The following is a 259042-nucleotide window of genomic DNA, read 5'->3' as shown; positions in this document are numbered from 1 at the left end:
ACATGCCAAAGGCGATCTTTGGCGCGCTTAAAGGACTACGTAACAGAGGTGTCCCATGCAAGCATTATAAAGATCAACACAAGCGCAATTTCATCTCGCTGGCATAGAGGAAAGTAGCTGGCAGAAGATGGCTTCTCAAAGAGACAGTTGAAGACTTCTCATAAAGGCTGCGGGACACACATTGGAAATCTAAGGAAAGCTCTTACTGAAGATAAACACAGAAGACGGAAAGAAACCTTAAATAGACCGCCGCCGGACAACGTTTTGCTTGCACGAGATGTGGAGAACTATGCAGGTCGAAACTGGGTTTGTGTAGTCATGTGAAACACTGCACTCATCCTTATTCTTCGGAATCGAAGACGGAATCGAAACGTAGCAATTAATTAATTAATTCCAATTAAATCAGTCTTTCAAAGATTTAAACATGTATTTGTTACGTATTTGTATTTCTGTTATGCACATTTTTATGTGTCAACTTTTTTCCGTAAGATATTGAATTCTAGTTTGTTATGCCATGATACCTTATCTTATAAGATACGGAAGTTACTTTAAAAAATGACTATGCCATACGGGTGTCCCAACACTCTTGTCATGCATGTTAATCAATGGCTTAAATTCTGCCAAGAAATAGGTTTTCCTGGTTGTTTGAGGCAACCCATTCCATTCTCTAATGGCACTAGGGAAGAAGGAGCACTTTTATGAATTTTTTCTAGCGTATGGAATAAGAAATTTGCCTCTATCTTAGTGTCTGAGTATTTTATTAGGTTGTGTTTTTCTATTTGTAAATTATGGCTTAGTGTTTTATGTACTACTAGACATATGTTACCCGCGACCCGCGGGTCTTTATTTGCGCATTACTGTCGATATAGTCACTGAGAGTGTTTTGTAAACAATTAAACGAAATAATAATGTAATAAGTAAAGTCAATGTAAAAATAGTGTGAATGAAGCTATCAAATCAGAATAGCTAATAGGCTTCAATCCATTTGTTCAAATTAAAACATTTGCTTGTAGGCCTACATATATTTGATTAAAATTTGAGATGAATAGACTTAATTTTGTATGTTCGTGTGTTACAGTATAAAGTAGATCTTGAGGTAGACATAGATCTAAATCTACACTAATCTAGTTGCCTTTTATAGAGTTCATTCTGTGTTGCGTGACCTTTGTTCATGAATGAATATAGGCCTATCTCAACACGGCTACGCAGCTTTATTTAGCGAACAGCGAAAGAATGTATTAAAAATGCTTTAGAAAAACAAATTTGAATGTTAATTTGATTAAATTATGAAATGAGTGGACAATAATTAGTATGTTTATGTGTTAAAGCATACAACTATCTTTGCGAAAAGAAGTTTTATTATCTTAGAGTTCAATAAGAGTTTTAGACCTAGGCCTAGGAATAGACTCAGTAGAGAGATGTGTTAATCACTGTTAATGTGTAACCATTTGGTAATGTCTAATGAAAGGATGTTCGCCAGACTTTACCCGCGGCCTTCGGGTCTAAGTTTGTGTTTACTAATCTAGTGGATTGGATTTAGATGTATGTTAAACGTAGCTAATGATCCTTTCACGTTATTTCTGTTTCGCTACGAAAATAAAATTAGTTTTGAGAAAATGGGTTTACCCGAAGTCGATACATTCTTATCTATTAAAAACGAAAAGAGCGATAGCTTTGTTAAATGAATGGGATTATAAATATAGATCTAGGCCTATCTCAACTCGGCTTCGCAGCTTTCGTAAACGAATGTAGCTTTAGAAAACCAAATTTGAATGTTTATTTGATCAAAATATGAAATGAATGGACTTTAATTGATATGTTTATGTGTTAAAGTATAAAACTATCTGTTCGAAGAGAAGTTTTATCATCTTAGAGTTGAATTAGAGTTTTAGATCTAGGGATGGGATTATAAAGTAAACAATTAAACGAATTAATATTTAGTACGCGATTCATTACTGAATTGTCTAATGAAAGAATGTTCGTCAGGAAATCTGTAATCACAGATATAAGGAACTAATTAATGTAAAAAATGCTTTTGAAACACAAAATTGAAGGTTAATTTTATTATATAATGAAATCAATGGATCTTCTTTTGTCTTTTCATGTGTCAAAGTAAAAAACTATCTGCGCAAAGTGTATTTCTTAAAATTAGATCTAGGTCTAAATCCTTTCTATCTTTTCTCATGTCAACATTGTAGACATGGCCTAGATCCATAAAATACTATAGCTGTAATAGAGTCGGACAACTTTATTTTTTTTTGAGGGTCTTACATTTGTTTTAGGGCTACAATACATACATACATACCCCTCACATTCTACTTTATAATATAGAAGACTAGACATATGTTACCCGCGACCCGCGGGTCTTTATTTGCGCATTACTGTCGATATAGTCACTGAGAGTGTTTTGTAAACAATTAAACGAAATAATAATGTAATAAGTAAAGCGAATGTGTCAATGTAAAAATAGTGTGAATACTGTGAATGAAGCTATTAAATCAAAATAGCTAATAGGCTTAATTAAATCCTTTTTTTTTCAAATTAAAACTTAGCTAATGATCCTTTCACGTTATTTCTCTTTCGCTACGAAAATAAAATTAGGTTTGCGAAAATGGGTTTACCCGAAGTCGATACATTCTTATCTATTAAAAACGAAAAGAGCGATAGCTTTGTTAAATGAATGGGATTATAAAGTGAACAATTAAACGAAATTATATTTAGTACGCGATTCATGAATGAATATAGATCTAGGCCTATCTCAACTCGGTTTCGCACCTTTTAGTAGGCGAATGTAGCTTTAGAAAACCAAATTTGAATGTTTATTTGATCAAAATATGAAATGAATGGACTTTAATTAATATGTTTATGTGTTAAAGTATAAAACTATCTGTGCGAAGAGAAGTTTTATCATCTTAGAGTTGAATTAGAGTTTTAGATCTAGGGATGGGATTATAAAGTAAACAATTAAACGAATTAATATTTAGTACGCGATTCATTACGGTATTGTCTAATGAAAGAATGTTCGTCAGGAAATCTGTAATCACAGATATAAGGAACTAATTAATGTAAAAAATGCTTTTGAAACACAAAATTGAAGGTTAATTTTATTATATAATGAAATCAATGGATCTTCTTTTGTCTTTTCATGTGTCAAAGTAAAAAACTATCTGCGCAAAGTGTATTTCTTAAAATTAGATCTAGGTCTAAATCCTTTCTATCTTTTCTCATGTCAACATTGTAGACATGGCCTAGATCCATAAAATACTATAGCTGTAATAGAGTCGGACAACTTTATTTTTTTTTTGAGGGTCTTACATTTGTTTTAGGGCTACAATACATTCACTAAGGTCTAAGTTGGTACCCAAGGAACATTCCTGCCTAGTTTTATCAAGATTGGTCAAGCGGTTTTGATGTCTATAAGTAACATACATACATACATACCCCTCACATTCTACTTTATAATATAGATAGCTACTTTACTTTTTATTCTTCTGTCCTGAAGTGTCTCTAAGTTTAGTGATTTTACTAATTGTGTTGCTATAACGAAATTCGATTAATAATAATAATAATAATAATAGGGCTTGTCTTCGAGTCCGAAGATTAGTGAGGAATGCAGTATACATATTTTGCCACATACAGGGCAAGAGTAACCATTGTCCGCAGGTGGTCGATTTTGGTTTTCTTTTCGCCGTCTGCGTTTGTCCTCGGCATCGGATTTTCTTTTGGTCTCAAATGTGTATCCCGCGGCCTTCGTGAGTGACCTCCAGCTGTCTCGTTCTGAAATTTGAATATTCATTTGTTATATATCATGGGCGTAGCCAGGATTTTTTTTCGGGGAGGGTTTTGGGAATCCCCCCCGACCTCTCCCCCCCCCCCCCCCGCGAAAAAAATGTATATATTGTGATGTTGCTTGTTCAGGCTGTCTTGAGGTCAACTATGGATGACTGTTGAATTTCAACCAATTACTCTGCAAGCGTTTGGGTATTATTGTTCGGGTGTATTCCGTGTAGTTGATCAACAATCAGGACAAAACAAACACATCGGTTTTAACTAGTAAAGAGATGTAGTCAACGCTGAAGAACAGTGTAACATGTATTTATTCTAAGAAAAGGCCACAGTAGAAGTCTCTGTCACTAAACACGTCGTTACCCTAGAGGATTATATCGCTAACTGATTTTCCGGTCTCTAACCCAACATATCCCAAACGTCACTAGTCCCGTTCAATATGCGTCTTCTTTGGTGCGTCGCTAAATAACTAAACTATAAATAAGGTGTCTAACAATATATATATATATGTGTGTGTACATAATTAATCTTTATTACATTCTGACCCTTTCGGAATACGTTTATTGTTTATTGTAGACTCCCCGCCCTTGCTAGCAAGGGGGTCCGGGGGAGTTCGCAGCGCTCCCCCAGCGCGTGGCGAAGCCCCGCCGCCGAGCACTATTTCTGGTATTGAAAGCCAACAAAATGCATATTCTGAGGTATCTACAGTGCATTATCTTGCTATTAAAAATTTTATTTCAAAAACCTAATGTGCTATTCTTACTGACTTAGACCCTCTCGCGCCGTTCGGCGCATTTTCCGGCAAGCTGTTTCCGCAACTCTTATTTTGCGTAATTCATTTTGTCAGAAAACATGTCCCGCAAAACCTCATGCGACGCTCTGTCACAACCTTACTAAGGATTCGACTCCCAGTTCGGCATATGATTTCTTTGATTTAGACCCGATCTCTATGACTGACTCCTAAAATCTGTCTTAGCCATCTTTGTTGAGACACATTTAATGATTTTCAATTTCGGCAGAAGACTATTCACACTGGTAGAAATTTGTAACCCTTCTTGACTACGCTCTTTGAATTACATGCCTGTATTTCGCTTTAGATTTTATATCGAAAAGGAACGTTTTTTCGTCAAATCATCTGTTGAGGGGTTTTAAACTAAAAAACTCTGTTTTTTTTTTGTTTTGTTTTTAATTCAAAACTCCATTTAGCTACGATCATAGAATCTGGTGACTGTAGTTTGCTTTAAAATAATATTGAAGAGAGAGGTTTTCAACTCTAAACGCTCTGTAGGGGAATTTTAAACTCAAAACCATCTGGAGGGGTTTTAAACTTGAAAGAAAAAGCCATCTGGAGGAGGGGGATTTAAACTCAAAACCCCTTTGGCTACGCTCATAGATTTTATAGTGTGTAATTTGCTTTTTTTTTATTTTGAAGAGGTACTTTTTAGCTTCAAACCCCAACTGGAAGGGGGAGGGGGGTTAAACTCAAAACCCCTTTGGCTACGCTCATAGAATTTTGAGTGTGTAATTTGCTTTTTTTATATTGAAGATGGGGTTATCGTAAATTTTGGATGGGGTTTTAAAATCAAAATCTTCCTCAACTGTGCTGTTGGAATTTGGGAATTGTTGTTTGCATTTTTTTTGTTTTGTTTTATAGAAGAGGGGGATTTAACTGCAAAAACCTCTGGTAGGGGGTTTAAAATTCAAAACCCACTGTAGGGGGTTTTAAACCCAAAACCCCCTGGTAGAGGGATTTGTATCTCAAAACCCCCTGATAGGGGTTTTTAAAATCTCAAAACCCCCAGGTAGGGGGATTTAAACTCAAAACCCCCTGGTAGAGGGTTTTTAACTCAAAACTGCCTCGGCTGTGCTGTGGTAAGTGATGATTTAGTATTAAAATCTCACCTAAAATAAACAAAATGAAAGCAAAAATCAGTCACTTAATTCATTCACAAATTTCATTTCGGGGGGGGGGGTTTGAACCCCAAGAACCCCCCCCCCCCTGGCTACGCCCATGTTATATATCTCACTTCTCTATTTTGTATTTATTCTAGTTTCTTTATGTTTTCTTGAGTTGAGAGATTAGAGGAGTCATATTCTATTATTGACCTAGCTAAAGTTAAATAGCATTTTAGTTTTATGTTCTTGTTTGATTGTAACTAGAAAAACATTAAAAATACTTTTTAAAAAAGAAAATACCTCCTTTATGCAACTTATTGAGCGATTGTTTTTCCCTTAGAAATTAATGAATGTTAGATTACAAATTTATTTTTACCCCGCTTCTTCCCCCTTCTCCCAGAGAAAGATTCTTGTTTTTCGTTCCATATGCTAGGTTAAATGTGTACAAATACTCCTTCTTCCCTAGAGCATGGAATGGGTTGCCTGAGCCAGCCAGGAAAACCAGTGACTTAGCAGAATTTAGGTCATTGGTTAAAATGCATGACTAAATGCAAGACGCGTAGGACGTAATCGTCTCCTTTTTTTGAAGTAACGTCTGTATTATATAAGATAATACAAGAATAACTATTATTTTGCAATTTTTAGATACATAATCTAAAACGATCAAGGTAATCAATTTATTTAAATATACATAAGATGACTAAATATCTAGGATTTTAGTAGCACTATTTTAATGGAAGCTGACAGGAATTGGTTTTATTTCATGAATTTGCGTGAATATATAGTTCTGTGATTTTTACAAAACAATACACTATTGTTATAGCTTTTATATAACGCTACTTTCATGCTTATAGCATGCTCAGAGCGCTTTTGGTCCAATCTCATCTGTGGACCAGTGGGGGTGAAGGGGTACCTAGGAGTTGGTTTTCCGTGCTGCCTTTATGCGCTCAGTAAACACAACTCTGCCCGAGTCGGGTGTCGAACCTCGAGCCCCACTAGTTCAAGCGCACTAGGCCTCTCGACCACGCTTCCCACGCTATATATATATATATATAGGTCTGTGAGTCGATCAATCCGGCGCTTTCGACATGGAAGTCACGATCAATCGCGGATAAGAGTTAGTTTCCGTTTTCCAGTCTAGACATAATATATATAGGTCTGTGTAGAAAAGTAATGATCTTTAGTTTTCAATATTTAGAACTATTACAATTATGCGGATTTATATATATATATATATATATATATATATATATATATATATATGATATATATATATATATATATATATATCATCAAACCATATTGATTTACCTTTACCTATCCCTTAGTCTGTTGGACCGTTGGGGCACCATGCAAGATACGTCTACGTCGACCGTGTTTCTCCATTGCTCTCTGTCTTTTGTCTTATTTAAAACCTCTTTCAATGACAGGCCCGTCCATTCTTTTATGTTGTCCTCCGATCGCTTTCTCTGTCTGCCTCTTCTTCTTTTTCCTGGTACTATTCCAAGAAAGAAGGTCTTTCGCGAGTCCCGAAGATATTGTAATATGGCCATAGATTTTTAGCTTGCGTTTTATTTTTTTTTACGATAGTTAGCAGGTCATCATGGGGTCCAATCGCTGCAGTAACCTTGTCTCTAATCTCTTGGTTTCTGTATATCGATACTATTTTGATACTACATGTGTATTGATATTATATTGATATTACATGTATATTGATACTATTTTGTTACTACATGTGTATTGATATTATATTGATATTACATGTATATTGATACTATTTTGATACTACATGTGTATTGATATTATATTGATATTACATGTATATTGATACTATTTTGATACTACATGTGTATTGATATTATATTGGTACTACCTGTATATTGATACTATTTTGATACATGTATACTGATACTAATGTGAGACACAACCAAGAAGGTATTTAATGTCTAATTGTTACGAATGCTGGGACATGGAAGTGACTAGCCAGTAGAGCGTCAGCAGCTTTCCCAGAATTCAATGTTCTCCTATTAATGGACTGATTCTATTTTATAAGACGATGAATGAAGTGTATGTGTATGTATACACGATTGTGTACAAGGTGGTCGTGGGGCGGGTTCAAGAATATGATCGCCTCCCCCCCATCGCCATGTAAGTTGAGTTTGACACAAATCGAGCTCATCCAGTATATATGTTGCAGAAAACTGCTGGGTAACTATCAGGGAAAGCAAACAAACGGTTCAGTATTGTTATAAATAATCATTGGCTGGCCCCAAACAAAAAGGAGGAACTCCTCAATACTATGAAGAGAAAGCTGAGCTGGTTTTATTGTAAGACTTTCAAAAGTCACCTTTCAGTGTACAGTGGACTGCGCACGCATAGGTCATCCAAAGAAAAGCTGGACAACGTAAAAGTATGGACCGGTTTCTCTCTTGATAGGCTGCTAAGAACAGCTGCTGACCGGAATGAGTGGGGGAGGGATTGGGTGACACGAAATCTCACAGCACTCCTACGACGCAAGGGAGCAGACATTTGTATCTGGATTATAGCTTCATATGGATAAATACACGTTGGATGCTAAGTACAATTTTGATATATGTAAAGTTTAAAATCTCTAACATTTAGTTCAAGGTCTCAGGGGGCTACTGAGGGCCCATATTTGTCAAAGGCCTGAGAGTCTTGAATCCTTCGCGCTTTATTGCTAGTTAGGAAGTAATATACAGTTTAATTAACTCAAAATTCTGCCATTAAAGAATTGGTTACTTTGAGAAGGAAGGGAAATAGTTTATTTTGTTTTTATTTACCATAATTATTCTTGCGTAATAGAGAATACTGCTAAATATAAGCATGCACATAAATATCCATTTTATATGTTGCCCATTTAAATAATTTAGTGAATTTATCATGTATATCATGGATTTAAGTCATTTGACAAATGTCTACTTAAGAGATACAATGGATTACAAATTTCAATTCACATAAAAAAAAACTCCACATAGTCAATGATAGAAAAATAATATATTTGTACAAGTTTACAATTACATGACACAATTGAAATGGATTATGACTTTTAAAAACTTTATAAGGCACTTTTTCAGAGTAAATCAAACAAAACAATATGACGTCAAAATGACGAAATGTATGACACGATCCAGTACAGTCGTGATGTGAGCCTGTTGATTGGTTGTAAATATGGGTATATTGGGTTCGATTAGAAGTGTTCTAGGAATTGAAGGAAAGAAATTATTCAAACTTTTTTTTTTTGGCTTCCTCTATATGTGCCTGTGAGAATGAAATATAGTTGATTATTGGCTGGGAAGCAAGATGTCTCATAATGTCAAAATTTTAGCACAATTACGATTGTCACCATTTTCTATAATGATAATAATGAAAATCGACTTATGAAATGTTATGTCAGAGACATTAAAAGTTGTTTTTTGTCAATTATTCCCATAACTTTAGCTGGCAACTTAAAAGTTGTGGTAAGAATTCCTCTACTTTTGACTTTTGGCCTAACTTACAAGTCTATACATGACCTTACTTAAAAGTCTATAAATGACCTAATTTACAAGTCTATAAAGGACTTAACTTACAAGCCTATAAATGACCTAACTTACAAGTCTATAAATGACCTAACTTACAAGTCTAAAAATGACCTAACTTACAAGTCTATAAATGACCTAACTTACAAGTCTATAAATGACCTAACTTACATCAACGAACATTTAGACTCAACTAATTAAAACAACAACACAAAAGCCATGACAGGTGAGGTCAATGGTTAGTGTGAGGGAAAGAGAGATTGTGTTAGTTGAGCTGTGGCTGGGATACAGAGCGTTCATTAGTTTCCATTAACAAGAACCGTTAAAACAATGTGGATCATTGCATTCTATGGACCTGATAACTAGTTTGTACAACATTCTCTGCGCCTAATAACTAGTTTGTACAACTAGCACACTATACACAAGGAAAAAAACGAAACGACTAATGAGTTACATCAAAACTCCATTAAACCATTGTTACATCTGTTACACATTCTATTGAACACACCATGCACATATTTACTTTAGAGTCTTATCACAAAAGTAGAAAAATAAATGTTTAAAAAAAAAGAAAGAAAGAAACATTACACTACGAATTGATTAACATGTATTTGAATACATTAAAAAAAATAGTTCAAACATTTTACAGTGGGATATTTTCATTTGTCCCTTCAAACAGTAAGTACAACAAATACATACGCTCTACTTTCCAATGTAATGAGTTGACAAGAAGAACTACTAGACAAAGAAACAGTGGCAATGTCGTAACTAGCCAGACACTCTCTCCTTTACTTCGTACTGCTTTGAATTGTGTTGCAGACTATAAACATACAATGAAAACAAACAAAAACAAGTGTAATGGCTTTATGATCTGGCCATGGCTTGACCTCCTGGAGCCTGGACCTCTTGAGCCTCTTGGACCAGTGCACAAAGATGACAGCAAATGACCGACAGAATGTCAGTTATGACACTGCCCTCTATGTTCCGAGAAGATCGGATTTTACCGCGGACTGAAACCAGGCCTACGATGTTCAAGATGGGCACAAAGTAGGCCAGTGCGCACAGGAGGCACGAGTCGCCCACAGCCTCGGCGTTTTTCCCAAAGGTGTAGCAAGGCACGAAGTAAGTGATGAGGCAGAGGCCAATGTTGTCAAAGCAACCAAAGAGACCATGCTGAAACTGAGTCATGATGAGAAGTTTTGAAAGGGCGGAGAAGTGTCTGGGATATCAAACCTGGGCGTTAAGTCACCTGAAATAAAACGAAAAAAAAAGTTTATTAGAAAATGTATTTTAATCTTTTGAATATAAAGGAAACGATGAACTATAATGTTAGGTCAAGACGTGTATATTTATACTTTTCATGAAGACTCTGGATCTGCTTGACATTAAGGATTAAAATGCATGACTAGATAGATACAAGTCAGACGTAATTATCTTCTCCTTTGAAGTCACGTCTGTAATTTATAAAATAAGATTTGCAGGCGCGCCAATGGACCAATGGGGAACAGTGTGACAAGACCCTCTGATCTAGTTAGTTATCACGTGACTGTCGGTGTTATAAAGTAACTCCATGTAGTCACTAAAAGCACTAACCTCTGTTTAAAAAAAAATGTAGACATTTGACTAACCAACTAGAGCGAGGAGCGTATCTAGTTCAAGGTGAACCAATCGTAACCATAAAAACAAAACTTTAAAAATAGCTCAAAAAGAAAGCACGCAAAGCATAAATAACAAATAATCAAAAGGATGGGATATTATATATCCGTGTTGTTTTTCCCCACCAACCCAATTAAAGAAATATATATATATTCTCGAAGTATATTTTCACTTTTATATAAAATACAGTAATAGTCACATTATGACACCTTTTTTGGTGCGACATTCCAGATCAACGCACAATAGCTGCCATATCTCTCAAGACTGCAAGGTTTTCTATATAAAACAAATCTAAGTAATTACCACAAATTGATTAACTAATTGGTAAATTTTTTTTAATTGATTCATGTATTGTTTTTGACTATGAATAATTGTGCAAATTTAAATTTGAGCCAAGATTGGGAAGTAGGACAAAAACGTGTAAAGAATCCTCACAGACAGACAGACAGGAGTGAGTAAATATAAGCTTTGTAATAAAATCTATTTTATTATTTTACAAGATAATGTGATGAGTTCACGCGAGAAATCTTACACAAAAATTGTACCTGAAGCTTGAAGATGAATTGAATCGAATAGTTCTGACAAATAAAACTACTGGTTTGAAATATCTCCTGTTAAAAACTTACAGCAATGACTTTTTGTCAGTATCAGAAGTGACTTCAGTAGTAACCCATTGCTTCAGCAGGCAAGAGATGGCAGCAGATACGATTTGAACTTTAGGCAATCTTTACGACAGCCCCAAGCGCTTACTATAGGACCAGTTATTGCTTTTTTATTTTCTAATCACAAAATCAATGAACATTTGTACATCAAACGACATCTTGCATTGTTGAGTTTTCTCTAAAGCCTGGGAAGTAGGTCTCAAAAAGTTGTAGAGGTTGCGGGTGTGTGCTGACAGAGGGAAGATTCGTGAATTTAAGGTGTTCCTTTAAGATATTCATCCCTATCAATATTCTCACAGTCCTTCACCCTTTTTGTTTTGACAACATCGTAAGGAATTTGAAAGACTACATATAACAATAAAATACCTTTACTCAAGCGAAACTAAGTTCATCTGCTATTTACTGTTTATTACTTTTCTAAACAGTTTCAATTACTCGTACCCCCACCCCCTTATTTTCTAAGTTAATCTAAAAATAAAACCAACGTTTGCTTAATCTCTAAAAGTCTGGCGTCCCCGTTAAGCTATAACCAAAGACACATATGATGCGTAGCGTGAGAACCGTTGAACTACACACTTGAAAGAAAATGCCGACGGAACACACCTTGCTAGGCAGACGACCTGAAACCTTCGCTTCACACATACCTGAGAGCTGTATGTGAGTGGCTTCCCCTTTTCGCATCATAATTCACCTGACAACTTCGAGGGGTCACCCAACGTTCGCGGGGCTCATGTTTGACTTTGACAATTTCTTTCACCCTTCATTCTAAACTTCATCAGATTTTTGTTGACCGCCCAGCAGCTTCGATCTAACTCATTCATTTCTTTGAATACCTCGCTAAAACACATTTCTCAAAGCAGCCTCGTGCATTGGTTTGAGGACCATTGAAGAGAATGTTTGCTAATGTGTTCGTTAAAGTGTACGGCGTTCACGTGGGGCATTGAGAGCGGGAAAATGTAGGTCACCACAACTCCTTAACACGAAGATCAAACCTATTTCAGGGCACAGGAATTTCTAGATGTATCTACATTTAGTTAGTAAATATGCTTTAGCTGGTTTCGTTAATTTACAAACAAATTTATGATCAATCTTTTTAAATGTTTGGCTGAAACAGTTGGCTAGTATTTGTAATAAAAAAGTAGTTGTCCTATTCTTCGAAATACTGCTCTCCTTAGTAATTAAGATATTAAGTTGACCTGCTTATGGGTTTATGATTAACGAAAGTATCAAGTGGTCAGCACAATGACCAAATGTCATAAAAGTGTAGTACACATTAAAGAAATTGAATATCTAGGAAACTACAAACTTGATTTCTTAGTTCTGTCAAACATACTTACTAGATCAGAATTCTTCTGTCCACCAACTAACTTCAACACAGTCCGTCCTAAAACACACACTTGATCAGTTCACTCAGTACTAACAAGGTCATCCAGTCGTCATTACACACAATACACCAATACTGGTCACTCTGGGGTTAAACTGAGACCAATCAAAGTAGGCCTCAACACTGACCTGCGACGTTAGGCCTACAACTTGTGAGCAGTGGATACCAATAACTCGTCATCTTAGAGGTCTGTAGGACGGGGTATCGAGCTTTTGGTCTCCACTGCCCACAGGTTGCGACGTTGCAGGTCGGTGTTCAAGCCTTCGGTTAAAGCCCCATTAGGATCCTGGTAAACTTAGGAGCTTCAGAATCTTATCAACCGCAGGACTCGAACAGGCGACCTCTCACTCACTATACAAGTTTTAACCATTCCACCGTCCAGTAGACACGAATAAATGTGTACATAAAACGTAACACAAAGTCTTTTTTTTTTATATTCTAAGTCTTTAAAAAAATCCATGTTGCTATTCTATTAATCAGTTTTTTAAAAATTACATTAAAATCAATTTTTTCTTATAGCAATTCCTACTTTTTAAAAACTAATGATGCCAGACAATTTTTCATTCTATTTATATCTTGTAATGTATATTGCAAGGAGTCTCTCCAGTGAGACTGCACAATCAAGCTCTTCTATTTCAGTCCAGCTCATTTCTACAAGAGGCGGTACGCAAAATGTTATTAACCCTATGTTTATTTATATTTAACTTTTAAATGAATACAAAGAAACCTTTGAGTCGAGTGCGGAAATACCCGCTGAAACCCAAAATTAAATTTAAGATGATTACTTAAGATGATCTGTATATATAATTCTCTACGTCGCCCAACCATGCGGGACAAGACGCACGCATGCCAACTCTCTAACCCTCGATGAAGAAGTCATGGAAAGATAACTCTTTTATTTCTGCAAGTCGTACTAGAGTTACCCCACGTAACTTTCATGGCGACAGAGAGCGAGGCTTAGAAAGAAAAAGAGGGGGGGGGGGGGGAGAACAAGTAATCTTCTCTGTGTATATAATACTCTACGTCGCCCAACCACCCACTCCACTTGGACAACTGTGTCCGAAGGAAGTGTTCACCCGTCACTAAATAGCGGCGTATGCTACACCGCGAATCGGCTCGTTATATTTTAAAACACTATTAGGGTCAAACCAGATTTTCACTGTGTAGCCAATTAGCTCTTAATTGTTGTTTTTTTTCAACAATGTACATAAGCTGTCAAAGCCGTTTTCGAATTCCGTATCCACCCATGAAGAGTTGGCAAGCCAATCAGAGGAATTGAACAAAAAAAGTGTTTTACACGAAATTGTGGTTTTGGACGTGAACGTTTCAACGCCATTTTTCCTGTCAGCTTTTTAAATAAACAAGAGACAGCTAGATCTGGGTCTGGACATTGTACATAGGCATGAGAGAGGAGGAAAGATAAATGTACTTAATTTGGTGGAGAAAAGAAAGAATGAAACAAGCAGGCCTGGTGTTGTTTTTTTTTAAGTTAATCTCTAGCCACAGCATCTAAAAAGATAAGCTGACTGCTTGGTGCGTGTTTTAATGTTTGAGTGTAGTCAGCGATTGCATGCAGCATGCTTTAGAGTTGAACACAAATAAGCTCACGTGTTTCTGTGGACATCTATTGCCCTGTGTGTGTGTGTGTATGTGTGTGTGTACGTGTGTGTGTATGTGTGTGTGCGTGCGTGCGTGTGTGTGTGTGTGTAAAACTAGTGGCACTGTTAGTTCGCATGGCAGGTGATGTTTAGTAGAAAGTAGCGCAGTGACGAAATGATTCCAAAAGATAATGCACGCATTTACTTTGCATTTAGACGCTGTCCACACTCGCTAACGAAAGTATTTTGACATTAAATCTCTATTAAGTCTAATCTGTGTTAAGGCATGTTAGGTTTTTGGTTGGGAACATGTCTATCAATTATTTATAGGCACGTACAATAATAACATCTCTTATCATCAACGAATGACGAACCTTTACTTAAATAAAATAATTCTGAACATAAGACGGGGTGGGGGGAGATGGTGGGGGAGAGGGCCGTGAATACAAGTTGGGGGCGGGGAAGCGTTAGAGCAAAGACTGTCGGGGGGTCACGAGAGCGAAGATATGGAGGGGGCGTAAGAAGGGAGGAAATTGTCAAACAAACAAACAAAATATTACAATACTAATAATACTGGATGTTTCAAAGTACAATACATAGAAATTGAATGTGTGTGCAGTGTTCAGCTTGTGGTCTCCCTTACTTGAACTCTGACGTGCCCTTGACATTGGCTCTGATATATTATAAATATATTATATGCAAGAGCTTTGAGTCGTGAAAGTACTCGGCAGGTACGCTTACCCAGATCTAAATTTAGATCTTTATGAGTGCCAATGGGGCAAAGATGCACTATCACATGGTCTAATTGGCGGATCTGTCTTAAGATCTTAATCAAGTGATGGTAAAACAATGGCCTAAAGTGAGATTTTTAAAATTCTATTTTAAGTAGTACTATGATGTAGTTTCTTAATGCAAAAAGTAGGCCCTGATACATGAATAAAAAACAACGCTGGGTTGGTAACTGGTCTATTGTTTGTGATCTTTTTAAGTTGTTTCTGACAGATGTAGATGAAGTGGACCATTTCTTGTGGGAGAAGGCAGGAAAAGAAAAACGAATAATCTCCTACTAAAACTTTTAAGAGTAGATGTAGACTAGAAAGAAACTCGAACTCAACTTTGTAACAAGGCTTGTGTTCAATGGAACAAGCTTTAGGTCAACCTCATAACATGGATATCCCCTAATTTAAATTTAACGCATACATCTCCTAATTTAAATTGAACGCATACATTCCCTAATTTTAATTGAACGCATACATCTCCTAATTTAAAATGAACGCATACATCTCCTAATTTAAAATGAAAATGGATATCCCTTAATTTAAATTGAACGCATACATCTCCTAATTTTAATTGAACGCATACATCTGCTAATTTAAAATGAAAATGGATAAAACCTAGAATGGTGTGAACATAGATAATTCCTAATTTAAACTGAACATAGATAATCCCTAATTTAAACTGAGCATAGATAATTCCTAATTTAAACTGAACATAGATAATCCCTAATTTAAACTGAACATAGATAATTCCTAATTTAAACTGAACATAGATAATTCCTAATTTAAACTGAACATAGATAATCCCTAATTTAAACTGAACATAGATAATCCCTAATTTAAACTGAACATAGATAATTCCTAATTTAAACTGAACATAGATAATCCCTAACTTAAACTGAACATAGATAATCCCTAATTTAAACTGAACATAGATAATCCCTAATTTAAACTGAACATAGATAATTCCTAATTTAAACTGAACATAGATAATCCCTAATTTAAACTGAACATAGATAATCCCTAATTTAAACTGAACATAGATAATCCCTAATTTAAACTGAACATAGATAACCCCTAATTTAAACTGAACATAGATAATCCCTAATTTAAACTGAACATAGATAATCCCTAATGTAAACTGAACATAGATAACCCCTAATTTAAACTGAACATAGATAATCCCTAATTTAAACTGAACATAGATAATCCCTAAGTTAAACTGAACATAAATAATCCCTAATTTAAACTGAACATAGATAATTCCTAAGTTAAACTGAACATAGATATCTCTAAATGTAATGTGATAGTTTTGGAGATCCTTTGTGTCCATGTGTATCTAGAATACTTTCCCTTGTGTCCATGTGTATCTAGAATACTTTCCCTTGTGTCCATGTGTATCTAGAATACTTTCCCTTGTGTCCATGTGTATCTAGAATACTTTCCCTTGTGTCCATGTGTATCTAGAATACTTTCCCTTGTGTCCATGTGTATCTAGAATACTTTCCCTTGTGTCCATGTGTATCTAGAATACTTTCCCTTGTGTCCATGTGTAGCTAGAATACTTTCCCTTGTGTCCATGTGTATCTAGAATACTTGCCCTTGTGTCCATGTGTATCTAGAATACTTGCCCTTGTGTTGAGGGACTTTTTGGTCGTCTTACTTTATCTCAGCTGCCAATGTTAGCAAAAAGCATGAAGCCCCCCCCCCCCCCCCCCGCCAAGTTAATGTTTCTAAATCAACGTTTAACACGAATATCTTGTGGTCAGCACAATGACCAATGAAGATAGAAGAGTTACTCTTAGCTTATAGTTGACTTGGTAGTTTAAAAAGACTGGAATTGCTTGCAACACCAACGATAAGTGTACATGTCATAAGCTATATACCTATAGGAGAGACCCATTTTGTTTTTATTTTATTCATTTATGAAGGACCACATTTACGTTTTTTTTTTCTTTTTTATAGGAAACCTTCAAGTTAAACTGTATTTCAATGTGCATCGCTATTCCTAGAGTATAAATCTAGTGACAATCTAGTGCCACTAGAGTCGGGTATATAAAATGTCCAAACAATGCGTAACGTAGGAAGTTTTGGTTTTCCTTGACAATGTTGACAGATTGACTTTGTTAAAAAGCTCGAGCTGTAACCTAGACGTATTGACCGAGTGACCTCTACAGCCTCGAACACTGATTCTATTGACTTTAATGTAAATAAAACACAAAGTTTATTGTTACTGTAACTATGAGAGAGAGTCAGCTAATGAATGGGCCACTAAAAGTCGTAGTTGTGAATATAACATCACAGTGACAGAAAATTATATTGTGAAATTATTAATCTTGGGCAAACATTGGTTCGTCTTAGACTGCTATTTCTAAGAATGATTGAGTGTCCTCTAAGCCAGTAGGTTTCAGAGGCTGACCTTGAATGTCGAGTAGCGTCTAATCTCTAAATAATACTCTGTATTACACTAATATACATGGGTCACGCAGCAAGGAAGTAGTATGCTGAACTAATGTATTTATTTTCTGTCCGTCTTGATTTCGATTTCAAAAGAATGTATTCAGATTAACTAGCCATTAGTAGAGACAGATTTATTCCCACTACTAATTAAACTAAAACAGGATCTTTTAAAGAGACGTTGGGTTTCCCAAACTATTCTTGACAGAAATTCAATACAAGCTCTAGAGTAGAGAAAGAAGCCTTTCTCCAATTTATGTTACAATAAGAATCCAATTCAATAAATTGTCCAGACAGCTAGCTTTTATTATAAAATAAAATGTCTGTGACTCTTAAAATTCAAGAAACAAAAAAGGAAGTTAGTAGTTAATTACTCCTATACAGGAGACTCTGGAGAGTCACGTGAGATAAGCATTGACAAATAATTTATTATTACCTTTAAAACTGGTATGTCAATGGTAAATGATAGTGGAACATGTTTATTGATAGTCATAATATACCATGCCAGTGATATTTGACATCTCATTAGTTTGACTTAATGCAGAGTTGGGTTTTCCAAAGACTTCTTTACAGAAATTCAGTAGTAAGTCTATTGTAAAGGTCTACATGTTGAAAATAATGGAACAGAGTTATCAATTCCTTCTTTACGAACCAGATGCTGGTCTATAATGTCTGATTCTATTTCTTTCTTGTGATGCTTCAATAGTTCAAGGAATTTTCCAGTGAGCGTTAGACAATCAAGTTCTTCTCTGAACAGTCCAGCTACGTATTGGCTGTGCGCAAACTGTTCATGAGTGTCTGTTTATTGCTTCAACTCTTTCATAAACACAAAGAAACATTGGTTCAGGACGTAACCCAAATTTAATGTGAAGTTAATTTTACATTTTGAACAAATAGAACGATCAAACCAAAGGTTCTCACTGAGTGACCTAGTCAGTAGTACATCAAACCAAAGGTTCTCACTGAGTGGTCTAGTCAGTAGTACATCAAACCAAAGGTTCTCACTGAGTGGTCTAGTCAGTAGTACATCAAACCAAAGGTTCTCACTGAGTGGTCTAGTCAGTAGTACATTTTTGTTCCAATATTAAGTAGTCACATTTATTCTAAAAGATAGACATAAACTATCAATTTTGTAGGAAAATCGTTTGTTCTGTTTTCGTAATACACCGTACATTGTCCAGGTTCCACCCAGTGTCCAGGCTCCACCCAGTGTCCAGGTTCCACCCAGTGTCCAGGTTCCACCCAGTGTCCAGGCTCCACCCAGTGTCCAGGTTCCACCCAGTGTCCAGGCTCCACCCAGTGTCCAGGTTCCACCCAGTGTCCAGGTTCCACCCAGTGTCCAGGTTCCACCCAGTGTCCAGGCTCCACCCAGTGTCCAGGTTCCACCCAGTGTCCAGGTTCCACCCAGTGTCCAGGCTCCACCCAGTGTCCAGGTTCCACCCAGTGTCCAGGCTCCACCCAGTGTCCAGGTTTCACCCAGTGTCCAGGTTCCACCCAGTGTCCAGGTTCCACCCAGTGTACATGAAGAATGTGCAAGCTAATAGGAGGAATTGTTTTAAAAAAAGAATGAAAAAATGAAAATGAAATTAGATTTAAAATTACTGCAGCACGAACTCTTTCTCCTAGACTCTGTGTGTGGATACTTGCAAGATTAATCAGGTGTATTTTTTATTAATTATTATGAACGAGTTAGGCTGCCCATTTACTTAAACCCGGCCCTGTCTACGCCCACACTTTAAAGTGGACATCTCCAGCCGTCTCTCAACACTAGGAAGTAATGTAACACATGACCAGTAAAGTTTAAAACAAAAATCTTGGATTATCAGTTGACACCGATAACTCTACCAACTTAAGTTTTCATAGATTTCTACTGAAAGAGATAAGTCTGCGGTTCTCAAAGTATACTGCATTCACGATGCAATAAGTGGCTTGAACTATTTTTTTTAGTCTTCCAGAACGATAAAAAAAGAAGAAATTCATAAATTTCAAACTGCTTCGGTCTCTTTATACAAAGCTAATTAAACTGACCTATATATATACTCTGCAAATCAAGCCACTTATTAACGAACATTGTTAAACGTGTCCATTGTATTTATCAACATTGTTCAACAAGTTGATCTAACTAAGGGAAACAACTGCTCTTTGTTTTGTCTATCTGTCATGTTTAGATTACTAGATCTCAAAAGCTAAATGTGCAATGGAAAATCCGATTTCAAGATTGTGTTGTGCTGTAGGTGCAATGGCTACTGTTAGGCGCTTCCGCGGTGTCTAATGCAAATAAACCAAATGGAGGTAACACTCTACGTAATACGTAATCCAATAACACCGGCGAAAGGCCGCACAATTAATTTAAGTTAGTCGACGCTGATATTGAGTGTCGAACAAGTTTAATAGCAATGAAGGGAACCGTCGAATGTCAGCTAACTCTTGACGTTCATATAAGGCTTCCTATCTTTAATGCGTCCAGGAAGTAATCTATTAAAGTCGGCTGATATTTCGTTCTATCTCTAAAACCTATCCTTGTTTTTACTAGTCACGTCATTGTCACTAAGTCAAAACTTCCCCTATTTCCGAAACAAATAATTACTTCCTAATAACACTACTTTTGGTCGTCTGAAAGCTGACCCTTTTGTTTTTTTAAATTCATTTGTAAACGTTCTTTACCTATACATAAACCATTTGTTAAGCAAGACTTGCAAAGTCATACAGTTATACAGTTGTATAGCAAACGAGAATATCTAAAAGATATGGAACTAATATAAAAGTTTTGTCTTTTGCAATATAATATATCAAGATGTGATATTTGTCAAAGGCATGAAGAAAAAAAGATAAAATATGTATTTTTAAGTGCCTCAGCTACTTCTTGTGGTGTTCCGAGATGGTCAACTTTAAAACAAAAAGAAAGTCTGTATCTCGTATTTACATCCATAAAGTTTTTAAACAAGCTTTAATGTCTGTTTTTGTTGTGGCCAAAGCAAAGTGTAAATAGCTAACCCGCAAGGGCCACCGACGAGTTTGTGTTGCTCCCTTTGTTATCTTTTCTTTCCTCATTTCAGGTAGGCCCTATAAAACTATTCTGAGACATTGATGAGGTCTGAACTCGATTCGTATCAGACGTAATATAGTAGATGACTAATTGGACTGATTTCTCGTATTTGTGTTTTAGGTGTGGTCTGGGTAAAATATTATCTTTCTTTTTTTTCTTTTTTTTTCGATTTTATTTTATTTTAATTTTTGTGTCTTTTGTTTCCTAATTAAAAAGAAAACTTTTTTTGTTTCTGTGTCTTATCCCAGTGCATGTGGCCGAGGAGAACTAGATACTATGCAACTTCAAAATTACTTACAATTGCAAGGGTTTTTAAAAATTATGATTCCTCTAGGACTAAGTAACGGAATCAGTGACTCTCCGTTCTCGACGCAGTTTATGTTTCTTAGGTTTCTTTTGAAACGGCTTTCTATTCATTGTTCTTGATGTCACTTAAATGCCTTTGTAATAGACGGCAGCCCTACCCCTTTGTAAAAGGAATGAGAACCATTGCCAAAGACTACAAAGTAAATAAAGTACTTTACGCTGTTTATCCAGACGTCAGCATGTAATCTAATGTTTGAAGTAGACAATGACTAGAGCGGAACCAGACTACAACCAGTGAGAAATTTAAATTTTGTTTTGTTTCAAGTTCAATGACCTTGTCTTATCGATCTACAAAGATTTTAGAGTAATACTAAATAAGAAATGTACAGGAAGTAATAGACAAATGTGGAGATTTCCCACGTCAACATTTCCTAAGAGTCCACACAGACTTCAATACAAGGGAGTGCAATGACTGTAAGGCCGCTAGGAGGTGTGTGTGTCGGGGGGGGGGGGGGCAGGCACTGGTTGATTCTTGGTCTAAGTGAGCCCTGCATGCAAGATATGTTTCTGTACTCTTCACTTTCACGTAAACGGAACCTTAAACAAGATTTACAAAAGAATCGGCCCCGCAGTGGTCAGGGCGGTTCAAAAGGCAGGTTTCAATTCAGCATGACTACCAGACGCTATGGATTACAAAATATCAACATCCTCTCCGTCCATACGAAATGAAGAGACTTGTGAAAGAATGTATTAAAAATATACAGAGAAATGAGGAAAAGGAGGTTTCTGGTGGTGTAGAATGTTGAGACCATCAGCTGGTTAATAATAATTTATGTTAAGAAGCCACTTTAGTGATTGTTGAACGGGGAAATCAACAATGTAGTAAAGACGTGTATTTGTAATGAGTTAGATTTTGTTTTCATTTTGATCTAGATCTATGTCTCATCTCAAATTGAGTCTTCATAAATAAATGTTATATTAAGTTTGAAGAAAGAATTTTATTGAAAATGCTATACTAATATTTCAATACGCCCATATCGGTTTAGTTGTATTAGCTATCTGGAGCTACAAACCAACGACAGAGAATCAACACCATTGCACCAGAACTTTGCAAAATCTAAAATATTATGATATCAGATTTTCAATAGTTTTTTTCCAGTTTTTGCGATCTAAACGACACGGACGGACGAACGAACAGACAGACAACACAAAACTAATAGCGGCTAATACCTTTTCGGGCGCCGCTAAAAATCAGAATGTAAACAAAGAACAGATTACTACAATAAACTATGAGTGTGAAAACCCCAATGTAGCCTACTTAATAGACATTACGTTGATACAAATTCAATGCTATTGCCGTGTATTACGAAATTAGGTCATACAGTTTGTTATCAGAGTCTATTAGAAGAAAAAAAACCGTTCAAAAGTCAACGTCACTCCTAACGGTTGCAACATAGTCATGGCAAGTCAAAGTTCATGCGCAATACACTAACAAGCAAAATATTTTTAAAAAATCATAAAAAAAACAAACAAAAAAAAAACAATGCTTATCTAAGAAAGAACTCCACACTTAGAACTCTATCAATATGTAGAAGTTATTTCCCTTATTCGATTTGATAATTAATCACTAATAATTAATTGGCTGATTGGCTATTTTTTTTAATTGATACATGTTTTGTTAGTTACAATAATTAATTGTTTAAAGTTTTAACTTGATCCAGGAATGGTTGTGAGAGAAATAATATGTTAAATTATCTAAAGGGGACGAAACCCTACATATTATCTTAAACTTGTAGCCAGTTTGATCAAGTCCAAGCAAGTCATTTCAAAATGTCGTGGAAACGTCAAGAACTGTCGTATACATATCATCATAATTTCAAAATGAATGTATTCATCTTCTTGCATCTACAGTTGAATATCAGTAATAAGTGACTTCAAAATAAATAAATAAATACTATCATGTAAATTATGTTTTCGTCCATAGAGAACAAATGTCATAAATCGTTAGGTATGTAGATATTTATATTACCAACAGAAAAGTTTTAAAGAATTGTTATTGTTGTATTAAACGTGATTGCACTACCAAAGCTTGTCATGTAAAGACTGTAACAGAAAGACGTGTAGATCAAATACTTCCATATCTTATCGTATTTTGTTCTTCTCTTAAGTGTATTGAAATTCACTTCAATATAGATCTAGTAGATTTAATGAGTTTGTAGGTGATATCAAACTGTAGATAAGAATGTAGTACAGCTTAGATCTATACACTTTCGGACCAGTGACGCGCACAATGAACATATCAGTAGGCAACCCAAAAAAACAAGTTGGACAAGTTGTACAGATATCTAGGGAGTATAGATATTATCAGATTTAGCAAGAACTCCCCTTCCACCCCAACCATAGTCTCTACGACTGGAGGAGGCCAACAGCACTATAAGGATTGGTTTAAGCTAGCTAAGACGTTAACTTAGTAAACAGGTTAGTGGCTAGTCCGTTTCGTGACCCTAACTCCAGACGCCTACTTAACACCGAACTGACAGTAGGTGTCACAGCTCAACGTGTCATAAGTACTTTATTTCGCTGACTTGAAGACTAATGCCAATAGTCAGTCAAAGGTTTCCTTTTGGAGACTGCCTTCTAGTTATTCATTAATCTCGAGGTCAGATTAAACCCTGTATGTATTTCCGGTATAGACCCGCCCTAACCCTGGACTAGGACTGCCGGTGTGTTATTTCTTTCACAGGTGACAAGTTCTCGTTAAATGTATTGTGTCGAATGGTTCAGCACTGAACTAGATTTGTGTAGCGATTGTAGAGCTGGTACCGCTTCTTTATGAATAGTAAGCTAAATATAAACATTCTTTTAAAAGATCTCCACGTATACAACTATTTCTCAATAATGTAGAAGTTAGTTCCCTTTTGTTATAAAAAAAATACTTACCAATAAGTAATTGACTAATTGATTTAGAAAAGAATGAGCTCTTACCACAAACTGGAAGTTTGACCCATTAGCATTTACTTTTTTTTAAATATTGTAATTCAAAAGTTTTCTACCGTTTTCGGTGTTGTCCCTCTTCCCAGTCAGATCGGAAATATGAGTTCCTAAAGGCATATTTGGTCAGCAATATCGATTGGTTTAAAGGTTTAATGTTTTTGATTTAGTTCGTAGGGCTGTGCCAAGGTGTGTTTTGTGTGTGCGTGTTCATGTTTAAACTTTTGCCTGCATTATACTTTACTGGGGACACACACAAAGAATAATTAAAAAAAAAACCAGTACTATTGTTCTTAAACGTATATATCAACCCAACAAATGTATTGAAGTGGGAAGAGATGTTGTCCCACACTAAGTCCTATATCGCAATAAGATCTAAACTCTAGTATCTGGTACGTTTGTTGGTCAAGATTGATAACTTTCTAAGTGCAAGTGTGTGACTTGATCACTGATAATCGAAGGTATTGTCTTCTCAATTATCATTTATAATGTTATCACCATTGACTGATTGTTGCAGTAGGCGAGTCCTGTCAAACAATAGCCAAGGTCAGCCTTTTTGCTACTGTAGATAACAAAAAAACCCAACCCAATTATATGCAAATCTATCTTTACGAATATACATATATAAATAAATATAAAATAAGTAAAGAAGAGAAAGAGATAGATAGATAGATAGATAGATAGATAGATAGATAGATAGATAGATAGATAGATAGATAGATAGATAGATAGATAGATAGATAGATAGATAGATAGATAGATAGATAGATGTAGGTAGATAGATGTAGGTAGATAGGTAGGTATGTATGTAGGTAGGTAGGTAGGTAGGTAGGTAGTTTGGTTGGTAGGTAGGTAGGTAGGTAAGTAGGTAGGTAGTATATTGGCTTTGAAAACATGTCATTGTGTTTTGAAGAGATTTTTTGAGATTGAATAAGCATTTGGGAGACAAAGAAAAAATGTCATCATGATATTATCCTCCAAGTGACATCATTACCACTTTGATTAATCTTCTTGTAATGTAATGATGAACCATCATTGTCGCTCTAGCTAGTTGTAGACAATCACTTTAGACCTTTTTTTATTTCCTACATTGAAATGTGTCTCGTGCTACGTTTTTGTTTTGATGGTCGTGTTTCTTTAGGTCAAAGGTCGAGACAGAAAATATTTCCAGAAACAAGGGGGGGGGGGGCATCAAAAGATTTGTATAATACCTTGAGCCTAAACTTAGCAAGCCAAAATATATGGTGAAAAATGGACTTTCAATCGCTTTATGTATTTTTTATGTCTATAAACGTGATAGACGAAGAGACAGACAGACTTTACAAATCTAATAGCGTCTTTTTTCCTTACGTGGTAGCTAATAATAGCCAGTGTTGACATGTTTTAATTTTTTTTTTTTTTAAAGCAATCGATACTTGCAACAAGTGCTGAGAATTTGTCGCTGTGAACGTATTGTTGGATTTGAATAGCATTTGACTTCAAGCTATGTTTCAGTATGTTTATTCTTGTAAACATAAATGTAGGCTACAAGCACCTCTTAAACATATAGGCCTACGTTTGTGTACATTGTAAATCTGAGCTATTAAAGCGGATCAATAACAGATCTACGCATTGTAAAGATGTACAGGTTGGGGATTGTTTTTCTATTGTTACAAAATAACTTCACATCCTGCTAGAAGTGAATTTCCACCCTACTAGATCTATCTAGGCCAGTGTTTTAGGTTCAAGACTAAAGGAACGTTTCGTTTCTCTCAGGGGCATCCACTCTATTGTTTCCCAAGTCCCTCTCTCACGCTGAGGTCAAAACAAACTAGCCAAGATAGATACAGGAACGAGAACTCTTGTACTTCTCGTTCACCAGAACGCGTTAGATGGGTAGCTCCTTTTGTTCTGCTGCCAAGCAGTGGTGTAAATAATTTATAGTTTATCTCCCTTAGCACATTGCATTATCTCCCCTTTAAAGCTCGCAGCAACTAAATTGAGAAACAGTTTTTAGTTGTTTAGTGATATAACCATCAAAATAATCCATCTCTTCGAACGGACATCTTATAAGTTGTAACTTCCATTTGTAATCTGATATATAGACCTACTGTAGTGTAAGCGGAACGATAGAACAGGGTGTGACCTCGATATTCAACCAACCCATCCCACAACTCAAACATCTTTATGCAAATAGGACAGCCAAGATTCCCCAGTTTCCAAAATACAAACGGTACCTTTCCTTGACATATTTCGAACTTTTAGAGATAATAATTATATGAAAAGAAAAGTGTTCATCGGTAATAAACGGCAAACGTTGCGAATTTTTTTTTTCAAGCCTTCTAAAGCTTGGGTTTATACAACTATTCAAGCCTTCTAAAGCCTGGGTTTATACAACTATTCAAGATGTGAACGAATGAATAAGAAAACTTACACCAAAAAATGCAGTCTTATAGCGCTCATTTTAATTTTTTGGTCACTGGGCAATTTCCATGGCCAGCTAAGTTTTCATTTGATAGAGACATATATAAAAACACAATAGTTATGTAACTGAAAAAAAAAACATTTTAAAATAATAGTTTTTAACTCATGTTCTATATGGTTGCGAACTTGTGATTCGGAGTTACACTCCATAAGATCACTTCCGTGTTGGTGACTCGAATCAACAAGCTGGGGTTTGCTCCTACAGGAGGTTGACAAAAAACTATTGCCTAAAAGTTAACAAAATATTATAAAAGTCCTCTTCAAAGGGAATAACTATGTTGTGTCTGAGCTGCTAAGCTACTTACACAATACTTACTTATGTATCAGCACAAGCCATTGGTAGCTTTTTAGAGTAGACAATTCAGATTGAAGTGTTTTCTAAGTAGCACGCTAACACAATATGTTATTTTCCTTATAGAAATGGTGTTTTCTACATATTAATGCTCAGATATTGTAATGTGCACATACTTCTATAACCACCCTGATTATTAAAATGTCGAAATTAAATTAAGATACAATCCAACTGGGCCTACAACGAGCTGCTAATAGCACATTATACATTTGACTACCTTCATTAACCTTACTTGTGCATTTGGCTCCTTGCAATGTTCTATATTTTAATTTAATTTTTATTTCGGTTAAACAGAAGCTCACTATTGTTTAATAGAAACATATTAAAGGTTGATGTTCATTGACTTATCACTATATGCAGGCACAGTAACTGTAATATAATACTTTCGTTCGCTAGCTATGTCCTTTTTTTATTTTAATAATAAGGTTTGAAATAATTTCCCTTTAATAATGATTTCTCAAACAAATAATGCATTACTTGTCGTCGCAAAAAGGAGTTTTAATTGTGTTCCTAAAAACTAACTATGTACTTACTGTAAACAGCTTTCTTCGGATATATATGAACACAACCACAGGTCAACCGGATTATGTTTTCTTCCTAATGGAGTGAATATAAAACAAAACAACTCTAGAGCAGAGAAGTCAGACCAAGTTGGGTGGAAAAAGTCACGCACTGAGGGGCGTTATGCAGAGATGAGCGAGGAGAAACACGCATGCAACGCGAAAAAAAAAACGCCCCGACTTAATATCTACCTTAGGTTGGCAAAAACTGTATAAGTGGCGTTCGCTATATTTAGAACAGTCAGGTCAAGGGTGTTATTTAAACTGCTTCTCTTCTCCCTTTTCGCCTCTTTTTCGCTTTCTCTTTTCTTTTTTATGAATGATGTGCGAGTAGGCCCGGTTTCTTACACAGCGGCCATCAAACTTGCTTGTTGAGGTCGGTTGATATAAATAAAGAAAATGAGTATACTTATCGGAGAAGTTAACAGATAACATGAAAACAGGTCGATTTATTTAGTAGTGCTATATCGGACATTTCGTAATTAGAAGAAATGGAAACATTTTACTGAAGAGGAGGTGATAGAATACTCCAGCTCAGCTTCGGTCATCTACTGGACAAAGTGTGTCTATTTAAAATGCGAATATTTTTGTATTCATTTCGAACGGGTGAATACAGACAAAAGTAAAGGCAACTGGATCGACTAGGCAACTTAAAAAAGGCAAGGGTTAAGGACATTACAAGCCCAATGACTTTTTCTCTTTTTATTACAAAGCGAATATCAACTCACTCTGTCTGTCCGAGACCATTCGTTATCACAATTTGTCTCGGTCTGTCTGTATGGTAAAAAGTTTGTACACGTTATTTCTCCCACACCCAATCTCGGATTGAACTGAAATGTTGCACAATTATTTTTTCAACCTGACAACACAAGAATCAATTTAAAACAATGATTAATGAGTTAATTAACTATTGGTAATTAATTATTTTTTAAAAATCTTGAACAAAAGAAATAAATCGTACTTGACAGATGTGGTGGTATAAGTTGAATTAGTCTCCTTGAGGACTCGCGCCCTGAGTGAACATTTTTTATGCATTTAAAAAATGATCTTGTAAACATTCACAAAGATACCCCCTTCTTTCCTCTCCCTTTCACAACTGGTCCAGACAAGTGATAGAATCATAGCACATTGAGATAGCTAAAAGCTAAACAAAAACAAATATTAAACATATTGCTAATCACAAAGATTAACTTTAAGTCGATACAATATACAACCTATTCAAACTAATTGATGCAATCAAACATAGAATAAGCTTTTTAAAAAGTATTTGTTTTTTGTTTTGTTTTTAGAACAATAAAAGCACATTTTCGTCATTACTTTTTTAATATCATCTGTATTAGCAAGGTACTGGCGAGGTTGCAGTGGTCCATCATTCACAACTGTGGTACTTGGTGTTGTGGACGGTCGTTGACTTGTAGCACTTACCTGCTGGTAGACAACTACACCACTATAGGCTTATTATATCTTTACTAGCAAAACTTGAATAACTTCTTTGTGAACAAAACTAAATAGAACTTTTATTACAATATAGACAAATTTAACTTGCGATAAAAATGAAATAAATGCATTAGACTTTAGTAATAATATACAATATTACAAAGAAAGTTTGTGATGAAACACAAACTCAAAATCGTCCCCGAAGTGGTCCACCCAGGCAGGCTTCAATATTTTCAGAAAGAACATCCAAATGAAATTATATCAAAGACAAATGAGAGATAAGAACGGAGAAAGAAGGTTGACAGATCTTGTGTAGTGCCCCAACGGTACAGCAGATCAAAGGATAGGTGCAAGTGAATGCAAAGCTAGATGTGAACCTGGCCTAACTAGTTCCCCTTTCAGACCTTGTGGTCTATTGGGCAGATGATGTAAAGTTCATCTGTTTTTATGGCCTACGGTTAACGAGGGTGTCATGTAGCCAGCACAACGACCAACCGCCTTTACTTTTCCCCAACTAATAACAGGTACCCATTGGAGCTGGGTGGACCCAGAGGCGCCTAAGGATTCCGAGGTTGAAAATCCCAGTCTTCACCAGGATTCGAACCCGGGGCCCCCGGTTCAGAAGCCAAGCGCTTTACCGCTCCACTCCTGGCCTAACTGAAGTCTTATAATTGATGTAATTGTTTTGAAAAGGCCCAATCTCTTATTCGAATGCTCAAAAAATAAAAATACAAAAAATTTCGCACTAAGAAAATTTTTACGAAAATGAAGTTTACAAGATTACTATTCGTTTTAATTTAGGTCTAACTTATAATGCATACTAATTAGCCTTTTCTCTTTAAAAAAAAACTGCTTGCATAACTGATTTTAAAAATCAGATTTTTCGCTTTCAGAAAAAAAAAAGTAGCCGTTGCATCAGAACTTTGAATGGTCTAAAATATTGTGATGTCGGATTTTCATTATCTTTTCTAGTTTACGAGATCTAAACGGGACGGACGGACAGACGGTCAGACGGACAGACATTTTGCACAAAACTAATAGCGTCTTTTCCCCTTTCGGGGCCGCTAAAAATGGTATTTTATACAAAATCTAACTCACTATAAAAACACGTCTTTTCACTCAGGCAATCTGAAGTCGTTTCTCTAAGATAGCTGACGACGATGCCGTTTATCTTGCATCTTATCTTATCTTATATAATACAGACGTTACTTCAAAAAAGAAGATGATTACATTTAGTCATGCATATTAACCAATGACTTAAATTCTGCCAAGTCACTGGTTTTCCTGGCTAGCTCGGGCAACCCATTCCATGCTCTAATAGCACTAGGGAAGAAGGAGTATTTGTACAAATTTGTCCTAGCATATGGGACGAGGAATGTGCCTTTATCTTTGTGTCTTTCAGAGTATTTTATTAAATTTTGTTTTTGTATTTGAAGATTATGGTTCAGTGTTTTATGTATGATTGCTACTTTACTTTTGAACCTTCTGTCCTGAAGGCTTTCTAAATTTAGTGATTTTACTAGTCAAATGTGAATATTCGTTTGTTATGAATCTCACTGCTCTATTTTGTGTCTGTTCCAGTTTCTTAATGTTTTCTTGAGTTGAGGGGTCCCAAACGGAGGGTGCATATTCTATTATTGGCCTAACCAAGGTTAAATAACATTTTAGTTTTATGTTCTTATTTGATTTATAGAAATGTCTTTTAATAAATCCTAATGCTTTATTTGATTATTTTTTTTTTAGTTTCATCAATATGTGGATTCCATGACAATTTTTCATTTATTATAACACCTAGGTATTTTGCGTTTTTAGTCATCATTCACACTGCATATCTAATCTCTTTCCTACGTCAACATAGAAACACACACATACACTCCTTAACACTTGGACCGTCTTTTTGGGACATCAGAAAGTATTTTGTAATTGTTCCTTGGCAGTGTCGGCCTTAGGTAATTAAAGGCCCTAGGCAAAGCGAATATGGAGGCCCTAGGCAAAGTGAATATGGAGGCCCTAGGCAAAGTGAATATGGAGGCCCTAGGCCAAAGTGAATATGGAGGCCCTAGGCAAAGTGAATATGGAGGCCCTATGCCAAAGTCAATATGGAGGCCTTAGGCCAAAGAAATAAGGTGGCACCAAGTGAAAGGAACAAACAATGGTCTTCTAACAAATGTAATTTAGCAAGTAGATCTAAGCATTCATGAATTAACTTTCAATCTTAGCAAAGACTTAGAGGCTAGTAGAACCATAGAGATTGTTTGATCCAGGTTTGGCAATTTCATGTGCGAGACCCCCCACCAATTGAGGGCGGCTGCCTAGTTTGCCTATGCCTAAGGCCGGCCCTATCCTTGGTTTGATGTTCAATGACAAGAATTCCCCTTGTCTCAAGAAACATTAAAATTAGATCTTTCTATGAGCTATTGTTGATTGTACTGTCTGTACGAGGTCAAAGTAAGCCAAGTCTAATGTTTTGTTTGTAAAATGTTTGTTTGTCAAATGTTTGTTTGTCAAATGTTTTACATGTTTCGGATGTTCCTACAGAGTTGAAGATAATCTACTTCCTAGTCCAAACCTCCCGAAGGACGACGGGGGATGGGAGCGGGCAGGGTAAGAGCGTGGGACCACCGACAGTCCGAACGACAGTACAGCGTGCATACCGCATGAACAGACAGCCGTAAATTAACTGACTTTACGCTTTTATTTTAGTTATTTAAAAAAAAAGATACATTCAAATCGTTCAATAAATCAATGGAGTGATACAAGCGAAGATCACAGTGTTATAAAGCTGCGCCTTCCTAAATGACTCCATAGCGATTAAGTCAGTACATGTTCTTAACTTTATTTCTATGTTAAATTCGTCGTGGGGTCTCCCCTCTGTTGACTGGTTTGTGTTACTAATACATACAAACACGGATCTATATCTTATGGTAAACAGTCACGTATAAGCCACGAAATCAGTTCTACCGGTGTCACTACACACTTTAACATGCATCTTCTAGACGTGTTCATACACTTCTATTTGAATTAGAAGACAGTAGCTTCAGATTAATAAGTGACTTGATCATGACATGAACTCTTGCTTTTTAGTCTCTTTTTTTTTTTTTAAAGATTTCCATTGGGTAAAATATCCTCAGCTAAATATCTTTTATGTGTAGTGATTCTAGACTCTGATCTAGACAATCGGGTTCTTGTAAATATCCTAGTTGACCAGAAATGTGAATTGACATTTTTTGTTATTGTTTTTGATATATTTGTTTAAAAAAAAAAAATAAAGTGAAAAACTTGACAGCGTCATGATCAGTCTCCAAAAAGATGTGCCCTGTAACCATTTCAAAGAAATGTTTGTACCAACATTGTTTTCATCCTCCTAGGCAACTCTATGAATGCATCGAAATGTATTTGACCGAATACAAGAGCTCTTATTAAAGACCAATGTCATGTATTGTAGTTCATGACGTATCGTCTCATTCACTGGGATGAGCAGCTTATTTGTTCCTCAATTGAATGTTGGAAATGAAAACACTGAAACTCGGATAATAATATTAGAATTCCAACTTTAATTGGTTTATATAGTTTTAATTTAAATACGCACAATAGCTTCTTCAAGTCTAATAATTCAATGTAATAAAAGTAAATGAAAAAAATAACCTGAGTATGTTTCAATTAAAATAAAAATGTGAACTCCGAAAGTATTCTCAAACCATAGGCCTACGCGCACTGGAAAGCTATTTTTATTCATTTCAAGTATCCACAAGCTAATACAATACTCACACACTTTCTAAACCAGTGGTTCCCAAACTTTTTAGTCTCGTAGACCCCCAGCCATGTTTTGTGATTTTAGGTAGACCCCCTAGTTAATTTACAAATTTTCGCAAATTCATCAACATTTTTTTAAAACTAATTTCTAACTGTATTGAGTTGAAAAGTGAGAAAGTAATTTAAAGCTACATACTAAGTTATAGAGATCTATCTTTTTTTATTGATACAATTCAAATTTAAACCAATTAATTAAAATAACAATTAATTAATATCTATTGCTGGAATCACCTAACACAATGGAAATGTTGTTGATTGTTCTTTGCAGGTTTATCATCCGTTGCAAACCATATCAAGTTTCATAAAGAAATTTGTGGTTCTATGAAGTAGTCCTTTAAACATTAAATATTAATTAATTAATTAATTAATTTGCCTTATGTGTATCATTGTTTAAGTTCTCGCAAAGAGCTGTGTCTCCTATATTTGCTGTTGTTTCATGTATTGAGTCCGCAGAACTGTTTTCATTAACAATAGAAGGGGAGAAGGGGAGTAACTGTCGCCTAAATCAGTAAGCTTCGAGCAGGAAGGGCTCATTAGCCTTGGCTTGCTACCAACCTAGCAGAAGGAAAACTGAATTCAAAACACTGCTGCCTTGCAACTATCCCCAAACACGGTAAAGGTTTCGTGTGTCACCCCTGAGGAAAATTTAGGAGTTAGCAACCCATAGGCAGATTGTAGCAGACAGCGCTACACCCTGTGAGAGCCTTTGACGCACCTGATTGCAAACTGTATCTATGTTGTTTGCAAAACAATACATAAGAATTATTTTTTTTATTTAACTACAATGGCCAGCGAGATTAATGTAAAGAGATACTGTAAGACGCTCACAAACCATCATATTGTCTATATGATATCAAAGAGAGATTTTGTGAGTCTAGAAAATTTTTCAAATCTTTATCTATTTTGTCAGGGTGGCATTGTCTTAAATGATCCTCCAGCGTAATTGTTTTTTTATATCGTCCTAAAAGTCACTTAGGCAACCACTTAATTGACAAGGAAGGATTTAGTCCTTATTTTAAATAATCAACGCTGTACAGTCTACATCCTTTTGTTAAACATTAGTTACATGTAGACGAAATGAAGCTATTTAAACAAGTATTGGGAGTTAAATACAACAATTTTTTGTTTGAATAGCAGGATAAATATTTAAAGGATGAGCTAAGGTACAAATCATATATTAATGTATGAAAGAATTACATTAATGGGATGTAAAAATTAAAGTCACGACCTGCTTAAATGAAATCTATTACCGTAGACCCCCGTGGACATTTCATAGACCCCCAATTTATTTTTTCACTTTCATAGGCCCCTTGGAAGTCTTCATAGACCCACAGGGGTCTATATAGATCACTTTGGGAATCACTGCTCTAAACCGTTTTTGTATTTTTTTTATTTTTTTGGGAAATTCCCTCTTCTTTAAGCCATGTCCAGGACGAAAAGTTTGTAGTAGGTCGCACAAATAATGACTTTTTCACAGTTTAAGATATAATTATAATTTTAAATTGCTATAAAACATTATGCTAAAATATCAATTCCTTCAAAGTGTGAACAGAGGGGCTCTAAATGTCTACAGTGAAACTGATGCATGTGGAAAGTGAGACTGGGACCCATTCTCCAGGTAATACTCAAAACACCAGCTATGACGTCACAGAGAGTATTTATTTCACTTTTATTTCATCTTTTCATTTTCATTCCATGCACTTTGACTGCCCATAGACTATATGCCATGGTCCAGACTACGCGTGAATCTATAGATTTCAAAGAACGTGTACTAGATCTACCAGCGCATTTTAGGTCATCTCAAAAAGGAGCAGCGCTATGTTACATACACGTAGACGGCTTTGTTTTCGCTTTCCTATTTTAGGATTCCATATGTGTAAGGATCTCATGCGACATACCGTCAGCACTTCACTTAGGGTGTACAATTGCGGGAAATGATTTTTTAATTAGTGACAGAGTCTCTGAAGTTAACTCCTGTGAGCCTTCTCCTCCATCGCTACTGAGCCACGTTTAGCCTGTTGTCAACCTTTTTGGATGACTTCCACATCTTGCTTTGAGACAATGACTGTATTGAGGAGGTGGTCTCTAGGCTGATTTGTTTTCCCTGATAGTTTTTGAAAGATGGTTCCTGTTTTCCCACCATGCAGCATCTTGCTTGAATCTCTATCGCTTGTGGTAACGCTGCCTAAATAGGTAAATAGCTCTGTATGACCAATGTTGGTGGAAGTACTAGTTGACCTGTAGCCAGCATGCATAAGTTTTGGTTTATCAATGTTTATCCTGATTTTGAGTGCGTCTCTAGCAAGTCTATCCGTCATCTCTTTTATATATTCAATTGTATTTCCGAATAATGCTATATAGTCCACAAAATTCCAGGTGCGTCAGTCATTTTGGTTCATACCAATGATATCGAATGCACCCTGACTCATGTTTTTTTTTCATAACTCGATAGATAGCAGAAAGAGAAATGGGGATAAGATACACCCTTGTCTCACACCCGTCTCGATGTTGAAGATATTGTTGTGTTTTGTACATATTCTTGTGTTTTGTAGATTTTGTTGTGTTTTGATTCTTCAGTACTTGAAAATATACGAAAATTATTGTATTTCATAATGTGTCGACAGTTCAGGAAGACTTCCCTTACAGTAGATACGCCAAAAATATTGTTTTAATTATAGTTTTCCACCATTGATGGAAGATTAGATGGAAATCTCCAATTGATAAAGTCGAATATCCTGTTTCAATAGTATTCAGTTAAAAAAAAATAATATGTCTTGAGCTTTAAAAAAAAAATACAATCGCTTTGCTCTACTTATTTTAATTCAGTACTCCATTCCTTTAATCGCGCTGAGTAGAAAGGGAGAGAACTAATTTTAGCTTTTCTGATAAGTGAATTCTCTTTGCGAGACTAAACAAAACCCAACGAATTAAAATAGTTCAAACATTGTTCAATTCAGCCCAACAAAAAATAAAAATGTCCAATGTATGCAGGAAACAAAGTGAAAACCCATTCCTTGGAGGCTACTACAAATATTGCAGAGTTTGGGAAGTTTCCTCAGTACATGGAAATCCAGCAATCTGTTCTTTGTATACATTTTAATCCATAAGTACTAGATAACATTTTTTAGGTATCTAGGAAACAATGGCGTAATAACAAAAAAGAAAGAAAAAAAATCATTATGGATATATGTGTGGGCGATATAAGACAAGTTATGCTTGACCTGGGTGTGGCAAAATATGTAGGTTACAGCTCGGGCTGCACCTCCACGGGAAATACTGCATTCCTCACTAATCTTCGGACTTGAAGACAAGCCTTATTATTATTATAAGAGAACCTAAAAAGAAATATAATAAAAAGAAATAACTAGATGAGATTTTCATATAGTAGATAAAAAAAGTACTATCAAAGAGACGAAACTGAAAAGGCAATGTTACCAGGATGATCTTTTGTGTAGAAGTCTATTCTCATAACAATTCAACTGAAGTTTAGATATTTTGTTTCGAATTAGCTTTCTCAAGTTGTGTTCTTTTTTCTTTTTTAAATTAGGCCTACTTACATTATTATTTATGGGAACTACAAATCATTCACAAACATCGCAACTTTGTTATAGCCTAATGTACCGTAAGCCCTCAAAATTGGTTTACATGACATTACTTTTTACAATGTTCCCTTAGCTGGAAACTAATAGTATGTCACATTTTTACGACAAGGACACTGTTTAAAAGAGAATGAGAACCAGTCAAATATGCCATAAATTTATACGAGTAAAGATTTAGTTAAATCCCCATTCACAGTCGTTAGGACAGATGATTAAAACTCATCATCTATTGGTTAGTGAGGATGGTATGCTACCAGTAACCCACAACGACAGTTTCTTGAAGCAGTTTGCAACAGTGTGTTTATTTAATCTTAATACCAAAAAGTGTTCGCATTAAGATGAACAAAAGTAGCCGCTGCTCTTAGGAGATTATAAAATAGAATTTAATAGCGTTTTAAGTTTTTACGATCTAAATGTGACAGACGGACAACACAAAACCAATACCACTGATAAGATTTAGTCTAATACATGTCATATTGAGCTGTCATTAATTAAAAACGTGTGGTCTTCTCACACCATTTATTCTGTATATTTAATGCAAACCTCTTCACTAATGGAAATCACAAATAGTTCATGCTCAAAAAGCTAGATCCATAGACATAAATAAATATAGACTAGCCGATTAAAGAGTTTTATGAAACGAAAATTTGTGACTTGCAATTTTGTGTAATTTATTATACAGCATTTATGAGCAGTATAAAAGTTAAGTATTCATATCTACTTCAGCCATAACCTATATAAGTATTACAATATTTTCACTAGTGTTTTGTTTAATCTCTAAGAATGGAAGATCATGCAATTTTTCATAATTCGGAAATCCGAATACAATAGATATACATGTTTTCAAGTTACATGAAGTTACTTCCTTCGGCCAGTCTATATTTATTTATGTCTATGGCTAGATCCTAGTATCATCTTAGTGTTGTCCCTATGAGAGAAGTATGAGACTGAAAGACACAAATGTCTAAGAACTACACAGGGTAGGCCTATGTGGATCATGTTGCAAGCTAGAAACAGGATTCGACGACGTACATTGTGGGCGTAACAATCTCTGCTTGAGATTTAAACTTAATATTGCGAAATCTAGGCTGTTGGGGATCCACGTGATAATGCGTTTTCGTCTGATAAAAAAAAAACATTGATGTGGGCATTGCAAGGGAGATAAATGTGTCAGTCAAGACGAAGGAATGTCTCTGGTAAACTATCTGGACCGTATGTCTACTAATATAAAACACATGTGCTTTAAAGACATCTTTACTAATAGAATTTGTTCTTTAATTATTACTATACAAAAAAAAAACAACGGATGACAACTTGACTCTCTCAACAGATTCTTCACTATTTAGCACAATGTGAAGATTATTAGTGCTTGTTCCATTATGTAAAACTTAACCTCGTTCTAGAAACATGGTTTTGGTTGGCTTAATGGAAAATGCGCCTTCACCAAACCAACTGCATTTTTTTAAAAGTTATTTCTTAAGTACTAAGTACTAAATGTTTTGTCGAGTCCAAGACATTCTCTGGATGTACTAAAACTTTACGGTAGAGAATGTCACTCTCACACTGCGCTCCCCCAGACCCCTTTGCTGGCAATGGCTGGGATTCTACGATTTGTCACTAACTCCAGGAAGAACCTACTGTAGGGTGCAGTATACGTCTTTCAAAAGAATGAAGGGTCTGAATGTAATAAAGATTAATTATGTACACACACACACATACACACTCAAGCTTACACACACACATATATTTATTTATGCAGTGCTTTTTTTTGTGACAGTACGCATCGGTACAGCGTACCGGCAACTTTTTTAATGTGGTGAAATTGTTTTTACTTTTCTTGTATTTTAACGTTTATTTTTAATTTATTAGTAGTCAAAAGTTAGGCAATCCATTACTGAGTAAAGGTACCTATTTTTCTACAAAAAAGCACCGTATTTATGAATGTTTATTTCCAAACCACAGACCAATCTAGAGTATTGTATAAATAGCTCTGTGATCCATATATAAGTGTTATAGCCTACTTTTGGTGAAAAAAAAACTACTTAAATGGCTATGATGTTTAGAAACAAATTTCTTTAAAATATCAATGTACATGAGCAGATATTAAAGACCGAATCAAATGTTTGATACGAGAAGATCACAACAAAAAAAAAAAAACTAAAAGTATTTACAGTGAGACAAATGAGATGCATTATTAGGAAAAATAAATTCTCACTTCATAAATACTTCAAAATATCGATATTAAGATTAAGACCTATCTGATGAACACTTTTTAAAATTAGTTCATCATTTTAACTTTATATCTGGTATGTTATCAGAGCGCCTTGAGCCTATGTTATGTTTGTTAATAAAATTTTTACATTAAATTATTATTATTGTGTTCACTTGTTGAACCTTAAGTTCTACTAAATAAATATTTCAAAGTATTGATATGTCCACTTGTGTGATCTAAAGTTCCAATACATAAATATTTCAAAGTATTAATATGTCCACTTGTGTGATCTAAAGTTCCAATACATAAATATTTCAAAGTATTGATATGTCCACTTGTGTAGCTTAATGTTCCACTTCAAAGTTGGACTATTTATTGATATTCTAGACATCAAGACTTTTAATGAGAAACTAAATTCTGAATCTTCTCATTTTTTTCTACAGGTAACAAATATTTCAGTTTAAAAAATAAAACTTGAAGCGTGAACAAACAAACACGCATTGAATATGTTCAAACGGGTCTGTGCTTATGTGAACAATCTTTTTTTTTTATGTCACGTAGTGATCAGAATCTTGACAGCTGTAAAACAAAAAACAATGAATAAAAAAATCTTGTTTCAAATATACTGGCAGGCCTAGCCTTCGAACTGAATCTATATCATGACAAATGCTAATCAGCTTGTGGGTAAAAAAAAAAAGTATTTATGTTTACTGTTATTTTAGCTGGTTGTCATGGAGTGACAATGTTTGAAAACAAAGGAGCTTTTACTGCACTACGGAATAGATCAATGGGGGATCCAGGGGGGGGGCGGTAGGGGCGATCGCATATATATATGCTGAACACACATAGGGTTAGGGTTTACTGGGCGTTAGGGTTAGGGTCTGGATACGCTAGTGTTGCAGACTCTTGTGCAGATTCAACCTACAAGCCCATCACTAACTTCCTGTATAAGCTTTATTTTTAAATATTTGTTTCAAATGTTTTCTTGTTTGTTTTTTAGTTTCGTTTTCGTTGCATTGTCGAATAAAATCTACCAAGGAAAAAAAACACTTTTGGTCTAATAAAGCTGACTATAGGCTGAAGTTGTTGATGTTTGAAGTACTTGCAGGAAAATTAACACAACGCATTTTTTTTCTCTCTACTATTAGTTGATATGATAGCAAGATATTCCCCCTGGAACAATGATAACAAGAAATTTATGGTCCTTGATCTGAATCTCACAAGAAAAAAAAAAACGAAGCTGGTGGATTAAAGTTGAGTTGTTAAATATCTTAAGTAAATATACGATTAGCTATTGAACAAAAAATCATTTGAAATGCGTGGGGTTGACACTTGTTGTCGTTTGATAAGATTAAAGTAAACTAAATAGCTAAAGCATAGTTAAAAGAAGCTGTCCTCAAAAGGCAATACAATTTCCAGGCGGAAAGGGAAAAGGAAGTGTCTAGATAGTCGATGGACTTGATAAGGCTCTAAGCTATTTGAGAATATTTGAGATATGGGGCCTCTTGTAATCGACATAAAGCATTTCATTCCTTTGCGTTTTCTTCAAAACAATATTTGGGGGCCCTCTGGGGACCATAAGCTATAGTTTATGTTGCCTATAGATAAATCCAGTAATTGGCCTACCATAAGAAAAGGCAAGGGACTATCATAAACAAAGGAGAAAAGAAGGAAACATTTAAAGTTGTAAAACTGTGTAAACGAAGTTTCAATATAGCCTGATTAGAAGAATAGATAAGTTTATTTATGCCTATGAAGTTTGGGTTATAGGTACATGTCTCATATTTTCTCTCTTTTCTAGGCTGACCAGCTATATTTGTGTTGATGCACCCTGCTTGTTCAATGGTTTGTGTTACTATTAGTCTACAAGTGGAAGACTTACAACTGTAGGAAACAATGTACGGCGAGTCAGTTTATTCTAGAGAAGTAACAAGAATTACGTCTCTGTTTTCAGACGTGAAATGGAACTAAGTATTAACGTTTCTATTTCAAACGTGAAATGGAACTAAGTATTAACGTTTCTATTTCCGACTTTCCTTTCGAAATGAATACTAATCCAATCCCTAGCCTCACGTAGCACCATCGCGAAGGAATTTATTTTTTTTTTCGAAAGAAAGGCGTTTAGCAGCATTTGAGAAAAGCATTGAACATGCAGTGCGAACGCTATATAGATGGTTGTGAACGCTATATAGATGGTTGTGAACGCTATATAGATGGTTGTGAACGCTATATAGATGGTTGGGTCCAGAGAAATAGATTTGTGAACGCTATATAGATGGTTGGGTCCAGAGAAATAGATGTTTAGCCAAGTTATTGGTCTATTGGTTCCGAACCTTCATGTAGGTCACCAGGGCAGTGGACAACAAGGCAGTGGCCATCAAGGAGAGGGCATCAGGGCAGTTGACACCAGTGCAGTGGACAACAAGGCAGTGACCATCAGGGAGAGGGCACCAGGGCGGTGGACACCAGGGCAGTGTAGAACAGGGCAGTGGACACCTGGGAGAGGACACACAAGGGCAGTGGACACACCAGGGCAGTGGAACCAGGGCAGTGGACAACAGGGAGAGGACACCAGGGCAGTGAACAACAGGGCAGTGGACAACAGGGAGAGGACACCATGGCAGTGGACACCAGGGCAGTGGACACCAGTGAGAGAACACCAGGGCAGTGGACACCTGGGAGAGGACACCAGGGCAGTGGACACCAGTGAGAGAACAACAGGGCAGTGGACACCTGGGAGAGGACACCAGCGCAGTGGACACACCATGCAGTGAACACCGGAGCAGTGAACACCAGCTGGTAAGATGCTGAAAACATTGCTAGTGATCATTTTCTATGGAATCGATTACTCCCTATTTCTATAATGTACGACCACTAACTACTACTATTGCGACTTTCGTCAGGAAAAGCTTGCGGATAGAACAGAGTTAGCAAACTTTTCTTGTTCACCAAGTGATGACGTAATCGGTACTGTGGAAGCCTACTGTATGTCACGTGTCCTTTTCCTTGTTCCCTCTCATCTCCACGCCGAGGCCGAGAAAAGGTTACAAGCGTGTCAGAAAGATCAAACAAATGCGGCGCTTTTTTTAAACATCAAGAGCCAATTCTGACAATCATTGAAATGATGGACAAGTAAAGACCGATAGCTATTTAAAAAGTACGCATCTATGTTGTTTCACTTGTGTATCCAGATATTTTTCCAAAAACCCTAATCCCCTCGGGTGTGGTGGCTGAGCGTTTTCTTGCATTCGTAGATGCCTAAAAGCATTATCCTGACGTCATTAGCTCACTATCCATCCTATTCCAAAAAAAACAACAGGTCAAATTAAGTAAAAAAAAAAAAGTATATATAGTTCGTCCATCGTGATTCGATGATGACCACTTTGTCATCCAGGGGGCTATGAGCTTTGCACTGAGGTTTTATGCCTCCTCATGTGGCTGGTGAGACCTATGTGAGCCCGAAATGTTCGGCTGCACACTGGGCAGGTTATTCCAGCTGGAGCTAGTGTCATTGGCCTTGCTTTTCTTCTCTGGCGTTTTTCTTCTGCCATCGTTGTTCTCTTTTCCTGTGCGCTAGTTTTCACAGTGCGACGCCATGATTTGGTTGTATTTTGGGGGGAGTGACTTGCGCTGGAATTTTGATTTAAGTGAGGAGGATTCGCGCAACACGTCGACCTCACGCTCTCGCCCTAAAGCCCATCCTTTTCCGGAAGCAAGACTTGGTCAAGACGTCCGGGGACAAGTTTGGGTGCAGTGGATGACCAGAGACTTTCTGTGTGTCTTGTCCTGCTCTAGAGTACTCCACAGCACTGTGCTGGTATTTGCCTTTCTGTCCGATTTGTCTAGTTTTGTGACGTTACGCACAGGCCGCCAAGTCCAGACTTCACATGCTAGGTTTGACAAAACCTCAGTATACTGAGTGCCATGGACACGTCAGATACCCTCTACCTGATTTAAGTAAGTTAAAGTAAGATGGGGACATAGGCCGATACTGGTAACTGAAGTGTTAGTGACAATCGTGGCACGTAGCATATGTATGTTTTGTTTTGGCGCATTCATCTTTGTGTTGAGCGAGACTTCTTGTACAGTCCTGTTTTGGTCAAAAGACGTCAACAGAACGATGTTTCGACACTCGATTTTCGACCATTTTAAAGGGCAACAAAAAAGGGTAGAATGGGCTTTGGCCAGTGCATCCAAAAGTGCGAAATATAACAAAATACAAAATTGAAGTTTATTCAAAGAGCCAAACTTGAGCTTTGCTTATTAGAGACATTTTTCAATTCCTAGTATTAACTACACATTTGTCATAGTCAATAATTTGTTTAATTTAACAACTTCTTATTATCTTATCGAGCTGAAATTTCCCACATAAACTCGTCTGATTACTCATTTTAAAATTTCAGAGACATCACTGCATTAATTAAAAATTGAATTAATGGAAATAATTGGGATAAAAAGTTCAATCTCCAGCTTACTTTGCTAAATAAAATTTAATTAAAATATAAATAAATTGAATAATATAAATGGTATTCTTGGTAGACACTGATTTTTGTAGGCAGGCGAGCGATTTATTCCGCCACACCTAGATTGGTGGCGTCCAAAAGCGCTACTTGCCTTAGCAAGATGTTTATCAACTTCTTTTGAAAGTGATCCGTCATTGGATACCGTGTTTCCCAAGGGCCTATGTAAAGTGTTCTACCACATTGAGGAGGTTCCATTCACTGTGATCCTTTGGAGCTGAGTAAATTTTACTGGGTGACTTCTGAAACATCATGACTTCTGTTTTAAAGAAGCGTATGCAAATTCGTTAACAGGGAGTTCATGTTCAGTGTGAGCAAGTAAGGCGCAATCATCAGCATAGAGCAGCTCTGTGACAACCATCTATTTTGTTTTAGTATGGGATAGTAGGCGCCGGAGGTTGAGCACATAGCCGTCTGAGTGGAACCTGACGCAGTGGCGTAGCATCCATGACGCGAGGGGGTTCGATGAACCCGGGCCCACAAGCAATAAGGGCCCACAGCTGTGAAGTAGCTGCCATGGCGCGAAGGAGCTCATCACGCTTGGGCCCATGGCTCAAGGCCAGTTGCGGCCCACATTAGAACTTAGGAAGAACATTTGTTTGTTCATTTGAAACACTTTTAAGTCGTTTAACTCTGTTAAGAAGTTGTAAAAACATTAATTTTTAAGACACTATTACTTATATGCAGTCCTAACTGAATCAAACTTTATGACAATTACTTTTTTAAGAAAAAGGTACGATCTTTACATTGGAATGTCTTTACATTTAGATTACTCATTTGTTGTCACACACTAAATTTGTCTTATTGGCTGGAGATGAGCCCATCAAGATGTTCTTGAATCCGGAGTACTAGTGTGATATTTACTTGTGTAGTAGGCAATGGTTACATCCTATAGTCCTCGCAGTACTGGTGTGATATTTACTTGTGTAGCAGGCATTGTTTACGACGTATAGATCTACCGTCTCTGGCGTCACCTATATAAAAATTTAACCAAACATTAATAGTCCAATATTTAAACTACATGCTTACATATTACTTCCTAATGTGTCTTAAATCGAATAGATATTAATTAATAATATCGTATTATCCCGTGCTTTTAAGAATGTGCGCTTATAATACTGTCTCTAATTCAGTCACAAGAAGCACTGGCACTTGATTTCCAACATCAATTCGGTCCAACACCAAGCCTTGTTTATGCCATCTCCCATTTAGCTCGAGTCTGTCTTTATAGTTCCTTAAGCTATGCCTAATTCAGTCTCTACTGTTTGTGCTATCACCCAGACTGCTATCACATTGGATAAATTGTTAGGCTCCAATCAAGAGCTCTAACACACATGCGAGTCTGCACAGCTTTTCAGACGCTCTTGTAAGAACTGGATATCGCTTTAGTAAACCGTTAAAAAGTTTACAGGGAAAATGGTCGTCGAGTCTTCTACTCAAAGTGTCTCTAATCTGCCCTTCCTTAAATCCGGCACTGCTGCGGTAGCTTACAATCAAAGCAAAAGGTCTTGCCTGCTAACTCTTGTCTGAATAGTTCCGACGTGAACATGACCTATATGATTGTATAGTTTTAGACTTTAAACAAAGAGACAGCAACATTACGTGTTATTTTCCCGCTCATACCGAGGATGAACGAACAAAGATAGACTTGAATAATAAATAGAACTGCCTATAATTAATCTTGTTTTAAGAAGCACACATAACTGAAATTGGGTTACATGCCAAAATTTCGTACAACAAAGTATCGTTGACAAAATGGTGTCTTTAAAATAGCGCCGAGGTAAAAAAAAAAAAAAAAAGCGCGGACTGTATCTCATATCAAATATGCCTTGATCTAAAAATCATATTTATCTGGAGGCAGCAAAGGTTTGAATTCTGAGTTTTCCTTCTCCCTCGGGCAGGAGAAACTCGTTAGCTTTAGGTGGCAACCAACCTTTTGTCCTACACGTTAAGCTTCTAAACGTTATCACCGACAGCACCTTGGAGGTGGGGAGGGGGGCTGGGGGCGCGAGACAGCGGGTAGATTGGTCATGCGAGGCCATAATCTCCAAAAGCACTAACTCAGATTTAACAATATCTGTTTCAGAATTGAAAAGAAATAAAAAAGATTCTAGAACCAACACGTTAGACACATGCAGATCTAGGTAGTGTAAAAGACTGAATCGTTTATTTCAAAATCAAAATGCTGCACATATTAGAATGACTGGTTGTTGACACGCAAGTCCTGGGTTCGATACCCATACTAAACAATTTTTGTCTAGGACGAATGAAATATAAATGTTAAATGTTTTCTTGGAGGTTCAGCGAGTGCCGATTTAAATTATTTTGACACCGGATTTAAACGGTGGTTGATTTTGAAACCAATACGATGCAATGCCCACACATTCACATCGTATAACCTCTAAACCATCCATTCGAAGTTTGTTTTTTCTTTTTTAGCGGTGGTTGATTTTGAAACCATATATTACGATGCAATGCCCACTCATTCACATCGTATGACCTCAAAACCATCCATTCGAATTACTTTTTTTTTTTTTAAAAAAAGGTACGAGCTTTACATTGGAATGCCTTTACATTTAGATCACTCATTTTTGTCACACATTCAATTTGTCTTATTGGATGGAGGGGGGCTACCAAGATGTTCTTGAACCCGGGCCCACGGGTACCTTGCTACACCACTGACCTGACGTAGGTGCCTTCCTGCAGTCACTGCCTTACTTGACTTAGTATTTCACCAAATAGAGTAGTAAGTAGCCTACGCAACCCTCCTTTTTTTTGTCATTTTCTATGGGGAAGGAATCAGATAGGTCACCATTGTGTCTAATTTGGGCTTTGGAGCAGTGTTCCAGCAATAGTCGTTGTGGCTGGTCGTTCGGCATGTGCGCTGGACTGTCGTTCGGTCGTCTCGGTGGTCCCGGTTCATACCCTTCCTGCTATTCCCCTGCGAGAGTTTTGGGCTACGGTGTAGGGTTCGATTATCTTCAACTCTGGAAGAATATCCGAAACATGTAAAACAAACATTTTAGTCTGCGATTGTCATTGCAATTATCAATGCCATTTCTCTCCAGGACACGTGGCCATGCGCTAGCCTAGAGTCTTTCAGCACTCTGGCGTTGAAGTTACCTAATAGCCTACTACAATTTGTCCGTGATGTCCACCTTACCCAGGACTCACCCCAATTAGGTCACAGTGGAATTAGTTCTTCGTTTCTGGTTATGTTAGTAGCGTGGGAGCATAGGCTATAATCACTGTAAGGAACCTAGTTCCATCCAGTGGAAGTCCAAGTGACATCACTCGATCAGTGACCAACTGGTAGATATCAATGTCCTGCAGTATAGATTGTTGGCGATAGTTTGCTTTATCATGACATAAAAAAAACAACAAATAAACTACTTCATATAACATAAATCTATTAGTGTAATTTTTTTTACACAGATTTTGTAATTTTTCCACAAAAATACGGCCTCCCCCGCCCCTCCCGGAAAAAACAACTCAGGGCCTGTCTGGAAAAGGGGAGGTGGCGATTATACATAAACTCTTAGATGTATGATTAGGCCTACTTTCATTTTGTGGATGGCTTATGCATTTATTTAAGATGATAAAATCTAGTTTTGATTTGTTTATGTGTACGAAATTTCGCTTTTTTAACATACTTCCGGTAAAAATACTAAAATTAGGATTGTTGACAATTGTGTTACAAACCAAAGCCAAAGCATGGCCAAGCGCAAACAAATTACGGATAATTCATCAAGTGGTCTGAAACCAAAGAAGCAAAAGAAAGATGTGATTTTGCAACCAGTTGTACAGTCGGACGCACCAGTAGAACGACAAGTATTTATATTGATCTAGATTCTAGTTATGACTATGACATCCTACTTTCTTTTTTTTTTAATTTTAAAAAAAAGTTACAAAAACTTGTGTGAAAATGAAAAAGCAATGAATTCTGAATCTCATCTAAAAATAAAAATATTGACTCAGTAATTTCCCTCTTCCGAACACCCCCTATTTTCTGACATTAACGAACACCCCACAATCTTTATTAAAATGAGCCTCTATTTTGATGACTATGACGAAACTTCTAGTGTTTTTATTTATACTTCATTTCTTTATAGTTCAGACACATTTGTCATTTAGTTTCGTTTACTCTGAAATTTGAAAAACAAGGGTTTTAGTAGTTTTACACGGGACGATGCCATTTTTTTTCTTCTAGGACAGAAGGAGGGTAGGTCCGGGGTGAAGATGGAGATTTTTTTTAGAAATTTAAGTATCAGCTAAACATGAACTATCTAACTAAATGCTTCTAAATAGACCTAAAAACACAACGTCATAGTCTATGTCATACTATGTGTAAACTGTAAATATTATATGGAGTGTTTCATGATTATATTCGTTTGTCTCAATCAATGACACTAACGAACCCTATTTTAATGTTGAGAATGCATATCAGAGGGATGTAACTCAATGCCGGGAAATGAAGATTTCTTAGATTTATTTTGTATAGGTCTTAAGTCTAACATTTTCTTACTTAATTTTGCTTTTGTTTTAGATGTTAAACAAGTGTGATGTGAATGAGTAAAAAGAAAGGGGATAACATAGTGCTGATGAGGGGTAGAGTTGGGTATAATGTGAATAATGAAAAAAAAAATGTTTTCATGAGTGGCACAATCGTGCTCTCTCTCTCTCTCTTTTTTTTCACTCCTTGTCGCTCAAATTATATACCTAGCATATCATCAACACAGTACCAGAAAAAAAAAAGTAGCTGGAGGGACAATTATTGATCAATCAGGTACCAAATTAGGTCACATTCACTAAGTGGAGTGAGCGGACTAGACGCGCAGGGTCGCACAGTTTTTTTTTTTGTTGGGTCAACTAGATCTAGGAAGTTCACAGTATATGGCCCTTTGTAAAGTTGAGGGTTTAGCAGAGAAGGGAGCAATTAAAAGAGGGAAAAGTGACACTAATCTGTCGTCTTGAGTTGGTTTAATAAGAAATTGATAATAAAATTTAAAAAAATGAATATAATATTATTTTAAAATGCAATGACTAAGAGGTGTTCGTTAGTGTACAGACAGTGTTCGTTAGCGTACAGAGCGGGGAATGGTGTTCGTTAATGTTAGCGCTGGACCTCATTGACCTGACCCTCTTCAACATCATATTTTACTAACTATGTGTAGCGTAATGAAACAATATAGCTATTTTTATTGACAAATGGATGAAGAGTTTATAGATGTTTGAGCAGCGCTTAACTTGTCCGGAAGAGGGAAATTACCATGTATAATCTGCGTTAGTCACGATTAGTTAACCGTACTAGTCTACTAATAAGGTAGGGCTCAGCCTCAGCTGCCTGGTTGTGTGGCTACTGTGGCATTGGTATGAGTTTTGATGGTATGGATGGTGGAAGGTTTGAACCCTGCCCGCTGCCATCAATTCAAATGTCGTGTGTCCTGCTGGAGTTTTGGACTAGACTGTAAATAGTGTTAATTATCTTCAACTCTGTAGGAATGTCCAAAAACATGTATTGTAAAACATTTTACAAAGAAAACAGTAAATAGTTAGATCTAGAATAATCTCTACTAGTTTATTTCTACATCTAGACCAAAATACAAGATAACACACCTAGATAATCATATGATATAGATCTGGATCTAGACTTCTAGATCTAGATTAGATAATCATCTTCTTTTTTTAAATAACGTCTGTATAACGTCTCTATAAATAAATTTCTAGAATAAAATATCCATATGAATATTATGAAACATCTCTCACTTGTCTCCCATATAAAACCCTCACATTATTTTTATCCAATAGATCTATGCTTTGTTTTGATATGGTTATAGACTATTCTTCTTGTTGTACAATAAATAATACATTTGGTGCAACGTTTCTTTAGTTCAAGCTAGACCAGAAGGGAAAATATAATGTTCAAGTTGACCAATGGATGTATGCATGTTAAGTAAAGGATGTTTAGAATTATTATTCTTAAAATTTATTTTAGACAAAATGGAAAAACAAGCAGAGAGTTCTTGTCTTCTCATCACGTGGTATATCTTTTAGAACCAGACATCTTATGAATGATTTGCGAACAATGATGCCACATTCTAAAGCAGGTGAAGTCTAGTTTTTTTTTTATTTTTTAATGAGATGTCCACATTCACAAATGAAACTGTGTATTTTATAGTCCAAACATGTAGATGTTAAAGCTGAACATATAAGCATTGAAAGTAACATACAGGATATTTAAAATTATATATGCTATTGTGCTCATAACTCTTTACTATTCTCTCATTTGAAAATCAATCTTTTTCTAGATTGACTCTTAATTTTTTATATATATTGAATTGTAAGTGTGTATTTAGATTGTTTATAAATTATTTATTTGTAGAAATGACCAAAATAGGAAATACTTTTTTTTTTTGAAATAAAATTAAAATGTGAATGAAGGATTGTTTCACTGTGTGACTTGAGTTGCATTAACTCCTTGGCTACCTATTTAGAGAGCTTGAGTTGAGTTGTGATTGTTGAGTGCCTAAGATTCAGCAAGAATTTCTGTATGATATTAAAGTCAGTTTTATAAAAAGTGTAGGGGAAAAAAAACACCTGTTCTAATCAAGAAATGTATTGACATTATATAATATATATCTATTATGGAGATCTATGTTTAAATCTACAGTTCTATAGATCTAAGAGCATTAGGAAAAGCAAATAGAGAAGAAACCTCGACAGATTTTAACAACCTGGTCAGATAGATGTAGTGGGCCTACATATAATGTAGTCCTGGTGTAGTGTGTATAGTTGATGACCTGATGGTGTTGACCACCACATGTTTTTTTTTTCTCGAGCATATGCAATAGTGGTCAGTTAAGCATGTAGATGTTTTATTTTGCAAATTGTGTAAGAAACATCTTCCTTAATTATTAGGCCTACTAACTTTATCATTGTTCTGTAATAAAAAAGCACAGAATTAAGCCTTTGGGTGTAAAAAGTTGTCCTGGCCTGATACACAGTGGCTAAGTATGCATCGTAAGTTAAAAAATCAGTAATAAGAAGGGGTTACACTCCAACATAACAATGAGAACGATGAAGAAGAAGAAGGGGTTACTTGACACTCTCAAATTATTAAGAATATTGTCATCAAATCAAGACATTAAGGTGGGCGTAATATTCAAGTTAACATGTTAGGAAAAGAGATTTGTTACCTGTGTAGAGGTGTGTCTTGAAGTCCAGCCCCCATCCCTTAATAAAGATTCTTCTCCAAGCAAACAAACTCAGTTCCATCATAAGGTGTGACCTCTAGACAGTGTCAACATGTTGACATCTGGCATAATGTGGTCACCTGTCTATCTATGAACTCAATGTTATGGACTAAACAAACAAAAGATTGTGGGGGTCGTTCATCTCTAGCTCTGGAGAAGATATACCCACACATCTAGATATATGTCTGGTCGGCATGACATAGTTAAGGAATATTACACGTTAACTAGCCCACTCAAAGGTCAATACAAAATTTTAAAATGTGCCAGCCATCACTGCTATGTATGTAATGCAAATTTAAAATGTTAAGCTTTATTTCTATTTAGATGAACACACCTTGTCTTTGTACTAAACGATGGTGCATAGTCATAGTTTTAAAAGCATATATTCTTTTATTTGAAACATAAACGTTAATGTACGGATATGTTAGAACTGACATTATTGAATCATGTCCACTTTATGAATATTAGCGGGTTTTTATTGATGTAGAGATTTTGTTTGACAACATTCAGCTGTTCCCTTCATTAAAGATCAAACTTCTTGTTCAACATTGTTTATCAGCGTCAACCACCCTTATATTGTTTGCCTTTTGCCTGCATTGTTTCGTTATTTAAGTGTTTGACGTTTCTGGAAAAGACTTAGCGCCAAGGCACCTAACAATATTAATAGAAATATAGTTACTACAGTGTAGTTGTTACTATCCGGCCAACTATTCGGCTGTAGCTGAATATTCGGCCGAAGCTGGAGCGGCTATCTGGTGCACCCCTAATATATATATATATATTATATATTCCTTTAATATGCTTTGTGCTATAACAGCCTACTAGCAATAATCTTTGCTTATATATTTGCTTTGATCAAATTTCTTTAAAGTGAAATATTTTCTGAAATGTATGTTTCAATTATTTAAATATGGATATAAATAAATTGATCATTTTTAATTTCTTTTTCTAGAGCCCAAAATGGATAGGAAAGACAAACTATTTATTATCAATGAGGTAATTATTCATTTCAGTAATTGTTTCATTTCTTCTAAAGTGAAGTATCATTTCTTTTTACTTACTAGATATCTTTCTTTTGTACAAAGCTTATATCAACTCACTCTGTCTGTCTGATAAAAAGCTTGTATGTTATTTCTCCCACCTGACAACACAAGAATCAATTAAAAAAAACAACTATTGGTCATTAATTATTTTGTTTGCTATCTCGAACAAGGGAAAGAAATTTTATTTGACTGATAAATTGAATTAGTCCCCTTTATTGCTTAAAGTTTGTAAATAAATATAAAACCTATTTTCATACGGAGTTCCCTGGTACAGTGGTTACCATATTGGCCTGAGAAGGCCTAAGCCATTGTTCAAATTCAGGTCACTCACTTTTTTCTTTTATAAATACATTTAATAAGTGATCGTGCAGATACTCCCTTCTTTCTCTCCGCCACCCCTCTTCAACTACCTCTTTCCAACTGGTCCAGACAATGATAGGATCATGGCATATTGAGAAATCTAAACAAAAACAATTAGTAAAATATTTCTAATTGCACAGATTTATTATCGTTAGACTAGATCTATAACAAATTTAATTGCATGACTGATCCAAACTAATTGATACAGTTACACTTAATATTAGATTTATTTTTTTTATTTTAAGTTTTGTTTTCTATTTTGTTAGATTTGTGAAATGAAAAATTGCAACAAGTGTTTATATTTTGAAGGCAAAAAGAAACAAGATGTATATTTATGGTAAGCAATTAGAAATATAACCTTCTGATTAATGACATTCACTGTCTGTGTGGTCAATAAAAGTGCTTACAAAATAGCATTATAATTATATCAATCAGAAATTGCATACATTTTCCAGAACGCTAAAATGTTCAATGTTTACAAATTAATTTTCAGGGCATCAAATGTTCCAAAAGGTCCATCTGCAAAATTTCTTGTAGAAAATAGTAAGTGGTGTTTAGCTTCTTATTAAACATTGTAATAGCTTAATCATTAAATTGTATAATTGGGATGAAGACCAAAAAAAATGATTTACCACTAGTCAGGAATAGAATTGAAATACTTTAATTGTGAATAAATAAAGCTGTATGTAATTATTAAAAAAGTGTAATTATCCATTTCAGGGTTTTAATAATACTTATTTTTATTTCAATAGTTCACACGATGAGTGAATTGAAGTTAACAGGAAATTGCTTGAAGGGATCTCGACCATTGTTGTCTTTTGATAAGGTAGAAAAGAAAAACTAACCAACCAACCTTAACCCACAGGCCACATATAGATTCTCTGATAAATTTCAATTATTAATGTTGCTATGATTAAGTTTTAGAAAATAGTTGATTGGCAAGTAATACACATTGATGTCCCAGAACACATATTTGGACTTATGTAGGCAGGGCTGTATGTAATTTTAAAGAAATGGGATTACGTTGTGGGGTATTAACATTTTTTTTACATATATATATATATATATATATATATATATATATATATATATATATATATATATATATATATATATATATATATATATATATAAAGAACAATAAATAGGAATGATATACTGGTACAAAATATTATCAAACCTTTTATCTTTTCTCTGCTCAAAATAGAAAGAAGGCAGAAAAAAAAAATAATGCTAGATTCAATAGAAATCTCCAAAACTGTTTTAAAAAAAGAAGAAGAAAAGCATTATTAAAGAAAACAATTATTTTTTCAGGAAATCTGACCATTGCTTATGATTATAAAGGGTATTTGAATCATTTGATTTTATTAAATATATTTGATTCTTTCAACTAGTTCAAGTTATTATTTTATTGTCTTTGTTCCTGTATCATTATTTCTTTTCAATGACATGAAATTTACACATTTATACTTAATAATGAGTGAAACTATAGTTATTGTTTGTTTTCATGTAGAGTGTTGACTTTTAGTATTGACAAATATTGTTTTTTTTTATGTTTAAATGAAACACTTTACAATAATTTCTGAATATATGTTTATGTTTCAGGCTTTTAATTCTGAACCTCACTGGATGTTGTTGAAAGAATTATTTGTACAGGTAAAATATTTGATGCTTCTCTTTCTTTTTCATCCCTGCCTTTGGTCCCATATGGCTACGAACATGCTTTCCCCAGGCATCTCAGTTCTTGTCAAGTCTCTCCAACTGTCCCCACATCTTACTTGGGATCTGCAGCCAAATCGTGGTACCATGTTTTTCTGGGTCCATTCCTTTTTCTTGAAGGTTTCAGGGTTTATCTTGTGATTGCTGGATGCAGGCTTACAAAGTGTGTGGCTTATTCTGACTTACTCATCCACAGAAAGATATCTTCTTCTTCAATTGGCTGCTGCTTTGTTCTTTGCTACAATTCCTATTTAGTAGTCTTGTCTGTCCTGCAGTATGTGAATCTTCCTGAGGCAGGTATTAATAAATACCTGTATTTTCTTCATGGTGGTGACAGTGGTTCTCCAGGTTTCTGCTCCATAGAGTAGTATTGGCTTCACAATGGTGTTAAAGAGCTTGATATTAGTGGTGGTATTTATTTTGCTGAATCCTCATTGTTCTTCATCTGATTGGAAGGCTGCTTGAGCTTAACCAATGGAGGTTTTGACATTTGCATCTGTTCCTCCATGGTTGTCCAGGACACTGTCTAGATTGGTGAAGCTTTTCACCTCTTCCAGCATCTTTCCTTGGTGTGTTATTGAACACTCTGATTTTGAACATCTTGTTGTTTATGATAAGACCCAGTCCAGCTGAGTTGTCCACAACTTTGCTTATCTTTTCTTGCTTCTGCTGTTGTGTGCGAGTGAAAAGAGCCAGATTCCAAAGTTGAGTTTGTCCAACTGCTTCTAAAGTGTCCACTGTATACTGTTTCATTTCTGGCCTGTTGATATCTCCATGATCCAATCTATGGCCAGGAAGAACAGAAAGGGAGGGAGTAAGCAGCCTTACCTTACTCCTGTTTGAACTTTGAATGTATCTTTCAGTTATCTGCCATGAACTAGCTGTAAAATTTGTAATTATATTTTTCTAAAAGTTATAATTATTTTTGTTTGTTACTGAATCAAAAAGGGAACAATAAGATGTATTAAAAAGTAATGTCAAAAAAAGCTTCATCATACTTTGATAAAAGCACACACATTATGGACTTCATTTTTTAAATCTGTTGTTGGCATCTTTTAATTAAAACATGCCTCATATCTTTATTGATATCTACCACAATTCAGTCTGCAATTGTGATATAATATACAAATGGTTGTTTTTATATTATATCCCTAGATATTTGGCACGCCAAACCATCATCCCAAGAGTCAACCATTCATTGATCACGTGTTTTCTTTTTCGATTCAAGACAATCGTATTTGGTTCAGAAACTATCAGATATTGGCAGAAGATGGATCTCTAGCAGAAATAGGTATGATGATTTAATCATAATTAATTTGTGAGCTTGTACTGCAATGTTACCTAAAGAATATGATTTAACTGCTCAGAAATACTTACATTATTTTAAGTGGCATTGGGCCTCAATAGTTTATTGTGTTGAGAGACTTAAAATGAATACAAAATAATGTCTGTGTCAGAGATGTTTGCAAAGCCATGCTTTACACAACTAAATCAGTCTAATCCTTTGCTTCTGTCTTCTTTAGAAGACTTTCTAACCATATTTTTGTTTTCATATCAAGGACAATCTTAAAGATGTCTACATTTCTGATTATAATATAGCAGTAAATTTTTTTTTTGTGTGCATAGGGCCATTTAAATTTCCTACATTCATGTCACAGGCCACAGCACCATGAAAATAAAATGAGATATGACATACTCAGTATTTATTGGATACCCATTGCACTTAAATTAATTTGATGCTCTAAGTTTTCTGAAACCTGCTTCTGATTATCAGCACACAAGTTGTCTTGTTTTCTGGAACACAAATATAAATGATAATTACTGTTCACTTTTCTTGGAAGTTTTTTATTCTAAAAGTCAACTTCTTGTTCAAAAACATTGAATAGCATGATACTGGTACCACTACCATTGCCACCTAAGAAAACTTCCAAAATATCAAAAAAGTACCTTGTTGTAAAAGCAGTGGTGTTGAATTTGGTCAAATACCTTAGGGGCATTGTATTAGTGATAGGCATCTATATACAGCTATAAGTAAATGTGGCATATATATACAGCTTTAAGTAAATGAATCACTGTTGTTTTTTAAGTTTACTTTCAACCTCCATAATGGTCGATATCAGCATGTCCATGTAACAATCACTTTATCAACCACCTTTGCTGTTACTACAGGTTTCAATGTAAAGAGGCAGCCATTTAATAACTTTATCCAAACCAATTTCAACTATTCTCTCTGCACATATTCACTGCGCCTACATGTGCTTTAGGCTGAATGAATGTTTTGCCAGTGATCTCATCAATACAATCATTCTGTTTTGGACTTCAGCTCACTGCATTCCATAGAACTTGTGTTGCCATATCTCTAGCAAACATTCTTCTATATTTGTTTACTTCTCTTCTCTTGGCAGCATCAATGATGGCAACAAAGTTAAGGGGGTTATTTAGTCATCACTTTTAATGATTCCAATAATGCTGGTTCTGAGACATCAGCTGCAACTTGTAAATGGGGATATAAACTTAAGACCTTCACATGTTCAAGAAGTTTTAAAGAATTTAATTGAACTAAAAAGAAAAAATACACTTTTTTATGATGTTCAAACTATAAGTTTGTAAGGTTTTAGTAAACAAATGAACCCATCACCATTAACCAGTTATTAATAGAACAAATTTCCCTGTAGAACCCTTCATAGGTTTCACTTGATAAATTTTTATCTTTTAAAACTAAACTTCTATTCTCTTATCACATTAAAGGCATAAGTCGCTCTCTATATTTTTGTTTCTCTATTAGGACCTAGGTTTGTACTAAATCCAATACGGATATTTGCCAGCAGCTTTGGTGGTGCAACCCTGTATCAAAACCCTTACTATGTATCACCCAATGAAGTAAGTGGCATTAAGAGATATTTAGGTCGATTTGTATTTAATCTTTTTTTTTTTAAATAATATCCTCATTGCTGTTATTCAATGTACTCCACAGTTTCGAAGAACACTCCGTCAACAGAAAGCTGACAAATACAACCAAAGACAGGAAGCTAAAGTGTCTCAAGAATTACGCAGACCTGAGATCACTTACAACATGGACCCAACAGATGAAGTATTTAATACAATTACAGAAAGTGATTTTAAAAAATGAGTCATTTTTTGTAACCTTTTTTTTTTTTTTTATTATTATTATTTTTAAATGACAAATGCACATTAAATACAAAAAAATGCCTCTTAGATTTTGTTTTATTTTAAATGGTTATAACTAAAAGAACAAAGGACTCCTTTTTAAATGCCTTTAAGGTATTATATAAAATTCATTTACATTGAAAATCATGTGGAAACATTACATTTGTATTTAATAAGCACAATACAAATAATGTAACAACATATCTAATATATACCAGTATATATATAATAACTAAACAACTAAAAATATAACACAAGTAATGTACACACACAAAACAACACTTAAGTTCATGTACATTGTCATTCTAAGCTCAATTGGTCCTAGAATCTCTGCAAAGTTAATGTTTTTTACTGCTGCTGGCAGATGATAATCTTGAAGAGCATCTTGATGAAGGTCTCCGATCATCATCTTCATCCTAAAGAGAGAAAGAAAATAACATTTTGGATGCGAGGTATAACAAATGTTATGAAATAAACTTTTTGAAAGAACTATTTAGAACAGCTTGATGTTAATCGCTGCTAGGCCTGCTAACTTAAGTTCAGTGGCAAATACTCAGTTTAGTTAATTGGAATATATACCAGTACACAATTGAGCTTTGATAATTGTATTTTAGTGTACAGCACTTGTTAAGGCAAAAAAGGTGAATTGATTTTACATTTTCTTGAGTTGTAGACAGTACTGTATGTGATCTAAGGTTCAGCAATGGTCTGGTTTCACACACTTCCCCATAAGGATAAGTCTATAGTTTTAGTATAGTATTGGAACTGCTTGCTTTATTGTGTTGAAATCTTTGCCGATAGAGTTAGGAATACAGGCTCAATTTTTGTGTGTCTTATAAGGGGCAAGGCTAGAGCGAGCCATGTTAAGTTGTGTCTGGGCTAAGAAGTCACTGACGTGGAAGTTCTGGTTATCTGCATGATACCACAAGGTGTGCAATGATTAGTTTTAATACATAGCCAGTGCATTGTAATTATTATGTACATCTTATGATGTTAATAAGATGTACGTTAATAAGATGTACATTTCATATTTTATGCTTCATGCCAGAATCATAATCATATCATTATATATAGCCTACTCATTCTACATTTTTAACTGTCAGCATCATCTGCTTGTTATTTCTACTGTTTGCTTGTTGTGTCTACTCTTAATAGTTGAGTGAAAGACTGACAGATCTGTCAGGGACCCAGACAAAAACATATGTGACTTGTAAATTGTTGTTACAAACTACACATACCAAAAACCTGACAAGGGAGAAGGAGATAATTCACAGAAATTGTTAAAATATTAATTGCTTGTCAAATGTTTCACACAGTAGTTTCTAAATAACTCTTGACTTAAATTAACTATCCTTAAGGTTTTGATGGTTTTTCTTTCCTTTTGGATCTCTCAAACTAAAGATTATGATGTCAGCCTTTGGGTGAAATACTTAAATCACCTTGAAAAAAGACTTCATCATATCTGCACCTACGGTTAGCACTTAAAGTTTAGTGGGCAAATGAACAAGGCGTATTATTCTTGCAGCACCCCAAAATAAGCAAACATCTAAAAATTAATGAATAAACAATAAATGAAATTGAAATAATTTGTTTACAGTATTTTTACCATTAGATACATACTAAATTTTATTTTGTTCACCTTGTTACTATACAACTGCTAATTTGACAAAACATGCACTGACTTGTTTGAGTAAAAAAAATCAATATTAAACAAAATTGCTCTGCCTTAACATAACAATACAAAGGTGAAATATATGACAACATATAATACATCTACAGAATGAAAAAGTGTGTAAAGAAAAACAAATATAACAATTTCAAGAACTTTAAATTAATGTACATTTAATGTAAATATTTCAACATTTGTGATGAATTTATCATAAAATTGTTATGCAAAGAAAGAATACAACATGGCCTTGAAGTTTGTATTAAAAATGAAATCTGTCAGATTTGATTTATGCTTCCTCAAAGTTTTGTGTGTATGCATATGTTAAAAATAATTTTTACAAAAACAAAACTTTTCTTTCCAGGGACAAAACTGCAATAATGACCTAATAATGTTGCAATGCATTAATACTTTCTTTTTAGTTAAGGAAACTAACATTATTTCACGACAAATATTTAGTTTTGGCAACTTCTAGTGCCAACTTTACCATTTCACTATGAAAAATTTTGAATATTTAAAGGGATGCACAATTACAATAGAAATGGTCCAATTGAAATGATTTTATTGTTAATCTAAATTTGTAAGGAAGATTTTTTAGCACAAATTTTAAGCTATTAAAATACATCAAGTAAAATTACATAATCTTCTAAGAGACATCTGTACACAACTTCTTATAAAGAAACTACATTTACTTAGAAAAAAAATCTATATTTAAGTTTATCAATTAAGAATGTTGAAACTGTACTGCAGATTATTGTGTATTTTGTATGAAATGTATACATATGTGTGTTATAAAATGGGTGTTCAGGTTTTTGGCACATCGGCACAATTTAGACCATGTCATTAAAATGGGTTTCACAATTAGACAGTTACCAACAAAAGGATAAATACAAATATGTGAATCAACTTTTTTTTCTTTTCAGTAGGGAAACATTTATTTAAAAACATGCATAACTAATAATGGATTTTCGTTAAAAAAGAGAATGAAACCTAATTATTGAGTCAAAACAACTGTACATAGAAACTTGAGTTGTCATTCATTTCTCTTGAAATGGATAATGCTTGCCTGCACATAAGTAGACCTAATGTATTGTTCTATTCAATTCTTTTATGGCAGTTTCAGTAAATTATCATATTTTTCATGGCTACATTAAAACTGTTTTCAATAATCTAATTTTATAAATTTTTTACTACCGGAACTTACGAAGAATTTTGAAATAAACAAAACTCAGATTAACTTTGAAATTTAGGTAAAACTGCAATATTCAGTACGAAAAAAAATAATTTAATGTATTCTTACCCAAGATTTTTACTCTTTTTGACATTTTAAATAAAAAAAAATAATAACTTTAATAATAGGTTTACTATAACAGCATGCACATACCACAAATACAATGCCAAAATTTGAAGGATCACACTCAGACCTTCTCTTCTTCACTTTCTTCATCACTTATTATAGGATGTCTCACTTTAACAGAAGCTCTTCTCTTAGCATTTTTACGAGGTTTTTCAGCCTATGGTAGCAGAGAAAGATTTTTTTTTACAAAGGTGAGTGGAGCATGTGCTAACAAACAAACAAACAAAACTATTTAAAAAAACTATTGAAATAAATGTAAACAAATTACTTCTTTAGATTTCTTGCCTCCACCTTCCTTCTTTTTTCTAGAACGAGGAGCCTGACCTGCAAAAATTGATCAGTTCATTTTAACATGCAGCGGGATTATCTAGTTTCTGGAAATTACATCATTGTATACATAGCTCATTTAACACTTACTGTCTTCATCATCACAATCTTCTTCACTTTCTTCTTCTTTCTCATCTTCTTCACTATTGTTTTCTTCTTCTGTTGAAGAATCCTCTTGTTTGCCTTTAGCCATGTCTTTTTCAAGTTTCTCCCTAGCATTTGTACAAACTGATTGTAGAACGATTGAATCTTCATATATCTGTTAAGATGAGATTTATCAGACCTATATAGTAATTTGTAAGGATCAAGTCAAAAAAGTTTACTTGAAGAAAAAAAAAAGATGCATGGTACACAAAAATTAAATATTGTCTGTACTCTACAAAAATTAAATATTGTCTGACTAAATATTTGTTTACATGTACTGGTACTTGTAAACTAATCCAACTTACAACAGAACCCTCCATATTGAAACTTTGAGCATTCTGACATAGCTCTATAATGTCTGCTTCAAGCTCATCCAGAGTACGATAGCGATGTGTGGAAATACGGGTCTAGAAAAGAATTATTTGGTTTAGTAATGTGAAAAGTAATAAGAACAGGGAATAAAATATTTTAGCAATAATGAAGCAATGGACTATGAAAATACTAGATCTAATACAAATGTAAATTATAAGTAAACACAAATAGATAATCAATTAAGTACATTTTATAAGTTTATATAACCTAAACTAAAAGGGATAGTTTTAAAGATAGGTTTAAATCTTTTTTTATAATTGTTTTTGGAAAATGCCTAGAATTGGCATTGTTTGCCATGTCTCTAGATTAACTATACCACTGTTGATTTCAAAATGTTAATTTGGGTGGGTAGATGAGATCAATATCTTTTTGTTAACATATTTATTTCAATTACAGACCTGCCTACCAAAAAAAGTCCAAATGCGTAACGCTGATGGTCAAAATGCGTATTTTGGCACCAGAATGCGTAACACTTACGCGATCCACTATTTTGTCATATATATATATATATATATATAATATTAGATCTCGATGTCATGATTAGATCTACAATCTAAATCTAGATCAATACGACAATACAATAGAGATGATATCTAGACTAGATCTGGATCTATGTCTATATAATTTATAATGAATATAATCTACTAATCTACTCTAGATCTGGGCTCAAGTGTTACAGATGCCGTGGATCTATTCCTGTATAACAAGTTATCTAGATTCTAGATCTAGAATCCAGATCTAGATCTAGACTTGATATCTACAATGTCACTCAATGTGTTTTGAATCGATAGCACTTCGATATTTTTTTCTATACAAATGAATACGGGAATCAGGGATTCAACATAATTAATTTCTACTAATGAACTTACAAAAAAAAAAAAAAAAGTCACGTTGGTCACCGTTTGTATCAGCTAACTGACGGTACCAACCTGGTACCAACCCGCCACTCCCTCACTCTTGCGTTCTTCATTTCTAGACTAAATCTAATGGCTATTAAGAACCAATCAACGTATAGATCTGGACACAATGTGTTCCCCCACCTTTTCTGTTACCCCCCCCCCCTCCAGCCCAACAGGACGGCTTAGCGTGACCTCCGTGACCGCTCGTAAGCTAGTCAAGAGAGGGGAAAAAAAAGGATACGAAATGCGTAACGCGACGGGTTAAATGCGTATTTGCGTACTGACTGTCATTTTTGGGAGATTTTGCGTAACGAATACGCATTTTGCGTAACGGTAGGCAGGTCTGCAATTATACTTTAATTTATACACTTTTGTAATTCTTTCCTCTACAATAAAATCTCACTTTTAATTCTTTCATTTTGTTCAGATTTTATAGAAATACATTTCTATTTTTTTTTTTGTAATCTAAATTATAAACACTGTTTTGAGATTTAGAAAATAAATTTCAATGGAACTATCATTTCAACATTCTTTTTCATAAAGCTTAATATAGTTCAGAAAATTAAAACCTTTTCTCAAAAAAAAAAAAAAAAAATGTTTGAAGTCTGTACTTAAAATAAGCTATTTTTTCATCTTTCATTCTTTATCTAGGGGACTTAATTTGGCACTTGGCTTTTGACATTAGTTGGGGAAAGTAAAGGCAGTTGGTTGTTGTGCTGACCACACGACACCTTGTTAACTATCAGCCATAGAAACAGATAACCTTTACCTCATCTGCCCCATAGATCACAAAGTCTGTACTTTACTACTTTCTTAAAAATTTTATGTTGAAAAATATGAATTAAAAAAAAATATTTAATTACATTATACATGAAAAAAATAAATAATACTTTGTGTAAATCCTACAAATAAATAGCAAATGTTTTGTTGCATGACATGTATTCAAATGAGTTTACAATAAATGGACAGAGAAAAAAATGTTGCATTAAGTACTTGATAACCAGCCATTGACATTGTCTATTTTCTTCTTTTTTTTTCTAATAGAATTAGGGCAATATTATATTTAAATCCTTTTAAAGAAATTGATAGTAATGACTTACTGAAACTCAAGAAGAAATCTTTTCAAATAATCAATAGCATGAATCTGTTATCAAAGCAGTGAAAAGCTATAAAGTAACAAATCATCTATAAGTTGTTCTTACAACTGTAGCCACCAGAATGTACAATTTTCTAAACCTTCGTTGCTTAATTGCTATGATTTTCACCAACTTGTAAAATTGACTGTAATTACTTAGAAATGCTAACTGCAACTAATAAAGTGAACTGATTCAATTGATGATACTGATGTTTTTCATGTCTGTTGCTTTTATATGTTTGCTTTGATGAAACTTACAGAAATTTTCTTGAAATCTATAGGATTCTGAATGATTTCGTAGTATTCTGGCATGAGCTTTTTGGAAGGTAGATGCATGAACATACTACTCAGTAACCGACCATTGCTGTAAAATAAAATACAACACTACAAGAAACAGAGACAAGTCAGACAAAGAGGAGGGGCCAGATCAGCAAGGCTTGTGCTGGCATTCCCATTAACTTACACTAATTTTCTTGAAGTCCAAGGGGTTGGGAATGATTTCATAGTATTCTGGTGCAGCCTTGCGTGATGGCAGCCGCATAAACATTGTGCTCAGCACCCTCCCATCACTAGAAATACATAAAATCAATCAATAGCCAATACCCTCAATGTCTCTAATGAGGCAAAGAAGGAACAGCAATTTTATACTAAAATATAGAAACACTAATACAAAAAAAAAATCAACCAAGAACATTTTAAGGTAAATGTACAATGCTTGTTTACACATAAGTGCTATTCACTACTGGAAAAAAAAGATTAGATGACAAAGAGGAGGAGGGGTAAATTACAATTTAGCTTGTGTAAATGTCAGTTTTTAAGATCATTATGTTAGGATAAATACTGTTAGGAAAGATTTAAAGATATTTTTCAGTTTTTTCAATAAAAAATAAACTATGATGCACTTATATTCTTGAATGATGACATAAAAAAAACAAGAAGCAATAAAAAGACAGCACAAATTTTGGGTCATAAAATGGATATTGAGTGCCATTACAACTACAGGTAGTAATAATTTTAAAAATATAACTATGATATTATATTAAAAATTAATGAATTAAAACCTTACTTGTCTTTATAGTTGACTACAATGTTGTAGAGTTTCCTCATTACTTTCGTAATGGCTGGGGGATTTGGCAGCTGCTTCTCCAATGGTGGACGGCCACGCCTCTTTTTTTCTTTAGGCTCATCATCAAGTGGGTCAATTTGTTTTTTTCTACTGCTACTTGGTGTGGCAGCCTCTGACTTTCGCTTTTTTGGTTTCTTTGGTTTTTTAGAAACTTCTTCAACAACTTCATCTAAATTTCCATCTTCAATAGCCTAAAAAAAAAAAAAGATTGCAATAAATAACTATACTAATAATTGCATTGTTGCTGACTGATTCAACTTTTTATTACTGATGTATACACGAGAGAGTGTGAAACATTAAAATTACTCAATAGAAATATTTTTTAATGTATTTAACTAGATCACTAATCTTTGAAAAAGCAGATTTATTAGAAATGAATAATGTCAATAATAATAATAATATACAAACCCTGAGCCATTGTTTTTCAGTCAATGAATCAGAATAATCTACTTCTTTACGAGCCCGATTTCCTCTACCAAATAATTTATCTTCTTCATCTTCCATTGTAAGCCTCTCTACTTCTTTGTCATCTTTAACAATCCATAATGGAAGTTCACCTTCTTCCATTAAGCGAGGTTTGCGATTGCCATCTCTGGCTTCTGACCTTCTGCGTTCAATGTCCATTCGCTAAATTAAAAGAATAATAATTTTGGTTACCAAGCAATATAATATAATATATATATATATATATATAAATATATATATATATATATATATATATATATATATATATATATATATATATATATATATATATATCATCTTGCTAATTTTTAGTGCACCACCAAGTAATTGTAAAACTGGTATAACTAGGAAATATTTTATGATCCAAATGGAATAAATTGATTTTGAATGATATCTTTACATATTTTTATAAAAAGTAATAAAAAAAAAAAAAAAGACAAATGGAAATCTGGAGCTAACCATCCCATGGCACTAAAAAAAAAATCAGGATTACATTACAATCATTTCAAATTGGCAATAAAAGTTTTGTTTAGGCAACAAAGAGTTAAAATATATCTAATACAAATCTGATGAAAAGATGAATGATAGAGTTAAAGCTACAAAAAATGCATAGTATAAACATAATCTTACTTGGAACAATTCAAACTCATCTTCTGTCCTGGCAATCATTTGATTTATAGTCTCATCATCTGGAAACTCATCTTCCTCCTGCAATGAAAGATATATATATATATATATATATATATATACACAAGTAACCTATCAAACTGAACTGTCACATCACCTCTACGATGAAAGTAAAAAAAAAAATGAGATGATCAAGCATTCATTTCACAAAATAAGCAGCTGTATATGTTCCTCTTTCAAAGCCGCTAAAAATTATGAAAATACAAATTTATAATAATTAAATAACCAATTGGTCCCATTTGGCAATGTACTACAGATACAGATTATAACAGAACATAAGCTGTTTTTAATTTGGTACTTTTGCAGTTAATTTGGCTTAGGTATAGAAATGTTTAATTAACTTCTTATGCTCATCTACTTTCATCAGTCTCAAGAACATTTTGTAAAATCTTGTCTGTAGTTGTTTTTAAGTGAATGGATGGATGCTCAGCAATTTTTCATATTACCCATTCAAATATCAACATCTGTGCTGTCTCTTATACTTAAGTACTTTTGACTAATGCAACACAGTATCCTAAACATTCCTTGCTTGCACCCTGGAGTAAGTACATCAAATTATCCACTTATTTACTTTTTTTCTTATCTACACATTATGTTTGTTGTAGCGTAGCATTCCTTGATCAAGTTGACATAAAACAAGGTTACAAAGACAGTTTGTGTGGAAACACAAACTTAAAATCGGCCCCCGAAGTGGTCCACCCAGGCAGGCTTCAATATTTTCAGAAAGAACATCCAAATGAAATTATATCAAAGACAAATGAGAGATAAGGATGGAGAAAGAAGGTTGACAGATCTTGTGTAGTGCCCCAATGATGCTGCAGATCAAAGGATAGGTGCAAGTGAATGCAAAGTTAGATGTGAACCTGGCCTAACTAGTTCCCCTTTCAGACCTTGTGGTCTATAGGGCAGATGATGTAAAGTTCATGTTTTTGTGGCATACGGTTATCGAGGATGTCATGTAGCCAGCACAACGACCAACCGTCTTTACTTTTCCCCAACTAATGTCAGGTACCCATTAGAGCTGGGTAGACTCAGAGGCGCCCAAGGATTCCAAAGTTGAAAATCCCAGTATTCGAACCCGGGACCCTCGGTTCGGAAGCTAAGTGCATTACCGAGCCTCTCCTGGTCTTCACTTAATGTAATTGTTTTGTAAAACAATACATAAAAAATATGTTCAAGAAAATGAAGTTTATAAGATTACTATTCCTTTTAAATTAGGTCTAACTTAAAATGCATACTAATTAGCTTTTTCTCTTTAAAAAACTGCTTGCATAACTGATTTTAAAAATTATATTTTTCGTTTTCAGGAGAAAAAAAAGTAGCCGTTGCATCAGAACTTTGAATGGTCTAAAATATTGTGATGTCGGATTTTCAATATCTTTTCTAGTTTACAAGATCTAAACGGGACGGACGGACAGAAATTTCGCACAAAACTAATAGCGTCTTTTCCCCTTTCGGGGGCCGCTAAAGGGTTTTAATATGTTGAGGAATAGCATCAAACACAGACTAATTAAAACATTTTACTGCATAAATTTTTTTTAAATTAACCACCTTCTTTCTCTTTTTGCACAAAATCCTAATGCTTTATTTCAAGAAGGCAGCCAGAATCAAAGCCTAGCAAGTGGATGGTCTTACTACCAATGTTTGTGAAACATTGATACACTTTCTATTCATCCTTTAACATCTTTCTTGTGTTCATTGATGTAAGGTCTTAACTTATATGTGTTAATGGGCTGCATAATATAGTAGTTAGTTCATCTTCCTATAATTTTTATAAATCCCATATTTAACTTTTACTAGTAACACATGTTCTACCAAGCCTCAGATCCAGCCTTCTTGTTCAATGCATTTATTCACCTCTTATGTACTGTTCAAATCTAAATAGGGAATAGTTATCCATATCACAAATTTACAATGTAACCACTTTTTTTCTTGTGACAATTACCTCATCTTCATCAGCTTCTTGGGTGAGCAAAGCTTGCAAAAACTGTTTTCTCTCAGATGTAGTGGATTTATTGTCAAACATACCAGCCTGGATGACCTTTGAGTCAACATTCAGTTTATATCTGGCTGCAGCTTGAATGCGTTCTTCAACAGAATTGACAGTCATAAGTCTTAGAACTCTGACTTCATTCTTCTGGCCAATACGATGAGCTCTGTCCTGTGCTTGTAGATCCTACAGATAATACAAAAAGAAGCCATTTATCTTATCTTCTTATCTTATATAATACAGACGTTACTTCAAAAAAGACGATAATTACGTCCTACGCGTCATGCATATTAACCAATGACTTAAATTCTGCCAAGTCACTGGTTTTCCTGGCTAGCTCAGGCAACCCATTCCATGCTCTAATAGCACTAGGGAAGAAGGAGTATTTGTACAAATTTGTCCTAGCATATGGGACGAGGAATGTGCCTTTATCTTTGTGTCTTTCAGAGTATTTTATTTGGGGAAAAAAAAAGAAACATTTAAGAAATAAAAATGTACCTGCTGCATAGCTATTTTATAATTTATAACATCTTCACAAAGACTTGAAAAGAAATACATTTATTTAAAATCTACTTGAGACTTGTAATTAAATAATAGTAACTCACATCAATAAATGTACAAGAAACTAATAAAGCTAATAAAATTTACTATTTATACATTTATGTATGATGTTATATTTTTACTTTTTTAAAATGCCACTAGATGAAATATTAATATCTGAAAAACAATACCTGATGAGGATTCCAATCTGAATCAAATATGACCACAGTATCAGCAGTCTGCAAGTTAAGACCCAAACCACCAGCTCGTGTACTAAGCAGGAAGATAAAGTATGGAGAATCTTTAGAATTGAACATATTTAATAGCTGGCCTCTGTCTTCTGATTTTGTGGTTCCATCCAGACGAAGGTAGCGGAATCCTGAAAAAAAAAATTGATTAAATGATTAAAATCTATACAAAGCACTCTGTTCCAATGAACCCAAAAACTTGATTCTTTGTTAACATCACACACTGTCCACTGCTCTCTCAAAACTTACTTCCAGCCATTCTCTCTTTCAGTCCAACTAACCTATGTTAGTAAACTTAGATTATACATACGCACACACATACATCCCTGACAATTAGGAAATTTTCATTTAAGATTAGCCTCAAGATGAGTTGTGATTACTGAGCACCTAGAGGTACTTCAAGACTTCTATCAGATCCACTCATATGACCACATAAAGATATTGGATCATAGTGCAGACATGTTATACAAAGGTACCACACAAACAAACAAATATATATGTGTATGTATGTATTAGTACCTCTATAAACAAAGTAGTCCTCCATGATACTCATCAATGATGTCATTTGACAAAACAACAGAACTTTGTGATTTGTTTGTTTCAGCTTAGGAAGTATTCTATCTAGTAGCTCAAATTTTCCAGAAGAACGGTAAAGTTCAGGCCTGAAAAAATATGATTCAGTGTCAATTATAGGTATTTATTAATGCAAGCATGAAAGAGTTTGGTTTGTGTGATATATCAACCAGCTACTCCACGTATTTGTTTCCAAATTTATCACTCAACAATGAAATTGAAATGCTGGGACCATTAAAAAATTATTGTGTTGTCCAGTTTCTGAAAATGGCTAAAGAAATAACAAAAATGCTTTTCTTTTTCCTCCACACCGTCCAACCATTTGTCACTGAACCATCATTATGTGATGATAGGCCAGCTACATTTTTATTAGAAGCAGTCATAACATGATATTCCAAAATTTGTGGGCAAACAATGGTGATAATTTATTAGAAACTGAATTTTACCTACAAATAATAATGAACAAGAATTACCCGCTGATACTGCCATGAATTCCCAAGTGGTCAGCAATAGCTTCCTCAATATGTTGAAACATAAAGGGATGATTACAAATCTTTCTCAACTGCATGATAGTGTTCATAAGTGTCTTAGTGCCAGCTTTGCCCTAGAAAAGTAAGAAACAAACAACGTCAACATGATACTTTGTTGTTGGTTTTACAAAAAAAAAATGCTGTATTTACAATATAAAATAATAAACTACCTTATTATCTATATTTGGAAAGAAGAAACAATAAAAAGTGCTCAAACCATACTGGTCCACCAGAATTGTATATAAATAGTTTACAGATTTATCACCAATGTTTGTTTTTACTTCATATATATATATATATATATATATATATATATATATATATATATATATATATATATATATATATATATATCAATTAAGATTTCAGTTCAGTGCTAGTACAGATTGCTTACCTTTTTATCTTTTTCTGAACCATCAGTAAGAAGAACACCCCTGGACTGCATGTGATTATAAATTAATCTCTGGAGTGCTGACATGTCGCATTTGATCACATACTCAACCTGGTATTCACATTTATAAGACAATTATGAGAATGCAACAAATGTTAAAATCACTATAAGTAGGAGCAAATTACTACACTCTTTAAAGGAAGTACATAATCATATTTAGTTTACCTTTTCTGGTAATTGAGATTCAACTTCTTTTTTGAGGCGCCTCAACAAGAAAGGCCTCAACACTTTATGTAAACGTCGAATGATCAACAATGTTTCTTCCTGATTCAACTCTACCTGTAATGTCACAACAAAGAAATAGGGTCAGTAACCATATTGGTAAGGATAGAGAAACAGGAAACATTTAACAGCAGCCAACTTTCAGAGTTGCATAATTCTTTTTTTTTTTTTTTAATAACACAATAGATGACAATGAAATGCATTAATTTGTCATTGAATTAAAATAGTAAAAAATGACTCTTACCTTTTCACCTGTCATTGCAAAGGGTGCATTGAACCATTGTTCAAAAGTGGCACAGGCTTTGAAGATGGATGGCAGCAAGAAGTTAAGCAGAGCCCACAATTCTGGAAGCTTGTTCTGAAAGCAAAAATAAACATAATACACTTTGTTCTATGAAATAATAATAATAAAGCTTGTCTTTGAGTCAGAAGATAATTAGGAATGCAGTATTTCATGTCACTATGCAGCCCCAGCTGCGATCTACATATTTTGCCACATGTTGCGCAGGCATAAGCAGCGTCCGCCGGTTCTTCTATGTAAAGGAACCATTTAATACCCTCCATTTATGTGTTTCAAAATTTAGATGTAGCAACTCACTTGTAGAGGTGTTCCAGTGAGCAGAAGCCTGTTTGGAGCATTGTAGTACGTGTTAAGAATGACAGTGAGCTTGCAGTGGTGATTCTTCATTCTGTGACCCTCATCAATGATCATGTATTTCCAACGTATCTGTGCACATTAGATGAATGAAAAAAATATTTTGTTAGATAATAGAAACACCAATGCCGTCATCAATAGTAATATATATTTATGCACTAGAAACTAATAACAATACCTTAGAAAGAGTAGCTTTATCTTTAATGATGTACTCATAAGTAGTCAAAAGTACATTGAATTTTGTTGACTTGAGCTGAGGAGCTAGAGTACGTCTCACATTAGGAGAACCTTTGTATGGAATTTTCACAACCGAAGGCGCCCATTTATCAAATTCCATCATCCAGTTAGACAAAGTTCTGATATGGTACAAGTAAAAACAAAGTTTAGCAATTTTTGTTTCATTATGGTCATAACAGTAAACATTGTGACTGTAAAACAATAAAAACATTTGATAATTTGTGTAGTTTTACAACAAACAAATACTTACGAGAGAGGGACAATAATTAAAAATGGCCCATTGACATGTTTTCTTTCCATTAGATAGGTGATAAGAGCAATAGTCTGGATAGTTTTACCTAAACCCATTTCATCAGCCAGGATTCCATTAAGATTGTTGTTGTAAAGTGAAACAAGCCATTCCAGACCTTTCAACTACAATAGACATGAAAAAAACAAAACATCTGTTTCATTCCCATTCTTTAAAGATGGAAAATAATCAGTTAACAGTCAATAAATAAACATAGATTGTGTTAATCAACATTTTTTAAAAAATGTTTAATCTTGAGATGTTAAAAGTTTATTTGTAAACAAACAAAAAAATGTGTCAAAAATAAACCTGATATTCTTTTAATTTTCCATTAATTAAGATGGAAGCTTGCTCTGTGATTTTCTCTTTAATAGTGTGAGCAAGTGTGTAGTAATTTTGTTCACCATCATCATCAGCATGACTTTGGCTGAAAAAAATAAAATTGCCAGAAATGTGTATACAAAACAAACAATTCTATTCAACAATGCTATGCTCAGTTTTTGTTTAGACTAAAAGAAGGTCTTACTTTTCTTCTTGGGCTTCAATTTCTTGTTCTGGTTCTTCTTCCTGTGTGTAATATGGGAATACATTTGGTGGGTTATATCAAGGAGATTCTGAATTTATAGTACATCAACAATTAAAACTAGGAATGTTATTCTAACAAAAGTTCTTACATCTTCACCACTTTCATCATCATCCTCTTCTTCTTCTTCCTCATCATCCTTAGGTGCAACTTGAAAGCTGTACAGAGCAAATAAAAATTGTTGTTTTTTTAAGTGGTAAAGAAAAGAATAGGCCCATTTCAATCCGAGCATTTTTGTTTTATTATGTAATATGTGTTAGTCTATTAGGGCGTCACTCACTTAGGATTCATCTCTAGCCAAGCCTCCAATTGACTAGCTAAAGGAGCCTGATCGCCTGATAGAACTGTTCCAGTTTCAGGATCCATCACCTTCACTCTTTTCTCTCCTAGAGTAGTATCATCTTCAGAACTCTGATCATATACAGGGTTCAAATAGTAAATACTTTTATTGCACAATATAACATAAAATAAAGCTATACAAAAAATATATAGAAAATACTGAAAATGATTCTTTTACCTTCTTCTTTCTCTTCTTTTGTTTCTTTTTCCTTTGTTCTTCTTTATGTTCTTTGACAAGAGTAGCCAAACTGTTAACATATTCATCTGTCTGGGACAAAAGATAGGCTAAACGCTTATCTTTCTTTTGATCAATAAGCTTTCTGTAGCCTTCCTCATCTTCAGCCTGAATAAAATGTAGAAAATGGATTAAAACTACAATAGCAAAATAGTTGCTACCTCTAAGATATAAATAACTTTTTCTCCTAAAGAAGTTTCATGATACTGACCATCAGTCTCCTCATACGTTCCTTCTCAATTCTTTCCTGTTCTTTCTTCTGTTCTCTTTCAGTGTTAGTATGAAATGTGATAACAGCTCTGTTGAGTTTACCAATTTTGGCCACAACATTTCGATGAAAATCTTTAAAATCTTTAGCGTGTTGTAAAACAGCATTCAAATATTCCTAGATTAGAACACAGAATTATTGTAAGAACTAATAAAAGAGAAAATAGCATTACAAAAACACACCCAACATTTCAGTGCAACCAAAGTGTTTACCTGGTGCTTTTGGCGTTTTTTTCTATCCTGTTCCATTTTTTGTTGTTTTTCAAGTTTTTCTGTCACTCTGGCTTCCCGCAGAGACTGGCGCTTACTGCGTTTGTATGCCTTTGGATTTAAGGCTGTCTCCAATGTTGTATCTTTCCGCATGGTTGAAATCACTTCAGCTCGCAGCTGAAAGATTTTTTTTCAAAAATAAGCTCAAGACTTTCTATAAATAATTATTTTAATGATAAATGAATTAAAACAAACAACAAAGACTTACAGATCTTTGGAAATTCAGTAGACGCAATGCTCTAAGCTCAATCATGCCTTTGAGTTTCATATCTTCTGGCATAGTTGCTGGCATTTTCGACAGTTCTTGTATACGATGAGCTATCCTTGCACCAACTCTATGGATAAGTAAAAATAAGACAAACATAACATTTAGTATGGAAAAAGAGATAACTCACACAGATTCCAATAAAACAGTATTTGTTAAAATATAAACAGCCTATAAATTGTATATATTGCTATTTCTATTTATGTATAAAATAAACTCAAATAAATTATATAATTATAAACATTGATAATCAAAACAAATAAAGCTACCTATTTTCCCTTTCTTTTAATAATTCAAGGGGATCTAATCCTTGTGGTTTGGACACTGGAGCAATTTTATTTTGCTTATTGAGATTTGCCAGAACTTGAGATTGTTGTTGTTGCTGCATTGCTTGCTGCTGACCAACAACTCCTATTTGTTGAGGCTGCATCTGCTGTTGGTGTGGGGGTCCTAGCATACGCTGTTGAGAAGGATCTTGCTGAGGTGGTGGTGGCCCTTGCATGCCAACATTATGTCCTCGACCCTGTCCCATTTGTTGCTGCATGTGTTGCTGTGGAGGTTGCTGTGGATGACCACCCGGCTGCATCATACGAATCTTTTGCATTTGAAGTGGGTCCCCATCTCAAAATAAAAATGTTCAAATTAATTGTTTTTAAACTCATTGTATACAATTTAGAGAAACAATCTGTGATTAAAACATTTCATAACTTACAAAAACACATATATTATTACTACCTCAACTAGAGATTTTATATTGCCTTTTGGCATATTGTAATTATGATACTACAGAGAAAAAAACTGTAAACAAACTACTTTTCAATTTATATGGTCTAATAAAAGAATCCTCTACAATGTATTTTTTTAATACATTATGGACATTGTTTGCTAACGATTTAAAAAAGCATATTTACCTGGTCTACCTGGGAAAGGTGCCATAGGCCGTTTACCCTCTATTGCCATTCGCAAAGTGTCAGGAATTGGAGCATTGCAAGAAAGAAGTTTATAAGCTTTAATCTGTGCACGTAACTGATGAAGCTGTGCCTGATTAAATGTTTGTCTAGGAGGACCTGGAGGACCACCAGGCATTCCTGGTTGATCTAAAATACATAACATTTAGATACAATCTTATTACAAATTTTAGAAAAGTGGTGTATACATTTAACTTCAAATAAATTAGTTCTGAAATTATTTTTTTTTTTAGTTTAAACATATAAAGTAAGTTCTTACTCTGACTAGTGCTTGGATCAACACTTTGATTGGGGGGCCCCATGGCACCACCTGCCATCTGAGAACCAGAAAGATTAGGACTGGAACTACTTCCTGGCATTGCTGGTGGCATTCCTTGAACTGGGCCACCCATTCCTTGACTTTGCATCTGTCCTGAAACCAAACTTTGTGGAGGCTGACCATGACCTTGCATTGGCATGGCTGATCCAGATGGAGGCATATTGCCCATTGAAGCATTAGGCATTGTGTTATCCTGTATTCCTTGCATAGGTATACCTCCAATAGAATTAGACATAACACCAATAGAAGATGGAGGGATAGTATTGTTCATCTGTATCCCTGGAGATCCATGGCCCCCTAAACTTCCACCTATAGCGTTCTGGCCGAGGCTACCCATTGGCATGTTTTGATTACTACCAATATTTGTATTGGGACCACCAGGCCCCATGTTAGGTCCTGGCCCACTCTGCATCATTTGATGTCCAGGTGACATTCCGGTCAATCCAGGCCCTTGATTAGGCATAGGCATGCCTTGCTGCCCAGGGCCCCCCATATTAGGATGCATGTTTTGTCCCATGGCACCTTGCATTTGTTTTCCACGATTTGCCATTGGGGACATCATATGCTGCTGTTGGGAATAAATTGAGTCCTCACTCATTTTAGTCCTTTTTAAGGATCATGGAAACACAAGAACAATCTGAAAATAAAAGACATTATAAGCGCTAGTGCAGGACAGATTTACTAAAATATAGTCTGCACTATCCTGTCGGAAAATTGAGCTTTTTTTTAAGAAGTTATTTTGTTGTACGCTATCTGTTAAGGTAACCCAATTTTAGTTATAATAAATTTCACAATTTTGTGTCTTACAGAAGCAGACATGCTTCTAATAAATAACATTGACTTTTTAATCTTGTATTAATAAGCATTATTATTTAATCTAGATCTTTAGATCTAGGTCTGTGCTTTCCACCTCTGATTTACCGCTAGCTACACTGCAGTGCCTAAGCCTAGACAACCATATTTTCGGTGCGGCGTGGTCTATTTTTAGAAAGAAAAAAAAAATAAAGAAAATCAATTATAAATAACATTGACTATTTAATCTTGTATTAATAAGCATTATTAATGCTTATTAATACAAGATTAAATAGCCAATGTTATTTATTAGTAGCATGTCTGCTTCTGACACAAAATTAAGACGACACTTCATCAAATGAAAGGATCTCTTCTCAAGGCCATGAATGATAGGTTGGTTAATCAGCATCACCTCTATGTTTAAGTCCCTGTTTATTACTAAGTAAATTTAATAACATCGCTTTTGCTGGATCATTTCTTCTTGAGTCATTGCCTGGCCACTCCTCTTGTAGCAAGGTCGGAGGTGAACACACTTGAGGGATTCCTTCATATTCACACACAATGAATTGAAACAAAACCAGAGTCCAGAGTGAGGGTGTCAAAATGTTAATATACAAATGTTACCAGCTCCTTTTCTAAAACCAAAATTCATATTTTGACACCAGCCAGATCTACTCAATAAGTTTCACTAAGAATACAAGCATTACCTTGTTGACATTATGTGCCATTTTATTAAACAAATATTTTTGCTAAAAGGGGCAATATTTTGGTAAATCTAGTTGAAAATATGTAACTTCTTTTAAAGTCTTAAATTCATGTTGAAAGTATTGAAGCCTGACTTTTTATAAAGTATAGTTATCACATTCATTTCTTAACAAATAGATATAAACAAATATAAACACATAAATTTCATAATAGAGGTCTGAATAGTGTACTCTTAGTCTTATCTTATTATATTTATATAGAACTAATCTAATACAAACTATACAGTCTACGTTACTTCAAAAAAAGAAGTAGAGTAGATTCTAAGTCTATATCTCTACTACTCTAGTCTAGTCCTAGTCTAGATTATCAGACAATTTTTTTTAATCATTATTAGGCATGATTAGGTACTCTCACAGATCTAACACAATACACATTGATCATATTAATCATAATGAAGCTGTGCAATTTTTTTTTTATATTCATAAACCTAAGACGTTTGGCACGGTTTGGCGTATTCGCCGCTTACTTTAACTGTGAGGAATTATAAACATAAATAAAACGCTACTTGATGTTCTCAACAGCCAAGTCAAGATGGCTGAACCAACTAAACTAAAGTAAAAAAGAGTTGTCGTTGAACTAGTAGACCAGATCTCAGCAGCTAGACTACTACTAGCCAAGACCACACACTTACTGTGTAACAAGAATATGGATAAAAAAGATATTACCGATTATCAACACTATTTTTAACAATAAACACATCTAATTTTGTTAACATACCGGTAGTCAAATATTTAATCTAGATCTTTAGATCTAGGTCTGTGCTTTCCACCTCTGATTTACCGCTAGCCTACACTGCAGCGCCTAAGCCTAGACTAGAGAACCATATTTTCGGTGCGGCGTGGTCTATTTTTAGAAAGAAAAAAAAAATAAAGAAAATCAATTATAGTTAAGAAGAGCGGTGCTGGTACGGCTGGTAGTCTAGATCTAGACTTTATATCAGATCTAGATCCTACAACAACAACAAACAAAATTTGGCCTAGGCTAACTTGGATGAAATATCTATCTAATCTAGATTAGATCTAAAATCTAAGATTCTTGTTTGGAAAAAAAAATGTTCTAGACCTCTATATGATATCAAGATGGAGATAACCCTTTTACCACTAAGATGACTAGAGTTACATTCCCTTGTCTTTAGGCGCAGAAAACAGTTGTTTACAGTCGCAACGTTGAAAAAAATGAGATTGATCTTGATCTAAAATATAGAAATTCTATGGATCTAGATCTAAGATCTATCTATAAAATAAAGTATAGATAGTCAGTATTCAAAAGAGAAGATTTGGCACTGTTACTAATAAATAAATTGATAATTGCAAAATATACTCTATAATCTAGAATTAAATATAGATTTTAATTTTAACACAAATTGAAATGCATGTTCATGTTGAAATGATTGTTGTGTCTGTCTAAACTTGTCCATTAATTTTTTTATTTTTAAATAAAATGAATTCGATCTCATTCAACTCATTGACCATTTATGACCATTAGTATTACCTTACGGCATTAGACACAGATTTAGATCTAACAATTTCTAGAGATATTATTTTTATTTGTCAAAGTGAAAGAATTAAGAATTAATCATTATTGACATTATTATAGAATATATTAACAGCAATAACTTGGACTTGAATAACACTACACTGACTACAGTAAACGTCAAGGAACAGTGTCAGGTCCACTACTATTTTTAATTTACATAAATGATTTACCAAACTGCATTAGTTCAGGAACTAAAGTCAGATTATTTGCAGATTATGATTACCTAATATATATATAATATATATATATTATATATATATATATATATATATATATATATATATATATATATATATATATATATATATATATATATGTAATAATAATAAATAAATAAATATATATATATATATAATATAGAACAATAAAAACAAAACAAGATACAGAAATTTTACAAAGAGAATTAGATGACTTACAGAAATGGGAATCAAATTGGAGCATGTCTTTCCACCCAAAAAAATGTCAGTTATTAAGAGAAACAAAAAAAAATAAAAAAAATAAACTCTTATTCATGGTAAATCAGTAACACAGACTAAACACGCAATATACCTAGGTGCTATAATAAATGAAAAACTGTCATGGAATCTTCATATTGATGAAACTATTAAAAAATCAAACAAAGCATTAGGGTTTATTAAAAGAAATTTCTATAGACTTCTATCAAACTGTTCAGCAGGATGAGCAAAGTTTAAATGATTTATCTATCCTGGCTTGTATAATTCACAGGCAAATTGTGGGTAGTGAGGGGGAATTATAATGCTGGCCATTCTAGGATGAAGTGGATGATTCAAAGAAGGGTGTGCATTACTGACCTTTTAATAGAGGGATAAAAAAAAAGGTGCGACCTAAAAGTTTGTAGTTTGGGATTAGGGCTTTTTATTGGAAGATGCCTATAAAAATATGTGATGAAATTGTGATGCTGGCTGTTCCACTGAACTATAACAATAAATAAAAAATCAGGTCAAACTAACCTTAAATAAATTATTGTTAGGCTATGTGCTTTTGGAATTTGAGGGTCTAAGAAGTGTGTGGTTTATTTGTTTGTGTCTGTGCAGCTGTTCCATTGGAAAATACAAGGTCCAAAATCTATGTTGATGGGTGAGGGGTCTGATGGTAAAAAAATTTGTATAAGTGGGCATTGTAATGCAGGCAGACAAAAAGGCTACAACTGATGAGCCTTAGGAGATTTTGCATAGAAGTCTATTATTTAGGGGCTTCAGGCCATTCCATTTAATGATGAAAGAGACAACAAAGAATTTTAAAATTTGAGGACCTGAAAAAATGTGTTGGGGAGCGAGAATTTTAATGCATGCAGGCTGCTTTATTGAAGAATGAACCATATATTGTATATTTATTTAAATGTAATGTGCTAACGTCTTTTGAGTGACAATTAATTTTCAATTATTTTGTTAACATAGTTGCCATCCTAACTATACATTTTTCAAATCATAATTGTCTTCTTTTTTTTTTCTTAACAGATTACAAATATGTCTTTTCACAAAGTAGGCTATAATCCTACTAAAAAAATAACTAAAACTAAAAAGCGTCCTGCTTGGGATGTAAGTATATTGCATCTAAAGCCCTTTATAAAGTAGTATGTGTGTCATTGCCAGAACCAGGGAAAGAGAGCACTTTGGGTTATTGCCACTTTTCCTGCCTTGAGTTAGTGGAACTTTTGTGAAGAAACTCTACAGTTTCTGTGAAAATAATTATTTAAAATTATGTATGTCACTTGTTGATGCTATTAACCTATCCATATGTTGTTACACCTCCCTATACAGATATCACAACCTCAAAAAATTCTTTAATATAATGAGGGTTAGGGTTAGCGTTGAACAAGCTCAATTGTTTTGGTACAATTATTAAAATGAATGGACTTTCACTTATAAGAGTAAAAAAAAAAAAGGATGGGGTTGGGGAGGCATCACTTCCAACAAATTTTATGACTCCTTTTTTAATATTCTTTTCTGTTGGAAAAAAACTTGGAATTAGAGTATGTTAGTTTGCAAGCTAATATACCCCATGTCAAATGTTTAAATATGTGTACATATTTCTGTGTACAATTATAGCTATTTGGAGCTATTGTGCTGTTGTTTTTTTCAGGATACAGTTAATGATCTCACAGTACTCAGAGCAACACCAGAAGAAGTGGTGAGTCTTTAAATTGATTGTAGAAGTGACTTCTCATTTATAAATAACAACATTAACACTTTTCAAAGATGAAGTTATATATATTTTGTGTAATGTACATTAAAATTGTGCAGAGTTGGGGTAAATATATATGTCACATATATTCAGGAATTTTCATATTTAATTTATAGTAGAGGTTGAGTTCATTAAGTATAATAATAAGCTCCATTTTTGAATAGTTATTCCTGGTCTACTTATAAAATAGACTGATTTATAAATGTAATATAAATTATAGATGATCCTAAAAGAGAAGATAATTATGTCTTTACGCAGTATGAACAGAAAAAAGTAAACTGATTAGAAATTCATTTAGTTTTAAATATGAAGACTCTAGAAAAGCAAAATATTTATCTCTCATTGTTGTTAAGGAAGAAATGAAAATCGCTCAATAATTATATGTCCCTTCAGCCTGTGACTAATTAAAACTAAGTTTTTTGCCATAGCATATTTTGTGCTAATTTATTCATAAATCACAGTTAACAATCATTCTAATTATTTTAATCCATATCAGTAATTATACATTTTTTTCTTAGGTTCTGATAGCTTAGTCTTAAACTTTCAAATTTAATATTGTCATTGAAATCTTATCTTTTTCTGAAGCTTTTACGAAAGGAAGCGCATAAATCTAAAAATCACTTGAGTGTCAAACTAGAGAAATTGCAGCAAGGTAAGTTCAATAATAAATGACTTTCATTCTTAGTCTTCTTTTTAGTTAATAATAATTAAAAAATATCCTGCATTTGACAGACTTTAAGAGCAAAAATTTGCAATGTAGAGGACTCAGCATATCTATAAAACTGAAAGTCTACAGTGCTGTAATCTTCCTATCACTCTTATATGTATTAGAGTTCTGGACCTTATATTCCTGCCACATCAAAGAGCTAAACTCCTTCTCAGGGCTGGACTTAGCACACTGCAACCTATGTGGTCAAAGTGGGCCGCATACTTTCATAGGCCCGCGCTAATTCCAGGTGTAAATTATTAAATTTTAAAAACCATTATATCTTGTAAAATATATGAAAAAATCCTGGAAATCTCCTGAAATTATTAAAATCTCATGAAAACTCATAAAAACCTCTTGAAAAATAGACAAAATTGTCAGTTTTGTGGATCCAATCCTACACGCGATTAAAAAAACCCAACATTGTCAGCTTTCTTTTAATAAAAATTTATTGCAAAGACTAATGTATTTTTTAATACAAAATCTTAATTTTGACATTATGCTTATCCCTACCCAGACTGGGCCCCCCGCAATCCGTTTCGCATAGGGCCCCGCAATTGTTAGGATTGGCCCTGCTCCTTCTACCTACATCAACTAGTTTGACCCCATATTAGATGTTGAAATCCTACAGTTGTCACATATGAACAGTGTCCACACCACTGGAAAAAGATCCCAACTTTGATGGGCAAGACATGAAGTCTCTATGCCAGAAAATTGCCTCCCAAAACTTCTTTATGGGGAGTTGTGTGCAGGAAAGTGCTCTCAGGGGGTCAACACAGGTGTTACAAAGACACTCTTAAGAGCTCCCTCAAGGAGTGAGATATTGACATTCTAGCTGAACATGCATTAATCATTGCCTGCTAGATAGTAATACATCACTTGAGAGAGTCTATTCTGTAAGTGACAATAGTTATGCTCATCATCTTTAAAAGTGGTAATGCACCAAATGTTTGCACTAAAACATTACTGAATTTTTTTAGAAAGAAAATCAAAATCTCAATTAACTGGTGTGGAAGCTCAACAGCTTGCTATCATCAAAGAAGTTCTTTATGACCAACAGCAGGTTAGTTCACAGAGTCATTTCTTAAACCCAATGTCAATACAAAATTCCCACTCTGAAAATACAGCAAAAACCAATATGTAAAGTTTTCAATGCACAAACTACTTCAAGACATTCTTTAAACCTTTGAATTTTGCCACATTTGTAAATAGATGATTAGTTTTGGGCTTCAGAAAAGAAAGTTCTAAGCTCTCATATATCAAACAAAATTGGCTACAAAACAGTGCCTGCTTTGTTTTTTGCAAACAGAACACAAATTTTGTTGTTGTTGAATAATATCATATGTTATTTAATCTTTCCACTGATAAATAAAGTAAGCATAAATATTATAAATCTATATGATTTTTCATTTTAATTTACAGTTACAAAATGTACTTGCTAAATCTGACTCGATGATGGCAGTTGTTAAAGATTTGTTTGGTGATGACCCAAAGGTTGGATTTGCCACTAATGTATTTTTATTCATTTATTCTTTAGTTGATTTGCCATGATAATAACATAACAAGTAACATAAGTTTTTTTTTTTTTTTTTAGAAAGACAATTCCTCCTTTATAAAGCTGATGACTTTTTGTAAAAGCAATTACTTTACTCTTAATAACTAATGAATGCTAGATTTAAAAAAAAAAGAAAAAAAAGGAGAATTTTACTTCTCCCAATTCCCCCCACACCCCCCAGAAAAAATCCTATTTAAGTCCATATATAAATCTACTCAGAGTATTTAAAATTCTAGTTTGGTGATACAGATCCATACATGGCAACAGTAAAAGACAGTAGCCAAGCTAGAATACTGGCTCTAGATTTATGGTATAGAAAATTCTAGTTTGTTTATAGGCCTATAGATACAGATTTAGAAGAGAGTGCACACAATGTCTATGTATTTATTTATTTAACTCTTTGATGAATACATGTGGGAATACATGCTTGCATGTGTGTTCAAGGTAAAGATTTTATAGACCTCCAGACCAAATATTTCCCCAAAGATATACAGAAACTAGAAACTGTCAAATTTCTAGGATAATGGTTAGAGCTTTTTTGAGATCTGTGTCCAGGTTTTTGCTGCTTCATTCTTTTTGTTTCTTCCTGTGACGAATTTGCAAGCTAATGAGAGGAATAGGATTTATTCACATATATTTGACTCATATTGTAATTGAGCTCTTTTTTTTTTATCAGAGATTTATGGGCTTTCCAAATGTAACTACAGCACCATCTAATCAAGATTCTAACAGGTAAATTCTCAAATAAAGAACACCATCGTATAATAATAAATAATATAAAATGTCAATGAAAAAAAAAGAATAAATAAATAAATATATATATATATTTTATATATATATATATATATATATATATATATATATATATATGTGTGTGTATATATATATATATATATATTAACACCATTGTATAACAATGTAGGCACCTCACACACTGACAATCTACTTAATGAAATAAGAAAACAAATTTGGCCATGATTAATAAAACAACCTTTTTTAAAAAAATAATTGTCCCTTTTGAAATTTAAAGTTTTGAATAGATCAGAATGTTGTAATATATATTTTTAAGTCATTTTTTTTAAGGTATAGTACTAATTTTAATTCATAGATTAATGTTAATAATAATAATAATCTTTATTATCCTTAAGGAAAAATTATTAAACTTACCCCACTAAAGGCAAGAATAATCATAATTCCCTTGTTGGATGTATCCAGTTGATTGATATGAAAAGTAAAAGCTAGTCTATTTATAATCACAGTACTCACTTTTAGCTTAATAAGAAGATCTATGGATAAATATATTTCAGAATTATATCCACTATTAAAAAAGCCTATTTATTTTGATGATGTTTTTGTTAAGGATAGAGGCGCTGTGACTAAGTGGTAAGGTGCTTAACCTCCGAACCGGAGGGTCCCGAGTTTGAATCCTGGTGAAGACTGGGATTTTTAATTTCATGATCTTTAGGGTGCCTCTGATTCCACCCAGCTCTATTGGGTACCTGACATTAGTTGGAGAAAAGTATGGGCATTTGTTTGTTGTGCGGGCCACATGACACTCCAATAACCATGTGCCATAGAAACAGGTAACCTTTACATCATCTACCCTATAGACTGCATGGTCTGAAAGGGTAACCTTGCTTTACTCTACTTTTGCTAAGATAAGTTTGTGTTTTTTTTTCAGCTCTAGCAGTCTAGTGGCATCAATACCAGACATATATACACGTTCAGAAAAGCTCAGTGATTCTGTTATGGACCAGTCAGCGTTGAATGATTTGTACTCATGTTCAGAATCAGATTCAGGTTTTTTAATTTTTGGATGATGTTTATAACAACTTTAAAAAATTGTGTTTCAAGTGCTATACATTAAAAAAAAATAATTTATTTTTCATATATACAAATGAAAAATCAATAAATATCTTGATTAACATTTCAGATGATAGTGAAATAGCTAGACCAAAACCCATTTCTTATGAATCCAAACTGAATCTTCAAAGATTCCAGGAATATTTACTGCAGGAAGAAAATAAATCTGCACTGATGGATCCTGCTGTAGTAGGTCCACAGTTCAACAGAAACCAGTCCAACAGAAACACTACACAGCCAGCCAATGCTCTACCAGCTAAAGATGACAGGATGGGTGTGACACAAAGTCAACTTTATGAGGCTGTCACTGCTCTCTTGGCTCAGGAACAAAGAGGTCTAAATGCTAAAGATCTTCATAGAGCCGCTGGCATAACAGGTGACACAGATTATTTTTTTATTTAGTGTAGGAGTATAATATTTAAAGCTGAATTACACAAATATGTATGTCTGAATTTCATAAACCACTTGACTAGCTAACCAATGGGCTTGAGTTTGAATCCTGATGTAGAGTTGGAATTTTTAATTCTAGGTCTCACTAAATCGGATACTCTCCACAGGCATACTTTTTTTCCCAAAATTATTCAATAGTTGTCCACTACTACTTGAAAGTGGCATGGGAACAGTTCAGCTGCTACCATAAACTTACACTCTGTCCATAGGTGCCAGCCATCAACACCTTATTACTATAATGACTTAGGATCTATAATTATTTCCAATACCATCCTCTGTTCACACATGGAATCTGTCCCAGTTTTGACATTTAAAAAATGATTGTTTTTATAAAACATCTACAATTGGAAGGTGTGTGTTAAGGAGAACACACCAAAAAGAGTTTAAATAGTGCTTAAAAAGAGAAGAAAGTATAGTTGTGTACATTGCTTTATAAAAATATATTGGGTCAACATTTTTTTTTAAATCGCTTTGGGAAATTTAACCACTGCAGTTTTGATAGTGAAAATGACTTAGCTGTTCTTTGTCCATGATAATGGTTGGTTGTTTGTAGTTAAGTCCAGGAGTTATGTTTGAGAATCTGGTAATTTTTTCTCTGTTATTGGGTAGATGGTGTTTTAGGGCTAGTTCGTCAGTGAGTTGGATCAGAGTTCTTTGCTTTTTTTGTTTGTTTTTCTTATTTCTCTGTGTTAGTAGTTTATTTGGATGGTCGTCCTCCAACCTTCTGTATCTCTCAATAACTTCTAATGCTGCTCTGTTGCGCCTTAACTTAAGAGGTTCAATATTGGAGTCTATTTCCCAGCAGAAAAAAAAGTAAAGAACTCTGATCCAACTCTGAAACAAACCTAGCTATTTATTTTGTCCTAAACAAATCAATTGTCCACAAATGTTAACTAATTTTTAAAATCATAAATATTTTTTTTAACTAGCTAATAAAGAGAGAGATGTTTTTCAAACTCCACCAAGAAACGGTCAAACGCCCCCTCTCCCTAGTGAAAGAAGCCCTCCTTCAGCCATGAATGATACACAGAAAGTAAAAAAGACCAAACAATGTACAAGTACTACAGCTTTTGAACCTGGGAACACAACCACTAACATGAATGATATGAGAAAAGTAAACTATTTCTACTTAGAATGTTTACCTAACCAGTTACAGTTTAGCTTAAGATATCATTCTTTAGTTGATAATTGACTTGAAGCATGAATAATTATTATCTCTTATTCTAATATTCCTATAGGCTTTAAATGATTTAGAAAAAGACATTGCTTCGTATGAGCAGCTGGCAGGAAGGCGTGAATCGCAAGAGTTGAAAAAAACTGAGACATTCTCTGGTTATACAATAGCATTAGTCACAGCAGTTTCACGTTTAACTAAATATCTTAAGGAGGTAACTAGTTATAACTTATTCAGTTTTCTATGTATGCTGACAATCTAAACCTTTAAAATTATTATTAAAATGTCCTTTGTTATTTTTTTATTTAAAATGCCTATTGTTTTCTGATTATTATCAATTTCCAAGGGTCGCTAGCCTGAATTCAATCTACCTTTCATTTCAAAACTTTGGAAAAGTTAGTTAGAAAACAGATATTTAATCTTCCCAAGCTTCGTTTAACTATAAACAGTAAACTACAATTATCATCATTTGTTTTTACTTGCAAACCAAATTTGATAAAGAAAATCTAAAAACTTAAGCTCTCCTTGCAGAGGTTTCCAGTCCAACAAGGCATTCAACAAAGGGGCCATCATAAGAGAGTAGTGGTGGCCCTTATGTGGCTTTCTGGCAGTTGAAAAAAAGAAATATGAAAAAATGTCTCATACTTAGCCTCAGCCGCTTGTAGCAAGCAGTACCCATTGCAAAGGACTGTGCACTACCTTCATTTCACTTACTATCATTGTATAGGTCGCCGACTTTGTGGAACCTTCAGACAGGGGCATGGGGTGAAGAGCTGTTAGATAAAATCCTTCCTAAAGACCAATAGGATAATGAGGATGCATAGATTCTCAGATTTTTGTAATTGACTTTTTTTAAGGCTCAAACTCTCCTTGACTATTCATTGTTAAACTGATTTTTAAACTATCATAATTGGTAAAGCACTCTCCTGGCTCCAGTCTATTCTAAGTGGAAATTTTAAAATAAAACTAGTAGATATAAAACAAGTTAATGCTTAGAAAGTTGCAGCTCAAAAACTATTCTATGAAGGCTTATTTTCACTTTGTGTAATCACTAGTTTGCCTCAACCACATTGCCAGTCACCTCACACCTATTGTCTCAGGAATGTGTGCCACACTGTGCTACATAAGTAAAGTTTTCCCCTAACACAGAACAACTCTCTAAGTACCATACCGCTCTCTTCCAGAACTTCTTTACTACAGAACTGTTAATAGCAGCAATCATATCTCAGAACATTTACCTTTATACTGTTATATGATTCTTTTCTTCAGATTGTAAAGGTGTCTGTTTCTCTCAGCCTTCTCTTTTTTGATAGAAGTTTTTAACTCTTATGTTTTACACCAACTCTTATGTTTTACACCACTCTGTTTCGGCTCACTTGAGAATGATACATATTAAATTAATGAAAACTTTTCTGACAGCTTACAGGACTAAATGCACAGTCGAGTGTAAACTATGATAGTTGTGTGCATCATCATTTCTATGCTGACAAAATTCAGAATTATTTATTAGAAAATATTAGTAATTGTATAATACATAAGGTAAATTGAAAGCCCATTTATTTCATAGTGTTTTTTTTAACACTTTGTTCATGTATGCATATGTATGGAATATGTTTGTAAACGTTTACAGAGCTTATATATCAACAAGAGGCTAATTAAGGATTTTGTATTAGACATGACTAAAAATAAATATTATTTATTTAGAAAGTAATCAACATTTATTAATCTTTCTTTATTTTTAGACTGAGCTGAGAATTCAGACTGAAGCAACATTACGAGAACAATTATCTCAAGATGTTAATCAACTAAAAACAATTATTGATGCATTGGCTACTGTAAATAAAATTATTATATATTTTCATTGATCATTTTACTTGATATGGATATAATTATCTTCTTTTTTGAAGGAACATCTGTAACTTTAAAGAGAAGAAATGTAAAATATTAGATCTCTTTGATAAAAAATAATATATATATATATATATGCTTTCAAATATTAGATTAATTCCCTTTTTTTTTTTCCAAATAATTGTAGGAATGCAATAGTTTTGGCATGGTTTGTATTTTTAATTTTTACACTAAATTTCAGGATATGATAGTCACACAAGAGGAATATGGGAAGCTCTACTCTGATTATCAGCGGTACAAAGAAGCAACACAAAATGAATTGTTATATTTAAATGTAAGACAATTTTTTTTTTCAGGAAACAAAATCTAATGACAGAATCCTAATTCTAGCCTATTTATAGTGATACAGAAGTTCAGCTCTTATTTCTTTATTATTAGAGTTCTATTATTTTGCTCTATCAGAATCAGGTGAGAAATCTTCAGAATAGTTTGGGTATAAAAGAATACAGGTCAGTTCAAGGCGAAAGAAATGCTTTTAACTCTGAAGAAAGATTAAACTGTCAACTATCCCAACAGGAAGAGAGACAAGATACTCTGTATGCTAACAGCAACAATAACAACAGCAGAAAGTCAGATGACTCCAGGACATCCACACCTTTACGCAAAGGTTCTTTTCTTACTATTGACTTTATTTACATCAATTAAAAACTACATATTAACTTATAACCTACAAGTTACTTTATAGACTCAATAGATTAAAATTATTCAAAGATTTTTAATTATTAGTTATTTAAATTTATTAAATAAGCATCTGCTCTTACATATTAATTCTCTTAGTAAGGAAAGTACTATTGAATTTTCAAAGTTCTTTCTTGTATGTTGATTGTTACGATCTACATAAACTAAGCTAATATTTTTTTATATTTCTACACTACTCATCCAATATTTTTAGACAATTTTGTGGGGTTTTTTTCGATTACAAATTAATTTCTAAATGTATTGGAAGCTCTTGTTAAATTTCATTATGTATTGTCTTTGTTATGTATTTATAGTTTTTTTTATTACTGAGCAACATAATTGAGATAAAAAAAATTACATAGAATACTTGATTATAAGTAGGCCAATTATTTTTAACATATACTTTTAAAATTTTATTTGCAGATGCCATCTTTGAAACAAATAATTCTGTTTCTCAACCTATTCATAGTGAGTCATTTCAGAGACCAACATTGCCAGCAACAGCTATTCTTTTGTCACCACCAGTTAGAAAGACAAGAATTCCCTTTGATCTTGAAGGAAGTCAACTTCCTGGAACTACAGTTTCTTCAAGTAGGAAATATATCTTTTAAAATAGCTTAAATTTTCAGGCATAATTATATTGATAGGTCATAAATGTTATGGTAGTATATTTTTTATTCTAATATTTATCTAGAAAATAATTTATATTATAAAATGTAATAATAATAATTAGTACCTCTTTATTTGATAAAAAAGTATTTAAAAAAATGTATGTTATCAACTTAATGTGACTTCATTTTTTTTTAAGAGAGACAGTCATCTCTGGTAGAAGTTTATCATTCATCTACTGGTGATTCTTATGACCCATCTCGTGATCCTCCTCATCTGACTCAGGTTCCTCCAATCACAAGTACTATCAATGTGCCACGGCCAATCCCATTAGTTCAATCTAATGTGAGTGTTCCTTTGGTAATTGCCAGGAATCACATTCCACCAGTAGCTGGACAGGTCAAAGGAGACTCTCAGAATGACACCATTTCTAAAACTTTACCCATAAGTGACTTGGCTGACTTGGTGAGATTAGAAGATGAAACTGAACAGCAGATGCAACAATTGCAAGAGGTTACAATTTTCCCACTTATTCAATTCATTCTTTGAATGGGCTTGTCTTTCTTTAATTTAAGAAGTAACTAATTTCATTTTTTTATCATTAAGCTAGAAAGAGTTAGCATCTTTATTTTTTATTTAACAAACAAACTTTTGCAATAAACTCACATTTCTGACTTTAAGTTATTTAGTAACAGCTCCAAGGGATAAACATCTTCATTTTGCTTAAGCTAGAAAGAAGTTAGTGAGTTAGTGTCTCTATTTTTATTAATAAACTAACAGGCCAAAATTTAAAAAAAAAATTAAATCATTGAAGATTATAAAATCATTGGGTCATCCCAACAGTGACTTGTGAATGCTAGACATTGAAGTCAACTGTCAAAATTGAGATAAGGCTAAATCTGGCTAAGCAAAAGTGACTAAGACGGATTTAAGGAGATTAGGTCACAAACAAAGGAATCCTATGCTTCACTGGAACTTAATGAAGTTGTGACTGAGTGTCACATGAGGTTTGGGGAACATGTTCTCTGACAGAATGAATCATGCATACCAAGAGTTACAACGACATGGAGGTCAATATGAGAAAAGTGGAAACAGGGACATACTTGTGTAACTTGGTGCCAAACCTTGCCAGTGACAGATCTCTATGGAGACAGTTTGTCACCCAGTGAGTCAAACAGCGCAGTATGATCTAAGTCTAAAATCATGGCAAAGAGACAAATCTTATTAATGGGTATTTATGAGGATAATAAAGAATGCATTATGTTCACTGTTTTATCAGTAATTTGGAAATTCTGAAGTTTGACATTACTTTTATATTTTTATCCTTTTAGCTTGTAATGGAAGAGGCTTTGAATAACCCTGACTTACAGAATCTTATGCAAGCACAAATAGCTGAACTCAATAGACAACAAGAAGAGGCTAAAAGACGTCTGATAGATCTACTGCATCATCAGAAACTACAACAGAAGCATATACAAGAAAAATTTGATCCACATTTACATGAGCAGGTAATGAACTGTGTATTTGTTGATATGTTAAATGCTATCATTTTGACTTAAAACATTTTTAGTAGTGAACTGTGTATTTGTTGATGTTAAATGCTATCATTTTGACTTAAAACACTTATCACATTGACATCCATGTAGTGACTGAACCCATAATATTAATACTATTAATAATAAAGATTACCTTCAAGTTTGTATAATTGTAAGTGGCTACAAAAAAAAAACAGCTGTTATTATGCAACATCTTCATGTTTTATAAAGGATCGACTCTAAAAGCTCTTTTTATTGCATAACAAGCATGATCACAAATAATAATTAACAATGAAACTACATGAACATAAGATTGAAAGAAATGTGGGATTGATATCTACTTGGGACCTTAACAACTCACCCACTGCCACCACAAGTTCTTTAGATGTACAACTTATCTGCTTCAGTGTTTCTAAAAGTTGGCTGTTTAAACATTATTGGGGGATGAATGTCTTATCATAACAATTCCTTCTCTGACATGAGTCTCCAAGGTTAACTCATACTTTCTCCTCAACTATTAAGTCTTTTGGTTTACTTGCATGATCTCATTTTACTTCCCATCTGACATTTGCTAAGTAATGTGCATTTGTTAGGTACCAATGGTATCTCTTGGGATTCTGTTCATTAGCAGCTTTGGTGATGAATGTGCCAATTCACTTAATAGAATATTTCTATACTCATGCATAGAGAGACAAGGATCTTTTCCACTTTGTAAGCTTGTTGAAATTCTGCCTGACAACATCAACATAACCACTCTTTGGTCTTTTTTATTTCTGTTATCTGGAGCTTGATATAGTTATTATGAAACCCATTTAAGTTGCAAATGTCTATACTTGAAACCGTTACTAATGTCTCAAATGTGAAAGTGAATTCAATATGTATATAAAAATACTCCAGATATGAAATGAAGGGAAACCCTATATATAAAAAGGGAAAAAAAATTTTTTTTGTTTTAGTTATAGTTTAAAAAAAAAAAATCACTGTTCCCATGGAAACCTACAAGATATTTTTATTTGATATCTACATGTTTTGTAAATATTCTATCTTGTGATTAAAAAATAGATTATTAAACTTTCAGTAAATTTGAGTAGATACTTTAAAGTGAACAGAGAAGAAGAAATGAAGAAATGGTTATGAAGTACAAGATAAAGATATTGATGTAGCCTAAACATAGTTCATCATTTTCACAGAAAATTTCCAGTTCAGTTTCCCCTCCTATCTCTCCAATACCTCAGCAACCTGAAGAGCCAGAAAGACTTAAAATGCACTCTGACAAGGTAATAGAGTTAACTGAACAGCAATCTGAATGTTTCATTCATTATATAAATAGAAGAATAGTATGTCAAAATATGTTCTGGGCAAATATTTTTTATTTTTCTAGCCAATACAGCAAACAAGACAAGTCAAAGTTTCTCTGCCTCAACCACAATTTGATGAGTCTGCTTAGTAGACTTGTGTGATCAAATTATTTATGGATGTGACTAAAAAAAAGGAATTTTTTAATGTTATTTTGAAACATCAGGCTTTGAGGTTCTTCTGGACAATTGGTCTATTTCTTTTCAAAAACTACAGAAGATATTGTTGTTAGGCCAATCTAGCCTCAATTTAATCAAGTGAAACTATATTTTATATATCCAATGTTGGTTATTAATGTTCAAAACAGAGAGACTAGTGTTAATAATATAAGTGAAACTAACATTGATCCGTGGGACCATTTCATTCTTGTAAGAATCATATTTTTATTACCAAGGGCATATTGAACAATTTCAAATATTCTTAAGATGTGTATAGATGTGTTCTGATCCAAACTAATGAGTTTGAGAGCCAAAATGGAATTTACCTTACCTAGTGTAACAGTTTTGTAAGCCTTTCTTAATATGATATACCTAACATATTTAGAATCTAGTGAGATTAGTTAAAACAAAGTAGATAATGTTTTTGAGCATGATTAAATGAATTATGTTTAAAATGTCAAGGAAAAAATTTCTTTTGTCCTCTTTCTCTCCTGACTTTGAAAAACATGAAGTGACAAGAATGCATAAAATTCATATTTAATTTCCATTTCTTATTGTTTCTCACAATTAAAGCATTTCATATTCAATCATGCAGAGATACAGGATCACCTTTTTTTTTATTACTATTATGAGTTACATTACATGTTGTAATATAAATCAGATATAAAAACAAAATACTAAAATAATGTTTTTTGTGTGTGTGTTATTCTTTGCCTTATTGTTAAATTCTAGGTGAGATCTTAAAGAGAAACTTTGATGGTTTTGACAATTTTTTATATGTTTTGTTTTACATAAAATGAATATAGTATTCTTTTTATTTTATTTTCAATGATATCTTAGTAATTGACGTTTTTTTTAATGTAATTTTTCCAAAACGGTCACATTTTCACTGGGTTTCTATGTGACATCACACAGACCTATTAATTCAATCTATTGACTTATCTCATAAAAGAAATAGATCTAAATCTATGCCATTATATCTAGACCTTGTAAACAAAGAAAAAATAGGTGTTAAGATTAGATATTACATGCTTGACTAACCATGGCGGTGTGTATTTTCTCACCTGACCACTGTTATGACATGATTAGGATTTAGTTATTTGTTTCGGGAATAAGGGGAAAGTTTTACTTAGCGACAAGTGACGTGACAGATCTTTAAAAAACAAGAACGCTCTAAGTGACGCTACAAAGAAGACGCTTCGTGTAGAGCAGTAGAATAGATATGGATTTACGGACATAGCTGACATCGGACGATTCCCTTCGTGATGATTAAATATATTTGTAGAACAACATCAGCGTCTACTACATATTTGATTATTTCGGCCTTTGGCCGGTGTTACTGAAGTATTTTGAGTTCAGCATTACTTCCAGTCAGACGTAGATCTACACTAGTTATATTTCAAAGAATCAACACCGCGCGGAAGCCTTAACACCACTCAACACTCAATAAGCACTTGGTTGACTTGTCACAACCCGGATGACTGACTACACATAGCCTAGACTTGCCTTGCACTGACCAGCTTGTTAGAATCATTCAGACATACGATCTATTTACTTTTTGCGATAGGAACGGGTGTAGATGAAAATGTTACTTTTTTTTCTTAAGTAGGTTATCCTAATGCTTTTAGATATATATATATATTACTGTACCATAGCTATGGACTAGGCCATCACTAAGCCTAACAGTCACTGTAAGAATGAAGCGATATGATTGGTTAGATCTAGATTCGCTTTCAGTATTGTTGAGGGAAGTGACATATATGTAACTAAAAACAAAATCTCAAAGAACCCCCTATTTTAAGATGTCAATAATTTACTAATTTTTTAAATATAAATGTTTCTAAACATTTAAATTAAAAAATAGTAAAATGTTTTCTATTACAACTTTTTACGCAGAATTTCAATATATGTCAATAACTAATCTGAAAAACCATTTGAGTTTCCTTTAAAGATGAGCTTCTCCTTTATATAACCATTATTCTATATATGTTCTTTATTTTAAGTTGTGCTGTAACATTTTTGTATTTATTGCTTTTATTATATAGAATCCAGTCATTGCCTTTTTTTAATAATTAAATTTATTTGTTCATTAAAGTTTTTAAACTATATTTTCAAAAAAAATGTAAGATTCTTTTTCATTATTCTATGAATGTACTAAACTTGAATAAAAACAATGTTTCCATTTTCTTTTTTGTTTCAAATACCTTTCTACATTTGTTACAGATCATTGTTAAATTAATAAGGTAAGGTTGTTATTGCCGGACGTGGTAATGGATATAAGCACTCCACTACCTATAAAATGCTTCCAATGGCTTGGGATTCAAATAGCCTCTGCTCTTGGCCTTTGGCTTAAATACTGAACTGTTAACATTGACAGGATAAGGGGCAAAGACAGTATCTGGTGCCTTATTAACTAGAAAGCTTCAGGCAGGAGGGACATTAACCTTCTTTGGCTACCCACATAGGAGAAAAAAATTCTGAATCCAAACCTTTGCTACCTTGCAGCTAATCCTAAGCACGAGAATGGCTTTGGGAGTCAACCCTCTCAAAAGAATCAATAGCTAGTGAGCCTTATACAGCTGGTAGCACTCTGTGTTACACTGGCAGACCTTGCAATGCTGCTGACCCGATACCGTGTTTTGATATTGTCGTTTCTTAGGACCCATCAGGAAGTGCGTGGGCAACATTCCATCTCAAAGAGTGTGGCCCTTAAGTTGACATGATTCTCATCTAAAAAGTCTGTTAATGGTATGTATAGCCAATAACTGTTCAATTTAGATTCACTATATTTAAGTATCACATGGTGCATCAGTAGAACTTATCCACAGGGCCACCTAATAATTTGATTAACACAAAGTGCCTTTGTCATTTTGTATGATTATTCTCAAAGAAAATAAAGATATTATTATTATGTACCACAATGTTTAAAAACCAGCAAACAAACACAGTATTAATCAATCTACTTTTCCATTTATTTGGATAAAAAAATACTTTTCAAACAAGTCACTCTCATTGTGTTATAATTAGTATTAAAAATGTAGTAATTATTATATAATTAAAGATTGATTAAAGTAAACTATAACTGTAAATAACAAAAACCCACATGAGTGAATGGTATTTAGAATACTTTGCACATCAGCAGAAATTGAGCTATTCTATCACATAATATTTACATATGTTAGTAATCTTAAATCTGATTAATGATTATTACATTAAAATATAGATAAGAAATATATGAGTGAGATTATTTTGCATACCAATACAATGACTAGAATAGTTTTAAACATTTCTTTTTTTGTCAGTCACATAAAAAATTACAAACTGAACACAAGGTAGTTGATTGAATGCAACCACTTTGCGGTTTGATACAATTAAATTATAACTTTAAAATCTTTAAATATATGTAATGTAAAAAGATAAATTAACAAAAAAAAGAAACAAAAAGTGAATTTTGCCTTCAGAATAGAATACAATGCCATTATTATGATCAATGTTAAAGACCTTTTTTCTTCTTTTATTTTTAAAGGACTTTTGTTAGAGTAAAGTCTTTAAAATATGTACATTTTATCATTATTTTTCATAAAGCGGAAAGCTATTCAAACTTTTCATAAAATTATTTTATTAGAATTAACATTTTCTTCACCAAGAGTTTTTCGGAAAAGTTCTGCCAAGACCTGGTTGCTATAAAATTGATAAAAACTCATTTAAAATTTAAGAATGTAGTTTATAAAAGATGTAAGTTAACACTGTCTACAGTATAAGTCAATCAAAAATTTAAAAAAAATATTTCATGTTACATCTAGAACAAAGAAAACATTTGTAATGCCATTATTTCTGATAAAAATGTATCATTCATAGTTTTATAGTAACACATGCTTAGATTGGAACTTAGTAAATAAAAAGACTAGCATAATAGCTTGGGGAAAAAATTCATAAATTAATTAGTGTATCGTTTACCAAACAAAATCTCAAAATCTGTCATGTTTCAATGAATTTATAGATTAAAATAATAGTAAGTATGCATACAAAATATGTAATTTTTTGTTTTTAAATATCCATTAAAAACTGTTCTGCAGTCTTAAAAAGACTTCTTAGCACCAAAAAAGATATTCTAACAAAGTCAAAGTCCACCCATTCCTTACTGTGTTCTGCTAGCCTTAACATGTTAACAAAAGTTATCACCCAAACCAGAAACATAAGCACTTGTGAACTGATCCCATAAAGAACATGTATATTGTGATGTCAGCTTCAGTTTAGTCACAGGCCCACAAAAGAAAAACTTAAACACATAAATTTTATGGAGCACTTTCTGTGCATGGTTTAAGCTTTTTTATTTTAAAGAACAAATTTCAAAAATGCATCATTGTAAAAGAATTATCATTAAAATTTTCTTTGAATATTACTAGGTATAAAAACAAAAAATAAAAATTATATAAAACGTTACAACCATTAAAAAAATACTCTTTTTCACAACACAATGAAACTAATATTGGCCATGAGTAAAAATTGAGTTTTTAAAATGTATAATATAGATAAGTTAATATAGATAGCACTGTATTTACCCTTAAAATGTCACTGTAATATTTAATACTGTATTTCCTATTGCATAATAGAGTTTTTAGCTATTTCCTGAAAAGAAAAAAATATTTCTGTAAATATTTTTCAAAACCATTATCATTAGATGAAATCAATAATTAGAACTATTTTATTCAAAAAGACTGAAAGCTTACCAAAGTTTTTAGGATTTCTTGATCCCAGTTTTCTTCAGCTATTTTAGGAATGGCCAATTGAAGAATTTTGCAAGCTCTTTCTGCATTTTCTTTGAATGTTTTCACAGCCATCTCAACATGAACCTAGAAATCAATTGAAACTAATTAGTTGATCATGGGAGGTATAGTGGCTGAGTGGTAAAATGCTTGGTTCCCAAACTGAAAGATCCTAGGTTCAAATCTCAGTGAAGACTGGGATGTTTAAGATGCCCCTGTGTCCACCCAATTCTAATGAGGACCTGACTTTAGTTGGGGAAAGTAAAGGGGGTTGGTCAAGACACTTTATGTAACTGTCGGCCACAGAAACAGATGAGCTTTACATTATCTACCATATAGATTGCAAGGTCTGAAAGGGGAACTTGACTATTTCATCATTATAATTTACCTCATTTCTTCTATTTAAAGAATTTCCTTTCCTTGATAATAAATCTTCAAAAATAATTTATATTTTTTAAATGTGTAAAAACTAAATTTATTTTTTGTTTCCATTCTTTAAACACAATTTTTGAAAAGCTAGAATGACCAGACACCCAAAATAAAGCTTGTTATTAATCAAACTAATTTGGCATAGAACTTACAGCTTCATGATCATCTCTCCAACTGTCATAGTCTGTCACCAGGGCAAGAGATGCATACAATAAGCCAACTTCTTTTGCTAAGACAACCTTTACAATATAACACTCAATTAGTAAAGAAAATAGGAAAAACTAAAAAAAAAAAAAAAAAAGAAGAAATGTATAACAAATAAGAAATTTCACAGAAGATGTATCAGTGTCAATAATAGATTGAGAAATACACATAAAATATATAACCAAATAACATTCACTTGAATAATTTATAATTTTAGCTCTGAGTTTCATCAATGTTGATACATAGTGTGGTACCCAATTGCTATGTATCTAAAATTATCTACAAGCTCTTATTTACTTTTCAATGTAGACTGTATTACACTTTCCATATCAAGGCAATATATCTTTAAACTGTTTTAATAGTGAAGAAAAAATATATTTAAGACATTTGTATTAAATAGTGTAGTACCACCCATGTTTTTATTCTTTCTTATGTTATAGAATAAGTTTGTAGCATTTAAGTAATAGCTAGTGAACACAGAAAAAACAAATGTCATTTGCTTCAGCAGACTTATGAATGGCTTGAAGGAAAATCCAATATGACAACAATAATTTTAAAGTTCAAATCTAACCTTAGATACACAAGATTTCAAAATTCTGTGAATGATATGGGTTAAAATGAAACTAAAATGACAAAAACTTTACAAGTGAATTAAATCATTCTAAGAAACTATCTTCATAGTATATAAATTACAAAAGTTCCTCCAAAAAAGAAGATCATTATGTCCTATGTACATCTGTCACGAGTTTTACCTTGTACTTTGAGTGCCTTGTATTTTTGTTTTGATTAGTTCACTACGTCCGGTAATGTTTAGTGGACATTCTTTGTTCATGAGAAAGTTAACCCTCTGAAGTTGGTTGAAACAGACATGTGTTTGGTCCATACAAGATTCTTAGACTTAATATTTCTGTAGGATATTAGGACTACTGTTTAGGGTGAGTTTCTTTCTTAGTTATATCTCTATTTCCTAGGAGGTTGTAGTTACTGTTTCTAGTCTTAGATTAGTTGTTGAGATTTTTAGTTCATTTCTAGTGTTGGCATTGTAAAAGTGACTGTCAGTGGTGGAGTTGTATTACTGTGAGCCAGAGTTATAGATGATGAAGGATACTGAATAGTCTTAGAGTTGTAGTATGAGTGGATGTTAAACCGCAAAGTGTGAATTGGCTGTTACAATCTTTGTTAATATTAAGATTTGATGACATTACCTTTAATTAATACCATCGTCACCATCGTCTACATAAACTGTAAATACCCATTCTATTTAATTTTTTTTTTATCTGTACATTAAATGAGTTATCCAGTCATTGCATTGATTCATTTATCATGTTATTTTAGATAATGTCAGAGGCCAGGGAAAATGAGCTAAGGCTTAAAAACAAACCCTGACAGTATCCATGTGTTTATCTAGATATGCATGTTAATTAGTCTTAAACTATACTATAAGTCATTGGTTTTCCTGGCTGATTTGATTCATGAAACCAGACCTTCCTACCTAAAAAAAAACAAGTCCAAATGTGTAACACTGATGGCTAAAATGTGTATTTTGGCACCTTTCAACTATTTTGTAGTAGCAGTTATAGATCTAGTATCACTAGCTATATCTACTTGATAATAGATTACTAGATCTAATTTATCTATTCTATAATATCTTGTGATCTAGATCCATTTTGCCTAGAGCAGATTAAATCTAGATCTAATCATTACTTTTATTCACTGATTCGGGATACCAGCAGAAAAGTCCAAAAGGTTTTGCCAAAAGGCATTTGTCCCCTAGAATGGAATAAAAAATACCCCTTTATCTTCGTGTCTCTCTAAGTATTTAAATAGCTTGTTTGTTTTTTTAAAAGCTTTTGTTCAGTTTTATGTATTATTGCTAATTTATAAATTTAGTTAAGATATTTTTGGTACATCAGCGCAGTTTAGGCCATGTCGTGCCCATATAAGTTTAGTGATTTTACTAATGGTGTTACTCTAGTCTTAAAGAAATACAAATAGACTTTTTAACAATGCAATTCAATTAATCCCATAGCTTTACATAATCATGTTTAGTCTGATAGTTTGAAGTGATATTTGCCACATTGTTTCTTTGACAGTTTGGTTCATCAATCAAAGATATAAAAGATATTTTTTTTAAGATATTGAATGAAAATATATTTTTAGATTTCTTGCTTATTCTAATTCATCTTTTACCTCTGGAACGGTGCTCATATTGACTACATCAGCACGCCATTGTCTCCATAACCTACTTTCAGCACGAGTGGAAAACCTGGGACCTTCTATTGTTATCATTGTCCCTCTTTCATGAAATTTATAATTTAATGATTTGATGCTGGAAGCTAAAATCTGAAACCAAAGAAAAATATGTAATATTATGATTTGATGTTAAATGCTATAATCTTAACTTAATTATTTTCTTCCAAAGTTTGAAATTATATTATTTTAAAAAGTAGGCTACTTATGAAAAAAAAAGTAGTGTTGACTTACTGCTCTTAACAAAGGATTAAAAGGTTCATTCATGGGAACATGACAAACTCCTGGAGCTTCTGGTGATGACCCATCAAAAAATGTAGAAACTCTTTTGGTAGTTCTGAAGTAAAAAAAATAATATTAAAATAAGGAGTGTGTGTAAAAAAAAATGCATCAATCAGTCTTCATTAAGTGGAAACAAAGTTTATTGATTTAATTGAAGTGGGATCAAACTTCAAATATATAGCTCATTGAAAATTCTTAAAACAAAACCCCAAAAAGTACCAGTGTATTTAAAAATATTTGCTTTAATGTGAAATTGGTGCATTTCTTCAATTTTGTTTAACAATTACTAATATAAAATGACTTTAAACAAAAATGACAAAACAAGCAAATAATTTTTATAAATACTTTTAATTGGAAGGTATCTTTCATTAATTTTAAAAATTTGTTTCTTTTAAAACATTATAATTGGGACCAGACCCATTTCGGATTAACGAATATTTCGATAAAACAATTATGAAAAACAACATGTTAACTAATACAGCATATAGTGATAAGCAAGTTCATCTATCTGAAACTAATCAATTTTACGTATGAAGTGCATGACAAGAGAGCCAAATGTTTCTTATAGAGTTGTAAAAGTAGTTTCCTATATCACTATATCAGATTTTAAAATACATGTAGTTCTGAACCACATATAACATTTTTCTGTTTTGTATATTACACTGACTATCTTTGGAATGTACTGTAATTCTAAGTACATAATACACTTATTCACAGTTCTTAGTTGTTGTTTTTTATTCCTAAAAATATCCTAATTTCAGTTTAGGATTATTAGGACTCCACTGTATCACAACTGTGCAGTCAACTGATATTCATAGAATACAACTACTAACGTTAAGGTTAACTGATGTCCATAGAATACAACTACTAGTTTTAAGGTTAACTGATGTCCATAGAATACAACTACTAGTTTTAAGGTTAACTGATGTCCATAGAATACAACTACTAGTTTTAAGGTTAACTGATGTCCATAGAATACAACTACTAGTTTTAAGGTTAACTGATGTCCATAGAATACAACTACTAACTTTAAGGTTAACTGATGTCCATAGAATACAACTACTAGTTTCTAGGTTACCTGTCAAGGAAATCATCAATGAGAACTATTTCTCCAGGGTGAACATTTTCCTGCAAAGAGCCACAAGCAGTTGTAGCCACCACATGGGTGCAACCCGCTGCATGTAATGCCCAAATGTTGGCTCTATAGTTAATCAATGATGGACTTAAGCTGTGCTTTCTCCCATGCCTGTCAAATAACATGGTAACTAAGTTTGATGTAATGTATCAATATATATATATATACATGTTTGCTGGTAGACGTTGCATCATATAACATAAAAATATGTATTTAAAATATTTTAAATGTTTACCATTGCAGAGAATATGTAAGACACTGATTACAAAAACAAACACATTTTTCAATAGGCAATTTAATCATTGAATAGAATTCAAGTTTATTTGTAAACTTCACATGTAATGACCGAGTGAGAATGTCAAATGAACATATATTTTGTTTGCAAATATTATTATGTTTTTTATATGTAATGCACAAAGGTAAGACAAATTTCCTCAAGGGTAATAAAGATTTAGGCCTATTATTATTATTATTATGCACATCTAATGTTAATGTGAATAGGCTCACATACAAGTCACATTAAGAAACTTTCATATATATTCTTCGTGCATAATTGCATCTATAGATCTAAATAGCTCCATATTAATAGATTATTAAATACCAGAGTAACCAGAATAAATAAACAACAAACTTGATGAATGTTGATAATGAGTAAATTGATTATATAATAAATTTGAAAAAAAAAAGATAAAACAGATATAGCATGAAAATACCTTGCAAGAAGTACACAATCAACTCCTTTAATTGTGCCCAAAATAAGACTGTCAGAGGGCTAGGTTTACAATAATAAAGGAATACAATGTTATTATTATTAAAACTAAAGAGATGAAAAAGAGATTTAGTTGTTAAATGATTTTTAAACTTCTACTATAGCTCCTATTAAAACAATATACCATACCTGACCAAAAGGAGTGTCAATATATTTTTCTTGTCTATTATCCAGGATGTTGGGATCATCTAGCCCAGATCCACCAATTATACCAATCTGCAGCGAACAAAAATAGTTACTCTTTTGAACAATTGATACCAATACATAAACAATATTCAATTTTATGATTATTATTAAAATAACATATACGTATTGTTGTTCCAATATTTTCTTGGGCCAGTATCGGAAAAGACAAACTAAAAGTATAATAAAGTTAAAATCAGAGTTTTCTCACCTTGATTGGTTTGTTGACTGAAGACATTTTGATTAAAAATTCCAAATGATTTAGCTGTTTTTAATAAGCACTATCCTAGTACTAATAATCTGTTTAAAAAAAAGAAAATTTTTCTATTTCAAAATAAAATTACTTGCAACAGAAGCCTGGGGAATAAATTCATAGTAAGAAAATTATATCTTACTGTAGATATAGCTATTATCCTGTCAAGAAAAGAAAATACACATGTAAGCCCTTAAAGTATAGTGACATACATACCAATTATGAATGATTATAGAATTATAGATCTACTCATTCTACTGTATATAAATAAATATGTTTAACTCTTTCTTTCTGTAATTATTTACCACATTCTGGTATCGTCAATTAGGAGAGAAAGAGTTAATATAGATATGGATATATATCTAATGAATTCTAATGAAATCTAGTCTATAGAGATATAAGTATATATAGGTTACTATTATATGTACTATATAAAATATACATATTATTTATATGTTATATATATTATCGAAATATTTATTATTTATTTATTTTTTGCATACAATACAAAGAACGAATCTTATCTAGGCTTCTGTGTTCTGGCTCTGGATGTAGATATTATTATATTAAAAAATTAGCCTATTAGATCTAGATTCTATATGATAGTATATGATACTTGATTACTAGATCTAATCTAGTCTCTAGACATTAGATTATAATTAGATCTAGATTCTAGATTTACAAGATAAATTCTAATATAACTTATTTAACTAGTTATTTTTATATTTATACTAACCTATTCTTCCTATAGATCTAGAAAAATAATCTAGATCTAATTCTAATGGACTCTTAATAGTCTTAAAGTTAATGGTAATTTACAGAAAGAGATAACCATCATAACCCCCCTAATACTAATATTAGTAATATGTAGATCTAGATCTGGATCTTTACTTTAGTGTCTATAGTGACACTGTCACTATAACTATAAGTAGATCTATATATATAGTCTTATCTTATAGTGTCTATGGTCTCTATATCTATATGATACTATATCCATAGTATAGTCACTATAAATTAGTATAAAAAGTATACATTTAAAATGGTCATACACCTGTTAAGTCGTTTTATTATACAGATTTAAGGTTAAGTAGATTTAGAAATAGAAACTAATAAACCAGAATCCATAATTATTATTCCTTATAAGTTATAATTAGTTAATAAACGGCCTATCATATTATGACATTAATATTAATATAAATATAAGTAGTCAAAATACAGTGTACTACACTACAACCTACAGTACTCTGATACAGATAGTAGTGTGTGCTATCCACTAGTTTAGATCTAGATCTAGATATGTATTTAGACTTGACTTTGACTGTAGTATTACTATACTGGAGTTAATAAATATTTTTTTTTGAAGACCAAAACTAGGACACCGTGTTTCTTTGCACAGCTTGCAGTTAATTCACAACGGCTTTCATAAGACATGTGTGTTTTGGCATTTCGTTGCATTGAAAGTTGAAACTCACCAAACACCGTTGATAGGCCCACGACTACGGGTAGCGTGGTTTCCTAACCTCTGTTAAATTAAGTATTGTTGGAAACAAAAGTGTGCATGGGGCACAATAATACAGCACGCCTGCAGCTGTGCTACATACAATAGCACTCCAAAAACAACAGTGTAGACTATTTCTAGATCTAGACTATTACTACTAGAAAACAAAAATAGATCTATAGCCCTGTGGCCTATATTTTGTTTTTTAAAAAGGAAGGGGGGGGGGGAGCCCGCATTGTTAGGCCTATTCACTGGACTTGGGCTAATAGATCTAGTAGAGCTTTTTTTATTACGTCATCGGCTGTTGTTGTTTTTTTTTAAATATAACAAAAATGAAGGATGATTTTTATTTTTCACATTCCCTCCCTCCAAGCTTGGCATTTCTATTTGATAATCTATGCAAAAGGTGAAATTTTGGGTCAAGGAAAGGTGAAAGGGCAAAATAAGAGAACGTGTGTTGTGTGTAAAAAAAAAAAAATAGGCCTATGCTGTTTTAAAAATGACCACTCGTTATTAAAATTTTGAGGAACAGGCCATGTCGTATGAAACTAGACACTGTATATCTATATCATGGAATGGGTTGCCTGAGCTAGCCAGGAAAACCAGTGACTTGGCAGAATTTAAGTCATTGGTAAATATGCATGACTAAATGCATGACGCGTAGGACGTAATCATCTTCTTTTTTGAAGTAACGTCTGTATTATATAAGATAAGATAAGATATCTTTGGATCTAAATAGATTATAAATATTAATAATATTGTAACAAAAATTATTTAAAAAAAATCAAGAAACATGCACAAGGAGTATTACAAATTAAACAGAATTTCTCTTTGCAATAGTACTATACAAACAAGAAACAAGATAGAACAATCCATCTGACATTTTGAAAATGGAATATTATGGAGGTTGTATCCCCTGGCCAATTCTTTTTTTTTTTTTACTTCATTTGCACGTTCCTTTCTTTAAACACTGGTTTCGGGTTCGTCTTGAGACGGGGCAGAATTTGAAGTGACTGATCAAGCCAATTCTGGAGCGCCAGAGTTTACCAAGTACGTGCATGTACATGAAAAGGGCAGCTTTCTTTCTCTTGACTAAGGCAACTTCGTTTCCTTTGCTCTCTGCGAGATTCGTACCAGCACGCACACTCTGTCTCCATGCTGTCCGGTCTTGGGCTATCTCCTCCCACATACTTTCAATGATGCCTGTGCTTCTCATGCCTCGCTGGCAGACATCTCCTTATGCTAGTCTTGGACGGCCCTTGGGTCTGACTCCCTACGCAATCTTAGCGAATAGGAGGTCTTTAGAGATTTCTTTTCAATTTGTGCATTACACCACACAAAACTAGCCTACGCTGAATTCCGAGAAGCCAATTTTTAGACAATCTTTTGCACCTTCAAATCAATGAACTTCTTGAAAGTGCAAACCCCACCCCCTGGATTATGAGTAGCCTAATTCTAGTCAATTATTTGCACCTTCATATCCATTAACTTCTTCTAAGTAGCAACTGTAGTGCGTCCACTGAAGTACAGTTGTAATGATAAGCTACTTGTCAGGTTCTTGTGTTCTTGTATTTATCAAACTAGTATTAGGTATTTCAAATGTAAATATTTATTAATATTAAATATTAATTCAATTTGTGTTTTTGTTATTATTTTCTGAACTTATAATATTTTGGCTCAAGTTCAGCCTGACAAGCACACCATACACATATAGTTGTAGATAAACTAATAAACTACGTGTATGATGTTAAATAACAATAAAATTTATTCTTGTGATATATTTACAAATGACTGATCCATGATGAATGATAATAATAGTATGAAATATCAATATGTAATAATATGTAATCTAAAATGATCCAGTTAGTCTATTTAGATAAATAACATTCAAATAATTATGAAATACATAATATATTACCTTAACTATAATAGCTAGTTCAATGGATCACATAGACCTTCAATCTCAAAAACAACAACTGGTAATATATGTAGATCTAGCCTCTAGATCAGACACTATCCACTGACGACAATTCCAAAAGTAGAAGTTCATAGTTGATACTACACCATCAGGTCTGACCAATGCAACCCGCAGTCCGGAATCTTGAACCTCAGACTCATGTAAAAGCAAATTGCACACCAGATGACCAACTGAGAGAAAGACCTCAGTCCTGTAGACTGTAGACCTAAAGTTGTACTCTCAATATATAACTGAGACTGGATAAACAAGTCTTGACACTGAGACTTGACACAGAGTCTAACACATAGACTTGACACCAAGCTAAGATCACTACTTAGACTTGACGTTAATACTTGAAATAGAGTCCTGGACTGAGACTACGACTAAAACTTAGTCTTGACGCTAAAACCCTATAGAAGATAAAAGAAAGGATTCTTCTAATCATCTATATCTAGTCTAATTATAGACTTACAAATACGAACGAATTCAAATAGAAAAACTATACAATGAAAAATAAAACTCACCCTAAACAGGGGTCAAGATAATCCAACAAGAAAATGTCCAAGGCAAATGCTAAGGCTATCCAGTAACAAAAACCAAGGAGAAATTCAAGAGCTCTCAAAACACGTCTATATGTACCAACGTACAAAACAATGGAGAGACTGTACTAGACGATAAATGACGCAAATCACACACACACTAAATTTACGTCACTAGAAGTTGTGACAAGCAACAAAAGCTCAGTCCTCTAGTCTACACAGAAAATATTAATAGTGTAATGACGTCATCAATATAGTGATCAACGCCGCACTATCAATTAGAGAAATAATTCTACTATACAGTTACATAGATAACTGCGACACTATTGTATTAGACTAAAAGCAATAATAATAATAATAATAATAATCTTTATTATCTAGAAGAAAATTTTCTTACAATTTTTGCATTATACCACGCAAAACTAGCTAAGGCTGAATTCCGAGAAGCCAAATTTTGGACATTCTTTTGCATCTTCAAATCAATGAACTTCTTGAAAGTAGCAAATGAACCAGTAATGCTTCCGCCAAGTACAGGTGCTAGTATAAGCTATTATTGTAATAAAGTAGAATAAACCTAATCAGGAGTTGATGGCCAACCATGTCTGTGGCATTTTAGAGAGGATCTTTTCCCTTTGAGAGTGACATTGTTGGGGAAAGCCTGGGCGCTAAATTTGCGAGTGCTGGGCACATCAACAATCGCCTCTCTTCCATACAGACCAGAACCAAAGAGATGGAGAGTGATCGCTATTCGGGGTCATGTTGATGGAGCGCTTGCCGGAGAGCAGTGATCTTACCAATGCTTTCATGTCTACGGAGCTCCAAAACCAGATTTTCTGTTAGGGTTCGTAAAACGATGCACTAGCTGGAACGTGAAGAAGACTCTCTGCACCGTGCACGATAACCATTCATCGACAGCTTGTCCATCGCGACAAGAAGCAATTCTTCAGTAAAGTTATTGACAGTTTCGATAGCAAAAGTCAATATTTACATATTTTTTTTTTACAGTAGGGAGGCACGGGTCGCACGGGTAAACTTAACAACGTATACAGTAAATAGTTTGTTCGCTCGTTTAATTTTTTTATTTCATGAAACAAGCATTTACAGTGCTCTTAATATCACACAGGGCAAGAAAAGGGTGGGGGTGCACTATTTTTTTTTTAATAATCTGCGTAACTAGAAAGTAATAAGAAAGTTAAAGCTATGACTAAAGTCATAGGTCGTAACTTGCACCCACTGCAAAAAATCCTGCTGGCACCTCTGGACTAGAATTTCGGTTGCTGTAGACAATTTAGTATTTTCCCCAGACATGCTTGGAGAGTTTTACCATTGCTGCATATGCCTCTTCCCTATTCTTTTTGTCAGCACAGCGTCTAAATCTAGGTTGCTGGCTATTGTTGGTCCCAAGTAGGTGAATTCATGCACCACCGTAAGTGTGTGATTTCCAATATGTATCACTGGTACCAGGACTTCGGTCTTGTAGAGGCTTAAAAAAAAGTTTCCCTTTCAGACCTTGTGGTCTATAGGGCAGATGATGTAAAGGTCATCTGATTCTGTGGCCTAGGGTTAACGAGGGTGTCATGTGGCTAGCACAACGACCAAACGCCTTTACTTTTCCCCAATTAATGTCAGGTACCCATTAAAGCTCAGAAGCGCCCGAAGATCCCGAAATTAAAAATCCCAGTCTTCACCAGGATTTGAACCCCGGACCCCGGTTCAAGCGCTTTACCGCTCAGCCACTGCGCCTCCTGTAGAGGCTTATTGTAAGGCTAAACTCTACACAAGCAGCTGCCAGATCATTCACAAGTCTCTGTAGTCCTTCCCTTCTTGTGAATGAGATATTAGTGCCGCATCATCGGTGAACAGCAGTTCCTCAATCAAGATATGCCGTCTCTTCGTTTTTGGCTTTAAGGCGTGCAAAGTAAAATGGCTTTCCATCGGATCTACTGTGGATATATATTTCATTCCAAGGATTTAACTGAAAAGGAGATTCCGAAAAGTGTTGGAGCCATAACACATGTTTGTCTTACTCCGCTCTTGTTGGAGAATGGCCTAGAGGCGGAACTATCAAACTGTACAGTGCCCTGCATATTTTCATGAAAGTTTATTAAACCCTAATTTTTTGCATAATCATTATATATATATATATATATATATAATGCTAAAATAATACAAATCAGTCTAAGCTGGTCTTTGAAGTGTTTCCGTGGGGCGCCTCTGTTACGTCGACCACCTTTTAGCTCACCAAAAAAGACTGCCTTTGGCATACGTTCGTCTCCCATACGGGATACGTGCCCTGCCCAGCGTATCAAGGATTGGCCTCTTTAGTCACACAAGAAGTTGCAAAGGGAAAAGATCGTCTCGCGAGACGTAAAATGCCACACAGACAGAATTGCCACCGTATGTCCATGATGGACCGCAAGCATCTTTGGTGAAAGCGCTGAGGAAGTCTTAGTTGTTTTCTGTATAGTGTCCATGTCTCAGAGCCATATAGAAGGGTTGAGAGAACCACCGCCTGGTAGACATTGATTGTAGGCAGGCGGAGCGATTTGTTCCGCCAAACTATCGCCTGAAGGCGTCCAAAAGCGCTACTGGCCCTGGCCAAACGGTTATCAACTTCCCTTGAAAGTGAGGCGTCATTTGACACTATACTACCACGTTAAGGGGCTGTCCGTTTACGGTGATCTTTGTGGCTGAGTATGTTTTATTGGGTGACTTCTGGATAAAACTTCTGTTTTCCCGAGGTTTATAGACAAACCGAAAGAGGCGACAGCGTATGCAAATTCGTTTACCGAGTTCTGGATATATATATATATATATATATATATATATAAACATACAGGGCTTTTTTGTGACGGTACGCACCGGTGCGGCGTACCGGTACTTATTTCAATGTGGGAAAACATATTATTTGTCTTGTATTTTAACGTTTATTATTAATATATTAGTAGTAAAAAGGTAGGCAATCCATCACTGAGTACACGCTCCTAATCACTGAGTACCGCACATATTTTCTTTTACAAAAAAAAAAAAAAAAACACAGTGTAATGCGTGTATATATATATATATTTAATTTATGACACAACCCCCCTTTTTTAAATTTCGCTTATATATATATTTATTTGCATTACACACTGGCTATGCTTGTTGATTTGTCCCCGATTTATATTGTTTTATTTTGGCCGGAACATCCCATCCTTTTCGTTTTTTTAAAATATTAATTTTCAATAAACGGGCCACATTTTAACGATTCCCCCAAACATAATTTTTTAGCCCGTCTGTTACAATGAAAGTAAACGGCCCGCTCTCTTTCTCTTCCCTTCTCTCTCTCTCTGGAACACCTATTTTTTGTTAGTTTTTAAACCTGCACATCCTGATTTCTCCGACATAGACTTTTGACTAGATGTGGAAAGACCCGCAATATAACGCCCCCCCCCCTCCGCTTTTACAATTTTCGGCCCTTTTTTTTTTAAATTACAATGACAACCCTGAACTTTTTTTAGCATCCTCTCATTGATCGACCTTTCAACACACACTTATCAGCTTTTAAATTCTACATAGGCCTATTTAGCACCTTTAGCGTTCGTTTTACCTTTTTTTTTTCAACCTTTGATTATAAGGCAAGCAATGCGAGGTATTAGACTCCGTAAACATTTTTTTAGAAGTAGCCTATATACCATCAGTTTCAGGCATAGAGAGAAAAAATGCGTTTTCCGAACGCTCCATTCCCTTATCATACACTACATTCTAAATACTGGTATAAGAAAATATCACTTTTGTTTTTATTAATTGTAATCATTTATTTGATTCCTTTTGAATGTTGAGAAATGACAGCGCTACAAAGTATCATTCCTTGATCTCTTTCTCTCTCTATAGAAAAAAAAATCTAGTTTTCTCTTGTTTGATGTTATAAGATTAGTTTTTTTTTTTATTATTTGAATCTGATTTAGAGGAAAGGAAATAATTCGCTTAAAAAATCTGGAATTTTTGTTCTATTTCTATTTATGCTTTCTATATAGAGGGCGTCCTTTTGGAGAAATAACCAAAATAAAATACAAAGGTTGATAGAAAGCTTGGAGTCTTTCGCGAATTGAGGTATTCAGGTTGCGAATATGTTATAACCGCATCTTACCAAACACATAGGGAGCAAAAAGAACATGTGCACCTGTTTTTTACAGGCAACTAGAAAAGATTATTTCTGGAGATTATTTTGAAGAGGCAGCAGGTTTCCGTCCTATCACTTTTTACTTTAGCCATTTTTTTAGAATTATTATTATTAAATGCGTTGTAGACGCCCGGAGAACCAATTTCTGAAGCCCCGAAAGGCATGACAACATTTTGCGATGGGGCTCCACCCAGTATCTGCTGGGAAAGTTTTCAGCACTCCCCATTACTGCATGGAGGATAAATCTGTGTTAAACTTTAACGCAATATTTAAAAAAAAATATCTTAGATGTAGAATGTAGATATTTACTCACCCACTTCTACTTTCGATTTTAAATATCGTTTATAAACGATACTTTTAAGATCGATACTTTTTTCTTATAATCACTATTTTATGTAATTTCGTGTTTTCTTTTTCTGAATCTTCAACTATCCCACAATTTGCAAACTAGATCTACTTGGTCAAACTTTTTGTAAAAAAATGTTCAAATGTTTTAATGAAAATTAGCATTATTTTATTTTACTAAAACTAGATCTATATAGATCTAGATAGGTTATAATTTCACAAGTATTGATATGGGTAACAGATTCCGGATGTTCAAAATGTCTAATAGATTGTCACGTGATTAATCATGGCGGGATCCTTTTCTGAATTGCTTCCTGTTTAATATTTCGTCTGCAAGAGTTAGATCTAGAGTATCTAGATCTACATCAAAACTACTATTAATTAAAGATTATCTACACTCTAGATCTTTAAATTTTGTTTGGATTTATTGTTAGAAGTTTGAAATAACTTGAGGTAGATCTAAATCTCTAGACATTAAATAGATTAGATCTAATTTGTAAATAAATAAATATTAATAATATTTAGATTAAATATAATTATAAATAATCTATAAAAATATATTAGATGATAGAGATCTAGATCTATAGTAGTTTATTTATTTCGGACATTACATGAATTCGGACATTCGCTGTTTTTTTAAATATTTATTATAAAACTAGCGCGCTGTATAATGTGCTTGTCCATTTTCCAATGACTCTGTCCCAATTTCCTTCCATTTAGCTGTCTTTTTATGTAAGAAAAACGAATTTTAAATTTGTTAGTCAGGTTGTTGTTTTTTCCTATGTTACCCGGATGACTTTACCTCTTCCTAGAGTTAAGACTATATTTTTTGATTGGCTAAGTCTATACTAATGAGCCTGGCAATATTTATTCTGTTTTTGGAGCTACTTTATTTGATTCATAAGCCAAGTTTTCTAATTCCATACCAAAAAAAAAAATTAATACGGTGTCCGAATTAAATTACGATTTTCTTACCAAAATTTATTTCGGACAGCCAGTTTTGGACATCAATAAAAATGATCTTATATTATATTTGTTCGTTTGTTGTTGTTTTTTTTCAATAGAGAATAAATGGGCAAATGTTTGGAGTGAGCTTGGTACATTGAATGAAGTTAAATGCTTAGATCTAGACCTATATAGAGAGAATATAGAGGATTCAGTTAGGCAAGAATGGCTATCGTAACCTGTAGAGGCCTACTATACTACAAAAGATCATCTGTATTAGAAATTTATTAAATTAATAAACAAAAAAAAACACAAACATTCAACACACATCTAATCATGCAAACCCCAAACATTCAACACACATAAAATAAACAAACATAAAATAAGTCTAAAAGTCGGTGCAGAAATCACTATTCCAGTGACCTAATTTTGGTAGAATAAGTGTGTTCATATTTTAATTTTTTGTGTTCGTATTTATGCATAGTTTGAAAACATCGTAATGATTTCATGTGAGGGGCTATGCCTGGGGATCTTAAAATTTAGTTAATGTTAATATAGAATTAAAATCTGAGTTTATTGATGCCTAAATATAGAGACTGTCCGAAATAAATTATGGTGTCCGGAATCAAATAATGTGGGTCAAATGTGTCCAATTTAAATGAAAACACACAGCCTCTTTGACCTTAAATATAATAACAAATATAGGTTTGGGGAACAAATATAAGTAGTCATCCTTATTCTCCTTTAACTAAAGAAGATTTTGATACGTCATTTTCTTTTCTATGTCAAACCATTGTAAAATAATGCGCTGTCAAAGTCAAACTTTCAAATTTGGGCCTATAGGTGTCCGAATAACATAAAACTACTCTAGATTCTAGATCTAATATTTGAAATATTAGATTATATTATTATTATTATATCTACATTTGATTTTACTTTTAAATTTTACTATTTTTAGTCAATTTACTATAAAATAATAAATTTAGAGTTAGAGGATCATAATAATCAGTAGTCAGTACAGTAGACTAGTAAGCCTAGTTACTTTTTATTAGTTAAATTATTAGTATTAGATCATAATTCATAATAGTATTTTTTAATAGATTTATTCAATCAATTCAATGTCTATTGGTTTATTTATTCCCGACATTATATTTACTATCACTCTATGGCTCTATGGTTTACATGAATTCGAACACCTCTCTGTTTTGTGGTCATTACATCTCTCTATTTTGATATTTAATATGAAACTAGCACGCTGATAGATAGAGTAGTTTATTTAATTAGGACATTCGCTGTTTTTGTGGTCATTAAATAATTATTTTAATATTTATTATAAAACTAGCACACTGTATTGATTCTGACACAATTTCCTTCCATTTAGCTGTCTTTTTATTTAAGTATAAAAAAAAACAAATTTCAAAGTTGTAAGTCAGGTTGTTGTTTTTTCTTATGTTACCAGGATGACTTTATTTACATTACCTCTTCCTACTCCTAGGGCTAGGGTTAAGACTATATTTTTTGATTGGCTAAGTCTATATTAATGATCCCGGCAATATTTATTCTGTTTCTGGAGCTGATTTATTTGATTCATAAGCCAAGTTGTTTGATTCCATACAAAAAAAATAATTAATAGGGTGTCCAAATTAAATTACGATTTTCTTACCAAAATTTATTTCAGACAGCCAGTTTTGGACATCAATCACAATGTTAATGATCTTAAATTATATTTATTCGTTTGTTGTTGTTTTTTTATAGAGAATAAATGGGCAAATGTTTGAAGTGAGCTTGGTACATTGAATGAGGTTAATGCTTAGATCTAGACCTACTAGATAGATCTAGATTTATATATAGAGAATATAGACTATAGAGTATAGAGGATTCAGTTAGGCAAGAATGGCTATCCTAACCTGTAGGCTGTACTATACTACAAAAGGTCATCTGTATTAGAAATTTATTAAATTAATAAACAAAAAAACACAAACATTCAACACACATCTAATCATGCAAACATAAAATAAGTCTAAAGTCAGTATAGAAGTCAGTATCCCAGTGACCTAATTTAGGTAGAATAAGTGTGTTCATATTTTTATTTTTTTGTTCATATTTATGCATAATTTGAAAACATCTTAATGATTTAATGTGAGGGGCTATGCCTGGGAATATTAAAATTTAGTTAATGTTAATATAGAATTAAAATCTGAGTTTATTGATGCCTAAATATCGAGACTGTCCGAAATAAATTATGGTGTCCAGAATCAAATAATGTGGGTCAAATTTGTCAGAATTAATGAAAACATACGGCCTCTTTGACCTTAAATTTAATAACAAATATAGGTTAAGGGTACAAATATAAGTAGTCATCCTTATTCTCCTTAAACTAAAGAAGATTTTGATACTTCATTTTCTTTTCTATGTCAAACCATTGTAAAATAATGCGCTGTCAAAGTCAAACTTTCAAATTGGGACCTATAGGTGTCCGATTAGCATAAACTACTCTAATGTGCGTGCCCATTTTCCAATGATTCTGACCCAATTTCCTTCCATTGAGCTGTCTTTTTATGTAAGAAAAAAAGAATTTCAAATTTGTAAGTCAGGTTTGTTACCAGGATGACTTTACCCCAGCAATTCTGTTTTTGGAGCTGTTTTATTTGATTCATAAGCCACATTGTTTGATTCTATTAAAAAATAAAACAAAAAGGTGTTTGAATTAAATTATAAATGATTTTTCTTACACCAAAATTTATTTCAAACAGCCAGTTTTGGACATCAATGTTAATATTCTTATATTATATTTGTTTGTTTGTTGTTTTTTTTTTTTTTATAGAGAATAAATGGGCAAATGTTTGGAGTGAGCTTGATACATTGAATGAAGTTAAATGCATTGATCTAGATTCTAACCTACTAGAGTAGTTTATTTAATCCGGACATTACATGAATTCGGACACTCGATTTTGTTAATTATGAGCAACATTATGATAGCAGTAGACCACATTGGGCTTGAAGGTGGATTTTCCATTTGCTAGACATACACTATAATATAAGCTAGCATTTTTTTTTTTTTTTATGTCAAAGGGGATTTACAAAAATTTTGTTTAAAGGACAACTTTTTGAAAACTGTATCTTAGTGTTGAATATAATTGCTAGTACAGTAATACAGATATGTTAAAATATTGTTAACACTAGCTGATCATAAATATCAAACAAGAATGTAAAAACTACAATCTAGAAGTAACTATAAATAACTTTGAAAACACTTCCTGGTTTGATAATGGTAATACCATCTATATAGACATATCTATGTCTAAGGGTAATACATGTGTTAACTTTGAGATGATGTTTTTGAATTTGAAATTGAAAAGGGAGAATAATAAATATAAGAATAATAAATGTATATATATTATAGTTTTCTCAAGCTTTTACTACTGATGCCTCTCTCACCCCGACCACAAAATGTACCTTAGTCCCATCATTAGCCAGCTAAAGATCTGGGGGATCCCTTCATTTTGATCATCACAAATTCATTCTCCTGAAAACTTCAGTAGGGGTAGGAAGAACTGATTTTGAAGTTATAAATAAAGCTAAAACACTTAAAATATTTGGTATATGTGTATATTGCCTGGAACGCTATTAATATATAATTAAACTCATCAACAAAACTGACTGCATTACAGTGCCTCCTCAGCCACAACAAATTTTTAGCCCTGTAATTCTGTGAGTCCTTTTTTTCTGTTTTGGTCTCTTTCATACTTTGATCGAACAGCCTGCAACCCCCTATTATGGAGTATGCACAAACACTTCTTGGGCCTATAAGTTGTACCCTTCTCATCTGCCTGCATAAGAACACATCCCCTGCCTGCAATATTTTCAAATAAAATGCCCCTTCCCCAGCAACACATTTCTTCCAATGGAATGCCTCCCCTAAAACTCCAAAAGTGCATAAATATAAGGATATTCTTATTACAATTACATCACATAATTTTTTTGCGACTTCCATTTGAATTAGAATTAACAAAATACGAAAACGAAATCTACATATTTCCTACAATATTTCTTCTGCTTCCTCATTCTCATTTTTATGTTGAAGCATTCAGATAACTAGACCAATATGTGAGATGAACTGTGCAGTGGTTTCCGAATCAGGGAGCTCCCCATATAGTTTTCTTTCTATTGGGGTGTTTCGGGGCCAGTGTCTTTTTCGGGTCTCTTGGTGGAGAGTGCAGTCCTGAAGTACATGGTCAGCATTCTCTGGTGACACTCCACTTGGGCAGATTTCATTGGTTCCAATTTTGAGCTTCCAGTACATATGTTGTCTCATTCAGTTGTGTCCGGTCCTGAGTCGAAAGATTAGACGTTGGTCTTGTTGGGATAGCTTATAATAGGCATCATCTTTCTCGTGATTCGGATGAGAGCTTGTCCATTTCTTATTTATTTTATTCAGTATTAGTTTCTTCATTTCTTCTGGATAGAGTGTTTAATTGTGTGATATAAGCTTCAATTATTTAACAAAATACAAAAAGAAAATCTACATATTTCCTACAATATTGAAATAAAGCTTTCTTGCTGTGTAAATGGTCGAACCGCAAGCTACTGTTGTGACCAATGAGTTAGAAAATTTACCTAAACACTCCTGTTGCTTTTTTTTTTTTTTTTGCAATTTGTATAATGTTCTTGTTGCCTCTTGTAAGTAAATGTATATATTTGTAATCTCCAGCTCTTTTGTCTACATGAAAGGAACTTTGAGCAGCCATGTCAGACGGGGAGGTGTTACATTACGAGTGCATCAATCATTACAACCCCCTTGAGTGTGGTCATAGCAGTGAATGTATACCTATTGATCCTGGAGATAGTCTAGAAGTTGAGCTGTCTTCAAAAGAACTTGCAGCATTAGGACCTCCAGAAAGCTTTCAGGCAATTATTGTTAATAATATACTTGTCTCTTAATTTTTTTTATAGGTAATTCCTAAATGGGAAATAGCTAAATTTGTTTTGTATCTGTATGAAATTGATTAATTAAGATGCACACATTTTTTTTTTTCATTTATCTTGCTGTGAATATCTGTAATCTATAGGGTTGGCTGACAGGTCGCAATGTGACTAAAGGTTTAAGAGGACTCTTTCCAGGCGTGCCTTTTGTTCAGTTTGTGAAACGTGACTTTAATGACAGTGGCTACTCAGGTACACCCCACCGTATGTACTGATTTTGTATTTATTTAAATTATATTATTAACTAGCCAGATATTATCCGCAGCCAGCAAATCTTAATTTGCATATCACAGATATAGTCACTGATATTGTGTATTAGAAACAATTAAACAAAATAATGATGTTAGCCATAGTAGCCTAATTAATGACTAAACATTTTGAACTCCTGTTGACCTACATCCAATGAAAGCTTAAAAAAAGACTTGTAAGGTTTCTGTTCTGCGCATGTGTGACGTTTCAGTAGTGTCTTAGGTAAGAAGTGCGTGATATGAATGGAGGTATTGAGCTAAGTCACAGTCATAGCGAACATATATATGTAAAAATGCTTTAGAAACACAAATTCGAAGGTTAATTTGATTAAAATATGTTATGAATGATGAATGGACTATATTTTGTAAGTTCATGTGTTAAAGTATAAAACTATCTTTGCGAAGAGTAGATCTATCATCTTAGAATTAGATCTAGATCTAGGCTTAGAGTGATTGTCTGTTCTGCTCATGCATGACCTTTCGTTCTTGTCTCATGTAAACATGGCTATATTACCTAGATCCATGAAATAGTAATACTTTCATAGTTGGGCAACATTTTTTTTTTTAGGGTCTTAACTTTGTTTTAAGGTTATTTAACATGTTACTATTTCAATTAGTATCCAAGGAACATTTATGCCAAGTTTATCAAGAAATGGTTTTTATTTTTATTCGGCACATACATACATACAGGGCGGGTCTTAGGCCACTGCTACCTATGCGGCAGCAGTGGGCCCAGCACTTTCATAGGGCCTCGTGCGAATTCTTGGTGTAAATTATTAATATAAACCATTTTAACTTATTGTTAAAGGGTTCCTGGAATTCCCCTGAAATTGCAAAAACGTCATAAAAATCTCCTGAAATTGTTAAAATCTTCTGAAAATTCGTGCAAATCTCCTTAAAAAAAGACAAAATTGTCATTTCGAAGTGTCATTCAATATGGTAAAAAAAACACCAATCCTACTCATTAAAAAAAAACGGCATTGTCAGCTTTCGTTTAATAAAAATTTTAAAATGTGGCATACAAATATAGATCTAAATCTATCTCGACCTCTTAAAAAAAAAAAAAAAGAAAAAGTGATATTTTGCTAGTCGATAGTAAATCTAAAAGGTAAATTTGAATGTTTATCATATTTTTTTGCCAAACTACTATTTACTGTAGATGACTCGTAAAGATAATTTGACAGTGATTTTGTATTTGTATGAATAAAATGCAAAGACGAATTTATCTTCTAATACAAAATCTTATTATGCACTTATCCTTTTCCCTACCCAGACTGGGCCCCTCAATCTGTAGGAACTGGCCCTGCATACATACATACACCTTACTTTCTGCTTTATATTATAGATAATGGTTGTTCAGTAATAAGTCTAGCGTAAAAGAAAAAAAAAATTTAATCTGCAGTTTTTTGTTTTTTTAACATTAAAATGTGTTGATAAAGAAAATGTAGAAAGAAATGATAACATCTGCAGCCATTTAAACCAGCTACATACAATCATGGAACTAACATGGATACTCCCTTATATTCTGTATCAGTCTATAAACTTTTAATTTGTAAATGAAAGTAGTAGTAGACACATACTACTGCTTTGAAATTTTAAAATGCTGCTTTTTTTTTAAATTTTTGTTTTATGTATTTATGTAGTAAATATAGTCAGTTGAGCATATTCTATTTGTTATTTCCCTTTTCTGACCTTTTATGTCTACCAATATTAATCTGCATAAAAATGTTATTGCAAAAAAAAAAACAACACAAAAGAACTTTATATAAAATACAAACTTGTTAGCATTCTGTGAATATTTCAAAACTTTTTTGTGATAGAATTGAAACTTGGAGGGAGGGTGGAAGCTAATGGTAATATTTTAAATATACTACAACCTTGTGTAATATACTACAACTCTGTGACAGGTGTCTGGAGCTTAAAGGGAAAACATCCTACCCAAAATATACCCATAAATAAGAACAAAAAAGTCAACATATGGATTAAGAAGAAAATGAAAGAAGTATTAGATAGAGAAAAAATGTCAAGAAATTAAGGAGGGGCTGAACTGAAATGACACTTAAAAAGCGTACCAATTGGTAAAGGACCTCACAACTTCAAAGTATGGAAGAACTACCACAATACAAGACAAAAACAAAAGGTGTCTAAGGAAAAAGATGGGATAAGATGGACTGAGCACTGTTCAGAGTTGTACAACCTTGAAATCTCTGGAGATACTAAATGTCCCTGCAGTATCCAACAAGGAGTATCCTATTCTTTGCTCAGAAGTAGCATCAGCTGTGAAAGCACTGAAAATGGAAAATCTGCCGGAGTAGATAACATTCCTGATTGAACTTCTAAAAGCTGTAGGAGAAACCATGAGAAATGCACTTTTAATGATTCGCAGCAAGATATGACACTCAGGAGAATGTCCCAAGTCCTGGACCCTATCACTTATCACCAATCTTCCAATGAAAGGCAATTTATAAGTCTGTCAAAACTACCACACTATCAGCTTCATAAGCCAACCCAGCAAAGTCCTATTAAAAATTATACTTCTTCTTCTTCTTCTAGCCAGCTTTATTGCTGCTGAGCTGTGGGCTCTTTTGCAGACTGTGCCAAGGAAAAAAAGTGTGCCGTTTTCTTCAATTGTTCAGCACTGCCGTACAGGGTGTTGGTTAAAAAAATTATACTAATTTTAAGGGGAAGTTAACAATCAGGAGGTGAGAAATGTCTAGTGGGTGGAGACTAGATAGGTGTCTAGTGGGTGAAGACTAGATAGGCTAAGTATGAGTAGCGAACCAGGCCCGGCCGGGCTTCCCTGGGTGAGCTTTTGTTTTTTTTTTCTCTCACTCGGGGTTGGGATGGAAAGAACGCCCAAAACCCAGTCCAAAAAGTCCGCCGCGCCGTTCCACTAAGGGGGTTATCATCAGAACCAGGAGCCTGGAGTGGTGACGCTCACACGGAATTGTGGCGGTAACAGTATAGGAATATGAGACGAGCTCCCTGCAGTTAGTACTGTTCTCGACCACGAGTGGGACTGGAGATCGGGGATGGTGCGCTGTGTACACGGCACGGCCCGGCCCAGTCAACCAATATGGCAGTCTACCGTTGGGAGCCCTCAGACAGGACAGGGGCAAAGAACCCTATGTCCAGGCCTGGTGGTTGGATAAAAGCCTTTCTAACCATCAACGGGATAATGGTGCCTATGTCGCCAACGCCCTACTGGACTTCACTGAAGGTGGATACATAGATAAAATAAAAACCAATAGTGACTTTTCTTATATCATAATATGGCTTAAATCAGGCATTTGGCAATTGTCTTTAAAATAGTTATCTTTTTTGTTTTGAACTATGACCAATTATTTAAAAATATTTAGTATATTTCCAACCTAATATGGCATACTACAATATTGGTAATTCCCTCTCCACCAGACTCTACTTCAATAAAATATGATTGTCATGTTGATTAAAAAAAAAAGGAAGGTGCTTGTAACTTAGTATGGAGTCTTTTATTCTATTCTCAATCCTGTCTTTTAATATGAGTTATTATTATATTTTTCTTATTTATGATTAGTTTGAATGACTAGAAGATCTAATTTATGTCATTGTCAAAGTAGATGGTAACATATTTTTATTTGTCATATGTAGCAGAGATCAACACTATTTTTTTTAACATCCTGATATTGATAAGATGTCAATGCTTAGGACAGGAAAATACAAATAAATTTTGTTAAAGCAAAATGGCGCAATGAACTAGTTCAGCTCTTCAGTTTTCTTACAGTTCACTTACATCTCTTTCTCTCTAGTTGAGAATGTAGGAACAGATCTTGTTAGAATGTTTTTATAAGTCTTTTTTTTTTTTTTTTTTTTTTACTTCACTTTTACTTTTATTAGTACACAACTGTCAAAATTAATTTGAGAAAATTGCTAGCTACAAGTCCTTTATTAAATAATTATTGTAATAGTTAATAATATATACTTTCTGAAGTTCTTTTGTAATATACGCTATAAAACTATTACATTTGTTAAAGAAAAGGAATGTTGACTATTAGTCTCGCTAAATATATTTTAATTTGAAGCAAACTCCTTCTTACATGATACACATCCTACATCCAATAGAAATGGAGGCTTTTGAAATAATGATTTCCCCCCCCCCCTTTTCTTATTGTTTTTGTAACATTGTCCTTATACTTTTTTTTTCAGAAGAGCGCTGTGTCGAATTTTTTATTTATAGAACTATAAGCATCTATCTTTTTTATACTATTGATTCTTATGAATGAGTCATGCTTCTTTCTCCAGACAAGCCTTGCGGTTAATTGCCGCCTTAGAATTCGATATCGTAGGCAATGTTTAAACTAGGTGACGGTGTTTTTATACAGCCGAAATGAGTTTCAGCTATTTCTGGAACTCACGTATTTATTTCCCACCCAGATTGATAGTTCAATTTAATGGCTCTCTGTTCAATACGATTTCTCAAGCCTCTTTACTCCCCCCCCCCCACCTTTTTTTTTTTTTCTTCTCATTTTGTGTGTCTCCCCTTTTTTTTTTATTCTGTGTTCCTCGGGTCGTTATTGATGGAAAGGTCTTTGAGGGGAAGGATGGAAGTAAAGCGAGAGAGGGGAGTTAGAATAAGAATGGCAGAAATAAAAGTACTCTGCTGACATAAGCTCTATTTATAGCCCGGTCCGAAATAGGGAAAAAAAAAGGGTAAAAGATTTGAGGTGAGCGAACACAGGGCTAAGTCGATTGTACTCACTTGTCCCCGGCATATTTGAGTGCATCATGACAATTCTGCAATATGTACCGCATGTAATCATGTTCACTCCTTCAAATGACTAAATCAATTGCTTAGCCACCTTAGAGTGATAGATCTAATACTTATATCGGAACTCTTTTTGTTACTGAGGCGTTTATTTAAAAAAACTTTTTTTGTAGTAATTTAGTCCTTCAACCTTCCATACAATTAAAAAAACAACAACAAAAGAAGATATTACGTAAACTTAATTTTTTTTTTTGCGGCGGTAGGGGCGGGGGTTATTAAAACCTTTCTTGCCATTTTTCCTTCTTTTGTGATATGGCAGTAATAGGTACTCATTGCGATTCGCGTCTTCTAAGGCAGTTGTCCAGACACTCAGTTTTGCGAACATGTGAGAAACTTGTAAGTAGGTCCGTAAGCATTAACTAGCGCAGCAACAAAGGCACGCTTTTTTCTACTTTATGCTTCGTTATCTCTAGGATAAAATTTAATCTTCTTTTGAAGCGAAGGGATAAACTTGAAGAAAATGGACGCTTGTATATCAAGATTCTATAGTTACAATAAAGAAAGAGTGCGATGTTAAGCGATTCTTGAATGAATGTTATATAGTATAAGAATGAAAGCAAAATGATTGAAAAGCAAAGACTAAGGCTTGAATGCAGGTCTATAGCTGATGTGGAGATAGAAATGTTATAGCATGGAGTTGATGTAAGAAAATTTACACCTGATAAAACATAGAAATATAGTTTACTAGCATTACACAACGATTACCCCGTTCAGGTCGTTGATTTGTCCCCATGATAGTTTTTTTTCTTGCACTTCCAATAAAACAGCTCGCATTTGAATGCTCCCCTCTTACGTACTTTTAAGCTTGTGAGTTCTGGTCACTGGTATATCTTAAATTGAATTGAATGGCCCGCTCTTTAATTGCTGGACTTACCATATAGCCAGTAATAAGTTATAGCGTAGGGCCCCCACCTCCCATAAATGTTTTCAGAGACACCAGGCATTTTAAATCAGTTCGAAGAAAGATCAAAGGAAACAAATGTCTTTCATTAATTACAAGGGGCCCTATATTTATCAAGTCCCAATCCGGTTTCTCTCTCTCTCTCTCTCTCTCTCTCTCTCTCTCTCTCTCTCTCTGAACCCCCATCCTGCGCATCGTTATGCTCTACCATTTAGTTGTTTTTTTTTTATCTTGAATTGGAACGGGCCTCTATTTCTCTGTCTTTTCATAGCTCTTTCCCCCTCCTTATCTCTCTCCCCCTCTCTACATCCCCTTTTTCACCCGTAATGCTCACCCGTAGTTTCTTAATCTCTGTCACTCCATCTCATTTTTAATGTGTTTACCAAATAATTATTTATTTATTTTTGTTTGTATAAATTTTTTTAAACACACATTCAAGCAGTAAATTCATATTTTAGAGAAAAATAAAGAAAATTATGCTTAAAAATAAAACAAAACACAGAAGTCTATTTTGTGATTTTAAACATTTGGAATTATGCTTTATATATAGAACGTGCCGACCCGCGGCGTAGCATACGCCGCTATTTTGTGACGGGTGAACAGTTCCTGAAAGACACAGTTGTCCGAATGGGGTGGGTTTGGGCAAACGACTGTGTGCGTATGCCTTAAGGCGCGTGAGGGGGCGAGAGGAAGGTTAGAGAGTTGGCGTGCGTGCGTGGTGTCCCGCATGGTTGAGCGTTTTTTCGCGAATCAAAACAGTTTATCAAGCACTTAAGAGTTAAAAGGTACATGTGTACGAAATTTCATGCGAATATGTACGGCAGTTGCTGAAATCTGTTGTATATAAATCAAACGAGTCAATGGTATTTTATGCTTATAATATAGGTTTTAATAATTTTTGTTCCTTTTATACCTGTAATAAATGATAATGTTTGTATCTGTACATCCTCTGTCGGCAACAGAATATAACTTTAGTATTTTTTGTACTTATGGTAAACTAGGAACCAAAATAATGTATTGATGTGTGTTTTATGAGGGCCTATTTAGTTATTTATTTTGTATACCAGTCCTGTACTTATAGCCTTATTGGCTTTAGTCATTTCAACATATTAAGATACCAGACTTGCGTTTTTAAAGTTCTTTTTCCTTGTATGGGGGCGTCCATTCGGCAAAGTATGTGTCAGAAATTTTTATTACAGCCAAGTAAAGTAAGGGATAAAGTTCTAATCCATTCCGAGGCTCATTTTCTATGTGAACATTTTCTACATTTTTTTTTTTGTCAACTCATTCCTAACAACTTACAGATATGAGAAAGCAAAATGTGTAACGAGAAGAATATTGACAAGGTCAATGACTGATGCACATTTGTATTTATTCTATTTGGATGTTGTTTGTTACTCGAAGCATAGCCAAATGAACTTTAAAAAATAGGCAATATTTTTATTGTTAGTATCGCATTTTATTAATAATAAGAAGAAAAAGGAAATTATTGACATTAAGTTGGAAGATTAAAGAAGAGTACAATAGTTTGCGTGTCTATGCAGGGCCAGATATAATCTACATTAGTAATTTTTGTCTGCTTATCTTTTTACAAAGCTTATATCATCTGATTCTGACTGGTAAAAAGTTGTTGTCTCCCACACCCATTCTCTGCAACATTGAAATTTTGCCCAATTATTCCTTGTATCTCACAAAAAAAGAATCAATAAAAAAAAATAATTACTTAATTATTGATTTTTTTTTGGTTATCTGACAAGGGCAAGAAATTGTACTTAACAGATGTAGTGGTATATTTGAATTAGTCCCCTTTATTTTTTGTGTTGAGAATTAGGTCGTCGCTTAAAATTTAAAACTAACAATAGATAGCTATGAAACCAATTTTCATAAGCACTTATCTGGCACAGTGAGGAAGCAAGCAGTCGAATTTAAGTCGTACAATAATCGTATATAAAATTCATTTAAAAAGCGATTAAGGTAAAATTGACAGATACTCCGTTCTTTCCCCCCCCCCCTTTTTTTTCCCCCTTTCCCAACTTGTCCAAACAAAAGATAGGATCATAGCGCATTGGGAAAGCAAAAAGCATGAAATTGTGCTGAAGAAAAATAAATCGCACAGATGTATTATTTTTAGTCTAAATCTGTTACAAATTTAATTACTTTACTGATCCAAACCAATTGATACAATTACATTAAGTAAATAAGCTTCTTTAAAAAAAAAAGTTTTTTTTTTTTTTATTGTTCTTGTTAAGTTCTCTTTTTGTCCGACTTGTCCCCCCTATTGCCCCAAAACTGTTTACATTGGTGTTTTACAAAAGAGTATATAATTAACATACATTAATTAAAACAAGAAAACCCAAACAGTCCAAGTTATATGTGCTTAGGAGGCAGATTCTTTGTAGTTACACTCCTCTGCCAAATAACCTACTGCATTAGATCAATTCTTATCTTTGAAGGTCGGTCGGGCTCAAAAGAAAATCATTAAATACTTTGGCTACGAAAATAGTTTTTAAACAAACACACACAAAAAAAAATATTTGACCTTAGCTCTCAGTAGGATTTTGACACGTACTTCGGCTGAGTTTTTTTTTTTTTCTTTAATTAATCTATTCAAAGACGTGTCTTATGTCAAAATTTTAAATAGCGTGTTGTGTGGTTGTATAATATCAGGTTTCCTTTCATTTCCTATGCAGTTATACATATATAATCACTCATAACCTTTTTAAAGCTGCAAGACACGATTTAGCGATTCTGCGTAAATCTTTATATATATATATATATATATATATATTGCTGGCGGGTATACACGATATTGACATGACGAACTTAATATCATTAGAGGAAATACAAAGTCATTTTGAATATATGTACGTGTGTTTTCTTCGACCGTATCACTGATATGCTGATGTTCTGGCAAGTTGTCTCTAAAAGTACATATGGCCTGTTTAAGACTCCTCTGTTCAGGTGTGCTTGTTATCTTGGCTTGTATCATATACAGATGAGTCACCAGACTCGTTAACCGCGCCATGAAAAATTGGGCAATCTGTAATGGTCTTCTGTTTGATAGGGCCAAACGAGACCCTGCAATACATAGCATACGTGTAGGACCAGGCTTAAAACAAAAAAAGTTCACTTTAACATGCCGGCTGAGATTTTTTTTTTCTTGCTGCACTTTTTAAGCATTGTTCCATAGAAAAAAGCTTCATTTTCCTGAATTTGTTTTTCCATAGTAATCCATCGCAAAATCTTAGCGGCGGCTAAGGAAGGGAATATTGTATTTCAAAGTTATCTTAATAAGAGTACTATTTAAAGGAGGAATAAGTCGGGGGGGGGGGGCGTTTGTTTGGTAATATTAGATTTATCTTGAAAAATATTTGTGTGTTACAGCTGTGTAAAAAAAACTATTTTAAAAATGCTGGCTTATTAAGTTTATTGTTCGTAATTTTCTTAAAATGTAATCTTTCTATTCTGCGAATTCCATGTACGCTGATGTACTAATTGTAAATGATTGTCATCTAAACCTAAATTTAAGAAATACTTATGAACAAATACATTTTTAGCGGCCCCCGAAAGGGGAAAAGACGCTATTAGTTTTGTGCGAAATGTCTGTCCGTCTGACCGTCTGTCCGTCCGTCCCGTTTAGATCTCGTAAACTAGAAGAGATATTGAAAATCCGACTTCACAATATTTTAGACCATTCAAAGTTCTGATGCAACGGCTACTTTTTTTTTTCCTGAAAGCGAAAATTCTAATTTTTAAAATTAATTATGCAAGCAGTTTTTTTATAAGAAAAAGCTAATTAGTATGCATTATATGTTAGACCTAATTTAAGACTAATAGTAATCTTATAATTATCATTTTCGTGAACATTTTTTCTGTATAGCGGAATTTTTTTTTTTTTTTTTTTTTTTTTTTTTTGAGGATTCGAATATGAGATTGAGCCTTTTCAAAACAATTAACTTATTTAGTTCGAACCGAGGGTCCCGGGTTCGAATCCTGGTGAAGACTGGAATTTTCAACTTCTGAGTCTACCCAGCTCTAATGGGTACCTGACATTAGTTGGGGAAAAGCAAAGGCGGTTGGTCGTTGTGCTGGCTACATGACACCCTCGTTAACCGTAGGCCACAAAAACAGATGAACTTTACATCATCTGCCCTATAGACCACAAACTAGTTAGGCCAGGTTCACATCTAACTTTACATTCACTTTCACGTATCCTTTGATCTGCGGGACGGTTGGGGCACTACACAAGATCTGTTAACCTTCTTTCTCCATTCTTATCTCTCATTTGTCTTTGATATAATTTCATTCGGATTTTCTTTCTGAAAATATTGAAGCCTACCTGGGTGGACCACTGGTCGTGCGATTTGCGCGCTGGACTGTCATTTGGATTTATCGACGATCGAAGGTTCAAACCCTGCCTGCTCCCATCCCCCGTCGTCCTGCGGGAGGTTTGGACTAGGAAGTAAACTATCTTCAACTCTGAAGGATTATCCGAATTATGTAAAACATTTTACTTCGGGGGGCCGATTTTGAGTTTGTGTTTCCACACAAACTGTCTTTTGTAACTTTGTTATTTAATAATTTACTGATTGTTCATTTTGAATGTAAAAGGTTGACCAACTCTTATATTGTCAAGTAGTAAACCTACGTTGTACTCGAAAAAAGTGAATATTATTATCAGGTGTTCATCACGGCCCCGCTGTCATTGGTCAAAGAGTCAAATGCATTAATAATGAACGGGTTTCTTTTGTCGCTATGTTAATGGAAACAGTGGATTGACTGATAAAAAAGCATTTAGTTGAATTGTAAATTATAAACGTTTTAGGCCACACAAGAAGTGTCTTTATAATTGCAATCTAGATATTTCGTTTGATTGGACAGGCATCTTTTGTTTGATATTTCCAGAAGAAAATTTTTTCGTAGTTGTATTCCTTGATGGGCAAATGCTTTGTACCACAAATTTCACATCATTTTAAACGTCTGTGTTCATATTTCTAGATCCAAGTCGAAATAGATTTTTTATTACCTTAATCATGTTAATTATTTAAATTATAAACCATTTTTTATTTCATTTATTATTTTGCTGTATTTGACATTTAGAATATTTGTTGTACGAGATTCTATAGTAATTTTACATTCACATAATCGATGTTTCTAAATCAATAGCGCATCGCTAAATTACAGTTGAAAGTTTATTCTTATTAATTTTTTTTGGTTGTTGGCGGTTGAAGAAAAGCGCAAGCAAGTTATTACTTTCTGCTTCACCGTAGGAACATCTCCCACGTGACATTCACAGTACTTCGGTATTGGTAACATCTATTTCAACCAGGCAAGAAACCCAGTGACATTCAGCTCGAGTCAGCTCTGACTAGGTCACTGGGTCGCCGGCACCTAGCTGTCACTTAGTATACCAGTAGGGGTGTGAACTTTCTAGATGAAAAAAAAAAAGATGAGGGGGGTAGCCTTAGGGTCCTATGAGCTTAATGAGACGTTGCGAATTATAGAGATGCGCTCAAAGCTACGCATAATGATTTTGCTTAAATAAGAATATTTAAAGGTGTAGATGGTAACGTCAGGGTAAGCCTACTTTTCTTTTTTAGCTTGCAAAGTTAAAATTCGTATTTAATTGTTTAATATTGTGCACGCTTCAATTAATAATTATCTCGGTGTTGTTGTTTTTCCTCGAAAGTAGTCAACTAGCCGGATATATGACCTTCGTTCCACTGGTTTTAATACTCAATTTGTGGAGGGCTAGAATTTTTACTGACAATTTTTTTTTTTTTTTTTTTTTTGCTTTTCTGTTTGTGTGTTTTTGGGTGAATTTGTGTGGTCTAGCACTATTCATTGGCTCTACATATAAATACTTTTTGTTAGAAAACAAGTTGTAACTCCAGTTCCATGGAGGTATATGCAGTGTTTTCTTTTTTTTAAAGATGACAATCAGGTGGAAATGTCAGTGGAAATCATAGAAAGAATAATAGGGAACATGGCCCTCATTCGTCAACTACATTCACTTGTGGTGAGAATGTAAGAGAAGATCATCAAACCCTACTCCAAATATCTTTCCTTTCTTAACGTAGTGCTGTCTATCCTTCTTTGCGGTAATGTTTCTATTCTAGAATATAGGAACAGTAAGAGTCTCAAATGCTCGACCTTCATCTTCGTAGTGTAAGAAGGGAAGTGAGAATGATTCAATGAAGTTTACTAGCTGGACCCTTCAGATGAAGAGGTTGTTGTTTTTTTTCTTTCCTATTCCTATTCTTTTTTTTTTTTTTTAAGCTTTACTCAGGAATATTTGTTTAAGGCTTTAAAGGTATTTGTGTGTACCGACTACCGTGTATAACATATTACTGGGTACACAAGCATAGTGCTTACTTAGGCTTCCAAGCTTCTCCGTTGCCATATATTAAAGCTGCCATGCTATCTATCTATTAACACTATTCTGTCACTCCTTATGCTGCATTGTTTCTAGGTCATTCCATTCATGTACAACCTCCTTTGATGAACCTTTTTATTCATTCTCTGCAAAGTAGTTATTAGAATTTTACTGATCAATAACGTCTTTTCCGGTTCTTAGTTTTCACACCTAATATGTATCTGTATATACACAAAAACCTTATGTTATTGTTGTTATATATTTATGCATTTAATGACCGAGAAGCCTCCTAATGTAGCAGTGATCGTATAATTAATGACGGCCCTTTATTCATTACACTATTCGTTATTACCTGGCAATGGCATACAGTGATTACACTGAGAACTCGAACTAGAAAATATATGCCATCTAATTCTTTAATTATTAGTGCTTATCTTTTCGGGGAATGTCTCTTTTCTGCAATTCGCTTGACCAAAGCTACATTGACCCTCTTCTGAAAGTAATGTGTAGTACTTCTTTGAATATGTCCTATGCGTAACGTCCCTTTTTGTTTATCAGGTTTCTGTTATAGCTCAACTGCTGACTTCCTTGACATTAATCCTATAACTGACAAACTATGTGACCAGTTGTGACCTTAGTTTGTCAGTTGTGTCTCAAATCGCTTAACGATTAGTGTCTGCTGTCTATTAATTCTCTGGCACGTTTACTTCGTGTCTATGTGTGGTTTAGTCAGGTATATTTCTTTTGTGTGTTTCTTTTAAAGTGGATGTTTATCTTCTCTTATTTAATTTCCATGCCCAAACGACCACAACTGGTAGAAGTATCTTAGTTAAGTCATACGCATATACAAAGTAACTTAGTCACACACATACACAAGGTAAATAAATAAATATATATATATTAAGCGGACTCAGCATTTTATAAAACTAAGCTTAAGTAAACGGGGGGAAAAGGGGGGAGGGCGAGGATAGGTCACGAAGCGAGAAAGGCTCTTGGTTTCTACTGGCTGTACGTGTGTGGGTTATATATTAATGGATTTTGTGTACATTGGGTTATAGCTTCAAGAGGCTTAAAGACCGGTGGGTTTTTTTCTTCTAAGAAAAAATCGTGGGGGGGGGGCAGTGAAGGTTGACAGCATTAGTAATAATACTGTACAATTTTAGCGGTTTCACCCATATTCCACTAACCTAGACTCCTACAGCATTCCCGATAGTAAACTTAAGAGCACAGACCCATACACACCTTTAGCTTTACTTTCCTTCGTTTGTTCTATATACACCATTGTTACACTTTGGATTTACAACTATTGTGTTTTGTTGGATTTCATTTTGGGTATGTTATAGGTTTGACTAGATTTAAATATATCAGCGGCCTCCGAAATGGGAATAGCAACTATTAGTTTCGTGTGGTCTATCTGTCCGTCCGTCCGTCACGTTTAAATTGTAAAAAATAGAAAAGCTATTTTAGAGTCTGATATAATGATATTTTTGATCTTTAAAAGTTATGCAACGGCTGCTTTTTTCTTTTCTGAGAGCGAAATATTTACTTTTTAAAAATTAACCGTGTAGGAATTTGTTTGTTTTTTTCATAAAAAATAACACCATTTTTACAATTCACTATTATTAGTAAAAAAAAACAAAAAAAAAAAACAGGGGAGACTATATTAATCAAGGTAGGTAATTTTTCTGTATATTTTTAAACATTTATTCAAACGTTGTTTTTTTTTATATATAATTTTATAAAAAATATTTGTATTACTAAATTGTTATACAAACTATTTACAACTTCAATAAAGTGTTTACTTTTGTTTTAAAAGAGAAATAATGCATTTAGGATGTATACAAGTCGAATAAATAAAAACAACAATTAATAAGCAGTGCTCCATATTATCAAAGTGAACCACAAAGGACCATCGCACATCTTTCACAGTGAAATACTCTTTCAAGCCTTGAATGAGAGATTGGCCCTTTGCAAAACCTTCATAATATTCAATAACATCAAATGAGCCAGGCTCACATTAAACCACATCGTCATTACAATTAGTACATTGAATAAATATGAATATTAACAAAAATAATAATAAAATTTTGAATTTCCATATCATATTGTATCGTGTCGTCAGTCAACCTAAGAATAAAATACTATTTGCAACACTTTCGATACGTACACCTCTCTTCATTGTGTATTGGCGGAGATAGGATTGTGGTTGTTGATAGTTTGCTGTTCATAGTTTCTGATATTCATGCTAAAAATATTGAAAGGTGCCTTTTACCTACCTGATTTGACCACTCATAAACGAGCCTGTTCTTATGCCTCATTTAATTAAGTACTATGGGTCTACGGAAGAGTGCAAGTATGCGCTATGGAACATTTGTTTTAATGAAATAAACAAAATGAACTTGTGTTTTCACACATCACATCTATTATAATAGTAATTTAAAATATGTAAAGCACGCTTAGCAAAAAGTCATAGTCAAGAGTGGAAATAATAAATTAACTAGAAACTACCAATAACCTCTATCCCATCTTCCCTCATAAAATATGCATTCTAAACATGACTGCGCACAATCACACAACCTATTCGAAAGTGGCAAGTTGGAACCTAACAAGTAGACCAAAAAAAAATGGATATCACAGTGTGAGATGGCGCATTTACATACTGGTTAATAACACGAAACTATTACATATTACAGCTTGTTTTAAAATGGTGTATTAATTAATAACTGTACTCAATTAGTATACTTTATTGTTTATACAAAATAAACGTATTTTTGTTTTGTTTTTTTAATATTTAATTGCTCACACACAAGAAAATAATAATTATACTTTTTAAAATATTATTATTAAAAAAAAAAACGTTTATAAATCAATGCTGCAAACAATGCAAGAGAAAGAAAACGTGTCTACAAGTGTTTGTGTTAGGCCAACGGTATACTTTTTTTTTTCTTGTCATGTTAATCAACAATTTCAGTTAACACGAGCCGACCCATCTGATCTTCTTACATCCTTGTGTAGTGTGTATTTCGAACAGCAGACGATCAACCATTCTTTCATTTGCCTGGTAGTCAGTATTAATGTCACATATGTGCACATTGAACGCGTGTGTAGGTAGATTGTTCCTTGTTGTACTCTTACTTCTACCAGTATGTACAAATAAAATGCTGATTAGCCAGTGGGGGAAAAAAAGATACTCGCTGCGAAGGGGTGAGAAACGAATGTGCGAGCGAGAGGGAGAATCCATACCATACTATCGATCGAGATTAAGAAACAAGAGGGAGAAAAAATATAGGGCACTAGGGCAGTAGTGCCAGCTACCTGACCCAGTGGGTATTTTAGGGAAGGGTAGGGTAGAGGCGGTGACAGTCGAGGTCGCGTGATTTAGCAAGGGGAGGCAATGCGTGTGAACTGGAATGTTTCATCCCTGTGTTGTGTTCTATTGGTTTGAAGGATAGCTATTGGTTAATAGTGTTCATTTCGAGTACTAAACCAGTCTAGCAGACTGTGAGTATTTTTTTTTTCAAAACATCGGGGTTAAATAGATCTCATTCTCAGCGACACAGTCGTCGAATGGTTGCGAGAATATTAGAACTAGATCTAGATTTTGTTTCATAAAAAAAGCACACGTGAGGGTTAGAACTTTCAGCTAGATCTATATGTAGACTATACTGATACCGGTGTCGAGGCAAACAAAACATGCCAGTATAAGTATTCAGTTTATTTAATTAAGTCGCAATCATGAGGCTGTGCTTAATTGTCAATCCAATTAATTTCGTACTATTAATCTATTTTTAAATGCAAATCAATAAAGCAAAGCATTAATCTACTTGATCAAATGCCTTGATCTAGGCGGTGTATTGAAATTGAAACATACTCGTTTATAATGTGACCAGAGTCTAGTCACCACAACTAATGATGCCTTGCTATGCTACAACGACGCAATAACACTTCCCCCTCCCCCAAATTTTATGTTACCGGCGTACACACTATTAATAGTAACAAACACGGGAGGCTATTTAGTAAGGAAGATGACTACCTACCATAGTACCACATGCAAACGGTTTTAAATTTTTTGTAAAAAAAAAATATATTTGTATTGCTAAGTAAGTAAGTTCTGTCATACTAACTACTACATTGACACAAAAAAATGTTAACTTATTTTTAAAGAGAAAAAATCTATTTATTATGCATATAAGTTGGATATAATTTAAAACAACAATTAATAAGTAGTTTTTTTTATATTACCTCGAGTACTGCAATCTGCATCCCCAGGCATAAAACACCTAACTGAAGGAAAATTTTTTTTAAAATTTGTACGGAATGTTTTTTCTTGAGGAATAAAAGATTGAACCTTTACAAAACAATTAGATCAATTAGAAATTCATTATAAGACATCAGTAAGGCCAGGTTCACATCTAACTTCACATTCACCTATCCTTTGGTCTACTTGACCGCTGGGGCACCACACAAGATTGTCAACCTTCTTTCTCCATTCATCTCTGTCATTTGTCTTTGATAGAACTTTCATTCTGATGTTCTTTCTGAAAATATTGAAACCTGCCTTTTTTCCTGCCTGGATGGACCACTTCGTGGACCGATTTTTAGTTTGTGTTGCCACACAAACTGTCTTTGTAACCTTGTTAATCTTCGATAAAGTGGACCTCATTACTGATATCATGACCTAGGAACTAGTAGCTTTATATTTGCATGTGAATCAAGTGCCGAGCTAATCAACACTTACATGTGTTCTGGAATGCAGCCAGTTATATACCTCGGTCACCATTAACCAACTGTCCATCTGACACTGGTGGTATAATCAATCTCAGATTTGGTAACGATGGCAAATTATTGAATGCATTTGCAATTGTTCTTTCAACAAACTGCTTATTTACTCCTCATGTTAGTCTTGCCAAAAAAAAAACCTGACCTTTGATCTGCGTTGCTCACCAAACAATGGACCCACTAAGTCTATCAAAGTTTGTTTTTTGTTGTTTTTCCTCAAGAAAACGAAAATGTTATTCTGGGTGGCTCACTTAAAAAAAAAAAAGACTTATAGCTCTGGTTAAAGTTAGTTGATAGCATGTTATTGTTTAAACTTCTGAAAGTCATTTTTTCATTACTTTTTCAGCTTTAAGGATTATTATTAAATAAGTCGCATGCCCTACCTTCTCTTATCTGAGAAATTGTCTTTCCTGCTTCAGAAAGAAAATAGCACGTGAAGTAAACAATTAAACATCTTTGAAATGATTTAAAGGACGACTTGAAACTTTGAAAAGCAATCTAGTTTATTTGATGGCGTATTTTAAGTCGATATTTCTAACTCGAACTGATTCTAAGGCAGAGTGTACTAAATATTTTTCCTATGATTCATCTAAAATTTTGGTATTCTATCTAGACTAAATATTGGTGTTAGTAGGTCTACTGTAATAATGTTTATTTTGTAAACATACAACGTCAGATTGTCTTTTATCTGTGAGATGTTACTTGTTGCCCCTTTCTTCCACTCCAACATCATAGATTGGTAGAAAAGAAACAGAAAAGAACAAGGGCAAGCAAATCAATAGATAAAAGCCTTTAATAACAATCCAAATGTCACAAACCGCCTCTCCCCCCCCCTCTCTCTCTCTCTCTCTCTCTCTCTCTCTCTCTATATATATATATATATATATATATATATTGAGAGAGAGGGAGGGAGGGAGGTTGCTTGGGTGGTTTTGAAGGTCGTTGTCTAGAAGGGTTAGGTCACTGGGGAACAACTCCAAGCCCTATTTCAGTCTTTTGACGACAACAACATCTTAAGGTCTAGCAGTGGAGCATTAACACATTCTCCAAAGAGACACAACTCAGAACTTGATAGTTAATGAAACACTTCATTAACTATTCAACATATTTACCAGTAGTACTATGTGGATCATCAGATCAATTAAACAAAAATACAACATCCAACATTGACTATCCAGGATAGGAAAACTTCCATCTCTCTAAATTCTTAACACACACTCTCTCTCAGAGCCCAGTCATCAACTACTCTTACAAAATCACGCATCTCATCTACCCCTACACACATTCACGTGGATCTGTTGACCAGAATCTCTTGTAAGCCATGGTAGAGTAAATTTAGCCATACTATTACGATGACACAGTCTGTAACACCATAATTAAGGCATATTTCAAAATACGCGCGCACACGTACACACAAAAATATCTTCATAGCTTTAGCCTCGTTTAATCTGCCGCCGCGGTCATTGTGACCTAGTCCAATATTTCGGTTTCTTTTATGATTCGGTCTTTATACAATTGTAGCCTAATACCTAATATAGAGTGCACAGTTGCTTGAGGTGACAATTTAACAAGGCTCCACTTCTTTAAACAATGTTAATGATACCTTATTGTTATTTTACAACATATTGCATTAAACAGATTTTTTTTCTGGCTCTTCTTTTCTTCCCACTATTATCAAATCCTGAATTGATTCTAGAGGGAAAAAATGAATCCTGCTATTAATTACAAATTTAAAAAAAATTGTAGGAAAAAAATATTTCATAATTATTAGCCAAATAAAATATCACTTCTTGTATTTTAAAAAGACTCAATATTTTTACCAACTGCTGTATGAAGATGTCCTGAGCTGGAAAATTGGTGCTCTTCACAATCACCTGACTCACCATTATCTTAATCAGCTTAAATTTAAAATGTTTCAAAAAGACAATAAAATAAAACAAAATCAGTGCACAGTAGTCACATTAGCCACCTTAAAACCACCACCTATCAAGAATTGTGTGACTGAGTTAAACACGATGTATCCTAACATATGGAAGTACTATGGCTTTTCTGCAACCGATCTTAAATGGTCCCATTAACTTCGAGTTTTTAAGACCAAGCAAATTTGATGTTGCTATCAGATATTAAACGCCATTAATCTACTCAACCAAAAGTAAAATGAAATCATTATGATGGTTCCAAAGCCTTACTCAATCTTCCTTGTGACTTGATTCCTTTTTTAATTTAGGTTTTCCACCTACAAGGTATGAAATGATCCTGTGACAAAGCATGGCATGCTATTGACCGTCCCAGGTTGATACTTTTCACTTGGGGAAAACAACAATAATGTCCCATTTATTTATTTATTTATTTTTGTACAAATTTTAAGAAAAATTGTTTCTATACAATTGATAGATAAAAGAAATTGTATTCATTTTCGATGACAACACATGAATTATTCAAAAAATTTGCCAAATTTTGCTTGTTTGAAGTTTACAGTTTTTTCAGTCCTTTTAATATATATGTAGACTAATTAACGTAAATCCTAAATGAAAAGGGTAAATTACATGATGTGCGGTGTCTTAAATAAATATTTACACTTGCAGAATTTTTTTATTTTTTTTTACTATTTTACATTTATTATAATGGCTTAGTGATTAATAATCCTCAGTTGTTTATATAGTGTTAGAGAAAATTCTATTTTAGCATTAATAAGAAGAAAAAATGTTTCTAATATGTTTTCCCCAGGTCCTCCCAGAATACCTCATAGATTTGTGGATATTTCTTTGACAAGACCAAGCCTATGTTTACATTGTAAGTACCTCCACCCACAGTACAAATGTTTCATTTTTTAAGGTTGGATGTCGTCATTGTAAATAGTGTAAATGTAAATGTAAATTGTTCAATCTAAACGAGAAATATAATAGTTTACACAACTCTGCTTAAATACAAGAGACCTCCTAGGCTGTTTCTCTTGATACTTGCCACTCACTGGACAATTTTCATTATAGCAGACTTAAATAAAAAAATTAAACATGTGTTTTATTAATTGGGATGAGTATGACATAGATGTATGAATTATTTTTGGGGGGAGGAGGGGGGTAGTACCAATAAGCTATTTTATTGAATATTGGCAATAGTCGTATTATAGTTAATAATTTTAATCTACGTTCTATTCACATTTAAATTGTTAGGATCCCAGTTACATTTTTAAATGAAAAAAAAACGAATAAGAAATATAGAAAAAGGAAGAAAATGAATAGGAAGATTGGGATGGACTTAGAATATTGTAATATTTATAAAGTTTAACCTAAAAATCCTCAATATGCTTTTTAAAACTCACAGCGTATCAATATCTTAGTATTTTATATTTGGAAAATATCAAACACTCCATTTATGAAAATGTTTCAATGCACGCTTTTTTTTTTCCATACACAAACACCACATTTAACCACCATATTTAAAACGAGTTAATTCAAACAATACATGTTTATCAGCCACACATTTACAGTGGGTACAGAACATTCTAAATTCAACGACGAAATGTGTGAGTAAAACTGGCCCACTTTGGTCGTCCACGAATTCGAGACTAGGACACAATCTCTTAGTATCTTTAATTTTTTATGCAGCATCCTTGAGAAGAATGTATGGCTGAGAAATTGAAACATCTCAAATGTACATGTCAACTTAAATTTTATATAAGATATTTGCTTAATGTGCCGTCTTTGTAAGGATGAAGACGGAAAGAGAATCAAACTTAACAGTCTGCACATTATCTAGTTCAATTTTCTTATTTCTCTTTCAAAACCATTTCCCTTGTTGTTATATCAGGTCTCCCTTTCCAGACTTATTTTTGTGATGAGTATTTATCTACTTTATTGTAGAACTAGTACATTGATATCTAGCTTATGTAGGACATTTCAAACCCAAAATGAAAGCTCTTTACTTTACTTCAGGGTCAGATCGTATGTAGGACAGATATACATAATTATTGGGGTCAAGGACGCGTTGACAGCTAAGAGACAGGGTAGATTTCTCGATGTGTTAATGTATCCCCTCCCTATTTTTTCCTGCACATTTGTGTAACATTGGCCTATATGTGTACAGTGTTAATATGGGACTGTTTAATGTGCAGTGAAGCGCGTTGTTGTTATATCTGGTCTCCCTTCCAGACTTTTTTTTTCTTTAAGAGAAATGTATATGCTGATGAATCTTTCTGTTAGAAATGTGTCAATGTTTCGCAAATCTTTAGGTAATGCTAATGAAAGAACACATTTGTGACATCTCATTTCATCCCTATGTTCACCAAATAATACAAAAAAAAAGTCTACATTTATATCAGGAAGCCAAAGTAAATTATAGCTTTCATTATTGCGTTCATGATTTTATTGCATAAATACTATTTGATTTAAACAAAAAATGCACATGTCTGAGTCGTCCTCTTCTTTACATCTATTAAATGAACACGTTATTTGAATGTAAAGAATAAATCATGTTATACTCTTCTTCCTTGATTTCTTTCGTATAGTAAGTAGAACACCGTTTTTTGTTTTTTGTTGTTTTTTGTTAGCTTTTGACACGTATACTCACCACTTAAGCTTTTCGGATTTGATAACGCTGAAGTATTCCGACCGTCCGATCCGTTTAGGTCTCAAAAACAATAAAAGATTTGGAAAATCCGATATCATATTTTAGTTCAGTTCTGGTGCAAGGGCTCTTTTTTTTTTCTTTTCTTAAAACAAAAAGTTTAATTTTTAAATTTAACAATGTGATCATTAAAAAAAACACCATTTATAAAACTATTCACTATTAATTAATTATATTTAGAAAATTAATATTTAAAAATTAATAATTTCATTATGAGGAATACACAGAATCTAGTATATATATAAAACATTTATGCAAACGTGTTTTTTTTTCTTTCTAAAATAATGATATAAAATTGTACTTCTAAATCAAGTATTTTCTGTCATAACAAGCTTCTTACATTTTAAATAAAATGTTAGAGAAAGCATTTAGTATGTATATAAATTGAATATAATTTAAAACAAGATTCAATAAGCAGCATTTTATACAATACAGTGAAAAGAATAGAGCGCCACATAGAATACACCACAGACATTTGATAAATTGCAAAAGTTTCTTTCTTATGGCTTTGAATGAGAGATTATAAAACTATTGGATTAATTAGATAATCTTTCAATAGCATCAGTTAGGCGAGGTTCACACTGAACCATATATTAATAACTCTAAGTTCACTGAATACACATGAATATTAACAATGTAGTAATAATAACATTAGTTAATTTCCGTATCCTGTGTTATCATGTCGTCAGTCGGACTAACAATAGTATAGGCAACACTTTCGAAACTTACACGTCTCTTCTTTTTGTAGTTGTGGAGACAAGAGTTGTGTGGTTGTTGATCATTTGTAGTTCATAGTTTCCGATATTCATGCTGAACATATTAAAACGTGTCTTCTTACCTGACTGAGTGGATCACTTCGGGGCCGGTTTGGAGTTTATTTTTCCACACAAACTGTCTTTGTAACCTTGTTTTTAAATTATTATTGTGCAACATAACTTTTCTAGCAGGGTCAAAATTTGTTGTTTTTTTTTTTTTTGGGGGGGGGGGGGATTCACTGTTGTCCCATAGTGTTCACTGAGAAATTTTTTTTTTAATTAATTATTATTATTACAGAAAAAGCAGATCTTGAGTAACAAAAAGCGTCAATCTTGTATATTTCTATCTAGTTTCAACTTGAATTGTGCAGATGGTCTGTTCTAGGAGAATATAAAAAGTTCTCTGAAAATCGTTTGAACGATGATGTTCGTTTACCTTGAGTCAACACTATTATCTGTGTTCGATCGTCCGCAGTTGTGGACATTGATCAATCAATGAGATAATCAGTAATAACTCCTATCTCGAAGGCCTATCATAAACCGGGAGAATAAGTCTTAGCTTATATAATACAGTTTTCACCCTTCACGACTGCTCGTAGGAAAATAAATTCAGATGGTTTCCATTGAGCTAGTTCTTTGGTCTTTAGATGCATGCAGATATCTTATTACTTTCAAATAATGTTCACAGTTTGACCATCATACAATTTGTGTGTGAACGTGAACTATTGCTTGATAGAGCTTCAATAGGGCTTGTAATAAAATTCCTGCTTTTCCCCTTTAACACATTTCAACCAATACACATCATTTTTAATAAAAAAAATTTGCTGACTTATTTCCTCTAAATTATTTAGCAAAGCTTAAAACTTTCAGTCAAGAACAGAATGAAAAACGTTGTGTATGCATATATTTAGATCTATATACGTGTACTATGATGTTTTGAAACAGTTAACAAACGTAGGGATATTGTTAGTTTATAGCCGTTAGCTAATCCATGTAACTGTACTTCAATAATTAGTTCATTTTTATTTCTGTCACTGCCCTAAGCTTTCCATTTAAGCATCATTTTTTAGCGGCCCCCGAAAGGGAAAAGACGCTATTAGTTTTGTGCGAAATTTCTATCCGTCTGTCCGTCCGTCCCGTTTAGATCTCGTAAACTAGAAGAGATATTGAAAATCCGAAATCACAATATTTTAGACCATTCAAAGTTCTGATGCAACGGCTACTTTTTTTTTTTCTTAAAGCGAAAAATCTAATTTTTAAAATCAGTTATGCAAGCAGTTTTTTTTAAAGAAAAAAAGCTAATTAGTATGCATTATAAGTTAGACCTAATTTAAATCGAATAGTAATCTTATAAACTCCATTTTTCTGAAAATTTTTTTTATTGCGGAAATTATTTTTTTTTATATTTTCAAAACAATTAGATCAATTATAAGACATCAGTCAGGCCGGGGGGGGGGGGCGGTGGCTGAGCGGTAAAGCGCTTGGCTTCCCAACCGGGGGTCCCGGGTTCAAAACCTGGTGAAGACTGGGATTTTCAACTTTGGAAACTTTGGGCGCCTCTGAGACCACTCAGCTCTAATGGGTACCTGACATTAGTTGGGAAAAACTATAGATGGTTGGTCGTTGTGCTGGCTACATGACACCCTCGCTAACCGTAGGCCACAAAAACAGATGAACTTTACATCATCTGCCCTATAGACCACAAGGGTCTAAAAGGGGAACTAGTTAGGCCAGGTTCAAATCTAACTTTACATTCACTTACACCTATGCTTTGATCTGCGGGACCGTTGGGGCACTACACAAGATCTGTTAACCTTCTTTCTCCATTCTTATCTCTCATTTGTCTTTGATATAATTTTATTTGGATGTTCTTTCTGAAAATATTGAAGCCTGCCTGGGTGGACCTCTTCGGGGGCCGATTTTGAGTTTGTGTTTCCACACAAACTGTCTTTTGTAACCTTGTTATTATTATAAAAATTCGTGAACCTTGCTTGAAAATCCGACAATAAAATTTTTGTGGATACTCCACCGTTGGTTTATAGCTCAAAACAGCTAGTGCCACTAAACCGGTCTAAGTCTAGATGTGTTATATTCTCAATGTACAGCTTGAAATAAACGTGAACAAACAAAAAATTCTTTTTAAACAAAACTGAATATAACTTTTAGTAATAAATACACACAACTTTCGATTTCAATGTAGATGTAGGAAATAATAACAATAATCATGAAAAAATAATTTAAAACAGATTTAAGTCACTAAAAATGGACATCTTGCTGTAACCCTCTCTCGCTTGTTCTCCCTTCTTCAACTTTCACACATATTAACTTGAACTACGACAGACCATTTCGTTGTTTCATCCGAATCTATTCAGTCTACAAAACTAAACCTTTAACCCACCTTTACAGAGACTTATCCCTTTATTCATGGTAACACCAGAAACACTCACATACACTTCATAACAAGTTTAAGAAGACATAACATAGTTTTAGAAGGTTGTGATATTTGCACTGGTCATTTTCTTTACACATTGAATCATATCCCAAGGACACTGCTGTCATTATATAAGTAGGCATATATACAAATATTTTCCACCAAACTTTTTAACAAAATTTTTTTTTATTGTTAACTTTATTAAAAGCATTAACCACAACACCATTACTTTTTTTTTCTTCAACAGTTTTGACATCATCATTAATATCACTCGCACTTCATTCTATTTATCTTTTTTTTTTTTTTTTTTTCTCAAATGTATTGATAGGCCAGAAGAAACTAAAAACATCCTCCTAATGTACTGTAATTTGTTCAGGAAATTTAAATTTGATGCGTAGGAACGTTAGTTAAATAGCTACTACCAGATCTGAACACCCGAGTGTCGTCTGGGCAAGAAGAAAGATGATGACCGGACGGGTTCAGACAGAGTTCACTGGGTTGATTGACCTATACTCCAACGTTTATTTTTTCCTTTCTTTCTTTTCTTTAAAAATAAAACATTCTCTTGGTGACCGAACATTAGTACTATTTTCATGGCTTCCTGACACGGCGAATTTTTTTCTAACACTATTATTCCGGACAGGTTGGTCCAACGGATATAAATCAAAGCTCGAAATTTATTGATGATTAAATTGCAGATAGACTTTTGAAAATATATAAGGCGGAATAATGTTCTTAATAGCACTTTTCTTTACTTGTAGTTATCAGAGTTTGTCGATCTATGTTGATGAGCCCAAGTGTATATTTTAATATTCAATGCAGTTTTTTTTTTTTTTTTTGTAATTCTGTAGATCTTTCGTTCATTTTAGGATAACAAAATACCTTCCTGTCTTAATCCTGGCTATAATTGGTCCATGTTCGGGGTAGAAAATAGTGAATGTCGGTCGGAAAATGTGTGTGGTTAAGACTAGTCAATCTGTTTGAATCAAGTTGCTAAATTTATCATTTTGTCATTTAAGAATGATTATTCACTTGTTGCTGAGTTTGTTTGTTTTTTTTAATTCAACCATTTTAACTTAATTCACAAAACGACCTTTCAATTTTTCTGCTCTAACGATATGTTTTGTATTCTGTAACAAAAGAATAGATTACGACCAGAAAGAACCATATAGTATATGCAATGTATTGTTCACTGTCATAATTGAAGTATTTTTCACAACGTCACTTAGACATGACTCCAGATTTTGTACGCTAATAAATCAGCTACTCATTCCTGTCAAGAGAATTTTCCTTACCCCCCCCCCCCCACCTCCCTTTTTTTTTTCTTCCTTTTCTGGCTTCGACCTTCACCCACACATAGCTCACCGCTGGCTTTTAAAAGTTTGGTGAGCCCTCTTTGTCATTTCTTTCAACTACCCTTTTCCATTCTACCCACTTGCCCATTCCTCCCCTCAGTCCCCTAGCGACGTGACTAGCCTCTGCCTGGCCATTCTAAAAAGTACTCATTTCCAAACATTCTCGAGAACGTGTGTCATCCCAAGAGACTATTGGTGGCTGCTTCCCCAGTGTGTTTGTTAAGCTGACGTGCTGCTGACGAAAGCATTGGCCAATAATCACCTTCGGGAACAAAAAAAACACAAAAAACATGAATGCCAATCAAAAGCACTGTTCAAGGTCAAACAAAAAAATATAGACTTACCTACAGCCAGCTTCTAATATTTTGCTTTCTAGTTTTTTTTGTTCTTCTTCTAGTTGTTACCTAGTAGATTCAGTCGAGCTATTTAGGTTAAGATGTAAAGACGATAAAGACAATGTTTATACAATTATACTCTGAAAAAGAGATTCTCTGTTTGATACTAATTTTCCTGAATATTATTAAAATCAATGCTTTCATAAAATTAATTTTCAAGAAATTATGCTGTATGTTTGAAGGTAAAAATGTGATATCAGATTACTAATTAAAGTCAAAATTATTTCATACACTTTTTTACAAACATCAAGATCTTGATCTAGAAATTTTCACATTCACTCTTTGAAATTATAAACGTGGATAAAACTGATTCTTCCATCTTTTGAAGTATCTCGTTCAATAAAAGAATTAGAATACAATGTATTAGAATACTAACAACAGGCAGTTACTATTTATAACTAATTCAAATTATTATATAAACCAAACCGAATTCCTAAACTATCAAACAAGTAATGCGTAAAGGATATCTTAATGCAAGTGAGACAATCCATTTATACAAATATTCCAACAAATTTTTGAGGTTAGTATATTTTCAAACATTATTTGCTGAATCCTTCCTTTACTCCCAAAAACAAGGTAATTGCCTTTCCACTGGAAACATAATCCTAAACTAGATTTAGATCTAATCAGCCTATTTAATAATCCGTGCCCTACTTCCACGCCACCTTTGCTCTAGTTCTTTTCTTAGGCTTTTCTTCCTGTATTCATTTTTTGCCTCCGCATTTTTTTTTTGTTCACACAGATCTACGTCTAGATTCTTTCTATCCAAACAATTTGTTGTTTTAATTCCAAGCTGATATGTTCTGGCGATAAGTATCCTAGCCAATATGTTTTATTCTATTCCTTTTTCTTCTTCTATTTGTAAATAGTGCATAGATTCTCAGACTGGTTAGCTTTGACCACCCAAAAAAAGATGGTAGTTTATGTTTATAATATGTGAATGTTAATCCCTTGCGAAAGTTGTCAGTTGTCATATGGTGCAACACGGCTGTCTAATAATGAATGAGGGTTATCATATGGTGCTTCGTGGCTGTCAAATAATGTATCAGGGTGGTATATTCATATATGAAGGTTATCATATGGTGCTTCGTGGCTGTCAAATAATGTATCAGGGTGGTATATTCATATATGAAGGTTATCATATGGTGCTTCGTGGCTGTCAAATAATGTATCAGGGTGGTATATTCATATATGAAGGTTATCAAATGGTGCTTCGTGGCTGTCAAATAATGTATCAGGGTGGTATATTCATATATGAAGGTTATCAAATGGTGCTTCGTGGCTGTCAAATAATGTATCAGGGTGGTATATTCATATATGGTTATCATATGGTGCTTCGTGGCTGTCAAATAATGTATCAGGGTGGTATATTCATATATGAAGGTTATCAAATGGTGCTTCGTGGCTGTCAAATAATGTATCAGGGTGGTATATTCATATATGAAGGTTATCAAATGATGATTCGGCTATCTCATATTGTATTAGGGTTGTTAAATAATGCTTTGTGGTTTTATAATAATGTGTCAGGGTTATCAATAATGCTTTAGGGTTGTATGTTAGTGTATCAAGGTTATCATATGATGATTCGCAAAATAAAATAAAAAAGAATATCAGTTGTTCTAATTGCTTATTATTTCTATTATTGTTCGTTAATATTAAACACCATGAACCTGATTTAGAAATGTGTTATACATTATACAAATTATTTTAAGTTATTCTGCAATCGATTTAATAAAATTATAATGTAAAAAAAAAAACTAGACAAAACATATCAAACTTTTAACTGACATACAAATGTATAAACCTAAAACACAATCCAAATAGACCAGAATAATATATATGGTTAAAATAATATCTCTAACATTCCCTTAAAATCGCTGAATAAGGCCTTACAGGCCACGGTCAAATATCTATTATGTGTTGCTCTAAGGCTTTGGAGCTAAGTGGACCTCAATTCCTACATCATATCTACAAGTACGTACCTAGTTGTTGTTTTTTTTTTTGCTCTACATGTCACGACGTAGAGACTGAATTATTGTAGTGACAACTGACGCCCAGAGGTGATTCTACGAACGTAACATAAGTTTATTTACATGAAATTAAAATATACGAAATTTAAATGTATTATATAAAATAGCAATATGAATTAGTTCAAACAATTAATGAAAAATACCACACAAAAAATTATACTTTTATAGAACAGAATAAGACAAGTATATTCTATTTAACATCCATAATTTGCTATTGCTTAGTAACTCAATGATCTTCTGGAAGTAGGACTATATAGATGTACACTCATCAAATGTTTCGCTACAATCTCTAGTTCCTCACTACTTGAGTCATACCGATTCTAATTGTTGAAGAATGTCATAATTAATATACAGGGTTATAGGTCACACTGACATTGGCTCCCAAAACCAAAATATAACAAATTGATACTGTCTAATTCTAACAATTAAACAATATCCTTTACAACAATCCAAGATCTTGAGAAAAAAAATACAATTAACTTACCCGCTAAAAGTTGATCGATGAAAAGGATTTTCAACAACATCTGATATTAGACCAAACAGTACTTGACCCAATAATATGGCCTCCTCTAATCGCTATTTCCTACTATATACACATTACACACTGGTCATTATCGCAAATCAAGACATTGAAGAGTGATTCACAACAGAGGTCTATTGGAGCCATCCAGACAAATGATCACAATAAACAAACTAAAAAATAATTATGAAGATACTGACACTATACTATGCAACTGTGCTGCTTTTTAAAAATAGTAATCATTTAGCTTTTAGTGTGAAAGTGTACAAAAGTAACTTACTATTTAGAGTCCCTTTTGTGGCTTTTTTTTTTCTCACGTGACGTTATTTTTTAAATTTTCACATGAAGTAAAGTCTCACAAAGATGAAATTTAATTTTGCCTTTTTTTCCCTGAACACCCAGCTACCTCTCCCCCTTTATTTTTTTTTAAAATAATCTCATCTTTAACACAAGCTTCAAAGGTAATAATTATTTGTTTTTGTTTTTAATCTGAGTTACCCTCATTATAAATCCAAGATAGAACCATATCACTTAGACATAGTTCTATAAAGAGTAGCGCCCCTTGCCACTCCTCTTTCTGATAATAATACGCCACGCCCAGTTTCTTGAAATCGATATCTTTCTGACATTATCTAAATATAATGTTAAATTACTGTCTTAAGAAATATCTTCTAATTTTTTTATGTCTTAATTTTCAAATGTATGCTTTTTTCCCTCCAACTAAAAAATGTCCTGACCATACATCTAATGTTAAAGCAAAGCTTTGATTTAATTTTATTCTCATATTATTACCTCATACTTTACCTGTGCTTTTCAAATGAAACGTTTTAGGGGGGAAAAACTTCACTATTTAGAGAGAAAAGCTAGTAAAATAAAATACATTTTAAAAAGGCTAACAAAATTATTAAAACACGCTTTCACAGAAATTCAATGTTAGTTAACAGTAACTCAACAACTCAACCAAGACAGCTATTATACTTTGTTTTATATTGGCAAGTCTGTTTAACTAAGTCTAAAGCAACGCATTTTATACTCATCTATATGCATGCTGCATCCATAGAACATTGGGGAAAAAAAGTTATTAACAACCTTGTAAAAGGCAATGTGACCTGTGACGTGACAACAAGCTATTGGTCTAAACTGTGACGTTGCAGGTCAGTGTTCAGGCCATCTATTACGAATGGTTTTTAACATAAAAATGTTGTAGTGAATGGCAAAATCTAACTAGGAACATAAGTTTATTTTGAGAACAAAAAGTATGTTCAGTATACACACTTTAGGAGGAATATATTTAGTTATAGTTATAAATAACTTTTTCTTTTTTTTTATTATATATTCCCCCCCCCCCCCAACTTTAACTAGACTGCAAAGCTTTGTTCTATAAGAAACTTTATTTATTTTATTTTTTTTTCTCATTTACCTTGCTCATTGATGAAACTTTCAAAATAATCTCCTGTCCATGTATACAAAATAGTGATTAACATTATTTATTATTCTTAAATGTAAACCTACACGTTTTCGTTTTTAATCTGCGAAGGTTCCAGTGGTCTGGTCACCTTTATAGAAAGTTTCTCAACTTCAGCCTCCTTGGCAGCCAAAACTAGAGGTCGTCATAGTGCACGAATTCCAAAGAGGCCATGTTTTGCAACACGTGTATTTGGTTCTCACCGGGCATTCTGCTTTTCAGACCGAAAGGGAGGTTTACCTTTCACTTCATCTGTCAGCTTCCAAAGCTCTTTATAGTTTCTATGGAATGCAGACTTAAACACCATTCTGGCTTCAAGGACACTCGTCTGTCATGTGCAGAGATAAATTTGTAATAGTTAGATCGTACAATCTCAGTGCACTCATCGTCATAAACTTCCAACTTTGATAATTCCAATGCACGTTTTTGACCTTCTGGGGTTACAGAAGCACTCAAAAAAAAGTTATGTGGCTAAGTTTTTCGGTTACCTAATTTAGTTTAGTTGTCTACGCTGGAAACTCTTCTTCATATAGTGCCATGGGCCATTCATTTATTACATCAAAAACCGAAACATATTATTTTTTAGGGTCAAATACAAAACAGAAGAATTAAAAATTATATCCCTTCAAATAGCTTTTTATATACATAGCATTGCGCTACAGTAGCGGTAGTTTAAATGTTGTCCTTTGGTCAACTAAGTCCTAATGCAACCTGGCTTTTTGATATTAATGGAATGTTGAGCATTTAAATCTAGTTATTCATGCCAAAGAATTGTTTCACTTAATTTTTATCCTTTAAATTTACTCTTTTTTTTTTTTTTTTATATTATACTAGCATTTCCCACCGGCTATTTGTTCCCAGGCTAGAAATTATTTTGCCCCAAACCCGTAGCTTTTTCTTGTTCCCACTTCCATAGAACGGTGCCCATTTTAACGCTCACGACACATATATTTGACCTGTGAATTGTAATATCGTTTCTTTGAATTGGATCGGCCCGCTCGCTTATAACGCCCCCCCCCCTTTTTTTTTTTCTTGAGATATTTCTTTGACTGTGAACTTAATAATCTCCCCCTAACCTAATACTCCCAGATCTGAGTATTTTTTCCGACTTCTCAGTTGTATATAGAAATATTTGATGGTCCTTTATTGCCTTTTCGCCTAAAATATGTTTACTGCATCCTGCTCATCGTAACGCCAATCACACAGTACTTTGACCGGAACTTCCCCCCTTCCACCTTTTGCAGTTTTCCACACACATACTTTTGGCCCGTGCGTGAATTCTAATATGTTTCGTTAAATTTGAACGGCCCGCTTTACATACCACACACACACATTTACTAGTGGCACGTGGATTCTAGTATCTTGATAGGCTCTGTTATGCTTTTTGACCAGATCCATTTTTTTTTTTTGTCATTCTGTTTCATTTCCCCACGTTTACGTTGTTGTTTTTTTCAGTAACTTCCCTAACACTCACCTCCACTCGCAGCACAGAGAGAGCTAATTGAAATTTGTTTTGTTTTTAGAAATGTACACGCATATTCATGCAACTCTTTCGTATTTCTCGTGGAAAAGGAAATTTCAAATTACTCGTAATAAATAATGTCTAAAATATCGAGTTACACACTAATGCTAGAAAAAAAGGAAATATGTTTTGTGCTATTTAACCATTGAACTATAAAAGTTCTGTGATCAAACATTGGTATTTTGGCTTTATGTATAGAATACGGTCATTTTGGTGAAATACTGAAAATTAAATACAAAGCTTGCGATTTTCCTCGAATTTCAGCGTTCAGATGGTTAATCCATCAAAACCGCAACTTAGCGAGCAGGGAGAACCTAAGAATAAATGGAACATTGTTTAATGTGTACACAATTTTTGTGGTTCCAGAGATGTCTTGATGGATGAATGATTGGCATTTCACGTTTATGTCTAACTATTAATGTCAAGATTTCATCAACAAAAACTATCCAAAGTAAAATGTTTCTCATATTGATTTGTATTTGATTAGTCGCTCGTTCTACATTTGCTGTCTGGAGCATTGTTAGACCCAAACTGTACTTTTACATGTACTCTTAAGACGAGCGTTACGTCCTTCTCGATTGAACCTCTCTCTAGGAGTGTGTAAAGCAGCAGAGTGGCTCTCCATTGTTTTGTATCGAGTCACAGAATTTTTATGGAAAAAAGAAAATCTCTTAACATTTTGACAAAACTCGCATATTAAATATTATTCTTCATTCCATTTTCACTTAGCTGTTAGTTGGATTGGATTAAATTGGGATTGCTTTTATCTTCTATAAATTCCCCCCCCCCCCACTTCAACATGTCTATACCACTATTCAAACAGTCGAGTGTTAACCTAGGGCATCAAAGTAGAGACTAGACTTGGCAAAGTGCCAGTAGTTGACTTAACACCGACTACAATTTTTTTTTCCAAAGTAAATTTAAACAGTGGTTCTGAATACCGCCAGGGTTGAACTTAGGTGTCCTTTTTTTTTTCATTTCAAAGTCTATTTGAGAAGTTAACTCGACCCAAATGTACTTTTAGCTTTCTTTGAAAGGTTTGGCCGATGTCGAGAACTTTTTTTTTCCCCCTTTCCTTACTGCATAGGATATTTCGGCATTAGAGTTAAGAATAGTGTGGGGGGGGGGGGGGGGCGCAGATACCATTTGCAGCATGTTTCAAGCAAGTTTCAAGTTTTAAAGTTGGGTTGAATAAATTAGTGGTATTAATTATAGATGTATGGCAAAGCCTAGGAAACTTTTTTTTTTTACATGAATTTGCAGGCTTAACAAAATTTGAATGTATCGCTTGGAGCTCTCCTGTATTTAATATCATTTTACTTTTTTTCTCGCGTATGCACTTCTAAATGTAACAAATAATTACAGTTGTGTATGCTGTTATGCACAATAAACTAAATAGGCTAGGTGTTCATTTTGTTAACTTTCATCATGAATCAATATGCATCCATCTTCATCCATAGGAGGGTTTAGGAGAGGCACCTGACAAATGTTAAAAGCCTCTCTTTAAAAAAAAAACTACAGCGTATTCGACCTTCCCGCACACGAGCACACGCAGACACACACAGACACATGCCCTCCTTGATCTAACTCCGCGTACCGCACTTGATGTGGCCTGCAATCACTTCAGGATTGGGTTAGAACGAGGTCATCGGGTCAGGGAGAAGTGGGACTAGGTCATGAGATGTTTGCTGTGGTAACCTACCTTGAATTTTAGTCCGTTGACACACTACAAAGTAGATCTAATTGTAGTAATGTCTTTCATTGCATTCACATTCCGCCCCAATCCTACTTTTTTGTTTACGCCAGTTAACAGGACGATTAGACAAGGAATACAAAAATAATAATTAAGTCTGAAGGAATATATACAACATGGGCGTAGCCAGGAGTTTTGGGGTGTTAGGGGGGATTTTTTTTATCCCACCATATATATGTGTGTGTGTGTATACCTGATTAATCTTTATTACATTCCGACCCTTCATTCTTTCGGAAGACGTTTATTTTACCCTAGAATAGGTTCTTCCTGGAGTTAGTGGAAAGACTGTAGACACACCGCCATTGCCAGCACTATTTGCGGTATTTTTTAAAAATGCATATTCTGATGCATTATCCTGCTATTTAAAAAATTTAATTAAAAAAACAAATCTGCTATTCAATGCACTTTATTAATGGAGCACAGCGACTGGTAGAAAAGTGTAACCCCTTTTGGCTACGCTCATGGAATCAGATGACTGTAGTTTGCTTTATATTGTATATCGAAAAGGGAAATTTCTTTTTTTTTAAAACAAACTCAAAACCCCTTTAGCTACGCTCATAGAATTTGCTGACTTTAAAATCACCCCCCCCCCCCTTTCTTTAGCTGCGCTGGGACAAGTGATGGTTTAACATTAAAATCTCATCTAAAATAAAATCAGAGCAAAAAATCAGTCACAAATTCTCCCCCCCTTTTTTTTTCTAGTTGTCATACTTTAAATAGCATTGCTCTATCAGAACTTGCTCAATCAACTCACTTAGTCTGGCTGTTTGTTCACCTTATTTCTCCCACACACATTCTCGGATCAAGTGGAAACTTTGCACATTTATTCATTGGCATAAAGGCATGAATAATAAAAAAAAAACAATTAGTCAATTAATTACTGTCATTTAATTATTTTGTTTAATACCAACAAGGGAAAGTAATCCTTCAGTATTCACAGATACATCTAAATACGTAGGGTTTCATCCCCTCAGATAATATAACACACTATTTCTCCCACACCCATTCTCGGATTAAGTTGCAACTTTAAAAATGATTTATGGTACCTAACAAAACATGAATCAATTAAAAAAAAACAACAATCAGTCAGTTAATTAATGGTAATTAATTATTTTATTTCATGTTGAATAAAGGAAATAACTTACATATTATTGAGAGATATGGTTCTTATTGCGAAATTCTTTTCCTTAGATATTTTTTTTTAAAAGGATTTTTTAAAAGTTTGCTTGTTAAAAATCTTTTTATTCGGTCTTTAAATGTACTTATCGGTTCAACTGAATGGATGCTGATGGTCTTAAAGCATCATCATGCTGATTTATTTCCAGAAAACAAGAAAAAATACTTTAAAAAAAAAAAAAAAGAAAAATAAGCTTATATTAAGCGTACTTGTATCAATTAGTTTGGATCAGTCATATAATACATTTGTAATAGATCTAGACTAACAATAATAAAAAAAGCATTTATTGAATTTTTTTTAAAAAGTGGAACGACCTGAATTCGAATGCATAGCTCAAGCCTTCTGAGGCTTCTCAAGCCTTCTGAGGCTTCTCAAGCCAACACGGTAACCACTCTGCTAGTGGAAAGCTTATGAACATGGAAGATTGTATTGTTATCTATTGTTTCTATAGTCTCGTCCTATTTTTTCAGGTTTGTGTTCACTAAGACTCAGAAAATGACCTATAAACGGGACTAATTCAACTTATACCACCACTTTAGTCAATTACCATTTCTTTCCCTTGTTCGGTTTACCTAAAAAAAAATTTATTACCAATAGTTAATTAAATAATTGTGCAAAATTTCAGCTTGATCCTATTCTGGATGTGGGAAAAATAACGTGTAAAAACGTTTTACCAGACAGAGTGAGATGATATATAAGGTTTGTAAAAAGTTTAACACTTAGCTTCTTTGTGTCTGCTAATTGTATAATAAATGTTTGTTTGAAATCATCTTCAATATATTCCCCATTCAATTCGGTTACCTACTGTTCTGCATTAACATCTAAGATATTTACCTATACGTTCTCATACTGAATACACAAAAAAGGGCATAGCTAAATAGCGATCAGGTCCTTAGCTCCAACAATCTATTTTGAACTCATGAACGAAATGGGTTTTTTTTATATTAAAATCAACGTGTATTGCAATGAAGGAATTAAAGCGTTAGAGTTTTTAATAAAAGTTTTGCTTACTTTTAGTGTTTTGATAAAAACCTATTGTTTTTTGTTTGTTTATTTATCTGATATAGATTATCTAGATAATCTAGAATATAATCTATCATAATGTATTCAGGTAGATATTAAAATAACTGGAATTTTGACATAATACATAAATCTAGCTTTTGTGATTATTTTCACAATATTTTTTTAAATACACAGTTGTATATTTCTTTACATATTTTTTCAATGTAGGCGGAGAGAGTGAATAAAAAGGAAATGCTAGCACAACTAAATAGAATCAATACGTCCCTTAACAAGTTGTTGTTGTTTTTTTTTGAGCATCTGCTTAGAACACCGTTAATGTAATGAAGATTAATTTAAACGTTTGTTGTTGTTGTTTTTTTTGTGTGTGTGTGCTCCATCTGTGTTTCGTAAACGTGTGTCACTCTGGCGTGATACTATGTATAGTATATAAATGACGATGAAATTGTGTGATTAATACAAATGGGTATTAGACTAATCTAGTGACACAACATCCAAGAGTAGTCCTTAGATCCGCGAAATAGTTTTCAATCAATGCAAATCCACCTTAGAAAAAGTGAATAATTTTATATCACAACTAGCTGATACCCGTGCTACGCTACGTTTAAATTGTTGGTATATATGTTTACTTTGCCCGGAATTAAACTGCCAGCATTACAATCCTCCTTTACCACCAACACAATTTTCTAATCCTAAAATGTCTTTTTTTTTTTGTTTCATCCTACAAACGAAGTGTCTACAACCCCCTATTATAATAATAATAAAGTATATTCAAACACTTCTTAGGCCCATCCCTTGTAGCCTCTCCCTGCACTACAATGCTTACCCACACATACACACAATATTCTCAAATGAAATGCCCCTCCCCCAACAACACACTATTTGGCCATTTTATATTCCTTGTATTCTAAAAGCGCATAACTATACCGTAGAGATGTCCATTTATGGTTCGAGATGATCCCGGATGAGGAATTTGCACCCATCTGTCTGGAGTTCCCCCTGCAACTAATCCGATTGGTCATGAGATACTGTCCCTTAAGCCAACCCCATGTGAGGCCGGAGGCCGAGCCCACGGGGGCCTTCAATATGCCTATAATGTGCCACTGCCCCCCCCCCTATGGGGGAGCCAGACCACCCGTATGGCCCCCGTTGGTGAACCACGTAATGGGTTTCGGACTGTTTAGTAAGCCTTTCTCGCATCCCCACCACGTGCAATTAGAGCATGTCTGTGGAAGCCCACTGGGAGCCTTGTTTATAACTATACATGATACCCGAAGAAATTGCGAATAAAAAATCATTTTCGGTAAATTTAACCGATACGGTTTCGTTATTGAAAATGGCTTAGTTGTCCTAGGCTTCAATTATGTAAAAACGGGTTCAATCTCGTATTTTATCGGCCACGGCGATTGGAATTATTAGTGATAATGAGTAAATGAATGAGTTGTCAGGACTAAGAATTTTATTTTGTAGATATATTTTGGATATTTAGGTATAAAGGCACACATTAATTAATAATAAGTTAACTTTGAATGTATTGAAATGAATCTCTTTTAACAACTGAGACAGAATTTTCCCTTTTTTCGCTATTTTATACTCTGCGTATAAATGCGACGTAAGAATACTTTAAATACATGTATGTGGATTCGGGTTATTATAAAAAGTCTGATGTGTTAAATTATCCATTGCTTCATAAGACCCAGCTATATCTTAAACGTTTTTATTCATACTAATGCAAACAATTCTGTGAGTCTAGCAGTTACAAAAACTTTTATGTCTAAATCAAGTGGGAATTTAAGAGACTGGCGCAATCTTGACTGGTAGTAAAACGAGCTAGTAATTCTTTTCCCAAAGACATACATCAACTGTCAAATTTCTAGTAAAATCGTGAGAACCGTGTTCACGCAGGTTTTAGGCTTTGCCCAGAAGTTTCCACCAAGGTACGAGTTAAATAGAGCCATTGTAAATATAGCTGATATGCATAAAATCATATTATTTTGTGATATTGACTCAATTTACTTATTATTATTATGTTCACCCACTTTGGCTTATTACTATTTAAATTTTTAAGTAAAGAAACACCTATGATATTTGCATGTCATTGTGACCTTTTATAATATAGTCCTATTTAATCATTAGGTCGTTTAGGTTTTTTTTTTTTTTTTTCGATAAGATTTTTTTTTAACATGAATGCACTCCAAAGCAAATGTAGGTCTCGGGCAATACAACTAGAACTATGGTTAGATTTGTCTGATAACATTACATTCCGTCATTAGAAAAGATACGCTTTAGAAGTGTGTGTGGTGTGCAGACGTTGAACGATACCACCGAGTGTTATTGTTTTTTTAATTCTAGAACTGGATTTATAGGCTCTGAGTGTATAATGCTTTTAATATTATTATTTCATTAGATTTTCACTATAATTTAATAACGCTTTTTTAAAATTGTTACTTTGTTATGACTTGTAACTTACAAAGATTATAATATTTTTTTGGGAAATTACAATGAATCATACTTTATTGTAAAATTTTAAAACTAATGTTGTGCTCCCTTAGTAAAGCAATAGCTGATCAAATTATGAAATAAATGCTCTAGCATTGTGTTTTTGGGCAATCAACCAGCGTTTAAGATCATTGTAGTCTCGTATATGCGACATTTTATCAACGTTCTATCCCGAAGAGTAATTGGACTTCATTAGTAATGTCATAAGTTATGTGTTAAATGAATAATAAATGAGCTAGATTATTCTAGAACTAGAATCTGCATTTTGATTTGCATCTGAATGATGAAGATTGACTGATTTTAATATTTGTAAACTGTATATTATTGTACAAATATTGTACATTTGTGCTTGTTACTACTAAACACTTGGCGTACTTAGATATTTCGCTGCCAGTCTTTATGTGCCCTATCAGCACTGGACCGATCATCGTGACCTTACCAAATAAAACTTGTCTTTGTACGTGCATGTGCTATTTTCATTCTTCTCCCCTTTACTTTTTATTCCTCCCCCCCCCCCCACCCCGGCTGAATAATAATATTAAAAAAAAATATGATCCAGGTACTGTTTTACATCTACGGCATGTTACTGGACCATAGACCGAAACTTGTTCAGTGTGAAAGATAAGCGCATAATAAAAAATAAAAAGGCTTTGGGTCACCTTATTCGTAATGGCATGGGTGTCACTCTAGGCAGGTGTTATTGCAATGAAATAATGTCAGTTTCAGCTATCAAAGAAATGTTATAACTCCATTATTCAGTGTTACAGTCGTAGAGAGACGCGTTGTTTCTATATCCAGCTTTTAAATTGTATTATTGTTATTATTGTTATTTTATTTTATTATTTAAACATCGACTTCAATGACAATATCTAAATCGTTTTCTTATTTTGAATTGACTGTTAGTTTCCAAAAAATAGTAAGTGATGACTTAAGCAATAATAATTTCAAACAAAATTAACGTATTCTCGAATTGTCTAACATCACTGAATCTCAAGCTTTAGCTAGGCCTACTTAATAGTTCAACTCTTGAAATACCAATGTGGAAGTCGGTTGAATCTAACATTCTGTGTCTTAAGAAAGAAATACCCTTATATATTCACACACACAGACACCAGACATCCTTTTTTTTTAACATTATTGATGCTAATTGTTTAGTGAATAATAAACAAGTAATTCGACATTGTTGTTTTGTGGTAAATGTCCTCCCAGCTCTATTCACAAGGGCAGTAAGTAGTCTCTGACTGCTATGTTCTATATAATCCATCATTCAGTTGCGTGCTTGACAGTTGTTAATGATGATCTCATCCTCAATTGCAGGTAACGACTACATCTGGGGCAAAAGCAATCCTGGCAAGATATGTGAAGGTGAGTAGTGCTTTCCATTCACTTACCTCTTTCCCCCCCCCCCCCTTACAGCAGTTTGTTAACGTTTTAGATGTGAAATGGAACAAGTTTGGGAACCATTGCGTTTAGGTTTAATCTTGTTAAACATTGTGGACCATTATTTCGGCCATACATAAAACACCCACATGGAAAATGTGTAGTAATCTTGGATGTAACACAGCGTAACCCTAACCCTAGCGCTACGAAAACAGTCACTGTATAGGACTGAAAGTAGAGCATTAGCAGGAACTATCCTCAAACGTTGGTACAATGCAAAACGTTTCTTGTTTTTGCAAGGCTATTAATTATTGAATGCAATGCCAAAGATTTCTGTCTAGTGCACTGACCAAGCCTCGATTTGTCAATCCCCATTTATCTTCTCCACCTGCTACAAGACGTGGTCCATTGGTGCAGGAAATGAACTGAAAATGTCATCTGCAACTTGTCTGTAAGATTTCGCTGGGTTAGTATATGACCTCATCTATTACCAGTAATGTTGTTTTTTTTGTTTTTTTTAATAATTCTTCGAATATGAGCTGTCAGTCGATGCCGTACTTATTCAGAACAACGTCGCAGGGGCTATCTCGGGGGGGGGGGGGGGAGTGCTGAGTGGGCAGAATCTTGGCTTACCCCCCCAATCCTTTCGGTAAACTGTCATACTATATTGAGCGATTGATCATTGACCTGAACGGTGGGATGAGATACTACCGATGTCGCTATAGTTAATCTAGCATTGCTAAATCTTCTCAGGATAGACTGCTGAGGTTGCCAGAATTAAATATATATTTTAATCGTACTCATCTTTTAATTAGTGTTGTTATATCTTTTGGAAGCCTTTCAAATTATTTTTAGATCCTTTTACCCGGAGCAATTTTATTTGTATTAATTTTTTGATGATATTTAAAATAGCAAACTAATTTCCTTTTCTTCTAGTGATGCATTTATTTGGTTTGAAAGCCGTATGTTTGTTTTTTTACCTTACACATCGACTCATTTCAAACACTTAAGGCAATTTAGACACCGTAATATACAACTTGTTAACATTTTTTATACAATGACATTCTGCACCGAATAGCTTCCTTGCACGGTAGTCTTAGTTTTGTCATGTTCACTGTAGTGTGATTATGCCATTTGTTTATTACACATGGCTGATAATGTGTATTTGTATTGCACTGATTTGGATAAACGCGTGTACAATCAATCCAATCACATTATGACACATAGCGCACAAGTTATTAAAATGGATATCAGTATTAGAGGCTAAAAAATGGACAACTGTCACATTTTAAATACTCGGAGCTTTCGTTTCAGTTGAAGGATTTTGAAGGACCCAAACCAAAACTACTGTCTATAATCGCACTAGCGATGCTCAAAACAATCTGAAAAGACAAAAGCAGAGTACTTGGCATTAAAGTCAGACTGTTGCGCTCTTTGGTCGTGGCGATATTCTTGTATGCTTGCAAATCGTGTACGCTAACTGGAGCATTGGAAAGGAGGATCCCTACAGGGAATTGAGATACTATAGAAGGATCACCTACAAAGACCGCATCACAAAAGAGGAAATTTGAAACAGGATCCCGATGACCATTGGGCCGTTTGATGACCTGCTCAGCACTGTAAAAAAAACAAAACAAAAAAACAAAACGCAAACTTAAAAAACTATGGCCATATCTCTAGGTCGTCAAGGCTCACAAAGACCTTCCTACAGATAAGAAGAAGAGGCATACAAAGAAAGCGATGGAAAGACAACATCAAAGAATGGAGAAAGATAGTTGACAATCATGTTTGGTGCCCCAACAGACTAAGGGATCTTTGAATGTGTACAATTAACTACAACTGAAATTTCTTTTCCAATTATTTTTTTTTTTTATTAATCCTGTTTCTACCGGGAAGTTGTGAGGGAAAATACGAGACGGTCCTTAGGATTAGGTTAGATTAGGTTGAAGCCATTCTGATTAGTGCTTTGACTCAAACCATCTTTCCTGGTTTTTTCTTCTGTAATAAAGCCTTAGTACTCGCTATTATATGATCTGAAGTAATAGCTTTGCCTAGCCATTGTTACTTTGTCCAAACCATTTTATATATGTATGTGCGTGCGTGTCAATATGACACCAAGTATTTTAATTATATTTCTTCTTTTGTGTCATTTTAATCCACAACTGAGAAGTTTTATTTTCTCGAGTTTCATTGAGACTTAGGAGTCGGACTGGTATGTTTACTTCTTTTAGTTCAGCATTCGATAGAGAGCCGATTTTTAGTTACATGAAGCTAATAGTATTTTGTATTGTGTGTGTTAATATTATGGTGATTATTATTTTTATTATTCTTATTTGCTTATCGATGAAGAAGATGTAAGACTGCTAGGGTGAAAAAAAGGATGCAAAGACAGAGTAGTAGATTCAACAGATGCTTCTGCCTAAAGTTTTTACATTTATTTATTTTGCAGCTTGCAACAAGACGTGCCATTGTTCCTGCGTTCCATTCGCTATCACCACGACGCACTGTTCTAGGGACCGCAACGGTAGAGCTGACCACAGTGTCGACACTGCACAGGTTTGTGTGGTCTGTCTGTCTATCGGTCCGTCTCTAATATATTGAAAACCCCATTTCTTATTTTGCAGCTTGCAAAGTTTATGTGCAATCGTCTACTGAAAGCGAACCATTTTGTTTTTTTAAAATTAAATATGTAATCGCTCTTTTCATACACCATTTTTAAAACTATTTACTATTAATAGTAAAAAAAAAATGATAATTACTTATTTTGCATATTCTATAACGCTTGTGCATACACTTTTGTAACTGGTATGTCTTAAATGAACGCATAAAATATATATGTATAAATGACAAAAAGATGCGTTTTCTGATGTACAAGCTACTATAAATTTACATTTATTTTTGTTTTAAAGCAGATTTTTAATGCACATATATACAGACACTTTATAAACAAAATGTAAGTGTTTTTGACACGTGATCAAATGAAAGGTCTGTTATTGTCAGTGAAAGAAAAGAACAGTTGGCCATTCAACAACCCCCCTATTCCGTAGACCTAGGACATACAACCCCCTATTCCGTAGACCTAGGACATACCGCGCCGTTCAGCGCATAGAGCGGCAAGCTACAGAGATATGTCGTAGGCGACCCACAGCCTCCAGCCGATGCCCACGCATTTTTAGTATTCAAGAAGCTGCAACCGCAGTTATACGTATACGGCCTTTCCCGTAGACATGCCAACATTTTGACACTCACACCGAACCATATCTTCGTATCAATCAGTTTGTTCGTTGATTACTTATGAATACATGTTTTTACAATGTTGTAATATGAACAACGCAAGTTTGCTTGCCAAACAATATAGTAAGTTGGGAACACTCTCTCCCCGCTGTTGTGGAAGGTCGTTGACTTGTACCAAAGTGCTGGTTGACAACCAAACCGCTGCAGACGTAATATAGCTTAACTAATAAAACTTGAATAACTTCCTTGTAAACAATACTAAATATAAATCAAACTTTTATTGTACTATAGAAAAAATCAAGTTGATATAAGATAAAATAAATGCACTAGGTGACTAGACTAACAAAATCTAACTCACTACAATAACATAACCTTTCAGTCTCACGTTTTCAGAGTCGTTTGTCCTAAGACCAATGACGACAATGCCACCTATCTTGCATCATTCTCAACCAATCGCTAACATCTTCCCACCGTAACCATAGAAATACACACACTAACCCCATAACACGGCACAGTCTTTTTTAGCGGCCCCCGAAAGGGGAAAAGACGCTATTAGTTTTGTGCGAAATGTCTGTCCGTCCGTCCGGTTTGGATCTCGTAAACTAGAAAAGATATTGAAAATCGGGCATCACAATATTTTAGACCATTCAAAGTTCTGATGCAACGGCTACTTTTTTTTTTCTGAAAGCGAAAAATCTAATTTTTAAAATCTGTTATGCAAGCAGTTTTTTTATGAGAAAAAGTGTGTGAACTTTTTTTTATTGCGGAATTTATTTATTTATTTATATTTTTTTTTGAGGATTCGAATAAGAGATTGAGCTTTTTCAAAACAATTAGATCAATTATAAGACATCAGTTAGGCCAGGGGAGGCGCGGTGGGTAAAGTGCTTGGCTTCCGAACCGGAGGTCCCGGGTTCGAATCCTGGTGAAGACTGGGATTTTCAACTTTGGGATCTTTGGGCGCCTCTTAGTCCACTCAGCTCTAATGGGTACCTGACATTAGTTGGGGAAGAGTAACGGCGGTTGGTCGTTGTGCTGGCCACATGACACCCTCGTTAACCGTAGGCCACAAAAACAGATGAACTTTACATCATCTTCCCTATAGACCACAAGGTCTGAAAGGGGAACTAGTTAGGCCAGGTTCACATCTAACTTTACATTCACTTTCACCTATCCTTTGATCTGCGGGACCGTTGGGGCACTACACAAGATCTGTTAACCTTCTTTCTCCATTCTTATCTCTGATTTGTCTGATATAATTTCATTCGGATGTTCTTTCTGAAAATATTGAAGCCTGCCTGGGTGGACCACTTCGGGGGCCGATTTTGAGTTTGTGTTTCCACACAAACTGTCTTTTGTAACCTTATTTGTTTTGTTTTTTTATGGATGGAGGTAGGATTGTGGTTGCTGATAGTTAGTACTTCACAGCGTCTTATATTCGAGTTGAAAATATAGAAACCTGTTTGGTTACCTGCATTGCTTGCCAAAAGATGGCCCATGGGTGGATACTTAATTGGCCACCTCTATGTGTGAAAACACAAACTTTGTAATCTTGTTTTAATGGCCAACCCCAAACGATTGTAGACAGATTGTGAGGTCCTGAGAGCGTAATAAAGCACATATCGAAATTGAATTTTTAACATATTTTTTTTTAAACATTGTTATGAAAACACTTAGTTTTATGTGAATCAAGGTGTTAATTTTTTTTTATTTATTCAATTCATCAGTTTTCCATGGTTTTCTAACAGTAGTTTGCGTACAAACACAAAAAAAAACTTAATACATTACAAAAGGTTGCTAAATTACATGTCCATTGCTTTTGAATACCCGCAGTTACAGTTTCACTCCTACTTTCTTGTATCGTAAGGACGGCACATTGTAGGGAATATGAGTTAAAACATCTGGTAAAAATATTGTCTACAGTTCGGTCGACATTGGTAACTTAGCTGGCATGTTACCTGGAAGAAGATACCTATGGGAAATTTAGGGGAAGTGCGTTCACTCTCTCAATCCACTACCTTTTTCTTTTCACTCTATGCCTCTCCCCTTCCCCCTTGCCAACTTGTATACGTCTTCTTAAGATTTCGAATTCCTTTTTTTTTTCAATTTGACATTTGCTGATGAATAGCTGCATCCTCTTACCATGTATCACGCGTTTTTTTTTTTTTCACATGTAGCGCTCACTTTGCATGTGCTTGATAATATTGTCAATCTTTTGTCTTCTGCTTTCTATCCCGAGTCACTCACAAAATAAAAACAACTTTGTACGCGTTCACCAGAGTTAATTTTACAACCTGGAAGTAGAAAATCGTAATACATTTACATGTCAATGGCCTTGATTCAAAATAATTATCTTCATACTAAAGTATGGTTTCTTATGGTATGTTGAGATGAAACAAGCTGAATTGTGTATTTATCTTTGGAAAGTGTATATCTTTAACAGTCTATTACATGCTTCGTGCTTTATTTATGTATTGCCCTGTCATCAATACATTCAGGTGGCATTTTATTTCTTTAATTTCTATTCCGTGTTCCTAAAAGTGGCATATAATGGCACACTATGGCATGATAGTGAATAGTTCCGATCTGCAAATGGTACCATAGTGATTGTTGAAAGTCTAACTCAACATTGGTGCATTGAGAACTAATGTAACAAATGAATTTAATGCGTGTCTTGGATTGATTCTATCACTACTGAGATCTCCTATGTCAATATGAAAATATATGTACACATACAAGATAAATATGCCATATTTGTCTATTTCTCAGATATTGAACTGCAGACGACAGAAATCGATATGGTATTTCTAAATTTGGTTGACACGCTTACTGGGTCATGAGTACTCTATCAGCTGTTACAATTTTCTGAATTCTTAATTTTAAAAAAAGGGGGAGGGGCAGTGTCTGGTTTAGATTGATTTATAATTATTAACTCGGATGGCAGTGTTGTAACCTGGGTCAGGAAAGATGTCATTTATTAAGAGACTATTATCATATCTTTCCATTATTGCTGGTTCGTTGTTATACTGATTGAGCCATAGTTGTCTAATGAAACGTATGGTCCCTTAATGGCTTTAATTGATACTCGAAGATAGAATATGTTGTAATTTTGACTTTGGTTTTCATGATGCACTAGTTTTCCTAGGTTCTTTTGTCATACGTTCGTTGTTCATGTGACCAGGACAGTGTCAATTTTTAAGGTCGTGGAGGAGGAAAAGGTAGAGCTTTTCGTTGTCCAACCAAAAGCAAAGTATAAATAAAGCTTGGTACCATTGTTAAGCCAGAGAAAACATCAGTACATGACCAGCCAGTGTCCAGTTTATCCATGAAAACAAAAAAGGACATCGTGCTGTCTGACGGAAATGTCCAAGACAACACCACTTTGTAAAGCAGGAAGTATCATGACAGCTTGCTTCCATTCAGCCTCTCTATACTAAGCGCCCTATTCTGCCATGTTAGGATGCTGTCATTTCTATTTGATAGATAGTAAATAGGTTCAGTTGAAGCTAATGAAATAGATTTGGCTTTAAATGTTGATCTCCCTATTGTTTTGTTCTTTAAGCTAAGGGATATTTTTCTCTGTAAATGAGATTTAAGTCATTCTTTTCAAAAACAATTAAATGATCAATTAATAGTTATGGAAATGTTGAGTACCATTTATCTAAATATTAATAACGGTGTTCACATAAATATGGTCATAATGACAGCAGGAAAAAATGTGATATTTCCAGCTTGTCTCACTTTTAACTTATTGTTTGAAATTAAAACAGGGACACACTTGCGGCTAAAATATTCACGCCTAAGTCGTGTGCAAAAATTTTAAAAAATTATAACCAAAAAAAAAAAGCATTATAAGAGATAAGAATTTTAAAAAAATAAAAAAAACTCAGGATCGACCCCCGAAGTGGCCCATTCAGGTAAAGAGTTTGGTTTCAATATTTTCAGCATGATTATCAGAAGTTATGAACTGCAAACTATCAACAACCATATCTCTGCCAATAGAAAAAGAAGAGATAGGTGTACGAATTGAAAATGTTATTGTATTGTTGATATGGTTGAATGTGAACCTAGTCTGATTTATCTATATGATTTATCTATATGATGGTATTGTAAAGAAGCCCTTATCTTTGGTTGAGTGGTAAAATGGTTTATAGAAAGTAACGCCATATATCAAATTCCCACGCACACACACACACCTTTTTATTTCCCCCTTCGTAATAAATCGTAACAATACCCCACTCACACACACGTAACATACTAAGAAAATTTGATTTTTAGCGGCCCCCGAAAGGGGAAAAGACGCTATTAGTTTTGTGCGAAATGTCTGTCCGCCCGTCCCGTTTAGATCTCGTAAACTAGAAAAGATATTGAAAATCCGACTTCACAATATTTTAGACCATTCAAAGTTCTGATGCAACGGCTACTTTTTTTTTTCCTGAAAGCGAAAATTCTAATTTTTTAAATCAGTTATGCAAGCAGTTTTTTAAAGAGAAAAAGCTAATTAGTATGCATTATATGTTAGACCTAATGTAAAACGAATAGTAATCTTATAAACTTTATTTTCGTGATAATTTTTTTCTATGTAACAGAAATTTTTTTTTTTCAAAACAACTACATTATTTATTCCGAACCGAGGGTCCCGGGTTCGAATCCTGGTGAAGACTGGGATTTTCAACTTCTGAGTCTACCCAGCTCTAATGGGTACCTGACATTAGTTGGGTAAAAATAAAGGCGGTTGGTCGTTGTGCTGGTACATGACACCCTCGTTAACCATAGGCCACAAAAACAGATGAACTTTACATCATCTGCCCTATACACCACAAACTAGTTAGGCCAGGTTCACATCTAACTTTACATTCACTTTCACCTATCCTTTGATCTACGGGACGGTTGGGGCACTACACAAGATCTGTTACCCTTCTTTCTCCATTCTTATCTCTCATTTGTCTTTGATATAATTTCATTCGGATGTTCTTTCTGAAAATATTGAAGCCTACCTGAGTGGACCACTGGTCGTGCGGTTTGCGCGCTGGACTGTCGTTCGGATTTATCGACGGTCGAAGGTTCAAACCCTGCCTGCTCCCATCCCCTGTCGTCCTGCGGGAGGTTTGGACTAGGAAGTAAACTATCTTCAACTCGAATTATGTAAAACATTTTACTTCAGGGGGCCGATTTTGAGTTTGTGTTTCCACACAAATTGTCTTTTGTAACCTTGTTTTATTATCGTTTTCCCAAATCGCATTTTTTTGTAATCACGTTATTTATAGAAATGATGGACGCTTCGACGACGCATTCAGTATTGGGAAAACCTGTGGTGTTTAAAAAAAAAAAAAGATGCGGAGTATTTTTTTCCATTACTATGTTTTGAAACCCGTGGTGTAGCCCTTCCACTAAATTCAAGTGACCACTTTACCTGTTATTTCATTGAAATATTTGTTTGTTTTGTTACATAACAAGTCTTCAGACACCCCCTCTTCCCTTGTAACAAATTGTATATCCCCCCCCCTTTTTTTTTTTAAGTCCGTAAGTAGTATCCGAACTTTTCCGTACAGTATTTAAAATGTAAGTAGCCTGTATGACAGAAAACGCTTAATTTAGTAATTTAAAAAATTTTAACATTATTTTAGAAATAGAGACCGAATATCTAGAGTTATGGACAAAAATTATTTTATATAATACAGACGTTACTTCAAAAAAGAAGATGATTACGTCCTACGCATTCAGTATTGGGAAAACCTGTGGTGTTTAAAAAAAAAAAAAGACGCAAAAAAATTGCAATGGTTTCAATCTAATTGATATTGTCATTGGTTTTGTACTTTGCAGCCCATATCAGAATGGAGTGTGGCTAATGTGGTCGAGTGGATGGCTGCTGCCAACTTGTATCGCTACGCGGAGCTCTTTATGGACAGGCAAATCAATGGCCGTGATCTTTTGGCGCTTGATGAGGAGAAACTCAGGGTAAGTTAAGTGCTTCATTATTGTAAGGAACGTTTTGCCGTTATTACTTGACATCTCCATGTTTTACGTACGACTTTCTGCCTCGGTAATAGCTTGGAAAAAATGATCACCACACAGCAATTGACTAGTTCTAGTTGTTCAAGTGACGGAACAAACTGACAATAATGTAGTCACTACATGAATGTATATTTTGATTTATTATTTTTGTGTTGTCATCCTAAGGTTTCGTAGATGTTATCATCTTAACAACAATATTGACGTGAATGTTTGCATTTTATCTTGTTTGCCTGTATCCTATCTGTAATGATGCTGCGGCTACTTTTGGTCTTCTTTATGCTAAATATAGATCTATGTTCCTAGATGCAACAATTTTCTGCGGCCTGGACTTGTTGTGAAAGCGTGCATTTTTTTTTTTTACTACCAGTTCGTGTTTCTAGATTCTTCAATACTATTACATTTATGCCAGATGTGAGCTTGTGTGTAAACGTAATGTGTGAATAAAACCCGTAATGTGTGAATACAACCGATATGCCAGAGCCATCGATGAGATATTTTTTATTACCATTATTATTATTATCCAAATTATTAATTAGTTAAAATGTTGTTGTTGTTATTTGTAGCTACGTAGAAAAATATTGTATTCCCATTATGTGTGTGTGTGTGTGTGTATTCTCTTAGAGACCAATTAATGTATTTGTCAACAGAAAAGAAGCTAGCAAAGTTTAATGATGCAGACAGAAAGCTGAACTTTTATTTCGAATACAAAAGTCTGGTCCCGTTTCCTGGCCATTGTGTTCATCGTGAATTGTACTAATCACAACTCTCCATCTGGGTTATTCACCTTTTATTGTGTGCATTTGTTTTGTTGGTATTTAATTGAAAATGTTTGGCATTTAACTTTATGAAAAACAACATCGTCAACAAGTGTGTTTATTACTTAACAAGTCTAAAAAAAATATAACGGGACAAATTATAAACAAAACTCTGACCTTAAACTACCACTTGTTAGTTCTGCCACTTGTTAGTTCTAGCTCTTCGGTGTCGCCATTAACAAGCGATTGGTTAAACCTGTTCAGCTGTCTGATTGCAGTATCCAACTTTGTAGCTTACATTTCTGCACTCTTGTGGGTTACAAGTGCCGGTAATTTTCCTAAAAGATTTTAAACTTGTTTGTCTGGAAAGAAGTTCATGTCAGTTTGAATATAGATGAGTCTGAAACATTAGTACCAAACTCGGCTGCCATGTCATTACAAAGTTGTAGCCTCTCAAACATCTGCCTCTTACATTATAAAAAATGTTTAAACATCGTATTTTTCTTTCAACTTTACTACGAGAACACCAATGGACAGGTCATAGTTCAGGAAACTGCTGTAACTGGAGCCACAAATCTTTTGCAATAGCATTAACTCGTAGTTATACTAATATCTTTTTGTTTCTATAAATACAATAAAATAAATACAAAAAATCCTGTTCCTGAGAAATCCTGTTCACTCATTAACGTTGACATTCAGAAGACCTACTTTTAGAAAAACGGGTCTAGTTCTAGGAAATTTTAAATGCCTTCACTTGTCACATTTGCTTGGGAAGAATACCCCAGTGTAGTTCTATTAGAAGCTACATATTTGTTCAACAAACATTTCTACATTTAGACCTAATTGCCTGTGTGAATGGACTACCATATAAATTGTCTTCGCACGCATCTGACATGCGATTCACCAAGAATTCTCAACGGATCATAACAAATTGATGTGCTAACACTAGCTAATGCTTCAAATCTGTCAGCAAATCCTTTCTTGTTATTACAATTTATTGACTTAACCTAGTGAACAGTGTTAAGGGCAGTGGGTAACTTGGACCAAAGATTTTTTCTATGACGCCATATGTAATAGAATAGCTCATTTTAGTTATGTAAATAAGCTAATTACTTACAGTCATTATTTTTTTTGTCTGCATATGTATATGTTTGAAAGACCTATTTTCAGCTATAGATCTGGTCATAGATCATGGCCGCTATACCTTGCTAGATAGCAAAGTTTCATAGTCGGAATTTCAACATTACAAGTTCACTTAGCTTCATTGCCTAGCCAGGGCAACGCTGGTGGTGATTGTTAGACATCAAAAAGTCGTGGATACAGAGAACTAAATCTCGCTAAGAGAGATTAAAGATACGCTGGGACTTTCCTTCCAGTCTTATTTACTTTCTACTCTTAAGGTCCCTTGGACTCCAAACTTCACTTTTAAGAGTCGCTAATAGGTCTAGCTGTAGCCGATGTATTGTGGGCCTGAGTCGTTGATCTGGGACGCTTCCCCCCCCCCCCCTCCCTCTTTTTTTTTTTGTTTTAAAGAACTACTGCGTTGTTTATTTCAGAAATATTGTATAATGTGTGTGTATTGAAAATGCTTTTGCAATGCACCATAATGAAGGAAGTCAAGCAATCAATTATAACTCTGTGAGGCGGTTTCTGAACTGCAATACAATAAAATGGGATGCAGACATGGCCCATGCGTTGCACGCTCTTGTCTTGGTGCTTGGAGTCTAACGTTGTAGGGCGTTGCTGTTGGTAATAAGTTTCATCTGTCAAGTTGAGGGAGTTACTTACAATGTTGTACTCAAACAACCTGTGCATTCTGTGTTCAAGTGCTGTCTAGGTTGTATTGAGGGCAGGAGCCAAGCCAAACGAAAAGCTGCTAGACCAGATCACGGCTTCATTCACAAGGCGTGTTCAGTTATACTAGGATTTTAGTCTGTATCAATATATATCCAGTGTCTACATAGATTTTGGTTTGTTGCTAATAATGACTATTAAAATAAAAACTGTCTGTTGTCACTTGATTGTGATTTATAGATGCACTGGCTACTTTTGGTCGTCTTCATTGTGATTTATTAGTTCACTGGCTACTTTTGATAGTCTTCATTTTGCTTTATACGTTTGCATTTGGTATGCACGTATATTCAAACCATTTTAGAAACGAAGAAAAATAATTTCTCATTGTCTGTTCAAAACTAGATACTTCAAAAATATTTCACTATCGTCTTCCTGTAAATGTAAACTGATGCTATTTTTAAAAGAATATATCATTTTAGAAACAAAGGTTAGAGAAATAGCTGTTCGTGTAATCTCTGTAAAGTGGTCGATTCGATTTCACACTCGTCTTTAGCTTTTTTAAATATGTTCAGAGGTGCAAGCACGGTCTTTTATTTTTTAAGTGAAATATGTATACAATACTGTAAACAACAAACAAACATATTGTATGCTTTTAGGTATAGACTATTTTAAAGCAAGATTTCAATGCAATTTGTTATTCAATAGTGATCAAAATTATCTGCACAGATGATTGAGTAAATAATACTAACCCCTCTTGTAATGTTTGTTTCAAAATGTTATTTTGTTACTTTTTCAAGTGTTACTAAACAAATTGTTTTTCAATCGGTGACTTTATCCTCTCGAACATTTCCTGAGTGTTTCACTTTGAAGTCGTGAGCTAGAAGAATATTTAGGGGCGTTAAAAATGTTTTTTAAGTGCCCATGCCGAAATACAATTTGAGAATGGGTGAACATGACAGACTTCAATTACGCTTGCTTTGTTTAGGAAAAGGATAGATGAAAAAATGTATACAGTTGAACACGTCAAAAAGTTAAGTTTGAGGTAAATTTGCGAAATAGTAATATTGAGTAATGAACTAGTAATTTCATTACCAAAAGGGCAGAAGCGTTGCTACACAAGCACAATCCAAATAATGTTTTGTCTAAACGTTTTTCAAGTGACCGTTTGGAAGAACGAACATATTATGTAATATTGCGTCAATAAGAATAAGTATTTTGTCTGAGATGACGTACTTAGGCTGCCATTTAGATATGTTTATCTCTGACCCAGGTCTCGTTTGATCTAAAACAGACAAATTATAACTGTGCTTGATGTTATCAATCTGGTTGTCGCCATATCTGTACTAGACTGATCTATTGACCAAGTTCAAGTAGTGGTTAGGATCACGTTTGTGTTCATTTGACACCCGGATGCACATTGAGAATCGTTAATTTTACTGTGCGCTTTAACAAACCGGATGTAGGCCTTCATTGTAGCTTAAAACTTTATTCCACGCTTTATTTTCTTTTACTTTCTCCTTGTTTCATCGAACTTGTGACCCCCCATTGACCTAACTATGTGTGTGATTATCCGATCTATTTAAAGCTCACATTTTCTCCATGTACTCCCCTCTCCGTCCGTAATGATGACGTTATGATCATATGATAATATATATGTACTGGACTAGCCTTCAATGAATGAAGATATCAATCGTTGGACATTCTATGTAATGTAATAGCCATCTTAGACTTCCACGTGACAATGGCTCACCTGTTCTGTTATCTTCAAGTGTACAGTATCACTCTCCTCCTCCTTGACCTTGTTTGACATCCAAGAACTATTGGGAATACGATGACAACGTAAAATGTACATGCTTTATTCTTCTTTGTTTTGTAAGGCCATTTCAAACTCAATCGGTTCCTTTTTTTGCTTTTCTTCCTATCAGTAGGTTTGCACTTGCTCGTGTATTTTACCAGATCTTCTTGTTTGCTATTCCATACCGATAATAAAGATTATTATTATTATGCATGGCATCCAATTCTTTAGGCCGATATACATTAAATAACTATTTTAAAAAAAGAACTACGACAGCTTATTTTAATATTTAATTTCAAAATAAATTCGAAAATCCAGATTAAAATGTACAATAAGACACAGGTAGATTAAATGTAAGAATATTTAAACTGGCGTTTGTAATTTTTTTTTTTTTTTTTTAAAGTATATTGTACAATCTGAATGAAAATATTTACTTGGAACAACAGTCTTTGACTAAATATGAAAGTACATGCCAACACTAAGCATACGTTGCCATTGGTTCTATTTCGAGCAGTAAAAAAATCAATGAAATAGATAGTATTTGCAAAAGCTCAGTAACGGACAGACAAATAACATACTCATAATAGCGGATTTTCTCAAGCAAACCCTAAAAACATTTGAAAAATTAAAAAATACGCTTAGCATTTTATTGCTTTTAGCATGAAACTACCCTCGCTGATGTAGTAGAAAAACAAACGAATCAAATAAATTGTGCTTAAACGTTGACAAGATATAGTTTAGTAGGAGTTATATGAAGTGAATATGACAACTATCTTTGTTTATAAAGGGAGAGGCTACGCTCTATCGACTTTTGTTTCCTTAATCTCCTGTAGATCTGTATGGGGTCCTTTAAAAACTTTGTGAGGATTACTGAGCTTTTGACGTTGAGGTCATCAAAACTGGACTATCACAAATTGGGCCAAGGGTTTCTCAAGGTCTTGGTTATTGCTAGATCTATACCTTTTCGTAATCCTGCAACTAGTATTGCATAGGTACACGTGAGATACGCAGCGCCCACGTCTGATGATTACTGGTTAGCGGCACCTGTGGTCTGTTGTGACCTTGATCAGCGCCCCAGATAAACGCTGTTGGCAGTCTACCCTACATAGATTACAAAGTTTACAGATCAGCTACCAACGATGACGACCAAAAGATTGGGATGTTGACCTTTTTGGCGGAGATTCCCTAGAACTCTTTTTTAAACTTGCCGACAAGAAAAGGAAATGGAGAACTTGTCTGGATACCCGCAATTGTTGTATTTTTATAGTGGGAGAAATTATGTTAGAATTTTAAAAAAAAAAAGATTTAAATAAATTTTGGTCCGATACCCTTTAAGAACTCTACCTAAAATGCTACGTGAATGGCTCATTCTTGGGGTAAAGTTTATGAGCAAATCGTACCGTTTGAAAAAAAAAATTAAACAATTAAGACAATGTTATTTGGGTAATGTTGTAGTTCTTATTTGACTTGATTGTTACACTCGAACTTTTTTTTAATCCAGTCACTAACACACAGGCTTAGCACCAGACATATTTCGAGGCTCGCACAAAAACATTGTACATGCATTTCTAGTGAGGGTACGGTGTAATTATAAAAGGCACGCACCACTCCCTATTCAAGCAATAATACTATTGACAGTAGACCTACTTGGCACTGCATTTGTTTCTTACCTATTTTATTATTTACATTTTAGATTCAAGTCTTTTCTTATCGGCTCTGTAGTTTAACATCTCATTCCACCGCCCAGTTCTTGACAGCCCTCTTTGTTTTCCTGATCAGAAAGTGATCTGGCTTAATAATCAATCGAGTTCATTTCCTCACGTCTGTTTCACGTCTGGAAGAAAGTTTTCAGCGTTGTCAGCAGTTTTGTTTTTCTTTAGTTTAATATTGGGTGGATGAAAGAGTTGATATTTTCTATTGGTCATGGCATTGCCTTTAACAACAACAACAACAAAAAACTTATCTTATGATAGTTGAATCCGTGTGATAAATTTGCTTTGAGTTTGGTAAGGTAAGAGATGCTTTTTTTTTTTAGCGTTTAACTTAAAAATAAATGCTCTTAGAAAGTTGAGGATTTATTTTATAGCTGAGGAAAGTTCCTTTGACTGTTTTTTTGAACGACCGGATTCTAACTTATTTCCTGACGATTCTTTTAAAAAAGTACTTTTACTTACAAGTCATTCATTACTCTGTGTCCTAGGGGGCCTTCAATTGAGCTAATATATTAGCTTACTATGCTAGTACAGACTACACTTTCCTTTGCTGTCATGAAAATCATTGTTTCAAGTCTGAAAGTTTGAAGCAGAGTAGGAAAGTCTTTTTTTTTTTCGAGAATTACTTGCTAATGTGAATATCAGTTGTAGCCATGTTATAGGGAAAAAAACAAGAATATTTTTAGCAGGACGTGTCTTTTTATTTCTTTAATAACGATGTAGATGTATTTTTCTACATTTTGCCATTGAAATAATACTGTACTTTGATTATTTTAATCCTAGTCGCTTCTAATCCGAGCGTCTTGGGATTTGAGCGCTCGGTAATAGGGATGCTGGGATCTTTCCAAGACAGTGGTTTGTTCCTAGGCCTAGAAATCCAAGTGACCCAACTCTTAGGACAGTTACAACGACGAAGGACAACTCTAGTGCTTTTCATTAAGTTACTTGTAAATACTCACCAGTAATATTGTCTTTAGTTTGTTGGCTTAACGTCGAAAATAACAAGGCTTGTCTCCAATCTAGTTTTTGAAATGTTTCTTGAACTTGATTTTTATTGCTGTGTTGTTATACTTCATCAAAACTAAGATATGACTTTATTGCAAGAGTTTGTAGCACGTTAGGGCTGAACACATTTTCTGGATAGATTAGAGCATCTTGTATGACAATGTCTGGCCAGGTTTGTAGATTTTCTTGCCACTTTGTTCAAATGACGTTAGAATTATAAGAATACAATACGGCATATTATTAAAAAAAAACACTTCAAATAATAAAGATTTGAAGACTATAGAGCTCCTTGAAATAGCTGAATACAGATAAATTTGAAGTTTTTATGTTTGGTTTATCCATTCTTAGTGTAGATCAAGTTCCATGTTTTCGGACAGCACATGGACGAATTCCTCGTGTCCTAAGTTTATAAAGAAATCCGAGAGATCTGACTTTCCACTAACTATACGAACTGGCTGTTGGCACCTTAGATTAATTACTGTTACTGTGCATTGCCTCTAGCTGTGAACCCGCCCCTGGAAACTAGGTATTAGGAGCACATGTATTATACCAAAGGACATTTGGTCTATCTTATTTTGTTTAGAAATACTTATATGAAATTATTGTAAATATTAGAGAAGCCTTCATTTAAAATATCTGTCTCTTTAATATGCTAGTCTCGTCTGATTTCAATTTTCAAGCTCGCGTTAAGATCCACTTCTTCGATTGATTTAAGTTTTACAGTAATTCTCTGTGAATGACCCACATTTGCGTGGCCTCGTGTACCTTCACCTGTGTGTCTCGGCTGAAAATGGCGTTTTGCCAAGCTGACTGTCTGTGGCTCGAGTAATGTGTATGTGGAAAGGGTGGGGAGCTGTAATCTGTCCTTTGCGTAGAAATACTTGTATTTTGTAGCCAGCATGTTGAAACCCAAAGAAACTTTCTTGATTAGATTGAATGTGTGCTGAATACGTTTCACTTACAGATGGGCCTCCAAAAGTATAGTCTACTTAGATTTATTTCCATAATATGGACATGTCATGACCGCGGTGATTACAAAATAATAGGACTTGCCTAGTAATGCTTTATAAACTTTTTGTTCAAATAATTATTTTTATTCAAACAATCTCTATTTTAAATAGATTCACAGTCTATCCCTTGCTCACTGTGTCTGTCTGTATGAATGTTACAAAGTTTTTGCATGTTATTTCTTCCACACCCAACCTCGGATTAGGCTGAAATTTTGCACAATTATTTATTTTACCTGAGAACACATGAAACAAAATTTTTAAAAAATAAGCAATTAGTTAATTAAATATTCGTAATTAATTATTTTGTTTCGTATCTTGAACAAGGGAAAGAAATCTTACTCGACATATGTGATAGTATAAGTTGAATTAGTCTCCCTTAGGAGAGAGCCCTGAGCCCCCTGAGTGAACATTGTTATGCATTTAAAAAACGATCATGTTTTTCATCAAGATACCCCCTCTTCCCTCCCCCTTTCACAACTGGTCCAGACAAGTGATAGGATCATAGGGCATTGAGATAGCTTCAAGCTAAACAAAAACAAATGTAAACAATATTTCTAATCGCACAGATTTATTATGCCTAGGTCAATAGTATATATGACTGATCCAAACTAATTGATACAATTACACTTAATTACACTTTGCTTATTTTTTAAAATGTCTTTAATTTTTTTTTTTTTTTTTTTTGTTGTTGTTGTTGTTTTGTTTTTTTATGGAATACCATGGTCAGAATTCATAAAATTACTTCGAGAGATCATTTGTGCTCGCTAATAAATTGACTCTTATTATTTCGCTAGTATCATTATCTGCCCTGCAACGAGTTGTTTTTTTTTTTTACTGCCCTTTGAGTCTGCCCTACTAATTACATTAAAATGACAAGATATCAGTATCATATCAGACAGTTGCTGGATTTATTTATTTTGTAATGACTGATTATTCTGTTTGATGTCTTTTGACCGGTATTTACATTTTAATAACTTGACCGACTTTTTTTATTTAGTTGTTGTATATTTACACAATAAATAGCGCACATTCAGCTGTAATACTCTAAAGATATATTGGGTTTATATTGGTTCTTGGTACTGTGATCGCCACAAGTGTTCAGCATTGTGAAAGTTAAATAAAATCTGTTGTTTCATTTTCTTGATGCCACTTTTTAGAATTTTCCATTACAATATGTTTTAAGGGAAGGGGTGGGTCAGTAATGTAAGTAGATCTAGATGCTGGGAAAAGGGATGATGTGGTGTAGAAATCTATGGCCTCACTCCTCTTGTCTCATTCGCCTAGCGAAGTGGGGTTTTCGATTGGCTGGCTGGCAAAGCTGTAGTAACACAACGTCCTCGCTTAGCCCTAACCGGATCTGCGCGAACTGCCTCTCACGCATTTGACACATCAGGCCGCTAGTTTGATCTTGGCACTACACACGGTTCATACCGCTGCTGGCTGTGCAGAAGTACATCAAACGACGGCTGCGCAGCTTCGACCGACAAAGCACGTGACATTTTTTTTTCCTCCTATAGTAAAAACCGCTTTTGGATTAATAGTTCTGTGTGGCATTTTAGATGACTTTCTTATTCTTGACTGATTTAATCGTATTGATGTAGCCGAGATCTAGATCTACCAAAGTTGCAAGAATTTCAGGATATTGTAATGATTTCTAGTCTACATCGGCTCAAGTTTCATCTGTAATGTGTGGTGACTGCAGTTGAAATATCAAACTGTTTTTTTTTTAACAGGACGTACCGGCGTAGAGAGTTCAAGGGAGGGTACGGGGGAATTCTTCTTACAAGTATTTCAATGCGTATTAGTAGAATCTAGATCAGTTTCTGTCATATAGATATTGTTTTATAATAGTTTCCGTCCATTAATTAAGAATTGTGACTATAGAGACAACTTCGATCAACATTTTGAGTGTCAACTCAGACTTAAGAAGTGTAGGTAGACTCTAGCATCGTTTATGAACTTAACGCATACAGATCTTTTCTTTTTTAAATAAAATCTTCAGAATTTTTGTTAATTTTTTTTCATTAATCTCTATAGTCTATCAGTTACAGCCAACCGATTTCTAACATCGTTAATGGTTTAAAGTTTGTAACTATGCAAGATTAAAGTGCTCGGATATTAACAAATCTTATATTTCAATTATCCCTCAGAGAAAATCGGTCAATATTTATTTCTATATTAAGTAGTCTAGATCTTTGTAGCTTATATTTATTTTATTCTTTCCATGTCGTTATAATCAATCTCACAAGATCTAGAATCAAGTGATGTTGGATTGTTCAACATGCGAAAGGTCAGAAAGGCTGACATAAAAGGAACCCCCAAAAACTGACCAAGAAAGCAGAATCTAGATATAAATTCTAGATCTAATTGATTAGAGTAGAACTCTTAATTGTCATTAAACCTTAATCGCATTTAATAGTCGCTAGTCTACTTGTTTTTTTGTTGTTGTTGTTGTTGTTGTTTTTTTGTTGTTGTTTTCAAATTCTGTAAAGTAAGAACAAACATTTAAATATTTTTAAGCTGTACATTAACTTCTCTTCATCGTTGTTCTAAAATGACTACTTTAATGCATGTTTGATTCATTCATTATTGTTTTACCTAAAATAATTCAGATGAGCATATGTGTAGGCTTAGAAGACTAGTCAGCTTTAGGAATACAAAGAAAAAAAAAAGGAATTACTGACAGTTAATGTTTTTAACTATGTGTGGCATACAAGCTAGAGCTCTTTTCTTTTTGGTTTAATCCTATTAAGAGAATTCAGCTATTAATCACCTCCGCCATAGACCTAGCGTTTTTTTTTTTCTACTCCTACTTACCGGCTTGGTGGGTGAACAACCGCGTAGTCCAGAAATACTCTGGTCTCGTTTCTCAAGACAAAAATTCGCCGGACTTGTGCAAGTGGTTAAAGCTCCCCATCCACTATGGTGTGCATCATCACCAGAAGGGAGTAATCTTGGTGAGGGAAAAGTAAGAGCTAAAAATAGCTGTCGTGGGCTATCTCAGCCTTGATGGAAGTCTGGATGCCGAGAGTTACGTTATAATTGATATACGAGAATGTAGGCGATTCGGAAGTGTTGATTGTTGCGAATGTCAACTTTTGGGGAAGAAGATGAAAAGTTTTTAGTAGTCATTTATTTTTTTTATACATTTTATTTTTTACTTACGAAAGGACGTTTAACATGTTTCTTTTTTTTTTTTAATAATTAAAATACTTTGATTTTGTTTCTTTGATATTCCGGTGTTAATATATTATAATTTTAGGCATCACCTTGACGCTTAAAATAATGTGTCGCATATTAGTTTTGTTTTGTTTCAATACTTGTTTTAGTAATGTTTCAAACTGATGTGTTTCTTACGTTTAAATTTGATACATCTAGATTTATCTCTGACGTAGTGTGGGCAAGGTACTCGTCAGGCATCTTATCTAACTAGTGCTCCCTGATGAGAAAAAAAGGGGGGCTTCCCTTTACTGTAGGCCAGCTCAGATAATCTCAGTTATTCTATTGTGACATTTACCACGTAGGCCATAATTTGTAGATAATGTTAAATTGTGTTTCTTTAGGTTGGCTATTAAGTTATCTTTTGTACTTAAATCATTCACATAACTTTAAAAATTGTTCATTCTAGACTACTTTGAATAAGACATTAATTAATTTACAACACACGCTCTGAAGTGTGACTTGATTCCACTGACACTTTTGTTTTGGGATAACTGGAGAGAGAGAAAAAAAAGATCTGGAAATATTTCTGAAATTTGCGCGTTTCTCGGTGCGGTTTGAGTGTGCTGCTAGCAAATCTGAATGGTCTTTAGCCGAGGCAGATACAAACGTCTTTTTGGTGAGGACTGTTGTAGCGACTCATTCATTTCACAAGCCAAGTGAAAGTAAATGATATTTGTTGACATTGTGATTGTATGGTTGTTCAATGGCCGATCAGTTTGGATATCCCTGTAACATCGATGCCCCTGGAGCTCCACAATGCATCTATGCCTCTTTTCAGGACATGGGCATCAAAGATGACTTTCATCAGAAGTCGATTCTTGTGTGTATAGACGAACTGTGTGGTCAACAGCCTGAAAACGTAAGTATACTTTTTTTTTAACTTTACAAATATGCCTATCTCTATAATTTTATTTTTAGTATTTTTACAATGTAAAATTTTGTTGATACTAGATTTAGATCAACAATAAATGTGTATTTGTATGCAAAACATTTCAAAACCAGTAGCAACAGAAGTCTGTCAATTGCTAAATATTGCTTTTGAAAAAGAATTCAATCATTGGGGGGGGGGGGGGGGCTTTAGCGGGACCTACGGTTATGTCCTTCCACCGAAAAATAAAATGGTCAAAACTCCATCTAAAATTAAAAGTAGTGAAAAAATGATTGAAACGTTGTCATATAATTATCATATTGATGGGGAAAAAAAGTTGGCTTTACTAAAATAATTGTTTGCAAAGTAATAAAAACAAAAATCTAACTTAGATCAATATTAAAATATACATCTTCCATCTATTAGGCATATTTCAATATGCTAGGTCAAAAATCGTACAAGTGCTCCTTCTTCCTTAGTGCCATTAGAAACGGAATGGGTTGCCTGAATCAGACAGGGAAACCAATGACTTAGCAGGGTTAAAGTTACATGCATGACTAGATTGACACATGAAATGTGTAGGGCATAATTATCTTGAAGAAACCTTTGTTATCTATAATATAAAATATTACAAATGCTAGGTCAAATAAATACATGAAATCATTTCTTGTCATTCGAGCATAGAATGATTAGCTAATTTAGTCACACAAAAACAACATTGAATTAAAGCAATTTAATCAAAGTTAACCAGAATGGCTTGATTAACCTAAGCATGTGTAAAGGACAATATTGTCCTTAAAAAAAATATTTGGCGAAAGAGCCCACAAAAATGTATCGGGAAAAGCTTTTTTTAAAATCATATCATTCACATCTGAGATTAACATTTCTGCTTCTTTCTATTATCTATTGTTAGATAAATGAAAAACATATTAATAGAACCTAGTCACTTTTCTGGAAATATGAGTAGGTACTGGCTTGGTTATTAGAACATCCTATTCCTCACATATACATTTATTTTGGGAGCTCCGGCTTGATAATATCTCCATGTCATTAAAACTCCACTTTTCAACCCGTCAGCTGCATAGCTCAGTTGACTTACCTTTCAATCACCCTCAGGCAGCAAGCTAGAGACACTTTTTATGTGTTGTGTTTCTCCCACGTAATAAGTGCAGTGGATTGTACACATGTACACAAACTTACTGTCCTCATCCTAGACCTCAAGCAAAGCAAACATTTTTTTTTTCTACTTTTCTTGACATTGTAGAGACATGTATTAGACATATGTTGTTGTTATTCATTACGCTGGAAAAAAAAGTATTGCCTTAAGCATATAATCTAACGCTCCATTGATTGGTTTACAATAGAATATACAAGGCACATCACTTTTTATCTTTAGTATCATCTGAACATGTATGTAGTTACTAAAACCAAATGTACATACTTAAAAACAAAACAAAATAGTGTATGTAGTTACTAAAACCAAATGTACATACTTAAAACTTACTAAAACCAAATGTACATACTTAAAACTTACTAAAACCAAATGTATATACTTAAAACTTACTAAAACCAAATGTACATACTTAAAAACAAAAAAAAAACGTTAAAAAAAAATTGAAATGTTTTGTTACATACTTTCTTGTCTCATATTGATCTACAATTCTACATCTTGTCTAGTTGTAAATCCCATGTCACCATAGTCTTCATTGTGTTCAAAAAAGTTCATAATTGCAACACCCACAAAGCGTTTCCTTGCGTCTTTTGTTAAATTAAGTTTGCAAATTGCATACAGATACATTATTTCAAAACATTTATTTAAATGCAGCTCATGTTATTAAATAGCTTGATGGGATATGAGAATATATGCAGACGTAATACGACTAACCCACAAAGGCCGCCTAAAAGTTGGTTTTTAAATGTTGCCATTTGTTTTAGTCAGGCTCCATTATTTGTGTTGATCTTTTTTTCTTTTATTTTTTTTAAACATTGTAGTATTATTGAAAGGAGAGAAAAAAAAGTGGAGCCAGTATCAAGATCTCATTTAGAAACATGTCATTGGCATTCTTAAATTATGTTTTCCCCAATCCAGAGAATATAAATGTCTGCTTCTAACAGTTGTCCGAGATTTAGAAATGAAAAAATATATTGAGTCCTAATCGCAACTGAAATCTGGTTGGTTTCGAAACCTTATACATACAGCTTGAATATTTTATTTGTTAAAGGTAGAAGTCTTAAATGTTCTTATGATGTAGGTGTTCCCTCCACACACACACACACACTTACTAGACATGAATAGATGGAGCCGACATTCCTATTTCCTACTGAGATATAACTATTACAACTACTATTTTCTTGTTTCACCAAATATAGTTTTAACAAAACAAGATTACAAAGACATTTTGTGTGGAAACACAGACTCAAAATCGGCCCCCGAAGTGGTCCACCCAGGCAGGCTTCAATATTTTCAGAAAGAACATCCAAATGAAATTATATCAAAGACAAATGAGAGATAAGAATGGAGAAAGAAGGTTGACAGATCTTGTGTAGTGCCTCAACGGTACAGCAGATCAAAGGATAGGTGCAAGTGAATACAAAGTTAGATGTGACCCTGGCCTAACTAGTTCCCCTTTCAGACCTTGTGGTCTATAGGGCAGATGATGTAAAGTTCATCTGTTTTTTGTGGCCTACGGTTAACGAGGGTGTCATGTAGCCAGGACAACGACCAACCGCCTTTACTTTTCCCCAACTAATATCAGGTACCCATTGGAGCTGGGTGGACTCAGAGGCACCTAAGGATTCCGAAGTTGAAAATCCCAGTCTTCACCAGGATTCGAACCCGGGGCCCCCGGTTCGGAAGCCAAGCGCTTTCCCGCTCAGCTACCGCGCCTCTCCTGGCCTAACTGAAGTCTTATAATAGATGTAATTGTTTCGAAAAGGATCAATCTCTTGTTCGAATGCTAAAAAAAAAAAAAATAATAATTCCGCAATAAAAAAAAATTGTTCATGAAAATGACGTTTACAAGATTACTGTTCGTTTTAATTTAGGTCTAACTTATAATGCATACTAATTAGCTTTTTCTCTTTAAAAAACTGCTTGCATAACTGATTTTAAAAATTAGATTTTTTCGCTTTCAGAAAAAAAAAAGTAGCCGTTGCATCAGAACTTTGAATTGTCTAAAATATTGTGATGTCGAATTTTCAATATCTTTTCTAGTTTACGAGATCTAAACGGGACGGACGGACAGACATTTCGCACAAAACTAATAGCGTCTTTTCCCCTTTCGGGGGCCGCTAAAAAGGCATGTAATCAGAAACACATTGAAGACGCGTTTTTTGTCGAATGCTTTTATTCTCTTACACCTAGCAAGCACCCTTTAATGAATGATTACGTGCATTTGATCTACCTCAGACCTTAGGTACCCCTCTCCCCAGTTACAAACTGCGCAGTTTTTGAGCGACCTTGGACCCAGAAAACACCATGCACTTTTAATCGTTACGAAGACGTGCGTGTTGGACCGGGGTGCTTTATAAGGGGGGGGGGGGGGACAGTAACATTCTTAAGGTCAGTAGACCAAGTCAACATGGCCCTAGCTGGTTTGCTCGAGCCTTACTGTCTCGAAGTAGGTCACATGACGTCATGTACTTGTAGTTTTTTTTTTTTTTTTTAACTATCTTAAGATTTAGTTTTTGTCATCTCTCATTGGATACTCGTGTATATATATATATATATATTTATAGTTTTCCATGTTGCATACTGAACTTTGGTTCTAGGAAAGTTGCTGGCTTGCATACTGGTCAATAGTGCTGACTCTATACTTGTTATTTCACGCTATTGCACTGAATGTTAATTGCTGAGACTTAAAAGTAGGCACTTTACATATACAACTGGCATGTTCTGTACACTAAGATTGCCGACATTATGGCGCCTTGGCTTGAGTGGAAATCGTAGGACTACATTCTTATTGAAGTCATACGCCCCCTCCCTTCTATGCCAAAAAAAAATAAATTATAATGTACAGAACATCTTGACCATGAAAGCTGTGACTGCCTGTATGCCATACGTATTTATGATTAGCCAATCTGATTCCACTGCTAAGCACCCCAGGTATTCTGTTAATAGATAAGAAATGGAGTACAGATTCGTTCAGTTAGTTTTATAATAGCATGTTAATATTGCATCTGATTTCTAGAATGTGCAAAAAAAAAATCTCTTGATACTTCAGTTAACGGGTAGATTTCTATCATCTATCTTCTCTTGCATTGTGGTAATCTTGTTGAGCTTCTAATGATAGTTTATTCACTACATTTCAAGTGTGAAAATGTTTCTTATTCCATAAAAACTTGGACAACTGTTAGAAGCAGACATTTATATCCTCTGGATTGGGGAAAACATAATTTATAGGAAAATCGTTAGTCGAACAGTATTCGAGATCAGCCTCCACCCAGGTTCCTCCATAAAGGAGTGGCTTGAATAGAGGTATTGTAAAAAAAAAAAAAAAAAAAAAAAAAAAAAAAAAAAGCTTGATCAGAGCTCCAACTCTGACAGAGAGAAATGTGTAGTGGAAATACTCCGGGGTAGAAGGAAGCTTTATTATGGCTGTATACCACCATTAATGTGCCACACCATCTTTACTAAATACCAACAGAACATTCCGGGTTATAACAGTTTTTATTTGTCAAACATTTTTCACACATTAAAAAAAAAAATTTTTTGAATTCATCCCCCAAAGAGGGTAGAAAACAAATGACATTTTCCCACAACATTAGAAATAAGTTATATTTATTTTTATATATTTTTTTTTATTTTGAAAAACTTTTAAATAAATGGATAAATGATTGTGTTTACACTTTTTTTTCGTATTTATATTTTGGATTTTTTTTTCTTCAGCAATTATACTCATCGTCCCTTCCGCCACCCGGTCATTGCCCTAATATGGAAGGTAAGTGAACCTACACAATATGCCTAGAAATGAAAGTTAAGATTTGCTCATCTAACAGAGCATTGCACATTGTTAGCCTACGTATTGCAGTGTTGCACTAGGAACATAAAGCAACACCCATCATTTGTTCAAACATCTATATACAAACCCCTCCTTTGTTCAAACAACTATATACAAACCCCTCCTTTGTTCGACTAAATATATTATATAGTATATTAAATACTGTATTATATTGTAGGCCACATATTTAGGCGAAAATCTTAATCGATCACCGGCGAACAATGATTATGCTTGCCCTGGATGTGGTAAAATATGTAGGTCACAGCTGGGGCTTCGTATTCACGGGAAGTACTGAAGTCCTCATTAATCTTTGGACTCGAAGACAAGCCTTATTATATACTAAGTTTAAGCGGAAATTTTCTGTTCCAATACACCTGTTTTTATAGACTCTATTGAAAGCATATAATCTCTCGGAAAATTCCTCTCACTACCCCTTCTTTACCGGACATTAAAGTGACTCAGAATAAGTGGTAAACTCCTATATGTTCAAGTTTAGATATCAGTCAAGGCTCTAGGTTTTAAAAAGCAGATCTAGATGTACCTTAGACTAGATTTTTGTTCTGAATATCATCATCGCGAATAGTGGAGGGGGGGGGGTATCTATTACCTTCAACACTGTCTTTTCTTATGAAATGTTGCCAAGTAAGTGAATATCTAAATGTGTCACCTGATCTCTCTCCTAAAGTTTTATTACCACCGACGTCACACCCCGAGCCATTGAAAAAAAAATCAATGGAGTTTTGCCTGCACTTTAGTGGTCAAAGAATTCTTTACCTGAACTAGTGACACACATTTTCAAACGAGTCATTATTGAAAGATCCATACAGACTGCTATTTAAGGAAGCGGAATGTCTAATTTTAGACTAACCGCAGAGTCAAATGCCAAGTGACACTATCTTCTCGTTCTGTGCCACAAACGTCTGCCTCGATACTATTTGGTGACTTTCTTTGGGCGGATACTGCCAGTCTTATCAATTGTATAGGCCTGCGTGACGATTGTCATGTTGTATAACATGTCTGTGTGACAAAAGAGAGGCTTTATTTTACGCTCTTAGTGTTCTCATTCACCTAGTCTATGACCTAGACATATTACTAAAGTAATTCAGCCGAAACTATTGGCCAACTTTGGCACCCCATTTCTCTTTATCATTCAATGTTTCCAACTAGCCCACTTCTCTTTAAACTGGAAGGGTAAAAGAATTTAACATTCTTTAGCATTCTTTAATATATTCCCCTCTTGTAACCACTTTCTAGCAAAACCTTTTTGAAGGAAAAAAAAAGGAAGCTTACTATTAGAGATCTGAAGGAAGAAAATAAAGTTTTCTAGATCTACTTTGGTTTGATATAATTGTTTCTCAAGGCGTGTAGCAATAATGACATTTGCCTTTCTTTGAATTTGAAGCTGCTGCTGGAGATGAACACAGATTTGCAGAGTACAACTTCTCCTCCATGCAGAGATGTCATGTATGTGATAAGTTTTTATATGGTTTGGTCAGACAAGGCCTACAATGTCGAGGTGAGCTTTGCTAAACCTAGGCATAAATATTGTATACCAGTATCAGTTTTATAAATAAAATTTTTACTTTAAATAAATGGGGCATATATTAATACATTTTTTTAATGATTTTACTCATTATTTAGATGTAATATCATAAATGACCCTAATGAATATTTGTGAGTAAAAACTTCTTGCTGTTGTTGTTTACAAAACTGTTTTATACTTGCAGAATGTGGAATGTGTTGTCATCGTTTCTGTCATGCTCAAAGACCAACTGAATGTGATGTGCTCAAGCTGGAGAGATTGAGACGACCTAGTTTTACTAGCAGTAAGTTGCACTTGCAATGCATATACCTGGTTTTATAGACCTAGTTTTTATATGTTTATATATCTTTAATAACTGCAGAGATTATTTAGCTATTTTATATTTATTGAGCTTCAAGCTTCTCCAAATGAAAAAGAAAATATGCTGTTTGTTTGTTTGTTGTTGTTTTTTTATCTTTGAAGCAGTAACATTTTTTTTTTGTACTGAACAGATTCTGTGTTTGGTTCAGAGTTGACAGAGGAGGTTGAAAAGTCCTGTATGGAAGCTCCATGGGTTGTAGTCAAATGCGTACAGGAAATTGAGAAATGGTGCATGATGCACAGTAAGCATTCATTTCAGTTTTATTTCTACATTGTTTGACTAGTTGTTGTTCACTTGTCACTGTAGGCAACAGCAAATCTAATGTAGAGGGTTTTTTTTTTTTCCTTTTAGTATCTTGGCTTTATGAAAATTTAATGTTAATGGTTTTCAAAGTTCATAATAACAGGAATACTTAGTAAAGCTTAATGTTGGAAGATTTTTAAAAATTAAAAACATGAATGCTTAATAAAGTATAGTTTTAAAGGTCGGGTTTTGTTTTTAAAATATGAATGCTTAATGAATTTAAACATTTAAGGTGGGGGGTTTTTTGTTTAAATTTTTTTCACTTGTCATTTGTTGGATGAATGTTGTTTATGTGTTGTCTGTATTTTCAGAATCAGAAGCATTAAGTATATATCGTATCTCTGCCAGAACAGAAGAGGTGAATGAAATAAAAGCTGCTTTCAATATGGGTGAGTTTATGTCTTAAGTTCAGTCTATGTATTAGCACTTCATGTGTCAGTTCACAGTGTTTATGTGATAGTTTTTTTTTTTTAAAGTTTCTTAACAGTGATTCCTTCTTTTTATTTTTAGGTGAACAAGATCAGGTGAATTTATCAACCCATGATGTTCACTCTATCGCAGGGGCTCTTAAAAAATACCTGCGAGAACTTCCGAACCCGGTGATTCCAGTGGAAATGTATAGTCAATTTATAGAAGCTGCCAGTAAGTTATCTTCAAGCTTAAATATTCACTTCAAGTAATGTACAGACAGCAAGGGTCATTTCTTAAACTTAACATACAATTACATACATCTTAAACATAAAGTAGTGAATTTAGAGAAAATTTTGTAGATTTTTTGCTGAATAAACTAAGGGTTTAATAGACATTGAAAGTAAGCTAGGGAAAAAAGTATTGCAACCAATGTTAAATATAAGTGTATTTTATTTTTTAGCTACTATCCTATTACTAGTGAAATGGCATTTTCTTTACAGAAGAAATGGGCCAAATATCTGGTTCTTCCAATGTCAAGTCAGTGCTAGAGCTGGTAGATGATATGCCTCCGGCCCACAAGTCAACTCTCACCTACATCTTTGCCCATTTTGCCAGACTGTGGAGGTGGCAGTTTGATTCTGATGTGGTGGATGGTATTGAGAAAGTACTTCATGTTTTCTGTCATATCTTGCTAAGACCACCATGGGAAAGAATCATGTAAGTAGTTTTCTTTTTTCCTTAAAAAAAAGCTGGTAATGAAAATCACTTTCCCTTCAATAATTCTTAAATTCTCCCTCTTATGTGTGTGTGTTTATCATTCTCAAATTATATGCAACTTAAAGGATTCTTTAAGAAAACTATTTTAAAAAAAAATAAGTTTTCTGCAGTGATCAAGTTCTTTGTCATTTCAATGCTTTTTGACTTTTTTAACATTTTCTGTCAATATTTCCAAATCTATTTACAATGATTCATATTTGAAGCCCAAAGAAGAAAAAAAAAGCCTCATTAAAAGAACTTTTTGTTTGGGTCGTTTAGCTAAAGTTACAACACTTCATATAAACAACATTCATGGCAACAACAACAAATAAGAGAAAAGTCTGTTAAATCATGTTTGGATTACAAGAAGGCACTATTGATACTATTTAAAGCTTGTTGTTTTGACTGCAATCAAACTTTTATAACATGTCAAGGACAATGTCCGATTTTTTTATTTTTTTTTAAGTTTGTTCCCTGGTTGTCATAGGTTAATTTGACCTGTCTTTCCTTCTTCTTTCTGCCCCTCCCCCTACCCAAGAAGTGTTGGGATTGAGACCGACACACGCTGTTGCTGGCTCTTTGTCAGTCTGTTTTGGTCATGGTGACCTTTCACCTTTTTATCTTGTATTTCGTATGATCCACTATTTTGTTGTTTTTTTTAGTAATCTCAGGTACGCCCACTCTTAGATAGGTGTGTATTAATCTTTTAGACTCCCATCATGTGTGAAGGTAATAGTGAACCATACTTGATCAGCCAGGGCAGCTTCAGTCTAGAGCTACCTTTAATTACAGGTGGACTGGACTAATTACATCTGGTGATTGTCTGAACATGTCACTATAACACTGAGCTTTGTCTGATATCCTGTTCATGTCTCTTGTAGTAGTTAATAGTACTAAGGATTGGACACTTTAATTCAGCCTTTTCTAATCGAGTGTCTCTATACAGGGATTTCAGTGAGGTTATGTTATAAATATGGTAATTAAATAGAGAGATTAGCTAAGCTTTATTATTGTTATGTGTGACTCGAGACAGGCTAAAAATAGAAAAGCAAGAAGAATAGTATCTTGTGTATTTGCTAAACACTAGAGTCAACTAATATGTATGTATATCTTTAATTACATACTTGGCGGTGACCTTTTACTTTAGTTGGTATATTTATGTAGTGTTGTTAGAACTCTGGAACAATATAATAGAAACACATTACTCCCGAAAATAATGTAATACCTTCATCCTGGTAACATTTGTTGGGATTTGTTTATAAATCTTGTGTTTCATCTTTGTTGGGAACATAATTGACACTTCTTCCTAAGTATCCCATCAGGAGAATAGGTTTGAGCAGTTGATTGTACCTGGTCCTCACAGCAGTCTGGCCCTTCCCTCACATTTGGTCCAATTTGAGTTTGAGTTCACTCATTGAAAATGATCTCATGATTTGAAAGGCTAAGAACGTATGGGTGTGTGTCTCTGCAGCCCATCAGGAAATGACGTTGTAAACAGTGAATTCAGTTTCTAACAGATATTGAACAAGGTTTCACTCAATATTGACTCCAACACGTTTTATTCCAGTCATTGTAGTTGGCTGCTAGTCTCTCTTTTGGCCAAACACTTTGCTTTCTTCTTACTAGGCTGGATTACTAAGAGAACATGTGTAGGTTACCGAAGTACCATTCCTGCTCCGCCCGCCTTCTCCTTTGTGTCTAACGAAGCAAAGACTCGTGGCATTGTTGTCCAGAAATCCATAAGGTTGGCTGCTATGTTCAAACCTTTTGGCAGCAATGCATGACTAGCTAGCTTGACCCTAGATGCCCTCCGACTGTGAACTGGGAAAAAAGAGGGGGGGGATTTATGATCTTACAGGAGGGAGGGGCAAATAATTTTATGAACAACTTCAATCCTACCAGACAGCGGCAGCCAGCCGTTGCTCATCGGGGTCAGCATGACCCACTAAACAGCCAATCAGAAACTAGAATGTAGTCCTATGCACGGAGACAACTGAAGCGAAGGAAGAAACATTACGAGGTAAAGGAGCGAGGGAAAAGCGGTTAATGGCGGGGGGGGGGGGGGGGGGTGCGTAATGAAAATGTAACCGCTGTTTTTTTCTTCCTTGGAAAGTCTTTGGAGGCTCACTACAACTTGACCTATAGAAGTACGTACACACATTTGTTACACAAGGGGAATGTATATATGCAACAACAGAGTTCTCCAACGGCTTGGTTTCAATCACAATAGAATGAATGAACCAACTAAATCTAAATGTCTCATAACGCACAAGTTATAGTGGTCGCTCTGTTATGGTTTTATTAACTTAAATAGTTTTCGCCAGAAAAGAAAGTAAATAGCACTGCGGTAAATAAAGCTAAACGGGAAAATGATAATTCATGGATAAAAGTATCTCCACATAGAACTAAACAAAAATCTTATGTGTGATATGGTTCAGCATGGGACTATGGCAAGACAATATCATTTCAACCAGACCAACTATTATAACGTTTCAACCAAAGTTTGACTTATTGCTGCTTGTTGATGGATCGAATAAGACGTCCTGAAGAAGATGTAGTAAACCATTGATTTCTTAAATATCATTTTATTATTTTTAAATATGGGGGGGGGGTGTTAGTGTGTATTCCTCCTTGACCTCTGTTGTGAATTAACCAATTTTTGGTCGTCATAAGTCTATCGTTATATTATCTGTACCAGTACTAACCTCTCTCTCCTCCACGCACGGCACACACAAGGCACACTATGGGTCGGGGAGAGGAAATAGTAACACGGTTGTGTCTGGTTGACACGAAATGTCCCAGTGACCTCTTCTTCAAAATGCTGTCAAATTGGGTCACGAAGCTATTCTATCTGTAAAGGAAACTGATAAGCTCTACTTACTGTAAAACTACTTTTTTTTTTGTATGGGCTACAAAATGAATGAATGATAATAGACGAACGTTTTTTTTTTTTTGTTTTTTTTTAATTAATTTCAATATCATTAGCTTTATTTGAGGCATAGAACTAGCTTGCAACAGTCTGAAGTGGTTGTCATATCCATTGCTGTTTAGACTAATGGAGATCGCTTTATGCGAAATGCTTTGTTGTAAGCTTAACCATCTACATTTACACTGGATGTTTGTTTCTTTAATCTGATCTTAGCCAACTGTTTAGGTATGAACACACCGCGCTATTTCAAAACGATGCGATTCTCTCCTAGCAAACTAGTTCTGCTTTAACTTGACATCTTTGTGAAGGCGTGTCTTTCGATGTTTAAAACATAATATAGGCCTAACAGAAATACCATATATTAATAATAATGTATCATAATTGTCCTTGGGGAAATTTGTTATACAATAGTTCTATAGACATCCCCTTCCCATACAGTTCAGCATTTTACTGTCTCGTTTTGACTGCATACATTCATATATGATATATATAGAGAGAGATCTATGCAGTTTATAGTTAAACCTTAGCTCTCAATGTATCGCACAGTTGTCTGTTGGTTGGGAAGGAAGTAAAATCGTTTCCTAACGAAAAATCAAAATGTGTCGATATATGTCTTAGGTTAAAGAGGAAGTTATTTGTGTTAGCACGGTAGGGCTGATTTCATTTGGTCTCTCTTACTTGTGCTGATCTAGTTAACCTGTTAGGTTTTCATTACGTGCTTCTTAAGACACTTTCATTGGCAAGTATTTTAAGTTGTTTTGGTTTTAGTTCATTGAAATAGTAACGGCTAAGAAATGTCTTGCAGCTCAATGTAACTGGATGTAATCTACAAGGTAAAAAGTTACAGCTAACTTAAAAATATTTGTCTTTGCCTGTGACATGCTGTTACTCCGCCCAATCTTTCTCACTTTAGTCGTCTGACGTCACATATACCAAGTTGGAAGATTTCCATCTGCCTATGGCAAAATCTCGTTGGGTCACATAAAGATGAATGCGTTTGTCTCTCACACATGTTCACACATCCGTATATTAGTGCTTCACACATCCGTGTATTAGTGCTTCACACATCCGTGTCTATGTGTGTCAATGACGTGAACTGAAAGAAATGTGATATCGAGAGCTATGAACAAGAATTCTCACTGAATTCCCAAGCACATCATTTGTATTGCCCCCTGTCGTACATGTGAACCCTCACCTTTTGCCCCATCGTCTCTTTATTGCTTGTTATCTTTTCACGCTCACACTCAACTCCCCACCCATCTGAAAAAAAAATATTTTTTTCTTAAACTAAAACTTTGTGCTTATTTAGCTTTACTGACGAACTGCACTTCACGAATCATTAAAAAAAAATGGCTACATAATACACTTTTGAGATTTTATATCGCGTTCGTGGTTAAACTAGAAAAACTTCCTACAATTGAGATTGAAATTTCAATGTAATTTAACACCATCTAATAGTGTTGGGCCAACTCAATGTAAGCTCATTCACTTAGTGACTTCTAGATGTTCAGTAGGACAAACCGTAAAGTATTTTATGTATACTTTGTATTTATCTGGTTACTTGGTGGGCAATACATTATCGCTTTAAAGAAGTACCTGCCACTGCTATTAGCTACAGGCCTACTCTATGTGCTGGTATTTTTATATTGATTGACCAGTTCTTGATTGCTCTATGGGATGTGGTGACCCAACAGCACAATGTGACTACATTTTGAAACCTGCCGTCACCTTATGGTACATCACTCTACTAAAAGGAAGATTGGGTATCTTAAAGTAAAAATAGATACCCTTTTGTACAATGATAGGTTTCATTTATCTTTCCTTATCTGTACTCTCCTTGGACATTGTATTGAGCTGTGTACTTTGCCTACGGGGTGAGCAGCGGAGTGATGTGCACTTTTAGAATGCTGTAATCATGTCAGAATAACTTTTTTTAAAGGTGCACCAGCACTTTTGCGTAAGGCTGTGTTAAAAGAAGGCATTCAAAATTTTAATGATTTGTTCTCCTTGAAGTTGTATGTTAATGATATAACCTAAGTAGAAATGAATTATCAAACACAACCACATAGCCTCTTTCCCCTTCCTATCCACTTCAACCCCTTCTCCCAAACTAAGCAAGCGTTGAACTAAAAAACTTTGGTCTCCTTTTGTTGTGACTAAGGCAGGGTTCTATTGGCTAATACCAAGACATGTGTTACAAATACTATTTATTAAATAAAATTTGCACTTCTATCATTTTCATCATTTATAAAAAAAAAATGTTCATGTTCATTATTTGTACAGTTTATTTTATTTAAGCACTTTTCTTGGTAAATGGGAAAATGTTGTGCATGTTGTAAAGTACATAGTGTTGAACATGCCTCATTTGCATAATGGGAAAAATTGTAGTACTCTTTAAAACTTTGTTTCATTTTTGTTCTTTGCAGAGATATTGTTGAAAACACTAAACTTCACATAGAAATTTTAGAAGAGTTACTGAGAAATGGCAACTGGGGTGAATTTATGCCCCCTATACCTTCGCCCAACCCTGTTTTACCACCTCGTAAGTTGATTTACTACTCAGAAACAAAAGTTGTATGTTTGTAAGGTTGGTTTGAAAGAATAAAGTTTCTTCTAATACCTGGTATGTCTAAAATTAGTTTCCTTGTATGTAATAATGGAATATTTTATGCACTAGTTCAGTTCAGGATCCTTATATTTAAAAAAAAAAAAGGCAATACAAGTGTAACATAAATCTGAAAGAAGTTTAGAAACATCAAAGAATCACTGGTCTGGTTATCATTATTTAATGCTTGAGCAAAAGAGTTGTTAAGAATGAATAACGTTGATGCTTTTAATTGCAACAATATATTTTAAAAAAGAGTCATATTATAAATTGGTTGTTGAGCAGGTCCACCCAGAACCAGTGACATTATGCCCCTTTCACCACAAACACCAGAACTCAGAGATGCAGAATGGTATTGGGGAGATATATCCAGGGAGGATGTCAATGATAAACTCAAAGATCAACCTGATGGAACTTTCCTTGTCCGTGATGCTTCAACTCCTGGGGATTACACACTAACACTAAGGTGAATATAATTCCTTATTTACTTTATCAGTTGTTTTTTTATTTAAGAGTGTTTAGTTAAACAAATATTAGTTTTAGGTAAAATACTGTATAAAAATGATGTGAAGTTGTTTTATAATGCTTGAAGTTAACATTATTACATAGGAAAGAGCCTAAACTCATCAAGGCTGTTTTAAAGAGGAAATGTTTGGTTTTGTAGGCCGCATGTCAGTTGATTTACAGTATTGAATTGTGCATAAATAAGTAAATCTATCTATATTCCACTTGAAATTAGCAAGCCTTACGTGTGAACATTTCAATAATTTACAGAAAAGGTGGCAGCAACAAGCTCATTAAGATTTACCATAGAGACGGACGCTATGGTTTTGTGGAACCGCTGGAATTCACCTCGGTGGTCAGCCTGATCAACTGGTACCAGGTGAACTCACTGGCCATGTACAACAACATGCTGGACACCAGATTGATTTATCCTGTTAGTCGCAACATGGTAGGTGTTAAATAAAATAAGTCTATCACTCATCATTTTAATTGAACATGGTTTCAGTTTCTTGTTTATCACTCATTCATCATCACTTTTCATTGATTAGAGATCAATAATTTTTTTTTTAATTAGTTGAAAAATGTCCTAGGCTATAAATATATTTTACTGTGAATTTAAAGCTTTGCTTTCCATTTGTATAGTTAAAATTATTGTTTTTGATCATTCACTTCTTGAATGTATGTTGAGATTTATTTTGAAATATGTTTTTAAGTGCACTTTTATCCATTCACTGCTGGTTCTGGTTTTAAAATGTGTTTAATACCTGACCAAAGAGAGATAACTCTTAAACAAAAGAAATGTAAAAAAAAAAAAAAAAAAATTTCCTTGTGGCCTGAGTATTATTGATTGGATTTAGATCTATGTCAAATATGACAAATGTTCCCTTAACATTTCAAAAATGAAAGTAGAGTGTGAAAATGGGTTTTCCCCTTATAAAATATTTTTAGGGCCTTCTAGTTGTGGGTGATACATTAATCATACACTGCGCTTTCTGCCATGATCTAAAGAACATTTATTCCAAGTTTTATGAAGATTGGTCAAACGGTTTTGATTTCTATGCGGGACATACATACATACATACTCCTTACATTATACTTTATATATTAAATTTAGTTAATACAAAAAAAAAAAAATTGATTAAGAAATATAACAGCTTGACTGGTTTTAAAAAATACTTACCTTTGATCCCTTTAAAAAAAAAAAGCTTTAACAATACTGAATTTCCTGGTTAGGCCTTATGCACTTTGACATCAGCACTTAGTTAAAAATGTTCTAGAATAAAAATATTTTATTAGATAATTTAAAAAGAGCCTGTAACTTTCTATCACATCATGCAACATTATCAGGCTACCATAAATGCCAGATTCTATTGCAATAGTAGTTACAAGCTTAAGGCAACATTCAATTTATTCATTTTCCTTCTGTATTAGTTTATTAAGTGAATTTTGGTATTCATTTATTAAATGATTAGTATCATTGTTATAGAACTACCATGAACATAAACCTTTTTAAAGGCATAATTTGAATTGAATGTTTTTCTTTAAGCAGGACCCTCAAGATCCTAATCCTCCTCATGATATTAGTAAAGAAATAGACAACCTTGTGCGATTTAATCGTCAGTACTTGGAGAAGAGGTCTGCTTATGACATCTTATATGAACAACATTCTCGCTTGTCCCAAGAGATGCAGATGAAGCATCAAGCAATGGATGCTTTTAAAGAAACTCTGATTGTATTCCAAGACCAGGTAGAACTGACTAAGAGATCAATGATGGAGAATTCAGGACATGAACTTCAGAGGTAAAAACTCTTTTCTGTTGTTGTTGTTTTTTTTTTCATTCATAACTTTTTGTGTTCATATTTCCTACCTAATATCTGTAACAATGTAATTTAGGCTATTCATTTATCCTACCTAATATCTGTAACAATGCAATTACAGAATGCAAGAAAATTTGGAACTGTTAAAAACAAGAATGATGCGTATTCAAGAAAGTAAAAATGCATTAGAAGTAAGTAATAGTGGTAATTTTACTTAGAACTCTTTAACAAAACAAAGTGAATGTCTGTTATTGAATGCATGCTTATCTCAAGAAATCAAGTTATTATTTTTTTTTTGGTTTTTGATTTTGTTTTTCTGTTACTTCAAACATAGTTATTGTTAAAAGTCCTTATTTTTTGTGCATCTATGGCTTGGTTATACTTGTGAAAAACAAATGCCAAGAAATTTTTTAATTGCTTGACTCTATAGTAATATTTGCCAAGATATATTTCAGACTGAAGTCAGAGATCTAGACATATTATCCTTGTGGTCAGGACATAATATTGTAAAGTAACTGTGTCTCCCTCAGAATTTTGTTATTCTCTGCATTTAAGCAAAAAGGTATTTTTTAAAAAGTCTTTTAAACCTATCCCTATCAACAGGTTGATCTTGACAGACGGTCACATCGTAATCGTATGTTAATTGGAGAAATGAACTCAATGAAACCTGAGATCAAGCGTTTAAATAAACAGAGAGAGCAGTGCAAAAAGTGGCTAACAGATCACGGCAAGACACAAGATTTCCTGGATAATTTGTTGGAAGGAAGGAGAGACAAGTGAGTTAAGCATTAGTTTGATGATAGCAGTGCTAAATGTGTGGCTTCTGTTGAATTGCTATTTCTTTTATTGTGTCTTTAGTGATGATTTTCATCTATTTTCTTTCAGCCAAAGTGACTCATCTGAGTCTGACCACATAATACCCCATTATGATGATACTAACTGGTTGATTAACTGCCAAAGGCCCCAAGCCGAGGCCTATTTAAATGGCAAGCCTGATGGTACATTTCTCATTCGTCCTAAACCAGAAGAAGGAAATGTTCATGTTTTGTCAATTGTGTAAGCAAACCTTTATTCATTTATTTTGTGTCTGTATGTTGTTTTCATAAGTACATTTACTCAGCCTTTGTTTAATGCCCATCAGTTTAACATTGTTTCTCATTTTTATTTTCTAGGTGCCGTGGAAGCATCGGTCACTGTAAGATTCATCATTCTGAAACTGGATATGGATTTGTTGAGCCTTACTTAATCTTTCCTACTCTCAAAGAACTTGTCCTCCATTACTATCACACATCATTAGCAGAACATAACAATGATCTGGACATTTGTCTACTGCATCCTGTTAGATCAGCTATGGGTGTTGCTCCCAGTGATGTGTATCTACGTATGAATCAGTTGTAGCACTAACTTTGTGTGGGCCCTGACCCCTGTAGTTCAGTCTTTCTGCAGATAATGTGGAAGCAACAAGTTGGACACATACCAGCCTATTTCATCATACATTAACTTTGGTAAGAAGAATTAAATTCTGCTGGTCACAATTGATACACTTTTTGTGTTCTGATAAGGTTGCTTTCTAAATAACATGACTTGCTATGGAACCATTGATAAACAGAAGTGGTGTGTTAGAGGTTTTGTTGTACAAACTGTCATCATCCATACTGATTGCTAAACTTCAGACAACAATAATGGAGAGATTATCTCGACACATCTGTTCCTGACACAGAGTATGTTGCCTTTGTATGGCTGATGACTGCACACACATTCACTTGGTGTAAAGACTCCAGAAGTGTTTGCCTCTGGAAAGTGTTTTTGTTCTGAAACCTCACACATGAACACTTGTGTGTTACTTTAGAATAAGACAATATGTGTCCTCCTGTATTACAAAAGGATGTTTGGAGACACTGTATCTTTCAGATGAGAATGCAGTGATATTTCTATCTCCCTATAAACTGAACTAAACTTTCAGCCGGTGATGGATAACTGTCTACTAAACTGAAAAGAATGCTTGGATTTACTGGAATAAAAGCACAAATTGATACTTGGATGTACCAACTGTTTAATTGCTAATGAACAGGAGTAATAGTGATTTAGCCTTTTTAGAAGAAATTTGATTTCAATGTACTGTTAAAAAAACTACAGCTTTAAGTTAGCAATATTTATTTTAGTTTCACTTAGCTACTTTGTTTATGGTATGTTTTAATAACAAATAAGTTTTCATTCTCTAGGTTTTCTGTGTTGCTATTTCTAAATCTTGCATGAATCATGAAGACAATAGGTTAACTCTAGGCTACATGTTCCTGTGAGATATATCATGAGGACAATATGTAAACTCTAGGCTATATGTTCCTGTGAGATATTTCTTTTTTTAAAATGAGATTTAACTAAAAAAATAAATTGAATTGCTGCAAGCTAAAGTATGTATTATTTTTTGTTCCTTTATTTCAGGAATTAAAATTTTTCTGTTATTAATTTTTTTTAATGTAACCATAAAGTTGTTAAAATATTGAACAAAAATAACCAAAAAAAAAAAAGTAAAATAAAAACACCAGACAATGTATCGATTTTATTTATTTGTGTATCATATTGGTTTAACATAATCACTGATATAATAGTTTTTTTTAAGACAATGTATCATTACAACAAAGAATGTAGTTTTTCCTATTGTTTAGTTGTATGTGTTAGTTACTCAAGTATTGATCACAAAGAGCCTCAGATTATAGGAGGGAAAAGTTTGTTAGCATTGTGCAACTCATCAACTACCCATATTTTTACATTCTCACAGCTGGCCTGTGTTTTGAAACAAACAAACACAAAGTACTTATGGCAGTTGATTTTTAAAGATGCTAACACATTCAGTATTAAATAAAGGCAGTGACAAGTAGCATTTTAATGTAGATATTTCAAGTTAATACACAAAATATGTTAGAAGTGGTTACCTAGATAGATATGTAGTTGTACTACTTAGTTTGTCTTTCTTTGTCTCCCATAGACAGTCATTGTTTATAACATGTGTTTAAAAAAAAAAAAAACAGCAGTCACAATTGCATTGTAATTAAATTGTCTCGCTTAAAGTGTCTTTGTGTATTTAAAACCAACACATTACTTTATTTCTGTAAGTTTTTCTAAAACTCACTTAGTCAACATTATTGTTTTTTCCCCTAAAAATAAAACATTCTTAACATTTTAGTTTTAGCTGAAAACAGAGGGTTGTCTTATGAATCAGTTGTTTTTCATTTGAAAAAGTAAAAGACTAATCATTATTGTGCCTTGTTTGTGAAGATGCTTGTCTAAGCTCCTACAGTACTGATTAAAATGGCAAACTGTATATCTTCATTAGCCACACTGCTGTGTTGTGTTACATGCCATTGTTGGTTGACCTCTGGTAAACATGCTTTTGATCTGTTTTTAAACATTTAGTCTAGTTCATCCCATTATTTCTCTCTATATATTTACTAAGTTTGACTGCTGCTATTCTGAATAATATATCAAGATTTCCTCAATCATAAGATTTCATCATTTTCAGTTTCTGACCATTAGAGAAAACCTCCTTGCACACCACATATTCATTTTGTTAGCAACCACATTAATGCATGGTATACTCAAAACCACTTATTTAGCTAAAGGTCTACAAGAGTTTATATTTTATATCACAGCTCTACAAATTTAACAGTTCATTCTGTACAGAAAGATTAGCTTTTATTACAGCTTCATTCTAGACAGGTTATAATTGATCATTGATTCTTATAAATGATTATAGATGTTGCAAACACAAAATGCCAGAAAAAGACTTTACTTTAGAAATCTGGTTTTATTTTATTGTTGATCAGACTCAAGGAATGTTGGCGCCTTTTCTTAATATTGAGTGTTGTTCCTTTGTGCATGTAAGAATAAAGGTTCTCATGTTGCGGTGCAATTAGGCAGATTCTGGCTCACTTTAGAGCCTACCATGTTTATGTTCGGAGTGTTTTCTGTTCTTGTTGCATGTTGGTGAATATCTTGTTGTAACTAATGAGGTGAACTTCTCTACGGGTGTGAAAATAGTTTTTTTGGTACTATGTAATAATGGAGAGGTGGGCAATGTTTTTTTTTATTTTGCTTGATAGCTGACTGTTGATTGTATGAGTGTCTTTGTGACCATTTTTCTTTCAACATTTCTAAACGTCCAGTTGGTTTGTATATTTGTAATGTATAATTTCCTATATTTCCACAAACGGCTGCTAAATGGCTGAGATGGCCATAGGTAGAAGTACCATATGAACATGCTGTCACAGTGCTGTAAAAGGCTTTGAATACTTTGTTCTTATTAGAGAAAAAAAAATTATTTAGATCAAACAGTGCCATATTGATAAAAAAATAATGTGCAATTTGTTGTTTTTATTATTACTTCTGAAAACTGGAACTTTTTGCTTTGTTTTATAAGTATGGTTCTCCTTGCCAATCTGTTAACATGATTTGTAGGCACAATGGATTGAAATAGTGTCAATACTTAAGCATTTTCTTTTGCCAGCCATTAAATTTATTTCATTTCAAGGCTCCTGTAGATCAAGCATTTCCAAACTAGTAACACAGGTGTTAGCCTTTGCATTTTGAAAAATAGTCTTATAGAAAATATGCCTACTTAGTGTATTGAAAGAGTTTATATTGTTCTTAGTGTTGAAGTGACAAACTGCCAATGAATATTTATGTGTGCTGGCATACTTAAGAAAACTCTATGCTTTCTTGTTAATGAAATAATGAATGTTGTGTAAAGAAAAAATTGTTTTTAATTAATGACTCTGTTATGATGTTAATATTTTGGTACTGGCCAAGTGAAAGCCTTAAAATCAATCTTTCTACATGGACCAAATTAAGGGAGATGAACAAACAGTCCAACTTTGTGTGTGTGTAAGCATGTGTTGTTTTTAGCTTCTTGTTTGAAGTCTTCATCTTATGATCAATGTAAATACTATACATACACCAATCTCTTGGCATGAATGTCTGAATATTGGCCTGTACACTGTAAGTGTTGTCATTTGGACTTGTTCCCCACCCCATCAGTTTTGTAATACTTGTTTATGGGTATGTCACTGGCATACATTTGATAGAGAATATTCTTACTCTAAAAATTATTGTGCTGAGAAATAGACAAAATAAACATTATCTTTTCTTTGAAAGAGCCTTAATTTTTTATTTCATTGGATCAAAGTAAATCTTGTCAAATTGAATTTCTCTGCTGACTGGTTCTGCGCTTTAATGCTAAATGATGCAAGTGTACTAAAGAAACGCAATGGGGAAATGATACAGACAGACCCTACTTCAGTTATTTCAGCCTAAAATGTAATACATATTACTTGTCAAGACCTAATTCTCCACAAAAATCTCTTATAAAATTAAGATTCTTTTCTTTAGTCTTGGGGTACAAGTTTGGCTTTTCCGGACAGTGCCCTCAAACGTTTGAGCAAGTACCAAAATGGTACTTATACTTGGACAAATAGTAGTTTAAACGGCAATGGGGAAAAGATGTGTTAAGAATGTAAAGGTTTCAAATTCTTGAAGAAGTTTACTTAAAACCATGGCATATTTATTGTTCTTCAATTATCTGGTATATTTATCCAAAGAAATCGGATGTTAATCTTATTACACACTAGCGTGTCAGTGCAACACCGCGTGTGCTGACGTAATAAATGGATTCCTAATATGTCTTCCCTCATAAACACATGGCTTGTTAATTGTATTACACAATTATTCTACGCAGCGTTTCATTAAATTCTAAAGTGTTAATAATAATAAATATGTATAGTATTCTAATGATAAAATTATTTTTGTTTTGTTTTAAAAAAGAAAGAACATTTAATATTACGGTGTGTATTTACAAGTTAAGATCTATGAGTTAGTGCTATAAATCGACCAGTATATTTGTGTACCTTATAGTGCGTGGTTCAAAATAAAATCTGTCTTTAACTCAAAAGGTTTCAAATTTTTAAAAAGTTAATGGTCTACTTAAGTCTATTAATAAACTAGCAGTCTTAATAATATTGCTACTGAAAACCGCATATGGATTCCATGACATCGCCAGTTTCCTAATATTTGATTATTGCATTGACTTCTCAAATGTTGTCATGTTTTGTAAATGGGATTTGTTCTTGAAAGATCAGGATAACTGCTGTCGGAGGATATTCGACTCACTCTGTCTGTCTGGTACAATTTTTGTACACGTTATTTCTCCAACACCCATTCTCAGATCAAGTTGAAACCATAGAGTCTATGGTTGAAACTTAAAACAATTATTTATTGTACCTAGTAAAACATGAATCAATAAAAAAAAAATTACCAATTAATTAATTATTGTATTTTTTTTTTTGGTCTCTTCTTCTTCTTCTAGCCAGCTTTAGTGCTGCTGAGCTGTGAGCTCTTTTGCAGACTGTGCCAAGGAAAAAAAGTGTGCTGTTTTCTTCAGTTGCTCAGCACTGCCGTACAGGGTGTTGGTTGTGTTGGGCTGGAGTGGTTGTAGGGTCTGCCTAAGGTGGATTAGGAAGGGGCATTCAAAAAGGATATGGTTTAGGGTTCCATAAGGGTAGGCGCAGTGTCTACAAAGGGGGAGTTGTGTGGGATTTATTTTATTGAGATGGTAATTTAACAGAGGTGTTTGTCCTTGTGCATTGTGGAGTGAGCAAGTACTTTCTAGCCACCAACAAAGTCGGTTATTGAACATTTTTCTGCCCTTTTGCCAATGTTTGATGTTAGAGATATTGGTCTGTAACTTTCAGGGTCTCCTGGTGATTTATTTTGTTTACAATGGGTATTATGTTTGCGGTTCTCCATTCCTGTGGTATGTCTCCAGTTCTCCATGTATGGTTGATAAAGTTAAGTATACTGTTTTGGGCATGTGATCCTAGTCCCCGGATCATTTCATTTGTTATTTATCGGGTCCAGGAGATTTTCTTAAGTTTTTTTTTCTGGCAGTATTGAGCTCGTATAGAGTGAAGGGAGTGTCAAAGATATGACAGTTGGAGCTTTTTCTTCTCTCTTTTTTGGTCTCCAACAAGGGTAATAACTACTCACTAGTTAAGTGATGTTATTCCATAATGAAAATATTACCTTCAATAAAATAGACTATGACGTAGTAAGGCCTATAAACGAGAGTGACGAGGTATGTAAATCTTAACCATATATAGTCTATTATCTTAACCATATATATGGTTCCATACGGAGTAATGCCATGCCTTTTGAAAAACATCCATTTACACTGTAAGCTGAAGTAAGCTAAATACTTTTAAAGACAAGGTTACAAAGTCAGTTTGTATGGAAACACAAACTCAAACTCGGCCCACGAAAGGCACCCAGGCAGGTCAAAATGCAGGTTTCAAGATTTTCAGAAAGAAAGTATGAAATTCTTTCAAAGGCAAATGACAGAGAAAAATGACGAAAGAATGTTGACATCTTGTGTGGTGCCCCAACGGTCCAGCAGACCAAGGGATAGGTGAAAGTGAAGGAAAGTTCATTGTGAACCTGGCCTAACTGATGTCATATAATGATTATCTAATTGATCTATTTGTTCTGTAAAGGGTCAATCTCTTATTCAAAGCCTCAAGAAAAAAAAAACATTTTCGTTTCCTTTTTTTTTTTTTTTACATATGTATTGCTAAATTAATTATGTTCTGGCATACTAACTACTACATTTACAAAAAAATTTTTTACTTTTTTTTAAAGAGAAAAAATCGTTTAAGTATGCATATAAGTGGAACGTAATGTAAAACAACTATTAATAAGTAGTTTTTCGTATTATCGCGTGCATCTAAATTTCAGTAGTCACTGGGAGTTTTTTTTTTTTACGAACATGTTTTTTTTTTCTTGAGCCTGCCTAATTTGCTTAAGCCCTCCGAAGGATCTTGAAAACCACATGGAAAGAGTGTGAGATCCTTGCGCGAACAGGTATTCCCAGCATCTTTACAGTCCTCAGAGAACGCAACATGCGCTGGCTTGGACACGTTCACCCAGCCTACCCTAAATGCCAAGTAAAATTAAGAAAAAAATTCATACGAGCTCATAAGCATTAAATGCCAAGAAAAATTAAGAAAAAATTCATACGAGCTCATAAGTCGCCTCGTAAAAGGTCTGCGCATGGCAGTTTCTTCCGGGACTGCCCGGATGGAGGATAATCGCATCCCAAAAGTCATTCTCTATGGGGAATTCCGGCAACTCGCGTCTGGCTCATGAAAAACTGGTCGTCCCCACCTCCGTTACTTGGATGTAATAAAACGGGACCGTAAAACAGTAAACATTGATACTGACAATTGGAAAGACAATAAGCCCTAAACGGCATTAGATGGAGAGAGACGGTGACCAAGAAAGCTATGGACAGTGAAAAAAAAAACATGGGGCTAGGCTTTGGAAGAAAAGCATGTCATACGAAAAATGGCCAGCTCCTCTACCACCAAAGTGAAAGCCACCTTAACCTATAATATTTATTGACGGGAGTGTCTCTCCAAAATAGGGCTCCACAAGCCAACATGGCTGGCCCTGCTTTCAGAGGTAATCTGCTGCCAGCTGAAATTTTTCTGCCAGTGACAGAAAAAATAACGCCTGATTTGATCTTCATAGTGCTTCTGAGGGACACCTCTATTACACCGTCTATTTTTAAGATCACCTTTAGCCTTTAGCATGTGGTCACCCCTCATACGGGATAGATGTCCGACCCAGCACAGCTGTCAAACGTCATATATATATACGTATTGTATCGTACTGGACTACACTGTACCAGATGATTTCACTCTGTACTAGCCTGTCTTGCTATGCTGAACTGAACCAGATGGAATAGTCTTGACACTCTAATTTTTTTCTAGATGATCACATGACCATGTCACATGTAATTTCAGTGTGGTGTTCAAACTACAGTATTTTCCAAAAGAGTGGTCACTTATAGTATGTTGGCTTGTGCCATCTGTGTTAACTAATGCCACACACTACTATCCTTTTCCACGTCACTACTACAGTTATGACAATGTATGCCCGGCGTACAGGCACCTTTTTGAATGTGAGGAAAAATGTATTACTTTTTTTTTGTATTTTAACGTATATTATTAATTTATTAGTAGTTAAAAGTTAGGCAATCAATCGCTGAGTACCGGCACCTAATCACTGAGTACCGGCACCTATTTGTTTACAAACAAAAAGCACTATATATATTGTTATGACTGCCATGCGCAGCGCCATCCAGGGTAGTACAGAGATGCGCACTTCTGGTAACCAGACTAGAAAAGGATGTTGACATTAGGAGAAGAACGATTTCCGCCCAAGTTGAGAGCTGTAATGAGAAGACTGTGCCTAAGATAGATGCTGTTTTGTGTATCTGTGATGTCGTGTAAATAAACATATATGTGCCTCGTTGAGTTGCCTCACTTAAGTTATTACAATTGGTGTCAGAAGTGGGATTATAGGCAACTCAACGAGAGGAGGTAGGCTTTGATTACAATGACATATTTGAAGCTATTACATCAGCTCTCAATTAAAGAGCTAAGACAAGAGCTTCGGGACCGAGGTTTAAAATCCCTCGGTAGCAGGGAAACGCTCACGGCTCGTCTGCGGCAAGCCCTGATCAATGAAGAAGAAGATCCGAAGATCTACAAATTTGAAATTGAACTTTGGATTGTTGAGTTCATTGGCAAGATCCAGGACTTTGTGGATGCATTTGATGAACAACTGAACATGATTGGGAACATGATGGGAAATATGAGCAGGAACATAATGTTAAACAAAGTAGATGAAAGTGTATTGCAAGTAGAAGGACAAATAGACCAAAGTGATAAAATTGTGTCGCAAGCAAAAGGAGGAATAAACTCGTTAGGGAAGGAGCAGTTGCCTGGTCAGGACTGTGGCTGCACAAACAGTGGCGATGGAGGCGCTGGGGATTGGAGCGCTGTCTGTGACTGTGTTGTGGGCAAGTCTTGGGGGGCGTGACTTTCTAGACGAGAAACGTGACAACGATTGCTGCGACGATCTCAACGGAATGTACCGAATTGAAGGGAAAGAGACAAATGAAGAAACTGAAGTTTGTTACATGCCTGAAGCGTTTGTTCCTGTTGTACCTGTTACCAGTACCTTAACTGAAGTCTGTTATGTGCCTGAAGCGTTTGTTCCTGTTGTACCTGTTATCAGTACCTTAATGAGCGGGACAAATCAAGACAACGTTGGATCTCCGTTCAAGCCTGTTGCTATGGACCTTAAAGACCTCTGCCTATCTGCCGGAAATTCGAAGCTTGACAACTGCATCCAGAAGTTTAGCATGAACTGTACGCGCGGCGCATCACACATAGAATTTAGATGCCAAGAAAACTACCAACAAGGCATGTGTACTTCTACCATCATCATCGACATTGGCATAGATGAATGTCAATCAAACCACTCTAAATCTGAGATGTCAAGAGGAAGACATTTTCCACTTGAACCTGAAGAGGCCTAACTTCTGGACGTGAGACTGTTAGCTGAGGATGACTGCGGTGCATTGGACTTTGTTTGCAATGTGGCTGCATGTGAACCTGCAGCTCCCTTGAGAGGCGTCTGTCGGGAAGGTCTGCTGAGACAGCGTGTCCGATCAACGGCTGTGCTGAAGAAAACAGTGTTCGACACTATCTCTTTGTGTGTCAAACGGCCACGTCATCGTCGCAACAACAGTCTGGTCAACTGGAGAAAGAGAAAGCGGCACTGGAGGAAAACAATGCGGATGGCTTCGTGGGGAACACGGTCCCTGCCGACTGTGGCTCCCACTGATCGACCTCCTCCTGAACTGTCAAACCTCAGCTGCAGTGTTTCTTTTCGGGAGGAAAAGTGCTAAGACGGAGGCAATGTTTTGACTCTGCCATGCGCACCGCCATCCAGGCTAGTGCAGAGATGCGCACTTCTAGTAACCAGACTAGAAAAGGATGTTGACATTAGGAGAAGAACGATTTCCGCCCAAGTTGAGAGCTGTAATGAAAAGACTGTGCCTAAGATAGAGGCTGTTTTGTGAATCTGTGATGTCGTGTAAATAAACATATATGTGCCTCGTTGAGTTGCCTCACTTTAGAAGTTATTACAATATAATATATATATATATATATATATATATATATATATATATATATATATATATATATATATATATATATATATATATATATTATAAATCATAATAATTGTATAACTAGTCTTAGGTCAAAATCGGCTACATTAACTTTTTTTTTTACTTCTGCATTGATTGCGTTTATAATCTCTCTCTCTCTCTCTCTCTCTCTCTATATATATATATATATATATATATATATATATATATATATATATATATATATATATATATATATATATATATATATATAATCAAAATTATTATTTTCCCACTCATATAACCAGGCTCGTAGAGTTATATGAGAATTATATGAGAATTTTAATAACGGTAGTAACTTCTTATCTTATATTTATATAGCCTATTACAGACGTTACTTGATAAAAGAAGATAATTACGTCCTACGCATTGCATGTGTCAATCTAGTCATGCATGCTAATCAATGAATTAAACTCTGCTAAGTCGTTAGTATCATAATCGACCACAGGTGAACAATGGTAGGCCTATATATGCTTGCCTTGGATGTGGCAAAATATATAGGTCACAGCTGGGGCTGTGTAGCCACGCGGAATACTGCATTCCTCATTAATCTTGGGGCTCGAAGACAAGCCTATATATATTTTATGTAATACCACATCTATATACTTTGTAGCGTTTTTAAATGACTCATTTCATTATAATTCTCATATATTCTTTATACTATATCTATAACTATAACTAATATATATATATATATATATATATATATATATATATATATATATATATATATATATATATATATATATATATATATATAGGCCCTATATTTTATATGCCTATTTTATTAAGATCAGTACGGTTAAATACGTGTTAGAAAACGTATACAGGGGAAGAAAAATAGAAATCTTTTAAAACATATTTTTAAAAATGATGAAAACTAGATCTAGATCTACATAATGACATTATTCTCTATTAAATAAGTATAGACTATAGTGGTAATCAACAAGACTGGTTATCGTTAGATGACGTCATTTAGAGGGCTGACAGACAATATAAAAAATATATATTTGTTTATATAACTAGTATGAGTCGCATATCAGGTGGCCTGCAATTAAAAAAAAGCTTAATTTTAATATTCAATGTCTATTATGAAAGCAATGTAAACGTTTTATAATAAATTGATTAAAATACCCCCCCCCCCAAAAAAAAAAAACATCAGCAGCGAAAAATTGCGTATGAGTCCGTCGTAGTAGAAAAATGGCGAAACGCTTCACTCAAATGGTTCACCTCAAAAGCGTTCATTTTACGTTTAATAATTCAATTTCAACCCCCCAAAAAATAGTTGATCTAGTATTACAATGTAAATGATACATTTCACGACCATTTAAGCTTAACTTAAAACTAAAATTTATCTAAATACGTGCTTTCTTAAGTGAAAGCAATACATAAAAATATTCTTATCAATGGTGTTTTGTTGACCTAAATTCTAAGAGTTGAAAGGACACATCAAGATACGATGTTTATTAATTTAAATTTAAGTGACACAAATATTATTTAAATTTTACTAGCCATCCTATTCAATTTTAGGGTGCCTTTTGTCATGTGTTTAGTGATACTGTAATGCCTTCTATAGCTTCTTAGAATGGGAATGGTCCTAATTTGTCAGGAGTTAGATCTAGAGGACTAAACTCCACCATATTTTGTTTTCACATTTCTAACCCATACAGTACCGTGGCATTTTGTGAAATTTACTGAGAAGACACAATTTTTTGAGAAATTAAATGTATAGAATTGCCATAAAAAGTCTACTGATTACTTTGACACACGATAATCAACGTCCGCTGTTGTTTCTTTTATTTTAGGCTATATTTTAGGCTCACTGTTTTGATAGCATAATACGAGAAAATGGCGACGCAAGCTGTGATTTGTGTTTGTTGAGCTAAAGTTTCAGGCCGTTTACTAATTAATGCTAAAACTTTTGCATGGAGAAAAAAACATAAAATATTTAATAGTATCTCTTGCAATTATCAATATAGTTTTTTAGTTAATTTATTGATATTTCATTTTACTTAACGTATTTTTGTGTAACCACCCAGTTTAGTAACAGCCAGCTTCCAGCTAGAAAATAGCTGTTTTCTGTTAATTTATAATAGCGCTTGTTGTATTATCGTGTGAATTATGATCTGTGATGATTCCTCTAAATGAATCTAGCACTACTATCATTTTTCATGCAGTAATTGTTTAGGGAAATGTTTTTCTAATGAGGCATGAAGCACAAACACACCAAATCCAACCGATTTTCCAACCATTGGCGGCGCTTGGGATATCATGTTTTCTTGGACGTTCGCGCAAACCAATATAGCTAGCTGACTGTAAACTGCAACAACACTCGGATTGTAAGGGTCGACTTATTTGCGATCACAACGTTGTTTTATTATTATAGCTTCTCAGTGAAATAAAATGGAAGATTCTACAAATGCTACACCAGCGGCTGCTACTGCCCCAGCAGTTACTACTCCAGCTAAAGCACAAAAAAAGAAAGCTGCAGCAAAACCAAAGAGCAAGAAACCAGCAAATCATCCTAAATATTGTGACATGATAAAGGTAAATAAAATTAAAAAACGCTAAGCCGCCGCTAAGGGCTAAAATAAAGAAAAAGAATAACATTTGAAAACACGTTGACCGTTGTTATGATCTAGGTCTATAGAACTATAGATCTAGAATAATCTAGATCTAGGCCTACATTAACTAGATCTACTTATCTACATATAATGACAAAAGTGGTCATCATCGAACCACGATGGACGAACTATATTTAATATAAAGATCTAGATGTATAATATATATTATATAGACTATCTAGACCTAGACTATCTGACTCGATAATATCTGAAGTGATATTATTGAATACATAATAATATATAGTACTACAGTAGATTTACTGGTTTAAAAACTTAAATAGTAATTTAATAGCTCTAGAGTCATAGTATAGTCATACTACTAGAGACCAGATAAAAATTAAAAACAAAAGATTAATTATCGCACTATCACTTGAGTAGTAGATCTAGACTAGAATCTAGATCTAGATCTATCTAAAATATCACATATAGTTTAGACTCTATATGACTAGATTGGTCACTAGATCTATATGCTTTTCCTTCATCAACAAATTCATGCCTCATGGATGAAGAGGAATGTGGATTCTGATCTTTACTGAGTTAAAAAAGTTAAATAAGCCTTATGAGTCTAATACTGTTAAATGCCTTGTTTATATTTGCTTTTTTTTTATATTTATGTTGGCTAAACTCTTTCTAGCGGCATTCTAGCCTTTTAACACCAACTCTGATGGCTACACCTCATCATAGATAAAAACTCTTATAGACAGTCTAGATGAGATTGGTATTTTACAAATAGACCCAAATCTAGAATAAATTTTTTTAAAATCATATTTTCATTCATTTGTGACTTTTTTAGTTTGTCATGTTAAGATTGAAAAATAAAAGTGTTTTGAAAATCTCAATTTTGTCATTGTGTACCATACATGGTCTATATACTATTTCTGCATTTTATGTGATTGCAGGCAAATCATGTTTTAATTGCACATTTTGTTAGGATTGTCATTATTCCGTTAGTTCGTAGTTTCTGATATTAACAATTACTATAAAAGTACTTTCTTATAATAGTAGATTCTATCTTATGAACCTGTGATGCTCAGTCTTTCGTAATAAAAATATGAAAGGTCGCTGTTGGATGCTGAATTAAGCATTAAGCCCCCATAAAACAGTCTCATTTTTTCTATGTTTATAAGTATACTTGCCCTCTTCTAGTAAACAGATTCCCTTGGTTCTTTAAATATTTTATTGGTTACAATCATTTATTTAAAAAAAATAAATAAAAGAGTTAATGCTTGTGTAAACTTTTATTGTTTATGATTTATTATGTATGTATGTGGATTGCATTTTATTTTTTAAAATTTTCAATGATGTACTGAAGGTAGAAAGACTTAATTCTAAATAAATAATTACAGGAGCAGTATAAGACTAAGCAAAGTCCTGTGGTTTCTGGTGTTTGTATATATATATATATATAAAGGAATCTTTAATATTATTATTTAATTAATATATATAAAATTTATTTTTTTTAGGCTGCCATCACCAACCTCAAAGAGCGTGGTGGTTCCTCAAGACAAGCCATCCTGAAATACATAATGGCTAACTACAATGTTGGTAAAGATGAGAAAGTCATCAACAGCCATTTAAAAATGGCCTTGAGGGCAGGTGCTAAGAATGGTAACCTAAAACAGTCTAAAGGTGTGGGAGCTTCAGGTTCATTCAAACTTGGAGCAAAGGAGGAGGCAAAGGCAAAAAAACCAAAAGCAGTAAAAAAGGCAGAGAAACCCAAAGCTGCCAAGCCTAAGTCTCCAGCTAAAGCTAAGAAGCCTAAAGCTAAGAAAGCCCCTACAGCTAAAAAGCCTGCAGCTGCCAAGAAGCCTAAGTCCCCAAAGAAAGCAGCAGTAAAAAAGCCCAAAGCACCTAAGCCTGCAGCAGCTGCTAAACCTAAAAAGCCTAAAACACCAAAAAAGAAAGCAGCAGCTCCAAAAAAAGCAGCAGGTGCTAAAAAGGCAGCAGCAAAGAAAGAAAAGTAAAAAACAAAATTCAGCCTACGGTGTACCTAATATTTGTAATTTTAAAGACTGAGAGAGGACTCTTTTTTTTTTTTTCACAATTACTGGTACAGAAACTTTATAGTGTTGTTGACATTATATATGGACTCTTGCAGTTGAAAAGATACTTTTGTTTATAATGTTAGCACTAGTTACTGTGAAAAAAAAATGTAAATATTTGTACAAAGATTTTAATCAGTAATGCAGTTATGCCTCTCCCTGTGGTTGACACTTTACATTTTACTGTAACATTCTATTTTTTTAAAAAATAAAGTAAAGAGAAGTCCCTTAAGTTAATTTTTTCAATGTTATGTCTGGATATGGAGTCTTAATAAACTCCATGTTGACAATCAAATAAATACAATGTGATTCATTTTTTTCACCTTATTCTTAAACTGTTTTACCCATGTTTGTTTGTTTTGCTTGTATTTTTTTTTTGACTATCTATTATGTTTTCAAACACTTAACAAAAACTGGATTACAGATCTAGTACTGTATTTAAACAAGATATTTTGGCCTAAATAGTAATGCCCTTTGGATGAACACATACATCCTTAACAAATAGATTTATAGATATCTGATGTCATTTTACAGTAATTAATTACCGGTTTATAATCTGAAATGGAACTTGATATATAAATTAAAAAGGTCTTTATTAACAATGACGCCTTAACAAAAAAGTCTATATTACTAATTGTGCACCCGTATGTCAGTGCATTTATGTTATGCTGCTTTAACAGGTAACCTAAAGAATTAGAAATGTGACATTTATATAGAAAAATAAATGTAAAGCACATCACAAAAATGACAGTGCGTGCAGGGGCCCATGGTGTTATACAAATCTGTTAAGGGCTACCTGTAGATTTATGTACTGAGTGGACCTGCGAAAGCCCGAAAAGGGAAACAGGAATCAGTACAAACAATCGATATAGTTTATCAATTACCGGTAATCATTATTCAAACAAACCTCCACCCCCCCCCCCTTTCCCGTTTAATATGCTGTGTAGCCCATAGCTCTGGTAAACTGATACATTTACATTGTCGTTATTTTTATACTGGAAGAAATGAATGGGATGTTGTGTGCGATGCAACGATTTTCATTAAGTAGGGGTGTGGCGCTATATGCTCCACATGCATATGTAAGGGTTTTAATAGAGGTATACTGGTACCGGACTTAAACTAGAAGTTGAGTCAAATATGTAAATGGTCACTGGACTTATCCAAAATAACCGAACAGTGGTCATAGCTAAGGAACGCATATATTTTGGGCAAAGTTTGACTTCACTCCAGTAGGCTACTACCTATTCATCATGAATGAGCATAAAAAATCTTGATAGCCTATGAACGAAGTGCACAGCGCAGACGGTCATTCTTTGTTGATTTTTATATACCGGTATATATATTTTAGATAAGAAAAACTATACTAACTAAATATAGGGCCTTTTTGTGGTAGTGCACGCAGTCTTTTCCTGTACAGGTACCTCTGAGAATCAACCTGTTTGAAGGAATTCTCTTTTAATTATAAAAGTTAAAATTCATTTAGGAACATTGCAAGAAAGTTCTCTCTCTTTTTTTTGTGTGTTTTACAACCCTTGTAGATCTATGTAATTGATTACTTTTGTTTTTATATAGAAAATGCACTAAGCTAAGGGGAGATAGGTCTTGTGTAGAGAATTAAAATTAGTTTCCCAACTTCCAAAATAGGTACATGCATGATGCATCTGTGGTAAGAATAAGATATATATAATTGCAAAATAGAATACGGTACCGTTCTAAAAAGGCTAATGTAATAGAATCTAAATGATAAAAAAACGACATATATTTATATAAAAATGAAATAAAAAGTAGAAAATGAAATAAAAAAGCGTTAGGTGTGAGTTTCTCATGCTGACTAATACTATTGATTCCAGGTTATAGCGAGAACCCAAATAGTTATGCAAAGGGACTGCATTTCAAAGCCTCCTTTCATAGACATATATATATATATAGTAAAAGAGTCACTATTGCGGAGCAGGCATGTTTGCGGAACAGCTCGTCGAAATTAGTTAAAATCTACTTTATTTTAAACTTTTCTGCTAAACTACTGTAACGGTACTGCGCATGGTCCATTTCTCTACATTTCCAATATAAGGGTTTTCCTTTCACAGCAGAAAATTAATTTTGAATCCAGGTTAAAGTTGACAGGTGTGGAATCGTACATTATTTTTCACGTACCAGGAGAACCGCATAGGTCAGGGCTTTTTAAAAATGATAATGACACATCACCTGCATGATATACATATTTTTAGGTTTATAAATGGATGTGGGAAAACTTCATGTCGTAGCCATCTACGGGGAATTTAATTTTAAAAAATTTGGGAGATGTTAACCCAGTTTTTACCTTTTTAAAGATAGTCCCAATTGTGGAACATTATAGATGTCATTTATTTGACCTGCGCATTTAGCTTAATATTTACATAGTGATTTAGATTATCTGAATTTAAATATAAGTTTGTATTAGTAAACATAAATTTAAAAACATTTAGACAATAATATTACATATAATATAAAATTTATGATTACCAGACGTCCAGCAAAAAGAGGACAAATCATAATATCATATAGGCCTATATAATATTAATTTAACAAATAAAGAATAGTGGAAGATAAAATCTTGTAAGGAAAATCAGGGTAGTGTGACGTCAATTAAATTAAAGAGGTAAAGAATTAAAAAGTGACAATGTGTTGTCTTCAGCTTCAATAAAATAAGCTTAATGTAAAGGATAAGGAGTTCAAGTATTATATAAGACTAATAAATATATGCTTTATATAGGCTTTGTTCCGACATTTTTACCGTGTTCCGCAATTGTGACTTCTTAAAAAATCCTGTTCCGTAATTGTGATTGACCATATCTCAATCGATTTGAATGTAAAATTTAAATATCTGTTGAAAAAAACTAAACAATACGTCTATTTCTATCGGGAAATGGATGGGCAATGCCTAGATACTTTTAGTTTTTCCATAGGTCTAACCATTACGGAGCAAAAAATTGAAATCTAAAAGTAGCTGCAAACTGTTCCGCAATAGTGACTCTACTCTATGCCTACAGGATGTAAAAGAAATACAGAGTAATACCCCTTTAGACTCATTACGTCAGTGTCATGGCTGACGATTGTTCTAAAAGTAGGTGGGGAGATGTTTATTGATTTTTGTTATTAGACGACATTTAGGTTTAAGTAATCTAAATCTGGAGTTCAGCTTTATTATTTTATAAGTCTAGATCTACCTATGAAATTTGAGTTCTAAGTAGATCTATTTCTATGTTAAATAGAATAACTTATAAGTAATATAACATTATTATTGATTATAATATTTTTAGTCATTATAAGATTAAAGATTAAACTGATAATCAAGATAATCAAGTTAAGTGAGTACTGAGTAAGACTAGATTCTAGATCGACTAGTAAGAGTAAGAGTTGATAAGACTAACTAATTATCTAATACTAGATCTAACCCTAATAGAATTATAGATCTAATATAATTAATATAAATATTTAAGACTAAGACTAAGACTAAGACTGCTTTATTGATCCTTACGGAAATTTGTTGTGATTACAAGGACTCGTTTCTCATATAAAGACAACACAACAGAAAAAAAAAAAAAAAAAAAAAAAAAAAAAAAAAAAAAAAAAAAAAAAAAAAAAATAATACACATAAATACAACAGACAACATAAAGAGTTCATTCAGCGACTACACACAGGTATCTTGGTGCATTTCATGTTCCCTGATCAATGAGTGGCGGTGATAGAGTCTGACCGAGTGAGGTACGAACGAGTTTTTGTACCGCTCCGTTCTTGTTTTGATTGACAGCAGTCGCCCACTTCGCGACGACCTGGCGTAGTTCTGATGGAGCGGGTGGCCGTTGTCTTCCAAGATTTTTTCGATTTTTCTTAGGCACGTTTGTTCAAAAAGTTCCTTTAAATGTGGTAATGTTGTGAGTGTAATTTTTGATGCTTTTTTAATGATGTTTTCTAGACGTTGCAACAGTTTAGATGAGGCGTTGCCTTGCCAACAACTTATTCCGTATGTTAGCAGATTTTGTACTGTCGCGCCGTAAAATGTCTCAAGGATCTTCTTGTTTAATTTAAAACTGTTGAGTTTGTATAGAAAAAAGAGTCGCTGGGCTGTTTTCTTAGTCAGAGTTCCAAGGTGGTCTTCCCATGAAAGCTTGTTGTTGATGATAATGCCTAGATATTTATATGCCTTTACTTGTTCTATAAATGTAGTGTTTATTTGCAGTTCACGTATAGTTTGTTTTTTCTTTCTAAAATCTATTATAAGTTCTTTAGTTTTTGTTACATTCAGTTCTAGAAAGTTGTCGGTGCACCAGTTTGTAAACTCTTCTATCGAGCTTCGATACTGAGTTTCGTCTCCTGAAATAAGACCGACTATTGCAGTATCATCAGCGAATTTAATGAGTTTAACTGAGTCATAGATGCTTCTTATGTCATTAGTGTAAAGAGTGTATAGCACAGGAGAAAGTACACAACCTTGTGGAGCACCCGTACATAGTACTCGAGTTGACGATTTGGTGTTGTTGACTTTAACATACTGGGGCCGTTGGGTTAAAAAGTTTAGAACCCATGCTTGCAAGTAAGGGCTTACATTTAAGTTACTCAGTTTGTTTATCATTAGATGTGGCTGTATGGTATTGAAAGCCGAGGAGAAATCTACGAAGAGGACTCGTGCATATGTTTTGGGTATATCGAGATGCTTATAAAGCTGGTCCAAAAGCAATAGAATGGCATCCTCAGTTCCTCTAGCTGCTTTGTATGCAAATTGGTGAGGGTCTAGGCTGTTATTGACTTTTGCTACAAGTTGTTTAAGAATATATTTTTCAAAACATTTCATAACAATAGGTGTTAGTGCTACTGGGCGGAAATCATTTAAGCAATCTATTTTTGGTTTCTTAGGCACTGGTATGATTTCTGAAGTTTTCCAGATGTTTGGAATTACGCACGTTTGCAATGACTGGTTAAAGATATGACAGAAGATAGAAGAAATTTGCTCCGCACATAGCTTGATCAGCTTGCCACTAATGTTATTAAATAATATTAATATTAATATTATTAAATAATTAATCACACTATTATGTGACTATAAACTTGAAACTATAATAAAGTATAAATCTAGAGTATAACTATAATAATTTATAGTAGATCTAGATCTATTAGTATACTATAAATAGAAGATAGATCTACAGTTTATTTATACTAAAGTTACACAGTTAGTTATGACTAAGACATGAGTTAGATCTAGATATAAAATTTAATATAAATCTAGATCTATTCTAGTTTCTAGATCTTGGTCTACTAACTAATGATCTAATCTATAATTTTATAACATTATTAATATAGTTAAATTATCATTAATTATGGTAATTACCTAGCATCTAGATGATGATGTTAACTAGTAGCGATCCAATATCTCTAAATTCTAATTAAACTCTACTAGTGTATCATTTATTTAGACTAATTTACTCATTACTAAATTAACTAAATTAGAATCTTGGTCTAGACCTTGGTAAGTAGATTCTAGAATCTAGATCATATTGACATAAAAACTAGTCTGGTAATTAAGTAAGTTACTTAGGGCGTAAGGAATATATATATATATTGTTATAACTCTGCCATGCGCACCGCCATCCAGGCTAGTACTGAAGTGCGCACTGTTATAGAATAGACTGGAAAGGATGTGAACATTAGAAGATAAGTACGATTTCCGCCCAAGTAGAGAGTCAATATGGAGGGATTGTGCTAAGAGAAGATGTTGCTTTTGTGTACCTGTGATGTCGTGTAAATAAACATATATGTGCCTCGTTCAATTGCCTCACTTAAGTTATTACAATATTATATAGATCTAGATTAGTATAATACTAGAGGCTGCTAAGAGGGTGTATATCTAGAAATGCTAGATCTAAATTCTAGTTGCAGAGGGTTGCCTTATTGATTTTACCGATATGAAGTGGTTGGACGAGTGTTTATTGAGATTATAACTTTTAAAAAAAATCTCAGGCTCAATGTTTGTAGGTAGTTGGTTTCTTTTATTTGGGTGAGGTTCATTATGGTACTGAATCCATGTTGAATCAAGTACAAGGTTGGAAAGCAGTTAACAACTTCTGTACACTACAATGATCCATAATTCAGACTATAAAATTGGAATCTGCTTTTGTAACCAGAATTTGTGGTATTATTGTTCAGACATTGGCTTAAGTTCCTTGTTTTGTGGATATTTCAAAAAGCTGCTCCTGGATTAGTATGGATTCGTATGTGATTGGGATCTGAGTTTTTTCACGCACTAAAGGGTTCACTACCCAGTCGGGAATATACAGTAGTTCAAGAATGTTTTCAAATCATTGCTTCAGGTCATCACATAATAGTATGTAGTAGACATTATAAACAGTAGAGAGTGGCAATTGGATTATTATATGGCTTTAGACGAAGAGGTGATATTAATTATATATAATATCTTCTCACTGCCGACACCCCTATGTTCGTCTTGTGGACCCCTGGGTGTCGCAGACCACAGTTTGAGAACCTTTGCATCAACATATCTAAGACATATTTGCACTCATTACAAACAGAAATTTTGAATTACAGAAGAGTTTTTAAAAATCAAAAGTAGTGGTTACACACAAAATGACCACTATGCAGGTGAACTTTTAAAATTTTCAACTGCACTTGAAGTTTCATCTAAATAAGAGAGACAAGATGAAAGCATAAAAGCAATATTTGTTGTTTTTTTTCTACAGGAGCTTTCTAAAAAAAAATTTAAATATATATTTTGTATGCAAATACATGATAGAAAAATCATTTTAAACTCACAAGCTAAATAGGATAATGATGTCTATTGTTCAAACATACAATTAATTGTATCTTGCTTTTTTTTAAACAGATATTGATTTAATTATAAATAAAATTCAATAAATACTAAAGGAGGAAAATAAGTTGTTAAAATATACAGAGAATTATCATGGCGTCTTATGGAAAGGGCACTTTTGATGGCTTTAGTCCCTATCAAGGTGATTCTCGTTCAGAAGGTAGGTTAATAAGTTGGTTGGAATTAATTAATAAATTTTGTAGACATGTATGTTCTCTTTGATTTAAAAAAAAAAAGTTTCACATTTATATTGCAATATTGCATTTATATTTGATTTCATTTAATTATTATTTTTCTGTTTAGGTTAACCATAATGGTTTGGAAATTTTGGTATTATTTATTATTATTTACTTTCTATTATTGGTTTAACACTGCACTATTTAATTTATTATAGATCTTTTTTCTCTAATTACTAGAAAGAGGATCAGATTTTTCCAAACTTTCCAAGGATATCAGCACTAATATTCAGAAAATAACTCAAAATGGTAAGTTCTTTGCTTAATATTTGATAAAAAAATTATTTAACTTTTTGTTCTTTTTCTGTTGATTTTTTTAGAATAGTTGAGGCACAAACTATAGTGTTGAAGGTAAATAGTTTCAAATATTTAGTTATCAATGCTAGAAAACAAATAATACTTAAGTATTGTTTATTTAAATAATAATAGTATACTCTTTTTTTGTTTGTTTTGTTCAGTTACACAAATTCAAACATTTGTCAATCAGATTGGTACAGCTCAAGATTCTGATAAAGTTCGACAAAGAGTGTATGTTTTTTTTTTTACTTATTTGTGTGTTTTGGGGGGGGGGGGGGGGGACGTTGACTTGTACACATTGTTTCACCTTTTTTTTTTTTTTTTCTTAGTCATGAGACAACTCATTACACCAATCAGTTGGCCAAAGAAACAAGTGATTATCTGAAGAAGTTAGCACATCTTCCTATTCTATCATCGGAACAGGTAAAACAAAAATAGATTCATGTATTTCTGTTGTTTATGAAAGAAATAAAATTTTTAAGTGACTTCTGTTTCAGTCCATTTAGTATTTCAATAACAAAGTTAGAAAATACATTTTTTAATTTAGTTTTTGTGAGTGACTCATTAATTCTGAAATTCTCACCTAGAATTAGAGAAAAAAAAACTTAAATATATTTTTATACATATATGATTTCTAGAATTTAAAAAAGCATTTAATATATATTTTTAGGCATACAAGATTCTAGCTATGTCAGCATTACAATAAAACAAAGAAAATTTACTGAATATTTTATTCATTATTATTACTTAGCTTGTTAACTTTATTTTCTATAAAAATGTGAGTTCTTTTTGTGCTGTTACTTTACAAATTGGTTTTCTTTTACTGCATTAGAAATTTTAAATATTCTTTCACACAAAAACTGTTTTATTTTAAAAAGAATTTTTTTTATGTTTACTTTTATTAATTTTTGTGTTAACAGGTTTTAACTTTTAGACGGAATATTCAAAAGTAAATAAGAAAGACAGTTTTTAAAAAATACACTTATTCACTTCTTATTAATTAAAGGCGATTAAAGAGTAATGTTGTAGAGGAAGACATTTATACACTTACTGAAACAAAAAAAACAACATCTTGTAGCTAAATCATCATTTTTAAAAAATACACTTATTCACTTCTTATTTATTAAAGGCGATTAAAGAGTAATGTTGTAGAGAAAGACATTTATACACTTACTGAAACAAAAAAAAACATCTTGTAGCTAAATCATCAATAAATTTACATTTTACATAACCGCACTACATTGCAGTTATATGGTATACCATAGTCAACATACATTTTACAATGCATTTTATTAAGAACATGTCAGTTGTATGGAATACTATTGTTGATATACATTTTACTACACTTGAATATCCACACTAACTTAGATTTGATTATTGGTAGTTCTTTTTAGTTTCCATTTCTATTTGATAATAATGCTTTAGAATGTTTTTGTGACCATCACTTTTTAGAGACAATGGAAGATGCAGAAAGACAGGCTGACTGACGAGTTCAGTAATGCTCTGAAGAATTTCCAAACAGTCCAGAGAACGGCAGCAGAGAAGGAAAAAGCTAGTGTTCAGAGGGCTCGTGCACAATCTGGATTAGATAAAGTACTTTTTTTTTCTTATGGTAGTAGAGAGTACATTTTTAAAAATCTGTTTTAATTGCTAAATGTGCTTGAAAATATAAATATTAAAAAGATGAGTTAAATTATTATGTAATATGATTTTATTTCTTCTCACCAGTCTCCTTATGATGAACTAACAGATGACAGAAGTTTTTCACAAGGGTAAGTTAAAACAGTTTAAAAGATTTACATAGGTTTTGTGCTGAAAGTTTTTTTTTGTTTAGCTCTTATATTATGTCTAGGCTTGGAGTCATTTCTTTTACTCATCACTCACATATGATTATTAAGACATTGAGGACAAACAGTTAGAACAGAGTAGTTAAGTGAAATATAAATGTACCAAGTATATAAAATGTGAAAAGGGTAGTGGGTTCACAAAGAGGGATATATATTCAATGGAAAGATAAGACTAAATTCATACTAAATTGGGATATACTTTCTTCTAGAGTGTTTCTATTATCTTTTGCTTGACTGGAAGAAATATGTGCAGAGAGGAGTATTCTGGGACTGAATCGCCTGACTGCTAACCAGAAGGATAGTGTCTGTTTCCTGACTGGCTCAGGGAAGGATGGGTTGTCCAGCTAGTCTGCTTACTTAGTTCAGACAAAAGTGTGCTGCTGGCAAATATAACATTAGTAATAAATCCTGACTTCAACAATCATGCATGGTTATAAGAAAGATTTTTTATAGGCCAGCCTCATTTCGCTCTCCTGGTGACAATGATATAGGCTGATTTGCATTTTGTACCTAGAGTACTGAAATCACGACCTTTAATAGATATAATGTAAATCATGAGTGAGTCTGGTGTGAATGTATATTTTGGTTTTCTATAGTTGAAATGTTTTGTGTTGTGTAATGTACAAATTGTAAGACAAATTTCCTTATGGGTAATAAAGATTATTATTATTATTATTTAATAGGCCTTCAGAAATATGCACCTGCATAAAAGTTCAATCTGTTTTGTTATTTCAAATGTCAAGCAGTAGTGAAAAAAATTGTATCCCTTAAGTCACAGTAACATAGCTCCACTAAATTGGTGGTGTTAACTAATTATATGTGATCTGCGATAATGGAAAACACCCATGCTGCAAAGAAGCATAGAGAAAGAATTTAATAGCCTATTTCTATTTTCCTGTTTGTTCTGTTTCTACAAAGAATTAAATGAAATAATAAACACCACAATGAATGGAGACTTCTTCGTATTTTAGGAGAAGATATTAAAGTTCTCATTTTATTACGTCACATCCTGACATATACTTTTCACTAAAATTACAACAAACAATGACAAAAGAATTACAAATAATACCACTGTTAGTGATGGAGGCTTTAACACTTTAAGTGACCAAGGTACATCCAATTTAACATTACTAGATGAGGAGAAATTTCTAATTACGGTCCTCTCCACCTTTACGGGGGTATCTGGCAGGTGATATGGATCTGCTAATTTGGAAAAATGTCCATTTGAAAATTGTTCAGAAAGAAAAGTTTGTGGTATTATTCCTTTCTTCTTCTCTACTGAAGAAGGGGAGATAAAGTATTTTGTGGTAAAATTTCTTGCAAGTTAGCCATGAGAGTTTGTCACAGTACTGTTAAGTTTGTTGATTGTAGTACTTCTAGAGCAAAAGTGGACTTAAAATAGTGATAAAGTGCCATTAACCAGGTTTTTGATTTTCCAAGTTCAGGATGTTCTTTCAGAAACGAAGCTAATTACATCCTAGCCCAAACCTCCTGCAGGATGGCAGGGAATGCCGCTGTGCAGGGTCTGAACTTTGGACCAATGTGCCATAGTTCAAAGTGCATACCACATAACCAAATTCATTCATTTATTTGTATTTTGCATTGCTCCCTGCATGTCTGTAAAATCTTTTCTCAACCCCTATAATATTATAATACTATCAAAAGCATTTTTTTTTCTTTGTCCAGGTTTTCCCAAACAAGGCAAGTCTTACAGATGGAACAGGATGTAGATCTGGAGTTACTCAAAGAAAGAGAAGATGCTATTAAAAAGCTGGAAGTATGTCTCTATTGTTGTGAATATTTAGGAAATCTAAATTTTAGAGACCTTTTTTAATAGTAATCATTTATTTTTATTATCCTTGAGGAAATCCTGTCTTACAACTATGCATTGCACTTAAGAAAAGATTATAATGATAGCAAACAAAATATATGTTCATAAACAGGACATGTGTAATTTACTTCAGAAAAGTGGATTATATTCAAATGTTTAATTGTCAAGGAAGCAAGAATTCTTGTGTTTGTTTTTGTGATCTGTGTCTGTTATGATACTTGATGTGCATTATAAGATGACTATTGTTGCTGTATTATGAAAGTTATCTGTTGACAGTGTCATTGTATTACAGAATGATTTCACTAAGCTCATACATTTTCTTATACCTATTTTGTTGACTTTAAATAATGTTAATTTTTCTGTAAAAAAAAAATATTGAGTTTGGTAACAACTAGATTGTTTTGTTAAAATCTTCAGAGTGATATCATGGATGTAAATCAAATTTTCAAAGACTTGGGAATGCTTGTACATGAACAAGGAGAAGTGCTAGGTATGAATGCATTCAAAAATATTCATTTTCATTTTTTTTTTTTTTTTTTTACAGTTAAAAATAAATATATAGTTATTACTTTGACCAAGGATTTTTTAAACGATCATTTCCAGTTCTATTATTGATGCTAGCCACAAGTTTTATGTTGTGAAATTTTAAGTAGATAATGCAAAAGATGATGATCTTTGCATTATTTATTACTAGAAAAACTTCAGAAACAATAATTATCTTTTTACTAGCATATGAAAGTTACTTCATATTTTTTAAATTATTAAGATCCAATATATACCTATCAAAACATTTTCTACTGCCTGAAATATTTGATAAAGAATAATCAAATAATTAGTTTCAAGTTTAGTTCTACACATTCATGATCTTGTCTACAAATTGAAAAGATTTGGAAGTCAAATAAGACATTTAGAATGTTAAATGTAAAAATTGAAGATGTCACTTTCACATTTCTTAACAAACTTTAAACAAAAATTATTAACTAAAAAATATTAAATTATTGTTTTCTTCCCTCTGTTTTTATAAATTTTATTATTCTGAAGGAAACTTATTTTATAGTCATCAATACTTTAAGAGAAATGACATAAAAAATACAAGGTAGATCCATCCAAAAATGTTAATTTTGAGTATTATATTGTACTTTGTTGTTTTTTGTCCTATTTAAATAAATTTAATAGTTAAATTAAACATTTTACATAATGAGGATTTGAAATTAGTTTTATTATCATTCTTCTTATCATTCATGTTTTGAGGATGTGAACAGTATTAGTATTATTTTAAAATATTATCACTGGATATATTTAATCATTTTTTTAAAATCCTTTTTTATTAAAGGAACACCTATAAAGGTATCACTTGTGTCATTAATTTTAACTTTGCTTGATTGAAAAGTACAATTAGCCTAAACATGGTAGTCAAGCATTTAAAAATATTCTGTTTTCTGTCATTTCAGATAGCATTGAAGCCAACATTGACAATGCAACAATGTCTGTAGAAGAAGGCACAAAACAATTGAGTAAAGCCAGAGAATATCAGGTTTGATTTCAACTTACGTTTTTTTCTTTTTATAAATATCATCTATCATTTTGTTCTACAATTGTGTCATCGCCAAATGCACACATACACTTTTGGAATGACACTGGCTTGTTGCTCACCGCAGTTGATTTGATTACAATCTAATTATTATGATGGATTTTTTTTTTTTTTCAATAATATAATTTTACTTGTATTCTTGTACAGTTTGCATGAGTTGTTTAGTTTAATTATATCTAGTTAGAAACATGTGCTGTTCAAAATATATCTTGTCAAAATATGTTCTTTTTCAATTCCCTTTTCAAATATGTTTTACTTAAGTAAAACAAGTTTGAATAATATTTAATTACATAATAAAATTTATATTGTTTTATATTGTTTTTTATTTGAAGTACCATTGAACCTCCTCATGTCAAACTATTTTGGACCACTTTAATTTGTTCTTAAGATCTGTTTAGGCGAGGCATGCTTTTTTTTATTTTTAATATCCTCCACATTACCTGCTTGGCTGGACACATGTGAAAGTTATTACATTAAAAACATTATTCTTAGTAAAAAAATATATGATGTTAACCTTCATCACCACAAAAACTTTAAACTTGTCTTGAAATCTGTCCTAAATGGGTTTAATTCCAAATATTGTTTATTCAGAACCTCTGTACTTAGGATAACACAATATTATTCTAGTATGGTATGCATTATTAATATAAGGCGGCCTCAATATATGAATTCCTAAAGCTATCACACCTTTGTGTCACTGCCACTCAATATTCAAGTGGACTTGAAAACATTTCTAACATAATTCTTTGGCTGACACATTCATCATAGCAGTATAGACTATAGGGAGTAATTAGTAAATAAAAAAAAAACAAGAAGTTGGCTTATTTGTGAAGAAAGTGAAGACATAATGAGGTTTGCCTAAATCTCAAACTTTTTCAATAACTAAAGGATAAAAAAAACTAAACAGTTATTTTAAATAGGTAAAAAAAAATTACAGTAAATGATTAAAAACATTATTGTTAAATTCTACCACAGTTTAAATTTAAGAAACACATTTTGTTCTTATGTTGTTTTTTTTATATAAATTTAAAGTTAGTAGGGTTGAAAAGACATGGTGGGCCTTATACACTGCAGTATCAGCACATTCATTAAAATATTTTTGGAACACATCCGGTTTTCATTTTAAAAAAAAATCACCAAGTTTCTTGTCTTGTTCAGAATGAGACATCGAGGTCTTCTTGTATAAAAGGTAAAAAAAAAAAAAAACTGCTGGTAACTTTAAAATGCATCATACTGCATGAATAGGCTGCCATAAACATTGCATTCTATCACAACAGTAGTTACTAAATAAGTACCTGAGTACTTAGTACAAATATTGGAACTCTTTTGGTAATCTTACTAGAAAGCACTATCCCACTTTTCAACCCTGCTAGCCAATAAGAACATTTGATCAGCACATTTTATATTTTGTATTGTTTTGTATATTTGCATGTGCATTTTCTTTTCTTTATGCTTCCAGTCCAGAGCTAGAAGAAAAAAGTTCTGTATAATCATCATTATTTTGGTTGTGCTGGCAATAATCGGCTTAATTATTGGTCTGAGTGTTAAAGGATAGTAGAAAGACTCTAAGAAAAACATCAGGTTTTTATTTTACTTTTAAATTATATATTTATTTGCAATTAATATTTGTATAGAATTTAGCAAATAGTTCAATGCTTTACTGATTGAAACAAAAAATGTTCAGTTTCTCTCTTGTAAAGGGAGATTTACAGCATTATTAATTCTGTGCCACACTAAGTTGTTTCTGCTATTTCTTTCATCCAAATAATAAAGATCATGAATCAGTACTAAAAATTAATTTAACTTTTGATAACACTGAACAAATTTATAAATATGTTACAAAGTTAATAACACAGCCTTGTTCGTAAAATAATTATTTACTTTCTTACTATATAAGTCTAGTAAGTGATCCCTCCTTTTGACATTGGACCAATATTGAATCAGATGTTTGCAAGATTTTCTCTACCAGGTGTATTTATTGACATCTGGAACGTCCTTTTGTTCTCAAACTAAATAATTTATCTTATAAATTAAAGGCATTATCAAAAGAGAAGAGGAATAATTAATTCCTGTGTATTTCATTTCTCAATCTAGTCATTCATGCTAATCAGCGACTTAAACTCTGCCAAGTCACTGGATTTCATGGCTGATTCAGACAACCCATACCACGCTCTAATGGCATTAAGGAAGAAGGAGTACTTGAATAAAATTATTCTAGCTTTGAAATTTAGAAGTGTGCTGTTATCTTTGTGTTTAATAATATTCTATAATTTAATAATATTCTATTTATTACTCTCTTGACCTATTTGTAAAATAGGTTAAAGGTGACAAAATTTGTTTGTAAAATTATTTCACAATACTTACAATTAGAGGCTATACAAGTTTGTAAGCATACATATAGGTCATATAGAATTCAAATATTAAAATTACTTAAAGTTTTTATACTAAAATGCATACAAAAGTCAAATTATACAGGTATAAGTGACTGTATGAGACACTACCTGGTGACTAATTGATATAGGCTGTTGACTCGTAGACACATGCTGGTGATTTGTCTTAGACACTTGTGACCAGTAGACATATGTGTCATGTGACCAACACATGAACCAACCCCCTTTACTTTCCTAAACTAAATGTTAGGTATCTATTAGAGTTGGGTGAACTGAGGGGTGTCCTTAAAATCCAGAAATTCAAAAATCCTGATATTCACAGAACCTGTTTATGAATAACCCCCCACCCCCCCTTTTTTTTTTTAATGATCACTGAAAAATTGAAAATCTTGATATCTTTCATTATCTTAAAACATTAAGAATATAAGAAGTGTACCCTTGGCTTGTTGTTGAAATTAACAACATTCAGATTGACGACTCTACCAACTAAATTGTTTTTATTAAGTTTTAATTTTAAAAACACCTTTTTAACAAAATGTATCCTCAACCTACTTTTTTTTTTTTTAATTCTGTGCTTGAAAATCATCCAAAAAGTTTTTCTAAAATCAAAAACATAAAACTTTAACTGTGTACATTCTACACCAATTTTTTTTCTTTGTTTTCAGGCCAAATCTCGTCGAAAATGTTGTATCTTGATTATTGTTATCAGCTGTATAATCCTCATATTGGCTTTGATCATCTATTTGTCTGTGAAGTGATCCATGCTGGTAACATTGACAAGATTCATCAGGTTTAGTTCTGTTGGCATAAGAAATGAATGTACTGTTATTTGTTTTTTCCTGAACTATTGATGCCAACTATTACAAAATATCATACTCTTTTTTTTGAAAATGTTTTTCTTTTTAGCTTTTGATTTGTGATACAAAAAAATCAATATTGGCTTTTTACACAAAGTACCATAATATAATGTCATTCAACATTTGTCAGTATGTTCCAGCTAATTTTGTATGTTAACTATATTTTTGTGTGGCACAAGTCTTTTAAGTTACGTCTTTGTCAGTAAAATAAATATCAGTTTGTCCCTTTTCTGTTGGACAAAAACAAAATTGTTAAATTCTTATAAAAAAGCAAACAACTTTGCATGAATGTGGGAGGAAAGGAGTAGAGGAAAAAACAAAACTGTCACTTGTTATTTTAGTAGTAGTATTTTAGTCTGTAGTTTTGCTGTCCATTGTCTAATAAGATTGTCTAATAAGTTAATGTGAAACAATCTCTGGCAGTTCTTATAAAGCTATCATGTGTTTTCATCCTGATGAAATCAGGAAGTTTCTCAAATACTATTCAACTAACAGATTATTCAACATTTATGTTGATGTAGTCTTTCTGTGATGAACAGAGCAATCTACTTTTGTGATCTTAATGTTGTCTTTTTTTAAACAAGGCTAATGGTTCAATTGTTTTTTATTAGAATTTAAATGCTGTCGAAGTCATTTCCAATGTAGAAGATAATATCAAATGATAACATAGCAATACAGCAAATCTTTAGTTATCATACTCATGAAAAATTATAACATTTACAGGCATAGTTTTGCCAAGGAAATATTTGTGAAGACAATTTCTTTATTTCATTTTTTTTATTAAATGTATTCAACATTAATTGCAAGTAATTTATGCTCTGTAAATTTCATAACAAATAAAGTGATGAAAAAGTTCATGTGTTTTGTACATTCCAATTGTGCAATCATTTTTTTTTATTCCAAATACTTGATCTAGACTATTTATTTGACAATTGTATTGTGCAGTCCTTCATAACTGTTAGTTCTCCTTTGTTGACTAAAGTCAATTAAATCCATTATCTGAGTCTTTCTTTTTTTTTTTTTGCTTTGATCAGAATGTCTCTGATATATATATATATATATATACACATAATGCACACACATGCTAGCTGTATGCATTCTAAAAATATCATTAAAAATGCCAATATTATACTATGTATTGTCATGTGTTTAGATGATCATTGCTTACTTCATTAGTTTTAAGTTTCTTGGAAAGTTTCCACAGTGAACAAACAATTTTTTGTTTGGCAAAGGGGATTTTACAAAATAAATAATTTTTCTTCATTATAGGTATAGGGGTCTAAAGGGGTTTGACAATACCTTCAATAATATGGACAGTTAGATACATCACAAAGTATGAAATTTTTTTTTTTTAAATATTTTTATTTGCCATTTACAGGAAATATACATAATTTCCTTTTTTTCTCCTCATGAAACGTTTGGTTTTAAAATTAGCAGTTAATGAATCCAAATTTACATTTTAAAATTTAAACCTTACAAATATTTTATATCAAAGAACTAACTAATTAAGTACTTTTTTTTTCTTGTAAAGTGTACAGTAATAGATTAAGCCAGCCAAATACATTATAATCAAGTGTCATTTTGTGTATATAATGTAAGGATTGAATTCAATTTTAGTGACTATTATGAGTTATGAATCCTCCAGAGTAGTACCGGTACTAGTGTCATGATTTGTGTTTTTTGTCTCTTTTATTCAAATCAGCATTTTGTTTCAAATTCATTTTTAAATTAATACACTTCTCCCTCAATAAAATATTATACATTATTTCAAAGGGCAATTTTTATTTATAGTTCCAGTTCCATCTGAGTCGTAGTAAATAATTTAATATAATGCTAATATGGGATCAGTTTTGGTTGGATATATATATAGTTCTGTTTAAGCCAGTAAAAAATAAAAATATTTCTAGGTAGCGTTTAGCTGTCATTAATATTTGCATCCTTTTTTATTTTTTAAACTGTATATAGATTGGTTTGAGTTTGGGGAAACAATTAAAAAGAACCTATCCTTGGTTCATTCATTTATTGAAGCATAATCTTTTTTATTTTTATTTTTTGTAAGCAAATATCTCTTTATATTAGAATTTAAATGCTGTCGAAGTACCCCTTTCAGACCTTGCGATCTATGGAGCAGATTACTTAAGTGGCCCCCCAGTTAATGAGGGCATCATGTGGCCAGCCCAATGACCAACTGACTTCACTTTTCCACATCTAATGTCATAACCATTAGTCTCAGGGGTGCCCTAAAAATCCAGAAACTCAAAATCTTAGTCTATACTGGGATTGGAACCTGGAACCTCTTGGTTTGGAAGCCAAGTGCTTTACCAATCAGCCACTGCCCCCTCTCCCCTCCCAATTTTTTTTCTCTTTTCACAAATAAATTAAAATTGTATAACATTAAATATATTAGTAATGTGAATATTTTTAGGCATGTGTCCAAGCTGTTCAATTCTAGACGTGATTTCTCTCCTTGTCCCTCTCTCTCTTACTCTATTGTTTCTGTAGCCTCTCAATGAGAAATTGTTGAAACTTGATCACCATTTTGACTAGAACATGTTTGTAGAAAAGATTTATAAATAAAGGTTTAGTTTGAATGTCATCTACACTACCTCTAATTGTCTTTAAATACCATCTTGGTCTCATATTTTGTCTTACACATTACATATGCTACTTCAAAAAAGATTATTACATTCTATGTGTATCCTTGTCTTAACCTACTCGTATGTATCCTTGTGCTAAACTAGTTGTAAAGTTAAGAGATTCTCCATGAAGTCACAGATGTTTGTTGCTGATAAAACCCTTTCATGCTCTAATGGTACTAGGAAAGCAAGAGTACTTATATGAATTTGTCCTAATATGTATAATAAGAGATGTACATTTATCATTGTGTATTTCTAAGGATTTGATTAGGTGGATAAGTTCTGATTCAGTGTTATTGGCACTTAACTTTTTATTCCTTTGTCCTTAAGTATTCTACGTTTTTATTTTAGTTCAATGGGATACACTTCTGAGTCTCCAAATGTCTGGAAGACAAGTGGGACTGAAGTGACCATTGAAATCGAGTATTTGAATGAATACAATGGCCACTTATACTCTACATTCATTTAATATATTTCTGTTGCTTTGGCTGTTTGCTGTCGTGAATCAGGTAGCCTACCTTTGACTTGTTGCTGTTGTGGTTTTGAGGTTGCGGAAATTCGTTTCTAACTTTTGTATATAAACTTAAGGTTGTAAAACATTTTGTTGACCCAAATAGTCCGCGCCTCTTTATTTCTGTTAACCTTGATCACGTGTTGCGATAATAGATTTTAGCGGATTTTTGTGTGTGTGCTGTTTTCGAACTAATCAAAACTTCAAAATGAAAATGATTTAGATATCTAGATCTAATCAATCTAACAAGTATAATTATATCTGTAGATCAAAATATTCCCTTACAATATGATAATAACTTGATCAAGCGTCACTGACAAATCAAAATTATATGAGCACCCCGCGCGTATGCAGGAAAGCATTTGACGTTAAGAATAATACTATTCGAATATTTTAAGCCACTCTATTGGAGAAGAAGGCAGAAACTTCTAGAAACTGATGGCGTCATTCTAGTTAATGTTCTGTTGTATAGAGTTCCAGATTAAGTGACGTCCATTGCTTTTGCCTTAGTTTGTGACAGTAGGCTAAAAGAATGTACCAAACGTAGTTAAAACTTTGCCTTAATGCGACGCTAAAAAATACCCCCCCCCCCCACCCCTTTTTACTTCTTTAAAATACAGCGTTTCAAATCATTTTGCTTGTACGATGATGCCTTGGAAGAAACGAACTACCTGGTACAGATATCATCTGACATTTTTCTAAGGCAGAAGTTCCATACTAATTACCAAGTGACGGAATCTGAGATGATAAGGTTGTATGTTGAAGATGATTCAGTGGCTAAGATTGTCTTACAATGACGATAGAACGTATGACAACAGGATCAAGTGGAACAAGTATCGATGCAGACTGCGTGTGGTCAAAACTCAACTTTCTTTTATGAGATATGTGCCCCAACCAGCGCAACTGTCGAACAATAAGCATTTCCTTTATCTTACTGTCCACATAGGCGTGCACCAGACCATTGATATTTTAATTGTAGTGTAGACTTAACATTTTATTTTTTTAAAAAAAGGTTCCCCTTTCATGGCTTGCGATCTGAAGGGTTCATAAAGGCCATCTGTTTCTGTGGCCCACGGTTAACAAGGATGTTATGTGGCCAGCACAACGACCACCCACCTTTACTTTCCCCAACTAATGTCAGGTACCCATTAGAGCTGGTGGACTCAGGGGCGTCCAAAGATCCCGAAATTTAAAATCCCAGTCTACACCAGGAATCAAACTCGGGACTTCCAGTTCGGAAACCAAGCGCTCAGCCACCGCGCCTGCTTCTTGTCATTTTATGCCCATAAAGAACTGCAAGCAGAAGCTTTAGATATCAGTAGCACCCTTGGATCAGTCAAGCATTTTGACAACTATTTTTTAAATTTTTATGCATATCTTATACAGACTTTGATGACGTAATTAAATTAATAAAGCAGTTAAGATTTTTTTGCGTCCTTTCTATTAGCTGACATGTTCGGATAGTAAACTTTATAGCCTACTAGAAATGCTACAGATGCCTATTAGTGATACATGGAACTGCAGTTGATCTGAGCCTATCCTTGATCTCCCTCCGGCATCTTGTGTCAGACCGGTAATTCAATGGACTATCTAGATCTAGATCTAATTCATGTGTAGATTTACTGTTTGAGAATTTTTTTTTCTAATATATAAACTAGAATTAGATCTAGATCTACTATATAAGTTAGGCCTATCTTAGTATAAGTATCTAAAGTAAAAAGTAGTTTCTTTATTTTGGACATTACATGAATTCGTACAACTCGCTGTTTTTGTGGTCATTAAATCTTTATTTTGATATTTAATATGAAACTAGCGTGCTGTATAATGTGCATGTGCATATTCCAATGATTCTGACCCAGTTTCCTTCCATTTAGCTGTCTTTTGATGTCAGAAAAAAGAATTACAAATTTGTAAGTCAGGGTGTTTCTTTTTCCCTCTTACCAATAAGACTTGACCTCTTCCTAGGGTTAAGACTATATTTTTTGGTTGGCTAAGTCTATGCTAATGAGCCTGGCAATATTTATTCTGTTTTTGGAGCTGATCTATTTGTTTCCATACAAAAAAAATTAATAGGGTGTTTGTATTAAATTACGATTTTCTTACCAAAATGTATCCCAAACAACCAGTTTTAGACATCATTGTTATTGATCTAATATTGTATTTGTTTGTTTGTTGATTTTTATAAAATAGAGAATAAATGGTCAAATTTTTGGAGTGAGCTTGATACATTGTATGAAGTTAAACGCCTACATTTAGACAAACTAGATAGATCTAGATTTATATAGAGAGAATATAGAGGATTCAGCTATATAGGTAAGAATGGCCACGTAGGCCTACTATATACTGCAAGAGATCATCTGTATTAGAAATAAATTTAAAAAAAAAACACACACACACATTCAACACACATCTAATCATGCAAACATAAAATAAGTCTAAAAGTCAGTGTAGAAGTCACTATCCCAATGACCAAATTTTGGTAGAATAAGTGAGTTCAAATTAGTATTTTTTTTCTTCATATTTATGCATAATTTGAAAACATCTTTATGATTTTATGTGAAGGGCTATGCCTGGGGATCTTAAAATGTACTTAATGTTAATATAGAATTAAAATCTCAGTTTATTGATGCCAAAATGTAGAGACTGAAATAAATTTTGGTGTTTGAAATCAAATAAAGTGTGACAAAATTTGTTTCAATTAAAGGAAGACACATGGCTTCTTTGACCTTTAATATAATAAAAATTATAGGTTTGTGGTACAATTATTAGAAGTCATCCTTATTCTCCTTAAACTAAAGAAGATTTTGATACTTCATTTCCATGTCAAATCATTATCAAATAATGCGCTGTCAAAGTCAAACTTTGAATTTCTGCTGAATAGCATAAATTACTCTAAATCTAGATAAGTATCTTCACTAGTTTTTCTTTCCTTCTTTGTTCTTGTTGAAAAAAAACAACATATCAGCTAAATCGAAGTCACTTTGGCTGTTTCCTGATTATTTCAAGAAAAAGGAAACTTCCGTGCGCTCTACGCCCTTTTCACCCCTCTCCCATTACAAGCCAGCATTCTATCCTTCAAAATGCTGCTATTGATATTGTTATAAACCTGGTGGTGGCACAGATGGGGGTGGCGTGTGTGTGTGTAGTCAGCCAACGCCAATCACCCCAGGCCAGCGCTAGATGAGCGGTCGAGCGTGACGAGTTACGACGGTCAGCCGAGACGAGTTTCAACATGACGGTTCGGGAAGGATCGGCGTCGTGAACACAGCTCAGGAGCGTCACGAGAATTGTAGTCATCTGACCACCCAGAATGGTCGAGCGACGTTCTGTCCGATTCGAGAAAGCCAGTAGGGACCCTATATAAAGAGCGAAGGTATCAGAGACCAGTGAGTCACAACTTCCCGGTCTACAGTTCGTTACAACGGCTCAGTACAAGTCCGAGACGAGACAGAGAGACCAGTGCAAGAGTTGATACGGCGGAGAGATATTTGTACAGTCTTGTGTGACGTGCTGCCAATTGTACAGTGTTGGCTGTTATTTATTGACATTAAACTATTACGTTACTTTGAAGCCCAGAGTTGTCAAGTTCTTTAAGTTGGTGGTGTCGTTTGGTACCATTTGCAGCGAGCCTGGATAGGGAGATTCGTAACAATATATTTCTAGCTCTGCAATTTGTGTGTGCATGGCGTAGGTTAAATGGTATGTTACAATATATACAGGCATCCACTGGCCTGGCCTGAGTGGGTGTGCTTACTTAGGGACAATGACTAACCCAATGTCACCTCTCATGGCCTTTTCTCTCACAGTCACCAGACAATACGATATTTTCTAAATTCTAAACAGAATGGTATCGTTAAGTTCTTCAAGTCTTCGTCATCAAACTCCAATTGAACAAATCCTCTCTTACAAAAGCCCTGGACAGAAACCCTGCTGTTGTGCGTATAGTGTCTTTATGTCACCATATAGGTCGAGAATTTGTGTTTCTCAGACCTGTCGAGACGGAGATCAGCAATTCTGTGGCGATTAAAGAGACTGAGACACGGTTTCTTCCTCCTCGCAACGGGGGAACTTTGAGTGACATTTTGGCCTGAGACGAGCGAAATAGGAGCCAACAGGACCATAGCCCGTCCCACAAAGTGCTATAATAGCTTGCTCAATGCTCACATTATGAAGTTTGTTTTTCTTTGCGTAGCCTAAGTGGAACTCTCATCATTCGAAGTCACGCCTTTTACTAACGCTATGAAAACAATCAAATAATGGACAGGTTTAGTATATTGGGCTTTTTTTACGCATAGCCTACCAGGAGATCACAAACTAGCATCACAATGGCTGACAACTTGTAAGTCTACATAATGTAAAGGATTAGTTAAGCTAGTAGATCTAGTTAAAAGCACTTCCAACAATGAATTCTAAAAGTAGTCCTAGTTCTAAAGTTCTACCAACTAATTCTAAAATGATTCTCTCAATGTTTAGCAATCACGATAACGAATCATTGACATCTGCGCTAAAACAAATGACACTCAACTACATCCGCTCTTTGGGACCCAGGATGTTGTCGTATTTACAGTCTGACAACAACAGCCGGCAGGTCGAGTTGCTGACCTCTCACCAAATGCCCGAACTTTTGAAAGCGCCTTATATTTTCACTGGTTACCGCCCCGTCGGACAGCCATGGAAGTATTACTTTTCAAGCTTGCTTACAGTAAGTCTCACCATAAAGGGTCTACCTATTTAGGGTAGAATAAAAGGGGGTTACGTTGAAATCCATTAATTAGTTTAATTTACAGAATAGTAGCCAAGCATTAGATCTGTTTTTAAATAATGAAAGTATCTATGTTGATTTAATTACATTGTTTAAATCAAGAAAAACATATAAATACTTTTTTTGAAAGTTGTAGGCCTACGACTTGAATTCGAGCTCAAAGCTCAAGCCTCTTCAAGGGGACTAATTCAACTTATACCACCACACCTGTCAAGTACAAGTTCTTTCCTTTGTTCGATACCAATAAAAATAACTAATTACTAATCTATATACATAATTCTCTTCCTGGCCCAACCATGCCTGACACCACTAAAAGTCATAAAAAGATAACTCTTTTATTTCTGCAAGTCGGACTAGAGTTATCCCACGTAACTACGTAACTTTTGAGGCGAAAAAAAAAGAGGGGGGGGGTGGTAGAACAATGTATTCATCCGTCACTAAATAGCAGGGCCGGACTTAATAATTGCGTGGCCTTATGCGAAACGGATAGTAAAGGGCTCAGTTTGGGTAGGGATAAGGAAAATAAGTGAAATTTAAGAGTTTGTATGAAAAAATAAATTCGTCTTTGCATTTTATTCATTCTTTGCTACGTACAAAATTACTTTACGAGCCTTGCATGTAGCGAAGTCATACAGTATATCATAAAAATTATGTTTCCTACATAGATTACTCTCAGTAGCAAGAATCAGTCTACCAAATGTTTCAATATATCTACGAGAATTGTTGACCTCAAGTAATTCTTCATTAGTTTGAGGCGAAGATTCCACAATTACGGGTATTGTATAATGCCGTTTTTTTTTCGCGCGTAAGATTGGCGTTTTCCATATTGAATGACACCCCAAAATGACAATTTTGTCTATATTTCATGAGATTTTTATGAGTTTTCCAAATGATTTTAATAAATTCCGGGACTTTTTTGCAATTTCAGGAGATTTCCAGGAGCTCCTGTTAAATCAGGAAGCCGCGGAAAATCTGTTATAAGTTATGAAATAGTTTAATTTAATTATTTACACCTAGAATTAACGTGGGGCGGCTGGGTCTATGAAGGTGCGGGGCCCGCTGAGGTCGCATAGGTTGCAGTGGCCTAAGGCCGGCCCTTCAAAATAGCGGCATATGCTACGCCGTGGGTCAACTAGTAGTTAATTCTTGTTTTGTCAGGAAAAAAAAATTAGGTGTGGGAAAAATAAGCTTTTTACCAGACAGAGTGAGTGAGTTGATATAAACTTTGTAAAAAACGATCTGTAAAAAAATTTTGTTATTCTAGTTATACAGTTTTCCACTGGTGCTTTTGTTATCCTTTTCTTTTTTCATGAATCGATGTTGCTCAGTGATGTGTAGGCCTATATTTGTTTGTTTCAAATGTTATAAATCTACGACCTAGACCAAGCAGCCATTATTATTAAAATCCATATAGATCTATAGATACTTAATGCACGGGAAAATACCACACGTCAGCTTTTCTAAGCGAGGGCACTCAAATCTTGAAAACTCGTTACCTAGTCATATCTTTGGTGCATATTGACGAGTTTTGACTGGCGTGTGAATCACAAGAACTTGAACAAATTGAAGAAAAATTATTATTTTTATGACCTAGACTTAAATATCCACAATAGATCCCAAGTCTATCCATTCTCAAAGTGAATTGCAGAAAAGAAAATCCCATGACAAGCAGAGAGGCAAGCGATGCGAGTCAGTAACCTTATACAATTGATAACGCATTTTGCAAATCAATAAGGTTAGCCTATTAAAAGTATTCTTTTACCTGAAAATGTGACGTCAAATAATCCCGCATATGACAGTTTAACATTTATACATGAAGGGATCCAATGGTCATTATGGAAACATCTTAAGGATTTACACTTTGACATCGTACTTCCAACCAACAGGTGGGCGGCAGAGACATCATTAATGGGCTGGCAATCAACAATGATAGACAAAGATCATGAAGATCATCTCTACTAGACAGAACCCATTCATTTGGATGGTTGTACCTTAGAGAGAGTAGAGTCCTTCACTTACCTGGGTAGCACAATATCATAGATGGAACAGCTGGAATAGATGCTGATGTCAAAGCAAGGATTGGCAAAGCGAGAGCTTAAGAAAGTCTGGACAGCAAGATAAATTTTCCTTTTTTAACAAGGATTTGTCTCTTAACATTAATGTTAATGTCCTGTTGCTAAATGGGGCCGAGATCTGAAGGAAAACCAAAACTACCATTATAAAAGTGCAAAGGTTTATTAGCATTTCCTTACGTAGAATCGTTCACACCATCAGCGATTCCTACAAATAACCAGCCAAGCTCCTGTAGAATAAGAAATCATAAAGAGAAGATGGTGATGGATTGGGTACACTTAGCACAAATCGCCAGCTAGTGTCACTAGGCTGGTACTGAAGAGGAATCCGCAAAGCAGGAGAAAGAGAGAGCGTCAAAGAAACACAAGGTGAGGACATGGTTATACCTGGAACAAGATATAAAAGGATGACCAAGGAGAGGGGACTATAGAGATCTACCATTGGTGACCCGTACTACACTAGGTGTGACGGACTGTAAGTAAATAAGTAATTTAATGAATATGCATAAACAATGAAATGTATTAATTTAAGTATAATAATGTTAATTTTCCCATTCTCAGCTTCATAATGAGTCTGTCAATGTTTGGACACACGTAGGCGGATTCTGGTTGGTCTTACTGAGACTCTGCCATTACTTCACTCAGCTCACTACATACGACAAGATGATTTGGCCTGTCGTCTGCTTTGGTTTCTGTTCATTGCTTAATTTAATTTTAAGTTCTGTAGGTAAGTGATCATACTCCCCCCATTAATACTGACATACAATAAAGTCCCTATAGTGATGATGAAGTAGCTTTCATGTTCAGTTCATTTGCGTCTTACAGCTTCACAAAATAATTTACGAAATTACAATCTCATAAGAAAATACCAACCACAATCACCCCTGTATTTCAATTCAAAACTACGAGGTGGATACAAACTGTGTCTGAATGAATATTATTTGCTTATATGTATATATATATTGTCAACTCATTATCAAAATATTTAGTATACTCTACTTACACCCGCTTTCACAATTTTCGACCCTTTTTTAGCATTTAGCATTGCTCAATGGATCAACCCCTTTTCTATTTAATATTTAGCACCTTTAAATAGTTTTATTTATTTATTTTCATCCTTTAATCTTAATGCTCAAGCAATCAGTGTTTGATATTAGACACCGCTAACATTTATTTAGACCATCAGTCTTAGCCTTAGAGGGAAAAAAATACATTTTCCGAAGGCCCCTATTTAGTGCTCCATTCCTGACACTACATTTACTTTGGCATTGTGTCCTTTTAAAAAAAAAAGGAAATATCAATTTGATTGTATCAATTGTAATCGTTTATTTGACAATGCTACAGAGTACAGTAGTTGTATCTACGCACGCCCATAATCATTATCATCCCTCGCTCTCTCTTTTTCGGAAAAAAAAAAGAAATAGACTTTACATTTATCTTTTTGATGCCATTAGGCTAAGTTTTGTTCTTTACTAAAAGGAATCAGAAATTTAATCAAATATGATATAAGGCAAATTAAAATAAGTTAACTTAGGGAAAAAGAAAGAAAATATGCTTTAAAAATACAGGATTTTAAATTTTTTAATTTATTTTTTCCTATTTCAATTTATGCTTCATATATGGAATGCGGCCTTTTAGAGACATACCGAAATTAAAAAACAGTTTAACCTAATAGAAAGCTTGCCGTTTTTTTCGCGAACTGCGGCGTTGAGGTTGAAAATGTCTTCATTACGAGTCTTAGTGAGCATCTAAGTGGTAAAATAACGTGTGTACGAAATTTCTTGCGAATCCGTTTGATATTTTAAGAGATCTCTTGATACTACCTACCAAAGCCGAATTTGAGTAGGTAGCCTATGTGCAGACACCGGGGCAGGATTTTTGTTAAGGCCCCAACAATTTTTCGAAAGCTATAATAAAGATCCACTTATGAATGAAAATACTAAAAGCATGCTAGATTTTAGATTTTGGCAGACGCACTGACGTAAATCCGGAGCTGTATTTACTTTGTACTGAGCATGTTACAAGCGACACGACATTTTTGTCAGCCGTAAAAATGCGAAAATAAAAAAGGTTTTGACCAGTCGAAATTCGGATATATTTTTATCTGCTTTGTGTAGGCCCCTTTCTTGGGGATACCCCATGACTGTAGCCCCGCCTCTCCTTCCTTAAATTCGGCTCTGCTACCTACATACTGTACATGTATACATAAATCAGTCAGTGAGTCAGCTGTATTTTAGAAATATAATATAGATAGACATAGATCATAGATAATAGAGATATAAATATATTGTTAGACCATAGAGAGAGCTATAAATAGATAGAGCTAGATATAAATAAATTGTCTCTTTCTTTCTGTGTTGTCAGCACATCTCCTTCACTCCAAGTCTTGTTGGTACCACTACGTCTTATTCTTAATGGACTACATGGGCGTCACTACCTTCTGTTTCGGCTCCGGGGTGGCTGCGATGTACGCCACTTCCAGTAAATTCTACCACGAGTTTATGTACACAGCTTTTCTGCCAGTCAACGTTTTCCTCGGGCTCTTCTCCTTCTACACGTGCTGCTTAGCGAAGTTTCACTTGACACATCAACATGTGAGTCATTGTAGTCTTTTTGTTTTCTTTATCAATAGTTAAAAGATAAAAGGTATATTCTTTCAATTATTGCACATCAGAAGTGTTTGTTTATAATAATATCTCATTCCCATATGCGTAGCCATGGGGAAAGAGCTACAACCACTCCACCAAAAAAAAAAAAAAAAAACTAAAGCAAAACTAGTTATCGAATCCAATGAGCGTAGCCATATGATTGTCAAAAGAGCTCAGCCGAAGGCTCTTCGAGCTCTAGGAGTGAAAGCCTGCTTGAACAACCGTTCTGTCTGGAAGAGATTCAAGTCAATGCCTATGTAAAGCATTGCTATTTCCGATATATCTGACACCCCGGGCGCATGGCCGAAGGCCGAGTACACCGGGAACCTCCGCCATTTTCCTATGTTGTACCAAGTTAACCGTGCAGGACTGGCTATTAGTGTAACGGTCCCTGTAGGAACGGCGCATGGGTTATCGACAGGGACGTGGAAGCTCTCTTTTAACTCCGCACCGTGCAATGGGAAAACTCTCGCATTCCTTTGGACACTCCCACTGGAGTTTTGTTTTGCTATTTATTTAGTCTAATCACTTCCTTTAGCGATCGTTTCCACCCGAGTGCCACGTTAAGGCAGAATAGCGAACCCGGGATGAGCGTAGCCCTCAAATGATGCTCACAAATAAAAATAATTTTAGACCCACCTTCCCCCTTGGAAGCCAACTGATTTTGCACGGACTAGTTATATCCGAGTATGGCTGCCTGGTGGTCACGGTGGTTCCGATATTGAACCCGAACCGCTGTCATCCTGCTGAAGATCTAGGTCAGACTGAGGGAACGTCCATAACTTGTCAAACAAAACCAAATAGTAAACATTAGACGTATGTTAGTTTCTTGGAGTAGTAGGCCCTAGTTGCTCTTCTTACCTTTGAAATAATTAGCAGGAAATTGCTTTACAATACATTTTTATGTATATTTTATCTTTTCAGACTAAGAGGAAAGTGTCTATGATGGCAGGGATCGCAACCCACGGTTTCTTTGCTGCATCGCCGATGTTTTCACGTTACATGCAATGCCTATCCGAATCAGAATGTAGTCTCGCATCCCTGAACCACTTGACTTTATTTCTCATGCTTACATTTATCTGCGCCGTCTCCTTTAGCGTTCATGTCCCAGAGAGCCTCATGCCAGGGTCGTTCGACGTCATCGGCCATGGGCACCAAATATTCCACATACTAGCCGTCTTGGTCATGCTGGGTATGGTCAGGGCTATGGACATCGATATAAACGAAACGAAGACGGGAGAATATTTAGAGCCCAATCTTCTGCACATCACTCTCTCCCTCATGGTACTGTTGGTGCTGGAGGTCGCTACATTGATGTACTATGCACAGCGTTCAGTACTTCGCTGCGTTGCTAGGGACGCTCTCGATAGCGCCATCGTCGATGCCAACGAGGAGCAAACAAACTCTCCAACTCCATGCAGTGAATCGTTGTCCCGTACTCACAGCACGTCCAACTGTACTAACCTATATTTAGATATAGATGAGATAGAGAGGAAGAAAGAAATTTAGATCTATAGATCTAGTTATAACCCCTAGAAAAACATTACTGTAGTCTTAACATGAACTTTTGTTTAAGAACTAGATTCTAGAAGAGACGGACAAGAAGTTTTGATCTATTGACTATATCTAGATCTAGATCTACATCTAGCCGCAGTGAAAATAACAGAAGTCGCATATCATTGACATTTGAACTCGTGAAATTAAAAAACAACAATGGATATTTTTAATAGATAACGACATTTCTTACATTTATAGTAGAATATATAATTTATAAAGAATTCTTAACCAGGCCATTTTTTTTTTATATAAAAAAAAAGGTTATCATTTTTTCCCCATTTTTTTTGTTGCTATTTTTTTAATGTAAATCTTAATTTAGTTAAATATGTAACTTATTAACAACACCTCCCTTTAAAAAGAAAACAACAACTCTATAAAGTAACGTTTGTTAATTAGAAAGTAATAAAGTTTATTTTGTTGTTCACCATGAACTGAAGTGTTTAAAGATTCGAATGCATGTGTTAATTTTTGTTTTTCTTTCTCAACTCTTATGTAGAAAAAGTTTATTTAATCAGTTTATCTAAACAATTTACGGTTCTCTCTAAAAAAAAAAAGTCAGATCACATGCATTATTGATTATATTTCAGTATATATTATTTACAAGAGATGTAGGCCTAATTTCACTGTAAGCTGAAAACCATATATAATAAATTAAACAAATATTGTTGATTATATTTCCCTATAATTTCTCTACTGGTATTATTTTGATTAGTCTAATGCTTTGTCAGTTTGCTCATTCGTGTGATTCTGTTCTCGTTTCTGGATATATTTAATACTTTTTTTTTTTGCACATTGGGACAGTTAAGGCCATGTCGTGACCACTCGTTTCTCGCTTAGAAGACTTAGGCTATTGTAAGAAAGCCTTCCTTCTTACAATGAATTATTTCAAGGAGCTTTTGAATGCTTAACGCTATGAGTTGAAATTAGCACTAACCACTCTCTCAAAGAAAATATATTTAGTTTCAAAAGTAGGTTAATGATATAACACTAGTTTGGCCCATATTGCTATGTGCGAGAGGCTAAGTGCGCTTGAACTTGGCTTGGCTTCTGCAGAAGGCGGGCTCGAGGATCGACACCCGACTGGGGCAGAGTTGTATTTACTGAGCGCCTAAAGGCAGCACGGAAAAACCTTCTCCTATATACCCCCTCCCCCCCCCCCACTGGGCCACAAATGAGATTGGACCAAAGCGCTCTGAGCATTCTATAAGCATAAAAGCCATAATTTATTATTCAATCACATAAACAACAACACAAAATCATTTGAAAAAAAAATTTAAAGTGTAAACAGATCCGTCAGATCCGCGGTCAGGGATAAGGGTGTTAATGGTTCTCTTAGAAGCTCCTGGACGCTTTTCATTATTGTTATTTTGTATGTTAATGCTGATTGCATTGATATGTATTCATTCATTTATTCCTATACCGCACTACAAACTGCGATGTCCTTGCGAACGCCGGTATGGACAGTATAGAGGGACTTCTTATGGTCCGACATTACGCTGGGCTTGGCACGTATCCCGTATGGGGGACGAACGTATGCCAAAAACAGTCTTTTTTTTTTGGTGAGTTAAAAATTGGTCGACGTAACAGAGGTGCCCCACGGAAAACGCTTTAACTTGCCTTAGCTGACATAGAAGAGAGCACCTGATATATATGGTTGCATGCAGCTTCAGAACGAGACAACTGGAGATCACTTACAAAGGCCGCGGCGCGGCTACACTTGAGACAAAAAGAAAATCCTCTGCCAAGGATAGACGTAGACGGCGGACAGAGAATCTAAATCAACCACCGGCTGATAATGGCTATGTCTGCGCTGGATGTGACACAATATGTACGTCGCTGCTGGGGCTGCGTAGCAACGTGAAATACTGCAGACCTCATTTATCTTTAGACAAGCCTGATATATATATATTTATATCTGATTGGAATTACTGATTATCTTCCATGAAAAGTTTCATCTTTAGTCTTAGAGATTAGAAAAATTAATTCTGCTTGAAAAATAACATCAAGTAGATCTATCTAAGCCTACTTCAAGTACAGTGGTAGATCTAGATCTGGAGTAGAGAGAAGTCAATCAAGCCAAAGCTGTTCTGCTAGGCCTAATGACAGTAATGTAGACTAAAAGTTCAGTCTAGACCTGGAGTCTAGATTCCTCATACTTAACAATGGATATAAAACATGCTGTGCAGTCATTGCAAATTCAATGTTGTAAAGTTATAAGTTTGAACACGAATTTTACCGAATCCTTTTTGGAAGGTGATGACATTAAAATTATTAATGATAATGACAAGTGATGTGATCTGAATGTGATCATAATCAATTATTATTATGATGATAATCATATTATCCATTATCATCATTATTATGAATTTTAGTACAAATGATATCATTAATGACATTGTACATGAAAAGTAACATGATTGTACAAGTAATAAAAAATAATAACATGATTAATTGATAAAATCGATTGAGATTTACTGATTACTGAAAAATCTATGATAGAACTGTGGAATATTGTTTGTTTAGTTGATTATACTTGTTTTGGATGTTCCTTTTATCCTAGTCTAAAGTTCTAAACCTCCCCCTGAGCTACTGGCTACGGATATGGCAGAGGGCAGGGTATGACTATAAGTATATGAACCTAGGCACGATCCCATCAAGACCATCCCAGCATCATGATGAGAGTCCTGACCCAGTTTGCATACCGCACGACCAGGCAGCCAACCTGCTAAGATCTAGTCTAGACTCTAGATTTAGAATCTATATATTTAGTCTACATTAATCATTAAATAAATATTTATAAGATAAGATATAGATAATTTTTATTGGTTCAATCAAATGGAAATTCATTTTACTACAATTGACCACCTCAGTGTAACTACTGTAACAATAACAATATAGATGCAAATATGAACAACAAAAAGAAAGATATAAAAACTCCTTCATCCCACTTTTGGTCAGAGTGGTCCTCTGTCATCATTGAGAAGTACATAGAAGTCTAATACATAAAGTGCCTGGTTGTGAGTGTGTATGTGTTTCGTGTCAAGAAGTACAGAAGATACAATACTATTCATGCTGGATTGTCTATATCATCATTTTGATACTCAGAGACACTACGCCAGAGTATTATTTGTCGACTTTTCATCTGCATTCAACACCATCCAACTACATCGCATGACTTCAGTCAGAATTTTTTTTTCATGCGATGTGGTTGAATGGAAATGACCTGTGCTGGTGTAAAAGTGCAGGTTGGAATAAGATAAATGGATTTGACAAAAAAAAAAGCAGAATGCTTGTCCCCATCTCATTTTAAAGAGAAACTTGTTGGTTATTGATCTTGTAGGGCTGTATGTAAATACATTTATTTTCAATCTGTTGGGTATTTTCGTCAAGTCCATTGTTGTATAGCAATTGTAAGGAAATCTGTGGTACCCCTATGTTGTGTACTTTTACAATGAATAGAGACAAGCTTTTATGCAATTATGAATCTTTCTAAGGTGTTCTTGAGTCATGTTTTTAAGGTCCTGCTCGTGTATCCAATGTAAATCATATATATATGGCACCTGAACATATTATCACATATATGACACATTTTCTGTTAGAGTTGAATTAACAACTGATCTTGAAGGTCATTTTAAAACATGGGATGGCAAGTGTGACATTTGCAGGTCTGACAGTTACCTTGCTCACATAACATAGTGCCAAGTTCATTTGAAATGTTAACACTAACAAACTTATCTTAAAATGAATATTATATATTGTATCTTTATATTAATATTTATTTTTTATGCAGAAATTAATCAACCATGTTTGAATTTGATAGTGGATTATCTGTCAGTGTATGACATTTTACGACTGGAGAAAGTACTTTTGAAACGAGGTAAATATTTTGTGAAATTAAAAGAAAATTTTATTTTTTTTAAAAATAAAAAATGCTTGTTTTTTTTAAATTAAATTCTTTTGGATAAATCAAAATACTATTTCAAATTATTTTCATTATAGTAATAGAGCAGGCTTTTGAGTTGGAAAAATTCTTCAGACCCAAAGTAAAACTACTACCAAAGATAGGTACAACACAGATGGTGAAAAGAGAACATCCAAATAGACCCTCTTCAGACTAGGTCACTTCTTATCCACATGTTGCCGTTTTCTTTTATCTTAATACTTAAAAGCAAACCCTTATGGTGTGAAATTATCAGTGAAAATCAAAATTTTCACTACCGGTATTGCATATATTGGATTTAACAATATTGTATTATTTACATTAACTGAACATAATGTGTTGAAAAATTGATTCAAATTAATTGACTATTAATTGAGCTTCATGTTCTTTACAAATGGTGACTACAGTGATAAAAACAGTAAATTAGTATTTTAGTGCCTTAAAGCTTATCAACAGCTTGGGTTTGATGATTTAAGTTTTACACTAACTCATAAGCTTTATTTGAGTTGACTTTAACATGATTTGTGATTTTGAAACCATTGCTAGCATTCTTTCTAAACATTCAAGTTTTTTAATAGGTAGAAAAGTGCTTTAGAAATTTTGTATTAATTTTTCTCCTTAAAGTCTATATTCCAGCTAGATTACTCAAAGAAATAAGCAATGAGCTAGCACCATTGTTCAAAATACTTTTTCAGGCATCTCTTAACCAGGGCAGAGTACCAAGGGACTGGAAAGAAGTTAATGTCACCCCACTATTTAAAAAAGGAGATAAATCTGACCCAGGAAACTACAGACCAGTATCACTAACCAGCATCACATGTAAAATTTTAGAACACATAATATGTAGCAACATCATAAACCACTTAGACAACCATAATGTTCTTACTCCATACCAAATATAGATCATGTGAAACACAACTAAAAGGACTAATTGATGATGTTTCAAAAGGTTTAGATAATAGTGAGCAAATAGATGCTATCTTATTAATTTTTTCCAAGGCTTTTGACAAAGTTCACCACCATAGTTTGCTTAAAAAATTAAAATATTTTGGTATTGATGGTCCATCGCATCAGTGGATTAAGAATTTTCTGATAGGGAGAGAACAAACTGTAATAATAAATGGCTCCATATTAACACCAATTATAGTAAACACAGGTTTACTTCAAGGAACAGTCTTAGGCCCACTATTATTTTTTAATCACATAATAATAAGGCTTGTCTTCGAGTCCGAGGATTAGTGAAGAATGCAGTATTTCCTGTGGCTGCGCAGTCCCAGTCGTGACCTACATATTTTGCCACATCCAGGACAAGCATAACCATAAATCGCAGGTGGTCGATTTAGATTTTCTTTTCGCCATATGCATTTGTCCTCAGCTGCAGATTTTCATTTGGTCTCACTTGTGTATCCCGTGGATTTCGTGAGTGACATCCAGCTGTCTCGTTCTGAGGCCGCATGCAACCAGGTGCTCTCTTCTATGTCAGCCAAGGAAAGTTGATGCCTAAGCTGGTCTTTGAAGTGTTTCCGTGGGGCGCCTCTGTTACGTTGACCACCTTTTAGCTCACCAAAAAAGACTGCTTTTGGCATACAATCGTCTGCCATACGGGATACGTGCCCTACCCAGCGCAACTGTCAGACCAAAAGAAGTCCCTCTATACTGTCCATACTGGCGTTCGCATAGACATTGCTGTTTATAGTGCGGTCTTGCCACCGTATGTCCATGATGGAGCGCAAGCATCTTTGGTGGAAGCGCTCAAAAAGTCTTAGATGTTTCCTGTATAGTGTCCAGTATAGATACCAAATTGCATTCGTTCAGGAACAAAAGTCAGATTATTAGCAGATGATTGCATAATATATGGAACAATAAAAATGACACAAGATACAGAAATTTTACAAAGAGAATAAGATGAATTACAGAGATGGGAATCAAATTGGAGCATGTCTTTCCACCCAGAAAAATGTCACTTATTAAGAGTAACAAAAAAACTAAAACAAATTAATTCCACTTATCTAAAAAATGCAAAATACCTAGGTGTTATAATAAATGAAAAACTGTCATATTGATGACACTATCAAAAAGTCAAACAAAGCATTAGGGTTTATTAAAAGAAATTTCTATAAATCAAATAAGAACATAAAATTAAAATGTTATTTAACCTTGGTTAGGCCAATAATAGAATATGCATCCTCTGTTTGGGACATTTGACTAGAGTAACACCTTTAGTAAAATCACTTAATTTAGAAAGCCTTCAGGATAGAAGACTTAAAAGTAAAGTAGCAATTATACATAAAACACTGAACCATAATCTTCAAATACAAAAACAAAATCTAATAAAATACTCAGAAAGACACAAAGATAAAGACTCATTCCTCGTTCCATATGATAGGATAACTTTGTACAAATGCTCCTTCTTTCCTAGTGCTATTAGAGCATGGAATGGGTTGCCTGAGCTAACCAGGAAAACCAGTGACTTAGCAGAATTTAGGTCATTGGTTAATATGTAAGACTAAATGCATGACGCGTAGGACGTAATCATCTTCTTTTTTGAAGTAACAACTAATTATATAAGATAAGATATATTTTTATCAGGTACATCAAAATAACTTTTTAAAAAATGTTTAAAAAAAATTATGTTACTTGTTAAAATTTATATTGAGTATATCTGAGATGAGAGTGTGTATAATTTCAATAAATAAATGTTCATTCAAATCATATGAGTTTAAGATATTATTTAATTTTTTTTATTCAGGCATCAATGTTAAGTCTGCATTGTACAGATTGCAGCGTATTTTATTCTTTAACAATGAGACATATCCAATTAAATCCACAACCTGCCCTCATCTTTTGGACCTCTTTCCATGTGATGGTTGGGACTGGGGATTGTCAAGACTGTTGTATCGCAGAGCTATTGTTCAACTCATTGAAGAATATGATAAAGGCTCAAGTCTGCCATCAGGTAAAATGAATGTATTGTGAATCAATCTATTTATAATCCTACTTATAATAAAGTGAAAAGAGGGCCATATTCCAAGTTTCTGTTTCTTAGTACTGAATCAAGTAGTCTCTACTTCAAACTGATATCTACTGTCAGTAAATAAAAACTCTTTTTAGAAGTGGTGTGTGAATGATGTTGGCATTTGGCAAATGAAAGATATTAACTTTTTTCTTCATCCATTCTAATGTTGCAAAGCTGTATTATTGTTGCGTTGCAAAAAGTGAGATCATGCGTAGAAAATGAGAAAGCTATAGAGACAACAGTAATGAGTATGAAATATGATAATCATTTTCATTTGATCTTTGGCTTTTTTAGAACTTTATAGTTTATCAAAATACTAGCAGTAGCCAGTGGTGTAATTAGTTAGTTCGTTACATGTCTAACACCACATATGGAAGAGTGCTTGCCAGTGCAAAGCATATCATTCCTGCCTAGACATGGTCATGTCTTAATTTTTGTTTTTGAAACATTTCTGGCATTGAAGGACATGGTCTGTTCATCTAACCCATTTCCATTTAAGGCCAATTTAATATATATTAAGAATCTTTATAAGTTGTAAACTTTATTAACATTGTCTCTTTTGATGATTCTCTTTGACTTCAAGTATTTAAATGTGTGTCAGAGTTAAGCTGTCAAACCTTATACAGTCTCTGTCACTAATGGTTCTTTAAGTAAGCTATAGGATCTAGCCTACCTATTCTTCATTGAGATCTCAGTTGGAAGATGAAATTGGAAATGGTTTCTGGCTTTGTTTAAGCTTATTGTGACTCAAAATGTGTGTACTAAATTGCATAGACATGATGTGGCATCAAGGTAGAATCTTAAGAATGTACTATTTATGATGTAGGAGGCACAGTGGCTGAGCAGTAAAGCGCACAGCTTCCGAACTAGGGGTCCTGGGTTGGAATCCTGATGAAGACTGGGATTTTTAATTTCGGGATCTTTGGGTGCGTTTGAGTCCACAGAGGTCTAATGGGTACCTGACATTAGTTGGGGTAAAGTAAAGGCAGTTCGTTGTGCTGGCCATATGACACCCTTATTAACCGTGGGTCACAGAAACAGATGACCTTTACATCATCGGCCCTATAGACCACAAGTTGTGAAAGGGGAACATTACTATATATGATATCCTTAATCGACCACCGGCTGACAATGGTTATGCTTGCCCTGGATGTGGCATAATATGTAGGTCACAGCTGGGGATGCGTAGCCACTGGAAATACTGCATTCCTCATTAATCTTCAGACTCAAAGACAAGCCTAATTATTATTATTATTATTATTATTATTATTTATAATATCAATGATCCAGAAAGATCAGTGTACACTGCTATATAAGGGATGAGAGTTTAGGGTTACCAGATGTCCGTGAAAAGAGGCCATGTCCTCCTCTTTGGGGTCTTGTCCTCTGTCTGGCATTAGCCTCAAATGTCTGCTTTTTCACTGCTCTTTTATGACACACAATCTAGCAATTGAATTTGAATACTTAATTTATTCTGGTTTAAATCTAAACACTCCCTTAACATAAAAAGATGAAAAGATGCAAAGCTTCACCGCATGACACGTTTTCACTATATAATGAGTGGCATAATAAATAATTAATAATACATAGCATCAACCAATCAAATTTGTGTACTAGCTGTTGTCGTGTAGGTGTTTAACAATTAGAATTTGTTTTCAAGATATTGACTAAAGTTAGTAAATTAAGAGGGGATGTAAATTCTCAGAACAAATGTTTCGTCAAACTGTGAAGAAATACTATTTAAGTGAAATAGTTTTCCAGTAAAATTCAATTTTGTACTATCACTTTTCATTGAGTTAATCTTAAATGTTTAGGCTAAAACAAATGTTTGTCAGTCTTCCAGGAAAACCTCAACAACAAAGATTATTTGTAAACACTCTAAAACAGGATTTCTTGTTTATTAATTTTTCAGTGTACAATAGAGGCAGCACATAAGCAAAATATACATAAGAAAAGCTGGTCAGACAATGTAGAAGAATAGACTGTAGATCTCAACATACATTGAATGACTTTTTACCTAGACGGGTTAAAAACTTTGGTTGTCTTCACAACATCCAATCACTACAAGTTAAGTTTCCAGTGAGCAGTGATCATCATATACCACTGTCATTAGTAAAGGTCTATAGTTTTAAAAAATCTTAAATTTTTTTTTTTTTACTTTACCAGGTCATCTTGTTGATGCTTATTCATATCTGCTTGACCTTTTCACCCCAATCAACACACAGCACATAGGTCATGTGAAAAAGAGAGTAATGGACTCTGCAAACATGGTAGAACATTTAGCTGTTTTGGCTGCTCATTATGTCCTTTTTATCACCCTGGATCAAAAACACAGTAAATTCCTATTGGATAGAAAAAATGAGGCCATATTGGATGCCTTTTGTGGTTCTTTAATGGTGATATCTGTTATACTGAAGAGTTCTCCTTTGCTACTAACTTTGGTTAAGATTCTAAAAGAAAGAGCCCAAAAACTGGAAAGAATTAGCATCAATGTTATACGGACTAATGATTTGCAATATTTTGACTCTGTTTTGTCCATCTGTAGTGGAGTATTGGGATATTACTCAACAGTGGAAGGCCAGAAAGATAAAAAACATTTAATGTCATTGATTAGCAGTGGTCAGGATGAAGCATCCATTATTCTAGGACGGGAAAAAAGTGAGACAAACTGTGCAGAGTATTTAGACCAAACAATATCAGAGTAAGTAATAGATCAATAGTTAAAGTGTTAGAATAAGCATGTGAATAGTTCATAATTGGCATAATAGTTATAGTTTATATTAAAGACTTAAATGTGTCTACATATTAATGCTATATATTATTTAATTAATTGATTTTTAAAATTGTGTCTTTAGTTCAGAAACAAATCCTGACTTTGATCTGATGGATGATGCTGTTCTGTTTGGAACTTCTGGCTCTACTTCTAAGTTGTTAGTTTGTATTTCCAAGTATTGTTAATTTTTAAAGTCTTTATAAATAAATGCATTAATAATGTCCAATGATATCATTGTTGATGAATTACCATAGCATGTTTATGAAAGTCCCATTAATGAATAAATACTTTATTCTACCCAAAATAACATTTTTCTCCCCTTTGTCAGTGATAGCAATGCTGGAATGACAAAAGCTGATTTCAAATTCACAAATCTGGTTGATAAAGATTTCTATGTCCCAGTCTTGGATCATCATCTTAGATCTTGGCTTTCACTCAGAGAGCTTCACCTTGGAGGTAATAATATATCTGATCAGTTAAGATACATTTTCTTTCTTTATTTTTTTTACTTTTTAAAAACAAAGTAAGCATTGCTACTCATTAGAATTCAATTATTTTTTTAGCATTAATAAAAAATATATTGAGCATTATTTTTTATTAATTATCAATGTTATTGGTATTACTCCTAATAGATTATACATTTTTAATTAGATGGATTGCTTTTCTATAATGAAAATAATGAAGTTCGCTTAGTGTGCATTTATGAGGAAATTAGTCATTGTTAGTCATCTATTACTTACTTACTTACAGCCTGTCACCCCTATTGAAGTATAGATCAACAATAGATCTCCATAGTCCCCTGCCCTGGGCCACCAACAATAGATCTCCATAGTCCCCTGCCCTGGGCCATACTTTCCATCTTGTTCCAGGTGTAACCAAACTTGAATATGTCAGCCTCTAGTTCTTGTAGCCAGGTGCTTCTTAGACCTTTTCTTTCTCTTGCCTTATGGGTTCCAGTTCAATGCCTCTCTTGTGATGCTAGTTAGCAATTTGCCCAAAGTGTGCCCAATCCAGCACCAGCTTCTCTTTCTGATTTCTTCTTCTACAAGAGTTGGTTCTTTGCAGGATGTCACTGTTGCTGATTAGCCATCTGTTAATAGTGTTAAAGTGGTTTTAAATTGAAAATGTATTAACTATTTTTGTTTGTTTAGTATGTAACTTAGTATTTTTATAATGTCCTTTAAAGTAAAAGCTTTTAGTATATTTATAATGTCCTCTAAAGGAAAAGCAAATTTGTGATGGAACATTATTCATTAAAATAATAGCATGCTCTTTGTTCTTGTGTTACTTTTGTTCAATAGTTTGGTCTTGATTACAGTTCCTGAGTTACCTCCTCAATTACTGCAAGGGCTATGCAGTCTACTTCAGAGAGCTCATTTAAAAAGTTTTACTTTGTCTTCTACTGATTATAATTATTTGATAATGGAAGACATCTTGACAGCAGTGGCCAGCAGGTCGTATTTTGCTTTTATTCTTATAAACATTGAAAATATTATTTGTTTGGCTATAACATGAGCAAATACTTTATTTATATATATTTAATCGTTACCCACCTGTTAGGAAACTCTAGATGGTCACCCTCATTTCAGTTTTTTAAATAATTTTATTGCTTTGGAATAAACTAATATGAAATGCAATGGATCAGGCATAATTTCATGCTCAATTTTTTCTGTTAAAAGTTATCAATGGTGCCATTCATTGTTGCCTAAATATTTTACTGATTGCTTCTGCTTCCCTGGGCTACACTTTTATTGATTATACACAGCATAGAAGTTTATTTGGCAACTTTTCAAGAGCTGGCTAAGTTCATCAATGTCTGTGTGACCAGCGAAATGTCAAACCACCTTTCTTTCCTCAGCCTAGGCCAGAAACCTTATGAAAAGACTCTCCAGGACATGAATTTGTAATCTTTAGATCAGTAATCAAATTTTTAACCAATCATTCCATTCCTTAAAAAAATGTTTATCTAGTTAAAACCTAACCACCTTTAGATTTATAATTTAACTACATTCACCTTTTTTTTTTTAATGTTCTTTGAAATCTGTATTCTGTTTGACAGGTCTACCTATCCACTTGATAAATTAATGTTTGTTAGTTTACAAGAAAGGGTTGAAAACATTGAAGACCTGCTTGTCAATGATCATCTCAGTGGGAAAAGTTAGAGTTGATTTTCTAAATTTATTTAGTATAAATATTTATTTTAAAATAATTTTTCTAAAATTATGAAAGAGTTGTTTTTTCTTGGTTGAATTGAAATAATTATAATCTATTTTTTTTAGGCTCTACAGAAATAGATACATTTATTAAACTCCAGGAATCTCAAAAAATTGCTGCACTTGGAGGTAAAATACTATGCAAAAACTTTTTAAGAAATAGAATTATGTCCTATTTAGTTTAAAATATTTTTTGTTAACAAATAAGTAATGTGATATGTTCATCCCTTTCTAGAGTTTCTAGGTACAAAACTTTTGGAAGTTTATTTGTGTACACTTGGAGTTAAAACTGAATGTGTACTTGCTGGCTTTGTGTCCAGGGATGCAGCGTTAACAAATCTGTGTTTCAGTAACAGTGTATCTCGACTTTTTGTTCAGAATCATCTTAGATATCTAACTATAAAAAGTAAGTAAATATAGTTTCTTTCACACTTGTAGGTGTATTAATATTTGTTTTTTTCTTTTTACATGTTATACTTAGAAAAATAAATTTTCTTTCATTTTTCTAAATCTTCAAAACTTATCATTCATTCTGGACAAACTGCATAACACAACTACAAAAATGAAATGCAGCCAACATTTAAAAAACAAATATGGTTTACAACATAACTTTGGACAACTTTAAGTAATTATTAGATTTGTAATAAAGTTATATCTCTGAGTCTTTGAACAATGTTATTGGAAAAACATGGCAAAAACAACATTGGTATAGTGAATCTTTTTTTTTTATTTTCATAAGTAATCGCATCAAAGCAAGAAATTACAAACAAGTGTTTTAAATAAGGTCATCAGAGAGTTTGGAAGCAGGTTGCAGTGATGCTTAGGAATTGGAAGCGAAAATTTGAGAACAATCATTCAAAGAGGGAAACAATTACTCAGCTTGGAACAGGGTATGCAGTCATATAAAATGATGACACTCTTCAGTTGATGAAAAGTTTATTACTATGTAAAAGTTTGGGAGAAGCAACTATTTTCTACTAAAGCTGACCAGCTTGGAAGATGGATAGAATATTTTCAAGAGATGCTGAACAAATTCAAACCATTAAATAAACCCCATGTAGTGCATGGAAAACCTGGACATAAATCTGTAAGAAATATAGAAGAAAAGTTGAGACTCAAGCAATTGAAGGAGGGCAAAGCATCTGGCTAACAATCTTGTTATTTTACAAAGTAATCATCAAAAGGAAATGTATGGTAATGTGTTGGAATAAATAAAAGCTATTTATTAAATGGCTATCTACCCTCAATACTGCATTCCTCATTAATCTTTGGACTCGAAGACGTGCCTTATATCTCCCCTCAAAGAAACACTAGGACTAAAGATGGAAAAAAAATGTACAAGTTACTCCAGGATTGCAACTTAAGTAATATCAATCATTACAAACTTGTTTAATGGTTTCTCTTGCCAAGTAGTTAACAGTGGCAAATGTCATGGAGTTTCATTTTATTACCAAAGTCAAAGAAGTATTGATTCACTAATCCTGTTTCTTCAAGGTAACAAAAGAAACATTTTCAGATTCAGAAATGTCAAAAACTTGAAAACTTACAATTCATTGATGATAAAACCATATTTGCTCTCAGAATGGAAATTTAGTGAGGTAAAAATAAAACCACCAAAAAGCCCACAGTATCAACAGTGAAATTAACAATATGGAAACAGTTGGAAACTGTATTTTATTATGTAGCTGTGCTATAAAAACACTATTCAACATGTCAACCCTGGGAGGAAGGTACTGGGCTTTGTCCGGGAGGTGGGGTTGTCTACGAAGATCTGATTTATGAATTGTGAACATATAATATTTACATAAGATTTTTTCCAAATTATTACATTTTTACTACCTTTACTATTTTAATTGTGAATAGACCTTGTTTTTAATGATTTAACTGTATAAAATTTAGCCCTTGTTATTTAAAGGGAGAGTGATCCTTAAAGGACTACGGGCACGACATGGCCTAAATTGTGCCAATGTGCTTAAACTCAAACTGTAGCTGTGCCAAGAGAAAGATGTAAAACACCAACAGATTTAGCTTGATTTTATGTTAAAAACAAACAAGCTAGAATTCTCATTTTAACAACAGCATTGAAGAAAACAAAAGATAACATGGAGACATGCTAAGAATGTCAAGTAACAATGTTTTTACAGATACCCTCTGTTTCATTAAAAACACTAAGGACAGAATGTAATTTTATATCAATCAATGCTTGTGTTAATTTGTTTTTCTTCAAATCAAAGTTTAGTTCTAATTTTTCATTTCTTATTTCTCAATCACTCTTTTTTTTTTCCGTCCTTCTTTAAAATCTATGTTCTTAACCTAGTTTTTTTTTTTGTTGTTGTTTTTTCTTTATAATTAGCTTATAACTTTTAGTGTAATGTATGTCAGACAGACAAATGACCACACTAATTCTTGAGGACTGGCAAGTCTTGACACCAGCCAGTTGCTCAGCACTTTCTAGTTGCCTGTCCACCCTAAAGATGTCTTTACAAAGTTTGAGTTTGAAAGGATGTCTTCATACGGCAAATATTGATAGATTAGCTGGTAAATAGTATTTCTAATTAAGGATTTTCTTTTTTTTTGTTGTTGAAAATTAAAAGTTTCATGTACAAAACTTTTCATTGGATATTTCTTAAAATAAGTTTTCATGTGATCTTTATAAAATAAATGATAAATAAGAAATATAGATTTTTACCATTTAGTAATTATTATTTAGTAATACAAATGATTAAACTATTCTATTTCATTATCAAAATTCTCTTTTTTTTTTCCAGAAATATTTATCCCAGTATCTATGTGTAAAAATCTGATAGCCCTGGATCTGTCTGAAAACAATTTAGGTTTGAATTATGTTGTATAATTGTGTATCACCTTTTAATATAGACAATAATAATAATAATATCATGTGACGTATTAACATAACATGTTCAAAGAGTCAGTTATAAGAATAAGTACAATTATGTAAAATATATTTTGATACAAAATTTGTGCCATTCACCTCAAAGGTTGGGCACGTTGGTAGCCTCCTTCAGCTGTAATTAACTATAATTTTATTGGTCAGATGAAATAAAATTAAATTGTCCTCTTCAGAATTACTTCTATAACAATTACAATATAGATGCAAACAGGAATAACATTCACATAAGTAACAGACACACACTTGCGACCAGCACTTTTTGAATTGGGCTTCAATATACTTCTCTGTGACAAGTGACTTTGAAACACCCTGAAAGTGGAATCAAGTTCTAGAGAGCCCTATTCTGAAGAAGCATTCTCATCCACATACATCACATATGTAAAAGTAACGCTTGCTTGGATGTTAGAGGAGTAAATCTATTTAGCACATATATTTTACTTTACTCATGTCTTTCTTGGTGTTAATATGTCATATTTTGTTTTGAAAGTTTATGAATGAGTTCTCAGCTATAAACAATTTCTGCTGATTGACAATACAGCTCTAAACATTTGCTACTATTTTAACTTATTAGTTTAACAATAGTTTTGCCAGGGAATTACAATATTTGAACATATGTTGAGTATGTCCATTTTGTTTAGAGATGTGGATGATGTATTTAATGGTATGAAATTCTTTCAAGACTTAAAAAAAAATGGCTTTAATAAGAATAGTTTATATATTTTCATCCTTCCAGGCGAAGCAACTCTTTCCTTTGTGAGCCAGATAATTAGAGACACTCATGTTAAGGACATTTCTTTAAGGTCAGTTTTTTTTTCATGCAGTTGCTTGTCTGAAAACTTTTAAAACAGTTTCTGTAGATGTTGCTTTGTATGTATTTATGTACAGTCAAGAAAAATAAATACTATTGATAGAACATATTGCCTGGTCATGTGGTTTTTGCTGTGGACTAGGTTCAAACCCTACCTGCTACCTTCCCCTGACGTTCTGCAGGAGGTTTAATCTAATAAACATTAATTTTGAAGGAACTCCTGAAACATGTAAAACAAACTTTGATCTAGACTCTGAAGCTGGAAAAAGTAAATGACACTTAATTCTTCAAGGCATATTTTCTATCATGTTGTGCATGTGTTCTTAGGACAGACAGTATATAGTAATGACGATTTTGTGTTTTTTTTTTTGTTTTTTTATATATTATAAAAAAATGTATGCATTAATTTAAGAGTTTATACAAATAAAGTTCCATTAGAAGTGATGAAATGGTTTAAGTTTACTAATCAGTCTATCTTTTCATTATCATTTTCTGGCATAATATAGATGATGAGTTCTATGTTAAAATTTTTCTGGCTATAAAAATCTATTTTCTTTTAACTAATTAGTTTCTTTAAATCCCTTCTACATCTTATTCCGTTTTCCTTTAAAAGTGGAACTATTTGGGAAAAGAGACTTTTTTTTATCTCATGGTCATAGATAAAAAATAGACAAAAAACTAAAAAAATATCTGATTTCGACATCTTTCTTCATGCAATAGATGCACTAAAGGTGCAATAATAATAGTTTTTTGAAAGATTAATTAAGTATGCATATTTGCGTACAAATGAATACACATTATATAGATATAATGTTGGATTCTGGGCGGAGAGGCATATATTTCAAGTTTATCAGGGGGTCGAGTTCAAATCCCTACTCGATTTCCCTCCCCCCACAGGTGGTAAAAAGAGATAGGACCATAGCGCAATGAGCATGCTATTGCATGAAAGATGTGTTATACAAAAATAATAAATATAATCCATACATAAAATATTCTTAAAAATACATTTACACCAGCTGTTTGGGAAGACCAGACATAATGAAATTTCAAAAAGATGAAAAGATTACGAATTAAATTGACATGGTGACTTTATAGGCCAATTCTTGGTCACTGGCTGTCATTGCATGTCTGGTGTGAGTTGTGTGGAAAATATTTTTGTGTGGGATGAAATGTTCGAGTACATAGCCACCTATTTTTTTTGTAACAAATCGCTTTATCTCCTTGCTATGTACGCACAAATCTGGAGCTGAGAAATTATTGTTTTGTTTTCTTTTCAGAAAAAATGGTTTTTCATGTTCAGCTATAGTTCATTTCTTGAAAGAAATTTCAGGAACACACAACCTAGAAACATTAGACTTGAGAGGCAATAGATTCCTAGATTGCCACAGACAACAGTACAGTGAGTTGGCTCATAATGTTGCCAAATTTATTTTAGTAGACAATGCTTTGAACAATATAGATGCCAGATGACAAAAACATGATCACTTCTGTGTTGGTTAAAACATGATCACTTCTGTGTTGGTTAAAACATGATCACTTCTGTGTTGGTTAAAACATGACCTTGTCTGTGTTGGTAAAAACATGATCACTTCTGTGTTGGTTAAAACATGATCACTTCTGTGTTGGTTAAAACCTGACCTTGTCTGTGTTGGTTAAAACCTGATCATGTCTGTGTTGGTTAAAACATGACCTTGTCTGTGTTGGTTAAAACCTGATCATGTCTGTGTTGGTTAAAACCTGATCATGTCTGTGTTGGTTAAAACATGACCTTGTCTGTGTTGGTTAAAACATGACCTTGTCTGTGTTGGTTAAAACCTGATCATGTCTGTGTTGGTTAAAACCTGACCTTGTCTGTGTTGGTTAAAACATGACCTTGTCTGTGTTGGTTAAAACATGACCTTGTCTGTGTTGGTTAAAACCTGATCATGTCTGTGTTGGTTAAAACCTGATCATGTCTGTGTTGGTTAAAACCTGATCATGTCTGTGTTGGTTAAAACCTGATCATGTCTGTGTTGGTTAAAACCTGATCATGTCTGTGTTGGTTAAAACATGACCTTGTCTGTGTTGGTTAAAACATGATCACTTCTGTGTTGGTTAAAATCTGACCTTGTCTGTGTTGGTTAAAACATGACCTTGTCTGTGTTGGTTAAAACCTGATCATGTCTGTGTTGGTTAAAACCTGATCATGTCTGTGTTGGTTAAAAAATGATCATGTCTGTGTTGGTTAAAACCTGATCATGTCTGTGTTGGTTAAAACCTGATCATGTCTGTGTTGGTTAAAACCTGATCATGTCTGTGTTGGTTAAAACATGATCATGTCTGTGTTGGTTAAAACATGATCATGTCTGTGTTGGTTAAAACATGACCTTGTCTGTGTTGGTTAAAACATGATCACTTCTGTGTTGGTTAAAATCTGACCTTGTCTGTGTTGGTTAAAACATGACCTTGTCTGTGTTGGTTAAAACCTGATCATGTCTGTGTTGGTTAAAACCTGATCATGTCTGTGTTGGTTAAAACATGACCTGTTCTGTGTTGGTTAAAATCTGACCTTGTTTGTGTTGGTTAAAACCTGATCATGTCTGTGTTGGTTAAAACATGATCATGTATGTGTTGGTTAAAACCTGATCATGTCTGTGTTGGTTAAAACCTGATCATGTCTGTGTTGGTTAAAACATGACCTTGTCTGTGTTGGTTAAAACCTGATCATGTCTGTGTTGGTTAAAACCTGATCATGTCTGTGTTGGTTAAAACATGACCTTGTCTGTGTTGGTTAAAACCTGATCATGTCTGTGTTGGTTAAAACATGACCTTGTCTGTGTTGGTTAAAATCTGACCTTGTTTGTGTTGGTTAAAACTTGATCATGTCTGTGTTGGTTAAAACATGACCTTGTCTGTGTTGGTTAAAACCTGATCATGTCTGTGTTGGTTAAAACCTGATCATGTCTGTGTTGGTTAAAACCTGATCATGTCTGTGTTGGTTAAAACCTGATCATGTCTGTGTTGGTTAAAACCTGATCATGTCTGTGTTGGTTAAAACATGACCTTGTCTGTGTTGGTTAAAACCTGATCATGTCTGTGTTGGTTAAAACATGATCATGTCTGTGTTGGTTAAAACATGATCATGTCTGTGTTGGTTAAAACATGATCATGTCTGTGTTGGTTAAAACATGACCTTGTCTGTGTTGGTTAAAACATGATCATATCTGTGTTGGTTAAAACATGACCTTGTCTGTGTTGGTTAAAACATGATCAAGTATTTGTTTAATATTCAGCATTAGAGTTTGTGGAAAGTTCATTTCTCTGTCACCATAAACTTACCTGTAATTGATTCTTACTGTTTGAAAGCATTGAGAAAACTACACAGGTAAATGGTGTTACTTTGACGACAAAAAGACTTTATCCAAAGAAAATTGTTAGAATATTAATGTGGTATAAATAATGAAATGATATGTCCAACTCTTTCATTGTATTGTTTTAATTACTTGATGTGATAGTAACTTTTATAAAAGTCAGCTTATCATTAAATGTGTACATAAAATATGATTAAAAGAATGTTTGAAACAATTTGTGACATTTTGTATGTGCTATGCAACATTCATTCAATCATTAAACAACTATTTTTTAAACAGAATTGAGTTCTGTTATTGTTTCCTTCATGAGTTTGATGTTAGTGAGCCTCTAATACAAATGAACTAACGAAGTTGTTAGAGTCTACTAAAATAAAATCAAATATAAATATTTATTGAAACAAAAATGAAAATACACAATTGTAATTCTTTTTAAATGAGATTTAAAAAAAATCATTAGGTAGGGTTAAGAAAAAAAAAAAGCTAAATTGAATTAGAGGCCTCATCAAAGAAAATTTTATTCGTTATTGTCTCTTCATTATCATACCTGGAGAGAGCTTGTTGATGATAGATTAAATTTTGTTTTCTCTGCCAAAATGAAATAAAATTCTTAATTATTAGTATAACAATTTACTCTGTTTTTTTTTTTTTACTTGTCCTAGATCTATAAGTAAGGGAAGTAACTCATAATGTTACGACAGTCTTAAGAAATGAACTAATTATAGAACCTGTTAAAAAA

At 33.8% G+C, this 259042-nt stretch overlaps 9 protein-coding genes and 1 long non-coding RNA gene across 37 annotated transcripts; 7 read left to right on the top strand and 3 right to left on the bottom strand.

The window, feature by feature from the left end:
- Positions 1-8677: 8677 nt before the first annotated feature.
- On the bottom strand, positions 8678-27994 carry LOC106064959 (uncharacterized). The gene is made up of 2 exons (XR_008777918.1): positions 27446-27994; positions 8678-10470 (listed from the first exon to the last, which is right to left on the bottom strand). It is a non-coding gene; the product is annotated as an uncharacterized LOC106064959 (long non-coding RNA).
- Positions 27995-46717: 18723 nt separating this feature from the next.
- Positions 46718-56639, top strand: LOC106064985 (ribosome biogenesis protein BRX1 homolog). The gene is made up of 10 exons (XM_013223689.2): positions 46718-46884; positions 49049-49160; positions 51259-51302; positions 51976-52046; positions 52203-52252; positions 52462-52535; positions 53315-53365; positions 54584-54719; positions 56214-56308; positions 56403-56639. Exons 1-10 carry the CDS (start codon positions 46768-46770, stop codon positions 56556-56558), a joined length of 906 nt encoding a protein of 301 aa, XP_013079143.1. The 5' UTR covers positions 46718-46767; the 3' UTR covers positions 56559-56639.
- Positions 56636-76154, bottom strand: LOC106064963 (probable global transcription activator SNF2L2). Of its 4 annotated transcripts, none has more exons than XM_013223639.2 (31): positions 76030-76154; positions 73696-74392; positions 73380-73565; positions 72738-73089; positions 72412-72538; positions 72147-72320; positions 71878-72051; positions 71610-71774; positions 71373-71503; positions 71184-71250; positions 71036-71076; positions 70819-70936; positions 70471-70634; positions 70162-70339; positions 69927-70055; positions 69573-69686; positions 69272-69385; positions 69050-69157; positions 68599-68729; positions 68072-68214; positions 67496-67683; positions 66720-66950; positions 64718-64795; positions 64031-64249; positions 63563-63813; positions 62960-63065; positions 60396-60497; positions 60037-60205; positions 59888-59943; positions 59647-59776; positions 56636-57012 (listed from the first exon to the last, which is right to left on the bottom strand). In XM_013223639.2, the coding sequence occupies exons 2-30, from the start codon at positions 74351-74353 to the stop codon at positions 59681-59683; spliced, it is 4770 nt and encodes a 1589-aa protein (XP_013079093.2). In that variant the 5' UTR covers positions 74354-74392; positions 76030-76154; the 3' UTR covers positions 56636-57012; positions 59647-59680. The 4 variants fall into 4 exon arrangements, with proteins under 4 accessions (XP_013079093.2, XP_055885494.1, XP_055885495.1 ...); XM_056029519.1 differs by having other exon boundaries at positions 59687-59776; XM_056029520.1 differs by lacking the exon at positions 62960-63065 and adding an exon at positions 62755-62860 and having other exon boundaries at positions 59687-59776.
- Positions 76134-93892, top strand: LOC106064968 (spindle and centriole-associated protein 1-like). 6 transcript variants are annotated; one of them, XM_056029530.1, is made up of 19 exons: positions 76134-76216; positions 78327-78407; positions 78952-78999; positions 79639-79705; positions 80740-80822; positions 81182-81253; positions 81991-82046; positions 82996-83114; positions 83248-83553; positions 84557-84741; positions 84866-85015; positions 86544-86636; positions 86891-86983; positions 87112-87316; positions 87811-87978; positions 88196-88509; positions 89328-89504; positions 90722-90808; positions 90913-93892. In XM_056029530.1, exons 2-19 carry the CDS (start codon positions 78336-78338, stop codon positions 90976-90978), a joined length of 2361 nt encoding a protein of 786 aa, XP_055885505.1. In that variant the 5' UTR covers positions 76134-76216; positions 78327-78335; the 3' UTR covers positions 90979-93892. The 6 variants fall into 6 exon arrangements, with proteins under 6 accessions (XP_055885505.1, XP_055885507.1, XP_013079107.2 ...); XM_056029532.1 differs by lacking the exon at positions 76134-76216 and adding an exon at positions 76344-76566 and having other exon boundaries at positions 92380-93892; XM_013223653.2 differs by lacking the exon at positions 76134-76216 and adding an exon at positions 76344-76566.
- A 103-nt stretch (positions 93893-93995) lies between these two features.
- LOC106064987 (S-methyl-5'-thioadenosine phosphorylase-like) lies at positions 93996-109810 on the bottom strand. 7 transcript variants are annotated; one of them, XM_056029534.1, is made up of 10 exons: positions 109786-109810; positions 101275-101363; positions 101010-101096; positions 100825-100883; positions 100055-100222; positions 98929-99031; positions 98635-98787; positions 96393-96479; positions 95776-95898; positions 93996-95674 (listed from the first exon to the last, which is right to left on the bottom strand). In XM_056029534.1, exons 2-10 carry the CDS (start codon positions 101299-101301, stop codon positions 95645-95647), a joined length of 837 nt encoding a protein of 278 aa, XP_055885509.1. In that variant the 5' UTR covers positions 101302-101363; positions 109786-109810; the 3' UTR covers positions 93996-95644. The 7 variants fall into 7 exon arrangements, with proteins under 7 accessions (XP_055885509.1, XP_013079148.2, XP_013079145.2 ...); XM_013223694.2 differs by lacking the exon at positions 109786-109810 and adding an exon at positions 102696-103022; XM_013223691.2 differs by lacking the exon at positions 109786-109810 and adding an exon at positions 102789-103022.
- A 290-nt stretch (positions 109811-110100) lies between these two features.
- Positions 110101-198571, top strand: LOC106064965 (phosphatidylinositol 3-kinase regulatory subunit gamma-like). Of its 9 annotated transcripts, none has more exons than XM_056029524.1 (23): positions 110101-110270; positions 115474-115670; positions 115832-115949; positions 135581-135646; positions 155719-155766; positions 158231-158337; positions 164839-164973; positions 177102-177182; positions 182080-182131; positions 183594-183707; positions 183919-184017; positions 184226-184336; positions 184710-184787; positions 184909-185040; positions 185313-185526; positions 190921-191036; positions 191385-191565; positions 191874-192051; positions 193153-193403; positions 193543-193612; positions 194025-194197; positions 194307-194477; positions 194594-198571. In XM_056029524.1, the coding sequence occupies exons 2-23, from the start codon at positions 115509-115511 to the stop codon at positions 194817-194819; spliced, it is 2883 nt and encodes a 960-aa protein (XP_055885499.1). In that variant the 5' UTR covers positions 110101-110270; positions 115474-115508; the 3' UTR covers positions 194820-198571. The 9 variants fall into 9 exon arrangements, with proteins under 9 accessions (XP_055885499.1, XP_055885498.1, XP_013079097.1 ...); XM_056029523.1 differs by having other exon boundaries at positions 110102-110270; positions 193150-193403; XM_013223643.2 differs by having other exon boundaries at positions 110102-110270; positions 185310-185526.
- An 8280-nt stretch (positions 198572-206851) lies between these two features.
- Positions 206852-209518, top strand: LOC106052378 (histone H1-delta-like). Its single transcript, XM_013207747.2, has 2 exons — positions 206852-207081; positions 208622-209518. Exons 1-2 carry the CDS (start codon positions 206938-206940, stop codon positions 209120-209122), a joined length of 645 nt encoding a protein of 214 aa, XP_013063201.1. The 5' UTR covers positions 206852-206937; the 3' UTR covers positions 209123-209518.
- A 2670-nt stretch (positions 209519-212188) lies between these two features.
- On the top strand, positions 212189-227709 carry LOC106064988 (syntaxin-7-like). 6 transcript variants are annotated; one of them, XM_056029301.1, is made up of 12 exons: positions 212189-212303; positions 216076-216220; positions 216477-216545; positions 216755-216824; positions 216923-217016; positions 218046-218186; positions 218322-218365; positions 220127-220217; positions 220689-220761; positions 221723-221805; positions 223322-223443; positions 224918-224945. In XM_056029301.1, exons 2-11 carry the CDS (start codon positions 216154-216156, stop codon positions 223415-223417), a joined length of 828 nt encoding a protein of 275 aa, XP_055885276.1. In that variant the 5' UTR covers positions 212189-212303; positions 216076-216153; the 3' UTR covers positions 223418-223443; positions 224918-224945. The 6 variants fall into 6 exon arrangements, with proteins under 6 accessions (XP_055885276.1, XP_055885281.1, XP_055885279.1 ...); XM_056029304.1 differs by having other exon boundaries at positions 212248-212307; XM_056029302.1 differs by lacking the exon at positions 212189-212303 and adding an exon at positions 212335-212356.
- A 142-nt stretch (positions 227710-227851) lies between these two features.
- Positions 227852-239707, top strand: LOC106064980 (membrane progestin receptor beta-like). The gene is made up of 5 exons (XM_013223682.2): positions 227852-229829; positions 232730-232958; positions 235652-235817; positions 237455-237684; positions 238663-239707. Exons 2-5 carry the CDS (start codon positions 232770-232772, stop codon positions 239245-239247), a joined length of 1170 nt encoding a protein of 389 aa, XP_013079136.1. The 5' UTR covers positions 227852-229829; positions 232730-232769; the 3' UTR covers positions 239248-239707.
- A 1562-nt stretch (positions 239708-241269) lies between these two features.
- On the top strand, positions 241270-258587 carry LOC106064973 (uncharacterized). Its single transcript, XM_056029222.1, has 14 exons — positions 241270-241548; positions 243086-243172; positions 245985-246191; positions 248418-248952; positions 249107-249181; positions 249353-249480; positions 250343-250478; positions 251084-251181; positions 251304-251366; positions 251473-251643; positions 253620-253775; positions 254006-254071; positions 254882-254948; positions 256234-258587. Exons 1-14 carry the CDS (start codon positions 241458-241460, stop codon positions 256424-256426), a joined length of 2073 nt encoding a protein of 690 aa, XP_055885197.1. The 5' UTR covers positions 241270-241457; the 3' UTR covers positions 256427-258587.
- The last annotated feature ends 455 nt before the right edge of the window (positions 258588-259042 follow it).

This window comes from Biomphalaria glabrata, chromosome 5 (assembly GCF_947242115.1).
Source record: "Biomphalaria glabrata chromosome 5, xgBioGlab47.1, whole genome shotgun sequence".
Taxonomy (NCBI): Eukaryota; Metazoa; Mollusca; class Gastropoda; family Planorbidae; genus Biomphalaria; species Biomphalaria glabrata.
Note: the sequence above shows the minus strand (reverse complement) of the source record. Positions and strands in the feature narration are given on the sequence as shown.

Bases quoted from the DNA above. Each gene is read 5' to 3' on its own strand.
- LOC106064965 (XM_013223642.2), top strand. From the start codon at position 115,509: ATGTCAGACGGGGAGGTGTTACATTACGAGTGCATCAATCATTACAAC. The intron at 184,018-184,225 runs GTAAGTTGCACT...TGTACTGAACAG, and splicing joins ACGACCTAGTTTTACTAGCA to ATTCTGTGTTTGGTTCAGAG. The intron at 193,404-193,542 runs GTAAAAACTCTT...ATGCAATTACAG, and splicing joins TCAGGACATGAACTTCAGAG to AATGCAAGAAAATTTGGAAC.
- LOC106064988 (XM_056029301.1), top strand. From the start codon at position 216,154: ATGGCGTCTTATGGAAAGGGCACTTTTGATGGCTTTAGTCCCTATCAA. The intron at 216,221-216,476 runs GTAGGTTAATAA...TCTAATTACTAG, and splicing joins AGGTGATTCTCGTTCAGAAG to AAAGAGGATCAGATTTTTCC. The intron at 218,187-218,321 runs GTACTTTTTTTT...TCTTCTCACCAG, and splicing joins CACAATCTGGATTAGATAAA to TCTCCTTATGATGAACTAAC.
- LOC106064963 (XM_056029519.1), bottom strand. From the start codon at position 74,353: ATGAGTGAGGACTCAATTTATTCCCAACAGCAGCATATGATGTCCCCA. The intron at 69,687-69,926 runs GTGAGTTGCTAC...TTTTGCTTTCAG, and splicing joins TCACTGGAACACCTCTACAA to AACAAGCTTCCAGAATTGTG. The intron at 66,951-67,495 runs GTATTGTTTTTC...TATTATCTGTAG, and splicing joins CAGATTGGAATCCTCATCAG to GATCTACAAGCACAGGACAG.
- LOC106064987 (XM_056029534.1), bottom strand. From the start codon at position 101,301: ATGTCTTCAGTCAACAAACCAATCAAG. The intron at 95,899-96,392 runs GTAAGTTCTATG...ATTGATTTCTAG, and splicing joins GGAGAGATGATCATGAAGCT to GTTCATGTTGAGATGGCTGT. The intron at 95,675-95,775 runs GTAAGCTTTCAG...TTTTCTTTTCAG, and splicing joins AAGAAATCCTAAAAACTTTG to GAAATAGCTAAAAACTCTAT.
- LOC106064973 (XM_056029222.1), top strand. From the start codon at position 241,458: ATGGATATAAAACATGCTGTGCAGTCATTGCAAATTCAATGTTGTAAA. The intron at 248,953-249,106 runs GTAAGTAATAGA...TTGTGTCTTTAG, and splicing joins TTAGACCAAACAATATCAGA to TTCAGAAACAAATCCTGACT. The intron at 254,949-256,233 runs GTCAGTTTTTTT...TTTTCTTTTCAG, and splicing joins GTTAAGGACATTTCTTTAAG to AAAAAATGGTTTTTCATGTT.
- LOC106064985 (XM_013223689.2), top strand. From the start codon at position 46,768: ATGGCCAAGCGCAAACAAATTACGGATAATTCATCAAGTGGTCTGAAA. The intron at 46,885-49,048 runs GTATTTATATTG...AATTTATTTTAG, and splicing joins ACGCACCAGTAGAACGACAA to ACAAAATGGAAAAACAAGCA. The intron at 52,536-53,314 runs GTAGAAAAGAAA...TTTATGTTTCAG, and splicing joins CATTGTTGTCTTTTGATAAG to GCTTTTAATTCTGAACCTCA.
- LOC106052378 (XM_013207747.2), top strand. From the start codon at position 206,938: ATGGAAGATTCTACAAATGCTACACCAGCGGCTGCTACTGCCCCAGCA. The intron at 207,082-208,621 runs GTAAATAAAATT...TATTTTTTTTAG, and splicing joins AATATTGTGACATGATAAAG to GCTGCCATCACCAACCTCAA.
- LOC106064980 (XM_013223682.2), top strand. From the start codon at position 232,770: ATGACACTCAACTACATCCGCTCTTTGGGACCCAGGATGTTGTCGTAT. The intron at 232,959-235,651 runs GTAAGTCTCACC...TCCCATTCTCAG, and splicing joins ACTTTTCAAGCTTGCTTACA to CTTCATAATGAGTCTGTCAA. The intron at 235,818-237,454 runs GTAAGTGATCAT...CTGTGTTGTCAG, and splicing joins TTTAATTTTAAGTTCTGTAG to CACATCTCCTTCACTCCAAG.
- LOC106064968 (XM_056029530.1), top strand. From the start codon at position 78,336: ATGTCTTTTCACAAAGTAGGCTATAATCCTACTAAAAAAATAACTAAA. The intron at 83,115-83,247 runs GTTTTTTAATTT...TTAACATTTCAG, and splicing joins ATGTTCAGAATCAGATTCAG to ATGATAGTGAAATAGCTAGA. The intron at 86,984-87,111 runs GTAAGACAATTT...TTGCTCTATCAG, and splicing joins ATGAATTGTTATATTTAAAT to AATCAGGTGAGAAATCTTCA.